At 38.6% G+C, this 279,163-nt stretch overlaps 3 protein-coding genes across 6 annotated transcripts; 2 read left to right on the forward strand and 1 right to left on the reverse strand.

Annotated features, from left to right (window-relative positions):
* Nucleotides 1-9,899: 9,899 nt before the first annotated feature.
* NEUROD1 (neuronal differentiation 1) lies at nucleotides 9,900-10,970 on the forward strand (the record flags this gene model as incomplete). Its single annotated transcript, XM_080690297.1, has 1 exon — nucleotides 9,900-10,970. The coding sequence occupies one exon, from the start codon at nucleotides 9,900-9,902 to the stop codon at nucleotides 10,968-10,970; it is 1,071 nt and encodes a 356-aa protein (XP_080546423.1).
* Nucleotides 10,971-30,142: 19,172 nt separating this feature from the next.
* On the forward strand, nucleotides 30,143-138,028 carry CERKL (CERK like autophagy regulator; the record flags this gene model as incomplete). Of its 3 annotated transcripts, XM_080690032.1 has the most annotated exons (13): nucleotides 30,143-30,368; nucleotides 76,554-76,793; nucleotides 99,174-99,305; nucleotides 107,092-107,155; nucleotides 112,257-112,399; nucleotides 121,503-121,577; nucleotides 122,832-123,009; nucleotides 123,315-123,374; nucleotides 123,930-123,955; nucleotides 124,053-124,161; nucleotides 129,725-129,821; nucleotides 136,747-136,925; nucleotides 137,959-138,028. In XM_080690032.1, 13 exons carry the CDS (start codon nucleotides 30,143-30,145, stop codon nucleotides 138,026-138,028), a joined length of 1,599 nt encoding a protein of 532 aa, XP_080546158.1. The 3 variants fall into 3 exon arrangements, with proteins under 3 accessions (XP_080546158.1, XP_080546159.1, XP_080546160.1); XM_080690033.1 differs by lacking the exons at nucleotides 107,092-107,155; nucleotides 112,257-112,399; XM_080690034.1 differs by lacking the exons at nucleotides 99,174-99,305; nucleotides 107,092-107,155; nucleotides 112,257-112,399.
* Nucleotides 138,029-140,574: 2,546 nt separating this feature from the next.
* ITGA4 (integrin subunit alpha 4) lies at nucleotides 140,575-225,952 on the reverse strand (the record flags this gene model as incomplete). Of its 2 annotated transcripts, none has more annotated exons than XM_080689783.1 (28): nucleotides 140,575-140,673; nucleotides 141,353-141,472; nucleotides 141,806-141,904; nucleotides 143,546-143,665; nucleotides 144,163-144,285; nucleotides 145,404-145,511; nucleotides 147,606-147,696; nucleotides 149,847-149,936; nucleotides 150,836-150,915; nucleotides 151,549-151,644; nucleotides 152,507-152,657; nucleotides 165,363-165,439; nucleotides 167,827-167,976; nucleotides 178,622-178,776; nucleotides 182,600-182,754; nucleotides 183,094-183,139; nucleotides 183,757-183,847; nucleotides 185,419-185,513; nucleotides 189,793-189,904; nucleotides 194,701-194,838; nucleotides 194,930-194,992; nucleotides 196,359-196,444; nucleotides 197,922-198,051; nucleotides 199,530-199,597; nucleotides 208,470-208,599; nucleotides 208,692-208,798; nucleotides 225,350-225,471; nucleotides 225,756-225,952. In XM_080689783.1, the coding sequence occupies 28 exons, from the start codon at nucleotides 225,950-225,952 to the stop codon at nucleotides 140,575-140,577; spliced, it is 3,099 nt and encodes a 1,032-aa protein (XP_080545909.1). The 2 variants fall into 2 exon arrangements, with proteins under 2 accessions (XP_080545909.1, XP_080545908.1); XM_080689782.1 differs by having other exon boundaries at nucleotides 144,163-144,288.
* Nucleotides 225,953-279,163: the final 53,211 nt, after the last annotated feature.

Here is a 279,163-nt window from a genome sequence, read left to right on the forward strand (position 1 = left end):
GTTCTCCTGGTACCTAGCAGCACAGTGTGTGGTATGTAGTGGCACTCAATCACTCAATATAGATTTGCTGAATCACTTACCCAGTGAAGCAGGAGTTGCTGAAAGGAGGTTACTGAGAAGACAAATTAAAAAACAAGCCCTAACTGGAACAACTTTAGAATCTTTTCTTATGCCCAGCCCTGGCTTTTTATGTAGCTGCTATTCTCTAGCATTGTGGACAAACATGAAAATCTAGGATAGTTTTTCTCATCAGAGATGACCAATCTTGTCCATATGAAGTCTTAAGTAGAATTTGGGGATAAATTCAAAGGACAGAAAAAAATCACATTTGACTTAGAGAGCAGATTTTAATTATTATCTCCTCTTCCAGCCTTTGGAAATATATGTCCTTAAAAATGGATCTCCACCCCTAAGGTAAATAATCAAAAGTCCACAAAATACCTGATGTTTCAGATGTTTTCACTATAAAAACATCTGGAAGTTTTAGTAAAGGATGGCTCCAGGGAGCACCTACATAGAGACAATGAGCCTTCACCCCCAATACATATTCACTCCCCAAGGACAAATTTTGAAAATAAACAGAAGCTGCACCCTACAGAGGACTACCAGAATAGAATATTATGTCTCAGCCTTTTTCTGAAATGTATCTCCTTCAGCCTTTATTAATGTCCAAATTCAGTATTAAAAGCATTTTCCTTTTTCTTTGTTCTCTGTGCCTCTACAAGCACTCCAGAAAGGGCACTAGATGAACATCATCCTTTCTCCTCTCAACCTCTTAAAGACACATGAATTTGTAGCCTGGCATAGTAAAGCATGCCTGCAATCTCAGTACTTGGGAAACTGAAACAGGAAGATTATAGGTTTGAGGTCAGCCTAGGCAGCTTAGCAAGACCCGCTGCAACCTAGTAAGATCCTCTTTCAAAACAAAAAATAAGCCAGGTGTGGTGGCGCACGTTTGTAATCCCAGCATTCGGGAGGCTGAGACCAGAGGATCGCGGTTCGCAGACAGCCTCAGCTACTTAGTGATGCCCTTTGCAACTTAGTGAGACCCTGTTTTAAAATAAAGAATAAAAAAGTAGGGCAGGGGGTTTAACTCGGAGGTCAAATGCCTCTGGGTTCCATCTCCAGACCTGCAATAAATAAACAAACAAACAAACAAACAAAAAGAAGGGCTGGGTCTGTAGCTCAGGGGTAGAATACCCCTGGGTTCAATCCTCATTGCTAAACAACAACAACAGAAGCATGAACTTATGGGTTCCTTGTAACAGGTCTAGATGTTCAGGGAATAGACAAAGCATTAAGATGCTGAGAGTACCCAAGAGGTCTTGGAAAAGTATCACCATTGGAAGGAAAAAAAAATGGCATGTAAAGGCTGGGGAAGCATAGAAAACACCTGGGTCTAATTCATAATCTTGGCAACACTGGTTGTAATGTGCCTCTTCAAATCAAACAGCTTTCAAGGGAAGGAAAAGAGTTGTGTAGAAGCTCCTAGAGCAACCAATGGGGAGAGAAGAATTTTCCTTACTCACACCCGGCATGTGTGGGTATCTGGCCTCAGAGATTCTCATCCTCTGCTAGGATGGCAAGATGACAGATTCCCTCTGAGGTGGCTTTCAACATTCATAGTTCTCCACCTCATGCTTTTATAGTCCTTTTTTTTTTTTTTTTTTTCAGAACTAGTTGGTCTGTGCAGGGAGGAAATGAGATGAGAGTGTCTCAGAATATCAGCTCATCTCAAACAAGCAAAAAATCCTAGGAGAAGAAAACAGACCATGATGCTTATCTCTCAGATGAGAGGCTGCTTTTAAACAGCTAGTAACATTAATAATCATTTCCTCTGTTACCACATTACAACCTGCAAAAAGACTAAGCTTAGGCACACTGGTGTCATGTGTGTTGGTGTTTAACTATTTATTTGTTTATTTATTATTAGAACCTAACCTCATAATCAGATTGTTCTGTTTAGGCCCCAAAGATGACTCATCACTGAGTAGAAATAATTTCCCATGGCAGGTGCACCCAGCAGGTGGCTCTTCACGGTACCTGTGTCAGAAAGGTAGATTTAGTTGGAGATTTTATTTTAATATGAAATCTGTACCGCAGCCTGAGCCACCACTGGGTGATGTGCCAAAATTCATGTCTGCGGCATGATTTATTATGTGAAAATACCACAGAACTAATCAGTGGAGTTACTAATTAATACAAATCTGCATTTTTTGCATAAGCAATTAGTGTAAGGAGAGAGCAGTGAAAAAGGAAGTTTGACTCCTTTAATCTCAGCACCTACTCAAGCGGAAAGACCCACCAGGGCCAAACTCGGAGATCTACATTTGGAATTTTCCTACTTTGATTAGTTAAAGACATAAAAGGTCAAATTATCAATATTTAATTCAAGTGAAAATGCGTCTGTTAAAAAAAGGAATGAAAACATTTTGTTTAAAGAAGGCAAGACTCTATGAGGAAATGCTTGCATAAAAAATAACTATCTTTTCCATTAGAGTGAAGTCGAATAATATGTGATAAGGATTTTATTTGCTAATAATAATAACAACATTTTCAAAATTTCATCCAAAGGTATGCATGTGGATGTTGGGGGGCATGGTGTATGGTTCTAAGGTAGTTAATAGACTTTTTCCAAAATATAGTAATATACTAGTCTTTCCAGTATACTCTGGAAAATATGTTTTCTAATATACAATAATTTTTTTTTGGTGGTACTGGGGTTCCTGGAAGCCCTTCTACCTCCGGACTACACTCCCAGACCTATTTTTACATTTTTATTTGGAAACAAGTTCTCCTAAACCAGCGCGTGTGGCTGGCTTTGAACCTGTATGATCCTCCTGTCTCTGCCTCCCAAGGACGGGGATTACAAGCATGCGCCACCACGCCCGACTCTAATATACATTATTTAAATCTGGCATAGTTTAGATAATTGCGTGGCTCACCAAATCTGAGAAATTGGTGCTACTTAATTTCTGTAGGTTTATTTTTCTCATTAATTTAATAGAAATTATTTACAGTATAAACTAACTGATGAGTTGATAGAATGATGCAGAGAAAGATTTATACATAATAAAATTTATGCTGCATGCAAGCAAAAACACTTTCAGAGATATTTTATTGTTTCTATGGAAAAATGAGAGATTGATTTCAGTTTTAAAGCCCTGTGGCAAATGAGCACAAATGTTAAAATAATGACTATCTTTTTGAAAGTTAAATTTTTTTTGTTTTGTTTTAGATTCATCAGCTCAAATTATAGTTTAAAGCCTACCCCTCAAGAAACTCATTCTGAAAAGACGGCTAATTAAATACAGACTTACAGGCTCTCTGACTAAAAGTTCAGGCATGTTGACCGACGGTTTAGGAAAATGAAGCCAAGGAACCCTCCAAAAGCTGCTCAGGGGGAGGTTTGCTCTGTGTTAACATGGACCAGTTTCAGGGCCTGCAATTGGGAGTTGTCCACGGTGCTGATTCTTCACGGAAGCCTCTCTCCTCCAAGTCTTAGAGGATCACTCTCAGCCTGCCTGGCTTCCTCTTGTGTCTTTAGAAACTTGTCCAGGTCTCCTTCCCCAGCCCACCAGGCAGCCATAGTTCAGAAGCCTTGGTGTGACTTAGCTGAGGCTACGCCCAGCTACCAGGGGCTTCTGTGTGCTTGTTATTTTCTTTTGTTTTTGTTTTCTGATAAATCAAAAGCTGGGGAACACAAGGTACTTGTCTGTTCCATGGCCAGTGAGCCCCCTTTAGGCCACAAGCTGTCCTTTCCTAAGAAAAACAGGTGCAAGCCCCCTCTCTCTGTGTTCAACTTCTCACAGGAGAGCAACACACGCACGTGCACACTTGCAATGGACACACTTAGACACATGCCCATGTACACGGTCACTGGCATAAGCATTCACACACTCAGATGTCCACTCTCACACACATATGTTCATGTAAAGACACGATTACATGCTCACACACACAGCTCCTTAAACATTCACAGTTGGATTCACACCACTTGTACCCTCAGAATTACACAGGGACATGTATTTGCACACACAGGCTTTCTGACGCCAGGGGCCTTGGACGCTCTTTGCCAGGCCGGCGCCTGTCTGCTCCTACTGCGTTTCTTTTCTGTTGTCCATTCTGCACGTTGAATGGCTTGAGGAAGATCCCAGAAGGTGGAGCTGAAGTCTCTTTGAGGTCTGTGACAACCAGGAGGGGAGCCACCAAGGTCCCCTGGCGCTGCGGCAAGGGAACGTAAATAATAAATAAAAGAGCCCAGGCAGGCCGAGCTGGGGAAGCCCTGCACTAAATCACTCCTCAAATCACAGCCGTGTCGTGCTCCATCCAATAGCTCTAAGCAAATTGTGGGGTTGGGGGTTGGAATCAATTTTTTTTCTGTTCTCGCAGGTGCAATATGAATCAATTATCTTAATTAAGATTATGCCGCAAGCCCAGGAGATTTGGGGAGGACGGGTTCTGCGCTCGGGGCGATGAAGAGGCATTTTAATAGCATCGCTCTTGCTCCTGGCTCTCCCCGGCCGCCAGCCCGTCGAGCCGGGGCAGCTCTAGCCTCTGGCGGGGACCCGGGAGCAAAGCGGCCTCCCTCGCTGCCTGCGAGGCGCCAGCGTTCTGGTCTCGACCAGCAACGTCCTCCTTCAGCTCCCTGGGGCCTTTGCAGATACTGGGCCTAGGAGGAACGCAGAACTCTCAGCTCTGGACTCCAGCCTGCAAAGCTCCCGACAGTTTAGAGCCCCGCACCCCTGGAGCGCTCTTGGGCCCGGACGCACCCCTGCTGGGCGGGTGGCGCTGGAGGTCGGCCGGGCTTCCCTGGCCACGCTGGGTCCTTTCATTGAACGCAAACCTCTATTAGCAAGAGCAAACATCTGTTTCCCCGAGAAACAGGTCATGGCCGGGGACGCTGGTCGGCTCTTTATCTTAGCTCTGTGATTGCTTCGGCCCCACCCCACCCCCATCCCTAGCGCCAGCCACTCGCCCCCACCCCGACGTCGAGGCCACACGCTTGCGTTCCCTTTTCTCCCCACCACCCCCCAACCTGCCTCCCTCCCTTCCCCTCGCCCCGGGCCACACGCCTCCCCCCGCCCCCTCCCCGCGGGCGCCCCGCTGCCGCTGCAGCGGAGGGGACGCGGGTCCGCGCAGCGCTCGGGGCGGGGACCCCGGGGGCGGCAGATTTAGGGCATTGCTCGAGGGCACTGAGTCATGAAAGCGGCTTTTGTTGCCTACGCGTGCGGCTCGCGTGCCGCTCGGCAGCCCGCGGCGCCCAGTGGGGCTGGGATCTGGGGGAAGTACAGCTAACCGGCAGCAGGGGGACAGGGAGAGAACTTGGGGAAATCAGAGGGCGACAAGTGTGCGGCTGTCCAAAGAAATCCGGAGAGAAGAAAATGCGGTGGGCGGGCGCGGAGGCCGTCCTCAGAGCTGCCCTCTCCAGGCACCCCAGCCGTCCCTCTCCTCTCACCCCCCCCCTTTTTTTTTGCCTTTCCCCTCACAAAAAGCACCTCAAGCCAGGCTGTTCCTGGGCTTCTCCCTGAAGGGCCTGATTACCTGGCCGCAGCCTCCCCGGGCTACGCGGGCCCTTGAAGAGCGCTGCGATATTTGTACTTCGCGATGCTGTTCTCTGCAGAGGCAGGTGTACATCCTAGCGCAGCCGGCTGGGACGCTCAAATGATAGTCACCCAGAGACCAGCCCTTAGCCAGGTCTCCGGAATATCCTGCAGTGACTTTCCATCCCCAGGCCTCCATGTAAAGGCCAGTAGTGGGATTAGAGGTGAATTTATCATCCGAGAGAGAAAAGAAACCGCTCTACTATTTCTCTCACTTTATGCTTTTGCCTGCAGAAACACTTGGTTTTTCTTGCCCAGGAATATCTGTCCCCACCAAGATTCTCTTGTATTTCACAGGGTGCTGCAAACCGGGGAAGTCTCTGCTTCTCAGGAGTGAGGGTGGCGTTTTAATAGAGACACTAGGCTATCCCTGGCCATTGGGGGCATCTGCAGCCCTTTCTCCCACCCCTTCTTAATATCTCCTTTGGAGCTCCCCAGAAATGGAGAAATGAAAGCCAGGACATGGGTTCCTAATTCCACATCCCCAAGGCTGGACATGCCAGCCCCTCGGGAAGAGGACCGGTGCTGGGTAAGTGGTACCTCTTAGGCCTCACAGCAAAGGTCCTCCAGATCCCCGAGCTGTGAACAGCCCCTGCAGGTCCCTGCTCTGACACCTCTCAACTTCAAACCCAGCACAGACATCAAAGTAAATGCTGTCTGGCGAATTATTTTATCCACTGTGCTCTTTGCCAGCCTAAAAATTCAAGATAGAGAAGCGAAACTCCATTAGAGTTCTGCTCCAGAACCTCCATTCACTCCAAGCCTCGGGCCACGGTGGGATCACAGGACCGCTTTGTACCCTTTCAGATTTGTCCAGCACTGGGAAGGCTGCGTCTGCCACCTTCTAAACACCAGCCATCTCATTAGGACCCTTTCCCATCACTATACCCTCCCAGATGCACCCCCACTTCAGCACCTCAACTCTGACACTGTTTGCAAACTCAAGGGACATTTGGGGCAATTGCCTTTAATGAGCAATTCAAGTGGATGCATTCATTGCTAAGGGCTCCAGATTTGGGAGAAGTAAGGAGTTAAAGGAGGATTCAAAGAGAATCTGGGAGAATAAACCCAATCCTTCTTTCTTTTCCTTCCTTTAAGAGAAACGTATCATTCTGGAGTGTTGCTTGTTCAGAAAGAGTGAATAAACAAAAATAAACAATCTCTATTTAGGAACAAAGATGGTTCCTGTAGAACTGGTCCAGAGTTCAGTAGTCTTTGCTTTAGAGGCAAGGTGAAGACCACCTCAGATCAGTGGCTTGAAGGCCTACAGGCATAGCTTCAAGGGTGTAAGTTGTGTTACTGGCCTTTTTAGAAAGAAAGGGAAAATATCCCTTCAATACAGACTGGTTACAGCTTTCCTTTGAGAAGTCTTGTCTAACTTAAGTACCTACTTATGGGCAGGAGACTGGACACGAGGGACCTAACGCTAGTCAGTGATAGGGTGTCCACTCTCACCTCGCTTTGGTCCATGTCCAACTTAGAAGGCCAAGGCTGGGCGTGGGGGCTATCCTGGGAACTTCCCCAGGACTGGTTGGGTGAGAGCACCCTTTGCAGCAATAGATTGACGGCAACGGAGAAGCCACTAGTTCCCATTCAAGACAGTGTCAAAGCCGACCAAGTCAAGTCCAGCCAACAGGAACTAGCATCCTTATAGGCAGTGAAGGTGGGGACCATAGTGTGTGTGTGGGGGGGGGGGGGGGGCTCTAGGCGTGGTAATGCTGAGAGCTAGGGAGCAGGGTTAGGCATAGCAATCCTTGGGGGTTAGGGAGAGGGTTAGTGCTTGGTGGGAGTAAAGTGCCAGGTATAACATTTCTATACTTTGGGCGCTGAGAAATCATGATCGGGTTAGGAAGGGCTAGGGAACAACTCTCAGAACTGCGCTCAGTGATGAAGCCATTTTTATATGAAGTCTGTATTTGCCTAGAAGCGCTGATGGAAATTTGGAGAAATCATTCTTTGGTGCCAATGAGCACAATATCAGTCAAGGAGCAGAAGCTAAGTGCAGGGCCTCTCCGAGAGGCAGAGTCTTGCTGCCCCAAGACGCCTGTCAGGGCGAGGACTCTTCGCGGCCCCCCTCAGCCTCCCTCCCGGCTTCTGCCTTTTTCGTTGGCGCCTCGCTTCCCGCGCAAACGCGGACGTCTCGCTCCGACCTAGACCCAGTCAGTCACTGTTAGCCTCCCCCCTCCCTCCCCTCTCCATGCCCTCTCCCTTCTGCCGCCTGAAAGGGTTAATCTCTCCTGCGGGTAAAAACAGGTCCGCGGAGTCTCTAACTGGCGACAGATGGGCCACTTTCTTCTGGCCACAAAGGGGCCGGAATGGAGCGCTCTGCGGCATACAAATAGGCAGGTCACGTGGTTCCCGGCTCTTGGCTGGACCTGGAAGACCATATGGCGCATGCCGGGGAGGAAGGAGGAGGGAAGGGGGTAGGGGTGGGGGAGTGGGGGGAGCGGTTGCTGGAGGTGGGCTGGAGGGGAGCGGGGCTGCGGGGGAGATGGGGGCGGAGGCAGGGAGTGCGCAGCCCGGACGCGTGCGCAAGTGCGGGGCGCGGGGAACGCTGGCTGCTCAGCTCCCGGCCCCGCCCGCGCTCAGCATCCCGGCCCGGCTATATAACCTGCACACCCGCGGCCGACAAGAGGAATTCGCCCACGCAGAAGGCACGGCGTCCTGAGGCCCCAGGGTTATGAGATCATCCCTGCTCAGGACCTACTAACAACAACAGGTAATTAACAATCCTTTCTTTTTTGATGAAGAATAAAAGCAATAATTGAATCTCTAATGTCCCTGACATGTTCCGATGTGCGCATTTGGAAGTGTGTGTATGTGTGTTGAGAACAGCATCTCTCCTCAAAATGCACAAAAGTACTTCCACATAACGAGTCGGGTTGCTCAAGTACCCCTGGTAGGTTTTCTAATTATTTTTTTTAATTTAATAGTATAGTAGCCTCTTGGATTTTTAAAAAATACACAGTTAAGTAGGATTATTCACTAGCGGTGATTCTTTTTAAAGTCCTACAAGAAAATTACTTTACTTCCTCACTTCTTCCAGGAAAGGGGAAAAAAAGAAAAAAGGCACCTGCTACCAACACTTGTTTTGTGTACGTGTATTTTATGCACACAGGGAGTGTCTTGCTGCCTCTTCAGCGAGCGAATAGGACGCGGGTACCTCTAGTATACTCACCGGAGGAAATAAAGCTGGGCCGGAGATAGTTTACTTGAAAGGGGCGTGGGGGGTGTAAAAAGGGAGAGGGAGGGACTGCCGCTGCTACCTGTTACTGCCCTGGGCGGCCAAGTCCCCTGCAGCCCCTGCCGGAGGCAGAAATTCAGTTGTGTTACTAAAGGCTTTTTATATTTCTTATTAGAAGCGGCAACTTCGTCATTGCCAATTGCTGACCATTATAATTACTCAATCTTTTAAACCGAGGTTTGAGGCGAACTTTGAAAAGCCCCAATAAAGAACGGGCGGCCCTTTCAATGGGCTGTTTATTAGCGAGGAGCCTTTCGCACCTGATCCCCGGCGCGGCGCATGGGAGAGCTCTAGGCGTGGTGCCCCCAGCCCTTGCGTTGCAGCAGAGCTTTTATAAAAGGTGGAAATTTAGCGAAAGGCGAGAAAGAAAAAAAAAAAAAAAGGCGAGGGAGGGGTGGAAGACTCCTGCCCACTTTTTTCCCTAAGTGTTTCATTGGTGGTGAAATAATTTGGTAGCAACTACTTTTCCTCTCCAGTGCGTTAGCTCTCCAATCCCTTTTTTATTTAATCTTCTTAAAACCCACTGTCAGTGCTAGTGAATTATGTAATGGCTGTTCACCTTCAACAGCTAAGCACTGAGAGGCCAGGAGAGAGATGGGAACAAAATGTGTGATTTTCAAATTTGTCGTTTTGACGGAGTTGTGATGACTTTGGACACAGGCAGATAAACATGGAGTTGCTCAAATGTGCACTGATTTCCACACACATTATCCTGCCCGGGAAATCACCATGAACAGAGTCAAGTTAATCCCTAGGAGACGCACACGCGTGAGTGATGTACACATATACACATCACCCCGCTGCCCCTCCTCTGACGGCCCGGCCCTGCCTTCTCCCCTACGTACCAGCGGGGCACACTCTCGCCATTACGGTGCCCCGCTCCTAACTTTTCCTCAGAGGCATCCATTTTGTAATGCCTGGTGTTCGTCTTCACAGGATTTGCACGGGATTGGGGCGTGGGAGCCAAAGGCTTATCCCGCATTTGAATGTAGCGCTGTTCTGCTTTTCTTTCTGCTTGCTTGTTTCTCCTGTTGAATATAGGAGACAGAAACATGACCAAATCGTACAGCGAGAGCGGGATGATGGGCGAGCCTCAGCCCCAAGGTCCTCCAAGCTGGACAGACGAGTGTCTCAGTTCTCAGGACGAGGAGCACGAAGCCGACAAGAAGGAGGACGACCTCGAAGCCATGAACGCGGAGGAGGACTCCCTGAGGAACGGGGGAGACGAGGAGGACGAGGATGAAGATCTGGAAGAGGAGGAGGAAGAGGAAGAGGAGGATGATGACCAAAAGCCCAAGAGACGCGGCCCCAAAAAGAAGAAGATGACCAAGGCGCGCCTGGAGCGTTTTAAACTGAGACGCATGAAGGCCAATGCCCGGGAGCGGAACCGCATGCACGGGCTCAATGCCGCCCTGGACAACCTGCGCAAAGTGGTGCCCTGCTACTCCAAGACGCAGAAGCTATCCAAAATCGAGACGTTGCGCTTGGCCAAGAACTACATTTGGGCCCTGTCAGAGATCTTGCGCTCAGGCAAAAGCCCTGACCTGGTCTCCTTCGTACAGACTCTCTGCAAGGGCCTGTCCCAGCCCACCACCAACCTGGTGGCGGGCTGCTTGCAGCTCAATCCCCGGACTTTTCTGCCCGAGCAGAATCAGGACATGCCCCCGCACCTGCCGACGGCCAGCGCTTCCTTCCCGGTGCACCCCTACTCCTACCAATCTCCGGGGCTGCCCAGTCCGCCCTACGGTACCATGGACAGCTCCCACGTCTTCCACGTCAAGCCGCCGCCGCACGCCTACAGCGCGGCGCTGGAGCCCTTCTTTGAAAGTCCCCTGACTGACTGCGCCAGCCCTTCCTTCGACGGACCCCTCAGCCCGCCGCTCAGCATCAATGGCAACTTCTCTTTCAAACATGAACCGTCCGCCGAGTTTGAAAAAAATTATGCCTTTACCATGCACTATCCTGCAGCGACCCTGGCAGGCGCCCAAAGCCACGGATCCATCTTCTCGGGCGCCGCTGCCCCTCGCTGCGAGATCCCCATAGACAATATTATGCCCTTCGATAGCCATTCACATCATGAGCGAGTCATGAGTGCCCAGCTCAATGCCATCTTTCACGATTAGAGGCACGTCAGTTTCACCATTCCTGGGAAACGAACCCACTGTCCCACTGTGCTTACAGTGACTGTCGTGTTTACAAAAGGCAGCCCTCTTGGTACTACTGCTGCAAAGTGCAAATACTCCAAGCTTCAAGTGATATATGTATTTATTGTCGTTACTGCCTTTGGAAGAAACAGGGGATCAAAGTTCCTGTTCACCTTATGTATTATTTTCTATAGCTCTTCTATTTTAAAAAATAAATAGTACAGTAAAGTAAAAAAAAAAAGTGCACCACGAATTTGGTGTAGTTGTATTCAGATCATATTAATTATCTGATCGGGATAACAAAATCACAAGCAATAATTAGGATCTATGCAATTTTTAAACTAGTAATGGGCCAATTAAAATATATATAAATATATATTTTTCAACCAGCATTTTACTACTTGTTACCTTTCCCATGCTGAATTATTTTGTTGTGATTTTGTACAGAATTTTTAATGACTTTTTATAATGTGGATTTCCTATTTTAAAACCATGCAGCTTCATCAATTTTTATACATATCAGAAAAGTAGAATTATATCTAATTTATACAAAATAATTTAACTAATTTAAACCAGCAGAAAAGTGCTTAGAAAGTTATTGTGTTGCCTTAGCACTTCTTTCTTCTCTAATTGTAAAATAAATTGCACAATTTGAGCAATCCATTTCACTTTAAAGTCTTTCCCTATCCCTAAAATAAAACCCAGATCCATAACTTTCAAGAGGCTGAAAAAAAGAGATTTGTTCCTTATCAAAACATATCAATTCAATACATTACTTGCACAAGCATGTATATACATATTATAAATAAATGCCAACATACATGTCTTTAAATCAAAAGCTGCTTGACTATCACATACAATTTGCACTGTTTCTTTTTAGTCTTTTACTCCTTTGCATTCCATGATTTTACAGAGCATCTGAAGCTATTGGTGTTTCCAGAAAATATAAGTGCATGATTTTATACATAGTCACAAAAATGGTGGTTTGTCATATATTCATGTAATAAATCTGAGCCTAAATCTATTCAGGTTGTTAATGTTGGACTTATACCTATTGTAGTCAATTAGTACAGTAGCTTAAATAAAATTCAAACCATTTGATTCATAATTAGAACAATAGCTATTGCATGTACAATGCAGTCCAGAATAAGTGCTGTTTGAGATGTGATGCTGATACCACTGGAATTGACCTGTTCTGTAATCTTGTTTGTAATTCTGTATATTATGGTGTAATGCACAAATTTAGAATACACTCATCCAGTTGCAATAAAATAGAATTAAAAATAAGAGCAATTGTTGTATTTCTTTCTAAAGTGATTTCTAAAGTATAACATTATTCCTAGAGGGAAGAATTGCTCCATTTGCTGAATTAAAAAATACTAAACACCATTTGCAAAATAAAGTAGATGTTACTTGTCATTTTGTCTTACTTAGGGAGTCGCCACTTCTGGTAAATAATGAAAAGATCTAACTATGTTTCATTATTTGGGATATGGAGTTACAGGATGAGTGGAACAAACAATTGTGTTTTTGTTTTTCTTTGTTCTAAGTGCCTTCACCTTTAGTGTTTTTTTTTTGTTGTTGTTCCTTATCCTTTTACCGTTTTTTTGTATTTTAAAAATAAAATTTTAAAAGTTAATTATTAACAAGCAAGAGTAACAAATACTCTAGTTTGTTTGCACACTTAAAACATATAAAAGTTCTACTATTTTCTTGATGCCCTGTTACCTGCACATTTTCCTGAATTGAACAGGTCTCTGTTAAATAGGACTGCCCCAAAGGGAAATTGATATACCTTTTAAGAATACCAGAGTAAAATAACTTAACTGGAAGACTCCAAGAAGTAGCATTTTATAATTGTTCTGTAAATATCTTGAAATTATTTCAATGATTTTTTAGAAGAAAATGTTAATGAGTCACTTGTACTTAAGAACATACTATTTGCACTATATTTTAGGAGGTTGTAAATGTTTCCCATATCCTTTCAGACACTATTGTTTTATTTCATAAATATGACGCATTGGAAAGAAACTTATAGAAAATTTTATTTATTGTTAAGTCCACTTAGGAAATAGTTGGGCATTTTCCTTCTTATGAGAAATGACTGACACCCATGATTCCTAGGGAATAACATTTTGGCAATTGTGCCTGGCTCTACCATGGCGCTCTGATTACTGTCATTAGTAACTCCATTGTTCCTCCTCTGATTCGGATGCAACGTTGGATGACTACCTCTCTTCCCAAGCTTGTTCCTTTAATCTTCTTCTCATTGGTGATTTAGAGGTTCCAGAAAGCTGACCTCATTTAGCAAGCTGCTCCAGAAAAATGTGAGTAATCTAATGGACGGGAACAATTAGCCATACTAATAACATTGCCAATGGGGCTGCGTCAAGCTGTGACAGTAGCAGTAAGGAATATTTCAACGATAAAAAAAAATGTTTGAGTGCAATTTAAAATATATCATTTTAACATGTTTTCCATCATCCTTCATCACATGACAGAAATACATTTAAGTTAGTCCCAACTTTATCCAAAATGCACCAGTCTCATTCCAAGTGAATCATAGTTGTTATTTTGAAACAAGCTGTTGCTTCCCCTATCCTCGATTATTCTCACTGTTCTTACTTTAAGAGACATAACACTGATATTTAAACAATACCAGCCTTCCAGCATAGAAGACAATGAACATTCAGATCTGATCTTATCAGGTCATTTTCACCTGTAATTAAAATTAGATGTTTTCATGAAAACTAAACTCTGTTGCTATAGTGAACAGAAAAAAAATAACAAAAAGATGACATTTCAAGAATTCCAGCTTTTAAAACAGCAATCAGGGAAATCTACAAAATCTACAGCAGTATTTTTGTTGGTGGTGGTCTTTTCTTTTCTTTTCTTTTTTCTTTTTTTGATAAGGCAGAAACAAAGACTGAAACTTAGGTTTGATTTTTTGTTTTGTTTTGCCTGTACAATTTCATTCTAAAACATAGAGATTCTTTCAGTCAGTCAAGGAGTAGCTCACATGCCACCATCTTTTATTCAAAGGCAGGCACAGATGTTCCTTCTGCAGGGGAGGTTTTAATTTATGAAAATGATATTGTTTATGCATGAATGAACCGCATGCACTCTGCATCGCACATAGCACTTCCATCTGATCAGAGAAATACCACAGAACCAGTGCCAATGGCAGAAACATATTCTACAAATTTACTCACTTAAATGTTTAATGAATATTTGGAAGGCATTTTTAAACCACAAGAAACCTAAATGATCTTCTTCATTCCTTTTATGAATTGCTACCCATATTTAAAAGAGACTTTTATCATTGTTACAATTGGCTAGTTCTTACATCTAGATAATAAGAAAATGTTATACAGAGTGAAAACAAGCCCAAAAGAAGAGATGCCGGAGACTTTGGCTTTATTGAAGAAATATTTCTTTTAGTTTTTCCCATGCAATTGCTGTTACAAGTTAATATTTGGTATCTATTATCCCTTCATCTTGAGAAACTACTATTCCTATTGAATAAATACTTGAGATGTATTTATCTAATATAAAAATTCTCTGAAGAGTTAATTCCAGAAGAGGCTGGTATTTAAAATCCAGCAGATAATTTCATCACTGAAGACGAAATTTGCTGAACACTTTAGCTGGTGAATGGTTCCTATTGAATATGAATACTCTGCATAGCATTCATTTACATCAATTGCAATTCTAACTTATGATCTGTTTTAATTCTTAAAAATTATATACAAATCTAAATAGGGGATCATCATGTCTTCATAATATTATAATTTTAGGTTTATGTTATAGTCAAAAAGTATTTGAAAGAAACTTTAAGTGTTATAATTTATTTTTAAAAGATCTCCAAATGTTTTCAATGTTTGAAGGTCTATACATATTCTTACAAAATTAATGAATTTTCTAAAAGAAGTTAGCAATTACTGAAATGATGTATGGATCATTAGCTAACAGTTTGAACCAAGCTGTTTCAGTTCTATAATTATACAAGACATTTAAAGTGAAAATATCTATTAAACAATTAATAAAACCGGGTTTCAAAACATAGACTAGGTTTGTCCGAGTTTAAAATTGTAAAACTGTTTTCTTAAACTACACTAAAACCTGTTCTCTTCCCCTTTTCTCTCCATCCACCACTGCCTATCTAAATAAGATCATTAATTCCAGGGTCTGATAAAAAATAGAAGAGCCAATGCAACATCTTGTGGAACACCAGGACCAGGAACTCTTGTTGTTACCATTGCAAAGACGCATTCTGGCATCAGAGACTCAGTGATTTGTATGGTGGTATAATCATTGGCTCCTGGCCAGGCATTATGTTGCAGAGGACACCATTGTCAAGAACAATTCAACTAGAAATCTGCACTGTATGCACTCAAAAGTTGAGATCATCTGCCTTCCTAAGTCAGGAAGAATTCTGCGCTGGCAATTGACTCATGGATTCTCTTCACACACACACTAGCACTTGGTTCAATGGCTCTGATGGAATTAACTGTGGAGCCAAACTAGTGGCTATGACAAGACAAGGCCACAGTCTCTGGGGACTTCTGGTTAAATTGCTAATCCTAAAATGCCTTAAAATGCAAAGTGTTATGTTAATACTGGGCTAAATCTTTAGGTGTAGTAAGTGTGGGTTTGGCCATGGAGACATGATTGTGCTATTTACCCAGGTAATTTAGAGGTAGAAAAATAGTGACAATAAGCCATCTTTATGGATCCTCAGGGTTGGGACAATCCAAAGGATCCATGTGACTGTGAAATAACATCAAGAGTTAAGAGAATACATACAATCTAGCAGAGACTAGGTAATTTGGTAATTTGTTTTAATAAGATTAAAAGCTAATGCTGTTTTAGGCTTTCATCTCTAAGAACAGCTCCTCAAAAAGAGGGCCTCACATGCTTACCAGGTCAGTACTAAGTGCTTCTTCACTCGCACATGCATCTCAGAGCTGCCAGTGCCTTAGTTTACCGATGGGGAAACTGCAGGAGCTCGGACACCTAGATTTTTGCTTTCCTGCCTTCCTTTCTTTTTTTTCTTTTTCCAGTGCTACTCCCTCTAAAAATCATTTTGTCATCCCCCACCTAATATAAGCAACCACTCTTAACCCCACCCAAATCATCAAAATTATATTACCTATCTGGTGTTATCCTGTGTGTTTAGTTCATTTTTAACCTATCTCTCTCCCTCAGAATATGGGTTTCACAAGAACAGGAACCTCGTCTCTTTTGTTGGTGCTATTTCTCTGGTGCTTAAAAGAAATAAGAGGTCCTTAATAAATACTAACTTTCAGAAGGAATTAGGTGATACGAATCCAACTCAATGGAAAATGAAGAGTATCACAAATGATTCTCAGCTGCAGGAATGTTATAAATATTAATTCTATAAAAAGAGAACAATTGAAATTAATTTGTTATGATACTGCATGCCAACAAACTCTCTTCTCCCTTTTGAGAATCAGTGGTCTGTGGTCATCTTTTCTTTAAATTGATTCCAAGTGGTTAAATAATTTGGAATTAGGCTAAAAGAAGAACTAAAATGTTACGGGCTTTTTGTTGACTATGACTTTTCTTTATCATTCATGAAGAATTATTTTAGCTGGGTGTGGTGGCGAATGCTTGCAATCCCAGGATTTGGGAGGCTGAGATAAGAGGATCACGGTTTGCAGACAACCTCAGCTACTTAGTGAAGCCCTCTGCAACTCATTGAGACACTGTTTCAAAATAAAAAATAAAAAATAGGACTGGGAGTATAGCTTAGAGGTAAAATGCCCTTTGGCTCCATCTCCAGTACCACACACACACACACAAAGAATTCTCTTGAATGCATGCTAATATTTTTCTTTCTGTCCATCACTCTTCCAGCAATTCTGCTTACTCTATATTTTGGTGGTATATAAAATTATATGCACCTATAATTTCTGCTCTAAAGTGTTCAGTGTATAATCTTAGCATATCCATACTATTTCTTTAGTGCTCTCTCTCAGCGATGTCAGTTAGGGTTACAGTGACGTCAATGAACAGGTATTACAGTGCTTAAGAGAGCTGTTAATTCCCTACCACTGGTTTTATTAGCAATCACAGTGCTTGTCTACTCAAAGCAGGGAATTATAAATTCATAATCTGTTGTGTTTTGCAAGTACATGACTAAGTACTTTTCACACCCAAGATTATAGAGTAAAATAGTGTTCTAAAAAGATAAGAATAACATCATTTATTGTCAGGAGATATGTTATCATTATAACAGATAAGTTTGATTCCAGCCAATGACTAAATATGCAATAAAATTAAACAAAGTCAAAATTTGATTCTTTTTATGAAATCTAGGACAGGATTCTTTTTAAATTGCCCTTGGTTTAATCTGGATATCAATTTAAGTTCATTCATATGAATAAAAATACTTTTATATAATTTGGATGGCTATTAATATCTATTATTTATCAAATCTAGTTCTAACTAAAATATTCTGGCAGTTAACTATTGAGTCATTGAATATTCATGGTGATATTTTCAGGAAAATTTTAAATAGACTTCCCTTCCCTATATTTTGGCTATTTAATATCAATTTATAGTAGACTTTGGTATATGTATCATTTTCCTAGGGCTGCATAACAAATACTCACAAATCAAGTGGCTTAAAATAACAAATGTAATGCCAGACGTGGTGGCACAGGCTTGTAATCCCTGTGCTTGGGAGGCTGAGACAGGAGGATCGCACAGGTTCGAAGCCAGCCTCAGCTACTTAGTGAGGCTCTCAGCAACTTGGTGAGACCCTGTTTCCAAATAAAATAGAAAATAGGTCTGGGAGTATAGCCTGGAAGTAGAAAGCCTCTGGGTTCCACCCCAAGTACCACGAAAAAAAAAAAATAGAAAATGTATTGTGTCATAATTCTGGAGACCAGAATTACAAAATCAGATGTCAGCATTGTTGGTTCCTACTTGGAAACTTGCAGATTCTGGTTGTTCACAGTCTCTGCAGTCCCTGGGTTTGAAGGCGGATCCCTTCCACCTCTCTCTTCATTTCACATGATGTTCTTTCTGTGTATTCACATACCCTGTCCTCCACAAGGACATCTATGACTGGATTTACACCTCACCCTAATCCAGCATTACTTCAACTTAAATATTATGTGGACAGGTGGTATTTCATAATGAGGTCACATTCTGAGATTCTAGGTGGACATGAATTATTAGGAGGAAGAAGGGCAGGAGGAGTGAATACTACTCAGCACTAAATGTGTGGGAGCTCTCCCCGCACTAACCAATCTACCTCTAATTGTGGCAGACCCTGGCTGGATATCCTACAGTTTAACTGAATTTTGACACTAACTTCCTGGAGTTGGGACAAACTCATCACTTAATGGCTCAGTCCCACAAGACCGACCTCCATTGCAGATGTCATTTGCAAGCCCAAGCCTCCTGTGCTTCATACCGACAGTCTAGAAATTGGTGGGAACTTCCTCCTGAGTTCCATAATTTCTTAGAATGGCTCTCAAACCTCGGGGAAACATTGCCTTACATTTGCCAATTTTTTTTTTTTTATAAAGGATGCAACTCCAGAAGAGGCAAATGCAAGGAGTGCACAGGGCAGGGTATGAAGGGAGCTCCCATGCTTCCTCTGTGTGTGCCACCCTCCAAACACCTCAATGTCTTCACCAACCCAGGAGCTTTTCCAACTCCTTCTTTAGGGTTTTGTGGAGGCTTCATCATGTAAGCATGATTAATGAAGTCACTGGCCAAGCTGAGCATGATGGAGCAAGCCTGTAATCCCAGTACTTGGGAGGCTGAGACAGGAGGATCACATGTCTGAGGGCAGCATGCAGTAATCTAGTGAGATCCTGTTTCAGAATAAAAACTAAAAAAGGTTGGGGACCTAGCTTGGAGGTAGAATGCCCGTGGTTTTAATCTGGCCAAAGACAATTAATTCAACCTCCAATCCCTAATTCTGCATTCTGAGGTCAAGGATGAGGCTGAAAGTTCCAACCCTCTAATCATATAGTTAGCTCTCCTGAAACCATTTCCCATCCTTTTGTGCTTTCCAAAAATCATCTCATTATCATTAAGCTTCCATGCAGTTGAAAGGGGCTTGCTATAAATAACAAAAGATATCCCTTTCATTTTATCTCTCAGCAGTTATTTCAGGAGCCAGGGATTGAAGCTAAATATTATAACAAGAAGTGTTCCTTTTGCTCTTATCACTTGTGAAATTACCTGGATTTTAGGACCTCTGGTCAAAAGCCAGGGATAAAGATAGATATATACCATGATATCACATACATTACCCTCCTACACACACACACACACACACACACCCCATAAAGAAAGCTCACAAAGTTTCTAAATGGATCAAACCATTTGGAATAAAAGATACAGACACAGATCAATTAGAAGAAGCTTCTGGATCTTCAACCTTTTAATGGATAGAAAGAAGGCTGAAAAACTACTAAATCCAATCATGGGAGATTGCTTACAGAAAATAAGAATGCAATAGGGACAGAAGCCCAGAGGATGTAGTCAAAAGCTACTAAGGATTAGAGAATCATATCCAGGGAGCAGAATAGATGTGAGATAAGAAAATTTCTCTTTCTCAGGGACTGGTGACCCAGCAACACATGCCTTTCTGAATTTTGGAATTCATATGGACCAGTGACTGTGAGGTGCCTTGCATCTTTTCCATTTATTTATTTATTTATTTATTTATTTATTTATTTATTTTTGCAGTACTGGGGATGGAACCCAGTACTACCTCCGAGCTACACCCCCAGTCCTGCATTTTATTCTTTATTTTGAAACAGGGTCTCACTGAGTTGCAAAGGGCCTCACTAAGTAGCTGAGGCTGTCCGCGAACCTGGATCCTCCTGTCTCAGCCTCCCAAATGCTGGGATTATAAGCGTGCACCACCACGCCCGGCTTCTTTTCCTCTTTTAAACAGGAACATCTATCAAAGTTATCCTCCCCTTGTTCTCACTGCACATTGGATGAATATGAGAAGATAATTTGTATTTTAGTTCATGAGTTACCGGGAAAAGAGGGGCACACTCAAAAAGCCACATCTATGAGATATTGGACTTTGTACCTGATATCATAATCAGATGAAATTGTTACTTTTTTAAAAGGCAGGGTATTTTTTGCATATAGGAGGGATTTTAATTACTGACAGCCATACTTAAAAGGTACATGGCATTTGTTTGCAAATATTACTGCCTGCAACTCCTCTGCCCCATGTGCCTACTCCTTTTTAACATGACTGCTGCATCTTCTATGAAGTGGTGGGCTTTGTTTTCCATTCTCCATGGGATTTGCTTTGACTAATAGCAAAAGGGAAACATGATGCTATGCCCACTCCATGTTGGCCTAGAACACATTAAAAGATGAGCAGCATCTGCTTTTTCTTTCTTAGACTCAGTGTCATTTTTTAAAAGCTCAGGATAAACTACTGAATGATGAAATGATGAGGAACCACATGGAGAGAGAGAGAGAGAGAGAGAGAGAGAGAGAGAGAGAGAGAGAGAGAGAGAGAGATAGCGCACCAATGAGTCTCCACTCATTCCAACAACCCCATCAGAAATGCCAAACATGTGAACAAAGCCATCTTGGATGTTTCAGTCACAGCCGAGAATGCAGTTAATTCCAGGTGCCTTCGGTTGACACCCATGGAGCAGAACTACCCAGCTGAGCTCTGCTGGCTCTCAGAATCATAAGAAATGATATAGCATCATTGCTTTAAGTAAAAAAAAAATTGGGGGGTTGCTATCCATTTGTAGATAAATTACATAGCCTAGAAGAAAAAGATGCTACGGCATTGTTAGTTGTCTTGCCAATAGCTGTCCCCAATTCCTTTCTCCATGCTGGTTGGTCTCATTTTCTACCCAGAAGCTGAAGATGCCTTTCCCAGTCTCCCTATTGGAAACTAGAACACAGACATATGCTAGAGCAGAGATACGGAATCCTATCAGTGAGAGCTGAGAGAAAATTTGCTAGGAAGAATTTTGAAAAATAATTTTGTCCCTCTTAAAAAAAGAGAAAGGCCAAAGAAAAAGCTGCCAGTTTTGGACACTTTAATGGAGAGGATATGATGCCTCGTCATACCCTAGCATCCTATGGAAGCTAATGGAAGCTACCAGTGGAGTCCTTGTTGCCACTTGGAGCTTGTGAAGTAGAAAGTTGCAGACCCTGCTTGCTTGCTTGCTCTTTTTTTTTTTTTTCCAGAACTAGAGATTGAACCTAGAAGCATTCTACCACTGAACTACACTCCCAGCCCTACATTTTTATTCTTTATTTTGAAACAGGATCTCACTAAGAAGTTGAGGCTGGCCACAAACCCATGACCTTCTTGTCTCAGCCTCCCAGTGTGGGATTATAAGTGTGGGCCACCACACTCAGCTCCTGACTTTCTTAATGACATGACATGGGATAAGCCCACCCAGAAACAGTCTGACTCTGGACCTCTTGAGAAATAATCGCTTTTGTGTGAGAAATGAAATATTATTTTTGCAGGTTTGGGAAATATTATTTTGAAACCACTCTTGATTATATAAGTTATTGCCATGGACATCCAAAATGATAACAGATAATGAAGAATCAAAGACAGCAAGTCGAATACAAACTCTTTGATGTCTGTGGATATGAAGATTGGAAGCAATGAGTTATTTTCAATAGCAAAAAGAGACATTGCCTCCTCTCTATAATGCCTATCTATACATACACAGAATATAGAAAATAAGGAGACATTTCTGATTTAAGCTGCCTATTTCATTTGTGTGACTGGTTATATCACATTTAAGATTTACAATAGAGCATTACTAGCAATTGTTGAAATGTTTCTAGCTCTCTATTTGATGAAAATTTATTTCAAAATTTTACTCCAAGTATATGAATGTGAAAACCTACAAGGGGGCTGGAAAGTTCTTGAGAAATGGAAAAAATAAGCCTGCTCTTCTTTCTTTTTGTTACCTCTTGTTATTGCCCATTGAGGTGGACAGATTGAACTTGGTGAAGTGTATCCTAGAATGTAGCTGAACAACTCATTTTAAACAGAGTTGATATCTGAGTACAAAGAAACTGGCATACGCAAACATTTTTTGATATTTTGACTTGGTAGGACTCTAGGATTTGTTCTATTTTTCTCTATCATTGTTACAGGGACATATGGTCCTCTATCTTTTGGGCAGCAGGAGCCAGAGAAGCAGGAACATTCTGACTAAATCTCCACCCAGCATGAGAAGAAAGCAGTCCCTGGGACACCTTGACAATGTGCCCATTTAGCATCAGAAATAACTTGAGAGGTGGACACAACTAAAACTCACCTCACTCAAAATATATGTTGACATGAAGAAAATAAATATGGCCTTTTGTTGTGACTCTTTTATTCTAACCTGGGAGGCATCATATGTTTAGTAATATCAAAAATTACCATGGGATTCAGTTTTAAAAGTTAATTGATTATCATGCATTCAACACACTTACTGGGCATCTGTTATCATCTATTATATAAAATGTATTTTTGTGTATGATGCTCAGGATTGAACCCAGGGCCATTGCAACTCTGAGCTACACTGCCAGCCCTATTTTATTTTTAATTTTGGAAAATGGTCTCACTTAGTTGCAGAGGGCCTCACTAAGTTGTTGAGGCTGGCCAGGAAAGTGTGACCCTCATCTCTCAGCCTCCCAAGTATTTGGGATTATGAGTGGGTCACCATACCCAGCTGGACTCAGCTTTTAATTGACCAGATCACCATCTGAGAAGCTGACATGCAGTCACCTCAGACAGGACATGCAGCTAAGCCAGGTGAGTGGGTATGAAATGCACTACCTGGTGTCCACGCTCATGCCAGTGGATAGTGAATCATAGGAGAATCTGAAAAAGAGAAATGCCACCTAGAAAATGAATGTTAATGTATATTCTCTGAGTAGAACCAATTCCTAAAACAAAAACATAAAAACAAAGTGACCAATTATTCATCATGATGCAAGTTTGCAAAATATAGTTAATGATGAATCCTGGAAGTTGGCCTCTCTGCAGTTGCCCACAATCCATCACTGCAATGTATTTTCCATCGGTTGAATTTTCATCTTAGTTTTTTTTTTTCTTTTTTAGCTTTAGCCACTATTTTTACATGCAGTTGTTGGTGCATTATAGTCCCACGTCATAATGTAAATCATGTTGACAGTGATATAAATGCACAAAGTACTTGGTGACCCCTTCCCCTGACTCCCTCCCCACTCTCCTCTTCCCCATACAGAGTACTGAGATTGACATGGGTATTATCACATATATACACAAAGCTTATGGTAGTGAATTTTTCAGGGGAGGAGGAAGAGTGAATATCCACTATTTTGTTTTCTTTTATTTATTGCGGTACTGGAAATTGAACCCAGGGGTATTCTACCTTCACGCTACACCCTTAGCCCTAAATTTTTATTCTTTATTTTGAAACAGGGTCTTGCTACATTGATGAGAGTCTCACTACTTTCTGAGGCTGACCTGTGATCCTCCTGTCTCAGCCTCTCAAGTACTGGGATAATATCCACTATTTTAAATTATCAGAATGATTATTTTTAACAGTTTGCTTCTCTATGTATTTCAACTTTACATAATTTCCAGTAACTTAGGTATACATGGTATAAAAGATTTTTAAAGAGCTCTAGCCTATTTCATTTATTTAATTTTTTGTAAATGTATAGTGTGCAATCGCAGTATTGACTTTGTGTATAAACATTGGGTATGTACATAAAAACACTGAGACTGCCTCAATACATGAAGAGACAGACGTTCTTTTCACATTGTGAAAGACAAGATTTCTTGAGATCTTAGATCTTTGGGCAACTACATTTGGGGGTGACCCATTGTGATTTTTAACTGAACTCACCAAAAGACTTAGATTGTCTATTTCAGGTGACTATAACCATAAAGCTCAGTGACACAATTACAGACTGCAGTGATATGCAAGTACATATTTTGATTTTTTTTTTTTTTTTGGTGGTGGTACTGGGATTCCTGGAAGCCCTTCTACCTCCGGGCTACACTCCCAGACCTATTTTATACTTTTTTATTTGGAAACAGGGTCTCTTAAGCCAGCGAGGCTGGCTTTGAACCTACGCGATCCTCCTGTCTCTGCCTCCCAAGCGCGGGGATTACAAGTGTGCGCCACCACGCCCAGCCATATTTTGATTTTTGACTCATATTTTGTGTGTGTGTGTGTGTGTTGGAGGTGGTACTGAGAATTAAACTCAAAGGCATTTTACTTCTTAACTGCACCCTCACCTTTTTTTTTTTTTATCTTTTGTTTGGAAACAGAGTCTGGCTCAATTGGTGAGAGTCTTGCTATGCTGCTAAGGCTGGCCTTGAACTTCTAGTCTCAGCCTCCAGCCTCCTAAGTATTGGGATTCCAGGCAGATACCACCATGCTTGGCTTGATTGATCTCTTTATTAATATGGTTTGCTCATAACTGTTATACCCATGTAATTGTCTTTAGTATGCCTTAGAATTTATGCTTATAAAAATACATATGTTGCTTTTGCCTGTTTTATTGTGTAGTGGCCTGTGAGCCCTTTTGACATGTTTTAATGTTTCTCAAATAAACTCCCCTTTAAAATGCAAATAAATATACTTAAAAATTTTAAGTTATTTTTCTCAGAATTATACTTTGGGGGTTTTGATCATTAGGGATTTCAATATTTTGTGCTGGTCAACATTTGGGGTTTGATTTTCCAAAATTTTAGCCCAAATACAACTCTTAAAAATAATATACTAATGAACTCAGTGAGACCCTGTTTCAAAATAAATAATAAAAATATGGCTGGGGGTGATCCTCTGAGTTAGAACACCTCTGGGTTCAATCCCCAGTACTGCAAAAAAAATTTATACATATATATATATAAGTGTGTGTGTGTGTGTGTGTGTGTGTGTGTGTGTGTACTAATGTATACAAATTACTTAAAAAAAAAAACTCTTTCTGGAAGCTTTCTGAACATTGCTTTTCTTACACTGACTATAGTCAGGGTAATTGTTTCCAGAGCAGTAAACAGTAAGACTTCTAGTTTAATAATCACATAGTCACTTTATATTTGGAATAGTTTTGGCTAGGTCTAGAAACACAATCTCTATCCCTACTATTTAAAAATCCAGGTTTGAGTGAAAGACTACAAATTCTCTCTACTGTTGTTAATGGCATTTCCAGGAGGCCATTAAGTGTGTTCTGCAAACAAAACACCCAAGCTTCCTGGAGAAGCAAGGCAAGCCCTGAGAAGTCTGAGCCACCTTCTCAGTGCCACAGATGGAGGCCCATGAATCCACAGCCAACAGAGAAGTTGCAGCCGGGGAGAAGGACAAGGACATCTAACTGGTCAGTACCAACTTCTATGGGCCTGAATTTCGGCCAGTGGGTAGTCAATCCTATGTTATCCTTTCCTTTGATCTCCCAAAGTTTGTTGGCTTCAAGGTTTAGAATTCATATGACAAACAATTGTGTGCCTAAGGATTTTCAAATTACCACCAGCACAACTCTTTTTGAACTCCAGTCTACAATATATATATTATTGAGTGGCGACTTGAGGTGGAATAAAATCCAGACTTACACCATGGCCTCTGAGATGCACGCCATGTGATCTGATTCCTGCCCACCTGCTCAAACCCCATCTTATCATTTTCCTTCCATTCTGACTAAACTTGTGTTCTGCCATACTGGCCTTCCTTATGTTCCTCAAATAAGCCAAGTCCATTCTCATTCAGGGCCTTTGAAATGGCTGTGTATTGCACCTGGAACACTTCAACTAAGTTGTGTAATTATTATCTTTTCCTACCATGACATTGAGCCACTCAGTAAATTTGTGGACTTCTTCAGACAAGTGTGGCTTTAATTTATTAAATGTTTCTAGAATTTCATCAGTTAGAAGGAATTTCCCTAGCATCATCAATCAGCACAAATAATGAACATTTTGTGTGTGTGTGTGTGTGTGTGTGTGTGTGTGTGTGGTACTGGGGTTCCTGGAAGCCCTTCTACCTCCGGGCTACACTCCCAGACCTATTTTATACTTTTGTTTTTATTTTTGGAAACAGGGTCTCTTAAACCAGCGCAGATGGCTTTGAACCTACGTGATCCTCCTGTCTCCGCCTCCCAAGCTTGGGGATTACAAGCGTGCGCCACCATGCCCCGCAACAAATAATGAATTTTAAAACTGACTTTTTATCCTCCCTGAATCACATGGCTGGTTCCTTTCTCAGAATTTAGCTTCCTGTCTCTTTCAAGAGATTTGGGTTTTCAGGATTTTTATCATTGGGGATTTTAATCTTTCAGGATTGTGATCTTTGGGATTTTAGTCTTCAGGAATATTAGATTTTATGAATTTTGATATTTTGGGATTTGAACACTTAGGATTATGGCATTTGGAATTGTATCTTTTGAGATTATGATTGGCACTGATACGAATCACTTATGAGACAAGTGATCTTTAGAAACTGAGGGGAAATAATTTGGGTATTTGGTCTCATTGTTACAGAGAGACATTAAAAGCAGTTTCCTGTTGCTTCAGATATTTTTTGATTACTTACTATATACTAGGGTCTGAGCTAGATGCTGGAAATTTAATGATGAGCAAGAGAAACTCCCTCTGCTGTCAAAGAGCTTATATTCTAACAAGAATGAATAACGACATAACTCTCCTTAGTATTTAAAGATTCTTATATTCTAATACTAAATGCATTAACTCATTCAACAGGGAACCTAGAAAATAAACAAAGAAGCAAATATATAAGAGATAATAATTGCCATAAAATACAGCAAGGCATGGTAGAGAGATTAACAGCAGCCTAAGATGTTTATGTTCTAATAATCATCAAAACATGTGAACGTTATTTTATTATAGCAGAAGGAACTTGAAAATGAATCTAAGAGTACTTGGGTAGACCCAATGTAATCACATTTTTTTTTATAAGGGGAGGGAGAAAGGTCAAAGTTAGAAGATATAAGAGCAGAAACACCGGGTGTGGTGGTGCACGCTTGTAATCCCCGTGATTGGGAGGCGGAGACAGGAGGATGGCGCAGGTTCAAAGCCAGCCTCGCTGGCTTAAGAGACCCTGTTTCCAAATAAAAATATAAAAATAGGTCTGGGAGTGTAGCCCGGAGGTAGAAGTGCTCCCAGGAATTCCAGTACCACAAAAAAAAAAAAAAAAGAGCAGAAACAGAAACAAAGAAGAGAGATGTTAAATGTTGGCTTTGAAGACAGAAGGGGCCACACGCAAGGAGATCTGGAGACTAGGAGGGGCAAGGGATGTATTCTCCCCCTTGAGCTTCTAGAAGAAAAGCAGCTTTGCTGAAATTAATTTTGGATATTTGGCGCCCAGGAACATAAGATAACACATTTGTCTTATCGCTGAGTTTGTAGTAATTCATTATAATAGCAGATACACAGTGTTACAGGATGGTGAATCATGGGAGGGTTCTCAGGAATGGCCTTTTGAGGTGGTGACCCTTAAGCAGAAAGGGGAGCAAAGTAAGGGGGGTGAGCCCTTCCTTTGGCTATGGTGTGTGTGTGTGTGTGTGTGTGTGTGTGTGTGTGTGTGTGTGTGTTGGAGCATTCCAGACAGGGGGAATGGCAAGGGCTAATGCACGGAGAAGCACACTATGCTCAGCATGTCTGAGGACTAGCAAAGAGGCTGCATGCGTAAGCGGAAGATGGTTAGTTGGTATATTGCAAAGGTAATCAGGGCCAGATCTTGTAGAACCTCTAGTCTGGCTAAGCATTTTGATTGTATTCTAAGAATAATGGGAAGTCACCAGAAGGTTATGAACAGGGAGTGATATGCTCTTGTCACCTTTTAAGGAGTAATATAAAATGCTAGGTAGAAAATAGGCACCAGGCTGGAGGTACTAGTGCCAGCGAAGAGAGGACTGAGGGGGAGTTATCCAGTGTAGAGGAGGAGAGGGAAGCTGAGCAGGCTGAACGAGGAATGTGTTGAAGGCGGGTGATCAGGATTTGGTCGCAGATTGGACATGAGATAGGAGACAAGGATGACATCAAGGATTCTGATGACATTATTTATTGATTCAAGACATTCAGGGAGGACCATGTTTGTGATGAAAAGATCAAGAGCTTGGTTCTAGATATGTTTCAGGTGCTTATCAAATAATGAAGCAGAGGTGTCAAGTAGACAGTTGGACATACTATGAAGCTCAGGAGAGTGCTTGGGACTGATGTGTATACCTGGATAGTCTATAAAGCAGAGAACTGGCCTGCGTGCATGTGCCTAGGTCCTGAGGACAGAGCTCTGGGGCACTGTAGCTTGTATAGCCCTTCTTACTTCCATCTCGAAGGCAATTCAAAGCCGGTGTTTCTGATTCCTGGCCTGACCAAAGCTTTAGAAATGGCAACCTGTCCTTGTGCAAAGGTTCTTAGAAGTAGCCATTTCCTCACCCTATTTGCCCTGGCTCTTAGCAAGCGTTGAGAATGCCAGTGAGCTCTAAATCTGTTGATTGCCTGACAGCTGTGAATACAAGATGCTGACTCCAGACACAACTCCTCCTGGGAAGGCCAGGGAGGGTCCCATTCAAACTAACCACTGCTGAGCCAGCCACCTGAAGCCTGCATGGGGCACAGCAGCTGCTCCTTGCTCCAAGAAATAGGTCCCTTCAGGTGGCTCTCACCCATGTTCTCCTTTGCTCCCCTGGAAGCCTGGGCATGTGCTTTTAGAACACTGAACAGTAAGAGTCCAAGCTTAACTGGCACAAAGGTGTTCTCTATTAAAGGGATTTGGCGAAGCCTACAGTGTGAGCAGAGAACCTTGAGAAATCCTGCTACAGTTCATGCTTATATTTGACTGTAAAGGCCATGAATATAGCATGAGAACTGGCTGCCCATCTGATGGAATTGGTTAGGCACTACAACTAGATTCACAACTCTATGAATTTAATTTCCTCTTTCAATCCTGGCCTTTCTTACTAGAATTATAATGGCCTTATAAAAACCCTCCTGCTTGCTTTACCTCCCAGGCTGGTTCTCCTGTGGGGTCTCACTGTCCTCAGCCTACATTTCCATCCCCAATTGCCTGCCCCTGTCTTCCAAAGAACAGATATTGTCAGTGTTGGCTCAGCACTGGAGTCACCTGGGGGGACTTAAAAAGTCCTATAGTCTGGGTCCTACCCCCAGAGATTCCAGCTAATTGTCTCCCAGGCTGGTCTGGAAAATTGTTATTTTATAAAGCTCCTCTGGTAAACCATGGGGCTCCAGCCAGCAATCCTAATACTCGGAAGGCTGGGGCAGGAGGATCAAAGTTTCAGGTGCGGTACTAATTTAGCGAGAAGCCGTTTCAAAATAAAATGGAGCTGAGAATGTAGCTAAGAGGCCGAGGCCTCTGGGTCCAATCCTGAGCACCACACTTCACTGGGGGAGAGGGGGAGGGCCCCAGGTAACTCCTATACAGCCACGATTGAGAACTATGTGCCTCCAGACTCTCCTTGTTTTCCAAATTAACAAGCTAATTTCAGGAACAAGCAAGCTATCAGGAGAAAGTTAAACGTGATCGCCCGGGACTCGGTCCCTTTCCCAGGTGACACTACTTCACAGCAGTAGTCTTTTAGAGAATCCATGTGGCTGCTGGTAATCTCTCTAGCCCACTGGAAAAGAAGTGAACTGAAGCTTTTCAACCTTTTTCCAACTCAAAGCATGCTCCCCGCTTGCGGCGGTGCCACCCGCACCAGCCAGCAGCTTCTTAGAAACGCAGAGCGTGGGGAGGCTGCTTCCAGCCCTATTCATAAAGAATCTGCATATTAGCGAGATGCCCTCGGGGTTGTGTGCAAGCCGAAGTTTGAGAAGCGCTGGCTTGCGGTATTCCAGGCGATGCAATGTCAAGTCTTTGGAACAGTAGGGGATGAGCCGAGGGGAGCTACTTATTTGCACTCCGGGCGTGGTTGCCGCGGTGCGTGGCTGGCTGGAGGAGACCTAGGCTGCGGAGCCCGGAGCCCGCCAGGTCCCGCCCGCCCCGCCCGGCTCGTGGGTCTCAGCTGGGCGCGTCGTTGCTGTGGCAGCGCCCGACGCAACCCCAGCTGCTGCTACCCAGGCCGCCTCCTTCTCCTCCACCACCTCCTCCTCTGAAGGCCTCGCGGGACCCCGGCCGGGCCGATCCCCCCCCCGTTCCGCTATGCCCGGGAGCCGAAGCCGGAGGCGAGTGAGCGCCCTGGAGGGCGGCCTGGAGGAAGAGGCGTCCGCCTGCACCGCAGCGCCGTCCCCGTCCCCGCAGCCGACTCAGGCGTCGGCAGAGCAGATTCTGCTCCGGGGCATCTTCGAGATCAGGAGGGGCAGCTGCGACGTGGTGCTGAGCGAGCGCGCCCTGAGGTGGCGCCCCATCCGGCCCGAGCGCCCCGACGGTGAGTGCCAGGCCGCCCGCCCCCTCTCCACCTCCCCCGGCTGCTCCACCCCCTCCACCCCCGAGAGTCACCGCCTCCGCCCGCCCAGCTCCAAACAGGGGTCCCCAGCTCCCCGCCTCCCTCCTGGCTTCCCCTCCTGGGGTACGTTCCTGGCCCCAAAGGCATCCTAGGCTACTCCGCCAAGATCACTCCTCCGAGAGTAGGTGATTTACAAACGCGAGAAGCGCACCCACCCCTCCAAACCAAAGTTCTAATCCAACTTCTAACCCTCTGTTTATGGTGTAAACTGTGTACAAAATACACCATCACGGGGCTCTGAAACCCACTCTACTGCTGCTGACTTGTGGTAGTTGAAGCCCAGGGCTTGGGGCTCCCTGGGCTTTCCCAGCCCCCACAGTCCTTAGCCGCTGTTGAGCCTCAAGGCTTGTTCCGGCTGTCTAGGAACTTCTGGTTTTTAATGTTCTAGAAGATTGCTTCGCGGTTTTGTGGTTTACATGACATTGCCTGTTAAAATCTTAGGGAGTGCTATCCTGCTGCAGTTTACAATATCAGGTCTTAGCGATGACTTCCTGGAAAACTATGGAATGCAAGACTCGGCCTGTGTTAGATAAAAATAAACTTACCAAGTTAAAATTGCCTTCCTCTGTTGGAAAAAAAAAAGGCACAGTGTGTACAATTATGTTATAGAACAGAAAAAAGTCACTGTTTCAAATTTTCTTGTTCAAAAATAACGAAATAAAACCAACCATGTCGACTGGGACAGCCGCTATGGTTCCGCATATGAATTCTACACGTGCTGTCTAGGCCAGGCTCCCCTCTTCACTAAAGCTACCTTTGATTAAAATATTTTCAGGTGATTTGAAAATCAAGGTGCAGTGTTTTCTTGAGCCTTTGAAGTTAAAAGTTAGCAAGATGCGTTTGGTATTACTGTTAGTCTTCAAGTCAGTTTAAATTATGGGATACCAAAGTTTATCATTAGAATTTAGAGTAGTCCAGAGAGCCAATTTAACCTACAACAAGGCTGAAATACTATAGAATTAAAAGGAGACATCCTGTGACAAAAGGCGGTAAAAATCGATGTCGTGGGGCTGGTAAAAAGCATATAATGATATGGATAAAGAAACGCTGTTTTGTACTTGAGGAAAAGTAAGTTTAATCGGCACTCCTCATAATACAACCTTAAAGAACATCTTCACGGTTTCCTAACTCTGAAGGTTCCAGGTGCTGGCCCTTTGTTTAATTTCCCCCTAAAACCCAATGGTTTTCTTTTGAGTGTACTACTTTTTCTTTACAATTAAGGCCTGGTATTTAACTACCTTGGGTCTCTAAAATTGGAGCCGCAGATTCCTAGCACCTGAGTAAGTGCCTCTATTTATAGGTAGAGTCAAGAGATATTTTACTTAGATAAAATGAATGTGGAAAGGGAAGGAGATTTAAAAAAAAAAGGGGGGGGGAGAGGAGATAAGAAAACTACTCCCTGATGTTGAATTAGCTTAGACGGAACAGTGGAAGACCAGTCACATTGGGTCAGAGAACGGAGGAGAAACTATATCTAAGTTAGCATATTTTGGAGGACAAGTGGTGATAGGATGTGGTGGAGAAACACTATATCCCTTGCTGGTTAAAAGGTGACTGCTGTCCCCCAGAAAGGGTGAGGATGGCGGAAGGTGGTCACGGGACATTTTTAGATCACACATAAGTTAATGAAAGGTCACTCAGTTTAAAACCTCATAGTTGATTTCACTGATAAATTTACCATGTCATATTATGGTGATTTTTCCATCTTCAATAATGAGCAAAGAAAATGTTTTATGAGGGTTATCACTGCCAAGATTGCAACTAATTGATGGTCTGGCAGAGTAAATAAAGATATCCATAATGAAGGTAGTTCTGTTTACTGGGTTCAAGGGTGACTTGGGATAATGGAAATGTTATCCTTTGCCATAGCAGTAAAGCTTTTTGAGGAGAGCCTAAAGTCAGGATGGGAGGTTCAAAAAGTACCACTAATTTCTGACATTAAAGCAAGAAATGAGTTTCATTTTAGTGTATTTGATCTAGTCAGTGCAGATGCTAACTTGATTACCTAATTAGCAGCTATGCTCTTAAAAATATGTTTATATTTAGTGCTCAGATACTTTGCTAGATGCTATGGAGATGTAAAGTGATGTGGTATCTTTGTCTTCTGGATAATTAAACCTTTTAGGAAAGACATAGGACTCCATTTATCAGACATGAAGCAACTAATACCTATCTTGTGGGTAATATAAAGATTCATAAGACATGGGCCATGCTTTAAGAATTCCAGTGTGCTCAGGAGAGTGATATCTGTTGTCTACAGAAATTTTATCAGAGGATCAATTTAAGTCTCTATTCAAAAAAGCTATAAGAAAAAAATATCAGGTGGATAGTATTTCGTGAGGGCTTATGATGTATTAGTGCCCCAGGGTTATGGTAACAGATTATTACAAATGTATTGGTTTGAAACAACAGAAAACTCTTCTTTCACAGTTCTGGAGGACAGAAGCTCAGATCATGGTGTCAGTAGTGGGCTGGACGCGGTTCAGCGCTTGTGTACATAGCCCATGCCTGGCCTGGTTTCCGGGGTCATGCTTCCTCTGAAGCCTTCGAGAGAGAATCCTTCCTTGACCCCAAAGCTGAAAGAACTTTGGTGTCTCCTGGCACTCACTGACTTGTCATCATAGAGCTTCACCTGGCTGAGCTTTGGTGTCTCCTGGCACTCATTGACTTGTCATCATAGAGCTTCACCTGACTGCCCTGGTGTCTGTGTGTCCTTTTTCCTCATAAGAACTAAAGTCATTGGATTTAAGATCCACCCTAAGTTCAAGGTGATGTCATCTTAACATCTTTTAACTTCATTACATCAACAAACACTATTTCCCAATATGGTCATATCCTGAGGTTTGGGCTCGATTTGAATGTTTTGGGGGGCCACTTTTCAATCTCCTAAAGGTGTGATGGGACTGGGAAAAACATTGTCTCTTGAGGGAACAAAAAAAGGCAGAATATTTTGTTCTGCCTTTGGAAGGTCACTTTCTAGGTATAGTGACTACTAGCACTTTTCAGAAGCTCAGAAACGATTTTACAGGCAAATAGAAGCCTGGAGATGAAGGCATTTGGGTTCTTCAGTAGAAAATGGGAAGTGTCCTCCAGCTTTTCTTTTGTACTTATTTAAATCTGTTTTGTGGCTCATCCTACCCCTGTTTATCCCAAGTCCTGTCATTGGTGAGGGTCTCATCAGGTCTTAGGAAGGAACATGGAGGCTAAGTTGCCCAAGTTCCTACTTCTCTGTTCCATACCATAGCCCAAAGCCACCAAGCAGGCAGACGGCAAGAGGGACCACTAGGCGTAATCCATACAGTGTGGTCTGGCAGAGTATTCACTCAGACTGGGTCTAGATAGGATAAAGGAAGATACTCAGGACATCTGTTTTGTTTACTGCCAGCACTTTGAAGAGTTCCTAGCACATGAGCAGTATCTTTTTTTTTTTTTTTTGGTGGTACTGGGGTTTCTGGAAACCCTTCTACCTCCAGGCTACACTCCCAGACCTATTTTATACTTTTTATTTGGAAACAGGGTCTCTTAAGCTAGCGAGGCTGGCTCCGAACCAGCGCGATCCTCCTGTCTCCGCCTCCCAACCGCTGGGATTCCAAGAGTGCGCCACCACGCCCGACTAGCATTATTTGTTGAATGAATGAATTTGTGACTGATTTCCTGGATTCATACACTTCAGTTTCACCTATTGTTGATTACTTTTACCTTTTGTGCTTGATAATTATACTCCTACTTCCTCCTAATCCCTCATAACCTAAAGAAGTAGTTATTCTCTCTCCACTTTTAAGCATCAAAACTCTTTTTAAAAAATATTATATGGAACCCAATATATATCAGATAATGGTGGAGGTTCCTTGATGGGAGTAGTGTGTAGAAGACCCTGCGTCTGTTTCTTCGGGTTCCCCCTTGTCTTAATAGAAAGATGATCTCTCTCAGAAACCCACTACAGCAGGGAATGGGATGAGAGCCTCTTCAACATGGCGTGAGATCGCCATGCTTGGCACCTCCCTGTCCTTGCATCTTTGAGTATTTTCCTCATATTTTATCACTATATAATGGAATACAAAATAGTTATCCACATTACTATATTTTTCCTTGCTGTCCTAGCTACTGGAAATTGGTTTTCTTTGTGCTTCTGTTTTAGATGTTTAAATTCATTAAATTAACAAGGGTTTATTCGTTTTTTCTCTCCCTCTTTTTAGATATAGTTTTTTTCCTCTCTCTTTAGGTAAAACTGCATCTCATACTCCGAGATACAGAATACAACTTTATTTTACATTCCATTAGATAGTAAACTCCTTGAAGGTCTTCTCACTGTTGTACCATTCCAGGGTTTCTTATGTAGGAGTTAATGTTGGTCTGCTTTTCTATTATGAGGGGTGTGGTAGGAAGGTTTTGTTTTGCTTTGCTGTAGGGTAGAAAACATTGAGCAGGGCATAAATAGATTAGGACACCACCACTATACTATAAACCATGTGTCCAGAAAAGCACCCTTGGTTCCGAAAATGCCTTATTTCTTGCCTGCTAATGGTACCTGATGATCTTTCCATTTAGAACAAATTTTGACCATTTTACTTGTATATCTTCCCTGAGCTTATTCCTGTTTCTCTAAGGTAGCTATTGAGCTAGCTGTCTGGCCTAGGAGGAAGTAAAATCCTGAAGAAATGAGAGAGGAATTATATGAGGCTTTTGAGGACAATAGCGAAAGTCAAACTTGGGTCATGGGACAGGTCAACTGCAGGGCCCAGTGTGGACAGCTCCCCGGGTAGTGCTACATCTGAGGGTAAGGTCCCCAAAAGCAAGAAGTGAGCTCAGGCCGGGCGTGGTGGCGCATGCCTGTAATCCCCGCGCTTGGGAGGCAGAGACAGGAGGATCGCGCAGGTTCGAAGCCAGCCGCGGGTGCTGGCTTAGGAGACCCTGTTTCCAAATAAAAATGTAAAAATGGGTCTGGGAGTGTAGCCCAGAGGTAGAAGGGCTTCCAAGAACCCCAGTACCACCAAAAAAGAAAAAAAAAAGAAAAAAAAAGTGAGCTCAGAAAGGGCTTGTGGACAGATGGTATGGATTCATATATTTCCCAGTGTAGTCATTAGCTTAGATCAAATGTTCTCAGAGTCAGATATTTTCAAAACCACCTCTGGTGGCCAATTGCATTGTTTTTATTCTTAACCAAGGACAGGCTTCTTAGAACATGACTTTACCAGGGGATAAGCTATTATTTGAAACATTAGACTGAAGCAGAAAATACAAGCATTTGGAGGCATCCCCAAATCAGCATGTATTTATTGTCTTGTGTGGCTGGATATGTTTTAATCTGTTTTCTCATAAAGCAAAGCCCACTGATAGGAGAGAGTAAGTCATGAGTAGGATGAGACAACATGAAACTTAAATTTGGGTACATTTAAGAACGATCCACTGAGGGGTCTCTGTGGCACATGGCAAATGTCCACCAAGCTGTCTCACCTTGGAAACATGTGTCCCCTCCAACCCTGTCCTAGGTAAGGACACTAGGGATGGAAAAGTATTGTTTGTAGACGTTTTTATGCCGATATATGATTTAAAACAAAATTTCAAAATAAAACCACTGCTTACCATTGCTATATGAGAGTTAGTCTTATATTGTGTTTTCATTACAGGTAAATGCTGATTATGACTCACCAAATAACATCATACTTTCCTAAGGGAATGGCACCTTATTGTATGGGAAAGCACTATGGGGTCTTTCAAAGCCTCCCTCCCCAGTGTCTGTAAACTGTTCTTGTCTGTGGTGTAGGACAGGTCAGGAGTGGGTAGAAGCCCAAGATGGTGATTCTGCACAAAACAAGATGTGTAGCCAGCTGACTTGGGCAGGTCAGCGAGCTCCTCAGAGCTGGTTTATTCAACTACACAATGAGGAATTTTATTGTGGTTTTTGCACTGGAGATTGAACCCAGGGGCATTCTACTTCCGAGTTACACCCTCAGTCCTTTTTATTTTTTGTTTTGAAACAGGGTATCTCTAGGTTGCTGAGTATCTTGCTAAGTTACTGAGTCTAGTCTCAAACCTGAGAACTTCTTGTCTCAGCTTTCCAAGTACTGATGACAGACGTGTACCACCATACCCAGCTATAGTATCAGTTTGGGCCACCTGTGAAGTTTCATTTTAAAGAAAAAATCTGGGCATGTTGTCAAATGAAAGAAATCTGAGTAAGGTTTGAGTGGTCGATGGGGTCAGCGTCTGGTGTGCATGTGCTGGGGTGTTGTATTTTACAGCAGGAACCTTGCAGTCCTAATGAGTTTCTAATTAGAAGAACCACATGGGAAATGTGGGCCCTTTGTCTCCTTCCTTTCAGGCCACACTGATGAGAGGTGGGTAATCGCTTCTTCACAGGTCTCCTTTTTGGAAGCAAAGAAACCATTTTCTGGAAGAAAGGAGTTGGTCAAGGCTAGTTGTAAGCAGATTTTCCCCCCCCACAATGAACAAAAGGACTTGCCCATCCTCTTCCTCATTTTATTTCACTTTCCTATATTCTCTTAAATTTCTAAGCAAAGCTTTTTATGACATATTTGGTTAGCACTAGAATTTTGTTTCAAATATTTCAAAAACTGAAATGAGGGTTCAAATCCTAACTAAGATTTACAACTCTACTTTTCATATACTTAGTATCTCAGGTTATACAATTGCATGTTATATTTAAAAAAAAAAAACCCTCCCTCAACTGTGAATTAGAGCAGTGACCAGAAAATCTGAGAAAGCTGATTTGCAAATGTGGTCTTGCAAGTGTTTACTGTTGTAAAGGAGTCTAAATGAATTTCTTAAAACTTTAGGTCTGTACAAACACACGAACTTATTGGAAACTTAACATGAAAGATAATGTGGAAAAACGTGAAAATGAGAAAGAAAAACAATTTTAAGACAGTGAGGGTTCGTGATTATGTGGGACTTAGCAGAGCAGGGTATATTCTAAGTATTAATCTGCCTAAGCTGTTTGGGAACAGATGTACGTGAAACAGATACCCGGTGTTCTGTTGTGTACATCCAAAGTGAGACATCTGTCAGTAGGCCGTGTGGTCAGAAATAATGGGAGCAGGGGTTAACCCCCAAAATGACCTATTACTCATGTGAATTATTGAAGGACTAATTATTCAGTAAGGTATGATGCTGTGATTCATCAGTCTACACAGAAAGAAAGTGCCTCTTTTAAAATTTGTATGTTCTGAAGTTGTCAAATTTGAAGAAAATTTTTAAAAAATGCTGTGAGGATTGCAGTTTGCCTAGTAGCTGCATGCATTATCTGCTTCTAATGTTTTAAAATGTTTGATAGGTTTTTGTATGTTGGACAAATCTATTTTCGATTATTTTAGTTTATTAAGGTGAATTATTCCCCATGGAATAACAAAGAATGCCTTCTCTGGAGCAGGGCTGCCAATTAGACTTCTTGTAATAGCAGTTGCTCTAGAGCTGAACTGGCCAACGCAGGTGCCACCAGCTACTGGTGGCTACTGAGCCCTAGAAAGAGGGCTAGTGTGACTCAGTGGAATTTTAAATGATATTTAATTTTAGTTAAACCTGGTAGCTGTGTGTAGCTCATGGCAACTGCTTTTAACAATGCCTCTCTAACACGTAGACAGATGAAAATGTATATTTCTGGGCTGAGGATGTAGCTCAGTAGTGGAGCTCTTGCCCAGCATGCGTGAGGCCTAGGGTTCCATCACCAGAAAAAAAATAAAAACCAAGAAACCTCAAACATTTATTTCACTTATTCTTAGGCATTAGTTTTCATCTTTATCTTTACATAGAAAGGAAGATACAGCTTTTGAAAAGTCAACCCCATTGTGGAACTGATGTAGTTGCCAATTTGAGCAGCTAAGTCCAGTGAAGTGGCAGTATTTTAATGGATACAAAAATGTATTTTTGTTATTTGCAGATTGACTGGTAGTGAGGTTCAAGTCTTGTGTATAAAAATCATCATGGCCATTGTGATTTATTGTTTGGAAATTTAGAAAATATATATTGTTTTAGAAATAATATATATAATATATTTTATAAATATATTATTTAATAAGTATATTTTCTGTGTGTATGCATATATGTGTATACATAAACATATGTAAATTTATATATATAAAAACTTAATGGAAACTTAAAAGGTAATATATATTTTTTCTCTTTTTGTGTGGTACTGGGGATTGAACTGGTACTGGGTAATATAGCATTCTGCCTCTGAGCTCTACTGCCAGCCCTATTTTTTATTCCTTATTTTGAAATAGTCTCACTAAGTTGTGGAGGGCCTAAGTATCTGAGGCTAGCCTTGAACCTGTGATCCTCCTGTCTCAGCCTCTCAAGGAATAGCATATTGAAATGGTCACTCCCGTAGTTAGTTTACACTGACCCATGAAATTCTGTAGAGTAATGTTATTCCTGAATATGCTACAACCACGTGGTACCATCTGAAGACAAGTACTTTTAAAAATGTATCCAGTTTTGTGCTCCCCTTCTCTCCCTCTTCTTCCTTCTCCCATTGGACCTTTAGGGGTTGGAATTGGCACAGACATACCCAACCAGGAGCAGGGAGTAATACTCTCACTAGTGCCAAGGGATACACGAATGAGAGTCAGATGGGCTGGGCCAAGGTCATTGAACCAGAGAGATTAATCCAGATGGGACTGTCCAAAGCAGAAGGTCCTGAAGCAAATTGTAGAAAGATAACCATGACAAAGTTAAAGGACCAAAGATCTTGGGCAGTGGATATGGAGAAGAACAATTGGATGTGCAGGAAGGTACTCTTGCCTAGAGTGGGCATTTCTGTACCCTTTGTAATTTGGGAAGGTGGACCATTCGTTCTTGAAAGGACCAGGAATGTAGTAGATAAAACTTATTGCACTGTAGTTGACCTAGGGTGACCTTGTTACAAAAGCAAAAAAAGGGGGGACTGAGGGGTGTATCTCAGAGGTGCAGTGCCCCTGAGTTCAATCCCTAGTACCACAAAACAATTACTCATCAGAAATTTATTGCTTATTATTGCACTTGGCTTATTACTTAGATGATTAAGTTACATTTTAGACATCAGTCTTAAACACAGACATTTCTAAATCTTCTGTATAAATGAATTTCTGTCCATGTTTTGGAAGTACTATGCCAGTGGGGGTGGTAAGGGTGGTATATGCTGAGCTAGTGAGGTGTGTGTGTGTAAGCAAAGGGAAGGAATTCTCAGTCACCATGGCTCTTTGTTTGTGCTTGTACTGAAGGGGAATGCAGGAAATCAAAACTTATCCTAACTTTTGGCATATGAGCAAGAAGTTGAAGATCCCAGTATAAGTGAATGAATCCAGAGGTAGGCAGGTACACACACACACACACACACACACACACACACACACACGAGTTGGTAAACTTTTCTTTCTTTTTTTTCCATCGTTGGCATAGTGCTATGGACTTATGGTAAGCCTAAAGATAAGTCTAAAATAACATACCAGCTGGCATCAGGAAATTCCTACGTATGTTCCAAGATTTTCATCAGAAACGTATTGTGGAAACTACCACTGCTGCTACATAACAGTGCCCGGTGCTTGACTGAAAACACTGAGCATGTATTGGTGTTTACTCTGCCAGGTCTTATGCTAAGTATCTTATGTTGTTCAACCTTCCCAGCAAGACTGTGTAGTCTTAAGTAGAGATTTTATCCTTAGACCCCTGAGATATTATATAACTCATTCAAGGTTACACTAGTGATGGTGATGCTAGGATTCTAGGTCTTGTTGTCTGGCCAGGGAGCCTTTCTACTACCCACTAGGCTCTGCTGCTTCCTCAAGCAAGGAAGAATCCCCTTTATGCCTTCAGGAGTCTTTCCTGCATCCCATTTGGTGATAGTAAGCAGGTGGTCCAAACCCCAAATGAAAAACCTTTAAAATGGCATCACCAGACTTCTTTTTGGCCTTTTACAGTTCCACCAGAGATTATTCCATTTCTTTGACCACTTTTATTTATTTATTTATTTATTTATTTATTTATTTATTTTTGTGTGGGTCTGGGCATGGAAACCAGGGGCATTTGACCTCCAAGCTATACTCTCCTGCCCTATTTTTTATTCTTTATTTAGAAACAGGGTCTTACTAAGTTGTGAGGGCCTCACTAAGTAGTTGAGGCTGTGCTCATGCATGGGCTGGGAGCTGCCTGGGCAGGGTGTGACCAGAGCTCTGAGGTTCAGGTAAAGCTTGGGGTACCAATAACTGTGCTCCCTGCAGTGGAATGGTGAATTCCTCCACAAATGGGGAATCCTAGCAGCTACAGTGACCAGTGAGGTTTAGTATTATCATTATTATGAGCTCAGATACTTAAACATATTCAATATACTATTTAGTTCACAGCAATGACTGCTTATTGATTCTCAAATTAGTCCAATTCTGGACTTTTGTCCAATGGGAGCCCTTTAACTTTGTTTCCTTTGGACATTCCCACTGGAATGGTAAAGTGTTCCAGGATCATAGCAAATGCTCTATTTCTCAAACCATGTCACTGAAGAAGACTATTTTGGGGGGAGGTAGTGAGTATTTAGAAACCATAATTTGAGCACTAAATATACTCATTGCTGAAACTGCCCCTTTATGTCTTTTGCTACCTACATTTCTCAGAGAACAGAGCTAAGGAAGTATGTTAGTTTTTTTATTCATTTGTAGCACTGATGGTCAAACCCAGGGGTTTTGCTTTTAAAGAGAAAAATACATCATGGGATTATGCTGATTCTTCCAGTTTAGGGCAAAGCATTTTTGCTTTGTCTCCCTTTTCCTACTCTTCAAATCCTGATTTTTATTTATTTTAATTTTTTACTGGTACATTATTCAAATCCTGATTTCTAACTATGACAATGTTATTACTCATTTGCTTTATTTAGTATTACATGTATTCATAATAGAATAGCACCAATGCTACTATCTACTACATAATTGCTGAAGACCATTAACAATAACTCTGCAGTTCCTTTTTGGTCATCTGTAGGGTATACTATTCAAATTACTTTGTTTAAAGGCACTTGGAATACTTACTGCTCCCAGTTTGATACATGAGATAGTTTCATTTTTTAGGCATTGATTTTCTGTAATCCAATTTTATTTTATAATTATGCAAAATACTCATATGATTCCAAAGTTAAATCTAAGCAAGTTATATCTGGGAAGTATAACTTTTATCTGTGTCCCTTCTCTCTCTCTTCCTCCTTCCTTCCCTTCTTTCCTTCCTTCTACAGGTAAGTGTGTTTTTTCAAGTTTGTGGGTTTTTTTATTTTTAAATGTAACCAAACATGGATATGTTATTTTTATTACTCTAATTCCACTGAGTTTCTTACCTTTTTGTGTGTGTGTGTGTGTGGTACTGGGGTTCCTGGAAACCCTTCTATCTCTGGGATACACTCCCAGACCTATTTTTATACGTTTTTATTTGGAAACAGGGTCTCTTAAGCCAGCGCGGCTGGCTTCAACCAGTGCGATCCTCCTGTCTCCGCCTCCTAAACGCTGGGATTACAAGCGTGCGCCACCACACCGAGCTCCACTGAATTTTTTAAATACATGACACGCATATAATTTTCCCACCTTACTTTTATTTCAATTAACAATATATACCAAATAGATCACTTTATTGTGCTACCTAGTGAGAATCCACATTTGTTTTTACATCTGTACAATAATCTAGTACATTACCATAGTTTACTGAAGCAGCTCTCTGCTAAAGGGTTTTGGTTGTTTCTAATTATTTTTGCTCTTTCAGATAGTAGTGTAATAAAAAATCTTAGTATCCTTCCTAGAAAAGGAATTACTAAGTAAAAAAAATGCCTATAGAATTTCAATTAATATTACCATATTCCCTCAAAAGGATTTTACTCTGCTTTTCTATCATTGTGTGAGGGCCAACCTAATAGAGAATTTTTTTTTTTTTTTTTGTAGTACTGGGGATGGAACCCAGGGAAGGACATTCTGCCTCTGAGCTACAACCCCTATTTTTAAATTTTATTTATTTATTTATTGATTGATTGATTTACTTTGCAGTACTAGGGATGAAACCAGGGGCATTTTATCTCCAAGATACCCTTAGCCCTATATTTTATTCTTTATTTTGAAACAAAATCTCACTGAGTTGCAAAGGCCCTCACTAAGTAGCTGAGGCTGTCCTTGAACCTCTATCCTCCTGTCTCAGCCTCCCAAATGCTGGGATTACAAGTGTGCCCCACCACACCAGGCTTTGTTTTACTTATTATACCATTTGTGTCTTTTTTTATTCTCATTCTCATTCATTCATTCATTCATATTCATTTTCTCTCTCTCCCCTCCCCCTCCTGCCCTCCTTCTCTTCCTTCCTCATTTAGGGAACACCTGTTATGTGCTAGACTCCATGATAGGTTCCAGGGATGCTATAATCGATTCAGCACAATTTTCTGCCTAAAAATACTCAACATCTATAGGAAGAAATGTCAACAAAACAACCCTATGGTCTATTTTACAAGCATTTTATTTATCAGGTATTATGTAAATGACCGTGGAAAAATAAATGAGGGGGAAAAAAGCATTCTATCAAGTAGGAAGAAGGGACTTTCAGGGAAAGCAACGGAGGGGATTGATAGTAAAATTGAATGTAGGCCCTGAACTCTCGTTAGGAGTTAGCAACATAGACAAAAAAGTAAGAAAACCATTCTAAGATAAATTATTATTGGAGAAAAAAGCTTAGATATAGATGCTTTTGGCTTCTTAGGGAAATAACATAGTGTGTGGGGGATATGTGCTTTGTGATTAGTCAGTACTTTATATGGGGCTTTGAATACCATGCTAACAAGTTGTTTCAACCTGAGGGTTGAATAATGGATAAGAAAGACTGTATGTTAATGGAGAACAGGATTTTTTTTTGGGGGGGTGAAGTTGTTTGTTTTGTTTTTAAGGTGAGTTTGGTTTTAGAAAGGCCGTCATGGTAGGATAGATTTTCAGTGTGGATCTCAATATGATAACCAGTATACCAAGAAATCAGGAGCAATGACGTTGTATTACAAAGCAAAGGGAACAGAGAGGTGAGGGTAGGTGGAAGGGACATTGCAATAGGGAATTTGGAGGATGTGGGGCTTGAGAAAAAGGACAGAAGTAGCATTGAGATGAGATTTTTCAACTTTGGAAATGAGATGGATAGTGGACACTTAAAATTCTCAAGACAGAATCAAACGCATCTTATTTGACATGTACTTTATCAAGGTTTAGCGTCAAATGTTCCAGGGACTAGTGAAATGCCTTGAAGAAGGGATACCCCAAATTAAGTTTTTAAGTTTACTAAAAGTTACAAACACATAATTCAAAGCACTTTTTAGTGTCCATCTGTGCCAGAAAAATAAGATCAATAAAATTGAACGGCTGTTAGTGCGTATTAGCGTTCCTATATTTTAAGTATGTTTTCATGTTTGGAAAGTGTAAAGGGATGATAGTTATATTTTGTTGTGGTTTTCATTATATAGATAAAAACTTATTGCAGTTAAAAACCTTGGTGGATGCAATATATTTTAAAAATCCTTTTCATAGCCTACTTATGTTTAAATATTTCTTTTAAACATTTAGATGATATTTCATTTAAATACTTGCATGCCATTTAAAAGTAGAAATTTTCTGTAAAATTATTCTTATTAATTTTTGGATCTCTGTATTTTCTTGGAAAAACCCTGCTTATCTTGATGCTCTTCTGTACTAAAGACAAATCTGTTGTTTTTCAGGTTATTTTAATCATTTATTTTAGGAGAAAACCTACCCTGTTATTAGAAATATCTTGGAAAAAGAAATATCATATGGATGAACTTTATTTTTTTGAAATCTTGGTACTTGAGTACCTTCTCAGGTATATGCCTGAATCGTCATGTATCTGGTTTTTATGAATAGAAAATATGTGCACTGAAATTCTGTGTGTGAACTACAATTACCATGGAAAGCTATAGAATGGTTCTTGGCATTGACTTTTTAAAGATCTATAGTCAATAACATTTAATTAGGATCCATTGTGAATATTGCCCTGTTTTGAGTGATGTGACTAGTTCCAAAGGAAAATTATAGAAGATGTCTTCCTTATGAGATTACAAATGACAAGTTATGTGCAACTTTATAATAAGGTGCAGCAGTTACTATGCTTCACTAATGGATACAGGGCATCAGGTTAAAACCTTTGATGTTGAAGTGAAGAATTCTTGCCTCCTAAACTAAATAAGTATCATTATTAGTTTTGTGGATATAACGCTCTTCACTATTATTCTTGGGTAGACTCAAGAAGAAACAAAAATGTTGGAGGTCTCTATTAAAAAATGTACTCTTCTTTGGTTAGTGTTCTGACTTTGTAACAGTCTCAAGATCAGCTAAATGCAAACTCTGACAGTTGGAATCATCTATCATGGTCACTTTACTGTTAAGTAACACTATGCTCTAGACAGAGCCTCATTTTATGTTTTCACCTTAGTGAAAGCACTGGTCATTACTGCTGCTGCTAGCGATGCTCTTTTGTCTTCACATACTGTTGCAACATAATGTGTTGTGCATTTGATACGGATATTACCATATTGCCATAAGGAGCTGCTATTATTTTAGGCACCAACTGATTCCATGATAGTGTCAGATTTCTTTAACATATGCTTTTGTTTTTGTACAAATGACCCCAAGAAACATCTGCTAGTTTTGTGGTGGTATCTACTGCTTCTTTTTTTTTCTTAAATTGACTTAACAGTAACTTAAAAATGTTAATCTATAATATTTCATTGGGTTTATGGCTTTCATTACTTTATGGTTTTAAGGCTATAGATATCAATGGACAATATTGAGTCTATAGCTTTATGGCATAATTCAGAGAGAAACCAAAGCTATCTGAGCATGTCACTGTAAAAAAAAAAGGTTTTATCATGATTGTGCTTTTAAATTTTGTCATTAATACTTTAGATGAAAGAAAAGTGATTTTAGTGGAAGTGCTAAAATTCAAAATTTAAGGCAAATTTGCTATCTACTGGGTATGAAGTTATTTTTTGAACTTGCCAAAAAGTGTACAGTAGCTGTGGTGTATCATTGGTTCACATCCTGGGCTAATTGCTAAATATTTCTTAGTTTCTTTGATTAGGTGTGTTAAGAGGAAGCAAAAAAAAAAAAAAAATTGAAGAAGTCTTGAAATTTTTCTGAATAGGAACTAGAGAAATGTGTAGAAACAAAAGTCACTGATTGTATTCCAGTTGGGATTTCCTCTTTTACTCACTTCAGCATGACCTTGTTTGAGAGCAGTGACAATCAGGGTTTCTAATATTTCTTTTTTTCTGTTCTACTTTCTTCTTTGCCTTCGTTCTTCAAAGTACCTGTTTATTCAACGATAGAAATAAGACATTTTATTGTATTTAAATCTGATACCAGTATTTGTACATGTTTTCTAGTGGAAGACAAATATTCTTTCTACCTTCTTTCATCTTATTATAGGTCATTTAGTAAAATTTGATATTACCTACACATTTAATATACCACACTTAAGCCCAATAAAGTAAATATACACAAGAGATATAGTTCTTGGTCACAGTAGATTCAGTATATTCGGATAACTAGAGCAGTATACTTTTCTATTTTTCTCTCTGCCCTAGCCAGCGCCCCCACCCCCATCATGTCATCATTTAAATCTCTGTGCTCATTCAGTTGCCCTGGCTGCTCTCAGTCCCCTCAGTCCCTTGGGTGACTTATGTCATTAGGACAACCTTCTGTCCCCCTACTTGCCACCACTTGGCTGAAACCGAGCTGAGGTCCTTGCCAGTTATCAAAGTTGCTGTGCCTCTTGTGGCCCAGCCATGGCCCCTCTTCTTGTGCCTTCTCCAAAACTCAGTTCTGCCAGAAGTGACGTGATTATAGGAAGCTTTAGTTTTGATGATTAATCCCAGGCAAAGGCTGTGCTGGGCGCCCAAGTAGCTTTTTACTGTGATCTGAAATAGGAGAGCCAGGGCCCTCTCTGTCTCTTGAGAAAGAGGGATGTGCCTCAGCCCTCTGGGCCCAGTCCTCAACCATTTAAGTGGGCTGCATCCAGAGGGAATATAATTTCTCCAAATTGTGGTTGCTTCCCTCTGTACCACTGGAGTAGGACCAAATGACGAAAGTCCCAAGTGACTTTTCTTGCCTCTTGTAGAGCAGGCCATTTGCTTAGTCAGAGCTTCCCACTCCCCGTCCCTCCTCCTCTTTCCAAGACACTAGAGAAACCACAGAATGGGAGGATTTCATGAAAGGGGCTCAGATACTGGATCCCTCTGGAGTAACATTGTAATCTAAAAGAATATTTAGCAATTTTCATTCACTCAATGCTCACCACTCCTTATACTTTTTGTTGTTGGCTCTTAGAACAGTGAATTTTGTTTGTACTATCATGAGGGTGGGAGAAATAGAAAGAAATACATTTCCATTAACTTTGTGTAGTGCCTTGTATGATACTCTGAACAGGTGGGCCCATAATTGTTTACTTGATGCTCTTTTTAAAAAGTCAATTATATCATGGGAAATTGAAGAATAATGAAATTAATTTGTTTAAATATTCTTTAGAAATCTTGCATACGTGTTCACTAGAGAAACATTGGGTTTTTTTTTCCTTAAAGGACAAGGCTTTGTTTTGTTTTTAATAAGACACACTCTTTATAATTAAAACAAAATCCCAGTGTTAAGGGATTACTGTTTTAAATAATTGGATTTTCTTCCTTTGTTTCTCTGATCCCTGTATACGAGAATAAATCTAATAGTGGCTTTAGGATAATAAATATTTCTAAATTAAAAAGTTCTGTTAACCAGTACATTTTATTAGTGCTTCTCTAAGTTTATGGATGATGATAGAGATGTAAAATAAGGGCAGGAATTTATTTTAGATTTTGGGAAATATACAAAAATTGGTTAAGAGCAACAAAGCTGTGGAAATACCTTTTAAATGTCATCATATTTATTTTCACAATAAATTATTCAAAAACACAGAACACATTCGTATAATCCTGTCCTCAAAAATAATAAATTTAGTACTTTGTATCTTTCATTTCAGGTAACTATCTTCTTGAAGTTGAATTTTGTTTTGTTTTGTATTTTGCTTTGTTTTGTGAGATTGAGGAATGAACCCAGAGGCATTTTGCCTGCAAGCTACACTCCCAACCCAATTTTATTTATTATTTGGAAACAAGGTCTCACTAGGTTGTTGAGAGCCTCACCAAGTCGCTGAAGTTGGCTTTGAACCTAAAATCCTCCTGTCTCAGCTTCCCAAGTACTGGGAGTACAGGTGTGTAGCACCGTGCCTGGCTGAAGTTCTAAGTCTGAAGATGGTTTAATTTTAATATGGTTGGGGTTAAGAGGCTATAGGGGACAGCAAAATTTAAACATTCAGTGCTGTTACTTTTAGGGAAAACTTGCAGAATAAACTCCAGCCCCCTTTCTTCTTGGATTCTTCCCATATTGTGAGACCCTTTTATTACTCTCTTAAATCATGTGTGAGCCCATCAGGGCGGGGAGTAAGAAGTGAGGAGAAAGCCTTGCTTGAGGCAAAGTCCTCCATATGGGGCTTTCTTAAAACCTTCCCTCTTATGTCAGAACTTGAGCTCCCAGGAAGAGGCTGTGCCAGGAGCAGATTAGTGGGAGAGGTGGGGGTGGGGCAGGAGCTGCAGGTCCATTCTTCCAGTGCTTTCTGTTTGTCTTTTCTGGGCTTTGATGTACCTTTTCAAACTGGCCTGTTTGAAGGACTAGACTAGCAGGACTTATCTTGACTCAGATTGGTTTGGAAGCTCAGAAAGGCACTGGGTCTAGTTCTAAAGAACCACTAGGAATCTAGGAGCATAAAGATTTTTTGAGAAATTTCCAATTTGAGCCATTAAATGAGCAATGTAAGAGATAATGTAAATGCTACTTTTAAATTTCACATAAGGTTTTCAGTTACCTTTATTTACCCTTCTCCCACACCAGACTTGCATCCCATGTGTTCTTTTTTGTTTTTGTTTTTTATTGGTGCATTGTATTCATACATCTTAATGGAGCACAAGATGTTAGACACATACATGCACACATCACTCCTTTAACTCGGTGGCAGCTGGGCGTGGTGGCACAAATTTGTAATCCCAGGACTTGGGGAGGAAGAGACAGGAGGATCCCAGGTTTGCAGCCAGCCTCAGCAACTTGTGAGGCCTTCTGCAATTTAGTGAGACCCTGTTTCAAAATAAAGAATAAAATAGGGCTGAGGTGTAGCTCAGAGGTAGAATGCCCATGGGTTAAATCTCCAGTGCTGCAAATAAATAAATAAATAAATAAATAAATAAATAAATAATGCAGTGGCCTTTCAGTGTAGCTCCATCATTCTGATTACTAACAAACCAAGCAGTTCTTTAAAGTGTTTTCACCCCTTGGCATTCAATATTCTTCAGAGCTCACGTCTAGAAATATTGAAACATAGATGTGAAAAAGAGAAATGATTGGGTTTTCTGTTTGGCACATTTCCTTGATGTGGTAAGACAGTAAGTAGATTACCCAGGGAAGAAAATTCAGAAATGCCAAAGAAATGAAAACTGAAGACAAGGTGAGGAAGGGTGCTGGATTAATCTGCTCAGGCACTTTAGCAAAACAATGTAGCAGGGTAGTTGAAACAATAGGTATTATTCTCTTCTCCTTCTGGAGGCTGGAAGTCCAGGGTCTAGGTGCTTTCTTCCAGTTGGTTTCTCTCTGAGGTCTGTTTTCCTGACTTGTCAATGGCTCCCTTCTTGCTGAGTCTTATGTGGCCTTTTCTCTGTATTCACCCAGGAAGATCTCTGGTATCTCTCTTTTCTTGAGAACAGCAGTTCTATCATACTGAGATCTCGTTTAACTCTAATTATGCCCTTAGTGACTCTCTTCAGCTACTGTCACACTGGGGCTTAGTTTTAACGTACCAATTTTAGGTATATGGTTTTCATAATAGGTCGTTTTGCTCCAGTACTCTTTTAGCTAAAACATTTCCAAACCCAAAAATAGGTTTTCCTCTTCACCCAAATTCCTGTTAACAGTGAGATAAGGTTTTTTTTCTTCTTTTGACTTCATTACAATGGTCAGTGTATAATTACTTTATGTAAAACACCTAGAAATAAAAATTATTACAACAGTCAAGTGAAATAAGACATTAAAATAATTTGAAAAGATGGTTTGCATTTTACATTTTAAGTAGGTTTCCTCAACCCTAAATCTCTCTGGAACTTGGTCAGTCTACCTGCAGCACAAACAACACTCGTTAGTTTCACAGACTGGAAAAATGGCAACAGCTTTCAAAGGTAGCAAAGCACATTGAATATACCACTAACATTGATGGACATTTTCTTGTCTTTTTGTCAAGTTTTTGAAAGTGATGAATTCATAACTGTAAATTTTTGCCCATGATTACTGGTATTTGGGGGCTTATTACTCTCTGATCCTCCCCCTGCTAACCACATGAGTTATTTTCATATTTTGCTATTAAAACACTTATCTAGCCAGGCATGGTGGCTTGCGCTTGGGAGGCTGAGATGGGAGGATCACACAGGTTCAAAGCCAGCCTCAGCTACTGAGTGAGGCTCTCAGAAACTTAGTGATACCTTGTTTCTTTTTTTTGTTTGTTTGTTTTATTTTTATTTACTATAAATCCATATGATGAAGCTTAAAAATGTGTTTTCATTCTTACATCAATTGATTCTTAATATATTCTTTTTTATTAAACACATTTTTTATTGAACATAAATGGTATACATTTAAACTATATTTGGTACCCTCTCCCCCCACCCCTGTTTCCCCCCCCACCAATGGTTGTCTAGGTTAGCCATGTCATATTCATAATTTTACACATATTCAGATGTAGACCCTCATTAATCAAGATCAGCCTTCCTCCTCTCCTATCTTTCTATTCAAACTTTGCTGATATTTTCCCTCCATTATCTGGAGTCCCACTGGTATCCTCTGTGTTTCCTAGTTTGGGCATATTAGAGAAAACATATGTACCTTCTCCTTCTGTGCTTGGCTGATCTCACTTAATGTTCTCCAGGGCTTTCCATCTTCTTGCAAATGATATAATTTTGTTCTTCTTTATGGCTGAATGAATTCCATTGTGTGTATTTCCCAAAGTTTTGCTATCCATTCATCTGTTGATGGAGATCTGGGTTGGTTCCATATTTTGGCTATTACAAATTGTGCTGCTATGAACATAGGTATGCATATGTTGCTGTATTTCTCTGAATTCAGCCCCTTTGGAAAGATACCCAGGAGTGGTATAGCTGGATCATATGGTGGATCTATTCCCACCTTTCTTAGGAATCTCCACACAGATCTCCATAGTGGCTGAACTAGTTTGCATTCCCACTAACAGTGTAAAAGAGTTCCTCTTTCCCCACATCCTCGCCAGCATTTGTTGTTATTTGATTTCTTTATGCTTGCCACTCCGACTGGGGTTAGATGGAATCTCAGTGTAGTTTTGATTTGTGATACCCTGTTTCTGATAAAATATAAAAGTAGGTCTGGGAGTGTAGACCGGAGGTAAAAAGCCCCTGGATTCTGTCCCTAGAACCATTTAAAAAAAAAAAAAAAACACTTTGTGTCTTTGTAGAAAGTATTACCAGTAATTACTTTGTGTATTGAGAAGTGCTTAGGACTCTGGGGGGCAACTTTAAAAGGCCGTGCCAAGAAGTGACTTAGATAGACAGCCCTCTGCCTTCCTCAAGTCTCGGTAGCTCACTCTGCTAGCGCAGCCAGAAGGCTGCCCTACTTTTACTACTTAACCCTGCACTCTCTGTTACCTAACGCCACCGTGCTCTTGAAATACAGGAAAGAGGCCACCAGTATTGTCTATGCCATCTTTGATCATAAGTGGTTGCCTTTTATCACTAGATGATCTACTTCTGAAGATGAAGAGGAACCAAAGTAGGAAATTTACTCCGACTCTAACATGAAATCCTGGGAAATAACACCTTCAGGACTGTTCTGTCATAATAATAAAAAATTACATAATAGCCATGTCAAAATGGATAGATGTAAGGATGCAAATGAGTTAATTTCATTTGGAAGTAGCTAAAATTAGCCACTGTTTTTTGATAAACACTGCTTTTAAAAAAGATTTCTGAGTATTGAAGCTTTCCCTACTTCAGCCATTCCCCCTGAAGTCAACGCAGAAACGCAGAAACGTGTCCTTATCTTGTTTTGGTAAGGCTGTGAAAACGCAAAGCAACAGATGTTATGCCCAGCGTAATTATATGTATCCTGGAAACACATCTTTATAGAGAGGGATTGGTTCTTGGGAAAACAAAAATTTGGCAAACAAAGGGCGCTAACTTGCTGATCTCAGCAGTAATTACTTGGGCTAGATTATAATAATCTTGTGTGGGTGGCAACTGCCTGCCTGTATTGGAAACTTAATTCTAACATACATTAAAAGGAAAATGAATTTAAGTAAAGTTTAGTTCATTTATCTCCTTAAAGAATAGAAAATGTTGCAAGTTTCGAAGCCAGCATGTGGTAACGTAGCCAGACCATGTTTCAAAATAAAAAAATAAAAAAGGCTGGAGGTGAAGCTCAAGGGTAGAATGCCGCTGGGTTCAATCCTCAGCTCCACCAAGGGAAAGAATAAATAAAAAGGGAAGAATAATAGAAAAAAGCTCTCAATTTCATTTTTTGAAGGTTTTTTTTTTCAACAGCCTTGGAAGAGGTTTCGAAGATTCCGACTCCTAATTTATTGGTAACTGTAGCTTTTGACTGTAGCCTAGCAGGTTATTGCCCCCACTAAAAAAATGATTATATCCACTGAAAATAGATCATTTTAAATAAGTGAACTGATCTCTGAGCTTCAAGCATCACAGTAACTCTCTGAGACCAGCTGTGCTGGTTTATCTGTACCAATGGCCGGCCCCACTATAGTGATTTCTTTAATTTTTGATTTCTTTATTCTAGTGCCTCCCTCTTTTTTCTTTCTCAATAGATAAAACAAAGAAGAGCGGCTTAAGTCCATGGCATGGAAGAATTATATGGAAGTCAGTTTGAGAAGTATTTCTTAAATAGGTAGTCATAACATTGGAAAGGCCCTTAACAATGTTACAATGTTAGTGGCATGGCTTTTGGAGACTGAAATTTAAATAATTCTGTTTATCAGTTATCAAGGTCTGCAAGCCATTTAGCACCAAAATCATCTGAATGTAAAGTGGTTTATTTACAGAAAGATTTTGAATACAGATGAAATCTTTAAGATAATTTATTATTTATTTATTTATTTATTTATTTATTTATTTATTTATTTATTTTGGTGGTACTGAGGTTTCTGGAAACCCTTCTACCTCCGGGCTACAGTCCCAGACCCATTTTATATTTTTAAATTGGAAACAGAGTCTCTTAAGCCAGCAAGGCTGGCTTTGAACCAGCACAATCCTCCCGTCTCCACCTCCCAAGCACAGGGATTACAAGCGTGCGCCACCACGCCTGGCTAAGATAATATATTATTTATATATACTATGAAAATATTCCAAAACAGTTGTGCTACATATTTTGTGTATCTTAGATGATTCACATGCATTTTGTGGTTAATGATGATGTCAAAGATACATCATCACCTAGTTAAAAATTCTCAGCAACCCCTTCCTCCGTAAACTGTTGCTATGGTGTGGTTTTTATGTCAGCTGAGAAGCCTCGTTGGTGAGTAAAGAGAGCTGAACATTCCGGGGTGGGAGTGCTATCACAATATCTAGAGCCAGTATTCATGGTGATGATTGCAGCCAGCCTTCCCTCTGACTCATGGAATATGAGAAAGCTGCTCCTCAGAACAGCCTCTGCATTTTGTACAAAACCCAAGGTCCACAGGAGAGCTTCAAGATGATCAAACCAGGTGATTGTGAACAACTTCTGTTCCACATTATGTGGTCGTTAACATTTGTCAAAAAGTTACCCATCTATCTTGGGTTGGGCTGAGGCTTGCATAACTTCCTCTTGTGGGGAGGCAGCATAAACCTTTTTAGATGACGGTAGCTGAATTTTCCTAAAATGATTGGGAAAAAATGTCTAACTAGGAAGTTAGGAAGAGAGAGATTAACAATGGTATGAGTCAACTTCTGGCAACTTTTTTTCATTATACTTGTTTTTCAAAATACAGGTTGTTTTTCTTTTATTTTTTCTTTCTTTCTTTTTTTTTTTTTTTTTTTTTTAGTACTTGGATTGAACCCAGGGGTATTCTACCTGGATATATTATAACTTTATCCCTTTTGAAATTTTGTTTTAAAATTGTCTTGCGAGATTGATGAGAGTCTCACTACTTGCTGATCTGGTCTAGAACCTATGATTCTCCTATCTCAGCCTCTCAAATACTGGGATTACAGATATGAGTCACCACACCTGGCTGTTTTATCTTTTGTTTTTTGATACTGGAGATTGAATCCAGAGGCAATCTACCTCTGAACTACACCCCCAGGCTTATTTTATTTATTTTGAAATAGGGTCTCACTAAGTTTCCAAGGCTGGCCTTGAACCTGTGATTCTTCTTTCTCAGCCTCCCAAGCACTGGGATTATAGGCATGTGCCACTGTTTTGGCTCTGGCTTATTTTCTACATCTATCAGTTCCTAGTTTTCTTCTTTTAACCTATTCTGTGGCTTTCATAGTAGAACTTCTTTACCAAGAGGCTTTCCTAATCTACTTCTGAGAGATAAACAGGAGAGGCCCCCTTTTGTGAAGGAGTAATTTAAAAATAAGAGTTCAGTAAAGTTCTGCGTGATGAATAGCTACCTTTATACTTCTATTATCCTATATGTGAAATTGCTTCCAAGAAAGAACCAGATTTAATCATCTTTAAATCCCCAATATATAAGTCAAAAGACACCTGGAATCTATTAGAAATTAAAATCTTAAAACTAAGCAAGGTGCAGTGGCACATGCCTATACTCCCAGTACTTAAGAGGTTCAGGAGGATCACAGGTTTGAAGCCAGCCTCAGCAATGGAGTGAGACCCTCAAAAACTTAGAATTTATTTAAAAAATAAAAAGGACAGGGGGTATAGTTCAAAGAAGAGTGCCCCTGGGTTCAATCCTTAGTATGCCCCCTCACCTCCATGCATGAAATTTGATTTTCTATGGAAGATATATTTTTTGTTCCTTCAATTATTTATAAATTAGTATGAACTCTAAATTCTTTAGAATACTAGGTAGAAATACTAGCTATCCCTGTAATCCCTCATGACGAAGACTCCAGTTGTACTCATGTCCCTGTTCTCTGCTGAAAGTGAGGGGAGATGAACTGTGTCCCAGCTGAAGAGGTTCTGTGTGTGCCCACTGCTGGCTGGAGGTCCTGGTGCAGAGGGGAGAACCAGCTGCTGTTGGCTCAGGGTGATGTCAGTGGGATGAAGGCCAGAAGCTCATTTCTGTGTCCTTTCTCCACTCATTTCTATAAGAATATTGCCTCTTTCCCACGTCCCACACTCAACAGCTTTCCTTTTTAACACTGCTGTGTCACAAAGGTCAAGGAAGCCTCTAGATCTCCTTTCTGAAATGTTTTGGAGCACATTTACTTTGTTAGGCTCATTAGGGGTTTGATTCTCAGTAGGCATGTGAAGTGGACACCATGTTTGGGTGAATAGGGAGAGAAAGGGAGAAGCCCAGTTTCTACCTTTCCTCTGAATTCAAGAGGTACAAATATAGCTGCCTTATTAAATATCAAATTTGAGATCTAGTAAATATCTACCTACCTCTAAGAGCATCCCAGGGAAGGAGCAGGCCCTTCACGTAGTGGTCCAGGCCCGCTGTTTTCTTTGCTTCTAGCACCCCTGTGCCCTCTCGCCTCTTTTCTGTTCATATAACTCCTCAAATTACATGTTCTTCCTGTTGTTTTTTCTTTATATGACTAATCACATACACTGTATTTACTTTTTCACTGTTTTTCTTTCTTTTTTTCCCCTCTGTTTCCCATTTTAAACATCAAGCAATGCATCAAACAAAATAACAGTTGTGGTGAGGGAAAGAGTTAAACACCAGTAAAATAAGGTATTATGACAGTATATCACTGGGCTGTGGAGGGCAATTGAAAGAATATTTTGTGGAAATGAACTGTTAGAATTGGGGCTTCATTCCTTATGACTGTTAGACAGGCAATTTGAACTCTATAATTTTCTGCCCTTCAATGTGTAAAATGGGTTGTAATAATGGTACCCATCTTCTGGTATTGTAAGCATTCAGTGACATAGTAAACCTAAGCCTCTTTGTACTGCACAGGACAAAATTTTTTCTATTAGTATCTGATGAACAGAATTTTAGAGCTGAAAGACACCTTAACTTAAATGTTATTTTATTTTTGTCATTTTCCTCTCTAGAGAGTAAATTCTTATTTTGTTTAAGCACTATTTCTAGAACTCTTAAGGCAATGTGCAACAAATAGGGACTCGACAAAAGTTTTAAGAGAATGAGTTCATCTATTCTAATCCTTTATTTTAGGGATGAACTATCAAGTTCTAATGTTAAGGCATTTTCCTAAATATCGGTGACAGAGCAGGGCATTAAATATAAGGCCTCCTAATCCTACACCAGATAAAGCATTTTTTGATGGTACTTGAAAGAACCCAGAGTTTTTCTATATCCAATAAATACCCCTACTCCCTTTTATTTCTTTGTTTTGAAACAGGGTCTTTCTCAGTTGTTGAGTCTCCATACATTGTGCTGAAGCTGCCTTCAAATCTTAGATCCTCTTGTCTCAGCCTCCCAAGTAGTAGGATTACACGTGTGTGCCACCATGCTAGGCTTTCTCTATAAACTGCCAATAGGAAGTTACGTGATAATATAAGAGAATGAATTTTGACAATTGGATATACTTAGAATCAAATTCTAGCCTTCTGATTAAAATCATTAGCACACCATTTATCTTCCACATGTTCATCTGTGAAGACAGTATCCACCTGATAGAACCATGAGGATAAATTATAGAACACTTGCTCCCATTTCTCTGCCCCTCTTTTCAGTTCTCTCGCTAGATTCATTACACATTCACTTTATTTCTCATTCTTCAATCTTCTGCGACCACTCTGCAGCTCGCTTGTCGAGGTTGGCCCTCATCCATCCTGTCCGGTTGAGCCTGACAGTCATGCTCTCCTCCTCAGTGAAATGCTTTTCAATTACTTTTTAAGAAGACGTTTTTTCAGTTCTACTCCTACCTGGCTGGGCTGCTCCTTTCCACACTCCCCTCTTGGCTGGTCTCTTATTATTTGTTTTTAGTTCTCTCTCTGGTTGAATAACTTCTAGTTTCTGACTTTACCATAAATACTGGTGATTTTCAGTTTTTATCTCCAGTCTCTACCCCTCCTCTGAATTCCAGAGGTATAAATATAACTGCCTTCTTAAATATCAACTTTGAGATCTAGTAAATATCTAAGTACCTTATTTGGGGATGAAGTATTGGGATTAAATGCAGGGGCATTCTACTGCTTAGATACACCCCCAGCCCTCTTTTATTTTTTATTTTAAATCAGGTCTCTCTAAATTACTGATGTGATCTTTAGCCTATGATCTTCCTGTCTCAGCCTCCCAAGCATGGAGATCACAGGCTTGCGTCACCACATCTGGCTTCTAACTTCCTCCTTAAGTATCAACTTTGAAGTTTCATGTTTTACAGAAAATTCCACTCTTCCTCCTGCAACCTTCAATAATGTACCACCTGTGAAATTTCTCCTCAGTAAATGGAGACTTCATGGTTCTAATTTTCCAAGTTAAAAACACTTGTAGACCTGATAGATCTTTTGCTCTCATTCATTGTCATTCTGTGCCCAATCCATAAGCTAAATCTTGTTGCTTCTTTTTTTGAAATGTATACAGAAATGAGAAACATCACTACTGCGGTCTTGGTATTAGACACCATCCTTTCTCACCTGGTGTTTTGTACTGTCCTTGTTACTAGTCTCTCTAGACCCATGTTAGCATCAGTATTCTCTGCATAGCAAGTAGATGGTACTTCTAAACCATGCATCAGATCACAAGGTTCTTCTGCTTGGTCAGGGTAAAATTCCAAGTCCTTTCTATAGTCTCCACTGCCTCCACTCCTCTGAGGTCTACTGACTTCCAACCTTTCTGTATTCATGTCTTGTTCCTCTATTAACTTTTGCACTAGAACCTGCTCCATTGTGCTGGTCTGTGAACTCTCCAAGTATGCTTACTTACTCTTCTCTCTGCCCAAAAACCCTTGGAACCAACTGTGTGTTAAAAATACAGATACTAGCTGGGCATGGTGGTGCACACTTGTAATCCCAGCATTTGGGAGGCTGAGACAGGAAGATTGCAGGTTCATGGCCAGCCTCAGCTACTTAGGTGAGACTGCAACTCAGGCCCTGTTTCAAAATAGAATAAAAAATAGGGTTGGGGTGTACCTCAGAGATAGAATGCCCCTGGGTTCCATCCTCAGTACTGCCTTCCAAAAAAAAAAAAATACAGATACTTACTGATCTTAGAAATCCAATATGGGGTATATGTGATATATTGTCTAATACTTGCAGCTGGCCTGGTATAGCATCTCATAATCAAATACTAATATTTTTGAATGAAACATTAAGAATACTCAGGCTCAGTGATATTAGTAAATAATTAAAATCTCTTGTCACTTTAGGTGAAGTTTTGCTGCAGAATAGAGTTAGTTGAGAATTTTCCTGCCAAATTAAAAAAAATGTAGTTTTCAGAGCTTTGAAGGTTTTTAAATTATATATGAAAGAACCTGCACTTCTACTTACATAACTTGTTTTCATCATTTCCCCCAAAATTTTGTTCAGTGATTATTTATCGGGTAGTTAGAGAAGATCTCTATCTAAAAGGCTTCCCTCTATAGGACGAGGCTGACAGGTAGAAAGTATCCAGTGAAGCATTTTATGAAGAAAGAATAAAGCTTAAATCAGTTTCCACTCAAATGTGTATTATTTAGAATACAGTGTGACCCACTGAAGGATAGTTAGCCATTATTGAAAATAAAGTTTACTATTTGATTAGGAATAGTTAACACAAATTCATATTAGTATCAGGAATATCCGAAATACTTAATGGGCTCTGTGTCAGGAGATGACTCATCCATTATCTCCCTGAGAGCCCAGTAGTCTAACCAGCTGGACTTCACTTTATTGATCTGTTATTGATTTGACATGCGACTTTAAGTCTCATTTTAGTGTTATTTGATCTTTTTCTGATCACCATGTCTTTATGCATTTTCAAACAGGTTAATTGAAGTTATTGCTACAATTTAAGATACTTGAATTTTTCTAAAAATTATTTTTTGATACGGGATTGAACTCAGGGGCAGTCAACTTCTCAGATACCCCCTAATTAATTTTATTTTTTACTTTGAAACAAGGTCTCACTTAGGTTGCTGAGCCTGACCTTCAGTTTACTATCCTCCTGTTTCAGCCTCTCAAGAACTGGGATTACAGGCATGCACCAACAATCCCAGCTAAAGTTAAAATTTTAATGCTTGTATCTATTCTAAGTGTCTCTTACAGAATTAACTAAAAATAAAGAAGAATAAAATGTTTTTGCAAAGCTCACCTGAAATTTTAACATTAATTTATATCCTTTACATAAAGCAACTTACTTCTCTAAAGAAAACATAAGTAATGAAATACCATGATGATATCTGTCTTGGTTGAGAATTCACAGGAGAAAGCAGGTTGAGTAGGAGTTTTGCTGTCACACTTTCTTAAGTGGTTCCACAGCAAGGAAGAATTTTTGTACCTCCAGAAATTAATCATTTTTCTCTGTTTTAGAGCTTTGGGATCATAGTTGTATTTAAATTGCTAATTGGTTTTAAAAATACATAATTGTCTACCATTTGTATTTAATCAAATTTATCTCATATGATTTTTTCAAGAGAATACTTTGAAAATGAAAAAAATAAAATTTACTGTACCGTCAAAAGTTGGCACCTGATCTGCTAGCTGAAATCCTTCTTCAATAATGATTTCTTTTTAACAAAGACTAGATAGAGCAAATGTGGTTTTCTTTTTTAGCTCACATTATGGGAATACTTTGTATTGTGGGGTTTATAAAAGGTATTTTATTATGGTGGTTCATCACATAAAAATGCAACTGAATTTTAAATTCAAGTGGTCATTTGCAGTTTTAAAGTGAGCAACTGTGCCTTTAAGGAATCAATGTGTCTGAAGGTCTTTATTTCTGACTGCAGTGGCTTGTATCAACGGTGCTCCTATTAGTGACATCCAAATAGAAGGCTCTTCAGCCACAGAGGCACAGGTGGGCATCTTGGTAGCAAGCCCCATGCGGTGTGACACATGGCACAACCCCACATGGGGGCAAAGAGCATGCGGCTTGAGCGAGGAGTCATTTTATGGCTACTTTAGTGTAGATTTGTGTTTTTCTGTAGAGAAGCCATTATTTGAGTCATTTGCATGGTATTCTGTTTTTTAAAATTAATCTTTTAAATTAAAATTTCTTAGAATCGAGACCTGCTTAGTGGAACCTATTTAGAAACCAAAGTTGCTCCACCCTGCCACTTGCTATCTATACAAATGATATTTTTGTCTCTGTCCTTTATAATGTTGGCACCCTGTGCATATTAGATGTAATCAGGGCTGAAAGGAAACTTGAATCCATCTGGAAGCAATAAACTTTTCTAAAAGACTGCACAGTGTTATTTAATCCTGTGACTTCTTACTGTGAGTGAAATTAAGGTTTGATGCAGTTGTGTCACATCGTATTGATATCAAATTTATCTTTCTAAAAAAAAACTTGACAGTCCTATCACAGCACAGAAGATGGCTTGCAGTAATCCTGTAAGCTGTTTTGTGTTGATTACATGCTACATAGTATGGCTAAATATATACAATGCTTTTTTATGCTTAATGTTCATGTTTTCCCTAAAATTTTCTCATTATCAGGTAACACTTTCTTACCTTCATCTTTAATTTTGTTCTTCTATAGGACTGTGTAGTAGAAATATGATGAAAGGTATGAAGCAGCAGCTATTTTAAAACCATTTTGATTGGGCACAAACTTGTGTATCTGCCACATGAGTTGGATACCCAACTGCAAACATTCAACTTATTTTAACTATTTAAAGAGTCTGATTTTAATATCAGACTCTTTAGGTCAACTTAAGTCATTTTCAAGGGAGAAAAGAAAATTTTCCCTCTAATGTCTACTCCAAAAGGCTTTGTAAAACTTCATTTCATTTCAAATATGCAGCTAGGAACATATTTTGTGTGGCTAGGAGCCTAAATTGTATCAACTGACTGGAATAATTAATGAAGTTTGTGTTAAGATATTTTAATGAGACAACATTACTACTTTATTAAGGATTTTTTGCTCCCCCTTTTGCTTAAGCCTAACTTTAAATGATGTAAAGAGTTAGAAAATTTGATTATAATTTATAGGCAATTTCCTTGTAATTTTTTTTCCTAGTGGATCATTCTTATTGCATATACTTAGCTTTTTCCAGTGTCAAAAACTCCAAGCCAAACCCATTTGTCAGTGACTTGCTATTAGTAGTGGAAATGAAATAGAGGCTCCTATCACCTGTGTGCCTCCCATATTAAAAATAAACATGAACTTTGTCTTGAATATTAAGTTGGATTTTTAAATAAAACCATGATAAGCTACATTAAAATGGCTTATCCTTTTGCCTTTGTCCCCAGTAAGTCTAGGCATGAAAATACTCATCAAATGAATAGGAGTTTACAAATTCTTTTTAACATCTTGAATTATGAGTATTTGTTTGAAGTTCACGTTTGGATGTTTGGTATATGTGGCTTCTGGCTATTACTCTTTCTCCTCACCCACCATGTTCTCTTGTCGACACTTGGTCTGTCCTGGCCCCAGGAAGGTAGATTAATAAGGTTGGGTGCCCTGGAGGCTGATGAGGTAAATCTTTCCCCCTTTCTGAATGTTCGGGGCTCTGGCATTCTGTTCCTAGCTGTTTGGGCTCCTTGGATGGGCTACTTTCTGGTACTAGAATCAGTCCTCATCAAGGAATAAGTTGCTCCTTCTTTAATATCTCTGGTAATGGCTCCATTCCCTCCAGGTCAGATCTCCTTGACTGTTTTTTGTTTTTTTTGTTTTTTTTTTTTTTTTGTGGTACTGGGGTTCCTGGAAACCTTACTAACCCCAGGCTACACTCTTAGACCCATTTTTAAAAATATTTTTATTTGGAAACAGGGTCTCTTAAGCCAGCGCAGCTGACTTTTGAACCTGCGATCCTCCTGTCTCCGCCTCCCAAGTGCCGGGATTACAAGCGTGCGGCACCACGCCCGGCTTCCTTGACTCTTAATACTCTGTCTTAGGATCAGATGAGAGTCTTGTGGGGATAACTGAATGGAAATGGTATAAAACTGACCTTGCAGTGTCTCTAAGTAGTAAAGCCCCCTGGGTTATCTAGAGAGCTTCCCGGTATTCTCACTGTGACTACTATGAAGTTGTGGTTATCTGACCTGTGGAGGTACTGCAGTGGCTGACCGTGATGGCCCAGGGAAAGCAAAGGAAGTGTGGCTGTCCCGAGGTCCTCAAGAGAAAAGATGTCAGGAGTTGGCTGGGACTGAGACTAAGGGCCTGTACCAAGCCAGACACGTGCTCAGCTCCCAACAGCAGAAGCTATCATTGTAGCTCGAATCAGTCTATCAAGTTCCAGGCCACTAAAACATTAAGAACTCTTTATTGTTTCCCCACAGACAGTTACCAATAGAGGTTTGGTTACAATAATATTAGCATTTTAATATAAAGAAGTGTGTGGAATAGTAGGCATTCAAATATGTTAAAGGTAAAAGCAAATCTTGGGTTTACCTTGAATTGCTAGTCTAATTCTTTAATTCCTCTGAAACTGCTTTTTTTTTTTTGGTCCTGAAGATTGAACCCACAGACATTCTACCTCCAATAAACTCTCAGCTCTGTTTTAATTTTTTTTTAAATTTTGAAACAAGTTCTTCCTAAGTTGGTGAGGCTGGGCTTGAACCTACGATCCTCTTGCCTCAGCCTCCCAAGTACTAGAATATTTAGTATATGCCACCACACCCGGTTCTGCCTCTGATTTTAAACCACCATTTAATTAGGGAGTGTGTGTGTGTGTGTGTCTTCAAAGACCTGTTGCCCTCACCTTCTGTTAATGTGTGGCTGTAAAGTCAACGGAGTACTACCAGGACTCAAAATGAAGGATGTTTCTTGGAAGAATGGCTTAATGTGCTTTGACATTTGGTTAATGTTTGAAAAGACTGGAGTCAAGAAGGCTTTCCATTTGCTGGGAAACAAAGGAGCAAAGGTTCAGAGGTAGAAATGCACACAGTGTGATTAAGATATCATCTGATTGTTACTGATTGTATTTACTATCAAACTTTTATTAAAAGCCTAGCCTGTGTTGGAAGCCTTGAGCTAGGTGCTAGGATACAGAGATTAGAGCTGAGGATAATGATGAAGATATTGTTAGAGTGAATTGCTGAGAAACTGGAGATGGGAGACCAATTACCATACTTCTGAGGCTCATGAAGAATGATTATCTGGTGTAATACAAACGAACCGGATATACAAACTGATGGCACCAAAGAAATGACCAGGTTTTAAGGTTAGAATGAAACCTTTAGTCATATCTTCTGTTGCTGCCATTCTGAGAGGCCCTCACCCTTCCATTGACAAACATTTTTATTAAGGGATCAAGATGGAAGTGGATGTATAAAAGAGCAGGTGTGAGGAAACATGTAAGTTGGAAGTAAAGTCAAGCAATAAGTGGTCTCCACACAAGTAGCATATTTGTTCCCTTCTTAAAGATGATAAAACCCAATCACATTGCATGATGAAATAAATCATGCTATAGAATACAATTTTTGGATTATTCTTTTCAATAAATTAGGGACTTGCTATGTAGATTGAAATGGAATAATACTTTGCAGTTATGACAGAAGATAAATTTATGCCATCTTAGGCTGTAGTATCTTAAGGTAATGCTTGTCTTTATAACACTTTATACCAATTTTCAGTCTTGGGATCCCTTTAAACTCTAAAATTATTAAAAACTACTAAAAGCTTTCACTTACATATGTTATGCCCATTGAGTTTATTATGTTAGAAAGTACAGATTTTAAAATATTAAAGGACTGGGGATATGGCTCAATGGTAGACCTCTTACCTAACATGAGCAAGGCCCTTAATTTGATACCATAATTACTAAATAAATAATAGTGATCCATTGCATGTTATGTTAATAAATAACATTTTTATTTAAATAACTTTAAAAAATAAAGGAATGGTATTCTTCTCACTATTTTAAGTTATTGAAAATATCTTTAATATCTGGCTTAATAGAAGACAGATAACTTCAACTCTTGATTCAGCTTTTATAAATATTTTGATCAAAATAACAAAAGCCTAGTTTGACACAGATATGTAATTAGAAAATAACTTTAGTAGTATTTTTTCCTCTGGGCTTGGTGACACTCTCTTGTAATACCTGTATTTGGGAGATTGAGATAGGATCACAGATTTGAGGTCATGAGACATTGTTTCTAAATTTAAAAAAAAAATGGCTGGTGGGCCCTGAGTTCAAATCCCCAATACCACACTCACACATACACCTACCCACCCACCCCAATTAAAAATAAATGTTATTTGACAAGTTTTTTTTTGTAGTTTCAAAGGAGTATAAGAAGACGTGTGTGTGTGTGTGTGTGTGTGTGTGTGTGTGTGTGTGTGTGTGTGTGTGCGTGAGCGCACCTGTACGCGCTCGGGGTTCTGGAGAATGCTATCACTTCCATTTATGGCAGAAATGCTTTCCACGCATTTCCCTTGTCATCAATAGTAAAATGAAACAAGACAAAAGTAGAGATTTTTTCAAATAAGAACATTACTGTTTTATCAAAGAAAATCTAGTGGAAGTAACTTCTTTTTTTCTGAGTTTGAGGAAGCAAAGAATGTAGTGACTGTTAGTAAAATTTGGAGTCAACGCCTTTATTCATGCTTACCCAGAGCATTTGTTCACATTTATGCTGCGCCTCAGTACAAATGTCGGCATGGCAGAGAAGGCAAATAGCATCTTTAGTGTATGGAATTCATCTTGACGCTGTGTGCCTTGTGAGAACTACTGATGAGGCAGTTTTAGTTTACCTTAAGTGTTTCAATGATTAAATATGCCGATTTCTCCCAAGTATTATAAAACAGTACTACAGGTATAGTACAGGTATAGACAAACCTTTTTTTTTTTTTTTTTTTTTGGTGGTACTGGGGTTCCTGGAAGCCCTTCTACCTCCGGTATACACTCCCACGGGCTACACTCCCAGACCTATTTTTTAACATTTTTATGTGGAAACAGTCTCTTAAGCCAGCAAGGCTGGCTCTAAACCAACGCGATCCTCCTGTCTCCGCCTCCCAAGCGCGGGGATTACAAGCATGTGCCACCACGCCCGGCGTTAGACAAACCTTTTATTAGTTATAGGGGAAATTTTGATTTCTCAGAACTAGCAGAGATTGAACTGAAGAAAAAACTTTAGAACCAAAGATTTTTTTATGATTGAAAATCAAGTAGCTAAATTTTTTACCTATCTTGTTCTAAAATGCCAATTCTGTATGTGATATTTAGAATCAAATAGACAGTAATTTTAATATAGCTTTTTATATTATAGGCATTGAATTTGCACTTAATTATATTTTAAAATCCAAATAATATTTAAATTTTCTTGACCGTTTCATCAATTCATTTTGGATTTTGTATAGAAATATCTGCCTATCTTCTGGTACTTAAATTCTTTAAAAGAGTGCTTGAGCTGTTTTACTTATCATAAAAATAATTAAATGTGAAAACATTACAGGTAGAGATTCAACATTAATTTTAAATTTGATCTGGTAAAATATGACTTTCATTATTAGATTGACAATTTTGCTTTTCTCTAAAATGATAATATGAAATTTCCTTAATTCTTCTGCTAGATAAAAATACTCTTAATTGTCATTCTTGATATGCATACACATTTGGGCACTTGAGCTATTCTGCTAACAAATGTTATGTCATGATTCTTGAGGCTAGTAATACATTGTGATGGATTTTCAGCAAACTACAGAAGCAGTCCTATTTGTTTAAACCCCAGTTTAACCTGATTATTAACAATTAAATTGTGTTTTCTTCTTACAATTAAAGTGTATTCAAATTTATTGGTCCCTTGCTTCACAGATTTATCTCAGTATGTGGTGTATTCAAACAGAATTTTGTATTTTTAATTAGGGGATTAGATAAGTAATTCTGGAGAGCCAAAAAAAAATTGTTAGACATCACATTGCTTAACCATCTAATATACCATACGTGTGTTTATACACGATGTTGTGGGAGCCATCTCTCAGGCAGTCCTGTTTTTCAGGCAATATTTTAAAAAGTGGACATGTGCAGAAACTGTGAGCACAATTAGCACCAAGCAGATAAATCCAGCTCTAATCCTGTTTACGGTCTGCATCAGACAGATGTGCCAAGATTGATTTAGACAAGCCCTAGGCTTACAGTCATATTTTTAAAAGTGCCGTTCACTGTTCTATTTTTGTTAAACCTTTGCTAAATATTCTTAAGTGTTGTTGGTTGTGCTCTTCTTGTTAGCCGCTGTAACCTACTTTGAGCAGGTCCTGCTTTGCTCTCATGGTGACGAGGTAACCTGCCAGGAGAGGTTATCTTTATTCCCTGTAATTAAATTGACTTTTCCCCCTAAGAAAATACAACAATAGGAAGCGGGTACTGAATTAAATAAATAGCATGATATCCAATAGATGTATACTTAAATCCCTCACAAGAACAGATGGTCCCCAGTATCTTTGGAAGTAACGTGAGAAGACAGTTAATGTTCTGAAACAACTAGTTATAACCAATATGATACTAATGAACCAATAGATTTCAAATAATAAGCCACATGCCACCAAGCAAAGTTGCTGGTCATTTGTAAGGATTTAATTTTCATAATCTGAAAATGAGTATCTATAGATACCCTCCACATTTTATCTATTGATATCAAATATCAATTTATGAATACATTTCTTCATTTTTGTCAATGAAGGAGGGTAGAGCTTTAACATTAAAGTTATATTTAAAACACATGTCCCAAAGTAATTGTGATTTTTGAACTCTGTGTGTGTGTGTGTGTGTGTGTGTGTGTGTGTGTGTGTGTGTAAGTAGGTAGGTAGGGGAGCACTGGAGTTTGAATCCAGGGTTGTTTGCCCTCTGAGCTATACTCCTACATTTATTTATTTATTTATGTATTTATGTATTTATTTATTTATTTATTATTTATTGCAGTACTGGGGATGGAACCCAGGGGAATTCTACCTCCAAGCTAGACCTCCAGCCCTATTTTTTTATTCTTTATTTTGAAACAGGGTCTCACTGAGTTGCAAAGGGCCTCACTAAGTAGGTGAGCCTGTCCTCGAACCACAATCTTCCTGTCTCAGCCTCCCAAATGCTGGGATTACAAGTGTGCACCACCACGCCCGGCTCTATTTTATTTATTTTGAACCAGGATTTTGCAGTGTTCGGAGGCTGGCCTAGAATCTGCAACCCTCCTGCCTTAGTCTTCCAAGTACCAGGGTTATAGGTTGAGCTACTGTGCCCAGCTTATTTTGTCTTTCAATTTCTTTTGTTCTTTTTTTTTTTTTTTTCCTGTGGTACTGGGGCTTGAACCCAGTGACATTCTTCCTCCAAACTACAACTCGAACCCCTTTTATTTTTTATTTTGAAACAGGTTCTCACTAAGTAGCTGAATATTCTGCTTAGTTGCTGAGGCTGGCCTCAGACCTGTGATCCTCCTGTCTCAGCCTTCCAAGTACTGGATTACAGGCATGAGTCGCCACATACAGCTAAACTTGTCTCTTAATATAAAGTCTACATGTGTTAAACTGTTCACAGAAATGTAGCTTTTGTCTACAATTATGTAAACATTTGTTTGTGGCAGTGTGGTTATTCAGTGGAAGAAAATTTAAGCAGAAATATAAGACCTACCATTTTCAACTATATTTGTAAATAGTTTATAAGAAGTGTTTTACAAAATTCTTTTGGAAGGTAAAAGGAGGCTGAATCATGTATGTGTATGTGGTATTGAAGATTGAACTGAAAAACATTCTATCTCCTCAGAGTTTCGTCTCCAGCCATCATCATCATCATCATCATCATCATCATCATCATCATTATTATTATTATTATTATTATTATTATTATTATTATTTTGGTGGTACTGGGGATGGAACAGTTCTACCTCTGGGTTATACTCCCAGACCTTTTTTATATTTTATTTGAAAACAGGGTCTCTTAAGCCAGGGAGGCTGGCTTCAAACCTGCTTGATCCTCCTGTCTCCGCCTCCCAAGCCCAGGGATTACAAGCTTGAACCACCATGCCCAGCTATGTATATTATTATTTTAAATATAAACTCTCTAGGTTGTGAAGATCCTTACCACATTGCTGAGTTTGTTTTCTAATCTATGATCCTCCTGTCTTAGCCTCCTAATTCTGGAATTACATGCAGCATATCTGTACCTGATAAATCTGCTGAGAAAAATAGTATTGAAGAGCATTTGTCTGTTAGGCATCTGTAAAATCTAATTCTCAAATCAATTGTACTTTCAAAAATTTCAAATAGAAATGAAATATTCTCAATTTGTAGTTTTCCCTCATCATTTCTTCCTGTCACATTGAAAAAAGGGCCATTCCTATGGAAAGCACACATTTTAATATGAGCAAATTCAAGGGAAGGCATCGGAAGCCTGAGCAGGGAAGGCGGGAGGTACCACTCAGTGTCACTGGGTTTCAGCATCTTCATGTCTGGCTGCTCCAGTTTGCTACAGTCTAACCTACCATATCCTGAGGCTACTTCAGTTTCTGATCAAATACTACTCAGTTAATTTATACATTTACCACCTTGTTTTCCTAAACCATGAATGACCTTCTGTTTTCAGTTTGACTAGCTTTAAACACATTATTTCACTTATATGTGGAATCTTTAAGTCATAGAATGAACGTTAGGATGGCAGTTTCCAGGGCCTAAGAGAAGCAGAGGCAGTGGGGAGATAGTGGGTAAATGTTTCACAAGTTTGATTTGGGATGAGTGAGTTCTGTGTTGTATAGCATGGTGACTATCATTTTATATACTCAAATATTTCTTAGACATCTCAAGTGTTTGTGGTGATGAACATGCTTTATTAGCTCAATGTACTCCTTTCATAGTGTATACATGTATCACAGCATCAAACTGTATACCATAAATATATATGCGATTTTTCTTTGCCAGTCATATATTAGTATATCAAAATTATGAAAAAAAGTTATGATAAAACGTATTCTTGGTGGTGGTGCATGCTTATAATCTCGGTATTTGGAAGACTGAGGCAGAAGTTATCAAAGGTTTGAGACTAGCCTCAGCAACTTAGTGAGACCCTGTTCCATATTATATGGCTGGGAGTATAATTCACCTTTATTCAATCACCAGTATACACACACACACACACACACACACACACACACACACACACACACACACACACACTTTTTAAAGATTGGAAATTGTTGAAGGTGAAACCATTAAATCCTTGAAGGAGGAGCATTCAATATTTTTAATAATACAATTCTTATTAATCTTAAGATGGGTAGTCTTTTGTTCCCATTAATCCAATTAAATGTTAAATAATATGAGTAAATCTAAAAGCCTTAAAATAGTGAAACAAACCAGATGCAAAGTAAGAACATACTTTATATGATGTTCAGTAAAAGGAAAAAAAAGAATGTATAAACTTGTATGTGTCACACATTCCCTTAGGGCAAATATCTGGAAGTAAATTCTGGATCAAAACCAAGCAAATTTTAAAGCATTTTTTTTTCTTTTCTATATTAAAAAGTTTGTAATGCTAACCAGGTGTGGTGGCACCTGCCTCTAATACCAGTTCTTGGAGGTTGAGACAGGATGATCGCAGATTCAAGACCAGCCTTAGCAACATAGCCTCTCAGCAGCCTAGTGAGACCCTATGTCCAAACAAACAAACAGAAAAGAGATCTGGAGGTGTAGCTTGGAAGTAAGATGCTGAAGGACTGAATCCTCCATATCACTACCACCAAAAAAAAAAAAAAGAAAAAGAAAAGAAAAGAAAAAAAGAAACACTGTGGAGGTTCATAAGAAAAACTTAGCCTTCTTTTACCTACCTTATGTATTTCTTCATGTGTGGGTATTTTACTTGGGTTTTTAATCTCCTTTTATTAAGAGTGGAATAAAGTTTCTCAGACTTCTTTAATTTGCTTTCTTTTGACTTTTTTTTTTTTTGTATGAAGATCTTCCCAGACTGGAACACAGAGATTACACACTCCCTCCTTTATGAGTTACAGAAAACAACCATAATTTATTCAGCCATTTTCTTAGTGAAGAACATGAATATTACTTCAAATATTTTTGCTGCCATAAATGTTGCTGCAATTAACATTTTGAAATCTTTTGATACATATCCCCAATGTGTTCTCCAGCAGTTACCAGTTTTCATTCCCACCAGCACTGGGCCTACTTCCCGTTAGCTGTACCATCATTCAGCCTTATTTTTGATCTCATGCCAATCTAAAAGGCAAAAAGTGGTATCTTGTTGTTTTAATTTGCATTTCTTTGATTACTAATTAGTTTGAACTTTTTAATATTTCCATTGGTCAATTTGCATTTCTTCCTTTCTGAAATGCCTGCTTGGATCTTTTATGTATGTTTCCATTAAAGCGTTTCTTTTCTTGATTGAATAGATTATATAACTGTCATGTGTTGCAAATATTTCCATTTAGCTTTTGTGTAGGACTCCTCTTTATCAATCTTTAGGAATTTAAAGGCACTGGATGATTTTTATGTTAAGTATCTTGATCTCTGCATGTCTGCCTTTACAGTTGTGCTTAGGGCTTTTCTAACTTATGACTACATAAACTTCTAATTTAGAAATATTGGCATATACTATGAGGGGTCTACATTTTTTTGTTTCAAAACTTAAATCGCTTTTCACTGTTTCCCACTGAGCTGATACTCTACCCTTAGTAAAATTTTAAATGTGTATAAATGTTTCTGGGAGCCATCCATCTCTCATTTAAAGATGCTTTAATTATTATAACTACAAAATATTTCTGAGAAAGCATGTACTTCCCCTCATTCCTTTTAAGACATTTTCTTAGTTAATGTGATGCATTTACTCTGAGAGAACATATGATTAGATTTCTTGCTCTTCCTTACATCAAAGAAATTACCATTAAGATTTTGATTGAAGTTATATTATAAATAGTTGTTAATGAGATTGCTGACATATAAAATATGTAACCTTGGACCTTAGCACATCTTCATCTATTCAATATTGTTCTAAGTTTTAGATGGCTTTTTTTTCCTGTTCCATTCCAGTGTCATTTTGTTAATTTATTCCCAAGTATAATAGCTGATATCGAATTTCCCTATGTCTATTATGTCTTCTGTTCTATAGATGTATTTGTAACTAGCCTTCTTACAGCATATTTTTATTAGGTCTAATGAGTAAGTTTATTCTTTTTAGGTTTTTACAAACTTATTGTGATTATTATCTATAATTACAGATTTGGCTCTCTTTTCCTTCTACCTCCAATTACTGGCTTTTATTTTTTCTGTGTTGGCCAGAATGTCTAAAATAATTGGTAATGGTGGGAGTGATAATAGGTATTTGTTTTCTTGTTTTTGAAAATTCTTCTGGTTTTCACTAATAAGTACCATGCTGGTTGGTGACTGTCCTTCAATTTGCATTCTATAAGAGGTTTTAATTGGAACTCTTACTAAAATTTTGTTAACCAAAATATAGCACATGCAGATGAAAGAATTCAGACACTGGAACAGGACTTGGAGTGATAAGTGAAGAGTTTATCGCACCCCTTCCTATTTTTTCTCTATGAATGCTTGTTTTTTCTTTTTTCTCATCATCCTACCACTATGCTCTTATTTTGTAGTATGCTTGACCATATAAAACCAAATTTATGTGTGATACAAAGTTTTGTCAATATTAGAAGATTTGTTTAGGAGTTGTTATCAATACAACAGATACTAAAGTCTAATTTCAAGATGATTAGATGGGCTCGTGCAAATTACCACAAAATAGACAAGTAACCAAATTGAAATAGAGGAAAACATATGTAGAGGCAACTCATAAGAAACACAAATGAAAAGAATAAATGAAAAAATGACTACTAATTGTTTGACTTTTCTACCACCACCACCACCAACACACACACACACACACACACACACACACACACACACACACACCTGTAAGTTTCCTTAGGTGGGAATGTGATACAACTTACCTGAATGCACTTAGCTATGTGAAGCCCAGCACCCAGCATCTCCCCCATGTGGAAGACAAGTTTTCTCTAGCTTCAAAGGACTCTGTTTACCACATAGTCCATTATACAGCACAAGGTATGGATTTTCCAAGAAGAATAATAAGGCTGCTTCCTTTCATGTTTGAGAGTAGAAAGACAGTATAAGCTGACCAGATACGAATGTATTCCTGATTTACTGTGAATGAGTTTGTTCTCCATTAAAATAATGCCATACTACTCAGCTTTTAGTTTCTAGTATATTCTTTTCTAAAAATACTAAGACTAGAATATACTAGTTCCTAATATATTTTTTCCTAAAAGGACTGATTTCCTTGAGTTTCAGCTTGAAACACAATGCTATTACCAAAAATTTATTTTCAATGACAACCATAAGTTACAGCAAAGGAGCCAAAGTGGAGCCAGAAATCTCTCTATAGCTAAGTTGTTGTGAGTGGAGTATTACCTTAATGGTCAATTGGTAATACTGCATATTAAAATGGAAAAAAATTTAGATAATTGGAATATTAAGTCTGCAGAAGGACATAGGTTCATCATTTGCTCAGAGGTAACAATCTAAAATATGCTAACTCAGTATTTTCAAATTGTGATCCAAGGAGCTTTTTACAGTGTTAGGTCAAAACTATTTTCCTAAAGTTTTTTGGGGTACTGAGGATTGAACCCCGCAGGGACATTCTACCTCTGAGCTTTATCCCCAGGCCTATTTTATGTTTTATATTGAAACAGTCTCACTAAATTGCCGCACTCTGTCTTTGAACCTGCAATCCTCTTGTCTCAGCCTCTCAAGGGCTGGGATTACAGATGTGAGCCAACATGCCTGGCTAGTTTTCCTAATATTACTAAGAATATATTTGCTATTTCACTCTCATTTTTTCCCAAGGATACAGTGGAGTTTTGCAGCAACTATAGCATACCTGTGGCATCCTTGTCTTATAGGAATATATGCTTTGTATTCTTGTATATTAAAAAGTGTTAGTTTGTCTGGCATGGTGGCACACACTTGTAATCCCAGCATTCAGGAGGCTGAGACTGGAGGATCACGGTTCACGGACAGCCTCAGCTACATAGTGAGGCGCTCCATAACTTAGTGAGACCGTTTCAAAATAAAAGAATAAAAAGTAGGGCAGGGAGTGTAGCTCAGAGGTCGAATGCTACTAGGTTCCACCCCCAGACCCACACACACAAAAAAGTGTTTTAATTTACAATAGAATAAATAAAGGTATGCATAACCTAAACAAAGTTATTTGCGACCCTTCAATCACCAAGTGGAATGGGCCTTTGTGGCAAACAGTTTGAGAACTGCTGTACTAGAGAAATGTCAGTCTTAATAACATAGATTGATTAGTATTTATAGAAAAGAGGTGGGGTGAATCTCTCAGCTTATAAAGGTGTATAGTGATTTGGGCTCAAATATTTTCACTCCGTTGTTTAAGTAGTAATTAGTTCTAGTAATAGTGACGATTGTTTTCTTAAATATACAAAATTATTTGCTGCACAAAAAAGTCTGCTGAATGGGTAGCGTGTGTTGATAATACAGTAATGCAGAGTAATTGGGATTCAACAGGGACTTTAGAAAATGGAGGAGAAACCCCAGTGGAGCGAGGGAGGTGGTCTGGGGTAGAGTGGGGTGGGAGGAGGGTAAATTAATGAAGGAAACACTTTCATGATACTATCTGTGTACACATGTGAGAATACCAGTGCCAAGCTCAATATCATACGTAGGGATTTGGGAGGGAACCGAGAAGCTCACCAAATGCTGTGTGCCTGTTTGTTCCTGTCCCTCTGGATTACATTATGATGTGAGACTACAATGCACCAATAAAAATATACATATTAAAAAACAGAATGTAGCCAGACCTGAAATCTGAGCCTTCTAAGGGGTGATGGGACTGGTAAATGGACTTTTAGGTTCATCTCATCCCACTTTCATACTGTTTCCTTTTTTTAATTTTTAAAACTTTTGGTACCTATACTTCATCAGCAATCGGGCTACAGTTTACAGAAGAGTTGGGAAAGGCCAAAAACCGCCAGAAATACAGACAAGGAACTTATTAAGGCTCCTTGAAGTTCTCGCTGCAATCTGAGTTTAGAATCGTGCATGCTGCAGGGACTGCAGTAGCTAAGAGGAAGACTCTGCTTTCTGCTGTTATTTCTAGCACTCCTGTCATTTCTGCATCTATATTTATTCCTTATTTTTCTCCTACTTTCAGAAATATATCTATAGCCTTTTTGCATACCTTCTTATGTGGGGTTGAAAGGAAGTTAGTGTGGAGTGTTACCATGTAGAACTGCGGGATACTGCTGTATTTCTAGGAATATTCTTGTACTTTGTAAGTTACCTGGAAACAGTGCAATCCTTTTGAGGATTGATTTTTAGGTTTGTGAGGTGGAGTCATGACTGCCTTTAGTCAACTCAGAAACAAGACAATACCATCCCCAATTTCCAGTGTATTTCAGTGGTTTCTATGTTGGCTGGTAGGGATACTTGTATGATCTCCGAGAAGGCCTCTGTTAATCCTGACAGTAGCTTTTTCCCTAGGCTTGCACATATAGTAACCAATACTCAACTGGAGACCCGAGGGACCTCTGCCAATATGCGTTCATTCTCTCTGTATCTTTCTCCTCTTCGGTAATTTGCCTGGTGAGCCCAAGTCCTTCCTAGTCATCTTGGACTTCTTTGACCCCAAATTCAACTCAGACCACTACAGTTTCCCTACCTGCCCTGTGGCCTGGAACAGTACCATCTTTAAGGGAAGGCTGGGGTGATCATATGGTTCATTTGTTGTTTGTCCTCTTTTAGGGGCCACACTGTACTACCTTGACCACTGCTATTTCAGATCTCTTGTGGTTTTGTTAATTTGTTTTCTCTTTGAAGTCTTGGAGATTGAATTAAGGCCTCTCACATGATAGGTAAGCATACTACCACTGAACTACATCCTGAGGCCCCACCCCCTTTTTTGAGACAAGGTGTCAGGCTGGCCTTGAACTTGTGATCATCCTGTCTCAGCCTCCGGACTAGTTGGGATTAAGACATATTTCACTCTGCCTGAACTTTCTGTGCTTTTATAGTTTCAGGTGGAAAATAAAGTCAATCATGCTTGTTCCATGTTGGTCAGAAGCAGAAGTTTTGAAAGTAATTTTTTTAAAGTATAAAGCACTTTTACTTTGAGTTAGTTGAAATGCTCCTTTCCCACAATTATTTTCTGAACTGTGCTTAAAGGTTACTGGTAAACTGGGCATGATGGCTCACATCTATAATCCTAGTATTAAAGGAGGCCGAGACAGGAGGATTGCAGGTTCAAAGCCAGCCTCAGCAATTTATTGAGGTTCTCAGCAACTTCAAGAAACCCTGTTTCAAAATAAAAAAGTCTCTAGATTCAATCTCAAGTCCCCTTCCCCCCAAAAAAACTACTGGTTAAATTCCATGCCACTGTCATGGTATAATTATGGTTAAGATTCAAGGGGTCACTCTAGATTGGCAGGAGTTCATAATAGTCTTAATGGCAAGAATCATACATGTGCTTTTTTGCACATGTGTTACTTTATTGGGGGTGTACACTTCCTTTAGACTGCCTTCAGTCTGTCCTAAACTCATTTCTTTTTAGGGAATTCTATTTTTTTCATTGCTGTACTCTGTCACTATTAGAACCAAAGAAACCACTGCATGATGTCAATGTATTATCACTACAATGTTGTTTTATTTATATTCTTGGAATCTTCACAAATTATAAATTATATTCTCAGATTATGAATGTTGTAGGCCTTGCGTAGAAGGAATGCTCTCCTATTCATTCTCTTTTTTTCCTTATTCTTAGGAAAACATACCAAATTTTTTTCCCCCTCCCTGTGGTACATGGACTACTGTAAAGGAAAAGCCATACAATTACAAATGATACATATTTTTCTGGGTTTTAACTATTATTTATATATTTAAACAATAGATTCCTTTTTGGTATTGGGGATTAAACGCAGGGGCATTTTACCTTTGAGCTAGATTTCTAGCCTTATTTTTATTTTGAAACAGGGTCTAAGTGGCTGAGGCTCTCGCTAAATTGCTAAGGCTGGTGTAGAACTTGCGATCCTCTTACCTCAGCCTCCTAAATACTGGAATTACAGGCATGCACCATCACACTTGGCATAATTTTTTCATGTTTTTAAAATTTTTATTGATGAATATAACTATACATTGTAGCTGAATTCAAAGTGATACATTCATATACACCCACTTCTCTTTGTGATTGCATCCTAACCCTGCCTCCATCCCTTCCTCCCTAAGGAGGTGTTGGCAGTACTCTCATCTATGGGCATAATATTATTTGGTCTGTTTTCTTCCTCAAGCCTCCTTTCCCCCCTCTCTTCCTCTTCCTCCTGCCCCCCTTTCACTATTTTACTGGTCTCACTCCTTATTATCATGGGGTTTCTTTTCCTTCCCATTTCCTCTCTGGCTTCCACATAGAGAAAAAAAAAAAAAAAACCCTTGACTTTCTAAGACTGGTTGATTTCACTTAGCATAATGTTCTCTAGTTCCATCCATTTTCTCACAAATGATATAATTTTGAATTTCGTTTTTTATGGCTGAGTGGAACTCCATTGTGTATTTATACATTAGCCTTTTTTTATGGACATCCAGATTGGTCAATACTTGAGTATTAAAAGTTGTACTGCTACAAACATGGGTGTGCATAAGATACCAAGGAGAGGAATAGCTGGGTCATATGGTGGTTTCATTGCTCGACTTTTGAGGAACCACTATTACTGACTTCCATAATGATTGTACGAATTTACAGTCCTACCAACAGTGGATAAGATGCAACAGTTTTGATTGAAAGAATGTTTTTCTTTTCAGGTGATTCCAAGTTTGATTTGCTATGTAAAGAAGAATCTATTGAGCTCAAAGATGTATTCTCTGTGAAACTGAAGCGGCGTTGTTCTGCTAAGCACAGAAGCAGCACTTTATTAGGCATCACACTTTTCATCTGCTTGAAAAAGAAACAAAACAAATTAAAGGATTCTACACTCGATCTTATTAATTTAAGTGAAGACCACTGTGAAATATGGTTTAGACAGTTCAAGAAAATTTTGGCAGGTAAGTACTCCTACTGGGAACTTTTAATGAGTATAGTTTCCTTGCTATAGGATACTTAACATCTTGTATTTAGGTGTACAAACAATACTTGACTATGTTGAGGTACTATCTTCCTATTTCTAGTTATTGAGTGTTTTTATCATGAAAGCATACAGCATTTTGTCAAGTGGGTTTTCTACATCAATTGATCTGATTGTATTTTCCCCTTTGTTCTATTGATGTAGGTCACATTGATTTTCATATTTAGCCATCCTTGTTTTTTGGGAATAAGTTCTAGTTGGTCATAGTATATAATCCTTTCAGCATGATATTGAGTTTGATTTGCTCATATTTTGTTAAGTTTCATTGCATTAATATTAATATTGAATAAAGGATGCTGATTGTAGTTTTTATAGTATCTTTGGCTTTGGCATCACTGTAATTTAGATAAATTATAAAGATAACTGAACTACTCATCTTTTAGACTATTATCCTTTGAGTTAAAGAAAAGTGCCAACTTCAATCTTAAAGACTTTTGGGGTGAGGGTGAGAGAGAGGGGGAACCCATTGGGGAGGGCAATAAGAATTGTATGCATGTATTTTTCGAACACTTTGTACCTCAATATGATGTAAAATTATAATACACCCAATAAAAAAGACAAACTAAAAACATAGCCTATCCAAGACTGTCTGAATAGATGATTGCCCTATCTCTGTATACAAAGGGAAGAGTCAATTTCTTAGAGGTGTCTATTTCTCATCTCAGCTCCCGTCAGAGGCAATTCTGGGTCACCTTCATCTCTCACAAATAAATGGTTGAGGCTCCAAAGCTCTCTGCCAATTGTTCTGTAGTATTGGTACTTCCTTTTTAAGGTTACAACCTCACAGTTAATATTTTTTTTACTTTCAAAATTGTGTAATGCAGGTGTTCATAAAGTGCTCATCATCTGAGAGTTAGTTGGCTCAAACCTCATTCCATAAGTGGAGGAAGCCCGGTGCCCTTTTCCTGGTCTTCTCTGGCTTACGTTCCTTTTTTTTTTTTTTAACCTTTTTCTGGATCAGCTTTCCATGAAGTTAGGTCTATATATTGTTTTTCTCTTTTATGTACACTTAAATATGTGATACTATATGTAATAACTTTCATTGAGTTAGGGCATGATGGTGTATTTGCATATTTGATTTTCCTAGAAATGGTGACTTGCAAGCTTCTCTAGACTCTGAATCAAACTTCTCCTTAGAAACCATAACCTAGATGTTAAGGTATATTTATAGGCTTTCTGGCAGACATCCTACACAGGAGGAAAGAACAAAGTACTCTGCAGGTGATATTCAGGGTCCTCAGAACATGACAGAAGTCTATAGAAGAAAAAAGGAAGGAAAAGAAAGAAAAGAAAGGAAAGAAGAAAAACGATTTCTAAGGTCTTTTTTCAAGTGACTTGGAGAATAAACATATATTAAAACCAGGACACTAATTTCTTTCAAGAGACGTTCTGTTCTACCTACATTTGGGATATATACTGTCCTTTGAGTGATAAGCCGTCTGGCACTTTGAGAAGAGTATGAGATAGTAAAGAAAAATTGATGGGAATAGATGAATGCTCATAAGGAAGTCATACAGAGTTTTATTTATAAAGCAGAGCACTAAATATATATTCTTGAGGGAATACTCATGTATTAAAACACAGAAAACATTTAGTAGACAAAAATGAAGAGATGGTAAAAAAAATTAAAAACCTTTATAGCATGGGACTATTGAGTTGGTTGTTACAGAGGCTTTGCTAATTTATATCTAATGTTTAATAGTTATCAAGAGATCATTAACAAAGGTATTTAGGCATACATTTGTATGAATTATTTCTGATGTTATAGCTTTCAGTTTTAATTTTTAAATGGCAATTTCACAAAGTAGGCAAATATAAGTGAGTCAGATTTGCTTAATTCATTTTTTCCTTATAAAGTAGTCTACTCTTATATTTCAGTAGTCTCACTCAGTTTTCAGATTTGACGCATAAAGAAACTGGAATAGTTATTTAAATGTTTGCTTTATGTTCCTAAGAAGAGTAATTTTCCATTGTTTGTCATTTGACATCAAATCTGTATCCCATGATGAACTGCTTGAGAGCAAAATTAAGGTTTCTTAAGACATTGATTATACTGTTTTGTATAAGAAAAGCAATAGTAAAATATTTTTTGCCAAAGCTGTATTTTGATTATATGAACCAAGAAGAACTTTTTCTTGGCAGGAGAAAAGATTGATGTGAAGCTTTTATTTAGAAATGTTGCCAAGTCCTGTACTTATAAGGAAAAATAAGTTAGAAACCAATATCATAATGATTACTTTTAAATGAGAAGCTGTTATGTGTCAAATACATGATAGCTTCAGGCAGTTGGTTGTGTACCATTTGAACTGGCAACACTTGTCTCCTCAAGGACAAGTTATTTTCTTCAAGGATATTATGTCTGGAATACAAGCAGCTTTTCTTTTGAAGCACTGAAAAAGTGATTTAAGTCTGATTTATAGCCAGAATGTTGGCCATTATAATCATTCATTTCACTTTTAAATACACTGTTGATATATATATATATATATATATATATATATATATATATATATATCTCCTATAAATATATGCTGTATATTTATAGTAAAGTATATTTAAACATATGTCCACATAATGTAGAAACTCAGAAATTATTTCCTCATTTATGTTTTAATACCAAAGCGTAATCCTATTTGAGGTACTCTGTCCAACTAGGACCATATGAAGCCTCCTACTGTAGTGGCTTACCCTGGGGTCTGTAGGGTGTCACTACTGCCATTCCCAGGACTCATTCTGCAGTGTAGACTCTGTACCTACTGCACACTCTGGGGCTAGTTGATATATTTTATATTTAGTTTTGAGTAAGACTTTATTTGAACTCATCTACCAAAATGAAAACATTTGAAAATCTTTGATTTGCTCATTACTAAGAATGATAACCTGTCGGTATATTTTCACCTGTCACACCTATTTTGTTCACTGCTGGGTGCACAGAGATCTCATAAAGTCTTCTATCAACCCAAATAGGCATTTTGGCAATCCCATAATTTAAACTGAGAACGTTCATATAATCTTAGTCTTTTCAATAAGTTACATATTAAATATATTGTTTTTTCTGTAATTTTATAAGATATTGCTTACAGACCAATTTGCAAATAAGACACCTATATTTTATTGCACCAATTGGAATTTAGTTTTAAAATGAATTTACTTCAGGTATTTTTCTCTTAAAAATCCCATTGTTTTCTAAGATGGATGTGGTGGCACATACTCATAATCCCAGTACTTGTGAGGCTCAGACAGGAGGATCTGGGTTCACAGCCAACCTCAGCTACTTACTGAGGCTCTCTGCAATTTAGTGAGAACCTGTTTCAAAATAAAGAATAAAAGCTGGGCGTGGTGGCGCACACTTGTAATCCCCACGCTTGGGTGGCGGAGACAGGAGGAATGTGCCCGTTCAAAGCCAGCTATGGTGGCTAAAGAGACCCTGTTTCCAAATAAAAAAGTATAAAATAGGTCTGGGGGTGTATCCTGGAGGTAGAAGGGCTTCCAGAAACCCTAGTATCACCAAAAAAGAACAACAATAACAAAAAAAACAACCAGAGCTGGAGGTAGAATGTCCCTGTGTTGAATCCCCAGTACTGCAACAACAACAACAACAACAACAACAACAACAACAACAACAAAAACATTTCATCGCGTTCTGAGCAAAACATTCAGAGAAAAACAGTGAAATTTTAAACATTTCTATTAAATTCTTTTTTTGTGTGTGGATCTGGGGATGGAACCCACTGCCCAATTTTTTATTCTTTATTTTGAAACAGGGTCTCACTGCGTTGCGAAGGGCATGAGTAGCTGAGGCTGTCCGCGAACCATGATCCTCCGGTCTCAGCCTCCCAAATACTAGGATTACAAGTGTGTGCCACCATGCCCGGCTTCTATTAAATTCTGATTGACTCTTAACACCACCTAACTTTTCAAAGGTTTATTAAAATATTTAAAAGAACATTTAAGAGAAGTTGAAGCCAGATGTGGTGGTGCACACCTACAATTCCAGATAAGAGGATCTTGCAGGTTTGAAGCTGCCTCAGCAGTTTAGCAAGGCCCTTAGTGAGACCCTGTTTCAAAATAATAAATACAGTAAGTAGGGCTGGGACTATAGCCTAGGTAGAGTGGCCCCGAGTCTAATCTCTAGTTTTACAAAGAAAAACAAAGGTAAACTGAAAATATTAAGACACTGTTATAATATTATTTTTTTATTGTTTACAATACTTCCAGTACTTTTTTATTGTTTACAATAAAAATACAGTTAGATCCTGTTTCAAAATAAAGAACAAAAAATAGGGCTGGGGATATAGCTTGGAGGTAGAATGCCCCTAGGTTCAAACTCTAGTTTTGGAAAAGAAAAAAAAAAAAAAAACACCAAAAAACAAAACACAACTGTACTATTAAAAATAGTGTTTTTGATATGCTATTTGTACATGTGAATTTTATTAAAAACAAAATCATTATCCTTAGGACCTTCTATTCCTGACTGAGATTTGAGAGGTTCTGCCTAATAAATAGGTCTGGATGGGCCCCAAGCATGGATTTCCTTCTGTAGTCCTCCCCCACCAGTGATTCTAACGTGTTGTCTAGGCCAAGAACCATACATGGTTTTTTGAGCATACGTGCTTGAGTTGATGAACATATGTAGAAATCTACATGCCATATTGAACAAAAAAACTTTTGTAGGTAGATTATAGAATATTTTATATATTCTTTTTTATTTTGTGGTTCAAATTGGGGAAATTTTACCTCTGAGCTATATATCCTCAGCCCTATTTTACTTTTTATTTTGAAGCAAGATCTTACTAATTTGACAAGGGCCTTTCTAAGTTGCTGAGGCTAGCCTTGAACCTACAATCACCCTGTCTCAGCCTCCCAAATACTGGAATTACAGGCATGTGCCCCCATGACCTGCTATTTTATATATTCTTAAAGGTTAACCAGTACCTGTTTTTGAATCATGTAAGGTCACCACTTAAATTTCCAAGAGTACCCCATGTAATATATTCAGAAGGCAGAAGCTGACAGGACAGGTCAACAGTTTCCGTTCAGATTTCTTTTAGTATTAGCTTCCACAACAACTACCCCTACAGGATTTGTTGTTGTTCCCCCCCCCCCACCAAAATCAATGAATTTTACTTATCTTTTTAAATTTTATTTTTAGATACTTTTATCAATGCATTCTATTTACACTGGGGGTGAGTGATACCAGGCAGTCTTCCCCAGGGCTTTTCATCAACCTCAGTAGAATTTTTATTCTAAGGAAGGGGTATGTTTTTGTATGTAATTGATTTTACTTCTATCTTATATACAATTAGTGTTTTATATAAGAAAATTATATTCCTCTTTCAGTTGTTAACAGTATATCTTGTGACTAGAAGTTGAAGGAGTATATTCATCCTCAAGTATATTAATTTGAGATTTTTTGTTTAGAATAGGCCCTTTTGACTGTGTCTTTTGTATAATTAAACGTCTTTGGAGAAACAATTTAGGTAGGCTTTGTCAGATCTTGTGATGTTGTTATATCCAAAGTGCTAAATGAAAATTCTCTGAAATGTTTCTGGTAAAACGTTGAATTAAGTTTTCATGCTGTTAAATAAATGAGTTAACATTTCTTCCTTTACTGAATATTACAAAAGTCATTATTTTAAGAATTCAAATCCTAATGATAATGGCTGACATTTATTAAGCATTTACTATGTGCCAGACATTTTTCTAAGCAACTTTTATGAATTATCTCATTAAATCCTCATAATAGCATCAAGAACTACAAATATATTCTCATATAAAAATGGGAATAAAATTATCTTATGGGTTTTGTTGTGGGGTTTAAGGAACTGAAATAATGCATGACAGCAAATATTAAAATTAAAGAAGTTGTAATAATTATTATCATCTCTTAGTTTATGCTCAAGGAAACTAAAATAGTTTTTAAAATCTCAAGGTTTTAAATAGTTTAAAAATTGTTAATCTGAGGTTAAACACCAGTAGGTGATGGAGGAACTTGGTATAAATTTATATATATATATATATATATCTACGTCTAGACTTTGAAACTTTGACCACTTTGTTTTACCAGGTCAGTGGTATACTTTATAATACTTGTGAAGTATATCATATTTACTATACTGTTTAAAGTCTACCCTGAGGCTGGGCGTGGTGGTGCACGCTTGTAATCCCCGTGCTTGGGAGGCAGAGACAGGAGGATCGCGCAGGTTCGAAGCCAGCCGTGCGCGCTGGCTTAGGAGACCCTGTTTCCAAATAAAAATGTAAAAATAGGTCTGGGAGTGTAGCCCAGAGGTAGAAGGGCTTCCAGGAACCCCGGTACCACAAAAAAAAAAAAAAGTCTACCCTGAAAAAAGGACTTGAAACACTTGCCAGGAAGCATCTATAGCATCTTACTTGAAGATTATCTCGGTAGTGTTCTTTTCTCAGCATCATAGCCTAAAACTCTATGTAGAGTCTTGAGACTGACAACATTCTGGGCCAACATTCATGTTATGATGTGTTTCTCAATACTCACGTGCCTCATGACTGTCATTACTAGTTGAGATTTCTCACATGCCTTGGGATGCATTGGGCAGGCACTACGGGAGAAATGGCAGGCATTGCTTCATGTTAACCTAAAGAAATTTTAAAAACACTTATAAAACACACTGGTTTGTGACCAATTATCAGGTTTTATGTTTAGCAGAGTTTCCTAATCAAAACACAAATGCTATAGCCTACAGGAGAGATTCAAAATTGAATTAGTCCTTGGGTAAGTGTATAATGGATTGTCACTTTTCACTGCAAATAAATGAAGTAAAAAGTAATCAGGCAATATCCTCACAGTATGAGTTAATAGGAAATACACAATAATTCATATTAAACAAATTATTAAGCCCCCTAGCATTCACCAGGCTACCATTAGTGGTAATACAATTGTGTGGTATTTATGCAGATAATATATATAACTTCAAGAATTTTATTATAGTCCTTTATAACTGTATTGCTGTTTGAGGCAGGTGGTTGGATATTTGCAATGGCTACATTTTCGAGCTCTGTGATAGTGCTCAAATCCACCACTTTTTTTCACTAAGAAAAATATTTTATTTCATTTTTGAAAAAATATCTTAAGTAGAAAAATGAATGTATTTTGTTAAGTTATATACTGTAGTAGTTTTTTTTTTTATCCAAGGAAAAGAGATGAGCAATATTCATTTATTTAGAGAGGCTTTGCAATATGATTTAATATTTGTAGGGATAGTTCCTCTCATAGATTTTCAGTACTTCTTATTCATCTTTGGCGGTTAATTTTTTAATATATACTTTAGTATCATGTTATCTAGGTTAAGAAAAAACTTGGTATTTTTATTGAAAGCACATTATACTCATAAATTTAGAAGAACCAACATCTTGATGCTGAGAATATCTTGCCAAAGACAAGGGATACCACTTCTTTGTTCCACTCTGCTTTTATATCTCCCACAGAGTATTTTAAATTTTAATTTCCTATGATGTTTATTTTTAAATATTTCTATTGGTGGTCTCATAGTATTTTGTAGTTTTCGTCACATATATTTTGAATATTTCTTGTTAAGTTTATCCGCATATAATTTACTTTTATAGCACTTTGATAAATTTAGTTTTTTGCTTCATTATATTTTCTTGCTGGTTATTTGTATGTATAGGAAGGCAATTGAGTTTTGCATCTCATATCCTGTACCTTCCTGAATTACTTTATTGTTATTTGACATCATTGGTCTCTAGGGATTTTCCAGGTATACTAATGTGTTTTCTATAAATAGAAAGATTCCACTTCTTAAACACATGTCTTGTGTTTAGTTACAGCCCTATTTTATTTTTTATTTTTTTAAATTTTTTTTTAATTTTTTTTATTTTTTGGTGGTACTGGGGTTCCTGGAAGCCCTTCTTCCTCCGGGCTACACTCCCAGACCTATTTTATATTTTTGAAACAGGGTCTCTTACGCCAGCACGGCTGGCTTCGAACCTGCGCGATCCTCCTGTCTCCGCCTCCCAAGCGCGGGGATTACAAGCGTGCGCCACCACGCCCGGCCTTATTTTTTATTTTGAAACCAGGTTTCACTAAGTTGTGGAGGGCCTTGCTAAGTAGGTGAGGCTGGCTGTGAACCTGCGACCTCCTATTTCAACCTCCCAACTACTGGGGTTACAAGTGTGCACCACCACATCTGGCTTTTAATTATTTTTTAATTTAAAATTTAATTATGTTTTAGTATTTTTGTTTATATTTTTCCTTTCACCCAGAAATTGTTTAGCAGCAATTTTTTTAGTTTACAAGTGTTTTTTCTCTTTCAAAATTTTCTGTATTTATTGCCTTGTAGTTAGTGTGACCTAATTACCACTTATTTTGTGTATATCCCATTAGTTCATGAGAAAAGAGTATAGTCTCTTTTAGTTTTGTTCCATGTTTTTCTTCCTTTAGTAGCCTTTATTAGATATAAATCCATATCTAGTATTTTGAACATGATATAATACATTTTTTTGGTACTGGGGATGAAACAGAGGGACATTCTACCTCTGACCTTCACCCCACCTCTATTTTTTATTCTTAATTTGAAACAAGGTCTCACTAAGTTGCGGGGGCCTTACTAAATAGCTGAGGCTGGCCGCAAACTTTTGATCCTCCTGTCTCAGCCTCCCAAGTACTGAGATTACAAGTGTATGTCACCATGTCCAATTGGAATATTTTAAAAATCATGATGCAGCATAAAAATTGTGTAGCAGCATAAGTATATTTTAGAGATGTAGTAATAATGACAAAATATTATAAATGTATTTATGTGGTTTAAGGATTCTTTGATGTCATTTCCATCCTAATAAATGCCAAAATGTAGGTGTTATGTAACATATGCACACCTAGCATCTACATAAATACACACATGCATACATTTACATGCCTAACAAAATGTACATGTTACATAAAATAACATGTACCTCTCACATAAAATACATTAACTGTCACTCAAGTAAAACTTGCTATGATAATGTGCATCTCCTTAATGAAAATATAAGCTTAGGCCTGGCATGGTGGTATACCCTTTCAACCCCAGCATTTGGGAGCCCGAGACAGGAGGACTGTGGTTCATGGATAGTCTCAGCTACTACTTAGGCCCTTTCCAACTAAGTGAGACCCTGTTTCAAAATAAAGATTAAAAAATAGGGCTAGGGTATAACTCGGAGTTAAAATCCCCTGGGTTCCATCCCTGGTACTGAAAAAAAAAAAAAAAACCCAAACCTTAAAATTCTCATTAATATGTATTATGTTATCCACAAATCTTTTCAATAATCTTTATTTATATAATGGAATATGTTTATTGGAATAACAGTGTGATTTATTTTTTGAGGTTCCAAAGATAATTAAAATCTACTCTTTATTTATTTATTTATTTATTTATTTATTTATTTATTTATTTATTTTTGTGGTACTGGGGTTCCTGGAAGCCCTTCTACCTCCGGGCTACACTTCCAGACCTATTTTTATACTTTTTATTTGGAAACAGGGTCTCCTAAGCCAGAGCAGCTGGCTTCGAACCTGTGCGATCCTCCTGTCTCGGCCTCCCAAGCGTGGAGATTACAAGCGTGTGCCACCATGCCCGGCTAAAATCTACTCTCTTTAAAGTGTGTGTATATATATTATTTTGAAATAGGGTCTCACTGCGTTGCAAAGGGCCTCGCTAAGTAGTAGCTGAGGGTGTCCATGAACCACGATCCTCCTGTCTGTCTCCCAAATGCTGAGGTTACAAGGGTGCACCACCATGCCAGGCCTAAGCTTATTTTTTGATTAAGGAGATGTACATTATCATAACAAGTTATACTTGAATGACAGTTAAAGCATTTAAAGTGTGTGTATATAGCCGGGCGTGCTGGCGCACGCTTGTAATCCCCGCACTTGGGAGGCGGAGACAGGAGGATCGCGCAGGTTCGAAGCCAGCCGCGCTGGCGTAAGAGACCCTGTTTCAAAAATATAAAATAGGTCTGGGAGTGTAGCCCAGAGGTAGAAGGGCTTCCAGGAACCCCAGTACCACCAAAAAAAAAAAAAAAAAGAAAGAAAAAAAGTGTGTGTATATATATGTGTGTGTGTGTTTGTGTGTGTACATACACACACATGATGGTGCATACTTATAATTCTCGCATATGGGAAGCTGAGACAGGATCATGGGTTCACGGAGAGCCTCAGCTACTTAGTGAGGTTATTTGCAACTCAGACCCTGTATCAAAATAAAGAATAAAAATAGGGCTGGAGATATAGCTTGGAGGTAGAATGCCCCTGGGTTCCATTCCCAGTACCAGTAAAAAAAATAAAGTGTATGTATTTTCATTTCAGTGAGAAAACAATGAAAAGCTTTCTAACTAGATAAAATCATTAAATTAAAACATGTTCAGGAAATTGTTCCCCAGTATTCTTATGATTTACTAGTTTTGACTAAATGTACAATTATATCATCAAATTAGAGTTTTGTGAAGCTAGCATCTACACACATATGTTTATTTTAACTAATCCTGAGGTTGATTTTTTTCCTAAACCCAGTAAGATGTATTTCTTTTTGCTCTCAATTTCATTTAGTAAAAGTGATATACTTAAATAGGTCAACTGCATAGCAACTTTTAAACTGAGCAAAAAATATCAGTTTTGAAAAAATGTAATAAGTGGATGATATATTTGGCTGTTTTCTCTCTTTGTTCTCCTCTGTTGGTTTTTCACTCTCGCTCTGGTTTCTAGTTTGGGCTCCTTTATTATTTAAATGTTAAGGTATTGAAGTGATTATTTGGGCAGCAGGTGATTCTTTCTACTAATTGCTGTTCGGTTAGTTTTAGCTATTAGAAAGAGACTTATTTACATTGACAAACTGCATGTGAATTTAGAAATTACAAGGTTTTGTTTATGTTGTAAGTAGGCTGTGGCACTAACATTATTTTCAGTTGTACTGGAAAGATCAGCATGCATGAGCTTTTGTTGACATTAGGAGAAATTGATTCGTTTTAGTATAAATTGCCTGAGACAAAATATCTCCAACTCTGAGCTCTTCTGGGAAGTTGTCAGATCTGTGTGTGAAAGGCTTTTACCATCATTGTTACACATTAACAGGGCATAGTTTAATATTAATAGCTCCTGCAAATTCTGGTTGAGTTTTTTCCTGGTGTTTGGGTTTTATCCCTGCAACAGTTTGGTTGCTTTTCTGTGTGAAATAGTTGTGAATACACACAGGACCACGGCAAGGTTCTGGGCTCTTAACTTTGATGAACACCAAGCCATTTCCATTGCGCTACCCTCAAAACAGCACAGATGTGAGTCTGGGAGTGGCGTCCCTGCCGCTCTCCTAAGCCTTTGTTTGGAGAACACCCTGATTAACCCCCACCCTTCATGGTTCATTGACTCACTGATAAATCAAGTTTAAACTAGTACATATTAGCACATTTGTTACTAACAGAGGAACAGTTGGCCATTCTGTTTTACATTGTTGGTTCATTGCAAACTGGCGTGCTAAAAAGGTCTCTACTCCAGGGTATGAATTGAGAGGTTACCAAAGGACTGAGAACCAAGTCAGTTGCATATTAATGTTGAATTATACTTACATTTAAATCTTGAATTATCAATTTGGGTGATGCTCCACTATTGTAACGTTATGGATAAATGATCACTGCCACTTTAAAATTCATTTTTTCTAGACATTTGGGGATTTTTCTAGACATGTGGCTCAATAATTGCTTTTATATTAAACAGTTTGTCATAAGTGGATCAGAGGAGCGCAAGGGCATGCTTATCTAATGCCTGGTGCTGCATTCTAAAAATGTTTTTCAAATTCTTTGTAGGTAGTGATTTCGTGTAAATCCTTGTGGTGTGCTCTATCTCTGTGGTACATTGAAATGTTTCTGCTCAGTCAAGAGGATTGGGATAGCTTGTCTACTTCCTCAAGAAAACAAAACAAAACTAAATAAACTGACAATTTGTCTAGTGATTATTTTCCTAAAACTTAACTTTTTCCCTCTCTTTTACCTTCCTATCCCGATTTTCAAAGTCTCTTAAGTACTTTTGTTATTATTGCAGTTCTTTTTGTGAAATATAGGTTTACAGAACCACCTGGCAGTTTTCAGCAGTGAATTTGCCCTGGCTTCATCTACTGGTGCCGTTCCCCTGGCCACCTGCCTCGTTGAGTTTCTCTTTTGTGAAATGATGAAGCTTGAGTGCCGGATGGGGCTAAGGGACAGCACTGAGTCCAAGACTGAGATAAGAAAATTGAGATTGCATTTCAAAACAAGGGTCTGTCATGTAGTCTAAAGGCTGTTGTTTTCAGGTCCACTGTCTGATTTTTCTTACTGATGATTTGTTTCTGTAAGGTAAATTATGTTCTGTACAAAAGGGTCAGTATTTTCCGGGCTGCTATAAATATTATAAATTTAAATTAGAAAAGATTTTGCCAGCTCTTAAGTATGATTTTTCTGCAGAGTCTAAGTTTATAAATATAGGGAACATGTATGAGATAGGAATTGAATGACCATATTTTAAAAACTCAGCAGCAGTAAGAGGTTGTTCACTTTTCATGCTAAATGGTTCTTCCAAAGGATTTGGATGTCTATTGCAAAACCCTCTTTGGAAAAATCTTTGTTTATTCAGTAAGTAATTGTTTTAGCTTTTCTGATTAATTTAGGAAGTACTTTATAATTTCAGACTTTAGATCACAGTAATTTAAAGAGAGAAACTTTATATATTAAATGATTTATTTTCAGCACTGAGCTCTTGGTTTCTTTAATGAGATTAGGACAGAAGTTTTGTATTTTTTTAAAGTTTTGTTCTTTTAAAGAATATTAAATGAGTGTATATATTTATTGGGCATCTACTGTGTACCAAACCGTGTTCTAGGAGCAAATAGCTATAGCAGAGCTGAGCTGTGAAGTTCTTGATTTCAAGGAGCTTGCAGACTACTAGTAGAAGAGGTGTTGAAAAGTAATTGCTGCTAATTTAAATATTCAAAGAATCTTTTTATTACATCAAATGACAGTGTGTACTGCCAAAGAATGGGGTGAAATTTCTTGCTATTATGGACAGCGGAAGGGTTGTGGTCAAAGAAGGCTTCATGGACTGAAGTGTTAGAAGAAAGCTGAGAGGAATAGAGGAAGGGGTTTGTATGGCTGAGGGCAAGATGTTTTAAGCAGACGAGGCAGGAAGTGTAAAGAATTGAGCAAGTCCATGTGTGGAGGTGAGTCAGCCCTGGGCAGAGTAGATTGCAGAGGTGCTGGGGGGGGGGGGGATAAAGGGCTTTGCCAGCTTTGTATTTTTTTTTTTTTTTTTTTACTTTTATTTTGAGAAAAATGGAAAACAACTTGGAGGTTTTGAACAGAGGTGTGGCATGATACAACTTCATTTTCAAGTGACTACTATGTGTAGTATGGACTATGTAAGTGAATGAAAAGATTGAAGCAGGAGACAAATGAAATGGAAATAATCCAGGCAGGATGTGGTGACTTAACTCAGGCCAGGAGTGGGCGAGGTGTAAAAACTGGTCACTGCATGTCATGGGGAACGCCGAGTACACAGGCCAGGCTTGTTGGGAAAAAGCAGGGTTTCAGCTTTGAATATGTTAGTATGAAATGTCTGCTATGCAAATGTGTTGGTCATATTTCAGTTGAATATAACATAAAGTGCCCTAGCTATTCTAAGTATAAAGGTGTTTTATGGAGGTAATATCAATGGAGAGAGGAGAACCTAGCATGCCAAATACACTGGTGGCCTACAGCCATCGCCACATTGGTTTAATTTCTCTTCACCCACATTTGCAGCTTCTTGAAACTTGTCTCGTTGCCATTACACTGAAGGAAACAAAAGCTTATGGAGGGTTCTCCACGACACAACAAAAAGAAGGTACTAAAGCATTACACCACTACCAAGAGTGTTCCTGAAAGGTAGCAGAGAATAGAGCACTTCTTAATGGGCAGAACTCCAAGCAGCTGATGCTAGCTGTCAAGGAGTAGTAGTGATGGCTAGAGGGATTGATGTATTCTATAGGTGCATGGATGGTAGATAAGAACTTGGCCAAACACTCAGGAACCTAGGAGAAGAGTATTTGGTGATATGTATAGGTAGAAAGTGTATTTTCCCAAAATTGGACAGAGCATGAAGAGATGTAGGTTTTATGTAAATGCTCACAGAGGAAGCTTTAGTTAGAGGAGAAAATTGACAAGATGCACTATTGTACAAATGTCAGTCATTGTCACTACACAGCAAAGCTCGGGGCTTGCACATGCATGCATTACCAAGGCGCATTGGTGCAGGTATGGGAGAGATATATGGCTTTAACAAGTGCTTCTGCTCACCAGAATTCATTGAGCTACTACCACTGTTAAGTAATTTACTTGCAAACAGATCAACCTTGTGTTATATTCTAGCTGGGAGACAAAACTGTTCTTTTAGAGTAGTTTTTAGCTTCATAAACAGATTTAGGAAATGAGAAAAGTAGAAGCAATGTACATCTTACTTTGTTATCCAGTGGCCTGCTCAAAATATTTTGCTGCCTGCCTCTGAGACTTTGAACTCTGATGAATTAGCACTTTTGTATGAAAGATACTTTCACACGGGCTCATGACAATGGTTTAACTAGATTGGACATGTAGAGTTACCAGACCATGTTAGCGAATAAGCTAACTGAACATACAAATAGAAAAAAAAATTAATTTCTTGGCAATAAGTAGTTCTTTTTTAAATAAATTTTTATTGGTGCATTGTAGTCATACATCTCAATAGGAAAAAAAAAACTTTTGAAGGTATACATGTACACATCACCCAATCAGCCCCTACCCAATCTCTAACCCCTTCCCTCCTACCCTCACTTGGCTTCCTGATGGACGTTGATATGTTTAAGTACATCATATGCTTTAAAGAGTTTCCATTATCCTCCCCCTTATCCCCTCAGATATGTCACCTTCATTGCTTCTCCATAGGTCCCTTCTTCATCTAGAGTTCCTCCTGTTACCTATTTCTCCCTAATATTTTGTACATTAAGAAAAGCATCTTATTTCTTTTTTTTTGTGACATTTCACTGTAAATGCCATAATTTTGTTCTCTCTTATGGATGAGCAAAATTCTATTGTGTACATATCCCATAGTTTTGAAATCCACTCATTTGTTGAAAAACATCTTGGCTGATTCCACAGTTTGGCAATGGTGAACTGTGCAGCTATGAACATGGTTGTTCATGCATTAGTTTGGTATTTTGATTTTCATTCTTTTTGGTAGATACCCAGAGGTGGTGTTGCTGGATCATATGGTAAGTTTGTTTTCCTTCTTCTGAGGTTCTTCTCTACTGTTCTCCAAAGTGTTTGCACCAACTTGCAATCCCACCAATAATGTACTAGAGCTTCTATTTCTCCACACTTATTCCCACTTACTGAAAACCTGAAAGCCAGAAGATGAGTAACTTTGACAGGATGATCCATTCATAACCAATGTTTTTTTAAATAGATGTCACTTGGGTCTGGAAATCTGCTGAGAGATTAGGTGAGGCAGCAGCAGCTTCTATTGCTTCCTGGCCACACAGTTGAAGAAACCCACTAGCCCTTTGCTGTGAAGCAGGCGGTATGGCTCCAGGCCCAGCCCACTGGCCCCAGACCGGGCCTCGCCACCCAGTAGGCTCTGATTACTGTCACTGTGGGCATGACGTTTACAGGGGTTCCTATTTTCCTCCATATATTCTGCCTCTGAGCTGGACCTTCAGCCCTATTTGAACTTTTATTTTGAAATAATTTCACTAAGTTTCTGAAGACCTCACAAAGTTGCTGACTGGCTTTGAAGCTGCCATCCTCCTATCTCAGTCTTCCAGGTACTGGGATTACAGGTGTGTGCCACCATGCTCAGATCCCAAGCCTCTTTTAATAAGAATGAATAGAGATATTATCAATGTGATACATATACATCTTATTTATAAAAGCACCGTGGAAACACATGAGGTATTCTCATTGGATCCTAAAACTGGACAAGAGTATTCTTTACCAGCACCATTAAGTCTCATTCTTCTACTGAGACCAACCAAGATGAGTAGAGCAGATGAAAATGGATTTGTAGACAGTTAGAAAGGGGAATATAAAATGATCATCATTGCACATAAAATAATTGTTAACTTGGAAAAATCAAGAAAATAAAGGGGCAATCTGTGATGAAAAATGAGAGAATTAAAGGAAGGCTCAGATGTAGAAATCAATAGTATATATATATAGTCAGTTTCCAGCTGGGAGATGAGTTAGAGAGAAAATCATATTGGAAACAGTAACAAAAACGATAAACCTTTATTGACATCTAGCTGAAAAAATAACTGCTAATGGGAAATACAGGAGATTTAATTACATGGAAAAAACAACATATTTCAGAATAAAATTATTGAACCTAGTAAAAGTACCATTTGTTAAGATAATTTGTTTAATAAGATCCCATAAAATACCAAAAGCACTTACTATGCTAGATAAATTTATTTTAAAGAACATGTATGCACTGGGGATGTAGCTAAGTGGTAGAGTATGTGGCTAGCATGCACAAATGCTCTTGGTTCAATCTCTTGCACCAAAAATTTAAAATATATGGGGAAAGATGGATTATCAAATGAGCAATGGGACAGGTGGATAGTTATTTGTAAAATAAAGCCAAATTCTGATTTTGTACCTTATATCAAAATTTCCTATAGGAGCCGGGCGTGGTGGCGCACCCTTGTAATCCCAGTGCTTGGGAGGCTGAGACAGGAGGATCACACAGGTTCGAAGCCAACCTCAGCAGCTTAGTGAGGCTCTCAAAAACTTAGTGAGACCCTGTTTCCAAATAAAATATAGGTCTGGGAGTATAGCCCAGAGGTAGAAAAGCCCCTGGGTTCCACACCTCCAACACCATCAAAAAAAATTCCTATAGGATTTTTAAATGTGAAATTGAAAGTATTAGAAGAAATAAGTTTTTACGTCTCAAAGGAGGACATTTATTTTATTTAATTTAATTTTTATTTTTTATTTTTGAAATACTGGGGATGAAACCAAGGGGTATTCTACCTCCAAGCTACACCTCCATCCCTAATTTTTTTATTATTTTAAAACAGGGTCTCACTGAGTTGCAAAGGGCCTCATTAAGTAGTAGCTGAGGCTGTCTGAGAACCGCGATCCTCCTGTCTCAACCTTCCAAATGCTGGGATTACAAGCATGAGCCACCACACTTGGCTCAAAGGACATTAAATAGGATTTAAACCCAGAAGCCATAAAAGAAATAATTGATACATTCAACAACAGTGTAGAGAAAATACCATAAATTTAAAAAATCAAAGGTACATGACAAGCATGCCTATAATTTCAGTAGTTGGTAAGCTGAGACAGGATTGCAAATTTGAGGCTGGCTTCAGCAATTTAGACTGTGTTTCAAAATAAAAATGGGCTGGGGCATAGCTCAGAGGTAGAACACCCCTGGGTTCAGTCCCTAGTAACATATACATATGTGCTTACACATACACAAGTAAAGGACACACTGTAAAGTATTTCTAATTCATAGAACTGATGAGGTTGATTTTCTTACTGCACAAAGCACTGCTATAATTAATATGACAAAACACAAAGAAAATATTCATAAACTGACAGTTCAAAGAAAAATAGCTCTTAAAAAAAGGTTTTTTATGCTGGGCGTGGTGGCACACGCTTGTTATCCCCGCGCTTGGGAGGCAGAGACAGGAGGATCGCGCAGGTTCAAAGCCAGCCACACGTGCTGGCTTCAGAGACCCTGTTTCCGAATAAAAATGTAAAAATAGGTCTGGGAGTGTAGCCCGGAGGTAGAAGGGCTTCCAGGAACCCCAGTACCACCAAAAAAAAAAAAAAAAGGTTTTTTATTCTCCCTGATATGAGACTATAATGCACCAAAAAGTATAAAATTAAATAATAAAGGAAATATAAGTGGAAATTGTAGTAAGATATAGCTTTTACCTTTTTTAGATTAAAAAACTTGAAAACGGCCTTGATATATGTTTATGAGTATGGAAGAAAACACTCTGGTAGTCCCTGGTAGAGTATAAATTGGAAGCAATAATATTTAAATGTATTGTATACTTGCACTTTTCTAAACACTCTACCTTTTTTCATTACAAGTACTTTATGCAGAAAGCCCTTTTGTAATTCACATATTATAGGTGAGAAAAGTTGAAGAAAAGTTAGATGAGAGGGAGAAGTAATCCAAAGTCACAGTTTGTGAGTGGCAGAGTTAAGACCAGTTACTTTTATTCAAGCTTCTACTTTTTGGGGTTGCAATTCTTGCTATTTCTGTGGCTGGAAAATTAACAATATAATTAGTGATTTAAAATATAAATGTCCTAGCTGGGCGTGGTGGTGCACGCTGGTAATCCCCATACGGGAAGCTGAGACAGGAAGATTGTGCAGGTTTGAAGCCAGCCTCAGCTACTTAGTGAGGCTCTCAGCAACTTAGTGAGACCCTGTTTGTTTCCAAATAAAATATAAAATAGGTCTTGGAGTATAGCCCAGAAGTAGAAAGCCCCTGGATTCCACCCCCAGTACCACACACAAAAACAAAAACAAAAAATGAAAGCCCTTTGAGCCAATGAGCCTACTTCTAGAAGTTTGCCTAGCAACTGGTCTATTTTGCATCAAATAGATGCAAATATAGCTCATTACAGTATTGCTTGAAGTGAAGATTGGAAACAGTCTAGATCTGTACCAACGAATAGGAGGCAACTTTAATTAGAGTGAGGTAGCATTCTATATAGTGGTATGAAATCTTTAAAATAAAAGTGCAATACAAGAAAAAAGCAAGATAGAAAGCCACAGAATATATGCATGTTGACAAATGTGTGGAGTATTTCTGGAAGAATTCTTCAGTAGTTGTTTCCCAAGAGGAAAACAAGCTATTGGGGGAATGGGCTAAAGGAGATTTTGAATTCTGTACCGATATATGTGCTCTAAACTGCACTGAAAATGGTCAACATGTTGCTTTCAAACATAGAAGGTTACATCAGGGTCAGTTGGTGAAGAGCAAACTTAGCCTGGGATCTCATGCAGATCCAGCTTCAGACTCAGACACTGGCCAGACAGCAGAGAGGGAAAGGGAATTTGAAGACCCTCCAGCTTTGGGAACATTGCTCCTTCCAGCTCTGAGTTGGCGGGAGGAAGAGAGTTCTGAGGGCTTGAAGTGCCTGGGGCAAGGCCCCACCCCTGCCTGTTCTCCTGGGAACACCTGCCAAGAACTCCCCACCCAGTCATAGCAGGGTACCACCTCTCTGAGGCTTCCTCACCCTCCTCCCTCCAAAGCCCTGGGCGGCCTCTCACCCTGTTGTCCTCTTCTTCGGACACCATTTTTTACTCTGCCTTCTGGAATGGATGGTCCATCATTAGTAATCACCTACATTTCAGCCACTTTTCCAAATATTCCTCTGGCTTACTTGCTTTAGTAGAGAGGTACAATCCTTACTGGGACTGTCTCTGCTTGAGAAATGAAACGGGTAATTCTGACAGATTTACCACAGAAAGTAACCTTCTGTTTCCTTTGGTATTGGGGATTGAGCCCAGGAGCATTCTACCTCTGAGCTATACCCACAGCCATGTATATATATTAAATTTTGAAACAGAGTCTCACTAAGTTGCTGAGGCTGGCCTTGAACTTGCAATCCTCCTGCCTCAGCTTCTCAAGTACTGGGATTACAGGCATTTGCTACAACATCTGTCTTAAAGTAAATTTAACCTATATTCTTCACGTGATTTCTTGTTGTCTAGGGTTTTCAGTAAGTTTCTTGTCCCCGTCATACTTAAATAAAAGCAGTCTTAGGAGTTACCTGCTTGGTCTTTCTTACTTACAGGACAGTAATACTATCTTTTACAATGGTTTTTAAAAGCCTAACTTAGAATCATACATTGAGTTATCTATTTAGTCTCTAAAGGTAGTAATGAGAAAGGACAGAATTTAAGAATTTGTAAGTATTTTCTCTCCAGTTGATTGTTATCAAATGTGTTTAGCATCCATTACTTCTTGCCTGAATCAACTATTATTCTGACGGATGAAAATAGTGATTTTTCTCATTTTATAATGTCTTAAGTATCTATTAATTGTTATTTTACTCTGAGACACATTTTCTATTTATTGTCCTTTATTTGTGTAGTGTAACTGTCAATTTGTCAGACAAATGTCTGTTTTAAAAAATTCAATGTAGCATAATACATGACTGTCAACTTTACATTTTGTATTGTCCCAGGTTTGGCCAGTGGAAGTCCTATGATACTGGGTCTTCCTCGGAATTTTTGTAAACATAGCCTAAGAAGTATGTACTACAGGCCCATGGAGCAACGCAGGAGCAGAGAAGGCAGAGGGGCGACTTCTAGTGGTTAGGAGAGGCTCCCGGGAGGAAATGGATTTACAGTGAACCTTGAAAAGGTGGTAGAATCTTGATAAACACAGGGACAGAGTGGAGTGGAAGGGGAAACCTTCTGAAGGAAAGAAAGCCTAGCAGGCTTGGTATATGACAGTACTTCAGGGGGCCTGGACCAACGCTAAGTAAGTTAAATTGGCAATAACTCCACTCTGTACTAAGTTTCATGTATTTTCTCAGGATGATCCCACTGCCTAGAACTTCTATTTTGCTATATGGTGGGATGAAGAGTGAAAAAGGAATTCTGCACAATCCCCAAGCCCCATTCAAATACCCCTTCTGAAGTCTTTTCCGGATCTCTCATAAGAACTCACCACCCTCCTCCCATGCACTCCCCTTGGGCTTCCTGTCTTCCTGTTAACAAGTCTGTATCGGATGCTGTCTTGTGCGGCTTGTATTTATTTGTGGATACATCTTCCTCCTCAAAAGCATGAACCACATCCTAATTGCCTGGCCCTTCTTTCCAGTACTCAGCACAAATGCACAATTAAGTGTTTCTTGAGTATGTATGAGAAAGAAAGGAGAGAAGAGAGAGGGCAGGGAATGCTGTTTTAAGAAGCCAGGGCTTGCTCTGGAGTGAGGAGCTGTGGCAGCTTTTAACCAGTGAATTGCTGGTCAGAGCTGTGATGCGAGAGGGTACATTGGGAGGGGAGAATAGCAGTGATCCCCAACCCAGGAGACAGGGCAGAAGGCATGGGTGCAAGTAGTTATTACCTTTGGATCCTGGGCCATTTGAATGCAGGACCTGGGAAAAAGAATACTGAGCATGGTTTTGAGGTTTCCAGCCTAGGTAATTGGGAGGCTGACAGACGTCTTACCAAAATAGGAACCTGGGCAGTTTTATGGAAAGTGTCTAAGGAGCTCAGCATGGTCCTCTCTCTTCCTCCCAAATTCTCCCTGAATTCAAAACCATATGTTCTCCTGAAAAATTTTTGTTACAAAGACTTTTGTTATGTCAGCTATGATGAGAAATGAAATACTATTTGTAACTTGAGGTATGAAACACTGACTTTGCATTCATAGTGAACATTTTTCCACCGAATTTTACTAATGGTTTTTATTAAAAAGCTGAGGTTAATAACTGCTTTTGCAACCTTGAAACGTAGCCCTCTGAGAGCAGCTTCCCATGAAAGAAAGGATTGTCAGCTTTCTTTTGGCTTCTTCCCCTTCCTATAACAACAGAAAATTTGCTTTGCACCTGCTCCAACTGGGTTCTCAGTGATAAGCATCTTGCAAGCCCAGAAAATTGTAGTATCAAATCTCAGTTCCAACTGTGAGGCAGCCCCACCATCCACTCCCCACTGAGAGGCCATGCTTTCGTGGTCCCCAGGGGAGAGTGCCCTCCTTCAGGCTGGAACTCTGACCTACGCCTCCGTTTAGCTACCAGCACGCATTGTATTGGGCACTGGCTGTGACCCACCGCTGCTACTCCATTCTGCAAGGGGCCATTAGTAGGTCAGGCGTTGGTAGCCCTGGGGTCACCGGGGTACCTGATTCTAATAATGAACATATTTAAAGAGCGGAAGTGTACCCTTCTATTTATTACAGTCAATCACTTTTCTCCAGAAATAAACGTTAAAGTAACATGTGGCATTTTATCTGTGATTTGGTAAATGTGCATAAGCATTGCCTAATATTCATAAAGTTTTTATTTATACCTCTCTTCAGAAGTTAAATGCTTTGTTGTGATACCCTGTGATATATTTCAAGAGGGATAATTCTATTTCAGTACTAAGAAACCCAAATGTTTTAAGATGAAGGCATACCCAGGAATGCTCTGGTAACAAATTTAAATAAAAATAGCAAATGCTTTTAAAGATGGGTGTGACATTCTAATGGACTTCAGTGTAACATTTATAGGGAAGGGGATGCCAACACGAATTCTAACTTTATTGCTATCTCTTTAGGTTTTTCAAACAGGCCAAAATCGTTAAAAATACTCCTTAATCCCCAAAGTCACAAAAAAGAAGCTGCCCAGGTCTATTCTGAGAAGGTGGAACCTCTGCTGAAGCTTGCAGGAATAACAACTGATGTAACGAGTAAGTTATCTTCAATACATCATTATAATATTTTTAAAAACATACAGAAGCAAAATAATGTGAATTTGTTCTCTTTTTAAATTTATTTTATTATTTTATTTTATTTTTCGGCGTTAGGAATGGAACCCAGGGGCTTTCTACCTCCGGCTACACCGCCAGACCTATTTTATATTTTATTTGGAAACAGAGTCTCGCTAGGTTGCCGACAGCCTCACTACGTAGCTGGGGCTGGCTTTGAACCTGTGTGATCCTCCTCTCTCAGCTTCCCAAGCAGTGGGATTACAAGCGTGTGCCACCAAGCCCAGCAATTAAACTTGCTCTTATTCTGAAATCAGAATGCTACTTGAAATCTCTAAGGCTCCCATAACTGTAGTCAGCTCTACAGTTTGAATTTATTTTGTTTCCTCTTTTAATTAATATTTTCACTTTTTACCTTTTTCAGACTTCAACAATTATTAGCTGTAATTTCAAAGGAAACTGTACACGATGATGTCCTCCATGAGACAGATGTTTGCGGTTTGCACACTGTTTCTGCAGGTCTGGGAGCAGTTGGATTTTGCTTACCTATGCAGTTGGTGTCTTTGCCTGGGCTCCTCCTTCAGGTTGTTTTTGTTCTGACTCTGACCCCTGCTGGTTAGGTCAAAACTAAGCACTTAGCTGCTGGTTTTAATTGCATTTAGAGAAACCAGAAGCTTAAATTCATGGTCTAAAACAAGAATGTGCTTAGCTTTCTGCTAAAGAACATAGAAATTTGATTTTGCTAATATTAATAGATTAGCACTATTCTTTGATAACTTTTAAATGTGATGATCAATTTTTTTGATTTTCTTGAGACTTATTTTTCCTATGGCTGGAGATGGAAATAGTAATTCTTGATACTATGAAGAATTACTATTTTTCTAGCTTTATTTTTATGTATCTTTGTTAACAAAGTGGAAATTTGCTATAAATTTTAATTGGTGAAGACGTGTACACAATAATCCCACTCAGGCGGTAGCCTAGAATACAATTGAAGTCTCCAGTCCCAATTCTAAGTTCCCGAGGAAGAGAATCAGAGTGGCCAGGCTTTGCTCAGCTGTAACCAAGGGAGATGGGGTTGCACAGTGTAAACAAGGCCATTGAAGTCCAGTAACTTGATGGACTGGGGTAGAAGGAAGTTCCTAAAAAAGGGCAAGCTTTGTAGGAAGGTCAGCCACCACCAAAGACCTCTGCTACAATGGAAGTGAAAAGGAAACTATCATGAAAAGCTCAAGAGAAATTCCTGAAATAAGATAACGTTGTAAAGAACCTAGCCTGTCCTGTTTATGACATTTGGCTTACTTAGAAGTGATTTACATAGGAAAGAGAAAATTTAGATTTATCCTTACTTGCTACTGGGGGTGGGGGAGAGAGAGAGAAAGAAAATATATATATATATGAGTGAGTGAGTGTGTGTGTGTGTGTGTGTGTGTGTGTGTGTGTTGGGGGAAGATGGTACTTGCCTGCAGTCCCAACTGCTTGGGTGGGGAGGCTGCTAGACAGGAATATCTCTTAAACCCAGACATTTAAAAGCAGTCTGGGCAACATGGTGGGGGGAGGGGAAGGAAGGTTCACTTGCTCAGTGCTTGCTGTCTTGTGTTAAACACTGCACAGAATTCAAGGTGAACCAGCCATCAACTATCACATTCATTCCGGAGTGGTTTTTAGCTTATTAGGGATTCAAGCAGATACTTAAAACCAAGTTTTATAGCTTTGATATATATAAAAGAACTATAGTATTTCAGGGTGAAAATGATTTCGATCAGAAGGCTCAAGAAAACACAAACTGGACAGTTTTTCTTGGCTTTTTAAATTGTCATTGATTTTTAAGAGATAAAGAAGGTAAAAAGGCAGGAAAGGAGGGCAAGTAGCAGGTTTACGTAAGTGGAGGAGAGGGTATGTGTATTATATCTTGAGAGTTTGCTTGATAACTTTGTTCTGCCTCTCTAGTTTTGACTTCATTTTTTAAAAATTGTTGCTGTACTAGAGATTGAACCCAGGGGCATTCTACCTCTAAGCTATATCCTGGCCCTATTTATTTATTTTTTTATTTTGAAACAGTGGAGGGCCTCACCAAGTCCTTGAGGCTGGTTATATACTTGTGATCCTCCTGTCTCCCTTCCAAGTACTGGGATGCAAGTGTGCACCATCATGCCTGGCTCGACCTCATCTTAAATCTGTGTATTTCCCCCATATTGTCGTAAAATAGCTGTGAGTGAATTACATCCTTTCTTATTCACACTTTTTGAAACAGGGAGGTATGCTTATGTGAGACAGAGACTCAACATGCCTTAATTCTAAAAGAGATAAAAATTTCTTTCTAGTTTAGTTGTGTTAAAATAGTGTCTTCGTCCAGCCTAGAACCATCATTTCCTTAACCATCAGACCCTTTCCAGGAATTGAAAGTAGAGCCCCATTTCCCCAAAGGCTGAATGAAGGTGCCTGAGCTGAACCTGTGTTCTGTTACGGGGAAGGGCAAGTGGCTTCTGATAGGACTCCTGAGAAGCATGTCCCCAGGAGATTGAGTCCAGACGGTACGTGGACCTTTGCGCTGCCCTCACTAGCTCATTCATCAGCCATTAGTCTACAACTCCCACCAAGTTTTTAATCACAGTGTTGTAGTTAGGTTTGGCAAAAGTGACCCCACCAGCAAAATAAAGACTAGAGAGGAAGAGGCAGAGATTGGTTGATTGATTTTGAAGAAAAGGAAACCAGCACGCAAGTCCTAACACAGAAGGAATGGTGGGACTGTGCTTTCCTTCTTAGAACAATTGTACTGGAGAGAAAATATTACGTTCTAGCATTTGTCTTAATTTTTAAGTAGTATTAGATATTGTATTTAGACAAACAGATTAAAATTAAAAATTTACTTGATCAAATATAGAATTTACTTTGGGTTTTGTCTAATGATTAGCTGCCCAACACTCCTCCTACAGGCAGAATTGTAAAATTGCATCCTTCGCTTATGCACAGGTATGTATAATGGCTACTTATATAAAAATGTTTCTTCTTTTCTTGAAGGACTGAATAAATATGTAGATGCTTGCAAAGTTCTAGTGACTCTTCCTACCTCACAGTGCTATTTTGTGGAGCTATTTGTGTATTATAAAGTGCTATAGAAGTATCATCGGGTTATTAGCTACATCTTCATAAAATATGTAATAAGTCAATTCACAATTCAGTAGAGAAATAGATGAAGATTAATGCAAAAGAGTACATATCTTCTAGCTATTCATTATTTTATTTATGGCACTGAGGATTGAACTAGGCATGTCCTACCTCTGAGTTACATCTCCAACCTTATGTATTTTTCAGTTTGAAGCAGAGTATCACTCAGTTGTTGAAGTCCTCATTATGTTACGGAGGCTGGCCTTGAACCTGTGATCATCCTGTCTCAGCCTCCCAAGTGCTGGCATCACAGGCATGGGCTACCACACCTGGAATGTTCTTTTGTGCATTGGTGAATTCAGTGAAATATGAATTAACATAATAAATTCCACATGAGAATTAATTCAGTAGGAAATAGTGCTAGATAAAGATGAGGGCATGATTTCAAAAATGCAGCTATATACATATGTATTATAAAGTAATTTCCCCCATAAATTTCTTTTTAAAATGGCTTTCACCACATTTGTTGAAATATACTTTATCTTTTCATTTTGGTTTGAGCTGAAACTTTATTTCTGAATATACATCAGCATCTTCTGAAATGTTTGATCTAGAATTGTTTCCCGTAGACCACTACTAATGTAGTATTTTATTTAATAGCATTAGAAAAAAATCTGGAAAAACATAAAAGACATTGAATTATTCTTTTTTCCCCCCTGGTAATCTTGGTACAAGGATCAAAGAAGAGAATGAATAAAAAGCCCATCCTGACATATGATGTAATTTATTTTTCTTGTTCTCAGGATGAAGCATTTTGTAAATTGCAACATTAAAAGAGATATATTTTGAGAGGTCGATGATTCATAGGATAACTCAAAGTAATAAAGTGAAAAAGTGAAGGCAGCAGAGAAATCATATTGAAAAGAACTTTAGAGCCCATGTCTGTCATTTAACTCTCTCCTGTGACGTGCAAAGGTAGGGCACTCCTCATGAGAGACAAGCGAGCCTTGATGTGCCACCCTGTACTACCATCAGAAAATGCTGTTGCCGGGCACTTTTATCCAACATTCTTGAGTTCAGGATCACTGTGCCTTTGTGTGCGTTAGAAAAGGTACTCCCCTGTGCTGACTTACAAACAGGTATCCTTTTTTTCCCAGGCTGACTCAACATTGGGAATCCACCTGCCTCTTTGATCAAATGCTTTTGTGCTAGGTATAAAACTGTGCCACGTGGAGAACTTGAGAACTGACATTTGCCTCTTTGTAATTGTTATCTATTCAAGTTAGTGTCATTCTTTGTAGGAGCACAAAATAAACTATCCTATCTAGTGCATAAGCACCATTGAAATAATTGAAGGCAGATATCCAGTCTGCCTCTGATCTCTCTTGCTCATGATAAACACATCTGTCTTCTTCAGTCACTAATTACTAACAGAGATGCTAGCTAGACCTTCCCATGGTCATTGTCATCATCATGATTAAAGATTCTTATCTGAATGCAACCCTGATATCTGCCAGCTCAGTGCCCATGGGAATGCTTGGTCACCAGATAATATTACCTACTAGGAATAATTTTCAGAATTTTTGTCACTTTCCTCTTTTTTCTCCTTAAAAGATCATGCTTCTAACTTTTGGCCCTTTTGTTGGGTATCTTTGTGTTATCTTGGCGTCTTTATGACTATGATTGAATCCTTCTATTCCTTGGAAATGTCTCTTGTCATTCTTAATCTCACCCAGCAAAAAAATAAGGATTCTGATGAAACTTTGCCAAAAGAGGGTCCTCCGTTCCTTTGTACCTGCATTCTAATAAAAAATTTGTGTAATTAGTGTTCATGTAGCAGAGAGAGAGAAATATGAGAACTCTAGGTGAAGGTTGTCTTATTACCTTAAATAATTGAAAGTGTATATGGCCAATTCTGTTTCCAACACTCACATGTAAATATGTGGGTTAAGAATTTGGAAATTTATTCCTAGAGATAATGAAAAGTCATCAGTGGCATTTATACAAGGAAATAACTTGATTATAATATTTTTGATACATTGGGCATAGTGGCACATCCTTGTAATTCCAGTACTTGGGAGGCTGAGACAAAAGAATGACAGGTTTGAGGCCAGCCTCAGCTACTTAGTGAGGCCCACCACATTTAGTGAAACTCTGTTTCAAAATAAAGAATAAATAATAGGGCTGAGGGTGTACCACAGAGGTAGAATGCCCCTGGGTTCAATCCCCAGTACCACAAAAAATTATATACATAATACACATACATACACACACACACACACACACACACACACACACACACACACACACACACATATAATCGTAAAGGCCATTCTGGCCACAGTGGGACAGAAGTTAGAGGGAAAGTAGACTAAAGATGGCTATAGTGCACACGGGAAAGGTGGTACTTGCCAGATCTAGAGCTCTGACTGAGGAACAGAGGGATGCTACAGAATGATTAAGACAGAAACAGTGTGAGTCAGAGGGATCTGAGAGGGAGGAGGAAAAGGATAATCTAGGAGGGAGTTGATGATGAAACATAAAGCGAATGACAATTGAGAGATTATATTCAAAGGTGGACATGCTGGAATTCTGGTTTGAGGTAAGTTTGAAATATGTGTAGGATAAAAGAGAACAGAACCTCTCAGCATCCTATCCCATGATAAATTTTAATCACCAGACCAAAAAATATTTCCTTTACGTCCACGTCAAATCTCACCTGAATTTATTTTAAACTGACGTTCAGTACCAACCTCAGAAACATTGCTCTTCTCTACTCTTGTCTTCCTGAGGGAATAATATTTATGCTAAGGAGTGGGGGATCCCCAGAGTGGGAATTGTGTTCAAAGACTATGTTTATTTGGAGTAGTATTTTTTAATATAACTTTCTGTGATGTTAGAGCCCATACAGTCTGTATAAAAACATATATATTGATTCTTCTTTATTTAAATATTTGTCCAAGTCACACATAATCCTTTTGCCCCATATTCATTTTCTTTATAATCATTATTTATCTTCATACATTTATTTTAATTAGTGTATATTGTTTAATCTCCAATGTGTAAACTTACTGAGGCCAAAGGCATATTATTTATTTTTCTCACTCTGCAAATATATTTTCTAGCTGTGGGTAGTTATGTTTCTTTTACTTTTTTTCTTTTTGTTCCAGATCAGTAATTTTACTTAAATTTTATGGTATTCCATAAAAAAATCACTGTTTGTGGATATTTTATATTAGCGTATAGTAAAATGCTTCCTGCCAGATTAAAGAACATGAGTTTATTTAAAAATTTTTAAGTGAAAATATCATCCAACAATAACATGATTTTAAATTTAATTTTTTATGGGGATTTGAAAAGCTTTACCAAAATAAGCTTTGGTACAAAGGAAAAACTTGAAAAACTGAGTTTCAACATAAATATTTTTTCATAATATCCTGAATTAATTTTACTGTATGTGGAAGACATTTTTACTATTTTACATAGAAAGGTTGCAACCAATTACTTTGGTTGCAAATGAGTGGTCAACACACATCTTTTATGATAGCTTAACCTTGCAACAGTATTAATGTTAATACCTCATATTCAGTTCTGTTATAGCTTTCTTCTGCTTAGAGCTTAATACAGAGAGTTTTTGTTCATGTGAATGTTAACAGCGCTTTGAATAAGCTGCAAGAGAATGACAAGGTAACACTGCTGGATACAGGATGGCTCCCTTAGAAACCAAGACTAATACTTTTTAACAATATCTCAAACCATTGCAGAAAAAGCTTAAAGCATGCTGGCACCAGGGACGGACAGGCATGAAAGATTAATGTAATCTTGCATAAAGCGATGCACATTCTTACACAAAAAATCCATCTGCAATGTCATGTCAGTCAGCAGAAACCTTTGATGGGTGGATACAGCTGGGCTGTCTCTTCTGGCAGGGCTGCCCAGGAAAATGCTAAATGTTGTTGTGACGCCTGGTGCCATCTGCAGTGTGCCCGTTTATCCTGTCTTCATTGGCATTTACAATACTGCACAGGGCATTGGTGACTGTGGAGACAGCGATGCGGTGTGACAGATTCATTTCCTCGAAGGACCCAGGCTCTGGTGGGCCCGTGTGCCACCCTCCTTGTGGGGTTGGGTCTCTTATCATCGTGTTGGCTTTACTTCATATTTTCACATCCAACTCCTCCTTTTTTCAGTCTAGCAGTTCCAGATACACATTCTTCTGGTATGTAAATCTTGCACTAACCTTTCAACTAATTTATTCATGTAAGGTTGCCAAAGCGATTTTACATTGACGGTTCAATGCCAGATAATATGCTGTATTTTCAAAATACTCCTGCTCCTAAGCTTCTGATTTCAGGGAAATGTGTCTGATTTAAGGAACACTAAACAGACAGGCACCGAGATAAATTATCTAACCGCTCTGTGTTGGATATCCCCAAGTGACTTGTGTAGTTGGAATGAATACATGACCCTCTTTTACATAATGCTATAAAACATATCAGGCAACTAACAATCCTCTTTCTTATGATTAAAGTATAAATATTCAAGAATAAATGTTGTTTTATGACCTGGCCATATGTTAATCATATTATTTTGCCAAACCAAGTTATAAAGTATGGATCATCATTTTAAATATTCACTTTTGTATTTTTTTTTTAAATAGTAACGGAATACAAAGGGCACGCACTATCCCTGCTTAAGGAATGTGACCTCCAGGGATTTGATGGGTAGGTTTTATCGTTAATCTATACACATCATGAAATTTATGTTATTAAGTGTTTTTGTTACTCTTTAGTCACATATTTGGGACCCATGTCTTTTAGATATTCGTGATATAAATAATCAGGCTCTCTTCTGGTTATATCTATGTAATAATTCATAATACTAAAACATGCTCATATACCCTCATGATCTGGTAGAGAAAAGCAACAAAAAAGAGAATGTAATTGTATATGTTGAAAACTCACAATGTATTTACTTAATGTAACTACACTTTATGTGCATTCATTTGTAAATGCAATTCTTAACTTTTGGCTTTTGCAAGGTAAGCATATGAAAAACACTAAGAGTGGTTATACTGGTTATATGGTATAAGTGCATTATGACCCTCTTCTACAAACTTATTGAAAGTTGTAATAAGTACCCAGTAGTTAATTTGACTTTATTGGGATAAATATTTTGTAACAGTGAATATATTCAGAATTGATAAAAGATGCTAATTTTAGTTACCTCATAATTTAGTGTCTACCAAATGGGTGAGTTATTCATAGAAAACACTGAAGACCACAATGCCTTGTTGGAGTGTGCAAAGATTGCTTACTGCTGGCAGTTGGTATCTATATACCACACCAAGGATTATGGCGAACTAGTCAGAATGAAGGAAGACTATTGCACAAATACAGTGTACTGATTTTTTTCCATTTATCTGAACATACTTAATTCTCACTTCCCATGCAGGTACTATTATTATTATTATTATTATTAATTATTAATTTGACTGTGGTACTAAAAGACATAGATCTTTCAGTCTTTGCTCAGATGTTCATAAGCCAAATTGTTTGACCTGACCTTTGTGATTTAACTTTCTCAAAACTCGACAGAATACCGATTTACTTTGGACTTATTTAAAATGTTTATTAGAAATTATATTCCCAAGTCCTTCAAATAGTTTATTTTTGTGGATTCAGTTTTTCCAGTAGAAGCTGGTATGGTGTTTGGGATAATTATCTTAACAACATGGTGATTTTTAAGTCCCCTACTTACAAGTACATAGTGAGGTATGTGAGAACAACAGCAGAAAGGGTGTTTTAAAAGAATAATTATTTAATTATCTGTGAATATATATATATTTAGTGTGTGTGTGTGTGTGTGTTTTGCTGGGAATTGAACCCAGGGGTATTCTACCTCAGATCTACACCCCCAGGCCTTTTTGTTTTTTAATTTGCAAATAGGGTCTCACTAAGTTGCTGAGAGCCTTGCTAAATTTCTGAGGCTGGCTTTGGATCTTCGATTGTCCTGTGTCAGTCTCCCAAGTACTGGAGTTACAGGCATGCACCACCATGCCTGGTTAGAATTAGTTCTTTAACAAGTAGAGTTGTCTGAAATGTAGTGTAGGTTGGCAAGTTCCCTGTCTCTAAAACTGTCCAAAAAGTGACCATAGGAACACTCTTAAAATATTTAAAGTTGGGAGAAGGTAACCCATGATGACATTTCATTTCTGTGAGAGATGGGATCACATCCCTTCAAGAACCTTCAGCCAGAGGCCTCCCTCCTGACTCTAGTGGAACCACTGGTGGGAGGTCGGTAGGAAGTCACCACAGGTCTTAGCCACAGGCCAAGGAGGTTCAGATCCAAAGAAGATTCAATGTGTATTATTCAGCAAAGCAAAATGATTCCGTAAGTGATGTTTAAGACATGCTATTTCCCAAGATTTTGGAGATTTTAAAAAATGAGTTACATATGTTTCTGTGAAGACACATTGTTATGTATTTCCAAAGCCAACAGAAACAGCTCATTGGCAGTACTCATGACAGCTGGTACCCCACTCCAGTGTGTTCTAGCAAACACTCTGGGATCCACTGCTGAAGCTCAGATTCCACATCAGCCTCCCTATTCATACTGGGCACAGCAGAAACTTTGTAAAGGCCAAGAAGAGTATCATCAGCTGCACATACTTGAAGAAGTAACAGTTGCATTTATAAATGTGAATATAGTTAAACCAAACTTGTTTCTATGACCATAGAAAATGGTAAACTAATTTTTTGCTATTTGTTTCACTGTGTTTTATTGTTATTGTTTCTTGAATTATATATTTTTTCTTATGTTCATTTCACAATAACTAGATAGACAATAATTTAGACATTATTTAGTGAATATTGACATTTTGTCAGACTTTCTATTATGATATATATTACTTAGTAGTAAAAATAAAATCTCCTGGCGGGTGTGGTGGCACACGATTGTAATCCCAGCTTTTGGAAGGCTGAGACAGGAGGATTGTGGTTCACAGACAGCCTCAGCTACTTAGTGAAGTCTTCTGCAACTCAATGAGACCTTGTTTTAAAATAAAGAATAAAAAATAGGGGCTGGGATGTAGCTCAGATGTAGAACACTCCTGGGTTCCATCCCTAGTAACGAAAAAAAAAAAAATCTCCGTTCAAAAAATACCATTGAGCCGGGCTTGGTGGTGCATACTTCTAATCTCAGTACTTGGGAGGCTGAGACAGGAGGATCACATATTCATGGCCAACCTCAGCTACTTAGTGAGACCTTGTTTCAAAATAAAGAATAAAATAGGGCTCTGGTGTATAGCTCAGAGTTAGAACACCCCTGGGTTCAATTCCCAGTACCACACACACACACACAAAAAAAAAGTAGCATTGGGTCAAAAAACAAATACTATATCCAGTATTTCAAAGATAATATTGATAACAAATAGCCATTTAAAATTTCTTATCGTTGTTTTGAAAGGGAAATAAAATGTTAGCCTCCCGTTTTAATTTTCTAGATAGAATCATTCTGCTTGGGGCCAAAGCAATTAAGGAGTTATTCTGAAGATAATAAGATGTACCTCACCATGAAAGATGGAATAAAAACAAGATTTTACTTCACCATATGGGAATGTTTATATTTCAGAGTAAATCTCGAATAGTATTAATTCCTTATGAAAGGTTGAATTTGTTTTGATTTTAACTTTTCTTAGAGTGTCCAACCTATTATGATTTTTTGCATTAAGCATAATCCTTAGGTTGAATGGTACTTGGACATTATCTTAATGATCCACTAATTATTAGCATAAACAAATATAGTTCTCCCTAACCTCACTCAATTTCATGTTGGTGCTACTGGTTTTCAAATTGATTTTCAAATTAATGACATTTCATATGGGTCTCATAGAAAAGTATAGTATATTGAACAATAGCATAGTGTCTAAGCCCACATTGTTTTATTTGAAACCCCTGTTCAATACTTACTAGTAGTATGACAATGGGAAAATTACTTAATATTTCCTGTCTTAATTTCCTAATTTGTACATTGAGGCTGTTAGTATATATTATATAGAGCTATTATTCAAATTAAATTAATTAATGCATGGAGAATACTGAAAACAATGCCTGACACATATATTATAATTCTGTTACTTTATTGCTATAATTATTATTTTGTTATTTTAAAAACATTTAACAGTGTGTTATAACAAGATTTCAAAGATGTTTGTAGCACAAGATGCTCACAGAAAGCCCATCTCCGTTAACTCCCACAATGAGTTAACTTATTCACAATTCTTTAACTGGATGCAAAATTCCAGGAATCAAGCCTTGCCCACTGTATGAAAGAGTCAAGTCCATTGATGCTAACTTAGATGCTTTCATGATCTCTTAAATTACATACAAGCATCACCAGGTACACATATGTGGATCAAGGGTTGTCCTAAGCTCATAGAAGGTTTAGAAATCTCATGGCGATTTTTGAAATCAACAGGTAAGGTTCAAATCAGACTTTGTTTTCCCCATCTATGAAGATGTGACTAATGCCTGCTCCACAGAATTCTGAGGATTTAATAAGAAACAGTAAATCTGCCTGACCTATAGTTTGTCCTCTTTTCTCTAAAAGAGTCACCGCCGTGGGAAACCATGGAATCAGTTCAGCCATGAAAAGAGGGAATATAATAATGTCCCTAACAAATGAGCTGGATCTCTCTTCTAACCACAGTGCACCTGGATTGGTCAGGTCATGTGGAGACATAGGTCCTCACCTCAATTAGGAAGGTGAAAGGAATGGATGGGCAGGATGCTTTCAGCCTCTGCCACCATCCCCTGGCTTCCCAAACTTTGGGAACAAGTAGCCCCTCTTGATTGTAGCCTACAGGCTATTTGTTTTGGTGCTTAGTTTTTAAGAAATGTAAGAAATGCCAGTTGCTATCTACTATTTACAAATTAGGAGATTTAACTTAAACTTAGAATCTTTGGTTTTTCTGGAAAACCCAGATCTGTATTGTAGGCCTCCCACAGGATATGAGTGGGCTCTACTTGAGGAGCTGCTGTCTCCTCAGACTGATCATGCCTCCCATTCCTGCTGGGCTCTTGTAGGCCTTGGGTTGCGACACTTGCTTTGAATAATGGGAAATCCTCCTCTTTGTGGGTAAATTGGTGACATTTTGATTATGAAGATTATTTTGCATCTTTTAAATACAAGTGATTATGAAACAATTCTGAAATCTTATGTATCATTTTTGTAGAACCGTCACCCGAAATTCAGCTTATCATGAGGTTTCAAAAAATATTAGCAGTGCTGTCTCTGATTAGAGTAGTAACAATACTATAGTTAGATGTGCCATAGAGCAGTAATGTCAGGGAGATAAAAACCAGGTCAGGTTTGCAAGGACTACATATGTGTGCTAATGATAATGATCAATTCCCAAAATAGAAGCTTCATATTTATTGCTGTCTGTCTTTTCAGGGATTTATTGAGAATTAGAATTTTATGACTTTGGTTGGTATTAATTGAATTGCAGATGACAGTAATATCAACAAACAAAAAGAGAATGATATGCTTTGGGATGTTAAATGCAGGCTAGATTTGAGCACGCAGTTCAAATGTTTTAATGCCTTTTAACTCACTTTAAAATACTTGTCTATGGGAGATTATCTAGGTGTTGTATTTAGAGAGTAAACTTTATATCTTTTTAGCCACTGAAACATCTTAACATTATTGAAAGTGTGCATAGACTACGTAAGATTAGCCAAATATTTTGTAGTCTAAATTTTGTGAATAATTACCAATTATTTAAAGACTATTACTATCTTTTGCTTGATTTCTTCTTTCTAGTGTCGTCTGTGTTGGTGGAGATGGATCTGCTAGTGAAGTAGCCCATGCTTTGCTTCTCAGAGCTCAGGAGAGTGCGGGGATGGAAACAGACAGAATCCTCACTCCTGTCAGAGCACAGCTCCCACTGGGCTTCATTCCAGCAGGCAAGGGGGTGGCCACGTGCCCGTCAAATTGACCCCACTCCTTCATTCCCTTTCCTCCTTCCTAACCTAGGAAGTCGAATGCCAGTTCTAGGTGTGTAATCTTTGGGTCTGAAAGATCCAAGGCTGACTTCTGCCATCTCTGCTAGCGCACATGAGACTTTGGATGAACCATTTCATCTTCTGGATCCTCACTTGTATAATCTATAAAGGGAGCATAAGTTATAGTATTCATCAAGGTAGTTATTGTTGTTCAAAATTAGATTGTGCGTAGGAAGGGTTCAATACATAGTTTAAGCAATCAATAGATGAGATTGTTATTATTTTTAACTTCTATATGAAGGTTTAATGGTCACATACTAACCAGAGCAGAGGTTTCAAAACAGCCACTCTAGCCAAGCTGTTTAGAGTTTTATAAGGGGTGAAATGGGGAACTCATATAATTGAAGTATAATCGGATAATCTTGAGAATACCAAAAAATTCTTTGTGATGGGAAGGAGGTTATGCGTCCTGGAGGGGGCACTCCTTCAAGGCTGGGCTGGTTGTGGGTCCATCCATGGCCCTTACCTCCAGGGCCTGGAAGAGAACAGGACACACACACACTGTGAGTGCGCAGTAAGGTTACTAAGTGAATGAACATGCTGAAGATGTTATGGAGTAAGTAACACTTCAATTAAAATGGGTAGGGTCTGGCCCAAAAGGGTCACAAGGAGTTATTTTCTTTCTTTTATTTATTTTTTTGTGGTACTGGGGATTGATTGATTGGGTGTGTGTGGGGGGGTACTGGGGATGGAACCAAGGGACATTTGACCTCTAAGCTATACCCCCTTCCCTATATTTTTATTTTAATTTTATTATTATTATTATTATTATTATTATTATTATTATTATTATTTTTGGTAGTACTGGGGATGGTACCCTTCTACATCCAGACTACACTCACAGACCTATTTTATATTTTATTTGGAAACAGGGTCTCTTAAGCCAGCGAGGCTGGCTTTGAACCTGCGCGATCCTGGCTTTGAACCTGCGCGATCCTGATCCTCCTGTCTCAGCCTCCCAAACACGGGGATTACAAGCGTGCACCACCATGCCCAGCTTTATTCTTTATTTTGAAACAGGGTCTCACTAAGTTGCAAAGGGCCTCACTAAGTAGCTCAGGCTGTCTGAGAACCCTGATCCTCCAGTATCAGCCTCCCAAATGCTGGGATTACAAGCGTGCGCCACCACGCCTGGCGGGATTGATTTCTTTGGGTACTGGGGGCATTTACCTCTGAGCTACACCCCCAGCCCAATTTGTATTCTTTTTTTTTTTTCTGGTACTGGGGAAGGAACCCAGGGGTCATTCTACCTCCAAGCTATCCCCCCAGCCCTATTTTTTATTCTTTATTTTGAAACAGGGTCTCGGTAAATTGCAGAGGGTCTTGCTAAGTAACTGAGGCTAGCCATGAACCACAATCCTCCTATATCAGCCTCCCAAATCCTGGTATTACAAACGTGGGCCACCACACATGGCTTATTGTTTATTTTGAAACAGGATCTCACTGAGTTGCAAAGTAGCTGAGGCTGGCTTTGAACCTGCAACCCTCCTGTCTCAGCCTCTCAAATACTGGGATTACAAGCATGCGCCTCCACACCAGCTTACAAGGAGGTTTTTTTTTTTTTGTTTTGTTTTTTTTTAGCTGCAATGAATGAATGAATGAATGAATGATAAAAGCAAAGGAGAAATGGCAAGTAGACCACTGGATGGGAGATACTGGTGTCAACTTAGGCTGGACTGTGGAGGCTCCTGTAGCCACAGGAAGGGGTCTGAGCTGCATTTGAGAAGCAGTGGGAACAATGGGATATTTCAGATCAAGGGAGCAACCTGATGGAAATTGTTGTAAGAGGATTCATTCTTTAGCAAGCGGTTGAATGATTGGTGGAAGAGGGAGGAGAAAGTAGTGGTCAGAGCCTGGGAGAAGAATTAACACTCTGTGTGGCCTGGATTGTGGGCCAGAAAAGAAGAGAACACTTTCTGCAAGTTTGTTATGTGATAGATTACTCAGGTAAAACTATTATTTCAATGATAATTAATGAAATTTATTATTATCACTTAAAACATTGTGTATTAATGTTAAAAGCAGAAAACATTTTCCTCCTAAAAATGAAAAATTATGCACACGGTCGAAATAAAATTGAACATTCTATTTGATATTCACTTTCACTGAGCGTGTATTTAGTATCGCTGTTATATTGGCAAAAACCAAAAGGTAACTAAAAGCCTTTTTATAGAGTATAGTCTTTGATGAAGGCAAGAATTTAAAAGGAGGGAAACATTGATATTGTGGTAATTCTGAGGTATATGTAGAAAAATCTGCAATAGCATCTAACCTAGTCTCAAAGAGGGAAAAAAGATATTTAGAGCCATATTGTTGATGCCACTGTATTCTTTTTAAGTCTTTGTCATTTTAGTAGTTCTGACGGCAGTTAATGGAATTTTTCCAACATTTCTCTCCATGTGAAGTGGGTGTGCTTAGTAGGCCAATGTTTTTCATGTTAGTATTTAAATACCTGAGGTCAGTGAAACTAAAACGAGAGAAGTATGCCTTTGACACCAAGTGGGCATTTAGCTATAAAAACTGGTTTTCGGACTTATGTCTTTAATATGCACTTATGATTTTATAAAGGAATGGTATGAGTTTTTATAATTTCAGAACATATTTCTGATTTCAAAAGTAGTCTATGTATTCCGGGGGTATTTATAGAAATGCCGTTGTAACGCTTCTTGTTAAGAAGATACAGCATGCTGCCAAGAGACTGGTTGTTGGATCAGAGTTCCAGTTTACTAATTCCATCTAATAGGAGGAGAAAGTCATGCGTGGGAGGCATTTAATAAGAGGATGCTATGCCTGGTCAGGGCTTTTGATACAGACTGGGAGCAAGAGCTGGGCAGGAAGTTTCCAAGCTGAACATGAGGAGACAGTTTGCCTTTGAAACCATTTGCCTCCTGGAGAGAGACACCCAGAGGGGGAGGGTTTAGTAAATTACTCCACTGAGCCAACAGACTAAGCCACTGAATTACAGTCAGACTCAAATGGATCAGATGTGGGGAAGCCTGTATTTGAACTGCTGGCCATTAGGAATGGTGTTTGTTGCTATGGGAACTGGTGCTAAGGAACTATAGAGAGTCTGATTAAAGCTAGAAGGGGGGGTTAGGGAAAAGAGCTGAAGAGGACATAAAAATAAAAAAGCAATCCAGTTGTAAAACAAGGCTTGGTCCACATACTGATGGCTGTGAACCATACATTTCTATAGAGTTTGCATAAATAAATTCATGCTTTCCAATTAATTTGAGGAGGATAAAATATTGCCGAGGGACTGTTAATTTCTGATATTTCAGGCAAAGAACCAAAGTGTAGGTGCTGTTTTCATGAGAATTTTAGATATGCTTGACTAGGAAGTCATTACATCACATTTATCTGTTTGGATGTGGGCGACATTAACAGCCTTATGAATATTCATGATGTCTGGTTAATTAAGTTAATTGTTCTGCAGAAGTGCTTGCACTTCCAAGGACATTTTTTTCTCTATTTTCTTTTTCTATTTCTTTTTTTTTGTTTGTTGTTTTGTGCCTTAGTAGTTTCTGCCTAGTATATCAGCAATCATGCTGTCTGTACATGGACTGCTACTTCTGTTTCTACTCTTTGTTTTTGGCACCTTTTTGTATGTCTAGGGAGGGGATGGTGGGCCAAGTTGCTGGTAGTGTTAAGAAAAATAACTTTTCAGGCTAATTAAAATGTTTACCTTGAGATAGAACACTTATAGCTTTTTTGAGAATGTTAAAATTACACCGCTGTTATTTATATGAGCAGTATGTTCTTTTGGCATGTAGACATCTTTTCAAATAGAGTGCATTTTTCTGAAACAAAAAAGTGATCCATCTTTTAGATTACCAAACAAAAATATAGAAGCATCTATAGTTTTACGGTTTTACAGGTGCTTTCTCATGAGCTTTCTTTTTATCTTCACAATGTAAACCACAAACACACACAGTGATTAAGGTATCCATCCATGAGTAGATTATGAAAACAATTTTCTCACTTCTGCTCAGGTCTGTGACCATGCTAATGTCTACAGAATTAGGGAGAAGTTACAAAGACTAAGAAGACATAAAAATACAGTACATCTCAAGCATTCTAAAAGCGTCTGTGCTTGAGAAAACTCAGCTTACTTCAAACTCTCAGGAATAGACAGTGTTTCCTTGAGTCATGATCTGTGTCGTTCTCTATTGCACATGACAACATTACATTATGTTTTTAAATAGCCTTTCTAGAGGAATGCTTTTATGGTCTATTCCTAATTAACCGTGGTAATGGAGGAAATTGCTTCATGGAGTACTGTAATCCATCGATAATCCTAAATATTTCACTCTAATTATGTGGCCTGCCCCAAAATCTTTACCATAAATCTGGGAAGAAAAAAATGGATAGATGTTTCCTCTTTCTTCCTCTCACTCATTCCAGATGAATTAGCAATTAGATGGCCAAAGAGCAAGGTGAAGAAGGGAAAAGGATCATTGGAAAGGTCAGGTCAGGGTCCACAGAATGACAGGTTTCTAGACTACTAGTTCTCAAACCCTAGAGTGCATGAAATCACCTTCAGAGAAGTGTGCTCATATACTGTTTTAAAGTTTTTATCCTCATTTATTTTTAAGTTGACATAAAATTAAATATATCTAACATGTACATCATGTTTTGAAATATGTATGCATTTTGGAATGGCAAAATTGAGCCAATAAACATTTGTGTTCACATAGGTTTTTGTGGAAAAAAAACCAGTATCTACTTTTACCAAATTTCAAGTATGTTTAATATACTTAGTCAACTATAGTCATGTTGTATGATAGATTTCTTAATCCCCTGAATTTTTTCTTCATAGCTCAAATTTTGCATCCTTTCACCATTACTTTTAAAAAATTTTCCTTTCTCAGACCTTGGTACTATGATTCTCTATTCTCTTGTTTTAGAGAATCAGCTTTTTAAAAATAATTTCACATATAAGTGAGATCATGCAATATTTGATTTTCTGTGCCTGGCTTATTTTATAAGGTGCAGCAAACAAGACAGAGAGGGGATGTACTCGGGAATAAAATTGACCAAATTGTTAGGTGTAAAAATGTAATCACTAATCTTAATATTATATATAATTATAATATACCAATTAGAAAAAAGTTATAGAACCTTGGCAGGTAGGTCCTTCAGGAGGGAGTCCAGAAGGAGAAATTGCTATTATAGGAGATGATAATTCCACATGTGTTGTTGCTCCTGGAGACCTTCCAGCAGGGCAAGATGTTTAGATGGAAGGCAGTGACAATGATGATCCCGATCATCTGTACGTTTCGACAAGTATTTGTGTGTCATCATTTTAAAAAATTTTTTAATTTTTTTGTGGTACTGGATGAACCCAGAGGCATTCTACCTTCAAGCTATACCCCCTGCCCAATTTTATTTCTTATTTGGAAACAGGGTCTCACTAGGCTTCTGAGAGTCTCACTACTTGCTGAGGCTGTCCTGGAACCAGGAACAGAAAGACAAATATTTTCCTGGAACCTGTCCTCCTGTCTCAGTCTTCCAAGTACTGGGATTACAGACATGTGTCATCATGCCCAGCTATGTCTTATTTTTTTTAAACCCAAACAACAATTTAGTAAAAAAAATATAAATTTTAAAATTGTTCTTATAGAATAAAGGACATAAATTATTTTATGTAGCTCTACTGCATGTTCATATGGTAAACAAAATATTCAGACTAAAAAAGTTACTTAAATGTTGAATCCTGTAAATGTGAAAAGTTTCAGTATACTAAGGTTAATGTAGCATCAAAAAAAAAAAAAAACTTGAATGTGGCATAAGAACAAAGTTTATAAATTCTAGAGTGGTCCCCAGTCATGCTATAGTCCTCCAAATTTACATACTGACTCCTCAGAGCAACCTCAGGCCTACAAGCCCCATTAATGGTAGGCAAGTGCCTTAAGTAGGTGTAACTGTTTATCTCTTTTTACTGGAATTTTTCTATGTTTAGATGTGTTTAACACCCTTGTGTTACAACTGCCTAAGGTAATCAGTAAAGAATATGCTATACAGGTTTTACCTGGGAGCAAAGGGCTATGCCAGATGCCTCTTGTGTAGTTTGTTTGGGTATACTTTATGATATTTATACAAAAACAAAATCAACTAAAATATATTACTCATGAGGTATTTCCATCATCGAGTGATACCTGCCTTTAATTTGGATTTTAACCTCTCATCTGCTGTGGTATCTGCACACATTTTCTCCTGCTCTGCTCTGTGGGTTGTCTCCCTGGTGTTGATTGCTTCTTTTGCCATGCAGAAGTGTTTCCTACTTGTTTACTCTTTCTTTGGGATAAGGAGATCATATTTATTTATTTACTTATTTTTACAATACTGGGGATGGAACCCAAAGGCATTGTACCTCTGAGATACACCCCGAGCTCTATTTTTTAGTCTTTTTATTGTTGAAACAGGGTCTCACTGAGTTGCGAAGGGCCTCATTAAGTAGATGAGGCAGTTCTCAAACCACAATCCTGCTGTCTCAGTCTCACGAATGCTGGGAATACAACCGTGTGCCACCACGCCCAGCTGGGATAAGGAGATCTTGCCGAAAACATCATTGCTCAGACCAACAGCTTGGAGCTTTTGTCTTATGCTTTCTTTTACAGATTTGCATTTTATATTTAATTCTTCAATGCATTTTAAGTAGATTTTGCATATAGTGTGAAATGGAAGTCTAATCGCACCTTCTGTGTGTGGATGTCCAGTCTCCGGCTCTACTGAAAAGACTGTCCTTTTTCCATTGTGTTTCCTTAGCACCTTTAGGGGATATCAGTTGACCATAAATACTTGAGGTTTTTTTTTCTTTTTTTATTTCTGAGCTTTTTATTTTCTTCCATTAGTCTGTGTGTCTGTTTCTCTGCTAGTACCATGCTGTTTTCATTACTATAAATTTGTAGTATATTTTGAAGGTAAGAAGTGTGATACCTTCAGCCTCTGGCTCTGTGTGTGCATGTATGCTTTTGTGTGGAAATTGAACTCAGTGCCATTGTACCTCTAAGCTCCCCCAGCTCTATTTTACTCTTTATTTTGAAACAGGGTCTCATTAAGTTACCATGAGCTAGCTTCAGACTTGACTCTTCCTGTCTCAGCCTCCCAAGTAATAGGATTACAGGCATGTGCCACTATGCCACTTTCCCATCCCCAGTTCCCTCTCTGTGCCCTTTGCTTAAAATTACTTTGACTATTTAGGATCGTTTATAGTTCCATATAAATTTTAAGAGTTTCTTTTCTATTCTTGTGAAGAAAGCAATTCGAATTTTGATAGAAATCACACTGAATCTATAGATCCCTTTGGGTAATATGGACACATTAGCAATATGAATTCTCCTAGTTCATGAACATTAGCCATCTTTCCATTTTTTATGTCCTCTTCAATTTCTTTCCTCAGTGTTCTATGGTTTTCCATGTATAAGTCTTCTGTGGTTAAATTTGTTCCTAAGCATATTTTTTGGTAGCTATTATAAATGGGCTATTGATAGCTACCCCTCACAGGAGGGATTAGAAAGAGCATCTTTATCACCTTCTGTGAGAGAGGGAGGTGAGCAGGGAGGTGAGAGATGGGGGACTGGGATGCCAGGAGATCAGAACCCACCAGCCCACAACAATTCATACTAAGGATTGAAACCGATCAAAAGAAATTGGCCCTCAAGATCCAATTCTGACCAATCACGAAAGAGCACATGGGGAACATCAATACATTTTAAAAGCCCACCTCCCAAGACCTTTGGTGGTTACTCTTTTCAGCAACCCCCCCGCCCCTACCATGGTGGTGGGGAGGGGAGTTGTTTTGTCTTCTATCTTTCTTGGTCAATGCATCATGACTGATATGGGTGTACCTCTTCTTGCAAGACTGTTGTCCAGTGGATTTCAATGAACGAAGCCCAAAGACTATCGAAGGGTATAGAAAAGGGAAAGTTTATTTTAAATCACAGAAAGATAAAGGACAAAAACAAATGAGAGGGAGCAAAAGCACCAAGGCTCCTGGGAGGCAAGCTTTTAAACCTTACTGAAATTCCCCATCTGTTCTTTTAAGATTGGTCAGAATTGGGTTTGGGGGACCAGTGTCTTTGCCAATTTCAGTCCTTAATTTGAGATGTTATCTTGTGGGCTCGTGGGCCCTGATTGTCTGGTGCCCACTGTGCTCCCACCTCCTTGCTCACCTTCCTCTTTCACAGACAGACGGCCTTTCAGTCCCTCCTGTCCCCAGGTCCTCTGCCCCGTCTCAATGGGAAAGACGCCTATTTTGAGGAGAGTTTACCTCTAAAATTCATTGGATGTATTTAGGAAATGCATGTTGGACAATATAGGGATATTCAGTTTTTGTCTTATTACTTGGATTTGTCTAATTCATTACTTAGATTTATCTTATGTATTTATGCATTTGTCTCTTCTCTCCAGAGCCACCCTTCAGTTATTGCTACTCAGTTTGGTATAGAAGGTAAATGCTCATTATTCACATTGGATGGAGCAGGGCATGGCAGCACAAGCCTGTAACTTGAGAGGCTGAGACAGGAGCATCACAGGTCAGAGGCCAGCTTAGGGAGGCCCTCAGCAACCTATGGAAACCTTGTTTCAAAATCATAAGTAAAATAGGGCTGGGGTAGTAGCTCAGAGGTAGAATACCTTGGGTTTAGCCCCTATTACCAAAAATAAAAATAATTGAATGGAGTAGGCTTTGATATAGCTAGCCTTTTGGGGATATAAAATAGACATTAATTGAAAATGCTCTAAGTAGGTACCATAAACTATTTTCTCAGTTTTAAGTATTTAAAAGTTCGCCGAGTAATTCTGCAAGTATTTGATGCACAGCTGTGCTGTCAGTGGAAAGTTCTATTTCCACAAATGTTTTTATTAGCCTTTCTGATGTCATAAATTTCCATTAATTTTTTTCATCTGAAATTACATAGTGACATTTGTATAAAATAAGACCAAATGTTAATTTCAAACATATGCTACACTGATGGTGCATGTTTTCAAATTGCTTTGGCAGGATCTTCTAACATATTGGCACATTCTCTTCATGGAGTCCCTCATGTAGTAACTGCCACTTTACACATTATAATGGGTAAGAGTTCTTCCAAAGAAGCTTATGTTTTATAAGAAAGTTTATATTTATGTAAGAAACACTGTTTTGTCCTTGTCAGATGTATCTAAGGAATGGTAAGTACTTTGTGTCTCAAAGCAGAGAAGTGTTTGAAGCCTAGAAGTCAATTAGGCAAGGCCTCATTAATCAGACTGCCTGTATTTTCAAAATACTTGCTCTGCTAAGAGCAGTAAATGAAGTTTCACTATAATCTTGAAAGGGAAAATATTGTAATCATGCTGAAAATCACCATTTTATAACCAGATCAAGAAAATTCTTGCATCATATTTAAGTATATAACCTGTCCTATTGTTTGACTGTGCAAAGACTCTGGGACTAATATTATGTTATAAAGAGAAAAAGTTACAATGCATATTTGTACACCATTAAGTATCCTAATTGGTGCTGCGTGTTGTGGAGCATGCCTGTAGTATCCCAGGTCTTGAGAGGCTGAGACTGGAAGATCACAGCCTGTAACTTGAGAAGCTGACACAGTAGCATCACAGGTTCGAGGCCAGCCTCAGCAACTTAGCGAGGTCCTCAGAAACCTAAGGAAACCCTGTTTGAATATCAAAAGTAAACGCCGGGCGTGGTGGCGCACGCTTGTAATCCCTGCGCTGGGGAGGTGGAGACAAGAGGATCGTGCAGGTTCGAAGCCAGCTGTGCTGGCTTAAGAGACCCTGTTTCCAAATAAAAAAAGTATAAAAATGAGTCTGGGAGTGTGGCCCGGAGGTAGAAGGGTTCCCAGGAGCCCCAGTACCAGAAAAAAATATCAAAAGTAAAATAGGGCCGGGGGTTAGCTCAGAGGTAGAATATCCTTGGGTTCCCCAGCGCGTGTGCGCACACAGACACACACACACACACACACACACACACACACACACCAATTTTAGCATTTAATTTTAGATAAATGCCATATAAAACTACTGTTATATCTGAATTTACTTTGTATATTTATATTAACTTTATTTCCTTAACCATGTTTTATGTAAAATAGCAATAATCTATAACATTTATTAGTTTGTGGGTTTTTTTTTTTTTTGGTACCTGAGAAAGTAATCGGTGGCATTTATAGTGGTTATGAGTGAAGAAAGATGAGGAAAAATTATTCATCATGATATGTGGTACCTTGAGATATTCTTCTACAAGTACATAAATACGCTTTGGGGTGTTTGTTTGCTGTTTGACAACTGGCCCTGCTTCATTCCCTCACTAACACTAAGCATAATATTCAAGGACACACACAACTCGTCGACGTCTGTACCTTTAGCTCCACTGGCAAACTTCTTCGCTTTGGATTCTCGGCCATGTTTGGCTTTGGCGGAAGAACTTTGGCTCTAGCAGAGAAACATCGATGGATGTCCCCTAACCAACGGAGAGATTTTGCTGTAATTGAGGCACTGGCAAAGCTTAAGTAAGTTTTTTTCTTAAACCCCAAATTTTGTATTCCAGGTTTAGTGACTATATATTCTTTTTTCATGGCACTGGTGATTGAGCTCAGGGGCATTCTACCGCCAAGTCACACACCCCCCCCAGCCCTATATTTTAATCTTTATTTTGAAACAGGGTCTCACTAAGTGACAAGAATGGCACTACTTGCTGAAGCTGTCCTCGAACCTGTTATCCTCCTGTCTCAGCCTCCCAAGTACTGGGATTACAAGAGTGTGCACCATGCCTGGCTGTCAATGACTATTAATAACAGAATTTGTCTTATTTTAGGCCAGAATATTGTGAAATATCATTTTTACCACTTCAAAGTTCTCAGGAGGAACAAGAAATGTAAGTAAAAGCTCAGTATGATATCCACATATTTATCTTTTTTTTTAAAGCATACAGCATTTTTAAAGAATTTATCAGACATGATATTTGGTTATTTTTTCTTACTAATGAAGAGTAGAGACTCAAGGACACCTCCAATTCCCAGTAAACATATAGTTTGGCTTTTTGTCATCAGAAATGACCATTCATTTATTTATTCATCAGCTGTATGAGTGCCTACTATATGTTGGGCACTTTGGATACAACATGAGCCAAAAACCAAAAAAACAAAAACAAAAACAAAAAAAAAACTATAGTTTTACCTCTTATGAGAATTTTAGTCTAGGGTGGAATAAAAAATTGAAAATTATTGTTCCTTGTAATGCTTTTCTACTTTTAAATTAACACATTACAATGTGAGCAGCAACAAAAATGCTCACATATTTTTATTTTACTATATAAAAAATTTCTAATATGTGTAATAATGGATTCTCTAATTTTCTCATTGTATAGATGATAGTTGTATTAAAGACATATTTTGTCTCTCTCACTCTTTTTTTTTTTTTTTACTTTTAGGAGAACTCAGGGATTGCTTAAATCTGGTAAGTCCAAAAGTATCTCTTTGAGGTGTGAACCAGGATCCATGGACAATTTGCTCTAAGGGTAAGGGAAAGTAACCTGTCACTCCATTGCCTTTAGACTGTGATGAGCCATGGCGAGTGGTCCAGGGTGAGTTCCTGAATGTCAGCATCATGGCAATTCCTTGCCTGTGTGCAGCGGCACCCCAAGGACTGGCACCCAACACCAGGTTGTAAGCACTTTTATTGAATCATTGGTGTTGTTTTCATACACCAAAATTTTTTTCATAACACTGAACCAACACTTGACTTGGCTAGCTAGAAACTTAAGAGATAGTCTCTCTTTGCATAATGTTAGAATCTCTAAAAGATGTGTCATCACAATGGAAGGAGAATAACTGTCGAACTGGAATATTTATCAGATAATCATTGATTTTTTTTTAATATCACTAAATAAAGGCTAAAATAATCATTTTTCATAGTATTGTGGATTGAACCCAGGTGCATTCTACCTCTGAGATAAGCCCCTGGTGTCCCCCCTTTTTTTAAAATGGGGTCTCATTAAGTTGCTGAGGTTGGCTGTGAATTTTTGATCCTTCTGTCTCAGCCTTTCAAGTGTTGGATTATATGTGTGTACTACCATACCTGGCTTTCCTTGGGTTTTATTGACTTGACTTAATCTTGTTACTCTGCCTACTTTGCTTGCTCTATTTATTTTTATTTATTTACTGAATCTTGAAAGATAAATATTCATATTTCTTATGTGAAAATTTTTTTTGTGTGTTTGTGTATAAGTGGTACTGGCAGTTGAACCCAGGGACATTTTATGTCTGAGTTATAGCCCCAGTCATTTTTATTCTTTATTTTGAAATGGGATCTTCCTAAGTTACTCTGCAGTGGCCTCAAACCTCCTCTAGTTTCAGCCTACCAAGTACTGGGATTATAGGCATGTACCATGATGCCATGATGATTCTGTTTCTATTTTAATGTAAACAGAAATACCTATCATGAAAAGGATAGCACATATATGTATATATTTTATTGATACTTTAAAGGAAACATTTAAGTTCTACATAATGTGAAGAGTGGTACATAGGAATCTATTACACACATTTTCAATTAAATTATGAAATATTTTATAAACATCTGCACTGTGCAAATATTCCTACTCTTATACATTCTTCTTGAGCAGCTGAACATTATGGGTCTGAAAACATTTCTCAGGCCCAATTTTATAATGCATAGAAGAAAGGAGCATCAATGTTGGAAATAGAATTGTATTAGCGTTCTGTTGCTATGACAAAATACTTGGGAAAATCAACTTAAAGGAGGAAAGACTGTCTTTGGCTCATGGTTTGGGAGTCTTGGTCCATGACTGGCTGGCTCCATTGCTGTGTGCCTTTGCTGAGGCAGACCATTGTGGTGGAGGAGATGTGGTGGAGGAAAGCTGCCCACTACAGTGGCCAGGCAGCTGGGAAGGAGGGGACAATATACCCCCCCCCCCAAGGCACACTGTCAGTGACCAACTTCTCTTGACTATCCTGAATCATTCAGAAGCTACATTCCTGACAATCTGTGGTCAACTAAGGCCTGGTCTGAGGGCCTTTGCAAAAACTGGTATGTTCTGACTATAAATCATAAAAGAAAATTTTTAATTGGTTGCCCTTCTCTGAAAAAAACTCATCAACTTTGATAATAAAAATCCAGATGGCAAGGCCCTCATTAATTACATCTAGTACTGAAACTTGGAGTATTTTGAAGCATGTTTGATTTAGAAATTAAGCTTGGTTGTTTTCTTTCCACATCTTCAGAAATCCTAGGTAGCTGTGTGCTTCTCAAATGCAGTTTCCTTTACTAAACACAAAGATGTGGCTGGGGGGTTGAGGAGCTGTGTCCAGCAGGACTTGAGACAATATTTATCTAACCCTGCTTGCTCCAGAAACTTCATGGGAGGTAGCCCTGTTTTTCTGGGAGCAATTGATTCATGCCTCCTTCAAAGCCACTGCACAAATGTTCAGCTTGCCTGGGATTCCACAGCTGGCACTCAGACCAGGCCTTAGTTGACCACAGATTGTCAGGGATGTAGCTTCTGAATGATGCAGGATAATCAAACAAGAAATTCTACTTTTACCTCTTCCCCCCCCCTCACAATAACAGTATAATTTACTGCAAAATTATCTCAGTGCAAATTGCTGATAGGAAATAATATTTTTACCATCTAAGTATTGTAAGAATAAATGCATCAATATATGTGAGACATGTGGAGCAGTGCCACACACATAGGGCATATTTCAATTACCACGAAATATCGAAAAGCAGACATATGTGGGTAATAATTTTTATGTTTATAAAATATCATGATTTATAAATATAAAGGATACACAGTAGTAGTACCCTTAATATGGTGGTGCTGTTTATATCATGGAGGAGGTGGCATGATGCATAGAAGGGGCACTGGACCCTGGCAATTAAGCGCTCCGTGCTATTGATCAGTTTGTTTTTCTGTGTGCCGTTGAGCAAATCACCTACTTTTAGAGTCGTCTTTTGCTTCTACATAAAATGGGGAGTATAGGACAAAAAATAATCTCTAAGGTTCCTTATATCTCCAACCTGAGCTTCGGTAAATTTTTTTTTTTTCGGGTCTGGGGATGGAGCCCAGGGGTATTTGACCTCTGAGCTACACCCCCTGTCCTATTTTCTATTCTTTATTTTGAAACCGGGTCTCACTGAGTTGCAGAGGGCCTCACTCACTGAGCTGAGGCTGTCCGTGAACCGCGATCCTCCGGTCTCAACCTCCCTAATGCTGGGATTACAAGCGTGTGCCACAGTGCCCCACTTAACTTCTGTAAATTTAAAGAGCTCTTTATGTCATTATTCTTGAGATAACTTCATGTTTGCACTGAAATCAGGCTCCAAGGCATCTGCATGTATTTCTGCAAACTGCCTTTTTAAGCTAATGCATTGTGAGTGGCTGCTCAGGCACTAAATCACACCTCTGAATTTCCAGCCTCTCATATTGGATGGAGCAGTTTTGTAGGATTAAAATGCACAGTCATCTAGCTGAACATGTACAGTAGCAGCGGTTGTTTGTCCCATGTCTTCCACCCAGGGCCGCATGGAGTCACTTCATCTCTTATGTCACTTTGGACCTTCTACCCATAAATAAATATTTAAATCACACTTTAGATTTTAGAAAATGTTATGCTATGTGTTATACCATTTGGACATATTATTTTATTGAACATATTTTAAAAAATACATAGTTTTGCATTTAGAATTATTAAGTAACTGCAGTGGGTTTAAATTTTGTCTTGATGTTTGAATAGGATGCATGGTGTTTTCTATTTACTTACTTACTTACTTATTTATTTATTTATTTATTTATTTATTTATTTATTTATTTTTGGTGGTACTGGGGTTCCTGGAAACCCTTCTACATCCAGACTACACTTTCAAACCTATTTTTATACTTTTTTATTTAGAAACAGGGTCTCTTAAGCTAGCGCAGCTGGAACCTGCACAATCCTCCTGTCTCTGCCTCCCAAGCGCAGGGATTACAAGCGTGCTACACCATGCCCGGCGCCTGGTGTTTTCTTTTTTTAAAAAAGAATCCTGATGTAAGAACTTGCTGTGAAGGAAGCCAGTGGCTTGGCAAAACTACTGTTAAAGGCTGCATCATTTAAATAGTAACATCAAGGCACGGGGCACGCCAGAACCCCGGAACAGCTGGGTCCTGTGTCGCGGGACTCTGGGCCCCAGGCGGGACCACATGTAGCACGCCAGACCCGTGGAGAAACCAGGCCCAGTAAGACCCTGGGTCCCGGGCAGGGGTCGGGCGGGGCACGCCAGACCCCGGAAGAGCCGGGCCCCAGGTCGCGGGACTCTGGGCCCCAGGAGGAGTAGTGCGGAGCACGCTGGACCCATGGGGAAACGGGCCAGGTCACAGTGCTACTGAGTGCCTGATCCCACTACCTCTTCAAACCACACATACTGTCTTCTATTATTGAAAAAAAAAAAGAAAATGAAAAAGAAAAAGGAAAAAGAAAAATATCGGAGAGGGGTTAAGAAGGCCATGGCGGATGCCAGGATACTGGAGATGCAACAAAACTTATCCAAATGCAATGGAACTTATGGAAAAAATCCCTGTGAAGGATGACTGCTGTTTCTCTATATTGTTAAGAATCTTGGACATCACCTGTAAGGAGAGAGTTTAGCGGAGACGAAGGAGAAAGGCGATGTTGAAAGTGGTCTCCGTGATGGCGGTAGAGACTTGTATTCGGGAGAAGCAGAAATCGGATCCTACCAACCTTATTTTTTGGAGAAATTACACCAAATGTCGAATGCTACCGTAACGCATACTTAGGAACACTGGACAACATTCAGAGTGGCAAAAGAGCTTGGGATTTGAAATGGTGGAGGCAGTGGCAATGGCAGTGGCCAGTACTCAGGGGAGGCAGAGATCTGATGCATTACACCTGGAACCTTTGAAGTAATGACTCCAGAGGCAGAATGCTACCACCACACACCCTTGAGAATGTGGGACAATTGGTTGGGTGAAGAGGGTGCTCGGATTGGAGCCTGCCGAGGGGTGAGGCCAGCGACGGACACAGCAAAACTGGGATTGGAGCCTGCCGTGAGGCAAGGCTGGTACTGGGGTCAGGATTGGAGCCTGCCAAGGGGTTAGGCCAGTGCTGGGGCCAGCAAGGCTGGGATCAGAGCCTGCTGTGAGGCAAGGCCGGTGCTGGGGACTTCAAGGCAACAACCAGAGCCTGCTGAGGGGTTAGGCCGGTGCCGGGGCTAATGGCTGACATTGGAGCCTGCCGTGAGGCAAGGCCACTACTGGGGCCTCCGAGACTGAGATCGGAGCCTGCCAAGGGGTTAGGCCGATGCTGGGGCCAGTGAGACCAGGATTGGAGTCTGCCATGAGGCAAGGCTGCTACTGGGGCCTCCGAGGCCGGGATCAGAGCCTGCTGAGGGGTTAGGCCAGTGCCGGGGCCAGCGGCCGGCTTCGGAGCCTTCCTTGAGGCAAGGCTGCTACTGAGGCCTCCGAGGCCGGCATCGGAGCCTGCCATGAGGCAAGGCCAGTGCTGGGGCCTCCAAGGCCAGGATAAGAGCCTGCCGAGGGGTTAGGCTGGTGCCGGGGCCAATGGCTGGCATCAAAGCCTGCCGTGAGGCAAGGCCACTATTGGGGCCTCCGAGGCTGGGATCAGAGCCTGCCAAGGGGTTAGGCCGATGCCGGGGCCATCAAGAGTGGGATCGGTACTTGCAACACGGCATGCACAGAGAAATATTGCAGGAAATAAAAATCAGATGCTTCCCCTAATCAGCAAAAACTAGGTAGATAAGGGGCAACAGGAAGAGGTCGAGCTATAGAAAGGGCCCTATAGTGAAGCAACTAAGGTGACCAATCAGAGGGTATGGAATAGGGGAGGATGGAGTCTCTTTAAAATGCAGGAGGTACATAAACAAATGTATCAAAGTTAATCACCAAACAAGCATGGGATGGAGGGAGGGGGTGGGAATGGGATGGGGTCTGGATGAGGGCTAATTGGATGATGTGTGCTTGTATATCCTCTCAAGTCTTGTATTCCATTGTGATATATGATTACAATGCACTAATAAAAAAATATTAACATCAAGATGTGGTTTAAGAATTTCAAGTAAATTTAATATGGTGATAATTTAGCTTGTTTTCCCCAGTACTTCTAGCCAACAGTTTATCTGTTATAAGAAACAATATGATGTAATTTCTGATGCAATCTCTTAACAAACTTCATGTCATTTTACTTTCAGATTAAATAATGGAAGTATGGCTCTTATAATTGCACAGAACACTTCTCGACCAGAATTCATAAAACACCTGAAAAGATATGGCACTGTAAAAAATCAGGTATAGTAAATTCTTTTTCTTATTTGCAAAGCGATTAATCATGGGGAGAAAGATGCTTAAGAATTGATATCAAGTCTTGCCTTATAAGAAAGCTTTATTTCCTTGTGAATACATTAATCTTTTTTCAATCTGTGTTTCACCCAGATTTTGAAAAGCATTCACCAGTATTAATATAAATTGGTATTGCTGGAGATATAGGTTATATATTCTATTTACACAAAGAAAAATAAAATGTATAGCATCATATTAAAATGTGAAGGAAACTAAGGATACAATAATATATTTAGACTTTTTTAAATGAAAAGTAAAATCTGAGATTTTATCCTTTTTGATTTTTTGATAATAGGTTCTCTAAAGTTTGGGTCTATAGGTTTTCCTGAAATTTATTTGAAGATCTGCCTATATCATTGGTTAAAATAGATTTGCAGATGTATTTTCAAATGTACCACTTTTATGCAGACATTATTTTATTTAGAACAAGAATTTGTATAAATGTATATATATAATTGTGTATATGTAAAGTGTATATATACACTTTGTATATATTTGAGAATATATGTATATATATTATATATATTATATATTCCACTTAAGTGATTAGCTTTAAAGAGAAACAGTAACTATTACAAGCCATATTTGAACTCAGTTATCAGTCTTAAAGTATACAGGTATAGTTGGAAAAATCCATAGGGACTGAACCCAAGGACATTCTACCTCTGAGGTACACCCCCACCCTGTTTTATTTTTTATTTTGAAACAAGGTCTTACTAAGCTCTTGAAAGGCTGGTCCTGAACCTAGTACTGGGAATACAGGAGTGCATCACCATGCTTCACATGGTCTTTAAAAAAATTTTAAATATACTTTTATTGGTATAATTATACTTCATATTGGGGTTTAGTGTGATAAATATATACATGGATACACCACCCAGTGTGTTTTCCCACCCCTTCCCCATTCATAATTTTGAAATTGGTATAAATAGCTTTGCTTCACATATATACATAGAATGTTTGAACTATTTCCTTCATCAAGTCTCCTCTTTCTCTTCTCCAAAATTCTTTTCACTATTCTATTGGTCTCCATTTATCAAAAGTCCTTTTGGTTTTCTAGTTTCTCGCTAGGTTTCCCATGTGAAAGAAAACATATGACCCTTCACTTTCCGAGACTGGGTAATCTCACTTAGAATGATATTCTCTAATTCTATCTATTTTCCTACAAATGACATAATTTTGTTCTTTATGGCTGGGTAAAATTCCATTGTGCATATCTACCAGTTTTGCAACTCAATTACTGTTGACAGACACCTAGGGCGGTTCTACAGTTTAGCTATTGAGAATTGTGTGGCTGTGGAACATGGATATGCATGTATCACTGTAATTTTCATCTATTCTTAAAAATATATGATGGCTCATAGATACAGTGGGGTGAGAACAAGTATATTAAGTCCAGCCAGTGACTAAGAGCAGGCTCTTGCTCACACGCCTCAGACGTTGCAAGGCTCCAGTTTTCCTTCATGATCTCAAACTATCTTAGGTGGTCCTCAAGACATACAAAACTTCTGCTTATTCCACTATTTGATCATATACTGAGTAACCAACTGGATTTTAGAAAATTAAATAATACAAATTAAATAGTCATATTTTCCTTAAATATAACTCTTTTTTGGGAGGGGACTGGGGCTGGAACCCAGAGGCATTTGACCTCCGAGCTACACCCCCTGCCCAATTTTTTAATATTTATTTATTTATTTGTTTATTTATTGGTGGTACTGGGGTTTCTGGAACCCTTCTACCTCCGGGCCACACTTCCAGACACCTATTTTTTATATTTTTATTCAGAAACAGGGTCTCTTAAGCCAGCGAGGCCGGCTTTGAACCTGCGCGATCCTCCTGTCTCTGCCTCCCAAGCGCGGGGTTTACAAGCGTGTGCCACTACATTCAGCTTAATTTTTTATTCTTAATTTTGACAGGGTCTCAGCTGCAAAGGGCCTCACTAAATAGCTGAGGCTGTCTGTAAACCACGATCCTCCGGTCTCAGCCTCCCAAATGCTGGGATTACAAGCGTGCACCACCACGCCCAGCTTTATAATATAAATCTTTATGAAAACAAAATAGGCAAGTAGATAATATAGGTTGTGTATGTATGTATGTTTGGATGAAATATGTAGATTTACTTTTTCCAAGGATGTATGCCTTTTTAGATTTTACATTTTTAAATGTTAAAAACAAGTTTGTTTCTTGACCCAACTTTCTTGTTCATTTTTTAAAGTCAGGAAATAGAAGCTTCAAATTTTATGTTCCTAGGGATAATCAGTATCATTACTTTGATAAAGAATTTTCCTAATCATTTTAATTAAAATATATGAGAAGTAAGTATTAACACATTACTATACCCCTGAGAATCTCTATTTTAGGGAAGCATTCATTGCACAAATTGTATATGGGAAGTCTCTTTTGGAATTCACTAAGGGACAAAATTCTAAGGCAATGTTTACAGACACCTTTTTTTTTTTTTACAATACAAATAACTTCCTTTTGATCTCACAAAGCAATGCTTGCTTCAAAAGTAAAAAAAAGCATGAAAATAATCTTACATCTGTAAGAAAATAATATTTTAAATAAGGTCATGTTATACAAGATATATTTTAATCCATTTTCCTTATATACTCTGGAAGTCATATTTTGCTTTTGATGCAAGAAACTATGGCTGGTATGTCTATGTTTGTGTGTTTTATTGGACCTAATTCTGACTGGCCTTGGTATTTCCAAAACTTAAAATCTATGCAATTGCTTTGTAAATTACTTTGCACAGAAATTTCAAAATGTCTTGCATAATGGTGTACATTATAAACAAACAGATCTATTCCCAAGGTGTCTGCTTCTGAGCAATGTTAAATTGATATATTTGTTAAAAATTATCAATACATGTGTATCAAATTAACATTGGTGTGCCTGTGTATTTAGTCTCTTTCCTTCATGGTGACATTTTCAGAAATGTAAATCTATGTAAATTATGTGAGATTACAAAGACCAGATAAATGTGTGGTTATATAAACTACTGTATTAATTGGTGGCAGCACTAGTCTTCAGGAAGGGGAACTGTGGTTCTCCAGTCTAAGGAGAGCAACTTCTAATTCTCTGAACCACATTCAGCAGGTTAAACAGTGAATGTTAATATATATAATAGTTGTAGAGCAGATGTAATTCACTATTTATGTGGTGACTCCTGTTGTCTTTCTCATCCTTGTAAAGCATAGGGCAGCATTAGGATAGAATCACCCTTCTAAGCCCTTTCAACTCCATCCTATTAGTGGCCCTCTCTTTTCATTCACTTTGATTATTTGGGGTATATAATTTAAGATCCCTAAATGTTAATGCTTCTCCAGCAATTTCTCTGTAGTCCTCTTGACTACTCAGCAAACCCCAGCCCTGATGTTTGAACTACTACCTACCTAAGTGCTGCCCGCTCCCAGCATTCTGTCTTCTCCTCTGATCAGCAGAACCACTGTGCCTTCTGTGCTGTAAGGCCCTATAGCCTGCAGACATCCCGAGTCTAACGTGTCCACAACTGGTACCTTCTTTTCCCCTTCTTGTTGCCCTTCCATGTTCCCCACTCACCTTCCTACCCACCCTGGAAGTTGTCCTGGAGTCTCCTCCTTCCTCACAACCAGCCCACCAATGAGTGTGGGTTCTTATCTCGAAATGTCACGCTCACTTGAATTCAAACCTTAGTCTATTCCTTGTATGTAATGGCTTCCTCCCTGTCTTGTTACTCTGGTCTTATCTTTCATACCTTTCTAGAGGATTTTTTTTTTTTTTCTGAAACACATCCCATTTCTCTTGTGCTCAGTTTCCCAGTGCCTTGCTCACTCATGTAGTATCTAATTCTCTGGGTATGGAATGTAGGGCCCTTTGTATTCTGGCTCTGACATATGTTGCAGTCTTACTTTTTCCACCACATTCCCCGTGTTTTGGTTATAGTAGTTTTCTAGGGCTGCCATAACATGCATAATTGGTGGCTTAAACAACCGATTTTTTTTCACAATTCTTAAGGTTGGAAATTCAAGGTGTCAGCAGGTGTATTTCTTGTGTGGCCACTCTTTCTGGCTTGTGCATGGTTGTCTGCTTTGTGTTCATGTCATTTTTCCTCTGGCTACGTGCATCTCTGGTGTATCATATATTCAAATTTTTGTTTATAAGGACACCAGTCATACTGGATACTACAGATCCCAGTTTAACTTTATCACCTCTTTAAAGCTTAATCTCCAAATCCGGTTATGTTCTGAGACACTGAGGATTAGGATTTCAACACAAGAATTCTTAGGCATGGTGGGGAGTACACAGCCTACCTCCTGAAGTTTTTATAGTTGTTATACATATTTCTCACCTCTCTCCAGATTATTTCTTCTTTGTTAAAACTGGCTCAGATGGAAAGTTTTCCCAACACCCTGAGCCTGTTGTCTCCTCTCTCACTGAATTTCATGACCACATCATCATGACAACCTCAGAGTAATTCTGTTTGCTTCTCCTCCCCAGCTCCCTTTAAAAAAATGCCTGAACACACAATACTAAGCTATTGGCTTTCTGAAGTCCCATTTAACAAAGACTGAGTTCACGTTAATAAATTTGAATGGTTGGAGCTTCATTTTGTGAGGTATGGCTATGAAACTCATGATTTCAAATAGACTTACTGGTGGTGCCTACCGCTTCTTGGCCTACACCTCTATCACCCTGGTCTCTGTCATTACCTGGCATTCTCCTCTTACATGTGCATCAGTCACACTGGGTTAGGGCACACCCTAAGGACTTCATCTCGCCTTGACTTTATCTGTGAAGACCCTACTTCCAAGTAAGGTGACATTTATGGGTACAAGGATTAGGATTTCATTTTTGGGGGTACAGTAGGGACATAATTTAACCCATTACAGCCAATTATTGGTGACTTATTTAAAGCACAAAATCTTTAAAATGAACGCTTATGTAGAAGTTTCTAAAAGTATTGGACCTGTACTTATGAAGTGGAAGGTAGTATAATGCCATGCCTGCCAAAAAGTGTAGAGAGCAGCTAAGAACCTCTACTTACAGTTCAGTCAGATCAGCTGATACTGCCAGGTAACTCACTCTGCAAGTCAGCTTCCTGTACAGTATACATGCCACAATCTGTTGGTTTTGTTTCCACATATATAAAATAAAGTTTGGGGGGAAATGTTTGTTAGGTTTTTATCAACCTAAACTTCTTGCTTCTTTAATCAGGCAATATGGCACACACTTGAAACCCCGGTACATGGAAGGTTGAGATAGGAGGATCACAGATTCGAGGTTAGCCTCAGCTACTTAGGCCCTCTGTAACTTAGCGAGACCCTGCTTTTTGTTTTTGGTTTTGTTTTTGTTGGTGGTACCGGGGTTCCTGGAAACCCTTCTACCTCTGGGCTACACTCCCAGACATATTTTATATTTTTATTTGGAAACAGGTTCTCTTAAGCCAGTGAGGCTGGCTTCAACCCTGCGTGATCCTCCTGTCTCCGCCTCCCAAGCGCAGGGATTACGAGTGAGTGTGCATTACCACACCCGGCTTGTGAGACCCTGTTTTAAAATAAAGAATAAAAAATAGGGCATGGTGGTGCATGCTTGTAATCCCAGCACTTGGAAGGCTGAGACAGGAGGATCATGGTTTGCAGACTTAGTGAGGCCCTCTGCAACTTAGTGAGATCCTGTTTCAAAATAAAGAATAAAAATTAGGGAAGGGGGTATAACTCAAAGGTAGAATGCCCCAGGGTTCCATCCTCAGACCCACACACAAAAAAATATATCTGTCCTTCACTGAGTTTTATATGTGGACCAAGGGGAATGACTATGTAGAGAATATAGTTAGGCATAAAATTCATTTATTTGTCTAAAAACAAATACACAGTTATGCAGTTCTATTAAAATCATTTGGCTATATTAATTTTAGAGAATGCATGGTATTTTTCCTTAGTTTGGGCAAGCAAGGAAAATCACAAGTTTAAGGTTATATCATTCTCAAGTGGTCAGGGAGCAAACAAATTATCTTGCAACTCGTGTCCATTTCTAAAGTGGGGAGAAAACAGGCAAACTCCTATGAAAATTGTATTTCCTTTTTGTGGTTCTAGGGATGAACCCAGGAACATTCTACCTACTAGCTACATTTCCAGCCCTTTTTATTAGTCTTGCTAGGTTGCTGAGAGTCTGTTGCTGAAGCAGTCCTTGAATATGTGAGCCTCCTGCCTCAGCCTCCCGAGTACTGGGATTATAGGTATGTCCCATCATACCTGGCCGGCTTTCTCTTTTTCTTTGGTGGTACTGGGGTTCCTGGAAACCCTTCTACTTCCGGGCTACATTTCCAGACACCTATTTTATAATATTTTTATTTGGAAACAGGGTCTCTTAAGCCAGCAAGGCTTGGCTTCAAATCTGTGCGATCCTCCTGTCTCCACCTCCCAAGCGTGGGGATTATAAGTGTGCACCACCACGCCCAGCGACTTGGTTTTCTTTTTTAGAGAAAATACATCTCCCATTTCATCCTCAGTTTAGATCTAAATTGTTCTAAATTAAATCTTAAGTATGAAACTCACACTAGAGTCTGCTTCATCTCATATGAACAAACTGACAAGTTAGTAATATAGTCAACGTATTATAAACAGATCAGTGTTAAAGATTCAGTCTTTAATTGTAAAACGTAAAATATCATTGTGTAGTTTTTAATAGATATGAAATGTTTGTCATGCACAATCTATTGTTATACAGTAGACATAATTGAACCAGGAAAGTGGTTCCCTCTATTTAAAAAAATTGCAGATACCTGATTATGGAGTTTCAAAGCTTATAAAAATGTCAGCTGTGTGGTGATATCTACTTTTGCGAGGGGCCCCAGTAAACCACCTTGATTTGCATTTGTTTTATTTAGTTCAATTTTCCATTTGTTGAGACTTACACTGTTGATGAAGTAAAAGTTCACCCAAGAAAAAATACCCATGGATCCAATCTGGAGGAGGAAGCTGAACCTCCCAAAGCGACTTCAGAAAACGGTTTCCCTTGGAATGTGGATGGTGACTTAATGACAGTTGCATCAGAGGTCCATGTAAGGTAAGCCTAATTATCTCGCCATTCTATATATCACCAGCGGACACACAGCACAAGCAATATAATGAAAGCCCCATTCTCTCCACCATTAAATAAGTCAGAAAAGCATAAAAAACACATCCACAACATTCAATAAATAGAAAAGTATAACTTTACATTTATTTACCAACTTTTATTTGTTCCAAAGGCAGTTTTTACACTGGCATTCCAAGTTATCATTTTACATAAATGATACAGAAAAAATGTCCCCAATTTCCATTTTAAAAGGGATCAAGAGCCGGGCGTGGTGGCGCAGGCTTGTAATCCCCAGCATTTGGGAGGCAGAGACAGGAGCATCGCTAATGTTCGAAGCCAGCTGCGCTGGCTTAAGAGACTCTATTTCCAAATAAAAACATATAAAATAGGTCTGGGAGGGTAGTCCGGAAGTAGAAGAGTTTCCAGGAACCCCAGTACTACCAAAAAAAAAAAAAAAGGATCATGATCTTAAGCCTTGTGAAGTCATCTGAGTAGAAGATAGCCTTGGTAGTTCCTTTTCAACCATCTCAAATAAAAACATATAAAATAGGTCTGGGAGGGTAGTCCGGAAGTAGAAGAGTTTCCAGGAACCCCAGTACTACCAAAAAAAAAAAAAAAAAGGATCATGATCTTAAGCCTTGTGAAGTCATCTGAGTAGAAGATAGCCTTGGTAGTTCCTTTTCAACCATCTCTAAATACCAGAACAACTTGGTATTCAGCAGTTGGCGCTTTTCAAATCTTTTAGGTACTTGTATTTTAACTGGTGTAAGCAGGTTTAGAAGCACGGACACCTCTCCTTGGTAAGCATTCTGACTTAATTCAGAGAAGGGTACATTCTAGAGGAACAGGGGCTGTTCTGAAGAAGCTGTAGAGAGCCTTAGTCAAGGAAGGAGAGTAAGGCAGGTGTGCGTAGCTTCGTGGGTGCTGATTTCTCAGTGTGCATGTGACCTTATATACCGTACTCGGGTATGCGTGTGGGAAAAATGACAAGATGGTAAAATAATTGTATTACTTTTTGCAGATTGCATCCAAGACTTATCAGCCTTTATGGAAGAAGTGTGGAAGAAATGAATGATTCTCAAGTAACATGAAATATATAAGTGAATTTGCTTTAAAAATCTCTCAAATGCACTTTATTTTTTGTGGTACTGGGGTTGGAACTCAGGGGCATTTTACCTCCAAACTAAACCCCAGCCCTGTTTTTTTTTTTTTTTTTTTTTTTTTTTTGGCAGTACTGGGAATTGAACCCAGGGACATTCTACATCCGAGCTACACCCTCAGCCCTTTTTTTTTTATTTTTTATTTTTTTTATTTTCAAACAGGGTCTAAGTAGCTGAGACTGGCCACAAACCCTGATCCTTCTGTCTCAGCCTCCCAAGTGCTAGGATTACAAGTATGTGCCACCACACCTGGCAAGAAATGTTTTGTTTTGTTTTTTGCGGTACTGGGGATGAAACCCAGGGGCATTCTACCTCTAAGCTATACTCCCAGCCATATTTTTTTTTGGGGGGGGTGGTACTGAGGTTCCTGGAAGCCCTTCTACCTCTGGGCTATACTCCCAGATCTATTTTTACATTTTTATTTGGAAACAGGGTCTCCTTAGCCAGCTCTGTTTCCAAATAAAATATAAAATAGGTCTGGGAGTATAGCCTTGAGGTAGAAAGTCTCTGGGCTCCACCCCCAGTACCACCAAAAAAAAAGCCCTATCATATACTTAGTGATATTTGAGCCCATCAAGTTTGATATAAAATTCCTTGTAGCTGATACAACAAACAGTACAGAGATTTCATAAGACTGCCCTGATTTTCCTAATAAGGTAATTAATTGATGAGGGGTTACATTTCAAAACAATACATCATTTTAGGGATATAACCAGAAATAGAACCACTCCCCTCCAAGGCTTTGTAATACCTCAATTATTTGCCAAAAAGAATAACTCCATCTCTGTAAATTTTTCTCTCTCTCTTTTTTTTTTTTTTTTTTGGTCATACTTGGGTTCCTGGAAGCACTTCTACCTCGTGGCTACACTCCCAGACCTATTTTATACATTTTATTTGGAAACAGGGTCTCTTAAGCCAGCACGGCTGGCTTTCAAAACTGGGCGATCCTCCTGTCTTCACCTCCCAAGCTCAGGGATTACAAACATGCGCTACCACGCCCGGCTGTAAATTTTTTTAAATGGTAAGGTTTTCAAAGTTTATAAAAAAGATTTTATTTGGAAGTATGCAAAATATCTAATGGCAAAATGTAACGAAGAATGAGCTTTGCTCCTCGTGTTATGAAAGGAACGAGTCAGGTAGGCATAACACTTGATTTTCACTGTAAATAAAGGTTTTTTCAGAGTCCATTCTTGAAAATACAATTCTAAATTGGTGCTTAATTTTTCATGAATGATCCTAGACATTCTCCTAAAAGAACTTTGCTTTTATAATAAAAACATAAAAATATATCTTCTGCACAAAAGTCTTAAAAATATGTACATTTAAGTAGTTTTGTTTGTACACAAGTTAGAGGCCAACAGGCTCGGGGGCAGCAAAGACTTCATGTAAAGCAATATTTTTCATTATTAATACTGCCCTCAATTTGATCACTTCCTATGACAGATGCTCATAATTTGGCCACAACTTTTACACATATATAGATCACAAAACTGATAGTATATGCAAATAAAAATGCATTTACATTATTTATAACCTAGAAATAAGCTATTAAACTGTGAAATTTGTTTCTCCACCTCTAATTTTTGTTTATAAACATTCTTGCAAATGTTTATTTGCTTAATTGGGGATAGCAAGTATTTTATATAGTACCCAATATATATGAAATATTGGCCTAATCTTTATACAACTTTTAAAAATCACTGAGATAATTTTTATATTTCTGACCTATATCAGTGTATATCTGATAAAGTGCAATATTTATAATCAGAATATAAATTAGAATGCTTAACTGAATTATAAACAAAAAATTTGGAACTTAAAAAATCATTGCTGGGTATTCTTGATAAAATTGTGTTATACAAAATTCTTTAAAAATGTATGTATGTATATATATAGAAAGGAGAGAAAAATCTATAGTTGTATAATTATGTAGAAATTATTCCATTCATCTCAAACCAGTGTATAGATTCAGTATAACATTTGCTTATCAGGATTATAATAGGCTGCTCATAAAATGGTTGTTAGAACAAAGTCCATAGGACATATATTACAAATAAAGATGTTTAAAGATAAAAACAAGTGTCCTCGATATATTTTAAATAGACCCAGGTAAGCACATGTGGTATATAACATTTCTTTAAAGGGTAATATTTTAAGTCCAACAACTATATTCAGATATACTTTCACCTTAGCATATCTCCAAAGGTTTGCTTCTTTAGAGTCAATTGAAAGCTGTTTTTGTATTCACTTAACAGTTAAAAAGTCATCAATGGATATATTAAGAATTGCCTTGGCATTTATTTTCTTTCAAGGATAAAATTATGGCTTGTGGTCTTCCCTTGTCTTAAGCCATAATGTGTCCCAAGATCTGAAGTAAAAGTAGTACAGGAAAAACGTTTGAGGATATTCATGTTTTTCCGCAAACAATGTTTTCAGCCTAACCTGAGTCCAGTGGCAGTTTTCTTAAGTTGAAGTCTTTAATCATCATTATTGCTTTTACTGTTGACGTAACTCCAACTGTCTCTCCTGTTTTCTTCTTGTAGGATAGATTTGTATTGTCTTTTAAAGAAGCCAGCCTGAAAATATAATGATGTAATTACTGTACAAATATGAATATCCTATATTTTCATCCAATAGCTAAACAGTCAACACCAATACTTAAACTATGCTCCCGGTAACACTAATTATGAGTGCTTTAAGTGGTTATAATCAGTACAAACTAATTTGAGACATACTGGATTCAAGAAACATTTTTGCTGTTAGTACAGGAATTCTCAATGATAAATATTCACTCCCCATAAACTGACATTCAATGTAATATGAAAAGCCTTTTTAAAAAATGTATTTGCTGGGCATGGTGGAGACAGGAGGATCGCACTGGTTCGAAGCCAGCCCTGCTGGCTTAAGAGACCCTGTTTCCAAATAAAACTATAAAATAGGTCTGGGAGTGTAGCCCCGAGGTAGAAGGGCTTCCAGGAACCCCAGTACCACCAAGAAAAAAAAATTAATAAAAAATTTACAGAGATGGAGTTAGAAGGGCTTCTAGGAACCCCAGTACCACCAAAAATAAATAAATAAATAAATAAATAAATAAATAAATAAATAAATAAAAAAGAAAAGAAAGAAAAACAAAAACCATATTTTAGAACTAGCATTAAGAGTTTGTATATTTGTTTATAAAGATGTTAAAATACTAAAATTTAATAGCAAAGAATAGTATCTTGAGCAGTTTCATGTTAAGAATTAAAGACTTACCTTCCACATAATGCATGAAATCAATAAAAGTACAATAAGTCCAAGTAGCAAGCTACTTGAAATAATCACTATAGTGAAATTACGTTTGGGTCTTTGATGATGTATTCCTTCCAGGAGAACCTACATGAATTAAAAACCAAAATGCAATTTAGAAACTTGTATACATGCCTTTTAAGTCCCACCCCCTTTAAAAATAATTCGAACTACCCTTTTGGGCTTAATACACCTGGGCAGTAAACACTGGTAACTGCTTAGCACAAAGTGAGTGAAAGGGGCTTTTTCCATGGGTGTCACTCTGACCCACCAGTTGTGGAAAGTGCCACTTCTCAGGTGCTCTAGCCCCTATCACGTGTTCTTGTATTACTTTCCTGACTCAGACAAGCGAGGAACTAATTCTAAACACTCTCAATATTTTTCATATAGTTTTAGTACCAGGTAAAAGGGTAATCTTACATGTGCAACGTTCTCATCCTTTTTTAATTCGACAACTTTGGGATGTGGCTCTGGGAAAGCTGTTGCTCTTATTTCAAATTTGAGTGCTGAAGTATCATCCTGTTAAAAAGAAATATCACTGTAGCCTGATTCGTAGTTTATTTCATCAAGACACAATATTGGAATAATTTCGCATAATCTGTATCTACTGTTTAGATGTTTTTCTTCCTTAATTTACTTTATTTGTGGTCTTAGCATAAATGTCTATAGCATCATCTCGTTGAAATCTTTTTCTTAAGCATGGCTACATTACAAATAACTTGATTTTTAAAATTTCTGTATTGGTGCACTATAGTCTCACATCATAATATAGATCATGTTGACAATGACATATTCACACAGTACTTGGTGCCCTCCCCCTTCCCCTCCCTTCCCGTATTGAGTGTCCAGGTTAACAATGTTATATTCACATGTATACACATATTCGAATGTAGCTCTTCCATTAATTAACCTCAGCCTTCTTCCTCCCCTACCCTTCCTTTCGGCCTTTGCTGAGGTTTCCCTTCCACTGTCTGGAGTCTCTGGTATCCCTAATACTCCCTAGATTGAGCATATTAGAGAAAACATATGTCCCTTATCTTTCTGTGCTTGGCTAATCTCAATATAATTTGATTTAATGTAACTTCTTATGAATATTAGATTTTTATCCACAAATACGATTTTCTTTATCTGATATTTATTCAAATCTACCTTGTTTAGCATTCTTTCCAAGTGAAATAACTTTGTCTACTTAATATCTAGTATAAAGTATAGGATAATTCAAATGTAAAATTTGAGAATGAACTATTAGTATCTAAAGCAGAGACTTTATGAATTGATGGGGTTTGATAGATGGTATCAACAGATTCTAGGAATGTTTCAGAGGTATTTTCATGTGTAGGTTTATGAAGGGAGATGAGAATATATATTTTTAGTCAGTCTTAAAAAGGTCTATGTATTATTTAACATTTAGAGCCGGGCTAGAAAAGTGATTTGATCCCCTAGGGGACCGCCAGCAATGCCAAGACATGGGTGGCAGTACTACTGGCATCTAATGGCTAGGGAGGCTGCTAAATACCTTACATGCCTCTGACAACAGTTATATGGTCCCAAAGCCAGTAGTGCCCATTGTTGAGAAACCTGGAGGGTTTAAGATGAGTTGATGCTCCAATGACCTTTTGACACATTTGAATATGGACTTCTTTGACCATTTGGTAATTTCAAAAATTCAACATAATAGCACCTATGCATTATTACAAAGTCTTCTCATTCCATCTGCAAAGCTGAGACAGATAATCCATATTGGATAGATTAAAAAATGGAAAAACAACTACAGATAAAACCAGGTTTATCTTTCTCATTAATATTCTCAGATGTATTTTTAATTCAACCTTTGAAAGTTCATTATTTTAAAATGTTTTGTAGATAAATTTTAGTATTTTAGTTTGATTTTATAAAAGCTTTAATTTTATGTCTTAGGTTTGTTTATAAAACATTAGATTTTTAAGGATAATTAAAAGCTACATGAAAATGTTAAGGTAGTCTATTCTTTCTAGGCTTCTCTTAGACAACTAGAGTGATAAAAATAAAATTTGAGTTATTTAAGAGTATGCCTTTTTAATTTGCTAACTGACTTCATACCACCCTACCTGTATAAGAATATGAATTATATAAACCCTGTATGAATTTGTCCACAAAACTGTCAATTCAATTTACACTTACCATTTCCAGAATGGATGGTCGGCCTTCCAACTGCATGTGAACACTGGCTTCTTTTCCACTTTCCATTTTCCCAAAATTGCATAAAATATTTAAACAGTGTAGATCTGCTTTCATGCAGTACTTAAGAATATAGAAGTATTACATTAAAATTCAAACATTTAAACTTGTTAGTTTATATAAAAAATTTTAGTTGCATTTAAAAATATCTATCTTGCTTTAAATAGAACACAAGAGTTTTTTTTTTTTCCCCAAAATTGTAACAAAGTACTTTAGCCTTCTGGGACAGGACACTGAACTGGAGTCTTGCCTGGTTCTGTTTGTTGTAAAATCGGCATCATTTGAACATGGTGACTGCTCCCCTGTTTCCTTTCATAAACTAAGATGAAAATTTATCTCATACTACAAAAGCTGTCCCAATGATCTAGAACCAGGTCTGCTGGAAAGAGTGGGCATTTGTTAGATAACGGAACTATAATGTGTATTTAACCTGGGTTCTGTCTCATCCCTCCAATCCTACTTGCTCCTCTCTTACCCCTCAGCTGACAGCTCCAACTCCCTGTCCTAAGGGTTTCACTTCTCTGTTAGCAGAAAGTACAACCAGAAGCATTGAAACTTACCAGCAGCCTCTTATCTGTCTTTGACAAGAACCTGAGTATACCTTGCAAGGTCTCCACTGCACCCTTTTGCTGCTCTGATGTGCACTCTCTTTCATAACTTTTAAAGTGGCATTGTCCAGCAGTTGTCTACACAGACAGAAAGCAAGAAAACATATTTCAGCATTAGAAAGAAGAAAAGAACATAGTCTTAAAAATTCCCCATTGGTTATCTTTTCTAAAATATATATAGGAACTCTAAAAATATTTTTTGACAGAATTATTTCAGGGAGATTAAATCTTTGGCAAAAACTCAGCAAAACTGCAAAGGGTTGGATACAGGCACTAAGATGACAAAATGGTCTTAACCTTAAGAAAGCAGGAAAAATGAGAAAAGTGACATTTGAAAAGCCTAAAAGTAAACATTTCTTTGGCTCTATACCCACACAAAATGATACATTATAATAGCATACTCTAATACCTAAATACCTAAATCTAGAGTTCAAGTAAGACTTTTGAACATCATATCTCAGGCCAGGCATGGTGGCACATGCTCGTAATCCCAGCATTTGAGAGGCTGAGACAAGGGGATCATGGTTCGCAGGCAGCCTCAGCTACTTAGGCCCTTTGCAACTCAGACCCTGTTTCAAAAAGAATAAGAAAATAGGGCTGGGGGTATAGTTCGGAGTTAAAATGCCCTTGGGTTCCATCCTTAATACTGCAAAAAAAAAAATCATATATATATATATATATATATATATATATATATATATATATATATATATATATGTATATATATATATACTCTAAATAGGCCTGGATTTATTGGTAATAGCTTTTTCTTGATATTGAGAGGTAAATTCTAATGGATAAACCTAAGAAAATTGGTTTGCATGTAGTTATGTAAATATTGCTTTAAAAAGGCTCTATTTCTGACCATTTACCAGTGGCTTCAAGATTCATGGAGAATTTTACCAACTACATTACTTCCACAGGTCCATTTCATAAGCAAAATTTGTTGTAATTACTCAATAAAGATGGCAGAACAAAGTTTTATTGATGTACAAGTCAAATGCAGTGGGGTTCCACTGTTGTTCAACAGCAATGTGCAATATTCAATGAATGCATGGTGAATTCAAGCTTTGAATATGACTGAAATAAGTGAACAGAAGCCTCCAGCTTAGTAATATTAAATGGTTGGCTTGCATTTGTTCTAGTATTAACACATACCTACTAAAGGTCAGATACAAGGAACACATTTTTACCTGGACATCCAAAACGTTGAACAGCTTATCAGTTTGGGGGAGGAAAGAATTCGGTACCATTATTTCCACACTAACATTGGGAGCTGTGCTAATGCCCATGTTGATAACCTGATAGGGGAACAATTTCAAGCAATTTAAAAATAGTTTTCATAAATATAAGTACAGAAATCAATGAATTTTTATGTGACTATGCAACATATATAGTGGTAGAGGTTTTCAGTTAGCAACTACTCAGCAAAAGAAGGCAGGATATCCATGAATCAATTTTTATTTTGCATAACACTTAATATATTTCTAAAACATGATTACTAGTGGGGTATGGTGGTATACTCTTGTTATCCCAGTTACTTAGGAGGCTGAGACAGGAGGATCTGAGTTCACAGCTAGCCTCAGCTATTTAGTGAGGCCCTCCACAACTTAGACCCTGTTTCAAAATAAAGAAAAAAACTGAGCTGGGGGTGTAGCTTGGAGGTAAAATACTCCTGGGTTCAATCCCAGGCAACACAAAAAAGTTAAACATGATTACTTGATCCTCATAGCTATAATGTGTTTACTCTTCTCTAACTAGAGACAAATTTAAGAGGTGTCCACAGTGTCCCCAAGGTGAAAGCTATAAAGTGACATGAACCAAATTGTTGATATTATATTTTCAAAGCCTATGATGCTCCCACAAAACTATTATATGCTAATAATTATCCGTGGAAAAATTGTTATTCAGAATAATTGTAATGAATTCAAAAAATTAGAAACGGGTATGATATTGGGTTTCAAGAGAAGATAACAGGTTCTTTATACTTTTCAAAAATACCTAAGAGGGGTGATATTTCATTACTGGTGATAAATTTGGGGATTAAAAATCCCTGAAAAAAGATTGGGCCAAAATATTGATTACATAGGGCTTAATTATTTAAAAGATTTGCAATGATATCTGAGTGTAAAAGAATGAGTCACAGACCTGGAGGACTCCTCAGGAATGCACATGACATAGAGGCGGAGAACAGAATGCCTCTAGATGTGGGATGGTTGGTAACTGCTCAGTCCTAGAAACTCAGAGCAGTTACAGAAAAAGAGGTCAGCCGTGCGTGCCCAGGACTCCACCAAGGTCCTCTTGATGTCAGCAAATAATCAGTCTAAACTACAGTTGTGCTTCAGCCCTATTCACCTGATAATTTGCAGACTGCAAGTTCTTCCAGTTGAAGTCATGCTATTGTATTTTAATTAGAAAATATGTTAACTAATCAGTGCAAATGAACAAATAGGCCTTCTAGAATCTAGCATGATTTGTTTTATTAGTCTATCAAAAGTACAAACCCCCACTGAGTTCTGACAAGCTTTTCTTGGACCTTCAAAAAGTTATTTCAATTATTATGGTATACGAGTACAACAAAATCTTCAGTAAATATAGAATTGATAGAATTTCAAGGTCAATCTTTTCCACAGATGGGGCAGGGCCCAATAATTGGTTATGTACCACAAGTGATTCTAATACACATTTTAAAAAGCATTACCTTACAAAATATACCTAATCTAAGACTCACATTCTATGAATTAGTATACAATCCTAAGAATATGTGGACAATGCTTTTGATTCAAAAATATCTTTGTAGACATTATTTCACTAATCAGTATAACACAACCAGAATTTCAATTTGACTGCACAAATTTTGTAATAGAAGCTTTATATGATTACAATAATACTTATATATTATGATGGTATTCACTGTTTTTTAAAAATATTATTCAACAGTTGATCAATGTTTGTCACAGGTCATAGACCTGAGGCCTGGAAGCCCAACCAATTCGACCCTAATAAGAGATGGGAGAGGTAGGAGCTTCCTTTACTTGTAACATTAGGACTATGCTAAAGCTTGAACCATGAAGAGGTTTCAGTGACTGACCTTAGCAATGTCTTCCCTTAGCCTATTTCCCTTGTCTGCCATCCCGGCAGATTCTGCTCATCCCACAGCTTTGCCTGTTCCAGCTGTTACCTCTCCCCCCACCCCCCGCATGCCCTTCCATGTGTCCTGTGAGGAGACATGGACCTGAGTACCAGGGACAAGAGAAATGAGAGAAAATCAGCTGCTGCAGCCCACTCTGGTCATAGATGGAAGGACATGGTAGGGATGGGATATCCCCTGGAGCAATTCTGCAGTAACATCCCTTCCAGTTGTTACAAATACCAACACAATCAGCGCTGCTTACATGGAAAGTGAAGTTCATCTTCTCTTCCATGCATGTTTCAGGCTCATTTTCTTCACTCGATCCATACACAAATGAAGTTGGGTTCACAAACCTGATAGGAACAAAAACAAACCAAATTAACTGTCTCCTTTGAAGAGGTCCTATCAGAAGCCTTTTTCTTGAGGTGTTCATTGACTAAGAGGCACCATGGAGTACTTTTGGTTTCTTGGTCAAATCAAAATGTTACTGAAAAATCAAAAGAGAAGGCCATATGCAATGCCTTGAGTGACAAATGTTTGTTCACCTCAGTATCCTGTTCTTACCTTCCCTAACCCTTCCTGGTTCATTCTGCTGGCCTTTCATCCTCTTTATTCAATCATTTAAATGATGCATGCAAATTTGGTAATGGTGGGATAAATCCTTAGTTTTTCCTAGGGCTTTTATAACTCAAAATTTGGTTATATTAGACGGAGGCATTTTTTTTTCATCCCCAATTCCTAATGGTTATTTATAATGAATCCCAATTATTCTGAAAAATAGTTCAAACACCAATAGTTAATTGTTTTGTTAGAATACAAGACTGAAGCACAGAAAGAGAAGGGACATATGTTTTCTCTAATATGCCCAAACTAGGGAGTATTAGGAATACCATTGGGACTCCAGATAATGGAGGGGAAATCTCAGCAAAGCTAGAATGGAAGGGTAGGAGAGGAAGAAGGCTGAGGTTGATTAATGGAGGAGCTACATTTGAATATGTTTAAAAGTATGAATGCAGCATGGTCAACCTCGACACTCACTGTTGGGAGGGGTGAAGGGGAAGTGGGGTAGGGGAAGGGCACAAAGCACAGTCTGAATGTATGCCATTTTCCAGATGATCCACATAAAATAATATAAAATATAAGGCTGGCATGTTTTTTTTTAAACCTGGGATTAAACATATGCATGGCCAGCTAAGAACACTGAGAAATGTTTATCTAGGATATATATGAATTATATTAGGTAAAGCTAATATAGGGATCTCTTAAGTGGAAAAAAATTAGAACAGTTTAATACTTGTAGAACATTCCTTTCCCCAAATAATGAGGAAAAATGGGAGGGCATTCATCTTGAGAAAAACAAGGGCACTGAGATAAATATGCAAAACTGGGAAATGTGCAATTGCCTTTAATTGCCACACTGAATGACCTCCAGTTCCTATGAATGGCCCCCCTTTTCCTATTAAATCTCACTACTCAATTCTATTGGTTTTGGACACTTTATGTAATTGTATGGCATCTTTATGGGTACTTAAAATGGTCTGGGACTGTTGATGTGAAGCACAGGAAGAGCTTTTTTGTCCACTTGGTTCTGTATCTCATCTTGTGTTTCAAAAAAACATGTGGGTTTTTTTGTTTGTCTTTTGATTTGGTGCTAACGATCGAACCCAGGGGTGTTCTACCTCTGAGATACAGCCCCAGCTATTTTTATTTTGAAACAAGGTCTTGCTAAGTCACTAATGCTGGCCTCAAACCTGAGATCCTCTTGTTCCAGCTTCCCAAGTACTGAGATTATAGGCATGCATCATCACACCTTGCTTAATAATGTGGTTTTAGACAAAAACTATCAGCCTGAATGATGGCCAGTGAAACCATGAGTGGTTTTTGTAGCCCTTCCTCTCATTCTTTCTCCACATATATTCCTGAATCAGAGGGAATCCACTCAATGATAACTGAAATCCTGGTGGCCAGGCATGCGGGCATGAGGGCTGTGATGCAGAGCTCTGTAAGGCACTGGTTTGAAGAGTGGATGAGGGAGACCTCGCAGCCTGCTTTCTCTTGTCTTGACCCACTTACCATACAGATAAATGTGGGTCCTGGAGAAAGCTGATTTGGCCAGGTCACATGTCTTTGACCTTCACATGCACTGGGAGTATGTTCAGGCAAAATGAATGGTGCAAGACTGCATAATCCCTGGATTGCACAGTGAACAGCTCAAAGGCTGACTGTGCCCTGCAACTTGTAGAGGATTTCCCTTGAGGAGAAATCCTACTCCTGTTCTTCCAGTAAGAAATTCTGCCAGCTGGGTGTGGGTTTGATGTAGGATTGTGGGTGGTTACAGAGTCCATCAAAACAGTGATCAGCTAGCCGTGGAACTGTAGCACTGAGGTAGATGCTAAGAGACAGAGTATCTTTTTCATTTTGAGGATATGATTTTGTCATTTAGTGTAAGAAGCAATAGGATGGAAAATGGACTCTAAACTTACAGAGGCCTCTGACTACTTACCCATGAGCAGTCAGCATAATCTCATACCTCAGAGGTATTGCTAAAGTCACTTTGTTATCACTGAGACTGTTCATTTCCCCTTCATTTTCACTAGAGACAGAAAACACCCTGTTAGAATCCATCAGGCACACAAATCATCTGCAGAGAAAACTAAATACACACTATAGACTACTTATACTATATACTGAGCAACTACTAGTAGTATACTTAACTTTATTTAATGCTCTTGGGGATAAAAGCTGATGTGGCAGAAATAATTTTTTAGGACAGAGTTGGTGAAAAAAATTTTTTTTTTGGTGGTACTGGGGTTCCTGGAAACCCTTCTACCTCTGGGTTACACTCCCAGACACCTATATTTTATATTTTTATTTGGAAACAGGGTCTCTTAAGCCAGCAAGGCTGGCTTCGAACCTCCTATCTCCACCTCCCAAGTGTGGGGATTACAAGCGTGCGCCACCACGCCCAGCGACCAGACACCTATTTTTTATATTTTTATTTGGAAACAGGGTCTCTTAAGACAGTGAGGCTGGCTTCGAACCTCCTGTCTCAGCCTCCCAAGAGCGGGATTTACAAGTGTGCACCACCACACCCGGCTGAAAATTTCTTTCATTATTTATCATTTGCTTCTAATCTCAGACAGTATTTTTTCTCTTTTTCTGATACCACGGACTTAACTCAGGAGCATTGTACCTTTGATCTACACCCCAGGCCTTTACCTTTTGAAGCAAGATCTAACTAAGTTGCTGAGGCTGGCTCTGAAATTGCAATCTTCTTGTTTTAGCCTCCTAAGTACTGGGATTACAGGTGGGCACTACTACCCCTGGCAGAGTTTTTTTTTTTTACTTTTTTTTTTTTTTAAAGAAGATCATGTAAGAGAAGTTTTCTTTTAGGGAAAATTAGTGGGATACAGCTCCATGGTTCCCTCTAAGCCCTCCTTCAAACACAGGGTACATTTCTTTTAGCATCAGTTCTTCCACAATGAACTGTACCAGGAAGTAAGTACTGTGATATTGAGGTCCTCTTCTACTCTGCTGAGTGAACTCACATCCAGGAGAAAGCTAATGTCTATCTGTAAAACAGAGAGGAAAGGATCATTTTTAAGTAATCTAAAATACGTGTTTCACAATCTGAATTTAATTTTTATTAGTAGTTAATTTTCTATAAAATATAGGATTGAAACTATTCTAGAAGCCTTCCTTGGCAGTAAGATACAGGGAAGCTCTTGAGTTCATGGCAATTTTCAAGTGCAAGCATTTCCACGAGTAGCATTCAGAGACAAAGCCTATTGAACGTAAAGACAGGCAGGTCCAGACGGACATAATTAAGAATGCTTTAACAACTTGAGTGAGGACTCTTGCCAAAAACACCTTTTTGTATAGTAGAGGTAACATGCCTGGCAGACAGGGCCACCTGGGGTGGGGGGAGTGTTGAGAAAGAGTGAGCAGGAGAGGAGAATTCTGATTGACACATTCACCTGCCCATTTCAACATAAACACGTGGCCCCCCTTTTTAACAGTGAACATTGCCAAGAATATAAACACAAAGCTCAAAGATTCCGGGCCCAGTTAGTTTTGCTTTCATTATATCACTTAGCTACCTTTCCTAAGTTAAAAATATATATGTGCATATATACATACATGTTTAGCATAAAAGTAGAAAATATATTATACATGCTAGTACACAAACAAATGAAAGTGCTTACCTTTGAAAGATGATCTACATATATGTAACCAAGGCTGCAATCAAGTTTTACCATGCCAGACTTATCTATTACTTCACAGTTTATTTGCTTCTCTTCCTAAAAGGAAAAAAATCAAACAAATGGTTTAGGTAGGAATGGAAATAAATCAATATAAAATAAAGATTTTTATGGGTGGCTTTTGAAAAGCAAGTTATGCTAGAATTATTTACCTTCCTAGGAAACCACTTTATGTTTACTTTGGGGGTATATAAGTAGAAATATAAATAAATGATGTAACTGTGTCTGTGAATTCTTACATTCATGCAAATTCTCTATAAAATTTCCTAGATTTGTAGTTTCTGTTCACCTTGGCATATCCCCCATTTAATCCAAAGACTGAATCCTTGAACTTTCAGGATACAGAGAATCCATAAGGTCTGTATTTCATTAGCTCACTTCTGTCTGGCATGTACACATGTGTTAAAGGTGCTTAATCCCAATAACTGTCATTACAATTAGTGTATTTTAAAAACTCTTATGGGAAAAGAAAAATTGCCTAAGACTCAACTCAAGTCGACAGTAAGACTTCAGAAATGGTAGAAGACTGCATGTTCTGAGGTCTTAACTGTCCTTTTGGAAGCAGGCTGAGAGTGTGTGAACTCAAAATCAAGAGCAATAACTCTGGGTGCCTGGCATGGAGGACCAATATTTCCCAGGCAAGGACCAGAGGAAGAGATGCATAGTCACAACACTGTAGGAGACCTCTCCTACTAACATAGGGAACAGGTGCTGTCCCGTTCTGAGCTGGAGGATGGAGGAAGTCCCAGAATAACTAGGAGTCTGAGTGGTAAATCTTGATATTAAAACATGTGTTTCAACTAGTTATATCCCAAACCAATGGAGTGAATTATACCACTTACATTTTTTTAAAAAATTAAAGTTCTAAGAGTATCATGCTACTATGGTTTGTAGCTCTTACCAGTTCTAAAATCTTAATAAAGTAAACGCCCGGGGGTAGTTTGATTTGCAGAGTTGTTTCATACGCATCATCTCCAGCATTAAACACAGACACATTCAACATCAATGTCTTCATGCCCCCAACTGCAAGGTAGGTCTTATTTTCATATGGCCTAAAAATGAAGCCATATTATTTAGTTCTAATTTTGGATTCCATATATCTGGAAACATACATATACACACAAATACACACACATATAAAACTTATGCAGAACAAAATGTATTAATTTAGAAAAACAAACTGTGGGAAGGACCTCAAACAAGCAGATTTAAATCCATATGAATAGAATTCAACTTCTCATGTTTCAGAAAAATTTAGTCCGTTATTACCAAAGAAATATGTTGTTTTTAATTAGTTATAATAAAAGTGTTCTTCTGGATTACCTCTTTTCTGCCTGATTTCCTGTAATTTTAATATTTTCCTCATTATTTTGCAATGTTTTCTAAAGGCAAAGCATTTGTTACTTTTCTTTCAGTCTTTCTCTAGACACTGAATTAGCTACCATCAAAAAAAAAAAAAGGCTAAAAAGAGTGGAGGGATCTGGGAATAAAGGGAGAAAACAGAGGAAACTTTTTGTTTATTTGTTTGTTTGTTTGTTTGTTTTTGGTGGTATTGGGGTTCCCGGAAGCCCTTTTACCTCCAGGCTACACTCCCAGAGCTATTTTATACCTTGTATTTGGAAACAGGGTCTCTTAAGCCAGCACGGCTGGCTTCGAAACCGCGCAATCCTCCTGCCTCTGCCTCCCAAGCGCGGGGATTACAAGCGCAAGCCACCACGCCCCGCCAGAGGAACTGTTTTGGTAGAAGTGATAAAAGCATGAGTTAGATCTAGTGTTAGGCCAGCAGGTAAGTGGTACTAAGATCTGCCTGGACTAGAATTCATTTCTGAGGTGGGATGCTTGACTACCTCTAGCAAGAACTAAGGCCTTATTTTAACAAAATTGAAGAAATATTTAACCTTAGTGTGAATTGTGAAGACTGCTACAAATCCAAATACTAAATTCAAATCCTGGTCCTGACTCCAGTCCTTAGGGGAGGAAGGTCACTCAGCATTTCTAAGCCTCATCTGCACTGACAGTAATGTTACTATTCAGTTAAGGTAACTATGGATCATGCACAGCCCATGAAATCCTCAGAATATTTTAAGTATGAGGGCATGAAGTCTTGAGGAATTTATACAAAGGCCACAGCTAAAATGTTCTAAAGCCACAGGGTGTTTTAGATTTCTACACAACCCATTTTCTGTCCCAAAGAGTCAGACTAGCTTAATACCAAAGAAAATGTTCACTTATAGCATGTTATGATTTTATAAACTTTCCTTAAGACAGCATATTCTTGACTATCTCATAATTTAAAAATTAGAAAAAAGTCACTCAAACTAGAAAAGAAAATCGCCCAAAGTAAAACATTCAGGTGAAGACAGTCATAATAATGAAACAGGTAAATATTCAACTAGCATTTTAGAACTTTGAAGGTTCTTCTATGATATTAAAATTATATCATTCTGATCTTTCTATAAAGAAGTTATCAGTGTTTTAATAAACCACTCGTGAAATTACTAAAAGCAGTGTAGGTACTTAATAGTTATTTGCGAAATAAAGAGAAAGAATACATCAGTATATGAACGGGTTTCAGAACTTCCTCTTTCAAGCATCACTTGCAGATGCCCGAGTGACTGACTATGACTGAGGGCTCTTGTACAATAAATCAGGTGCTGTATGTTGCTCCCTAATACATAATTGTTTAAAACACTCTACTTCCTCCTAAAGCTGATACAGCAAACGACTGATTTGTAAGGAAACATAAACAAGTATTTTAAGTATGTAGGAAAGACTTATGAACAAAGGGCTCTAGAAAACCAGGGAAAGGACCCAGCTTTTGCCTGGGCATAGTAAAGACATATTGCCTTTCTGCTATTCTGATTAGTTAGACTAGCCACTGCAAAGAAGATCCTTTTATTTTTTTTTAATGCAGGTCTGGGGATGGAACACAGGGGCATTTGACCTCTAAGCTATATATCCCCTGCCCTATCTTTTTCCTTATTCTTTATTTTGAAACATAGTCTCACTGAGTTGAAAAGGGTCTCACTAAGTATCTGAGGCTGTCTGTGAACTGTGATCCTCCAGTCTCAGTCTCCCAAATGCTGGGATTACAAGCATGTGTCACCACACTTGGCTAAGAAAAACCTTTTAAAATAAAGTCTGAAAATGTAATGATTGGATCTAAGCTGATTTGGATTATATCCTCAATTGATTTCTCTATTTATTTATTTATTATTTATTTTTTGGTGGCACTGGAGGTAGAACCCAAGGGCTTTTCTACCTCAGGGTTATACTCCCAGACCTATTTTAACTTTATTTGGAAACAGGATCTCACTAAGTTGCTGAGAGCCTCACTAAGTAGCTGAGGCTGGCTTTGAACCTGTGCGATCCTCCTGTCTCAGCCTCCCAAGCACAGGGATTACAAGCCTACACTACTCCACCCAGCGATTTCTCTCTTTAAATCCTTCTCTCTGACCAAGGATGGTGGTATATACTTATACTTGGGAGGCTGAGACAGGAGGATCATAGTTTCAAGACCAGCCTCAGCAGCTTAGATTCTCAGCAACCTAGCAAGACTCTGTTTCAAAATTATAAAGGGGTTAGGGGTATGGTGCAGAGGTAGAATACCCTTGGGTCCACAAAAAACAAAAATAAATCTCCTTTAATCATCACACTGCCAGAGGGTCATTTTCAACAAAGCAAACTGGACAATCCCATGCACCTGTGTAGTAGCTTACAGTGCCTTGAGACAAGAGTCCCAACTCCTTGATATGACAGCTGAAGCTTCAGGAGCTAGCCCTGGCCGCATTTTCCATTGCACAAGATGTTCCGTTCCTCTAGCCATATTCACCTACACACAGGTGTCCGAACACACTAGGATGTTGCCTGAATTCATGCTTGCCTTTTGCCTGAAACACCTCACTCTCTTTACCCATCTGGCTAACTTGTTCTTTGAGATTCAGCTTAAATATCAACAATGTTTAGAAGTTTTTCCAGCCCTTGCCCACTGCCAACCACCAGCACCCACACTGCTTCCTCCTTAAGCAAGTCAGGCCATCGCTTCTCTCTTTAAAAGCCAAATCAGGTGCCACCTCTAGCTCTGGATCCTTGGCTTGGAGAAGCAAATATTACTGGAATAATGAGTAGTAATCCATAAGTCAGTTATTCTAAACACTATCATTGAAGGGTCTGAGAATCTGCATGGCTGTGTGCTATCAGGAACCAGAGGATGGTCATGATCGACTCATTCTGGAGTTGTTACCCTTGGGTCAAGTCAGTCCCCGTCTGCTTGGTGGCACATGTTAAATGGGAGAATGGAAACATGTGAGAACATAGCTGTCCTATATTCCCCTGCCACTCTGCAAACATATTATAGCTAAAGGGACCTAAGGAGGTTCTGAAAGTAAACTTCAGCTTGACATTAAAGTTTAATTAAGACTTGTAGAAGAGCTGCCTGGAAATAGACGTTTATAAAATATTCTGGCTTGTCACCAAAGCATTAGTCACCGAACACCTTTGGGAAAGAAGTTGGCACTTAGACAAGCAACAGAAGGTGAGACGCCGCATAAACACCCAGGTTCCACGACAACAGCAAATTAGAGAGAAACATGGGGTTCACATTTCAGCAGTGAGACTCGGGCTTATTTTCCATTTTTAAGTTGTTCTGCCAGGTTACCATGATTACAATCCTATTCTTTTTACATGTATGTCTTTCCATATCTTGATTCATTAACAAGATGCTGTCAGAGCGATCCCCACCCGCTTTCTACGGGAGACTCCATAAAGGACCAGGTGCACATCTGGAAGCACGACAAGAGGAGCCAGAGCTTTCACCGGGACGCAGAGTTCACTCTTCATTAAAACATGCATAATGCAGCCCTGAAATTTACAAAGCAGCCTAGAATCCATATCCCTTAGACAAATCAAGGTACTGTGTACACACAGAATCACAACTCAATAAGTGGAAGAGGAAAAAAATAGAAAAATGATATACTGCAGCGCCAGGCTTTATGCTTTCCCTGAGTGCATAAAAGAGTTTTATTTTGCAAGACATGTTCCCTAGGACTTATTGGGATAAATGCCCTTTGTCTCAATAAAATGAATTCGGCCTTCATAGCTAACTGGCTTTTAATCAAGATGTTAGAGTAAAATACAATGTAAACTCTTATCACACTTTACTGTGTCAAGATCCAGGATGCATTTATTTGACAAAAGAGCAGCCTGAGGCAAGTGGTCTACAGGTCCAAGTGAAATTTTATCCCCTGCTTGTCTTTACTATTGACTCCCAGAATGAAAACGAAAATGCTGAAAGATTCTTGCCTATTACCGTAGATCAGTTACTTGACATTTAAGAAGATTTTTCTGAATAAAGGCGACCTCACATTGGTCAAAGGGAGAGCAGCAGAAGCACTTGGGTTAGAGGAATGGAATTGGAATTAGCATGTTTTAGTGAGTAAAGCCCCCACTCCAACCTCCCAGAACTTGGCAAGGTCAGAGAGGCATATGTTCCTACAAACTATTTTTAGAAGGGTAGTTTCCTTAGACTAGTTCTTGGGGCTGAGGGCACACTGCACACTGGCACATGTCAGTCATTGCCTGTTGTCTACCCAACAGTGACTCCCCACCTTGCTGCTAACAGACCCTGATGATTCAGGTGGCAGGTGGCGTTCCCTTGACAGTGCAGAAGACCCCTTTAGTTCAGCTTGAGGGAGTGAATCGTTACTGATCTAATATGACCATGATAGATTCTGAGGAGAGCATGGGAAACTGGAGTCTGGTTATTAGAGTAAGTCTGATGAGGCACTCCCTTCCTGAAAAGTACCTCAAAACAAACAAACAAAAAAGTTTGTGCCTTTTTCTTGCTGGGAACCTTGGTACTGCCGCAGCTATTTTGTACCCCTGAGAAAAAAAGACAAAAGAACAGGAATGCCAACTATCAATGTCCAGTCTCTGGGAGTTGCTCAGAAAACCTGTAACCACCTCCTCGCTCCAGAGTGTTTATTATGAAAAATAAATGCCTTGATTGTTTAAGTCTTCTACAGTCAGGTACTCTGTTGCTTGCAATTAAAAGCATTATTAATGGCTACGAAAGCAAACATTCAAGGAAAGTCCTTGTCACCTATTCGAGAAGCATGGAAGAAGCACAGAAGAGAAGTACTTTATATGAAATGTTTCATTTTATTTTGTTTTTACGGTACTGGGGATTGAACCCAGAGGCATTCTAACTCTGAGCTACACCCCTAGCCCTATTTTTCACTTTTTAGTTTGAAGCAGGGTCTCACTAAGTTGCTGCGGGCCTCATTAAGTAGCTGAAGCTAGCTGCGAACCTGTGATCCTCCTGTCTTAGCCTTCCAAGTACTGGGATTACAAGCATGCATCACCACACCTGGCAAAATGTTTCATTTTAAATTGCCTATGTAATGGCTAATACCTGCTATTATATTTGTGATCTTAATAAAGCCTTATTTGCTCATTGTTATTTTGTAGTGAAAATCCACTTGAATGTGGTTTGTTGTCCTGAGAGTTTAAGCATACAAGCTGAAGTATTAATTTAATGAAAAATGGAGACCGCATGTACGGGCACTCTTTAGTGTACTGTTAGCAGTTCATTATTACTGGCTTCTGAGTAAATACATTCACCTAAAACAGGTTTATAAATATGGGATACATAAACACCATTAATGCCAGTGGAATTACAACCGGGAGAATGTGTAGAACATATGGTCTCAGTTTGCCTACTGTTACTGAGAAGGGAGACAGGACACCCAAGTGGGAGAGGCATGTTTATGTCTGATAGAGTATAATTTACTAAAAATGCAAAGAAGGTTGTCAAAAGATTTCTCAGTGTATCTAAAAAATCAGAAGAGGTTTTGTTTGAAAATTCTTTAGCTGGGTGTGGTAGCACACGCTTGTAATCCCAGCATTCGGAAGGCTGAAACAGGAGGATTACGGTTAGGGGACAGCGTCAACTACTTAGTGAGGCCCTCTGCAAATTAGTGAGACCCTGTTTCAAAATAAAGAATAAAAAAATAGGGCAGGAAACGTAGCTTGAAGGTCAAATGCCTCTCGGTTCCATCCCCAGACCCACACACACAAAAAAATTCTTTAAATCAACTCTCACTTACGTAACCAAAATAGTTTACACCTTTTCTAATTGATACACAAAGATCTGACACCCAATACTTTACACTGGGGTTCCTGCCTTTTTAAACCTCCTCAGACTGGAAACTACACAGAGTATCAGAGCCAGCAGTATTCTCAGGACATAAGCATATGCAGAACAATGCTCAGAATGTACAATATTTTAATTTATGGTCAAATGACAAAAAAAAAATGAAATTTAGCCAAGCATGGTGGCTCATGCTTGTAATCCCAGCATTCGGGAGGCTGAGACTGGAGGGTCGCAGTTTGCGGACAGCCTCAGCTACTTAGTGAGACCCTTTGCAACTCAGTGAGACCCTGTTTCAAAATAAATAATTTTTAAAAATAGGGCAGGGTGTGTAGCTTGGAAGTCGAATGCCCCTGGGTTCCATCTCCAGACCCGCAAAAAAAAAAAAAAAAAAAAAGAAGAAAAAGAAATTTAAGTGTACTAAACCTAATGTATAGTAACCCCTCCCACTAGTCACAAAAGATACATCCCTAGTGGATGCCTGAAGATAATAACAAATTCTACATAAGCCATGTTATCTGCTTGTACACAGGATACATATGATAAAGGTTAATTTATAAATTAGACCTAGGAAGAGATTAACAATAACTAAGAATAAAATAGAACAATTACAAAAATATACCATAGTAAAACTGCTGGCATAATTGCCCTTATACTTTGGGCCCATTTCTATAGGGTGACTTGAACTCAGTCCTGTGATGCTGTGACAGTTGATCTGATAACTGAGATGGCTACTAAGGAACCAGCGGGGTGGGTAGCATGTACAGCGTGGACACACGGAACAAAAGGAGGTGTGAGTGGGACAGAGCCAGGCACTCTGCGGACTGCATTACTCCACTGGAACACCATGCAATTTAAAACTTATTAGTTGTTTGTTTCTCAAAATTTTCACTTAAGATTTTCAGATCACAGTTGACTGTGGATAGCTAAAACATAGGGGAAAAATGAGGAAATGTGGAGGGAGATGAAATATAAAAATAGTAATAATTTTTATTTTGTGTGGTACTGGGGATGAACCCAGGTATATTCTACCTCTGAGTTACACCCTTAGGTCAATCAACCACTATCTATTCTTAATTTATGGTACTAGGGATGACTGAACCCAGGGGCATTCTGCCTCTGATCTATATCCCAGCATTATTTTTATTTTTTTATTGGGAATAAAGTCTCATTAAGTTGCTGAGAGACTCACTGAAATCCTTGTTTGCTTTCAGCAAGTTGCTGAGGCTGGCTTCAAATCTGTGATCCTCTTGTCTCAGCCTCCCAGGTACTAGAATTACAGGCATCTACCACTGTACCTGACAAACAATAGTAACAATTTTTATTGAACTTTCACCTGTACTAGGCTTTGTACTAAGCACTTGGCATGCATTATTGCACTTAATAAAACAATCTTATAGAGTAGGTACTAGTTTTGCTAATTTAACAATGAGAAAATAAATTTAAAGAGGTTAAAAGGTTCTCTAAAATTTTCACTTAATAAAATGGTAGGCAAAACCAGGGCAGTTTGACCTCAAATCTAAAGTTCTTTGCACTACACTGGTTCTTAGGTTTCAGAGTGATAAGAACTTAGAGCCCTATTAACTGTGCAGGTTTGGGCCTGGTCCTATTGATTTTGATATGGATGCTCTACAGTCCAGGAACCTGCATTTCTATCCAACATTTGGGGTGTTTACATATAGATAACATGAAAACCATATCCCATACCTGTTGGCTGCCACTTAAAATCATTAATAGGCTTGATATTTTGATCAAGAGAAACAGTATCACTTACTGTTAGAAATTCAAAGTAGAAAGCAGGGTGTGGTGGTACAAACTCATAATCCCAGAATTTGGGAGACTGAGACAGGAGGATCACAGGTTCAAGGCCAGCCTCAGCTAGCTAGTGAGCCTCTCCACAATTTAGTGAGACCCTGTTTCAAAATAAAGAATACAGGGCTGGGGGTGTAGCTCAGAAGTAGAATGCCCCTGCATTCCATCCTTAGTACCACACACACAAAAACAGAAAAATTAAAAGTAGGTATTTTTTGCCGGGGTCCAGCCCTAGGAAGAGTCAAGGTTCGTGTGCTGGTGAGAGGAGAGTTGAGGTCATGAGAGAGACGACACTGACACACGAGACCAGATGGCAGCTTCTTGAACTTTTTTCTGATGGAAGCTTCTCCAGCTTCTCTCTTACTTCTCACTTTTCAGGATTTGTTACAATCTTTATAGTCATGCAAACAGGAACTTCAAGGACAGAAAGTCTTTAAAAGACTTCAGGGCAGGGTGCCAGACCTTTAAATAATCATAGAAAGTTTGTTTTGTCTCATCACAAGGCCAGCTTGAACTGAATCTTATATATTGGCTCAAACTAAGGTCAGTTTGAACTTAATCTTTTGCTCAAACTTTATCCTTGGGGAAAAAATCTTTACGGCCTAAGTCTCTCACAAGCCACTGCCCATCAATTTTAGTTATAATGCTTATACATAAAATTCCAATTATACGTATTAATCCAAATAATCCTAAACTAATTTTCTGAAGAAGGAAATGCTAGACATATTTCATGGGGGATTTATGCCCTTGCGAGTCCCCTGACCCAGCTTTCTCAAGGTCTGCATGAGATGCTGCAGCAATTTTTATTGTGATAAAACATGTAAAGCTGGGTGGGGTGGTGCACACTTGTAATCCCAACATTTGGGAGGCTGAGACAGCAGGATTGCAGTTCAAGGACAGCCTTAGCTATTACTTAGTGAAGACCTTTGCAACTCAGTGAAACCCTGTTTCAAAATAAAGAATAAAAATTAGGGCCATAGGTGTAGCTCAGAGGTAGAATCCCCTGAGTGTTGAGCCTATGCCCTCCTCTAATAACTTCACAGTTTCAGGTCTAATTTCTAAGTCTTTGATCCATCTCGAGTTTATTCCTGTGCATGGTGAGAGGTAAGAATTTAGATCCATCTTTCTACAAATGGAGAGCTAGTTCTTCCAACGCCATTTGTTGAAAAGGCTGTCTTTTCTCCAGAGTATGAGTTTGGCCCCTTTGTCAAAGATCAATTGACTATAGGTGTGTGGGTTTCTTTCTGTATCTTCTATCCGGTCCACTGGTCTGTGTGCCTGTTGTGCCAATACCGTTCTGTTTTTACTATTATTGCTCTATATTATAATTAAAAGTCAGGGATTGTGATGCCTCATGCATGGTTCTTATTGCTGAGAATTTCTTTGGCTATTCTGGGTCTTTTCTTTCTCCATATAAAATTCATGACTGATTTTTCTAGGTCTATGAAGAATGTCATTGGTATTTTTATAGGAATTGCACTGAATCTGTACATCACTTTTTGCAAAATGTCCATTTTGATGACTTCGCAAATGAAGAGATATAAGTGGCCAATAGATACATGAAAAAATGTTCAACATCATTAATCACCAAGGAGATGCAAATCAAAATTACGCTTGAGATGCCATCTAGCCTCAATCAGAGTGGCAAGCATAAAGAAGTCAAATAACAACAAATGCAGGTGAGGATGTGGGGAAAGAGGAACTCTTTTACACTGCTGATGGGAGTGCAAACTAGTTCAGCCACTATGGAGATCTGTGTGGAGATTCCTTAAAAAACTGGCAATGGATCCACCATATATACCACTCCTGGGTATCTTTCCAAAGGTTTGAAATCAGAGAACTACAGTAACATATGAATACCCATGTTCATAGCAGCACAATTCATAATAGCCAAAATATGGAACCAACCTAGCTCTCTGGTCTTCATCAATAGATGAAAGGTTCCAAAATTATGAGAAATACACACAATAGAATTCTATTCATCAATAAAAAGAACAAAATATTGTCATTCGCAAGAAGATGAAAAGACATGGAGAATATTATGTTAAGTGAAATTAACCAAGCACAGAAAAAGAAGAGAAATATGTTTTCTCTAATATGTCCAAACTAAGGAATATTAGGGATACCAGAGGGACTCCAGATAATGGAGGGGAAACGTCAGCAAAACTAGAAAGGCAGAGTAAGAGAGGAAGAGGGCTGAGTTTGATTAATAGAGGAACTACATTTGAATATGTGTATAAGTGTGAATGTAGCATGTTTAACCTGGACACTCATTGTTGGGATGGGAGGAAAGGGAAAGCAGGGGAGGTGGGGGCAACAAGCACTATGTGAATGTATGCCATTTTCAATATGATCCGCATAAAACTTAAATGATGAGATATCAGGGATTAATAAAAGAGAGAAGAATGCAGGTTGTGCTCTAGGTTTCTGGCTTTGGTATCTAACAGTTGTATTATTCCTGAATAATGATGGAACGTCTGGAAATTATGAGATACCCAAGAGGATATGCAGATGTGAAAATCAGAGATACTGAGGTAGGCATCAGCGATGTGGGGAGGCCAGGTGAGGTCACAGTTGTAGATAAGATTACCCAGAAAAAAATCTAGTAGTGACAGAAGAAGTAGAGGCAAACGATTTAGGGAGCTAAAATCAAGCATCCTCCCAAGAAAGTTGAAAAGGAGGGACTGCAGAAGGGGAAGGGGAGTGGAGTCCATTGTGGAGACTAAAAGAACAGGCATTCGAGGCTGGGCGTGATGGTGCACGTTTGTAATCCCCGCGCTTGGGAGGCAGAGACAGGAGGATCGTGCTGGTTCAAAGCCAGCCTCTCTGGCTTAAGAGACCCTGTTTCCAAATAAAAGTATAAAAAATAGGTCTGGGAGTGTAGCCTGGAGGTAGAAGGGTTGCTAGGAACCCCAGTACCCGCCCCCCCAAAAAAAGAACAGGTATTCAAAAGAAGTGAAGAGCCTGAGGATGCTTCCCAGGATAATTCAAGCAAGGACTGAAAGGTTGAAGGTTTCTCTCTCTAATTAATTCTTCCCCTGCCTTTGCTTCTCATGTTTATGTCTATGATTAAATAAATAACATTTGATAAGTATATAAAATTTTTCAGTTGAACCTGCTTGTTCCCAGTATACTGTCCCCTGAATTACCAACTCTGGTTACCACTGCACTGGGACTTTTAATCTTAAATTTCCCCTGGCACTCCTTTTCCCTCACACTTTAGATGCTAACTTCCATGACCTATGCTTAGTTATTATGCCTCTTGCTCTCTGCCGAATACTGGCTCCTTCCCCATGGGTTTTGTTTTCCTCTTAGTTCTCTTGAAGATTCCTTTTCCGTCTTCTACAGAAGTTCCTATTCTCTTTATGTTCTTTCAATAAAATTGCACCCCAAGGTGGGATCCTGAGCTCCTTCATCTGCACAAATTCACATTTCTACTCCCTAGGCAATATCACAAGTCACCAATATGATGGAGATCTTCCAATATACTCCTGATAGAGATTTTCAAGTGGAGAGCTCCATAAAAATGTCTCACCAAACTCAGCACATCTCAGATTGAACCTGCTTTCTTTATATACCAACCTCCTAAAATTACTCATTTTCGTGCCTTATCACCACAGTATCCCTGTCCGCTTTACATTCCATGAACAATTAATCCTCAACCTGAAGTATGGTTTCTTTCTCTGTCTGGTCTGTATTTTCACATCTTCCTTCTGATGTACAAACCAATTTGAATACGGGGGATATAGACATGATATAAAATTTTAGGAGCCAGACATGGTGGGGCACACTTGTAATCCCAGCATTTGGGAGGCTGAGACTAGAGGACCGCGGTTCACAGACAGCCTCAGCTACTTAGTGAGGCTTTCCACAACTTAGTGAGACCCTGTTTCAAAATAAAGAATAAAAAGCCGGACATGATGGCACACATTTGTAATCCCAGTGCTTGGGGGTTGAGAGGTGGAGACAGGAGGATCGTGGAGGTTTGAAGCCAGCTGCACTGGCTTAAGAGACCCTGTTTCCAAAATAAAATATAAAAAATAGGTTTCTCGGAGTGTAGCCTGGAGGTAGAAGGGTTTCCAGGAACCCCAGAAACACCAAAAATAAATAAATAAATAAATAATTGAAAAAATCAGGGCAGGGGGTGTAACTCAGAGGTCAAATGCCCCTGGGTTCCATCCCCAGACCCGCCAAAAAAAAAAAAAAATTCAGTGGTTTATCTTTCATCACAAAATGGCACTAGCAACCAGTATTTATCTAGTTCTCATACATGCTACTTGCTTTCCTAAGCACATTACATGTCTTTTCCTCTTCCTGTTTTCCCTTCTATTAACTCAGAGGACCAAGTCGGTTTATTTCTTATCAAACTTTTAGTATATCTATATATTGTTTTATATATCAGTATTAATTTTGAAACTAGTTTTCCAGGTGATAAAAATGTCAGTATTATGTAGAAAAATCTTATTTTGTCAACAAAACTAAACAGGCATTTTTATTTTATGCTATGATAATACCCCAAGGCACAATTAAATTCTGAAATCTCTTGATTTATCAATAAAATTTCAAGACATGCTTCATAAAGTCTTAGTGTTCATATAATTTCATTCTTTGAAAGTAGTATTACTTGAATTCATGCTTATTATGAATGACATAGATCATTTACTCTGAGTATAACATTGCTGTTTTACAGTTCTTTAAATGATGCTAACACCCAAGGGTTAGACCCCTTCTGCTTGTAGCACACATGCATGTAACTTATTACATCATCTTGATGGAAAACAGAAACTAGACTTACTTCAAATATCCGATTTTTGCAGACACTTGTAAGTCAGCAGAGCAATTTTCATGGGCACAAAATCTTGCAAAGTTTATCTGGAAATAAAACATTACAATATTTATTTTAGTTCAATCAGTAGATTTATTTGGATAGAGCTTAAAGAATAAGAGCTGGGCATGGTGGCGCATGTTTGTAATCCCAGTACTTGGGAGGCCGAGACAGGAGGATTACAAGTTTGAAGCCAGCCTTAGTATCTTAGTGAGGCTCTCAGAAATTTAGTGAGACACTGTTTCCAATAAAATATAAAATAGGTCTAGGAGTGTAGCCTGGAGGTAGAAGGCTCCTGGGTTGCATCCCCAGTACCGTGTGTGCATGCGCGCGCACATACACACACACACACACACACACACACACACACACACACACAAAGATACCTGTGATACATGAAGAAAACAAAATTAAAACATCAAATTGATAACATCTTACTTTATCTATCCCTAAAAGTTCAATCTGAGAATTAGCAAGCAAATTCAAATACCAATTGCTGGGCTAAAGAAATTTAATTTTTCTAAAAGGTAACTTTAAAACCTAAATTTGTTAAGTGAAACTAGGTTTGAGAAAAGTTAAACTAAAGGCACTAGACAGATAACTAAAGAATATTAGCTCCCAAGATATTCCTCATTAATTTCCTTTCTACTTTCTGGTGCTGTATTTTGATCTCAATTATTTCATATAAACACCCATTTAATCCTGACAGATAGCAGGATGGTGATTTATGGTCACTGAAAATAGCTAAATGTACAAATGGAGACATTTTACTTTGAGGAAACATTGCAAGATTTAAATGATCATCTATTGTAAGGGTTCCAGAATTATTTAACTCTGAACATTTTAATAAGATCCACAGATTCTGTGAGGCCCATGGGAAGACCTCATGGAAAAAGAAAAAAAAAAATAGGAAGAATAACAAGAAAGGAAAATGATGGAAACATGTTGAAAGAAAGAGAGAAAATAATAAAATAAAAACCAAGAAGCAGTGAAGGAGCCAGGCCCAGGGAATGAGAAGGGCTTGGAGTCATGTCCACATACCTGCCCCACCAGACTGCGCAGGTCAGCAGAGCAGGAGTGTAAGTCTTTCTCTAAATGATGACGTATATAGGATTTGTTCCCCACCACTCCTATTTGTAAAGCAAGTTGCTTTCTAAGAATTGAAATACAGATTAACAAAACTACAAATTGCTAATATTTTGGTTGGTATGTTTGCAATAATGGTATTTTTGTTAAGGACATTTAAAATTAGTTGATAATGAATACTGAAATTCGGTAGAAAAGTAAAAGAACTTGATTTCCATAAATAGTTTTCATATGAGTACAGAGGAAATTTGTTCCTCAGTTATTATCTTCATTTGGCCTAGTATTTTAGATTAGACAGTGATATTTATGAACTCAAATATCTTAAAGTGACATAGGAGCAATTTCCCTGCACAGGATATGATCTACACCTTTAAATGTACCTTTCATCTTTTATATTCTGAGTGCCATTAGAAAGTGGGTGTTTTTGTTTTGTTTTGTTCCAACGCTGAGGATTGAACCTAGGGGTCTTCTATCTCCAAGCTATATGCCTCAGTTCTATTTTATTTTTTATTTTGGAAACAGGGTCTCACTAAGTTGCTGAGAGCCTCAATACGTAGCTGAGGCTGCATTTGAACCTGTGATTCTCCTCCTTCAGTGACTCAAGTACTAATATTACAAGCTTGTACCACTTACACATGGCTAGAGAGTGTTTTATTGAATTCTTTTCACCACCCCACATTGCAGCCTGTCGACTCTGCGTTGTTGGACAGTATAGATCGCTACCAGGGGATTCCAGGGCATAAATGCATCTTTAGTGAAACAAATATTTTGGGAAAATTTAGAAAAAGCAGGAGTTAAAACTCAAAGTCCATCTTACAACTGATCTTGGAACATAGATAAAAAGCACCTAATGAAAATTTAAAAAGAGAAATTGTTGTGTAAAGTATATTTGTGTTGGTAAATCAATAACACTCAGCAAGGGAATTGGACCAAGATGTAGTAAATCCCTGGGTAGGAGAGTAGGAGAGAGAGATTGAAAAAGAGCAGAGGGTAAAATAAGAGTCCAGCAAGTACTGAATAGCTAGCTCATGCATGCAGCTATGTCCATTAGACTTTCTCCCTAATAATATATTTTCTTCACTGTCAAAGCATCAAAGAGAAAATTTACATTTCCTATATGTAGAAAACTACTGTTGTGGCTAAATGCATATTTAAACATATTCAATTCAACATCCTAAAGAGAATACACAACTATAGAATATAAAATGTAACCATAATCTATATTTATTAAAAACCCATATAAGGTTTAAAAAGAATCAGGACTTGTTTTTCTCCAAAATTATTCCATCTTTTAAAAAATCATTTCATTATGTCACACAATGTTTTGAACAAAGGAAAATATTTCTACCGTCTTTGAAATCATGTCTTTTTCTTTCTTCTGCTGAAGAATTGGCTGAAGTGGTGGGAACTCCTCTGTACTTCGTTTGCTGATGACATGATGTCCAAGGTGATAAGCAGCTTCGATTTGAATGGGGGTAAGAATGTCTCGCACATCTTTCTAAGGAAAATAAGAAACAGGAGTTAATAACAAAAATAAGCATGAAGATTAAATAAAAACATAAAAGTTATTCCCTCCATAAGGCTAAATATAAGCTAAAGCAAATCCTTATCTTTCATATTACTTGCTAAACAACCAAAAACAATTAACATAGATATGGGGATGTAGCTCAGTAGTAGAGCATTTGCCTAGCACACACGAGGCGCCGGCTTCAATCCACACACGCACACATACTGAACATACATGTATTCTCATAGTAAAGAAGCATTGTGTTTCTTATAATATATACAATATATATATAAAATTAAGAAACATTAAGCTTTGTGTATTTAATTTTATATTCTGGCCAGTTTATTGAATTTATTTTTAGAGTTGTTAGAGTTTTTTAGGTTTGTTTTTGTTTTATTTTCTGGTGGTACTAAGGACTGAACTCAGGGGCTTTCTACTTCTGAGTCATACTCTCAGCCCTGTTTTATTTTTCTTGTTTTGAAACAGGGTTTTACTAGAGTCTCACTACATTGCTGAGGCTGTCTCTCAAATCTGCAATCCTCTGTCAGCCTCCCAAGTACTGGGATTGCAGGTATGCTCTGCCACACCTGGGAAAATAATCAACCAGAAAATAAGTTTGAAAGCATCCAGGATTCAATTAAATAAGCATTTTGTTAGATAATTAAGGTGATCTGGTATCTCCAGTTTTGGAAAATATATGGAGTCAGATAAGATATAAAATGGGGCATCTCTTAGAAAGCACTTGTCCAAGACCTCTCCAGGCAGAAATGTGATTTCTAGGGCATGTTGTATAGATTTCTTTTTTTTCTTTATCTAAGAAGATAGGCTAATATGTTTAGTTGTTGTTATTGTTGTGTGTGGTATTAGGATTGAACCCAGGGCAGTTCTACCTCTGAGCTGCACCCCTAGCCCTACTTTTGATCTCTATTTTGAGACAGAGTCTCACTAAGTTGTGGAGGGCCTCACTGATTCCTGAGGCTGGCCAGGAACCTGTGATCCTCCTGTTTTAGCCTCTCAAGTACTGAGATTACAATTATATACCACCATCCCTGGCAGCAGCTAGTAAAGCTTTAGTAATAAAGTAATTCATATGAATTTATAACCATTCAATTGACAAATAATATAAGATGTTGATGACAAATCTAATGAACAAGTATCTTAAGCAGAACAAAAACTAAAAGTAAAAATGATATTAGGATTGATTTGAGGAGGGAGTTTATAATCAGCAAAAGCTACACAAGCACAGGAACTAGTGTATAAAATCTATGTAGCTTTTATTTTTATTGATATTAAAATTGTTACTATTACAGAAGATAATTTGATGAGCTCGTCACAGATTTAATGTCTTTTATCATAATTAAATTTAAAGCTGTTTGACTCTACTTTTCACATGCTCATTTAAATATATTTTCAGAGGTTTCTCAATCATTAAAGAGACAACTGTTCTTATCCAAGCTAGACTTAGTAAGCTATACTTGAGGTTCATATGTATGCTTGATAACCACCTCTGAGTAGACTCATAATGCTATAACTTACAGACCTCCTACTGAGTAATGTCAGTAGGCCAGGTTTCTATTTACCTGTAGTCTTTTCAGAGTTGGAATATGGTTTAAAATTATTGTCTAAAAGTAAATAAAAACAGAATATATTCAAAGCTCATGAATAAACCCCACTGGATAGGGAAAAAATTGCCATATAGATTATTGTTATTTATAGTAACTTTTGATAAAAAAATCCTTGAGATGATATACACTACATAAAAGACTGCATTTATTCTATGTATTTATATAATCAGAAATAAAAATATGATTTTTCTTTTCTTAATTACATTATCAATATATGATACCTATGTAGTGGTTAAAAGCCAGTGGTCAAGCTGAGACTGGAGGATGGCGGTTCGTGGACAGACTCAGCCACCTAGTGAGGCCCTTCACAACTCAGTGAGATTGTTACAAAAATAAAAAGACTACAAAAAAAAAATAGGACTGCAGGGTTATAGCTCAAAGGTACAATGCCCCTGGGTTCAATTCCCAGTAATGAAAAAAAAAAAGCCAGTGATGACATTTTGGGCCCATTACTTATCTATGTAACCTTGGGCAAATTACTTTGTCTATATCTCAAAACAGGAGCAGCGATGACGATGGGCGATGAAACCTATGTGCTGTTATATGACTAAATAACAATGTATGTAAAATACTTAGAATTATAATCATTACATATATAATGCTCAAAATGTAGCTGTACATGCCAACCAAAAATTTCTGAATGTTTTATCCCTTAAAATAAGAAATGCTGGTGAACATTAAGGAATAAGGAAACTGGACAATTGCCAAACAATGAAGAGTAAATTGAACGTGAATGATGTAATGAGTATTAGACTTCTATCGATCAAATAGAATCTGGAAGATTGGGACGCTGAGTTATGGCACTTTAGGTATGATTTCTTTTTCATTCTTTGACATACAGATGCTTTTATTAAATTACTTGATAAGTGCTCATCTCAACATGAAACCTTGACCATCTAGGAATGCTGCAAATCAAGACCTAAATCCCAAGTTGTCCACTTGTGAAAATGGAACAGCTTGAAGCCCTGAGTATTACAATAGCAAACTTGATTAAATTATTCCCTAGGTGTAGGGGCTAGACAGCCACTGATTGTCCCTCCACATGTCCACTGTTTTAATTCTTCTCAACAAGCTTGCTTTGACCAAATCACATGTTATCTAATTCATACTAATTTTCCACAAGGTCTTCTCTACATCTGGTGTATATTACTTTCATTATCCTAATTAGCTATTAATTATGCTTTTCTCACAATATATAAAATGTACGTGCACTCTTGTAAGAACTGTATTTGACAGATATTCACACTTATTTAACTTTTAACAGCTCCACCTACGGACAAAAGCTGTAATACAAAAATGTCTTAAGTGACAAAGTATTTGAGAAAAAAATTTGCTTAAAATTTCTAATTTGGATAAGCATGTGCCATTATATTATAAATAATGCAAGTTCCATACACATGTTTATGGACAATTACATAAACCAGGACACCTACAAGCATGCAAATTAGCACATGCCTAAAATTACTCAAAGTCTGCCTTGCATGACTTTCATGAAAATCTGCATTTCTGGCCAACTTGATAAGCTGTATGGCCATGTCCTCCTATTGTGTTTATGTACTGAAGGAATTTTGTAAAGGATGGGACAAAACATCTATAAACTATTAAGTAAAAAAATGTCAAAGCATAAGCAAAGATATTTGTTCATGGGTCTAGTGTGTACAAGAAAGGCCTGCAGATGTAAAATAGAAAGTCAGTACCTACATCTCAGTTTATCGCCCATAATCCCTTGCAGATATGAGGGGAATGAGCATTCTAATATGTGTACATGCACAAGGGGAGGGGAAGGAGGGCCACCCAATTCACACCAAACAGGAGGTGTGAAGGCTCTTCTATAGAGGTATTTTAAGTAAGACATGTGACCATATTTGTGTTTTTTAAGTGCTTCTCTGGTGCCAATGTGAGGTTGAAAAGGGAGAAGGCATTTAATATCACAGGTAAAACTAAAACAGCACCATCACAAGAAATTCTTATCACTTTATTTAATAAGTTGATTCAAATGGTAGAGAGCTGTTGGGTATTGGGCCATACAATTTCCTGAGAAGAGTCCTTACTCTCAAGACAGAGTCCCCAACCACTATATGAATACTGTTTTTTTCCTTTTAGAAGTAGCAATGAGAATTCAACATTCATATTTCTTAAATATTGAGTTTCTCATCTTTGAAATGAATTTTGCTGGCTATAAGAGTATAGTAATACAAATATGTGATAAATATCTGCTTTTCAAAGACCTCAAAATCTAACAAAAATCTCATATTCTAAAAATATGTTACTACTGCATATATGTCAGTATATTTATAGAGTTTGCTTGCATTTAGATTTTCAGCAGAAATGAATTCAAATATGGGTCAATCCATAGTGTGCTATGGTTAAAGAAATAACTGCTTTTGGAGCAACTGACACTTCATTAAATTATGTGCATGTACTGCTCAACAAGCGATAGGTCAAATAAGCAATAGTACAAATATTTACTAATCAAATACACAACCATTTTCTTGAAGTTATCATGGAGGAGATAATGTTATGGCTTAAATTTGGAATTTCTCCCTGGAAAGCTCATGTCTGAACACATGGCCCCCATGTGTTCTGAAGTGGACCATGGCTGGAGAAACTAGATCACTGGCCTTGAGGGCTGTTTCTTTCTCTTTCTCTTCTCCAGAACCCCACCCCTTTCTGTTTCCAGACTACCCTGAGCTTTCCTCTGCCATGTCCTTCAACAAGGATGTTTCTGCTTTTGGGTAGGCTGAATCAATCTCTGAAACCATGAGCCGTAAACCACAAACCTTTCCTCCTCTAAGTTGTTTTTATCAGGTATTTTGGTCACAGTGACAAAAAAGCTAACAGATGGATTTTAGCAATTGCTTAGAGACTTGAATAATAAAATTCTCTGTATTTAAGATACAATTCTAAAATTTGAGAAATCAAGGAAAAGAATAAAGAATCCACTACATAGGTAGGCAGGTTGATTTCATGATTTTAATAATCATGCTAAGGCCGATGAACTCAGTTGATTTCAGGATCTTTATGGGGACAAGCATTACTGGGTTAGCAACCATGCCGAGTATTTCTAGCTTCAATGAAAAGGCTGCAGAAAGGTAATCTTGTTGGTTGGTTTGTGACCTAAATATAGGTCACAATATAGGTGCTCTTCTCAAGTATCAGTGTGTGTGCGTGCATGCGCGCGCGCGTGTGTGTGTGTGTGTGTGTGTGTGTGTGTGTTTAACGGGGATTATACATTGAACACGGGAATTCTACCTCCAAGCTACACTCAGATTTTTTTAATATTTTGTTTGAAATAAGATCTTGCTAGGTTGCTAAGAGTTTCAATTTGCTGCTGACACTGTCCTCAAAGCTATGATTCTCCCATCTCAGATTTCCAAGTACTAAGATTAGGCATATGCCACAATGCCTGACTTCAGTGAAAAAAATATATCTATATGTTTTTGGTGGTACTGAGGGTGGAACCCAGGAGTTTTCTACCTCTGAGCTATACTCCCAGACCTATTTTATATTTTATTTGGAAACGGGGTCTCACTAAGTTGCTGAGAGCCTCACTAAGTAGCTGAGGCTGGCTTCGAACCTGTGTGATCCTCCTGTTTCAGTCTCCCAAGCACGGGGATTATGAGCATGCGCCACCACACCCAGCTTCAGCGAATATTTTGATGCAGAAATTCTGTCATGATCAACCAAGAACATCATCAAAATGTTAAGAGAAATATTCTACCATGGTTGTTCGAACATTTCTAAAAACTGCTGCAAATTGCTTAGGTCTCCCTAAATCAAAACAGTCTCAAAATCATTCCTTATTTAAATATTTTCTCAGATTTAATAAAGTTGTCCTTTTTTTTTTTTTGCAGTACTGGGGATGGAACCCAGGGACATTCTACCTCTGAGCTACAACCACAGCCCCATTTTTTAGTGTTTTTATTTTTGAAACAGGGTCTGAGTTGGAAAAGGTCTCACTAAATAGTTGAGGTTGTCTGCAAATCTCAATCCTCCAGTCTCAGTCTCCCAAATGCTGGGATTACAAGTGTGGGATCACCATGCCTGGCTTAAAGTTGTATATTTGAATATAGCAAAGATATATTCATTTTCATACACTTATATAAACTGGGAAGTATCTTTTTAGAGAAGAAAGTGATCTCTAATAGAGGATTTTCATAGACAAAATACTAAAGTATAAAAATTAGCCATTTTTATTATATTATAGAAACATTTTCTAAACTCACAAATCCATATTCTAAGTTTTGTTTTAGTGGGATCAAATAATTTTATGTCTCTAATAGCAAGAAATAAAGCTTGGTGTAATTAGAACAGCTAAAACACAATATAGTGTTTCAAGCAAAATAAAAACAATTTTTTCCTTTTGTAATAAAAAACAAAATTTGACCATTCAAGTAATCTGATTTGATATTGTTTTATTTTAAGAAGTGAGAAAACGATGTACCTGCCCACCAGAAAAGTAAACTCAAAGTCCAGGAAAAATAACATGTCAGAAAATTTATGTGTTAGTGATATCAATGCTTAATAATATTATTATTCTGGTGGGTAAGCCCAATGGCATTCTACATTCAAGTTATACCCTTAGCCCTTTTTATTTTTTATTTTTAAGAAAAGGTCTAAGTTGCCAAGGCTGTCTTTGAACCTGTGATTCTCCAGTCTCAGCCTCCCAAAGCATAGGATTATAAGCTTAAACCACCACATCTGGATTTATATAAGACTGTCTAGCCAGGCATGGTGCACACACTTGTAATCCTAGTAACTGGGAGACAGACTGGAAGATTGCAGTTTTGAGGACAGCCTCAGCAAATAATGAGACTCTCATTAACCTAGCAAGACCCTGTTTCAGTATAAAAATAAAATAGGACTGAGGGTATAGCTCAGAGGTAGAACGCCCCTGGGTTCAATCCCAGTGCAAGGACATACACACACACACACACACACACACACACACACACACACACACACACACACACGGTCTGAAATGTCACCTGTTTTTCAAGTTATAATATTAAACTAGAGAATATCTGATTAAAAGAGAAGGCTTTTTATAAGAACTCAAGTTTTATAAGGAGATTTGGGTTTTCTGAAATCTAATTTCCATGCCCATGAGCACAGCACCTTCTGACAACCATGCTGACTTTTTTTTTTATTCTCCCTTTCTCCTGGAACACTATTTCTTCTTCCCAAACTCCAAACACCATTTCCCCCATCTCTCTGCAAGCTGAGGGTTCTGCTTCTTATTTCATTGAGAATATTGGAACAGTAAGAAAAGATCATGTCATTTCTTGGCTCAAAACTTTACACTAAATCCTTATTTCACTCAGAGAAAAGACACTGGCTCCATGTGACCTGACTCTTTTCCAACCGTTTACCCCTTGCCCATCTTTCTAGCTATCCATGCCTCCCTACTGTTCCTTAAAATAATCAGGCCTCTTGTTGCAAGGCCTTTTTATCTAGCTCTTCTCACCAGGAGGATCTGCTCCCAGAGCAAAGGTTTTCAAAGTATGGGTCTCAAGCCAAGCAGCATCAGCATCACCCAAGAGCCTGGTAGAATTTCAAATTCTCTGGCCCCAGTAGAGATGGGGCCCAGGAAATTGCATCTTAAGAAGCCCTATAGTTATTGACGTTGCACTGTGGAGTTGAGAACCATTGCCCTAGATACTTACATGAGTAATGCCTCACTTTTTTTGAGTCTCTGCTCAGCTCAGAGATCACTCATGAATGCGGTCTATTCCAACAGCCCTAGGTATCATATACCCTCTCCTTCCTCAGCACTCCACCCTTGCCTTAACTCTGATATTACTTCATCATCACATAATCTTCTAAAATACTATGCAGTTCCCCTTTGTATGTTATTGTTTGCCTCACCTCACTAAACTATGAAGCCTTGGAAATCAAGAATCCTTTTTATGTTTCATTAACTGGTAATATATAAATGTCTTAGACTCTGACACAACATAGGTAGTTAATAAGTACTGATGGAACTGAAAGAATGCCTAAGCTGAGCTCAATTGGTATGGCTAATGGGGACAATCATAGAAGCATGTCCAACCAGCAGGCAGGGAGTCCACTGATGGTTGAGGGTTATGGGCCTGAGAACATAATTAATAAGGGTCACCTCTTTTCATTGTTAGGGGTACTGAGATAGAATGAATATGCATGTTAACACCCAGTTCTGGGCATTTTATGAAATAATAGAGCATTTCAGGCAAGCTGACCATTGTCCAACTTCTATTATTGGAAGGATAAAAGAATTCAGTAGCTGTCCTATGCTTTCAACCAGAGCAGCACAGGAGCGCTAATATTTTCCAGTCCCTTGGCCACCATGATAATGGAGGAAAACACAACTTTTAGCAGTCCCTCGCTCTCCTAGGTAATAGCTAGAGCTCCTGAATAGAGTCAGGGCAGGGGAACTGCTTCTCTGCTCTCTACATCTTCCTTGGGTTTGCTGTAAATGAGATGGTTGGAAGAGCCTCCCGTTTTTCTTTTCTCTTTTTACTTTTAGTACATGAGATTGAATTCAGGAGCCTTGTACCTCTGAGCTATACCCTGAATGCTACTATATTTATTTTGAAACAGGATCTTGCTAAATTGCTGAGACTGGCCTCTAACCTGCAATCCCTATAATTCTCCTGTCCTAGCCTCCCAAGTACTAAGATTACAGGCATGCACTACCATCCCCAGCTGATCTCTTGCTTTTCTATATTGGAGTTTTGAAAGAATCCCAAGAAAAAGCAATGTAACTTAGGAAGGGGGAAAGATACTGGAGGAAACAGTCACTTTTTTTTAAGTACCTGCTTGGTACCAATCCCAGAACTATGTCTATTCATAATAAGGCCCCACATCAATGATCACATCCCATCACCTTCAAAGCCATAGTAATACTACACTGATAATGTCCAACAAAATTAAGAGACTGCTTCTAGAAACACAAATGGTTGATAACATGAAAAAATGCTCAACATCAGGGAGATACAAATCAAAACTATATTGAGATGTCATATAACCCCAATCCGAATGGCAATCATCAAGAAGTCAAAAAACAATAAATGTTGGTGAGAATGTGAGGCAACTCAAAGGAACTCTTCTATACTGTTAGTAGGACTGCAGATTAGTTCTGCTGCTATAGAGAAAGTGTGGAGATTACTTAGAAAACTGGAAATGGACCTACTTTATGATATGGCTATACCACTCCTGAGTATCTTCCTAAAGGGGGTGAAATCAGAGATCTAAAGTAATACCTATGTTCATAGCAGAATGATTCACAATAACCAAACTACAGAGTCAACCTAGGTGTCCATACACAGGTGAATGGATTACAAAATTATGGGAATTACACACAAATGAAATTCTACTTAGCAATAAAGAACACAATTATATCATTTATAAGAAAATGGAAAGACCTGGAGAACATTCTATTAAGTGAGATTAGCTAGTCACACAAAGTGAAGGGTCATATGTTTTCTCTAATATGTACAAACTAAGGAGTAATTGGAATACCAGAAGGACTCCAGATAATGGAGGAGAAACCTCAGCGGAGCCAAGGAGGTGGTCTAAGAGAAGAGGAGGGGGAAGACTGAGGTTCATTAATGGAAACAGTACCCAACTATGTGTACATATGTAAATATACCGTCAATCTCAGTACTCTGTGCTGGGAAGACAAGAAAATAGAGAGGTGGGGGGCACCAAGGGCTGGGTGCATTTATGCCATTGTCAACATGATTTACAATGAGACTATACTGCACCAATAAAAGCATTCTCTTCTAATTTCTACCTAAATTTATTGTGAAGAAAGTATACAACATGGATGATCCCTTATTGATTTGAGAAATGCCCAGAAACATAGGATTAAATAAAGCAGATCAATTAGCCACAATTTTTACAACATAGTGTGTGTGTGTGTGTGTGTGTGTGTGTATGAACATTTTAATGTCAGTCCTTTTATCGCCTTTAAAATGTTCTCAGCAGTTCACTCACATTAGTAAAACCACATCTATGAAGGATGCAAAGAAAGAAAACCTCTTTAATCCCTACTGCATAAATGATGGCGACATTAATATCATTCTATACTTTTGGCTCTGCACCATCTAATAGCTTTATTCTAGTAAAACGATAAAAAGCATCCAGGGAAAATTGGAAAGAGCGTGGGGATTATTGCCATTAGTACTGCAGCATGTATTGCAGTTTCAATGCTTGTTTGCATTTGCTTGGAATAAGTGTCTAAGGGAAAATTAAGTTCTAAGCTGAGGCCACTATTAGAAATCACAGAAAGGGCTCCAGGGAATAGTTTGGCTTTTTTGCGACAATACATTTTCTGATGAAGTACACCATTCCCTAATGAAAAAGACTGGGCACTGCTTCCTATGCTGAAATTTGACCAATCTGAGAAGCGTGATGATCAGTTTGGGAATGAGTGTTTTAATAAAAGAAACATGAAATTGGCCGTGCTTTGGCAGGACATACCCCAGACCATCATGAGAGCTGTCGTCCTGGCCCACAGATGATACCTACCAGGCCACAACTGTGCGAGTTCCCACTGACATCGCTGACAAAGCTGGCATGGAGACAAAGGCATGATCCAAAAGCAGTCCTGTTGGATTCTGCTTCACTGGAGTCATAGAAAAAAAAACCAACCAACTCTCTGCCTCTCCCAGTCCTACAAACCAACCATGTAACAGATCTGAGGCCCGGCAGAGCTGCTCAGAAGGTACATTTCTAGCAAGTGGGTGAAAGGGAACAGGAAATTAGCCATTGCAGAAAGGAAAAGGCAAATCTTTCAAAACAATGGCAGTCAAATGTGATAAACTTGAAATAAAGATGCTGCAAAAAGTGGACTCTGAGTCATTCAAGTTGAGACTGTCTAATGCTTTGATTGGAACAATGGACCACAGTACAGGAGGGGATAGCACTTGTTTTTTACTAGATTTTATAAGAAGATACTAATGTAGTAGACTTTTATTGTATTGATAAGCTTGGAGTTTACCTATTAGTAAAAAGAAAACTTCTATTACCCGCATAAATGCTTGATGGGTCCTACAGTTAATTTTTCTGCTCGACACTTTTATGCTTCCTATGATCACATCAGATGTTCCATTTGAAGAAAAGTAAAATCTTGATGGAGACTCTGCCTTTCTGTTCACATCCAAACTCATGTTATAAAACAAAACTGCAAAAATATGGAGAGAATGGTCATTAACATGAAGAACTATCTAAATGCATTTATTATTTTTTAGGAGATAATGGTTAAAGTAATAGACTACTGAAATACCTTGTCTTTTTTTTTAACCAAAACTGAAATATAAAAGGAATATCAATTTCAAAATTATATTCATAAAAAAGGTTTACAAATTTCTCTCTAGGTTTCTATTATCAACATTGTTAATATCTTTAGTTACTTATTCCTTCTATGTATAAAAATTTCAAAACTATAATATCAAAATTAGTATTACTACTAATAAATGTGTTGAATAAAATTTCACATTACTTTGGGGTCCTTTTTTCTAAATAGCATCTAATTAGGAAGCAGAGTTGGAGTCTTAGGCTCAAAGATCATTCAGAATAAATCTATCTTGTGTGGCTATATGATTAATTTCACATATGGTTAGGGTCATTTATTTCTGTTTATGATTTAGAGGCTTGCTATTTTTCTTAGATTTTTTTAATATATAAAGTGGACACATGGCTCATAAGTCAAGCCTATGTAAATGATTTATTAAAAAATGTCTTCTTCCAAGTCCTCTTCTCTCATTATCTGTCTTTCCCTCTGTGTTTTTATTGGATTGCAGTTTGACCTTCAAGTGTTAATTTATGCAAAAATAAAAAATAAGTAAAAGACATCCTAGCAAATATTCTAGTGGGTTAGCAAGATTTATTTCAAATATGACATAGTAAATATTCATCTGCTAAACAAGATCTTTATATAAGAAAAAAATGTAAAAAGCAATATAAAAAATTCTAAGCCAGATTTTATCAAGAAAGTCAGAACCACTTCCTGAATCTAAATGGGTTCTTTGCAAAACCAGCTACATCTAATAGTCTGCTGAGAAGTACACCTCTTTACATAGGAACAGCAACTCAAAAGTGATATTTTTGAAAACATAATTCCTATGTGCATGACGTACATTCATGAACATATCAATCACTAAGCCAAACATGAGAAGGAAGGAGTGGGGAGGGAATGGGGTGGGAATCAGGGAAGGGTGAATGAGTGATAAGATGTATGGCAACAAAGTGCCCATAAAAAAACCATTAAAAATAAAAGGTAATAAGTAAATAAGTAACATAATTCCTAGGATGTTCATTGATATTTTAAGAGTCTTTTTTACTCTTTTAGAAATATTTTATTTCTAGAAAAAGTGAATATAAATCTATAATTATTTTATACATTTTGAATAAATATTTCAACCATCCTTTTATTTAGAAAATAAGACATAAAGTTCAAATCAATTGACTTCCAAAAAAGCCATCTACAAAGTCATCACTTGAGCCATGTTCAGACAAAAAGTAAAGAAGGAAGAAGGGCCAAATAAAAACGACTCCCAGCAGCAGGCAGTTTGTGCTCGTTTTATTAAACATGGTTACACATGAATTGTTTACCCCAAAGAGTCATTTTATGACAGTTATAAAGCATGTTCCTGTAACAATGCTGTGATTATTTATGAGCTTCATATTATTTGTTTTCATCCATTAAAAAAAATCAGGTGCAATGGAATTGCTAGTAAACAATGATTTTGCATAAGGGAAACAGCCCTATCCATTCAACCTGTATCTTCAAGAGAATCTATCAGCTGTCTATGTCAATGTGCAACTCACTTGAGGTCATGTCCTGAAGGTGCCTGTTTTCCAATTAATTGATAGCTAGATAAAGGCTTGCTCATCCTTATTTCTGGAGCTCTGAACAGGAGTTTTTCAGAGCACATTAAAAATGGTCTGATAAGAGTAGAGATGCCAGGCTTATTCTGTACATCTCATCATAAGCTAAATCACACTGAGACCTCTATATTATATATCCAGTTTGGTTCAGTATTTGCTGCCCTTCACGATGAGATGACAACAGCCTGTAGGGTTGTGAATATGATCCAATAATTGTCACAGGGACAATGCTTTTTATGAATTATTAATATCCAAATGATAGGCCTAGGTCTGCATAACTTTTACCATGGGCTAGTTTCACTAGCAGTCATTCTGATACCACTTAAAATATAACATAATTAGGGAAATTAATCTGCCTGGGGAAATGTAATACAAATTCACATTTATATGATTTGGGATTGTCTGTGATTTTAGATGAGCCTTATCAATGTTACTTTCTCTAAAGCAAACAGTTAAAAGTTGCCTATAAACAGGAAAATTCCTAGGGTTCTCAGGACCTTATGGTGTATATACCATATATATATATTTTTTCCATAAATTTTTTCACTTATTCTATAATAAAAAAGGACTATTTATTCCTCAAACTTTCCAACGTAATCCAGCTCCAGATTTTAAAAAACTCATAGGAGCCAGGTGTAGTGGTTCGTTCCTATAATCCCAGTACTTGGGAGGCTGAGGCAGAAGAATACAGATTAAAGGACAGCCTTAGCAAATAGTGAGATGCTAGAGCTGGGCGTGTAATCCCAGCATTTGGAAAGCAGAGACCAGAGGATCTCGGTTCGCAGGCATTCTTAGCTACTTAGGGAGGCCCTTCACAACTCAGTGAGACCCTGTTTCAAAACAAAAAAAAAAAAAAAAAAAGGAAATAGAACACCAGGCATGATGGTACACACTTGTAATCCCCGCGCTTGGGAGGCAGAGACAGGAGGATTGCGCAGGTTCGAAGCCAGCCTCACTGGCTTAAGAGATCCTGTTTCCAAATAAAAATAGGTCTGGGAGTGTATCCCAGAGGTTGAAGGGTTTCCAAGAACCCCAGTACCACCAAAAAAAAGAAGAAGAAGAAGAAGAAGAAGGAGGAGGAGGAGGAGGAGGAGGAGGAGGAGGAGGAGGAGGAGGAGGAGGAGGAGGAGGAGGAGGAGAAGAAGAAGAAGAAGAAGAAGAAGAAGAAGAAGAAGAAGAAGAAGAAGAAAAAGAAAGAAAATAGAGCTGAGGGTGTACCTCAGAGGCACAATGCCCCTTATAATGCCCCTTTCATCCCTGGTACTGCAAAATAAATAAATAAATTAATTAATTAATTAATTCTCATCAACCCTAGCCTCAGCAAATAGTGAGATTCTATTTCAAAATAAAAATTCAGTAGGGCTGGGGGTATAGCTCAAATGCTCCCGGGTTTAATCATCAGTACCACACACACAAAAAGAAGCCCAGCAGGGCTGGTGATGTAGTTCAGTTGTAGAGTATTTGCCCAGCATCCATGAGGCTTAGTTTCGTCTCCACCATCATTGTAAAACAAATAAATAAATAATCAAAATAAATCAGATAAAATAATGAAAATATGCTGGGCATGGTGGCCCATACTTGTAATCCCAGCATTTGGGAGGCTGAGACAGGAGGATCTGGGTTTGCGGTCAGACCCCGCTACTTAGTGAGGTCCTTCACAACTTAGACTTGGTTTCAAAATAAAAAATAAAAAGTTGGGCTAGGAGGATAGTTCCAAGGTGGAATGCCCCTGGATTCGATCCCCAGCACACCACACACACACACACTCACACTAATGAAAATAAAGATCACAGTAAAGCAAAGGAGCTGTGATGATACTCTATCCTAGAGAGATATCACAGATTTCTCAGTAGGTTTAAACTAATATAGGATGTGATACTGTTTTTTTTTTCTTCTTGCCTATACTTCTAAACAACTACAGCTTTCTATGACTCATGCATTGGTTAGAACAACCTGAGAACCCAACAGAAGGGGAGAGAGGGAGTTATCAAATACAGTTCTCTTCTGCTCTAAAGACCTCCATAAAAATAAACCACTAGTGAGGGCTGAAAAGGAGGCTGCAAGATGGATGAGTGAACTATGCCCTGACTGGCATTCATTCGGCAGGATGCACTTACCAATGTAACCTGGAACTGCTTTGCCTTTATATGAGAAACAAAGTGTTAGATCCATGCACACAGAGGGCAATCCGCTTTCAATACAGTCAAATTTTGTTCTGTTTACTGACTCAGGGTGGCTTAAAGTTGCTTCAACAATTACTACAGGTCTTGTCCTACAAAAGAAAGAAAATTAACAATATTGATTGCAGAATTATGTTTCATTCAGAAGATAATTGCCTTTGTCAGTTTCCATTGACCGATTAATTTCATTAATCTGCTTTAGCAACAGTAGGTGCATATTTACCTGATTATATTTCTGTTGCATGGATCAAGAAAAAAATTTTCATTAAATGTCCAAAAACATTACATGGGACAAATAAGTTTAATAATTAAACTTCAGGATACCAAAAAGAGCATCATGAGGCCACTACCACGGCTGCTTTTAAAAACTGCCTTTCATCATTTACAATTAAGCCCAATTGTCATTAGGCAGTGAAATGTAGCCGCCCTACCTTAGCAACACAGCAGAATCAGACCGAAAAGCACCGACCGCTACATCTGGAAGATAAAAAACAAGCACCAGATTAATGATCATCATTAGCCAAAGAGAATTCCTTTCCAGCCATAAATACTTAACTGCGTATCACCTTTTGACTATATCAAAACACTACTTACAGCAAATTAATTAGAAAAGACATGCTAGCATCTTAAGATTTATTCCACATTTGTCTAAATCTGTCTACTTAGAGTAGCACCTATACTTTCATAATATAACAAACAAACCTTATGATTTAAAATTGTGTTTTAAAGATAGGCTTGCTAAAACAAAATTCAAGTTTTGGACTAGAAAATTTCACCTAGAAAATTTCCTTTTAAAACTAAAAAAGGGGGATTATTTCTTTTCATCATTATATGTTTGATTTTTTTTATAGGTAACTATGGGTGTTTTCATTTTTTTCTCCAAGAATAAAGGAGGGAATATTAAGTAAGAGTATAAAGCTGAGAAATTAACTGATCGTTCCTGGCCCATGATTTTAAGTAAGTATTTAAAAGTGAAAAAAAAAAAACCACTCATCAGTACACTGAAGTCTTCCACACAAATTTTATGTGGTTACAATAAAACATATCCACACTAGAGCTTATCCCAGTGTATGAAATATGAATTTTATACTCACCAACATATCCATTATTATCTGCATCAATTTGTCCTGATATAGACTGTCCAAACATACTTAATGATTTACTGATTTGAAGTCCTGCAATTCTCTGAAAAATAGGTAAATTGCATGGGAAGCAGTGTTTGAATACCTAATACCATAGAGAAGCAATAATTTAGCTAAATACTGAGCCTTCCCAGGCATGTCCTGACACATTTACCAACAAAATGCATCTTAGTTAAGTGTTTCTAAGAGAGGCAAAAATGTTCCCTTTGGAAATGGGTAGTTGGCATCTTTTTGTGAACAAAGGAGGAAATTATGTAGTACAGATTTTCCAAAACAGTTCTTATTTATTTGTTCTCAAGTCTTCTTTCAGGCTCTGTATTTACTTTTTTAACCAACATAAATAAAAAGTTATTTGAAAAAAGAGATAGTTATAATCACTGAGTGGACCCTACTACTCAGACTTATGGTGAAAGCCCACTTATGAAGCTGGGCTCCCTAGCATTTAAGGACAACCACCCAAGTCAGTTATCTGCCTCCTCTGCCATATCTAATTTCATGTCCAGATACTGATTTATAAAGATCAGGCTGCTATTCATACTAAGATAACTCCGCATTTTAAAAACTAAATACCTACCTTTCATGGTAAAAACAGAAAATTACTTGTGTATTTTTGCCTAATCAAAAATAAGATACTAGCCAATGTTTCCCAAAAATATATTTGGAAAAACATTTCTCTTCTGCACGTGAATGTAAATTTTCTATGAACTGAAATGCCTTGATTTAAGATACAACAGTAAAGTCAGAGTTTGATCATGAGCCTTCATTAAAATGCTATCAACACCTGGGTGTGATGGCGCATGCTTGTAATACCAGCGCTTGGGAGGCAGAGACAGGAGGATCGCGCAGGTTCGATGCCAGTTGCGCTGGCTTAAGAGACCCTGTTTCCAAATAAAGAAGTGTAAAATAGGTCTGGGAGTGTAGCCAGGAGGTAGAAGGGTTTCCAGAAACCCCAGTACCACCAAAAAAAGTAAAATGCTATCATCTTCCTATTGTCTGCTGAAAGTAGCACAGGGTCATATGCATGTCTGATCTCTCCATGCAACCTTCATGAAATATGAGGCTTCAGCCACAAAGCAAGACACAAATCCAAATGACCATGTTTTGAATAGTATGGATATTGCCTCAAGAACACAAATTTGATGAAATACAGATAGAAATCTTTAGTAGGCTAAAGATGAGCCAGAAAGAAAGTGAAATAGAACTCTATGGGAAAAAATGGTTCAAGGAGTTACTAATCCCTTAAAATAAGAGCCCTTACACTAATTATAAGAAAAAGGTAGAGCTGGGTGTGGTGGCGCATGCTTGTGATCCCAGCATTTGGGAGGCTAGACAGGAGGATCACGATTTAAGAACAGCCTCAGCTACTTAGTGAGGCCTTTTGCAACTCACTGAAACCCTGTTTCAAAATAAAGAATTTTGGGGGTGTAGCTTGGAGGTAGAATGCCCCTGGGTTCTACCCCCAGTACAGAAAAAAAAAAAAAACCACCACAGAAACAGAGAAAAAAATATGAAGTACAGGAAAGGGCAATGATATCAGAGCATGTCAACATAGATACGGGAAAGGTTCAAGATGCTTCCATCAGCAATACTTCTCGGACTGGAACAGCACCTCACCTGTGAGAAGCTGGAGGAGATCCCATCTGCTCGGCCATTGTAGATGTAAACAGCACCTTGTAAGTCATCTTCTTGCGGAGCTCCAATAGCAACATCTATTCAAGGATTTAAGTAGTGGAAAAACAACAAGTTCTTTATAAAAAGAATGAACTCTGAAAGCTTAACCTTCAGGATCGCTAATTCACATGCCATAAGAGAAGAAAACATCCTCTTATAAAGTGAAATACTTTTCAGAAAAAAATAAATACTAGCAACACCATATTGTACAGGGTTACGCATAATCATCTGTGCATGGATGGCGACAGATGGAACGAGTCTGAGAGGTGAGCCACAGCCAGGCTGCAGGGCTCTACGTCCAGCTTCACTCCTGTGCCCAGCAGGGTTACAGTGGCCCATTTCTTAACCTCTGTCTTGGTTCTCTCCCCTACAGAAGGACAGCATCAAAGCTTAGAACTCATGGATAGCACCTAGAACACCGTCTTGTGCATGCTAAGTTGTTAAAAATCTATGCATACCACAACCACAAGAATCTTGATTTCCAACTTCTAGGTTTCATTTGCAAAATTATATTTATTTATTTATTTATTTATTTATTTATTTATTTATTTATTTGGTGGTACTGGGGTTCCTGGAAGCCCTTCTACCTCCAGGCTACACTCCCAGACCTATTTTTTTTTTTTTTAATTTGGAAACAGGGTCTCTTAAGCCAGCGAGGCTGGCTCCGAACCAGCGTGATCCTACTGTCTCTGCCTCCCAAGCGTGGGGATTACAAGCATGCAACTCCACGCCCGGCTGCAAAATTAATTTTAAAAGCACTGGTGTCAGCCTCAGAAACATAGTGAGACTCTTAGCAATGTAGTGAGAACCTGTTTCAAAATAAAAGATGAAAAGGGGTAGGGGTATAGCTCAGAGATGGAATTTCCTGGGTTCAATCAGTACCACACACAAAGTTTTCTGCAGTCTGGCTCCAGAACTGTGATCTTCATCACCAGGACGAACAGTCATGGAGAGCAGAGGTCAGCCCCGAGGTTTCCCCTCTTAGCACTCCTTCCTGTTCTATGTCAAAGCAGTGCTCACTAAAAAGTGTAATAATTAAATATTTATTTTAGGGGAACTTAAAATAACAATACAATAATTTACAATTAGACCATCTTAACATGGGTCTGCTCTAAGTACTGCAGTATGTAGTCATGAAGCCAGATGACTACCATGGTGAATAAAAGCCTAAGCTTCACCTAGGCTTCCCAATAACAGACAGTCTTGCCAAGTTTATTTTGTTTATGAAATTCCAAATGCTATGTGTCTGCCTGCCTGTCATGCCAATCATGTTAGTCTCTATGTATCAACTATTCAACAATGTTCTCATACTTTTTATTAGAGTTTTACACTTTACTTTTAGACAAATTCGTCTTCTCCTTAGAAAATGGCATGTTTTGTTTTTCTAAGGACACAGGACATAGACTTTATTCTTTAAAAGGGGAAGATATTTTTCTTTTTAAAAGGGAAAGACATGTTTTAAAGAATAATTAAAAATGATATGACAAATGCCAAACTAACTTAGGTTTGCTATGCAAAGTATCACAAAGTTTTGGGTAATAAAGGAGCATTAAGTATGATTAGCATCTAATGCTAGAGGAGGAAGAAAAAAGAACAGGTAGAGTTTTCATTCCTTGGCTATGCAATTCCATAGTCTCTGCCATGCACAAAAAGTATCTTTATTCATCCACTCCAGAAAAATAAGAAAAAATAAACTGGTTGTGGTGGGGCATGCTTGTAATCCAAATCCTTGGGAGGCTGAAACAGGAGGATCACAGCCTGCTTCAGCAACTTAGGCTCGCTGCAATTTAGTGAGATGCTATTTCAAAATAAAAAGAATAAAATAGGGCTGAGGGTATAGCCTGGAGGTAGAATTCCGTGGATTTTAAACAATAGAAAAGCATAAAGAAAAGTAACATGGGGTTGGGGACATAGCTCAGCATCAGAGCATTTGCCTAGCATGCATGAGGCCCTGGATTTCATCTGCAGTACACACACACACACACACACACACCACATACACAAAGTAAAGAAAGAATAAGCTGCAGATACTCTGCTATGTCACTATGTCACCCAGGCAGAAATGGTAGAATGGAACTAAGACCTTAACCAAATTGCCATGGTCTTACTAATATCTAAAATGTAGAAAAGGCCTGCTCCCAGGCAAAGTAAAAAACAAAATTAAAATTCTGCCAAATAGAAAAAGACATGTGATTTTATAAACATTCACTAAAGTGTGAATATATCCACTCCAGGTAAGCATGTTTTGAATCACAAATGGGATTATAAATAAAACCATAAATAGCACAAAAATGTGAAGAGATATTAAAAGCAAGCACTTGAATAATAATCTTGCAGACATAGAAGCATTACATGTAGGAGTGGAGTGCTCATACACAGGGTGAAATATTGCACTATCCTTTTGACAGTCCCCTCTAATGTCTACTTCCCAAGACTCAAAAACAGAATACTTTCTGCCTGTCCTTCATGCTAATTTCAAAGTGCCTGGTACTTTGCTAGGCACTACAGTGATTTTGCTAAGCAATCTTGCCTACTTCTCCATGACAGTTTTGTAATTATATATGATTATAAAAATGTCTGATTGATGTTTTGATGCTACAAAAATTATTTGTTTTCTTTCTTTCCCTTCCTCTCTCCCTCCCTTTGTTTCCTTGTATTGAGGATTGGCCCTTAGACACATTCTACCGCCAAGTTACACTCCAGCCCTTTTTATTTTGAAGCAGGGTCTTACTAAATTGTTGAGGTTTGCCTCAAACCTGTGACCCTCCTCTCTCAGCTTGTAAGTACTAGGATTATAGGCATACGGCATCTACTCTATACCTGGTATGGTACATCCAACGCAAAATAAATGCCCAATAAGTATCACAAATTACTAGCTGTTTAAAACAGCAATCATAATATGGTTTCATATGTTTAATTGTAAAATTTTATATGTAACCACATAACTCAAAATATCTACATGTATATTTTTCTCCTTTCATTGTTGAAATTGTAAAACCTTTCCAGAAATATTAATATTTTTATATCAAATTATAGTATTTCACATTTAAAAAAGCTCATTGAAAGCATGCCCTCAACAACTGAATCTTTTTGCAGAACAATGTGTTTTGTACATATAAAGTAGATTAAAGCATTTAGGAATAAGAAATTGAAGAGGTGAGAATTTTTTTATTGCACTAGATCAATACATTTTAGTATCCAGGTTTTAGCCTCATGTAGCTATTTATTAATTGCAAATGACTATTATCAAGAGACACAAATCTGAACCCTGAAAATACACACCAAGTGTTTATTTGCTAAACTCTGGGAAACTGCACCCTCTCCTATCCAACCCATTCATCACATGCACAATTTTAACAGACTCAGTTACTACTCAGTACAAGGTTGAAAAAAAGCAGCTATTAAGAGGGAATATTTGGCAGGTGATAATTCAACAGCAAGGCTGATGGCAACCTTGGCATCAGCCCATGGCAACACAACAGTTAAGACAGTACCATCTATCTGATTATTAAAGTACTTCATTATCTGTTGGTAAGTAACCATCCAAGCTCTGTCAGGTTTGGTCAGTGTCTCCATCATACTGACAGTTAAAAACAATGTTCCAATGAATCTAAAACACCTATTTTCCCCTATATTTTACTTCTTTTTTTTTTGTGGTACTGGGGTTCCTGGAAGCCCTTCTTCCTCCGGGCTACACTCCCAGACCTATTTTATATTTTTGAAACAGGGTCTCTTACGCCAGCAGGGCTGGCTTCGAACCTGCGCGATCCTCCTGTCTCCGCCTCCCAAGCGCGGGGATTACAAGCGTGCGCCACCACACCCGGCTTATATTTTTCCTCTGAAATAATCTTTTTATACCTTAATTGGTGCATTATAATCTCACATCGTGGCTCACAGTGATGGTGACATACATGCACAAAGCATTTGGTGGGCTTTCCCCAGAGCACCCTCCCTACTCCTCCTTCCCCCTACAGGATACTGAGATTAGCATTGGTGTTCTAACATATGGAAAACGGTGCATGTCACAATTCAACAGGCGATTGTTTTTCAGTGCCACCTACAATAATAATGCCTCTTATGAGTAAAAGCACCTTAGACTCAACAAAACAAAATGATATAAATATCTGTCATCATTAACAATAATAATGATCAATAAGTGATCATTGAGAGGTCAGATGTCATCCTAAGAAAAATATCTCGACAAACCATTCTGGCTCCATTTTCAAAAGAAAAACAACACACGACCCCAATCATATTCTCTTCCATGAACCATTTTAAAAATGGAAATCAAGAACCAAATTAGATAGTTCTCATTACCTTCAAAGCCATCGTTATCAATGTCGCCAAGATTAACTATGGATTCCCCAAACCTTGCAGCATATTTGTCGCTTCCGACGAGCACTGTCTCCATTTCACTCATTACTGCTCCCTACACAGAAAGGGAAAGAAAAGGTGTCAGAGGAACACTCCCTGGCAACTTTACACATGATTTACTGCTGTAATTGGATATGGATTTTTTCCTAATGTGTCAAACAAGTTGGACAAACTACAGACTGAGCTTCAGTACACACATCTCGGTTCAATTCAGTAAATATTTATTGAATATGTCAACACATAGAATAGTATGATCAGAGCTCAGAGGACACAAAAACTTGTCAAATTCGTGATCCCTCACTTTGAAAATCCAATAAATCATTTTGATAATTCAATTTAACAAATACTTATCGAGCTCTTATTAAATACAATGCACTGCAGAGAGAGAACAGGTGAATGGGGAAAAGGCAGAATGTGTATAAAGCACCTCCCTTTCCTGAAGAATCCCACGGCTACTGGGAGGGCCTGGAAGAGCACGGAAGTGAATAATAACTGCAGTGCAGTAACAAAAAGTGAAGAAAAAAAACCTTCCAGATGAAGCAAGGAAAGAATGTCAAAGCAAGAAATAAGGTAAGAATATGGAAGTTTCCTAACAGAGACAACATATGTGTTGAAAAAACATATAATATTTGATGTGCAGAAAAAACTACCTGCAAGAACAAAATTCCAAAAGATTTGGCTATAATGAGTAGATGTATAAAGGATAAGACAAAAAGTACTCTTCCAATCTTATGGCATAGGAATTTGATTATATAGAAAAATGTATTCTTTTGGGGGGAGGTGGTACTACGGATTTGAACCTAGGGGCATTCTCCCTCTTAGTTACACCCCCAACCCTCTTTTATTTTGAAATGGGTTCTTGCTGAGTTGGTGAAGGTCTCAAAGAGTTGCTGAGGCTGGTCTCAAATTTGCAATCCTGTCTCAGCCTCCCAATACAGGCATGCACAATCACATCTGGTGGAAATTTACTCTTAACATAGTGAACAACAGGAGGGCACCAAGGGGCTCTGAGTTAAGGAGTGACATGAGTGAGGGTGGCCTTTGTAGCCTTATCCCAGCACCATTGAAGCATGTATTGATCAGTTTATATCTCAGAAGTTAGAAGAGTTTTTTCAATAAGATAATTGAGCCAGGCGTGGTGGCGAACACTTGTAATCCCAGATGAGACAGGAGGATTGTTGTTCGCGGACAGTCTCAGCTACTTAGTAAGGCCCTTTGCAACTTGGTGAAACCCTGTTTCAAAATAAAGAATAAAAAATGCTCCTGGGTTTCATCCCTAGTACTGCAAAAAAAAAAAAAAAAAAAAAAAAAAAAAAACCAAGATAATTGATTATCCTGAATAGTGAGCTATTGCAATAATAGCTATCTATCTTCTTTATAAACTCTGACCATGCTGGTATCCCATGCTAAAAATAAATAAATAGAGCCAGGCACTGTGGTGCACATTTGTAATCCCAGTACTTGAGAAGCTGAGACAGGAGGATCACAGTTTCTCAACTAGGAACAGCAAGTTGGTGAGATCCTATTTTAAAAAATAAAAGAATAGCCGGGCGTGGTGGCGCACGCTTGTAATCCCTGCGCTTGGGAGGCAGAGACAGGAGGATCACGCTGGTTCAGAGCCAGCCTTGCTGGCTTAAGAAACCCTGTTTCCAAATTAAAAAAAAAAAAAAAAATATATATATATATATATATATATATATATATAAAAAATAGGACTGGGAGTGTAGCCCAGACGTAGAAGGGCTTCCAGGAACCCCAGTACCACCAAAATAAATAAATAAATAAATAAATAAATAAATAAATAAATAAATAAATAAATAAATAATAAAAGAATAAGCCGGGCGTGGTGACGCACGCTTGTAATTCCAGCATTTGGGAGGCTGAGACCAGAGGATCACGGTTCGTGGACAGCCTCAGCTACTAAGTGAGGTCCTCTGCAACTTAGTGAGACCTGGTTTCAAAATAAAAAATAATAAAAAGTAGGGCAGGGGGTATAGCTCGGAGGACGAATGCCCCTGGGTTCTATCCCCAGACCCGCAAACAAAACAAAACAAAACAAAAAAAATAAAATATAAAATAGGTCTGGAAGTATAGCCTAGAGGTAGAAAGCCCCTGGGTTCCACCTCCAGTACCACCCAAAATAAATAAATAAATAAATAAATAAATAAATAAATAAATAAATAAAATAAAATAGGAGGTTTGGAGATATAGCTCAGAGGTAGAATGCCCATGGGTTCTCTCTCCCCAGAATCACATACACATAAAAATAAAACATGCACTACTCATCATAAATCCTTTTGCCTTTGTAAAAACTACACCCATCATTTCCAGAACACACATGTCCTTTCCTTGTGATGTGTCCCTTACCTTTTTGTTTCCGATGGAAAAATTTCTATTCTCATCTCAAATATTACTGCCTCTGTAAAGCCTTTTTGACTCAGAGCAAACTGCTTCTTACACCTTGTATGTACTTACAATATGCCCTTTACCAAGTTGTAGTCACTTGTTTATCTCATGTTTATTGTCTTTACTCTATCCTGAGGCTCTGGTATTGGGACTAATATTATTCTCACTGTTTTTACAGTTCTTGTCACTGTCCAGATACTCACTGTCACTTTATTCTAAATGAAGTGAGATGATGGAGTCATCTCTGCAGATGCAAGCAGGACATCAAAACAGTGGTGATTAAATCAAGGGAGGGAGGGGAGAAATGGCTGCTAGGAAATACCTAGTATACAGAGAAGGGAGGGTGGCTCCTGAGGGACCAGGTGAGGCTCAGACATAAGATGATGCCGTCTGGGAAGAGAGTTTCAAGGGAAGTGGTAAGCACTCTTTAGTATCCTGCAGTCACAGAGAGCAGTGACCAAGAGTTCTCTGGGGACATCTGAGAGCTATTTTCCTAGAAGTAGGTGGAAGTCAGAATCATTCAAGGATTACTCTTTCTTCGGTTCATTCAAAAATAATTGTGGAGCACCTACTTATCTAGGACTCTTCCAAGCCCTGAAGCTTCAGCAGTAAATAAGACAGATGATTCCTCTACCTCGTGTCTACACTCCAGTAGACAAGAGCAAACCATATAGAGAGAAGTATCGTGCCACTTAGTGGTTAGTGCCATTTCAGGAAATTAAGAAACAGGAGGTTAGACAGGAACAAAGAAAGATAATTCATGCCAGAGGATTTAAAAGCTGAAGTCAATTAGTAAACTAATACCAGCTTTCAACAGTGGTGCTTTCCTTCCAGTAAGTGTGAGGGAAGAGTAGGAGAGCAGTCTAGTGGGTGGGACTCCTCCCTTGCTATTTAAGTAAGGGAACTCTGTTTTTACTTATTTCTCATACTGGACTTAGATCTTAAGTGTGTATGTGGGGGGAGTTCCTATGTTGCTTTATCATAGGAATATTTGCTACTGTTTAAACCATTCTCACGAGTTTAGCTATTAAGAATGAAAGATCCTTGCAGCATGAGGCTGTAGTAAGTTGAAGGAAGACCACTTATAGACAGGGAGATTGAAATGTCTATGCAAGAAAATTACTGTCACTATCACTATTAATGAGATTCTAGCAATCACTGTGCAGATGATATGGCTCTACAATTAAATTTAGGCTTAAACACAGCTTAGGAAATCCCCAAGCATAAATAACTTCCCTACTCTATATTTAGAACTCTGATAAGCCCTCGGCTTTACAAGACTGGAGTGTTTTCCCTACTGAATTATACAGAGTTCAGCCTGATGGCTAGAAGGGAAACTTATTCAATGCTATGAAGCCATTGATTAAACAAGGGTATAAGGACTTTCTTGAAACAGACTTTACTTTTTTGAGTCGTGACTGAAAGACACTGAGCCATAATAAATGAATTCATTTTCTCACAAGCTTGCTCTTGTTTCCAAATCAAAGCAACAGGCCAAGAAGACATCATTAAGGCACTATCAATTCTTTGTTTTGATTTAATGTCAAGAAGCTAGGCTGGCAAGATAAGAACAGCAGAGCTCTTTAATTGAATTATCAAGTCATCAGTTTCTACAATACTACTCATGATTTAAAACTGAAATACAGCCAGCAGTTATCTATTTAAGTAATATACCCAGTTCAGAATATACTATATTGATTTCATATTCTTATCAAGAATATAACCAATATGAATTGTGTATTAACAGCTTATCAAAACATCTTATTTCTAATTGTTTCAATTCAAGAAACTAAAAAACATTTAATTTTTTGGTTGTTTTGTTTGTGGTACTGGAGATTGAACCCAGGGGCATTCTATCTCTGAGCTACATCCCCAACACTTTTATTTTTTGTTTTGAAACAGGGTCTTGCTAGGTTACTGAGATTCCCACTAAATTGCTGAGACTGTCCTTGAACCTGCTATCATTATGTCTCAGCCTTCCAAGTACTAGGATTACAGGCAAGTACCACCATGTCTGGCTGAAAGCATTTAATTCTTTACCTTCCACTGTTCATAACATTTTATAATTTATTACATTATGATGATGCTAACCATAGCACTATTTAAAAATCTGTTTTAAGGGATATATCAAAATCATTCTTCCAAATTATATTTGCATAAAAATAAAGCTATAAGGAATTTCAACAACTGTTGTGAACACATACAAGTTGTGAATGGAGAAATTTCATAGCAATTTATGTCCTGTTTCTGGGCTATCCAAGTGAAATAGCTGCACTTTTAACACACACTGTATTCCAGTTTTAGAAAGCATCAGCACTCTAAAATTTTTACTTCTGTCAGTAAAATAAGCCCAATAATCTATTATCTCAAAACTTGCAATTAAAACAGTTTCAGCTTCAATTGTTATTCACAAGGGGCATCCAGTGTGCGGGCAATTAGACGTACCGAACCAGAGTTGACGTACACGAACACACGGCCTTCCTCCCTGATGGTGCTCTGCATAGGGGCTCCTACGAGGAGGTCTGAGAAGCCATCTGAGTTGAGGTCCACGGCACAGACGGAAGCTCCAAAATATGAGCCAAGCTGTCCCAAAGCAAACCATATCCCATCATTGAGATAAAAGCAGGGCTGCTCACAAAAGCTCTCAACTATACCAAAGGTAGAGACATATTACCTTTTTACCTTTCATTTCATGTAAGATATTCAGTTCTTTGTCATCAATGCTGAATATATATGCCTGCAATTGGGGAAAGAATTAGAAAAGTTTGTATTGCTGTGAAATTTTTTCTTTAAAAAACAGCTAGGAAACTCTTTAAAGCACACGATGTACTTATACATATAGTAGTCAACCACTAAGCCAAGCATGAGGGAGGGATGGGGAGGGAATAGGGTAGGGACTTGGTGGGGGCTGGCTGGGTGATATGTGCATTTATGTCTACACAAGTTTTTTTTTTACCCCATTATGATGTATAAATACAATGCACCAATAAAAAAATAAAAATAAAAATAAAAATAAGTAAATAAAAATAAAAACTAAGGAAAAACAGCTTATTTTTGTTTGATCAAAGCACCAATAACTATTAAAAAATAAAAGTTAATTATTAAAACATTAAAAAAATTTGGAGTGCCATGGAAAAGCTTAAAGGTCTATTTTCATATTTTTATGCCTTACTTACAAAAATAGTCTCTCAATTATCTTATTGATCCTATAGAGATCCCAGAAAGTATTGTTTGACTCACTTTTCAAAAGTAAAGCACAGAAAAATAGGATGATCAATATTTACATACTAATGCATTAAAAGTAGAATCAGAAATGAGATTTTCCAGCTGGGTGTGGTGGTGAACACTTGTAATTCCAGTACTTGGGAGGCTGAGACAGGAGGATTGCAGGTTTGTGGCCAACCTCAGCAACCTCTGGAGGCCCTCTGAAACTTAGTGAGACAGGGTTTCAAAATAAAAAACAAAACAAAATCAGGCTGAAAGCATAGCTCAAATGTAGTAAGATAGTATGCCTGAGTTCAAGCCTAAGTACCACCACTCCCCCCAAAAAGGAGAAATTAGATTTTCCCATTCCTAGTCTTACCATAAAACATGTAGTAAACAATTTCCACAAATATTAACCAAATGTATATTCCCTGGTCATCTTTAGATAATTATGTGGTACTGGGGATTGAACTCAGCGGTGGTTCACCTCTGAGCTATACCTCCCAGCCCTATTTTTTTTATTTTGAAATAGGGTCTCACAATGTTGCTGAGGGTCTAAGTTGCTGAGGCTGGCTGCAAACTTGCAATCCTCTTGTCTCAGCCTTCCAAGCACTGGGATTAGAGACGTGTGCCATCACTTTTATCTTAAAACAATTTTATCTTACAATTTATTTATAAGGAAAGAGAAGTCTCATTTACCTTATCTAATTTTCCTTAACATCATTCTGCTAAATTTCCTCTAAAACCATGAATCTTTCATAAATTCCAGAAATTGAATAGATTATTCATCATTTCTAATTGTTTCTTAAAATTTTTGCAGTTTGACTTTAATATCCTGTTCTCTCATGCAATTTGTGCAAACCGTTGTGAAGAAGTCAAGATAGAAATACAATTCTTACTTTACCAATCTGTTCATGTTGAGGGGCCCCTCCTACCACCTCAGTAGTCTGCTCGCTCCGAAAATGGCCAGCACCCACTGAATACCCTGCAAAACAAAGGAGAAAGTACAAGGACCACGGCTGACCATGAGTGAAACATTTCCTAACTCTTCTCGTAGAATTAAGTGAGACTGAACTCAAAATGGCTATATTAAGTAGTGCATTAAGTATACTTAGCATGATACATAAAACTCCCATTTGTTATGTTTGAAGCAATTTTGATGTATGTTTTGAAACTAATCATATGGTTTATATTTCCAAGTTCTAGAAGCTGAAAATATTACCTTCACATATGGTTCGTGAGTTTCTGTACAGCATCAGTAATCATCTTCTAGGATTATATTTGAAATATTTGAGTATTTTAAGCTTTCTAAGCTTTAAGTAAAATCTTCCTAAATTTCAACATTTTTTGCCGTGAAATCTTTCTATCATGCTGACTTTATGACACAAAATATAAAATATAGTAAAATATGTTTTATGTGATAAGAGGCATAATATCAAATTATATTTCTTATAATACTTCAAAATATCCTTCAATAATAAATAGGATTGCATTATAAATTAATTCCTTCTGTTTGAGAGAAAATACTGCCTGTTTTATTGCAATTATTTCTGAGTATAAGATGCTCAAATTGAAGCACATATAAACAAATCTGTTTCCTAAGAAACCTTAGGGAAAGGATTTATTGTAATAGAATTATTGCCAGAAAAAAATGTCTATATAGATGATAAAATGTCCTATTTTCTGACTTAGGAGATAATAATGAGCAGGAGGAGAATAATGCTAAAAAATTTGTTACATGCTGGGAAATATCTAAGATTTTATATTAGGCAAAAGTCAGTGAGCAGTTTTTAGATGACATTTAATGACATCACCTTTTGTCAGAATGCAGATGCCAGCTCCACTGATTTTCATTCGGTTTCTCAAACTGTACTTATGTGCCCATACACACGTGGTTTTTTGTTTGTTTGTTTGTTTGTTTGTTTGTTTTGTGGGTTTGAAGATAGAATCCAGGGGCATTCGACCTCCGAGCTACACCTCCTACCCTATTTTTTATTCTTTTATTTTGAAACGGTCTCACTAAATTGCGGAAGGCCTCACTAAGTAGCTGAGGCTGCCCGCTAACCGCGATCCTCTGGTCTACACACATGTTTAAGCGAGGATACTCACATAAAGCTCTGACAAAAAAGTTTCTGGGGCATGTAAGCAGCCGAGGCCACCTATCTAATAAGTTGACTGCATAAAGATCCAAGTTTATCTGTGTTTTCTAAAGAAAATCACCAAAGGGGGAAAAAAAAAAAAAGAAGTTCTAGTCTCAGAACTATATAGTGGCAACTGTAGTCAATATAAAATATTAAATTCACTAAAGTCTCATAGATTTTACCCTTAAAACAGTTTCTGAATTGACTGTCTCTTCCATTTCAACTAGCCACTGAGATCTTTTGAAAATTTAGTTGTCCCTACTTATAGTTACTAGTAACTATAGGACACAGATAATTTGATTTTGACAATTTTTACAGTACCTAAATAACTTCCAAATTTTACTTGATTGTTTTTGTCTAAAAATGCCTTGTACTTATTTGTGGTTATATTGTAGACAAAAAGAGAGCCGGTCCAGTAAGATGATCCTGGGGCTCCCATCACAATTAAATCCTGGAAGAGAAAAACAACTTATCACGCTCTGCAGGTTAAACCTCACCACCTAAACCTTCCCCCAGAAATAAAACATTTTGATTAAATAACAAAATACATTTAAATAATATAAAATATAAAAATTTTACTTGTAATATATTTAAGTGAAAATTTTATGTATAATATAAAATATGAACATTAATTTAGTAATACATCAGGAAAAAAAAACAGAAACAAGCTAATAAATTTTCTTCTAAAGGTTGAATCTCAGTGAAGAAACTCTCATAAAAACCACAGAATCCTTAAGTACTTGAGGAAGCTTTCAAGAGAAAATCAATATGGCTTCTACTAAAGAAAATTACTGTTAGTAATTCATTCACACTCATTATGAAGATAATTGTATATATACTGCCAGAGAGTCAAAATAAACTCCATTTCGTTCAATTTGCAAAAACCTACTGACTGGTTTTCCTCACTATGTTAGCTCAAGAAATAAAATCCTAAAAACTTTGGGGCATACTTTATTATAAATACAAATTGAGTCAAATTTCAACAGAAGGAAGATTGGAATGTGTAAGCCCTTGTCTGGTATAATACAGAAACTTGAAGCAACTAAACCTATATATAATATTTCTGTGTTCTGTAAACAATCCCATACTTTCAAAAAGTCAATTCAAATATAAGTTTTAAAAAGCAATATGAACAGTTTTAATAGCACTTTTAAAACTTGTTAACTCAAGCTGAGTATGGTGGCACATGTCTGTATTTCTAGAATTTGGGAGGCTGAGACAGGAGGATCATAAGTTCAAGGCCAACCTCAGCAACTAAGGACTCTATTTCAAATTAAAGAATACAAATGACTGGGTGTGTGGTTCAGTGGTAGAATGACCCTGGGTTCAATCCTCAGTATAAATAAAAACTGCTAACTCAAACTTTGATATAGCCTGGTCTCCACAAAATCAGAAAATATTTATGAATTCATAATGGAGTTTCAAAAGAAACTAGAAGATTTGAGGATGAAGTATAACTGAGACCTTTCATAGTACACCTAGAGTTTTAGAATATACAAAAGTTTGGAAATATATCTCATTTAAAAGAATATTGTTAAGCTCTGAAACCTAATTGTGATTTTTATGAAAAAATAGACTCATATTTCCTTTCTCCTTCAACTAGAAATAAAAAATAACATATGTAGGTATCTTTACTACTTATGTTAACAAATAACTATAGCTACTTTTGCTTTTCATTGTTGATAAAAGATATATTCTTTAGCACAGATTTTAGTTGATATGTGGTATAACCATCTAAATGTTGTTTTCTCAAAATCTATATGAAATACTGAGCAGTAAAACTAAAGCTGTAATATTTGTAACTTTAAGAGATAGTATTCAGATGTTACACAATTTTTATCTCAAAGTCAGACAGCAGTCCTCTAAACCTTCAAAAGAATTAAGGTTCCATAGAAAAGCATTCAAAATAGCTAATTTTTGAACTATTACCTTTGTGTGAAAACTAGATATTCCAGCTTGACATGATGCAAAATTTTCTCCAAATTTTTTCACATAATCTACAATAACATATAAAAATAATTTAGGATTATTTTCTATATAAAGACATAATCCTCCATAATTTTATTTTTCCTGGAAATCCCTACAAATACCTTTTTTATTGGTGTACTGTACTCTCACACCATAATGTGGATCAGGTTGACAATGGCCTACATTCACACAGTACTTGGTTCCCCCCCACCCCCACTCCCCATTGCCCTCCTTCCTTATACTGAGTGTTCAGGTTAACAATGTTATGTTCACATCACATAGTCGTACGTAGATTTTCCATTAATGAACCTCAGCCTTCCTTTTCTACCCTTCTTGCTTTTGCTGAGGTTTCCCTTCCATTGTTTGGAGTCCTTTTGGTATTTTTTTTTTTATTCTTTATTTTATTTAATTTTTTTTATTTTATAACAATTTTTTTATTGAACATAAATAGTATACATTTACACTATATTTGGTGCCCTCTCCTCCCCGCCCCCATTTTCCCTTCCCCCCTCCCACCAATGGTTGTCCAGGTTAACCATGTCTTATTCATAATTTTACACATGTTCAGGTGTAGACCCTCATTAATCAAGACCGGCCTTCCTCCTCTCCTATCTTACCATCCAAACTTAGCTAATATTTCCCCTTCAATATTTGGAGTCCCACTGGTATTCTTTGTGTTTCCTAGTTTGGGCATATTAGAGGAAACATATGTATCTTCTTCTTCTGTGCTTGGCTGATCTCACTTAACATAATGTTCTCCAGGGCTTTCCATCTTCTTGCAAATGATATAATTTTGTTCTTCTTTATGGCTGAATAAAATTCCATTGTGTGTATTTCCCACAGTTTTGCTATCCATTCATCTGTTGATGGTGATCTGGGTTGGTTCCATATTTTGGCTATTACAAATTGTGCTGCTATGAACATAGGAATGCATATGTTGCTGTAGTTCTCTGAATTCAACCCCTTTGGAAAGATACCCAGGAGTGGTATAGCTGGATCATATGGTGGATCTATTCCCACCTTTCTTAGGAATCTCCACACAGATCTCCATAGTGGTTGAACTAGTTTGCATTCCCACCAACAGTGTAAAAGAGTTCCTCTTTCCCCGCATCCTTGCCAGCATTTGTTGTTATTTGATTTCTTTATGCTTGCTACTCTGACTGGGGTTAGATGGAATCTCAGTGTAGTTTTGATTTGCATCTCCCTGATGGCCAGTGATGAAGAACATCTTTTCATGTATCTATTGGCCCTTTGTATCTCTTCTTTTGTGAAGTGTCTATTTAGTTCATTTGCCCATTTCTTGATTGGGTTGTTTGTTTTGCTAGTGTAGAGTCTTTTGAGCTCTTTGTATACTCTGGATATTAGCCCCCTATCAGAGTGGTGGCTGGTAAAGATCCTTTCCCATTCTGTAGGCTTCCTCTTTAGGTTATTGATAGTTTCCTTTGATGAGAAGAAACTTTTTAGTTTGATGTTATCCCACTTGTTTATTCTTGCTTTAATTTCCTGAGCTTTGGAGGTTTTGTTGAGAAAGTTACTGCCTGTGCCAATATGTTGTAGTGTTGAACCTATGTTCTCCTCTACTAACTTCACAGTCTCAGGTCTAATTTCTAAGTCTTTGATCCATCTTGAGTTGATTCCTGTGTTAGGTGAGATATAGGGGTTTAGATTCATCTTTTTACAAATGGTTAGCCAGTTCTCCCAGCACCACTTGTTGAAAAGGCTGTCTTTTCTCCAGCGTATGTGTTTGGCCCCTTTGTCAAAGATTAATTGACTAAAGATGTGTGGGTTTGTTTCTGTATCTTCTATTCTAATCCACTGGTCAGTATATCTGTTTTTGTGCCAGTACCATGCTGTTTTTACTACTATTGCTCTACAGTATAGTTTGAAGTCTGGGATTGTAATGCCTCCTGCGTGTTTCTTGTTATTGAGAATTGCTTTGGCTATTCTAGGTCTTTTCTTTCTCCATATGAAGTTCATGATTGATTTTTATAGGTCTCTGAAGAATGTCACTGGTATTTTGATGGGAATTGCATTGAATCTATAGATCAGTTTTGGCAGAATGGCCATTTTGATGATATTTATTCTGCCTATCCATGAGCACGGGAGATCTTTCCATCTTCCAAGGTCTTCTTCAATTTCTTTCTTTAATGTTTTATAGTTTTTGTTGTAGAGGTCTTTTCCATCTTGGGTTAGGTTTATTCCTAGGTATTTTATTGGTTTTGAGGTTATAGTGAATGGAATTGTTGTTTTTATTTCTTTCATTGTGGATTCATTGTTGGCATAAAGAAAAGCCACTGATTTCTTTAGGTTGATTTTGTAACCTGCAACTTTGCTGAATTTGTCAATCAGGTCCAGAAGTCTTTTGGTTGAGTTCTTTGGGTCTTCCAGATAAAGGATCATCTCATCTGCGAATAAGGATAATTTTAATTCCTCTCTTCCTATGTGAATTCCTTTGATTTCCTTCTCTTGTCTGATTGCTGCAGCAAGAGTCTCAAGGACTATATTGAAAAGGAGTGGTGATAGTGGGCATCCTTGTCTTGTTCCTGACTATAGCGGAAATTCTTGCAGTTTTTCCTCATTCAATATAATGTTGGCTTTGGGTTTGTAGTATATTGCCTTGATGATGTTGAAGTACTTTCCTTCTATCCCAATTTTTTGCAGTGTTTTTAACATAAATGGGTGTTGGATTTTGTCGAATGCTTTTTCAGCATCTATTGCTATGATGATGTGGTTTTTGTTCTTGGTTCTATTTATGTGGTGAATAACATGTATTGATTTGCGTATGTTGAACCAGCCTTGTTTTTCTGGGATGAAACCGACTTGGTCATGATGTACTATTCTCTTGATATAGTTTTGAATGCGTATAGCTAGTATTTTGTTTAGAATTTTTGCATCTATGTTCATTAAGGATATTGGTCTGTAGTTTTCCTTTCTTGAGGTATCTTTATTTGGTTTGGGGATTAATGTGATACTGGCCTCATAGAAGGAATTTGGAAGAGTTCCATCTCTTTCAATTTCCCGGAACATGTTATGCAGTATTGGTATTAGTTGTTCACTGAAGGTTTTGTAGAATTCAGCTGGGAACCCATCTGGGCCTGGGCTTTTCTTTGGTGGAAGAATTTTTATTGCCATTTCTATTTCTTTAGTTGTTATTGGTTGGTTTAGGCTTGCTATGTCCTCTTGGCTGAGTGTAGGAAGGTTAACTGTGCTTAGAAATCTATCAATTTCTTCCAGGTTTTCAAGTCTATTGGAGTATAAATTTTTAAAGTAGTTTCTGATAATATTTTGAATTTCTTCACTATCTGTGGTGATATCTCCTTTTTCATTTCTAATTTTGATGATTTGAGTTGATTCTCTTTTTCTTTTGGTTAGTTTGGGTCCTTTTGGTATTCTAATATGCCCTAGCTTGAACATATGGATGTGTACCTATAAATATCTCATAATTTCTTACTCATTCATTTTCTAAAGGACCCTTGTGTTGCTTCCACACATTGGCTCTTGTGAGCCGTGCTGCAGTGAATGTGGAAGTACAGGTATCTCTTTTTGGTAATGACTCTATATCCTTTACGTTTATACCCAGAAGAGGAATTCCTGGATCATATGGTAGTTCTATTTTTAATCTTTTGAGGACCTTCCATAATGTCCATACTAGCTTACAATCCAACCAACAGCATGTGAGGGTTTCTATTTTTCCATGACCTTACAAACACTTGTTATCTTACATCTTTTTGGTAAGTAGTCATTCTAACAGGTGCACTGTGACCTCACTGCTGTATTATTTGCATTTCCTAATGATTAGTGATATTGAACACTTTTCATATACTTACTGGCTATTTTGATGCTTTATTTGGAGAGATAGCTATTCTGAGTTTTGCCTATTTTTAATTAGATTTTTTTTATTTGCTGTCAGGTTGGTGAGTCCTCATGAATTCTGTATATTATCATACATATGGTTTGTAAGTATTTTCTCCCATTAGGTTTTTGCTTCATTCTGTTTTTTCCTTTGCTATGTAGAAGTTGTTTAGTTTGATGTTCTGTTTGTTTACTTTTGCTTTGTTACCTAAGTAACTACTGTTATATCTAGAAAATCATTGCTCAAATCAACACCAAGGTACTCTTTTCCCTATGTTTTATTCTAGGAGTTTTATAGTTTTAGGTCTTAACATTTAAGCTTTTATTCCTTTTATGTATGGTGTAAGATAAGGCTTCAATTTTATCCTTTTGCAAGTAGATATCCAATTTTTCAACATCATTTGTTGAAGAGATTATCCTATTCTAGACTTTTTTACTAGCTGAAAATAATAGATGAGACCCATATAGATATGGATGTATCTTATTGCAAAGCTCTAATGAATGAATTATTTTGGAGCTTTCTAAAGAGATGAGCATTTTTTTCTTCTGAAGAACTGTTATAAATAAACCTCTATTTAAAGAACAACCAGAATCATGCCTTCTTTTTGGCTTTGACAACAGAAAACCTAAAATATTGCTATGTCATTTATATTATCATTCTCTGTCATGATTTCTCACTCTATATCTCATCTGATCTTATATTTTACAATATTGGGTGTGTTGGATTTATCCTGTCTTGAATGTTCTTTGTAAAATATGGCTAGATATATCTAAGCAAAAATAAAACTATACTATGAAAATGTTTAAAAGTATAAACTATTAGGCAACAGAGAAAAATAACCACATACATACTGAGTCTGAGTTTCACTGCAGTTGAGAATTTAATATTCACCTTTTATATTGTTGCATCCAATGATAAAATAAGAACATTTATAACCAAAGCTTCTTTGGGACATCAAATTCCAAAGAGGAAAGATCCCAATATTATTAAAATCAATAATTGAAATGAGTATTTGGCCAAAGTTCTGTCAGTTAAAAAAAATGGGGATGCTGAGTTTTTGTTTTTTAGTCAGAAAAATAGAAATTGGTATTCATACATATATATTTTTCTTAGTTCTCTAAAGACATGCTTCTCTAAAGTTTAGTCTTGTAGCAGATATTTTAAGAGTGTAATGGTCTACCCACTGAGATATCTAGGCACCCATAGATAGCATCCAAATGTTCTGTTGACAGTCATACCTGCCTTTGCTCACCTCAGCCCTGTTTACATTCATATTCTATGTTTAACGTACCTATAACACAAAATGTTCATAGGAAGATCTTTCATACTTAAGTTACCAATCTCTTGTTATCTGGAGCAGTACGTATCAACAACAACTCACAAAGAGAAAGAAGATGCCAAGACAACAGAAACACAAACCCAAGAACTTTCTAAAAATATGAGAACAAGGAACAATGATGAAACAATTCCCACAACTCAAGAATAAAGAAGCCAGGCATGTTGGCGCACGCTTGTAATCCCTGCATTTGGAAGGCGGAGACAGGAGGATTGCGCAGGTTCGAAGCCAGCCACGCTGGCTTAAGAGACCCTGTTTCCAAAAATAAAATAGGTCTGGGAGGGTATAAAATGGCTTCCAGGAACTCCAGTACCACACACACACACACACACACACACAAAAAAAAAAAAAAAGAATAAAAAAGATCACCAATATTAATCTAAAAAAATACAAGAAAAATAATTCCATATCTTGATATTCAATATGACGAAAAGCCTCACAGTAAATGTATGGAAAATGAAAGAGAAAATTGTCATGACCTTCAAAGTAGTGTTAGGAGGAAATTTTATAAAATTGAGCCTAATGATACATCTCAAGAACCTTGAAAAACAGAAACCATCCAGTCAAAAAGGCAGAAGGCAGAAAATAATTAAAACCAGAGAAAAAATAAATAGAGAATAAAAAACAAGACACAGTATTAACAAAACCAAAAGCTGGTTCTTTGAAAAGATTAACAATATTGACAAACACCTTGCCAACCTAACCAAAAGAATGAATCAACTCAAATTATTAAAATCAGAAATGAAAAAGGAGACATCACCACAGAGAGTGGGGAAATTCAGAGGAACATCAGAAATATTTTGAAAATTTATTCTTCAATAAACAGAAAAATATGGAAGAAATCGACATATTTCTAAGCACATATAACCTACCTAAATTGAACCAAGAGGACAAAGAAAACCTAAACTGACACTGACCAATAGTAAAGAAATAGAAATCACAATAAAAATTCTTCCATTAAATAAAAGCCCAGGCTCAGATGAGTTTCCAGCTGAATTCTACAAAACTTTTAGAAAACTAAATCTAATACTCCACAACTTATTCTGTGAAATTAAAAGAGATAGAATTTTTCCAAACTCCTTCTATGAGGCCAGGATCACATTGATACCAAAACCAAACAAAGATAACTGAAGAAAATATTACAGACCAATATCATTGATGAACAAAGATGCAAAACTTCTAAACAAAACATTAGTTATATGCATTTAAAACCATATCAAGAATATTGTACTCTACGGCCAATTTGGTTTCATCCCAAAAAAGCAAGGCTAGCTTAACATATGTAACTCAATACATGTTATTCACCACATAAATAGAACTTATAACAAAAATCACATGATCATATCCATAGATGCTTAAAATGCATTTTACAAAATCCAACCCCAGTTCATGTTAAAAACACTGCAAAAAATTGGGATAGAAGGAACATATCTCAACATCATTAAGGTAATATACAATAAGCCAACATCATACTGAATGGGAAAAAATTCCAAGAATTCCCTCTAAAATCAGGAACAAGACAAGGATGTCCACTATCATAACTCCTTTTCAATATAGTCCTTAAGACTCTTGCCAGAGCAATAAGACAAGAGAAGTATATCAAAGAATTCAAATAGAAAAAGAAACACCAATCTCTGTGGCATACACTTGTAATCCCAATATTTTGGAGGCTGAGATAGGAGGAACATGGTTCCCAGACAGCCTCAGCTGCTTAGTGAGACCTTTTGCAAATCAATGAGATCCTGTTTCAAAATAAGAATTAAAAAACAGAAATAGGAATATAGCTCAGAGACAGAATGCCTCTGGATTCCATCCCCAGGAACGCTAAATAAATTAAAACTATATGTGTTTATAGATGATATGATCCTATAAGATCCAAAAAAAAATCAATCAAAAGACTACTAGAACTGATTAACCAATTCAGCAAAGTAGCAGGATACAAAATCAACCTAAAGAAATCAGTAGCTTTTCTATATGCCAGCCATGAATCCACAATGAAATAAAGAAAACAATTCCACTTACAATAACCTCAAAAATCAATAAAATACCTAGTAATAAACCTAACTAAAGACACAAAAGACCTCTACAATGAAAATTGTAAAATGCTAAAGAAAGAAATTAAAAACTTCAGAAGATGGAAAGATCTCCCTGATCATGGATAGACAGAAGAAATATCATCATAATGGCCATTCTTCCAAAGGTGATCTACAGAATCAATGCAATCCCTATCAAAATAGCAATGTAATTCTTCATAGAGCTAGAAAAATCAGTCGTGGATTTCATATGGTGGAACAAAAGACCCAGAGTAGTCAAAGCAATTCTCAGCAACAAGAACCATGCAGGAAGTATCACAATTCCTGACCTCAAATTATACTACAGAGCCAAAGTAATTAAAACAGTATGATATTGGTACTAAATCCTTACCTTTCACTGTGCACAGGAATCAACTTGAAATGGACCAAACACCTGGAAGTTAGACCAGAGACTATGAAGCTATTAGAGAGAGCATAGGTTCAACACTCCTATACATAGGCACAGGTAATAACTTTCTTAATAAGACCTCCACAGCTCAGGAAATTAAAAGAATTAACTAATGGGATGGCATCAAACTAAAAAGTTTCTGCTCATCAAAGGAAATCATCAAGAATCTAAAGAGAAAGACTACAGACTACAGAAAGACTACCAGCTCTCCCTCTGATAGAGGGCTATTATCAAGAATATACAATGAACTTAAAAGACTTTACATTAGAAAAACAACCCAATCAAGAAATAAGCAAATGAATTTAATAGACACTTAACAAAAGAAGAGATACAAATGGCCAATAGATACATGAAAAACTGTTCAACATCATTATCAATCAGGGAGATACAAATCAAAACTACATGAGATTTCATCTAACCCCCATCAGAATGGCAAGCATAAAGAAGTCAAATAATAAATGTCGGTGAGGATGTGGGGAAATAGGAACTCTTCTACATTTTTGGTGGGAGTGCAAACTAGTTCAGCCACTATGGAAATCAGTGTGGAGATTCCTTAGAAAACTGGGAATAGATTCACCATTTGATCCGGCTATATCACTCCTGGGTATCTTTCCAAAGGGGTTGATATCTGAGAACTACCGTAACATATGCATACCCATGTTCATAGCAGCACAATTCACAATATCCTAAATATAAAACTAACCTAGGTGTCCATTAACAGATGAATGGATTCAAAATTATGAGAAATACACACAATGGAATTCTACTCAACAATAAAGAACAAAATCTGTCATTTGTAAGAAGATGGAAGGACCTGAAGAGCATTATGTTAAGATCAGCCAAGCACAGAAAGAGAAGGGACATATGTTTTCTCTGATATGCTTGAGCTAGGGAGTATTTCAGATACCAGAGAAACTCCAGATAATGGAGTGGAGCCAGATAGTAAGGGTAGGGGGGGAGGAGAAAGATTGAGGTTCATTAATGGAAATATTGCCATCGACTATCTGTATACATGTGAATATATCATTGTCAATCTGGGTACTTGGTATTGGGAGGGAAGGAAACAGGGAGGTGGGGGGGGGCACCAGGTACTGTGTGCATGTATGCCATTGTCAACATGATTTACATTATGATGTGAGACTATAATTCACCAATAAAAGCAAAAACAAAGAAAAAAGAAAAGGTGTTCACATATTTCTCTCATCTAGCTGATATCAAAGTCATGTCTTACCTTGGTAACATGGTGCCATCCTTTTACTGAGTTCTGTTCGTAAATCAGATGGCATTCCATAGCAGACACCAGTGGGGAGCTTATTTTCATTCTTTATATAGAAAATATTTTTCCATCTATGTCCACAAGTCTGAATAAAATAAAAGCACCCCAGATGACATGAAAGTTGCACCCAGGATGTCCGACTGTAAAACAGATTAATGGAGCAATCACAGCACATACCACGATGGATCCATTTTCTCCTGGCTGTCTGGAAAGTGTGACCCCCAACCACTGATTGTCTCTCTCTTCCAAACAAGTCTTTCCACAGGGTTCTCCATGAGGGCTACCTATAGCATTTGAAAATAACTTTATCATCAGTTATCTTAAAAACATCATTTTACAAGAGCAAAGACAATAAACCAAGCGCTCATCCCCAATGCTTTCTCTTCAGCCACTTCTCTCTCATCTTATATTCAGTGCACAATTTGGGTGAGTTACTCTGTGCTGACAAAGTAGGTCTCTCATATCAGCTGATTTGTGTTCATAGAAATGACCTCCATCCAGTGAAGAGGTGGCCTCAAAGACAGGTAAGAGGGAGAAGCCCACTGGAAACCAGGATAGGCTGTGCAATACAACCCTTTATTTAGCAATGCAAGCAAAATTACCAGCGTACTTTTAAAATGTTTCTTGTAAGATCCTCAGCAATAAGACACAGTAAATTGAAGCTGGAAAGTGATGATCGAATATGCAGAGAGTGGAATATATAATTAACATACTAATAATGCTTAGCCTTTAAAATAAACTGTTTTACAGTTAGTGCAATGTGACTCATACTTTTATTTAAGATAAAGAGACTTGGGCAATCAGATTATCTCAGTAATAAATAAAAACCTTCAGTAGGCACTTTGGTAAATGCATAAAGAACCAGGAAGTCCAAGATAAAACACTCATGTGGAGCACAGAACTTCTAAACTGTACAATAAAAAGTGACCCTAAGTTATTTTTAAAAATTTGTTAGCAATGTTGTTTTGTAGCTGGGATCCTAGTAGAATCCTATATTAAACTGACTCTATTAAGTGATTTGAGGGAAGAATAAGACATAGTACCATAACATTCCTTTTGTTCTTTTACTTGCATCCACTTTAGTTTCCACTTAACAATTCTAATTGTGCTCAATTCCAAGGGCAGGTAGATATATTAGCATCAATTTGGATAAGGATGTGAAACTAGGGTTTATTTAATTTTGAACCCAGGTCAGTAGATACCAAACTTTCATTCACTTTTAGCAAAATGCTCTATATTATTCTCTATAACATTAGACATTTTGTCTCTTATAGAACCTTGACCATTGGTTACTGCATTCAGGGAAAACTCAGAATCACAACATAGACGAGGCTAATATTTTGAACGTGAAACAATTTGCCCCACATCTCCTGAACAGGAGAGACTTTGTTAAGAAGTGTGGGAAAATGTTTGTGTTTCCTCCAAAATGCCATTCAGGAAAACACAACTCTCAAAAACAAGAACGGGGGAAAATTTCCCAGCGCCACCCCAGCAGAGGCAAAGCCTGTGGATCTGGGTGAGGCCCAGCCATGCCAGGAGGTTCTGATGGTCAGGGACACTGTTACAAGGGAATGTGGGTCACATTTTCCTGTCTAGGTTTCCTGGTGAATAATGACAAGTCTCATTAGTTGGTGATGGCTTCCGGGAGAAATGGGTTGAAAGGAGGAAGACTAATGATAGGCCTGGAGGGAGAAAGCTGGGGTTATTTAACGATGTCTGCCAGGGGAAGAGGAGGTAGGCTTGCTGCTGCCCAAGCCATGATAAAGCCATCCAGGTAGATGCAGAAGCTTTTTGTTTTAAAGTTAACAAATTTTTAAGAAGGGAGGCAGGAGAGGAGGAATGCGAGGGAAATGGGGAGAAAAAAAGACAGCTTTCTGGTGGATGTAAATGGGTGAGGTGTAACCTACATGACAAGCCAGTATAACTGAAGTGAAAGAGGATGAGAGAAGAAACTTTAATTTTCATTGTTATGACTTTTTACTAAAGAACAGATAGATGCATTAGCCAGTATTTTTTTTACTAAAAAGTCAAAGACAGATAATCAGTGGTAGATGCAGACTACTTCAAGTTCAAGTTGTTATTTACCACCATAAACACATCAATGAAATACTTTCTCTGAAAATATCAATAATTTTTAAAATTAGAGTCAACATTCAATTTCTCTTCTGCTTAATTGTCTGAGGAGTAGAAGGAAGTTAAAATATGGTACATTTAATAGATACTGTCATCAAGATTGCATCAAATATACTCTTAGTGATAGCCACCTAAAAGCTTGAAAACAATAGAAAGTAGTTTGGAAACAAAATACCACGCAAATTGCTTGACAAAAAATGGCCAAGACGTTCTTATGTGCAAGAATTGATTTTTTTAAATCTGTTTCTTAGCTTAGCTCTGAGCCCTGTTTTTTGCTTTGTGGGTACTGGGGATTGAACCTACAGGCTTTCTACATCTGAGCTATAGCACCAGCCATTTTGTTTGTTTTGTGTTTAAGTATAGTCTGAGTACTTCACTGAGGGTCTTGCTAAGTTGTTGAAGCTAGCCTCAAACCTGTGCTCCTCCTGTCTCAGGCTCCCAAATACTACAAAACTAAATGGAAACTAGGGATGCTCTTGCAATGAGCTGTTTTCTCTTTAATTTTTGGTGATAACTCCTCTCCAGATCTGTCTATCCGGTGATACCACACGGTCTCTCCTGCTCAGCCTAATGCTTACTCCTCATGTCCTCACTTTCCTAACACCACTGCCCACCAATCTTTCTCCCAGACATACTGAATTCTGCACACATTCTGGCTGTGTGGGGAGCAGGATGAGGGCACTGAAGGGCTGTTCTATCATGCGGCTCACATGCTGCACTCCTCCTATTTTAGGGTAAGTCTCGGGTGATCTCACCAAAGCCCTGGGGCTGTGTTTCCAGTGTGGCTCATGCCCCTCTTCCCTTTCTCTAATTCTAGGTTAAAAATAGCACTTCTTAGGAAATGAACAACAACAACAAAAAAATCTCCAGCAGCCACAAGAGAGAGATGTGTGCCTTAGATTAAGTGCAGTAAGAGCTTTCTCAGGGATCTAGTGGGGACAAAATCTCATCCTTGAGCAGAAGAGATTTCAAACAGAAAAGCACCTGGTGGCCACGTACCTGGGGATAGGATATAGTTTTAAATGCCACTAGGCACACTCTCCCAGGTGTCTGTCAGTGTGTGGCTTCAGACAGTAAATGCTTTCAAATGTATAAATAGGACTTCTGATTCCGGGTGAGCACTTTTCAAATATATAGTATATACTGGCAATATACTCTTGGTTAACAGAAACAGCCCTCAGCATCAGCAATCAAGGGCCCTTAGACACAGGATGTGATCGCTCAGAGGAAATGATGGTGAAATTAACATTCTGCAGGAAGACGGATCTTCATTTTTGCTGGGTTAGCTACATTTAGTTGTTTACAACTCTTCTGGCCAACTTCCAAGGTCCAATAAACAGGGACCTCGTTTGTCTTAGCCAGGACTGTGTCTGGTTCCTCATCATCCCCCACCCCACACACAGTCAAAAAAGTGTGGGGAAAATGGGTGTCTATAGGTGGAAAACAGTTGGTAGCTTTGACCATGGCTTGACTAAGCATCTTTGCTTTGTAATACATATCTTAATTCAAAATATGTAGACAATGGTAGGAATGTGAAGGCAAAGAGAAAATTCATAAAAGTGACCAACTTGTGGGACAGTTATGCATTCACACACATGTAAACATAACTAATCCTAGTAAGCAGCCAAACTCAGACACGTTTCTGTTTCTCCTCTTCACACTGCTTTCACCACAGAGGTGGTCCAGTCACCCAGGACAGCACAGAGGGGCTTTCTTCACAGAGCACTATGGCTCTGGGCCTTTGCTTGCTCCCTGAGGACTTTTCTTCGAGAGTGCCTGCTGGTTCTTGGAGAGGATGCAAGACCTTCTGGGCCTTCTCTAAAGTTTTCTACCCTTATGCCTGTGTGATCCTAGAACACACAAACACACACCCCTACATACCTACCTACCTACCACACCCTAGCATCCCCTGAGGGTTTTAAACAAATACCAGCCCCTGGGGCCCACACCCAGAGGCTGAGATTTGACAAGCCTGGATCAACACCCGGACATGAGGATTTTTTCAAGGTCCCCAGGTAGCTTAATGTGCAGATGGGCTTGTGAGAAATGACTCCATGGCACAGGTGCTTCCGCCACTTCCTGTGTCCTATTACACTGGAGAAGAAAAAAAAGGCTTGGTTTTTGTAATAATACCAGTGTCTTTTTGTCTCCTTAGGTTTTTGCTAAATATTGAAAGAAAATACCAAATGTTAAGCAAAATTTCTTCATGTAGAGATATAGTATTTCTAACTTGGTCAAAGATGATGATTATTAAAACTGTCATAAAAAAAGCTAATTCTCATGAATTTCCCTGACAGAACACCATAAATAAACTCAGATTATCTCTATATTTACCCAAATATCATACAGCTAAGATTTATCATCTGGTTTTCAGTTCAGCTCATACATTACTAATCTAAATTCTGAGTAAATCAAATCAGCTCTGTAATTAAAAATATATTTTACATGGTTTAAAATAAAAGAGGTCAGCACAAATTAACATGAGATAATTGTCCACCCTTTTTTACAGCTAGAATGGCTAATTCTTAACACTGTCCAATACAGTTTCCCCGTAGACTCTAAAATGCCACATAAAAACCATTTTCCTTTTTCTAAAAATTAAGCCCTTCCCTTTCTATTATTTTTAATTTGGAAAAGAAAATCTTAAAATGCATGCCTACTACAATTTATTTTCAACTACTGATTTGTATCAATATATCCCAATGTATATGTTCATGTAAAAATAGATGATTTTGATAATTAGTACAAAACAATTAGATCAATTCTTTACTCCGCCCTTGTCGTCATTCCCATTACAAATGTTATAACAAAACATTTGTTAGTGAGGGGGATGATGAGGAACCAGACACTGGCTAAGACTAACGGAGTTAGTTTTAATGCTCTGAATGCCAAAAGCCATGCCAGGGACTATGGAAGACTAGATTCTTTTTCCCCCCATGGTACTAGGAATCGAATCCAGGGGCATTCTACCTTTGAGCTACACATTCATCCCTATTTTATTTTGAAAAAGGGTTTTGGGTTTTGCTAGGTTGAAGAGAATCTCACTACTTCCTGGGGCTGTTCAGGAGCCTGCAACCCTCCTGTCTCAGTCTTCCAAGGACTGGAATTACAGGCATGAGCCACCTCACCCAGCCAAGGCTAGATTCTTGACATCTTATGTCACGTTCACTTTCGTGAGAGCAGAATGACTGTTTTGCTAGTGTTACGCCCACAGCATAGAACTGTGCCTTGCACACGGCAGTCAGGAACTCACGGTGGATTTGCTGAGGGAATGAATCTTGAAATACCTTAATCATCCCAAACATTCCTTCCTAGCAAGTACCCCTGCAAAATTTTCACCTAATTCTCATAAATGAAGAGTTTTAGAGTGGTCTTTACCACAATTCTCTGCTTCTCTTCCAAAATTTTACTTCTTTAAGTGTTCACATAGTAGCAGATTGTCTGAAGGGAACTAGCTAGCATCAATGAGTTTGAAGATTTTTTAACAGTGCTACACTGAGTTGGATGATTTAGACTGAGAATCAACTGGAGCCCCCAGAGATGCTTATCTTGGAGGTTTTCTGCACAGGCGGTAGGAGTAAATGAGATATGTGTCAAGGGTTTGGACGGGTGCCTGTCAAAGAAATCCCAGAGTCTCAAGCTGATGTTGCTATCATTAGCACTATTATTTTAAGGATTGAGTGCAACATTATTATTTTTTTGGGGGGGTGTTACTGGGGGTGAAACCCAGAGTCTTTCTACCTCTGGGCTATACTCCCAGACCTATTTTATATTTATTTGGAAATAGAGTCTCACTAAGTTGCTGAGGACTTCATTAAGTAGCTGAGGCTGGCTTGGAACCTATGCCATCCTCCTGTCTCAGCCTCCCAAGTGCAGGGATTACAAGCATGCGCCACCACGCCCAACTTTTGAGTGCATTATTAAGCTACACATATGTCATGATATACATCCTCCCTCATACAACATACGTGGCATCGGCAAAGAAGTCAAAGGACCTGCCAAAATTCTTGGTTCTGATAAGTGGAAAAGACTTGCCCAAAATACCCATCTTTGATCTTTATGTTACATCCCACTACTCTAAAGCATATACAACTGAGCTCTACAAACACTTCAGACATGTGAACCAACTGAATTCAATTTCACTTCCTAAATTTTATTTTCATCTGAAATGTGAACTATCAAAATCTGCCCACAGCCTATAAGTCAGTTTTCTATTGTTCAAGAAAATATGTCACTTAGTGGTCGTTACCTTGCCTCAGCCCTACCCTCTACTGTGGTCAGTTCTCAGGGCCTGGTCATTTCCACTGAAGACCTAAGGACCACAGGAAAGGTCAGTCTCAAAGTTCTTCTTTCTAGAACTTGTTGACAGCGCCAGTCACGCTCTGTGAGTGGGGCAGCCGGGAATTTTTTTGATGCAGTCACACATTGCTTTATTGGACTGCACCACCATACTGTGGCTTCTGCATCAGACCTTCCACAGGTTCTCCGAATTTGTGGCTCCTAAGACAGTGTGCAAACTTATCTGATCTTTCCAAACTCATGACATGACTTCAAGTTTCAGAAATATAGCCAAAACCCTTACTATCACCAATTACTTTCTTTTAAATAAGCGCTACACATTTCAAACTCCTTCACTCTAAAATTATTTTAAATCATCCTGGAAAAAATGAATGAGTGTTGCTCTGTTCTATAAAAAGTCATTCATTTAAGGTACTGTTGAGGCAAGTGATAAGTATTGAATGAAAATCATTTTACGATTCCTTTATCTGCAGAAATTCAGAATATTGGAAAAACAGTCAAGTAGGATATTATAAAACCTACCATCTCATGGCTATGAGGATCACAGAAACTCACGCTTGTGCGTACAAGGCTACACAGAATATAGTATATGTTCAATAAATGACAAGTACTTCTGCTCCTCAGGGTACCTACAGTCCCCTGGTTTGGACCACACCAGCAGAGGGCGCTCGCAGTGCCGTGAGAGTTGAGCAGCAGCTTTCAGCTCTATTGCCAAAGGCCTTTTCATGTGGTTTTCCTATCAAACCTAATGACTATTATTAAGCAATGTATTTTTCTCACACATCTCACCGAACATGATGGTGATGCTGCTAGATGATGACTGCCATGTAGAGGAATTCAATACCCAGAATAATTCTAGGTACTGAAAAGTATAATACCCAAGTTTTATAGGAGACACAGTACATGAAAATACTAAATATCTGAGACCTATTCCTCTAGCTACTCTCACGACAAATGAGAGTCAAAACACCAAATTCAAAATCAAAATGAGAAAATATTCTTGTAGGATTCACCTTTGGGAAAAAATGAATCTAAAACTGTCATCTCAAGACAGGCATGGTGGCACGGGCTTGTAATCCCAGTGCTTGGGAGGCTGAGACAGGAGGATCACACAGGTTCAAGGCCAGCCTCAGCTACTGAGTGAGGCTCTCAGCAACTTAGTGAGACCCTGTTTCCAAATAAAGTATAAAATAGGTCTGGGAGTATAGTCTGGAGGTAGGAAAGCCCCTGGGTTCCACCCTCAGTATCACACACACACACACAAAAATACCTAACATCTCAGACTGACCAAATAAAATCTGATAATGGATGACTCATGCTCAATTTTTGTGAGAAAGTTCAAATAATCATAGGCTGAAAAAGCCACATGTTTCAGACCTCTATTCTTTTCTTCTTGTTCTCAGGTAAGCAGTGCCATGCTTCAAGATTGACACTTGGTACAGCTGGGCTGATGCCCAGCTGCCACCAGGCTTCAGAACTCACTCTAGAAAACAAGGTCACTCATGTGCACACATGAATGTATTGCTATGAATACCACCATGACAAACAAAACAAAAAAAACAAGGTCACTTGTTAGCTTCATTTCTAGGTCCAGGATCTTTTCTTAGTCCCCAAACCCTTTAAAATCTTACAAAAATGACAAATTTTTTTTATTGTTGGGTGATAAAATTCATAGTGATATATTAAATTTTTCATTGATGCATTGTAATTATACATTACAGTGGAACTCTTTGGGATTTATTAATACATGCACATAACTAGAGCAATGTCCCTGCCCCCTACTATCCTTTCCATGCACTCCTTCCTCCCCTCACTCCCTTCTCTGCCATTTTGGTCTCCCTCTTATTTTCACCAAGTCTTCTTTCCCCCTTTTTTCTCTTTAGCTTCTACATAGGACAGAAAACATACAACCCTAATCTAAGTCTGGCTTATTTCATTTAACATGATATTTTCCAGTTCCATCCATTTTCTTGCTGCAAATGACTTTTTTATGGTTACATCAAACTCAATAAATTATTCAACTCTTAATAACTACAGTAGAAAAATACACTCCAACTGATATAGTAAGTGAGGTTCATTTTAGAGGAGAAAGTGATATTCCAGTTAATATTTACCTTGTGTTTGATAAATACTAAGCACTGTTTTAACATATGTGAGTATATACATTAACTCATTTACTTTTCAGAACATCTCTAGGAAGTATTATTGCTATCATCAGCATCTCAATTGTACAGATGGGGAGCTTTAACAAGGGGAGACTATCTTTCTCAAGGTCACACAACTAACAAGAATCCAAACCCACAGTCAGACCCCACTTTATGCTGCCTTAAAATAACTTGGTATTGAACGCTCGTTCGTTGTTGGTAGGATTACAAAGTTGTGCCACTACTTTGGAAAACAGTATGGAGGATCCTCAGAAGAATGGGAATAACCTACCATATGATCCAGCAATACCACTTCTTGATATCTACTTAAAAGAATGAAAACCAAACTACCAAGCTAATGCATGGATATCTATGTTCATAGCCATACAATTTACAATTGCCAAACTAGACCAGCCAAGATGTCCATCAACAGATGAATAAGATGACAAAACTATGGGAGATATACACAATGGAATTCTACTCAGCCATAAAGAAAATCATTTGTGGGGAAATGGACAGAACTGAAGAATGTTATGCTGAGATTAGTCAGGCACAAAAAGGAAACAATTGGAGCTCTAATATGCAGAAGCTAGTAAGAAAAAGACTCTAGGAGAAACTCCAGGTAAAGAAAGAGAAACCATTGATGAGCAAATATCATGACCTGAGAAGGATGGATGAAGAAGGAAATTTTCTAATGTGCATGATGTACATTCATAAACATATCAAATTTAATCAGTAAGCCAAACATAAGAATGAGGGAAGGGGAGGTAATGAGGTAGGAATTGGGGAAGGGCTAAATGTGTTATATGTGCATGTATGCCTCTACCATCTTATGCACCATTAAGATGTATGACTACAATGCACCAATAAAAAAATAATCCAAGCCAGGCATGGTGGTGCACGCTTCTAATCCCAGCATTTGGGAGGCTGAGACAGGAGGATAACAGGTTCACAGCCAGCCTCAGCTACTTAGCAAGGCCCTCTGCAACTCAGTGAGATCCTGTTTCAAAATGAAGAATAAAAAATAGGGCTGGGGGGTATAGTTTGAGAATACCACTGGGTTCATTTCCCAGTACAAGAAAGAAAGAAAGAAAGAAAGAAAGAAAGAAAGAAAGAAAGAAAGAAAGAAAGAAAGAAAGAAAATAAAGACGAAGAAGGATTTGAAAACCAAGTCTATTTAATCTGGCTACTTCAGAACATATTCATTGTAAATTATAACATTCCATATAATTTATTTGAACAATATTTCCCATTCGTTTTAATTCATGGGGGTGAGCTCTGGACATCAGAACAAACACAGGTATTACTGAGCCGAGTCCTTTGACCTGTGCATCCACTTCTGTGTTCTAGTTTGATATTTTCTGCCAGTCTTAAAAATTTCTGCTTTTAAAGGGCATTTCTAAGTCCCAGTCTCAGGAGTGTCATTCTAGGATTGAGTAGCTATTTTGACTGCCCGGTGGAGTAAGTGAAGCCTTTGCAACCCAAGGTTAACCTAGACCCTTCAGAGGCTAAAAAAATAAAGCAGCAAATCTCAAATGATCCCACTCAAACCCGAAAAATATATCTATGTTTTTTATATTTACTAAGCTCTTATCACACACCTGTCAAAACATATCAGAGCCAGGTGTGGTAGCTCACTGGAATCCAAGTACTTAGGAGGCAGAGACAGGAGGATGGCAGGTTCAAAAACAGCATCAGCAACTTAGCAAGGCTCTCAGCAAACTAGCAAGACCCTGCTTCAAATACAAAATAAAAATGGGGACTGGAGGTGTATCTTGAAAGTAGAATGTCCCTGGGTTAAATCCCCAGTACCACAATATGCACACACGTGCACACACACACACACACACACACACACACACACACACACGTCAGAACTATCTCCACTGCTCAGTTTCACCTCCCCACAAAGCATTCTCATTCAGTTTCTCTTGCTACTGTGTGTATCTGTCATCATGCTTACTACATCATCTGATAACTATCTGTTTACCTGACTCCCTTGTCATCTAGACCCAATTCTTTGAGGCCTTCAATTATATCATATTTAACTTTTTATTTCCAGGTTCATAAGGTTCAACTGTAGCAGTAACTGATAAAGTGCACCGAGTTATCAAAGGACCCAGTTAGAACTGTGGACACGTGCTCTCTTTCTTTACTTCTTAGCTCTTGAGTCTAATTTCACCTTTTAAAGTCGGTCTTGCCAAGGTTACTAACTGATTCTGTCTAAATTCAGTGAAACATAGCCCGGCGTGGTAGCGCACGCTTGTAATCCCAGCATTCAGGAGGCTGAGACCAGAGGATTGCGGTTCACAGACAGCCTCAGCTACTTAGTGAGGCCCTTTTCAACTCAGTGAGACCCTGTTTCAAAATAAAGAATAAAAAATTGGGTAGGGAGTTTAGGTCAGAGGTCAAATGCCTCTGGGTTCCATCCCTAGACCCACAAAATAAATAAATAAATAAATAAATAAATAAATAATAAATTCAATGAAACCATGTAAGTTCTTATCTTGCATGATGTCTTGGCAGCTTTATACTGCCAACCACTCACCTCTTCTCAAATATTCCCATCCTCTGGCTTCCATAAGCCCACATGGACTTGATTTCCCCTGACTCCTTCACAGTCTTTCCCCAGGCTCCTCTGTTCTTCTCCTGTAGTTCTCAACCATGCATGAAACTAGAATCTCCTTGGGACCACTGGAAATGTCTGATGCCCCCCCTAGACCCACTTGCAGAGATCTTCTTAGTTTGAGATGAGGCCACTAGAACTGGTATTCTAAAAGCTCGGCAGAAAACTTTTAGCGGTAGCCAGATTTGAGCAATACAGCTTCATCTATGTCCCAGACTGTAGGAATCCTGAGGGATCTACTCTGATCTATTCACCCTAGAGTGTTCCCAGCTCGAGCTTATTCCCCTCTATGTCTGTCATTTCCACGGGAATCTCTCTCATCTCTGAACTGCCAGTACAGACCCAGCTCCTATCCCCTGCCCAGACCCATAAACCCAACTGATCATTAGGCATCTACCTTTATGATGCACAGGAACCTCAAGCCCATGAAACGCTTTTTTAGCACATAGAACTATTAATTACCAACCCAAGAGTCTAAGTCAGAACCTTCTGTAACAACTTTAGAACTTTTTTTTTTCTCATCTTTCTTTCTTAATATTTACCAAGTACTATTTAACCTGTCTTCCAAATAACCTGTAGAATCTCCATTTTCCTCCATTCCTACTGGCATGGCCTTAGTCTAGGCACCTACTATCTGTAGTCTAAATTATAACAGAATCCATCTATACCTGTCCCACTGCTTTCTTTAGTGTTGATCCATTCCAAAGCATTCGCTAGCCTGAAACTAGAAGAATGTGCCAAACACAAAAATTTGATCATATCACTCTTCTGCTTTAAGCAACATAGATAAACTCATACTAAGTTGCAAGCATGAATTGTGCTTACCTCTCCAAGCTGCTGTTCACTTGACACTCTGCAACCCAACCGCACACACTGATCTTTCAGTTCTTAAAAGAAACCATGCTCTCCAAGATCTGGGGCCGCCACGCACACTCTGCTTAGTCTAGCCCACGTTTCTATCACCTTTTCCTTTGCCCCATGCAGGTCCTCGACTCCTGAAGAAGGCAACAACTTATTCTAACCAAATTAGAACTTATCACTCTTTCCTACAATAACTGAACCTATAGACTGTAAACGTCCAGGGCAAATAACATGTTTATTTGACCAAATGCTGGCTCTTATGTGCCCCTCGATAAAAGACCCCGATGTACAATGAATTTCCATACCTGGCCCCAGAACTATTGTCAAGAGGATATATTTCTTAGTCGTTTGCAATGTTAGTGACAAAGTAAGTTTAAGACAAATATTTGATGCATTTAGAAAGCGACATCTCTTAAATTAGGCAGGGACCTCATTCTTTGGGAGATGAAATTTGGGAAATTAGGGGAACTTCTGTTAACCTGAGGATTAACGAAGCGCTCTGTCTTGATTTTCTGTATAACTCCCCAGCCATGTTCGGAAATGCTTTTTCAAAATGACCCAATTTGCATTAACTCCAGTTTCATAAGCTGTATTTTAAGCACACTGCAAGTAAAAAGTTATGAATAACATTCTTGAAGTTTCAACAGTGAGATGTTTGCCTTATAATATTAAGCTAATCTCCTCCCAATCAAGCAGACGTGAAGGAGAGGTAGCCATTGGTTTAATGATGCAACACTTACTAATTTCACCCCTTCCAAACAGGCGATGGAATATAAGCCAAGAGTTTTACCAAAACAACACAATTTCCAGAAATTCATCAAAGGACCATGGTGACCAACTTGTGATGAACCATCAGTCTTTCCAGTAATAAAAATGAGGCAGAGGCACAGGAAGAGTGCTTAAAAGCTCAGTAACCAGATCACAAGATCAGGAAAAGAAAGTCCAAGTCCTATTTGCGTATCCATAGAAATTGGGAAAACATCTGCTTAAAAGGTAATACTTTTTTATAGAGGGACCTTCTATTTCTCCAGAGCAGAACTGTCCAATAAAAATACAATGCAAGCTTATAATTTTAGAGAAGGTGCATACAAAAGGTAATAGGAAATATGTAAAATAACTTTAGTATGCTCAAAATATTGTATAATTGATATTTTAGATACTTAACATGTATTCAATATCTTAAAACTTAGATAATTTTCATTGATTTTTGCACAAAATCCTTGAAGCATAGTGTGCAACATACATCACTGCAGCCATGTGGCTACTGGTAACTTTGGGAGGGTAGTATAACTAACTTTAGATTAACAGGTAAGTGTGTTTTGATGTCGTTACCGATAACTACAAAGTAATGAAATGTCGGGAGTATCTTTTAAATAACCAAATGAATTCTATTCTTCTTTAGTATAATTTTATCATTTATGTATTTTATCATGTTCTAATTCTCTGAATATTTTAGGCCAAGGATGGAGTAGGCTGAACTATACTATTCGCTATTCACACTGCCCGGATTCAGACCCTCTGTTCAAAGTTTTCTTTAAACAAGTCTCAGTGAGGATGCAGAGCACCAGAGTGGAACAGTAGTAAGTGGACATGTGGAACAGCCATGCCCTTTCAGACACAGCCTCTCCTTGAGCTGGTCCAGGTCTGGCCCACCCCAATGGGACGCTCACCTTCCCTTGGTTATTGAAGGGAAGACAAAGGAGGCAAGAGAAGAGATACCTCTTGGGCAGACAGGGAAGGGAAAGAAGGCTGGCCACGCACAGGGAGACAGGCACCTGAGGTGCCATCCGGGCAACTCTGATGCCACCTCAGAGCTCCAAGGATCTCCCACAGTGAGCACTCCAGATAAACAGGCATTTGCTGCTCAACTCCGATTATGGCTACTGTGACTCTATCATGATGTACAGTAGCATCACCCATGGGCGAGAGTATGCTGGGGAGCTTGTGACCTCCCCTTGAGGAATCTGTTGAATCAGCCATTGGTCCAACATTCTAGAAATGAATGCATCTGAACATTTGAAATGCACAGGAGATGGGCCCCATGTTAAGAGACCCCGAAACTTTAGTTTCTTAATAGCAAGTACAGTTATTTCAAACATAAGAACAACCTTACTGATCTAACAGTCACAACTTAATCTAGTTATTGTATCACTTTTGATGGGCTAACTTTTCATTATGTATCAATGATTATGTTTTAATTTATACATTAAATGTTTTAATGTATATATGTTTTACTTTTGGTTTAGTTTGTTCATTGGTCCTATTTATTAACTTCAACCTGCTTATGACAGATAATTTACATATATAGATTCAAGTAGGAGATAAGAAACTTCTATTTTTAATGTCTTATGCATTAGATATTGTTTTACACATTTTCTTAACATTGCAATCAGCCACATTTGAAATAGCTGAAGCAATCATATATAGAAGATTCTATGTAATGTTGTTTCTACCGTCCATCTCTTGTATGAGGGATGGGAGGGATAGTGGGGCACCTCTGAGTCACATTCCCAGCCCTATTTATTTTAAAGCAGGCTCCAAGTTGTTGAAAGCCACACTAAATTGCTGAACTTAAGTTTCACCTTGCCCAACTTCTCCCTTTTCTCTCTTGCATATTATTTTCAGTGTTTTCCTCTATGCCATAGTATCAGTTTCTCATAGATTTAAGTTACTTCTGGATTTGGTCCTGCCAGGTTGCTGAGAGTATCACTAACTTGCTGAAGCTGATCTCAAAATCGCAATCTTCCTGTTTCAGCCTCTCAAGTCCTGGGAAGACAGGTGTGTGCCACCATGCCTGACTAGTAAGTAACCCCCGCTTTTTTTTTTTAATGGTGCATTGTAGTCATACATCTTAATGGGATACAAGATGGTAGAGCCATACATGCACACACCATTCATTTAGCCCTTCCCCAGTCCACAATTCCCTCACCCTAAAATTGTGAACAATCTTATTTTACTCACCAATCTAATACATGACAAGCTTTCACCTTGCTTTTATTAATCCCTCCAATAAATCTTCATTTATGCTACACATTTACCATTTTACATTTCTCTGAGGTTATTTCTATCATCATCCCCTACACTCCACATGCTCAGTGGATTCAGTTTTTCCTGTGAGAGCCACTGTTAAAATTTATACTACTTTGGCATGATCTTTCCAGTTAAACAGAACTTTCAGAAATAGATTCATTGCCCTTCCAGACAAGAAGATGCTAAATACCAGTAGTTATGTCAAGGATCCAGAAACTATCGCAGAACAACAGAAAAAAATATTGTTCCCTCCTCAGACTTGTCAAGATCCTCTGGCAGATCAAGACTTTCTGCTTCACTCCCTAATTCTTGATCCCCCAACTCCCTCATGCAGTGAAAATTCTGCTTTGCAAAATCATTCTAAGTGTACAGGCCTGTGAATGTCTCACTCAACTCTTACCTGCCCTTTGGGGTGGAGGAAACTTAGGCTGGGTTTATTCTACATACGACAACCAGCACCCAGACTTTTATGGGTACTCTCAAAGTTAAAAGAATTCCATTTTGTTACTGCACTATTTGAACCCACCTGAATAAAGAAAAACAGCTACACAGTACAATGTTTGAGAAAGTGTTGTGTGTACTGTGCATCACTCTGAACTACATTATGAAGTGAAATTACAATGCACGAATCTAATTACATATATGCATACATATATACAAATATAGATGCAATATATCTATATTTGTGTATATATACATAATATATACAAAATAAAGATACAATAACTAGGTATGTTCAAATGTCCATTTATAGCAAAGATAAATTTCATAAGAATATCAGTTATAACCATTTATTCACACTTACAGATGGGTCATGACTCATTATGCGAACATTCTGGACCCTTCATTTGATTTTATTTGCACTGAAGATTCACAAATGAAATGAAAAGACTTATTAGACTTTGTACCCAAGCAGACCCAACTTCAGCTTGGGGTTTCACCACCCACTCTCTATATGGGAGCTTTAGGAAAAGTACTCAACTTCTGAATCTGAGCCCTCATATGTAAAGTAGAAGCAATATCAACCATAACCCAGGGTTGCTGAGGGGGGAAGAAAACAACTGCAACAGTGCCTAACAGTGTTTGGAACAAGATATGTCTAAAATTATTAAGTTCCCCTTTCTTCCTCCATGTGCCTGTATGCAGCAAATTTGCTTTTGGCTTTTGAAACATGAAACTTTGCCCCCTCCCTCATCAGCACACATTTTTCAAGTTGTCACAAACCTAAAAGGCATTTTAAAATGACTGGAAACATAAGAAAGATTCACTAACAGGGTTAGAAGAAAATAATTAATGTTAAACATGTTAGCTATGTTAATGATGCGGATGCAAAAGCCCTTAGATTAAGTGAACGGGTATGGTATTAATTCCAAATACTATTCTTGATCAACTTCTTAGCCTGTTCTTTAAAAAAAGGTGATAGGTCACAGGTGGAAATGGAGTTCTCAAGTCTTGGCTTAGCTGGATCCTGTCCTTAATGTGCTCAAAGACTAAAACGTGCCTTACACACAAAGAGAGAAAAGTGGAGACACGTTACCAAGACTTTCCCCAGCAAAGTTTTGTCAGTATTGCAAGCACTGTCATAAGGAGACAAGGATAGTGAAAGAGACCGCTTTTATACTAAAGACAAGACGGTGTGGAGTTAGCCAGAACAGCCACTATCACTTTTGCCAGGGTTTGTCCTCTGGTGGAATTCATCAGAGGAGAAGCTCACAAACTCAATCGTTTTGGACCCAACTCACCCAGCTGGAGCTGTTCGCAGACCTGGTCGGGATTCTTTCCGATCCGGCATCTGTAAATGGCCCCAGGCTTGACCACAGACGCATTGGCGAGCCAGTTGGCGGTGGGCGCCCCCACCACGAGCCTAAGGCGAGAAGGGAGCACGTGCGCTGGGTGTGCGCGGGCCACACTCGCGGGCCACACTCGCCGGCCTCCCGGGCGCGCAGCTCCGGGGCAGCTCGGGCCCCCGCCCACCCTGGCCCGCAGCTGGGGGCGGACGGCCGAGCGCCCAGAGGTAAGCTGCTCCGCAGAGAGAGCTCCAGCGAGCTGGCTGCAATCGCCCTTCCCTCCCTCCCTCCTCCTCCCGGGGGAGGCGAGTTTGCACGGGTCAGGGCATCCCGCGGGGCGCCGCGGACCCCACGCACTCACCATCGGTGCGCCCCGTGGCTGTGCAGCAGCACGGAGTAGCCAAACAGCGTGCCGGGGGCGCCCTGGTAAAGCAGCGCGCTCTCGGTGTCCACGTTGTAGGGGTGCCCACTGGGGACCCGAAGGCACAGCAGCAGCAGCACCGCTTCCCGGACGGGGGGCCCGCGGGGGCCGGGGCTGCGCCTCGCTTCCGCAGCCATGCGCCCTCGGCCGGGGACATTCACCGCCAAAAGGCCACTGTGCCCAAGTTGCAGGGATGCGACGGCTGGCGGGGCGAAGCGCGCCGGGGAGAGGAGCCCCGGGAGAGGAGCCCGGGCTCAGCGCCGGCCAGCTCAGGAGAGGCCCCAGAAGAGGGAGGGGAGCGGGCGGGGCGGGGTGGTGGGCGAAGGGGATGCCGCGCCCCGGCGCCCGGTGCTCGTCTCTGCGGCCTGGAGGAGCAGGGCTGCTCGGCCGGGGCGCTGGGTGGGGTCCTGGGCGTGGTGAGCAGCCGCCGGGTCGGCTCTGGTCCCCCCGCGCGCAGCTGTAGGGGGCGCTGGGGGACCTCGGCGGCGCGGGACGCGCGACTGGCCCCGGCCAGCCTAGGGAGCCCCTAGGCCGGCCCCAAACCCGGGACGTCCGCGGGGAACCGTCCTCATTTTTCTGAGATTAAGTACTACACTGGCCCTTCCTCAGCAACCCCTAGACAGATCGCCCAGTAAACCACAAAATAAAAATACAACTACACAAACCGAACTCCCCGAGGGCGCTCAAGGGTGACAAAGACGTTGTGGCTATTGTCTTCAAACTCGCAGCTCTGCACCCTTCTCTGCCCATTTCCTTCCTCCTCACACTTCCTCTTAAGCCCCACCGCGCGCGTGAGCAGGAGAAGCAGCCTGCAGGCTAAATGACGGGCTGGAGCCTGGCTGACCCGGAGAGAGGCCGGGATGAGGACGCCTTCTGCACTTGCCTCACTTTAACAGATCCCTCCTGCCTCGTGATCCCTTTCCACAAACCACCCCGTTGCCCTGGGACACACCTGCCTTCAGGTGTAGATTCCGCCTGAGGCCAAGCTTTATGGAGTCTCTGAAATTGTATTGGAGACCCACAAGGCCACACACCTGTGCGGGATGGACCTCATCCTAATGCAATCCATCTGGGCCCTGAGCGTCTTCCTCTAGCAACCATAGACATAGATGATTATTTTTTTCAAAAAAATATATATATTGCTGAACTGGGGATGGAACCCAGGGGCATTCTACCTCCGAGCCTCACCTCCACCCTATTTTTTTTATTATTTACTTTGAAACAGGGTCTTGCTGAGTTGCAAGGGGCCTCACTAAGTAGCTGAGGCTGTGAGCTAACCTTGATCCTCCTGTCTCAGCCTCCCTCCTGAATGCTGGGATTACAAGCTTGCACCACCAGCCTGGCTCATGGATGTTTATTTAGACTGGTATTGGCAGCAGAGGCAGGTCCCATTTTTCATTGTTGCTACATGAAAAATAAAGGAAAAAATAAGACTTCATCAAAGGGTATGCCTCTATGAGTAAAATCATACTGAAAGAGTGACACAATTGCGTAGACACAATTTAAGGGCTTACTGGATTCAGCACCTTTCGCCCGACACTTGGCCAGGACACCACCGTGAATGAGGCAGGATGGTCCTTTAGGATTTTCAGAAAGACAAACTTTTACTAGCTAAAGTTAAGGTATGTTAGGGACACTTAAAGAGAGTTTTCCAAGATAAGGACAGTTGAGTCCAGCTGAGAAGTTTGGGAGAGTTGTGAGGGAGGACTCCTGTAAGCAGAATGGAGGAACCAGAAGAAGTTAGAAAGCGCACACGGGTTGGTGTGATAGGAGGCTGGACAGGGAGCATCCACATCCTGAACTCAGGAAGGCAGGAGGACTCTTCAACTCTGTGTTGGGGTTGATGGGAAGTCGTTGAAGTTGTCTTGGTCAGCTATGGGTTTCAGAAGTGTGACAGTAAAACTGAATACTAGGGCAGCTGGGGTTGCTTAGGGAGACTGATTCAAAATTAAGAACAACAGAAAGAAGCTGGGGATGGCTCAGTGGTAAAGCACTTGCCTAGCATGCACGAGGCCCTGGGTTCACTCCACAGTATGGGGTATGAGGGGGAGACTGATGCAGAAAACCTAGTTTTGGAGCCCTCTTCAGTAATTAGTGGAAAAAGAGGATGATGGCTTGCTTACACTGAAAAGAGGGGGAAAATAGATTCCAGAGGTATCTGAGAGAATTCAACAGTACCTGGGAACAATGTTAATTAATATGGATGTAAAAAACTTTGGACTTAGAAACTGGGTGTGGTACTACCATTCATAAAGAAAAATAAAATACTGAAGAAATGACCTTATGTATACATAGGCATGCACACAATTGGGGGCACTGAGGAGTTAAATTTTAGATATGTGGAGTTTGAGATGCTTGTGGAGTGTTAGGATATTCTGGCCAAACCTATCCTAATCATCAGACAAAACAAGAGGAATATTCTCTCTCCATCTCTCTCTCTCTCTCTCTCTCTCTCTCTCTCTCTCTCTCTCTCTCTCTCATCATTTGCAACAAAACAGACTGCCAATAGTGGTATGTGATAAATCTATTATAAAAATAAAGTGGAGTGGCTTCCAGAAAGGTAGCAATCAGAACTCATGGTGAATGGTCCTGCTCTGTCCTCTTCTTTTCAGTAGTGCAATATTTTTCTCTGAGTTGATTTATGTGCCGATTTCAACCTAATTCTACATGTAGGTCATGCTCTCATTATTCTGAAATAAGTAAGCCTTGTAGTTTGCAGCCACAAAATCTACAGTTGAGGCATAGGAAGCGGGAATAATGAAGCCACTCCCAAACTCTCCAAACCCTGGCTAAACCAAAGATGCTGATTTGAACACCCACCTCTTCCTTTCTCCTCCTTCCCCAAATAAACTCACTTGACACAATTCTCGTAGAACATGGCTAAGGTGAGTAGTGGCCAGTGGAGTGGTTGATAGGGCAGGACCTTATTTCTGTGGTTAGAGTTATGATTCACTATGTCTCCAGAAATAGCCACCCAGTTACACACTATGTTACATTTCCTTCCCACAGGGCTTAGAAAACAAGCTCAGTTTTCCTAACCAATAAAAGGTGTTTGATATTACTTTGATAAAACCTGAAAATACTGCTCTTTTACTAATCAGTGCTTTTGGAGACAAGTATGAAAATCTGGTGGAGAAGAAGCTTCCAGAGAGAGGAAGGAGAGTTTTGCAATGACTTAGGCCAATCCCACACTCTTGGTTGCACTTAATCGTTCCATCGTTCAATTAGTTTATGTCATTTGATGAAGGTGTACTAAGGGCTCACTGTATGACAGAAGCTGCATTAAGAACTCAAGAGTGAACAGAACATGGCGGTGCACACCTTCAATCCCAATACTTGGGCAGCTGAGAAAGGAGGATCACAGGTTTGTGGCCAATCTCAGCAACTTAGTGAGACCCTGCCTCAAAAACATCAAAAAATAAAATAAAGAAGGGCAGGAGGTTTATCTCAGAGGTAGAATTCCCTGAGCTCAACCCCCAGTACTGACACAACAACAAAATGGAAGAATACACAAAATGTAAGTGGCCTCTACCCTTGTATGAAGTCCTCCTTACTAGAGAGGATTCTACCATGAACTCGCCCAACGCTTCAGTTATCAACAGTGAATGATCCTCCTCGAAGGACTTTGTTCTCATGACAGCCTTTGCTAAGTCTTTATCCCTTTCTCTTTAGCCACCCTGAGACTCCTTTCTGGGCTCCTTTCCCTCTCCCATGAATGCTGAAAAGTCTTGCTGCTGTATTCCTGAGCTGTGCCTCCTTCCCTGCCCATCTTCCCTCTTTAGGAGATCTAATATGTCCTGTGTCTTTAAATACCATCTAAACACCATGAGTTCAAGCCTCCAGCATGGACCTCACTTCTGAGCCCTGGGCTTATATTTTCTGTGTTCTCCTGCCCCTTTGACACCCCAGCTTGGCTCCTTACTGGGCAGGGCACCCATACCTTCTGGTGCTCTCACCCCTGTCTAAGCTATTCTCCTACCTACTCTCTTCCTCTACAGAAAAGAGCAGTCCAGCTGCCTAGTCATCCAGGGCAGAAATTTAGAGAGTAATCTTGAATTACTCTTTATCCACAACACTGAATCCATCAATGACTAGTTCTATCAATTTAACCAACCCTCTCCTTTTTTCCTATAACAGCTCCCACTCCCAAGGTGCAGACTAAGTTGCCACCCACTGCAAGCTCCCCTTTTCTTCTCTTCTTCACACCAGCTGCTACCCTTTCCCAACATGGCATCGCCCTACCTGGTCTCTCTTCATCTCTTTCCCATCTTAGCAGTGTTTTATGTAGAAGCTAAAGTGAATGCACTTTTACAAGTCTAAATTGTGTATCCACTCTCTTCCTTGTGTATTTTCAATAGCTTCCTATTGCTTTTCTTTTCTTTTCTTTTTTTTCTTTTTTTTTTTTTTGCAGGTTTGGGGATGGAACTCAGGGTCATTTGACCTCCGAGCTACACCCCCTGCCCTATTTTTTATTCTTTATTTTGAAACAGGGTCTCACTAAGTTGCAGAGGACCTCACTAAGTAACTGAGCCTGTCCAGGAACCGCGATCCTCCTGTCTCAGCCTCCCAAATACTGGGATTACAAGTGTGCACCACCACGCCTGGCTTTCCTATTGCTTTTATAATCCAGAATATGCTTAACATGGCTGAAAAAGTCCCTGGGCTGAGACCTCTGACCACGTCACCAGCCTCACCATGGACCACTCTTCTCGTATCCCTTCTGCTTTGGCCACCTGCCTTTTCTAATTTTCTTGAGGTGAGCAAGCTCTCTTTACCCTCATCATAGTCTTTGCTTGTATCATTCTCTCTGTCTGGACACACTGCCCCTTGCCCTTTACTCTTCCTTCCATTTCATCTTAAAGTTACTTTCCCTCCTACAGAGAATTTTCTGCCCATCCAATTAAAAAACAATCACAGTCACCATATTTTTCTCTGACAGATAATCCAGCTCATTCTCTCCAGAAATCTTACATTTATAATCATATATATGATTATATATACCATATATACACACACATATATACATGCACACACACACGTGTGTGTGTGTGTGTGTGTGTCTTCCTCATTAGAATACAAGAGCAGAAAATGTGTTTTATTGTCAACAATGACACTTAAGATGCCAATGGTTAAGTAGTGGGCACAAAAGGGTGTTTGTTTTTATTTTTGCTTGTCTTCCAAGTCTTGTCTCAAGGCAATAGATCCCTCCCCACAATAATAAAGTTCCCAATAAGAAACAAAGAGCTCCAATTCTTATTCTGCGAATACGATTAGACACAATTCCTGTCTCTTTTTGCTTATAATTATCTATTGACTCATTTAAAAAGTTTACTGAGTATCTATTACATGTTACTGAGAGATGTTATGCAGAAAATGGTTAAAAAAAAGCATTGGGATCCTTGGCTTCTTTAGATGTGCATTCCAATAGGGCAATTCAGTAGTAAATAATTAATATTTTCTATTTTTAATTCTTACCACTTTTCAGTACACTGACATATTGGTTCCTTCCTCTGAAACCTCCCCCAATGGTCCCTCCTCCAATTCAATCAGTTCAGCTAGAATTTTTTTGCCTGGGACTTAGTACGCTCTAGGTTTGGCCTCAAACTAACTTCCTATACATCCCAAACATAGCCTTTTTCTTTTCCTTCCCTCTTATAATGTTCTGTTTAGTTTAATAATTAACAAATGAAAAAATGTCCTCCATCTGAACCAATAAGTAGATGCCATGTTTCATGCAGGATGGTACACAGGGAAAATCCAAAAGAGGCAGAGGGTTCTTCCGGCTAGGGTATTCACGACGATTCTCTGTAGGAGAAGGGTAGTTCTGTGAAATTTCACTTTTTACCAGTCTTAAAAAAAAGGAAAATACCAGAAACTACTGATACTTTATAACTTCTTAAACCAAGTCTATTTCATGCTTCAGTTCAGAAGCAAAAACAATTGCTCCTCTTATTACAATGTATCAAGGACTTTGTATGAAGCCATTCTTGTCTCAGAGCACATAGTTACTTTGTGACAACATTTTATCTCATAAGTAATCTGACCTGGGAGATTGGATTTATGCACTGGGATGATTTAACAACTGTTCTATGCACAATTTCAAAGGTTCACAAGACTTGAAGAAAGTTTCCAGCATCACTCTCCTCTTTTATCGGAGATTAGAATCCATGTACACATGCTATGCAAGTGTCTGCTCTCAAGTCTTTTGTCAGCATGGCCCCATCTTTAAAAAACATACCTAAAACCAGGCGTGGTGGCACACGCTTGTAATCTCCACGCTTGGGAGGCTGAGACAGGAGGATCGTGCAGGTTCGTAGCCAGGCGCGCTGGTTTAAGAGATCCTGTTTCAAAAATATAGAATAGGTTTGGGAGTGTAGCCTGGAGGTAGAAGGGCTTCCAGGAACCCCAGTAGCACCAAAAAAAAAAAAAAAAAAAACATAAACCCCCCAAAAATAAAAATAAAGAATTTCTGGGCACTTAGGAAAAGAATATGGTATAAATTGGTTAATGTGGATTAAGTAATTTGATGCAAAAAGCAATTATGTGTATATATCCCAAGCAATAAGACAAACTTGAAACCAGAAAACAGTTTCAAAGCTACTTGCGAAATATGCTGTGAATATACAACAAATTATATAATAGTGGTTTTCAGAAAATAAATTTAGTTTAAGCCTATATTTATATTTGTTTTTTCCCTTCCTTTCTTCCTCCTCCCTCCCTCAACTGGAGGGATATACACATTAGTCTTTGGAGGCTAGATAAAAGAGATAAGAGAACATGAGATACCAAAATATCATCAGTAGACAGGAAGAATGTAAACAGTGAAATGAAGCTATGCCACTTTGTAAGGACAATAGTGGGAAATAAGAGAAATAATTTAATATACTATAGTTCTTGGGGCTATTTGGAATTCAGCAAAAGCTTTGGGAAAATACTTATAATTTTGATTAGTAAAATATAGTGAACAGTATTACAAAGATAAAAATATCAGCTTTGTCTCATATCTATGAATTGCAAGACTAGCAGATCGCTTGGAGAGTCTATTTCTGGTGCACATGGAAAATTATATTTGTTTATAATAGTTGTATAGTATATTGACCTAGTAAAGTAAATTTCCTCTGTTTACAGAAACCAGAACAATGATTTTGATTTTAAAACTGTGTGTAGCTCCTAAGAGACTAGTTAGAATTTTGGATAAAAATAGAAAAATTAATTTCAGACCCATCTTTTTACCATTGAGAAAAGGTTGATAATACTAATTCAACACAATGAAAACATAAAATTATACCTACAGATTAATTGCTTATAATAGTTTTAGAAACTAACAGGGAAGACCTGGAGTCCTGAAAATGGAATTGCATATATATATATGTATATATGTATGTATGTATGTATATATATATATATATATATGTGTGTGTGTGTGTGTGTGTGTGTATGTGTGTGTGTGTAACAATTTCTTTGTTATTAAAATGAAATGATTCAATTAAATTGTCAAGAAAGTTGAATCTTTTTTTAAAAAATCACTATTTTTAGTTCTTAGAAGCAGCCAAAGAAACTTGTCCTTTCAGGGCCTGAAATAAAAATCAGGAAACCACATATAAAAAGATAAACAGATGCTGTGCATTCAGGTCAGTGGACAGTGCTGTTCATAAAGGTGAGACCTTGCAATTGTGAGAGAGAGAAAGCAATGTGGGATCCTCACATCTGATTGTCCATACATCTATATTTTTAGTCATCTGTCTATCATCTAGCTGGTGTGTGGTCTTAGTTAAGCATATATAGAATGAAAACATTTAACATACCTTTCTGGAAGTGTTTAATAAAACTCTTTTCTAGTGAGTCACAATTGCTTTTCTCAGGATTAATTTTCCTTCATACTCTTACCTATGTGGCCTTGTGAAAAATGACCCAAAATAAATAAATTTCTTATTTTACTTTCTTTCTTTTTTTTTTTTTTTTTTTTTTGGTGGTACTGGGGTTCCTGGAAGCCCTTCTACCTCCGGGCTACACTCCCAGACCTATTTTATATTTTTGAAACAGGGTTTCTTACACCAGCGCGGCCTGCACGATCCTCCTATCTCATCCTCCCAAGTGCGGGGATTACAAGCGTGTGCCACCACGCCCGGCCAAAAATAAATAAATTTCTATTATAAAAATCTATGCAATTTAAATGCACATTTTCCCCTAGTTACAACAAAGTATATATATATATATATATATATATATATATATATATATATACAGTAAAGGTTGAGTTCCAAGGGGAAAAAAGAAATAATACAAAGTGCCCTATGGTAGCTAAGACTACATTTAATAGTAAGTGTGAATATCATTACCATTTTAGGTTTAATCTGGAAGTTGTCCTTTTTTTCAATAAGAATGGTGCTGAAAAACTTAGAGCCAACATGTCAAAAGGCAAGTAGACTGATGATAAATCTTAGGTACAGGGAGGACTTAAAGGAAAGAACATTCTTAGAGCAATACAGATTTGATTAAAGATTATGCTTTAGTATAATTGAAGAACACTGACCCTGCTATTCACAAAGACGAAGTCTTGAGTAAACGGAAATGAAAAGATTTGAAAGTCTCTGTACTTGTGACTCTCTCTCTCTCTCTCTCTCTCTCTCTCTCTCTCTCTCTCTCTCTCTCTTGGTAGTACTGGGGTTCCTGGAAACCCTTCTGCCTCTGGGCTGCACTTCCAGAACTACTATCTATCTATCTATCTATCTATCTATCTATCTATCTATCTATCTGTATTAAAAAAAAAAAACAGGGTCTCTTAAGCCAGAGAGGCTGGCTTCGAACTTGTACAATCCTCCTGTCTCCGCCTCCGAACCGCGGGGATTACAAGTGTGTGCCACCACACCCGGCTACTTATGACTACCTTAATAAAAGGAAGTGCCACCCCAGATCTGACTAATGTAATACAATTACAAAATGGGATATGGAGAAAAAACATGTGCAGGAACCAGGTCAAGAAGATAGATAAGAAGCAGTATTGACCATGCTAGCAATGATTTTCTGGCCACAGCTGAATAAAGGTTATTATTGGCTCTTCATGGAGAAGAGACTGAAATTTAATATCAGAAGTCAATAGCCTAGCTGATTTTTAAAAAACAAAATTATAAGCCACCTGCTGTCCATATTTCCCTTAGAGTATAGTCAATCTTATTTGATGTTTTTATTGCTTGTATGAAGTATTGAGATAATAGTTTTAATTATATATAGAGTTTTGGCATAGAATCATCTCAACTAGAAATTTCAGTCAATATTCTGCTACCCCAAATACATACCAGTTTGACAGCAGGTAATGCTGTTTTAAGAAGGCTTATTCCTAGCTGCTTATGTAAACTCCAAATTACAGGTTTATATACACTACACTCACCAATTCTTGAAAGAAACTACTGAGTTAAAGAGAATTACTTATTTAATTTAGAGATGAGACAATGGCTTCCAAAATGTTAAGTGACTTGAACAAGACCAGTGACTACATTCCTGGGCCTCTTACAAAGCCTTACAAAGAGATGAAATTGGCCTGTTCTAGATGGACAACCATCAGAGTGGGTGACAGGCTTCAGATTTCTGAGAATAGAAATGAGGAAAAATTAGAAAGAGCATAAAAGCTCCTCAAGTTTGAGTTAACCAAGATGAGTCCATTAAGCTAGAGACCAGAAACAGGGAAAAGAAGACAAAGACAAGGTTTCAAAGAGGTAGAAACTTAGGACACAGAGTGGGCCCAAGCATTCCTGGCAGCTGCTGCGGCTTGGCTTAGCTGCTGAGGCATCTTAAAGATGTGGCCCAGGGGAGGATGCTACAGTGTGAACAGCGACTAGATAAGATTTCAGCTCTAGCCTGTTATTTCCATTTACTCTTTCACTGTCTTGCCAATATATATCAGGCCTGTGATATCCATAGACAGAGGTAAGAAGCTTAATATCCTAAGACATCAGGAAAAGAGTCTACTCTGAGCAACCATCCATGATTACTCCAAGAGATTTTGCCTATTAAATGTTGACAGTACCTATGTGTTTAATTTGTAGATTGGGTGATTTCAGATTCAGAATGCTTCTATTGTAAATGAAGGAAGACTTGAGAATTCATACTCTTTGCCATTTTCTCTGTAGGGCAGGTTTCAGCAACCACTACCTAGATACCTACTCACTACTCTTCACAGGCAAAAGAGTAGAGTGTTGGGAAAGGATGCTGAAGAAATGATATTAGGCAGAATGGCTTTCTGGATTCAAGTAAGTCAGCCTTTCTTTTCTTTTTCTTCTTTTTGTGGTTCTGGAGATTGAACTCAGGGCCATTGTACCTCTGAGCTACTCCCCCAGCCCTATTTTATTTTCTATTTTGAAACAAGGCCTGGCTGAGTGGCGCAGAGTTCTTGCTACATAGCAGATGCTGTCCTGGAGCCTATGATCCTCCTGTCTCAGCCTTCCAAGTACTGGGATTACAGGCATGCACCACCATGTCTAGCTGCAAGTTTTTTGTTTTTTGTTTTTTGGTTTGGTGGTCCTGGGGGTGGAACCCAGAGGCTTTCTACCTCCAGGCTATACTCTCAGACCTGTTTTATATTTTATTTGGAAACAGGATCTCACTAAGTTGCTGAGAGCCCCACTAAGTAGCTGAGGTTGGCTTCGAACCTGTGTGATCCTCCTGTCTCAGCCTCCCAAGCGCTGGGATTACAAGCGTGCACCACCACGCCCAGTGCAAGTCAAGTTTTAATGTGATTTTTAATTTAAAATAATTCCTAAGGTACCTGGCCTGTCAGTATTCAACTATGAATACCAAAAAAAAAATGTATTTCAACACTCCTTCAGAATGCTTTTCAAGTTTTTCACACTTGAGACATAATTACTATTTCTCCATTTCTTTTCTTCATTTTTTTAGTGGTACTGGGGTTCCTGGAAACCCTTCTACCTCTGGGCTATACTCCCAGACCTATTTTACATTTTTATTTGGAAACAGGGTCTCTTAAGCCAGCGAGTCTGGCTTTGAACCTGCGCAATCCTCCTGTCTCTGCCTCCCAAGAATGGGGATTACAAGTGTGTGCTACCACGCCCAGCTATTTCTCCATTTCTAACAATAATTATTGGTGGTTTCTACCAAAATGTACTTGAACTCTAATATGTTAAGACTGCCATGGCTACTAAGACCTAGGGCTTCAGCCACTTGGAATTATCCCGCAGACAATGCTGATAGCCTCAGAGCTGTGGCTCTTGCAGTAGATGAAGCCAGATCTGGGAGGGGAAGAGGAACTAAGTCGAAATCACCACTTTTACAGCTGTCTTTTCTACAAGCTTCATATTCAAACAGAAGAAAGTTACTGGGTGGATTTTGAATGGTTTTGGAAGTATCCATAAATCTTTAGAAAATCCAATTTCATTTCCAGTTAGTTAATAGTTTAAGGAATGGGTAGAAAAATGATTTCATGGCTCCAATGAAAAAGAATTGTTCATTAAGTCAAATACAATTTTAGTAGCTTGACAAAATTGAATCTTTGCTATAGGATCCATGCTGGTGTTGATGATAGATAAGACCAGTGGACATTTTTTTTTGCAATGTTGAATCACTTAAACTGTGTATAAAATAAAAACTATGGAGCAGAATGAGAGAAAGGGTCGGGTTAAACTTTTCCCACCACCCTCATAATAGACTTCCTTTCTAAACAAGACAATCAGTAGCACCAGACTATTTTTAAGCCAAGAGAACTCTTAGCAAGACAAAATAAATTTTTTTAAAAATCTCCCAGACTTTATAACTCCAGTTGATAATCTTCCATAGACAGATTCCAAATGTGTTCTGACTCCAATGTGGAGGAATTCCTTATTTTGCATGAGAGGACTCAGTTAAACTAAACAGGAGGTATATATAAGCTGAGAATATTATTTGAAGGGAAATAGCTGTCTGACCTGTGGTCAACATCAAAAGAGATCTTACATAGTAACTGAACCAAAGAGAGAAACAGTTGTCCTAGGGTAAGCCTTGTTATTTTATGTCTCTCTGTATTTGTAGCTCAGACGTCTTAGAGCAGATAAGATCAGCCCCTTCTCCTCTTAGAACCTTCCAGACCACTTGTCAGGGCTATATCCTCAGGACTCTGATCTGCCTTTTCAGGCTCCGCCATCACAAGAGTGACTCTGAAATTATCCCTTCTGTGCTGTGTGTGTTGTCCTGTGTACTAGAGGCATTTCATTTCTGAACTGTTTAGTCTTGATAAATATGTTTTAGGCTTCAGCAAGTAAACTTCAGGTTCTTTCTCTTTTGGTTGCATTCTTTCCATGCTCATCTATTTTTTCTATCAATGAGTTCTTAGTGACACCTAGCCTATGCCAGGCACTCTGCTTGATGCTACACATACATGATCCCACACTCAAGGAAATTACAGCACACGCATATGAGATTAGCACCACATAAATAAATGCTACACTTTTTAAAATGCCATATTCTGCCGAGCGTGGTGATGCACACTTGTAATCCCAGCATTCAGAAGGCTGAGACCAGAGGATCACGGTTCGTGGACAGCCTCAGTTACTTAGTGAGGCCCTCTGTAACTCAGTAAGACCCTGTTTCAAAATAAAGAATAAAAAATAGAGCAGGGGGTGTATCTTGGGGGTCAAATGCCCCTGGGTTCCACCCCAGACCTTCAAAAATAAAAAAAATGAAAATGCCATATTCTACCTACAAACAAAAAAGTGAGTGGTCAATTATGAGAGTCGGGGAAAGCTTTATACAACGGGGAAAATCTGATTGTATTTTTTAATTCAAATAAGTGTTTATCAGGTAGAATGCTCAGTAGGCATCAAGTCACATAGGGCATTTAGGGGACTTTATGTATTTGGTATAAGTCAGACAGTGGTAGAAACAGATAGAAGAGGCACACAGGTTTATATGATGGAAAAGAAGTATGCTATGCTATCATGAATTAATTTTTATTCTTATCAAGTCTGAAAAAATGTGTATTTGTGCATGTTATTCTGCGTGTGTGTGTGTGTGTGTGTGTGTGTGTGTGTGTGTGGTACTGGGAGTGGAATCCATGGGCTTTCTACCTCTGGGCTATACTCCCAGACCTATTTTTTTATATTTTATTTGGAAATAGGGTCTCTCTAAGTTGCTGAGAGCCTCACTAAGTAGCTGAGGCTGGATTCGAACCTGTGTGATCCTCCTGTCTCACCCTCCCAAATGTGGGGATTATAAGACTGCACCACCATACCCAGTGTTATTCTGCTTCTTAATGTATACAGAATTCTGTATACTTAATGTAGCAGAATAATATGCATGGGTATACTAGAGTAATGAGAAACTAGATGCAATATAGTTAGATGACTGATGGGTTAGTATAGGAGAAAGATTCCAAGAGCCCAAATTAAGTGAGTCTTAGAGGGCAATAAAGAAAGGAAAGAGAGAGGGCAAGGGATAATTGAAAATGGCATCCACAAATCTTGGCAATATGGTAATGTAATTTACTGTGATAAGGTATAAAGGGGAAGAGATCTTGATGGGACTATAAATAGAGTAGGGTTGTATTGTTTTAATTTTTGGAGAAGTATGCAAGTGAATGTGTCCCAGAGACAATTATATATACATCTTTCAGATTCAGAAGAGACACCTGTGCTGAAGACATTATTTTAGTAGCATTATGACCATATAGGTGGATGATGAAATGCAGAAAACAGAGATAAGAGTAAAGCAGAGAATAGGTGGTAAGTAGAACAGAAAAGTGATATGGAAAGAACCTTGAAGGTCACTGTTTCACTCAACATTCTCATTGCTGTAATCCAAAACACCTGACCACCACCACTTAGTGGAAGGGAGATTTATTTGCTCACACTTCTGGAGATATCAGGGGTTTAGTCAATGTTAGGCTAGGTAAAACTTCTGAAGCACAAAGCATGGTGTGTCTCAGAAAACCAACATTAGAGTCGTAAAAGTGGTCTACATATAAAATGGGATTGGTGGGCCAAGTACAATGGGGATTCTGGAATTAGGATTTCTTTTGGGACCTGCTATGTAAGGCCTGATGTGTGGGAGAAGATGGGTGAAAGAGATGGGTCTGTGATTGACCCTATCTGCTGTCTCTGAAGGGGTCCTGAGTCAGAGACCTCTGAGATCATCACATGCTTTTTATCAGGACCAGCATTAAGACCAAAACTCAGTCCTAAGAAAAGATGTCTCCTACCCTTGAAGGGAGGTTTCTCCACACAGCTTACTCACCCTCTACTGACAGCAGATAATGCCAGCATGTCTCATTTTTTTCCCTCTTTTTACATCAACTCCCAAGAAACTCTCTTACAAATCTCCACTCTGTAAGCTTTAAGCCTATCTTACTTCCTTCTTTCTTTGTCTTCAGATAACAACTATGGATTACATCACTGCCCCCAAATTCTTGCTACTCCAGACTCTTTGAATTTAAAAGCAGATGTGAGATTAGTCGGTCACAAAGTAAGAAATTGGATGCTCTCTCTAGTATGCAAAAGCTAGGGAGAAATGGGTCATAGGAGGGACACTAGATGAAGGAGATACTATAGATGAGCAAATAAGATGACCTAACTCAAAGGGATGGGAGGGGGGAGAGGGAAATTCTCTAATGCACATGATGTACTTTAACAAACATATCAAAGTCAATCACTAAGCCAAACATGAGAAGGAAGGAGGGGGAGGAAATTGGGTAAGGGCTAATTGGGTGATGTGTGCATGTATTCTCCACCATCTTGCATTCCATTAAGATATATGAATACTATGCACCAATTTAAAAAATTAAAAAATAAATAAAAATCACAGTTTTAACACCCCCCCCCCAATAAATAAAAGCACATGTTTCTTTTTTTGTGGTGCTGGGGATTGAACCAACGGGCATTCTACATCCGAGCTTCACCCCAGTTCAATTTTTATTCTTTATTTTGAAACAAGGTCTCACTAAGTTGTGGAAAGCCTCACTAAATAGCTGAGGCTGGCTGCTAACCTGGATACTCCTGTCTCAGCCTCCCAAGTACTGGGATTACAAGCGCATACCACCACACCTGGCCAGATGTTTCTTTAAAGGAGGGGATGGGTACATGTATCTTAGTGCTTGAAAACATCAATGAAGGATGTAGCTATGATAAGAAGTATCAGAAAAGGCAGGAAAACAACAGGGTATACAAGACAGAAAGTTCAAGTCTTAAACTCAACAGGTAAAATGTGAAGACTGTCAAGGATATGAACATGACAGGTCAGACTCTATTGTCAGGTACCATGTCTGCCTGGTAACACTGTCCTCTGGCACAGTGCTGGGCTAAACTATCAGCCTGTGATTGTTGTTGCATTTTAGATAAAACCTCTATCTAGTGGTCAGGCTCGGGCTCATGATACCAAGAGGTAATCTAGTGATATATTTGAGAATGGGTTAATTTGGGGATATAGTTGGAGACTTTAGAGAAATTTGGTTCCAAATCTAGGGTAGATGCATTTCAAAGTGATGGGCCAAATAGTTCTAATATAAAGTAGGGATGTTGTTCTTGGGAACATAGTTGGCAATTAGCATTTATGCTAATTGGCAAAAATGAACTTTGAGCCAAGGCAGCTCTGATATCAACTAGGGTAGAGTGACTGTTATACACACACACACACACACACACACACACACACACACACACGCTCACAGCTTTGCAAACTAGTGCCCTACTAAAATAATACAAGATTGACAAATTGTGGAATTACTTATCTATTCAACATTTGTATTTAAGAGCTGCACAAAATATGCCATGTAGATTGTACTCTAAACAGAATTTTCAGTTTGTTGTAGATCGTAAATTTTATGTAGGTGCTCATGAAGAGGGTGAGATGAAATTCCAGGCATAGGTTTTTTAGAAAAACCACTGATTACTCCCAGGTAGTGACAGGACAATGATACCTAAAGCCATAGGGAATGTTTTCTAAGATAGTACTTCTCAAAATTTAACTGCCTATGCATCATTTGGAGATCTTATTAAAATGCAAATTCTGACTCAGGGAGTCTTCAAATTCTGACTCAGTGGGTCTTCAAATTCAGGGGGTCTTCAAATTCTGATTCAGGAAGTCTGGGGTGGGGCTTCTGACTCTGCAGTACTAATGAATTTCCAGGTGATGCCATAGCTGAGACTATGGATCACACTTTGATAATATACTTTTAAAATAACACTCTCAGTTGAGGTTCATTAGACAGTTACCCTTGTAAAGTATAAAATCTTTTGTCAGAAATTCCAGCAACATTTTCTGAACTGAGCCACTAAGTACAAATCATTTTTTTCTGCCAACATCTTGTGGTTGAGAAATTAAATTAGACTATGTAATGAAAATCTATTTTGACATTTAGTTATAAGCCATATTAATCCCTTTTTATGATGAGATAAAATTTCACAGCATGCTGTCTTTTACTACCAGAATCAATGAATTGTAGTTAGAAATCCTGTCCCTCTTGGTCTGAATAATGTCCTGGAAAGATTTTTTTAAATTAAATTAAATGCTTTAAAAAATGCCACCAAACTGAACTATTAGTACAGAAGATATTTATCCATTTCTTTTCTTGCTTTATTACCTTTCTTCTTTCCTGAAGAAAGAGGAGGAGTAGATAGCAGCTTCCACAGTAACTCAAGTTCATAACGAATTTAATAATAAAAGAAGAAAAATACAGGAAGCAATTTTTTTTAGCTATGCCTTTACTAGAACTTTGATTTTTAAAAGCCTTCTAATTCTTAGCAATGAATAAGATTTCGGAGAATTCAAGTCTTAACTTCAAACATTTTCCATGGTAGATTCTCCCAATTAGTTAATTTTTTCATCACAGACAGTTTCATAGCTTAAACCTTCAAATGACTGCAGTCTGCTGTGGGCTCTCTAAGCACCTTACTGATGTCCATAATTTTGAAGAATATTATTTGATTCTATAAAATCCATTCTTTAGGCCAGTGTTATTATAAGGATATTTTGAAGAAAACTACTTCTGTGAACCATATTTTTATTTCCCAAGTAGTAGTTCTTCAGTCATATAAGTTTAGAAAAAGTTAGGTATTTTTGTTCTCTCTTGGACATCCATAAAGCCCATCAATTTGAAAATTTCTGAAAACAAGCCTGGCTACCCTCCATTTATCACAGTGCTTCTCAAGTTTATTTGTCCACAGAGCACACTTTAGGGGATGTTTGCCTTTTTCACTTGTAGAGAAAGGTAGCATTTTCCCACACTGATCAAGCTTTTGTTTTAGCAGAGAACTGGACCAGATGCTTTTCCTTCTATCATGAGCAAGGGGAAGGCCTTTGGAGAAGTCCCCAGCTGCTTTCTCTGAGAGAGCTGTTTGGACAATTGGGCAGGCAGAGCTGTGTATGACACCAAACAGGTGAATATGTAACTGAGTCAAGTGGAGTCAGAACACAGGGAGCAATCTTGACTCATCGCTTGGGGCGGATGCATCTGATGCTATCAGAGCTCTGTTAACAAAGGATGAAAGTGGGCATGGCATCCATCGGGAAGGCTACTGAGGTGCTATGGGAGATTCTCAGCAACAAGGTATTTACCACTTTCACTACCTTCTTATCAGCTCCAGCCTCCATCTTCTTTCTTTCTGCAAATGCTTTTTCACTGATGTGCCCATTCTTGTCCTCTTGCTGTCAGTCCTTTATACCGATGTGGGAACAATCACTTGGAAACATAAATCAAGTTCCTCCCTGCTCAACCCCTTTCAGTTTGCTAAGAGTAAGCTCCATCCATCCCTGTACCTCATTGCTTCATCACAGTTTTGGTTTCTTTCTTTTTCTCCCAAATGCCAAGTTTTTGTTTGTTATTTTTTGATCTTGTGTTCCTGTCATTTTCTATTTTCTGCCTAGTAGTTTGTTATTCTTCCAATTACCACATTTACTTTCACCTTTTTCTGCTTATATAGTCACTTCCTCACAAACACCCTCTCTGAAGGGGCTAAGACACAACTTTACTCTTCTTAAATGCTTTTCCTCTCAAATACTTTTGTACATTTATTTATTTATTTTATTTATTTATTTACGGGTCTGGAGATGGAACCCAGGGTCATTCGACCTCAGAGCTACACCCCCTGCCCTATTTTTTATTCTTTATTTTGAAACAGGGTCTCACTGAGTTGCAGAGGGCCTCACTAAGTAGCCGAGGCTGTCCGCGAACCGTGATCCTCCGGTCTCAGCCTCCCAAATGCTGGGATTACAAGTGTGCACCACCACGCCCAGCTTGTACTTTAGTTTTTGCCACTTCCATTAAAACAGGATCTGAGTTCCTTTGACCCTGAGTGCTTAGCACTTTGAAAGGAGCCTCACATTGTAAATTGCAAATATTCGTGGAATGAGCCAACAAAATTCATAAAATTAAAGGAGAAACCAACCATTGTCAGTAAAATGAGTAGGTGATGTGTTACTTATAAAAAAATGGAGTAGTTCAAACAACATAATGAAACTTCAAATAGCAAGAAACTCATTGACATCTTTGATCTCATTTAAACCTAAGGATGAGGCTGAGTTCATCAAATGTAATCAAGTCTAAAAAACCTGTACCCTTAATGCTTGATTTGAAGTTCTATACCTTCAATCCTATTTGGACCTCCATCTGAGCCCTCGGCTGACATCTCCAGTATCTGCAGTAGTATCATGATAGATTTTGGAATTCGAGATGTTTTTCTTCATCAGAACAAAAGGGAGTACAGAATAAGACTTTAAGATCTGGAGGCCAGTTCTTAAAAAATATTACAGGTTTAACTGGAAAAATTGGAATTTAAGATGCCCTCAATGTATTAGGCTTTTGAATTTCAATTTTCTACTTTTCTAAAAACGAAGATGTCTTCCAAGTATTAGGTTTTTGAATTTCAGTTTTCTACGTATTTGAAAACAAATCTTTCTTTTAACCTTCCAATTCCATTTAGAAGAACCATTCTTAGAAAACATTAAAGGTCAAATCTAGCTAATTCATAAATTTACCAATTTTGACTGGGTTGTGCATTGTTCAACATATGAAGAAGCCAAACTATTTTTTCTTATATGCAAGAACATTTTGAATGTAGATGATATTGTCAGATCTTAACACTTAGCCTACTATTTTCAGTTCTGTTTTTAAAACGTATTGCATATCGATCATACCTATTTTCTTATTCTATGTATCAAATTCAAGGAGCAAGATTTACATTAAAAGTTACATTAAAAATCTGGAATTAAGCCAGCCGTGGTGGTGCATGCTTGTAATTCCAGCATTTGGGAGGCTGCGACAGGAAGACCGCCGTTTAGAGAGAGCTTCAGCTACATAGTGAGGTCCTTTGGAACTCAGTGAGATCCTGTTTCAAAATAAGAATAAAAAACAGAGCTGGGGGTGTAGCTCAGATGTAGAATGCCTCTGAGTCCCATCCCCAGTATCACAATAAGTAAAGAAATAATAAAATAAATAAATAAATAAATAATCTGGAACTAAGGCAGGCATGGTGGCACATGCCTGTAAACGTAGTACTTGGGAAGCTGAGACAGGAAGATCAAAAGTTCAGGGCTACCCTCTGCAACTTAATGAGACCCCACTTTTTTGCCTTTTGTTTGTTTTGCTTTGCTTTGTTTTATGGTACTGGGGATTGAACCCAAGGCATCATTCTATCCCTAAGCTATACCCTAGCCCTTCTTCTTTATTGCTTTTGAATAGGGTCTTGCTAGTTGCTCAGAGTCTTGCTAGATTGCTAAGGCTTCTCTTGAACCTGTGATCCTCCTGGATCAGCCTCCCAAGTACTGAGATTATAGGCATGCACCACAATGCATGGCTGACCCTGTCTTAAAAATAAAAAATAAAAAGGCCTGAAATGTAGCTCAGGAATAGAACACTCCTGGGTTCAATCCTCAGTACCAAAAAAAGAAAAAAAAAAAGAAAAAAATAGAACTAATTAAACTTTAACTTACAGCTTTAGTCCTGGGAGTTTTGGATTAACAATGTAAAGAATTCCAAGCTATTAGGAACATTCCATTCAAATTAATATGAGAGGTTATTTCTCAAAAGGCTTTGTAGTTATGTCACTAGCCTGACATATGTTCAAGTAAAATTGGCAATCGAGCACTCTGCACACAGCCTCTGCATCCTGGGCAGATCCCAGTCTTTTAGACACTAGACACGAACGTGCCCCACGTGCTGCAGCTCACAAGGAGTCGCAATGGCAGGGGCTGCTGGACGCTCACCAGAGCTCATTCTCCCTTATTTCCTGGTACTACAGCGGAGCTAAGGATGTGATCACTAAGCCAGGAACTGCATTTTCTAGTGCTGCACTCCTCCTCTACTGCTTGTGGCTAAGCAGGACTCTGTGTGACTTCATGTTTCACCAGAGGAAAATAAGTAGAGGTGATGTGTTCCTCATTAGTCCTGGGCTTAAAACATTGGGCACATGTTCTTTGATGCTCTTCCTCCCTCCCCTAAATTGGAATAAATTTGATGTAAAGGTCCTTCCTTAGAAAATATTACTGGTGTTGATAAGAACATCCCTAGGTGGTGATGGAGAAAGAAGAAGGAAGACGCCTCTATCTCCGAACAACGATGTGGAGCCCAGAAGCCTGCCTTCATGCTCTGGATGACCTGTGAAGCAGAAATAAGTTATTTTTCAAGCCTTCAGCACTACGTTAACTGAGGTCAATGCCCTCTCTGGTGTGCGTCTACTAGCCATTCAGGATCTCCAGGATACGTCCTTATTTCCAAGGGTCCTTAGGAAGCTTCTGGGGATGTGACCTGTGCTGGACTCTTTTCTTCTTACTCTTGGCTTCCTTGGTTTCCAGGTTTTGAGTCTTGTTACATTTAAGTCTAGCTATCTGTCTCTTTCAAAGGGCTCTGATTAACTCAAGTCAATTTTTTTGGATGTTTATAGACCACTGCTACCCATTTATACTGAGAGTTATGACTTAATCTAAATGAATGGATTTTTTATTGGCAGAGGCTCAGGCAGAAATCCATAAATCATGCTAGGGTCTGCCCAATGAATTCTACAATGCTAGACTTTTTTGTGTGCATGAAAAAGAAAGAATCTTTTTTCTTTCAGATTTTCAGACTAGAGCAAGGCTCAGCCTTGCGTTTTCAGACAGAATGAGAGAGAGAGAGAAAGAAAGGGAGAAAGAAAGAACAAAAAAAAGGAGAGAAATGAAGAAGAAAGGAAGAAAGAGGAGGGGGCTTTGCTACTTTCTCTAGATTACTAGATGAAGGAAATTATTTCAGGTTTTAATCTGAAAAACATAGGCTTAATTTACCATGTCAAAGAGTCATGAAATAAACAAATATCAATTACTACCTGTAAGTGCATTTAACTAAGGAGACTGTGAGGCTTACCTTGGGATTCAGAGGTTTCCACTTGTTTCAATAAATTAGAAGCTCAAAGGTTCTGAACACTGCCTCAGACTTTCCAACGTCATCAATTCTTGTGGGTATAGAAATGGAAGAGTTTGAAGACGATGATGCTCAAACCCAGTTCATATTCTCTCAGCTGCCATCTCGACTTCTAAATCAGAGAATATCAGGCACTCATTCCACGTGTCCCTCTGTGCCAAATGCTTTATGATGCTTCTAACACTATTGGGTAAGTCAGAGGGATATAAAGTAACGCACTAGGCCATGGTCGATATATTAAAAAGAAAGACGAATAGGAAAGCGTATTGGTGCTTTTGTTATACTTTCAGAAAGTGTTGTTTTGTGAAATTTTAATTGTAATTCTATATGAATGTGTGTGTGTGTGTGTGTGTGTGTGTGTGTGTGTGTGTGTGTAAAGGTTCTTGAAAAACTTAGTTTAGCCTATCACCTCCTTTGGAAAGCAGGATGGCTCTTCTTCATGGGTGACTGCTGACCACCTTACTGTCATTGAACCTAGTCTCTTGACTTAATCTTTAAAGCTCTTCAGTGCCATGGAATCATAAACTGTATATTTACATATCGTAGAGTCAGGGTCACCATCATCTTTTTGCAAAATTAGTGAATTCTCTCTGATTTTCTGACCAAAAAAAATTCCCCAAGTCCCAACACTGCTCCAGATTACGTAAGAATAATGCCTTGGGAAAAATGTCCTCACTATATTCATTTGTCTATGATCACTAATGGAATCTAGCATATGGATTAAACATATGGCTCTCTGATTTTAAGTTTCCTTAATCAAAGAGAATCCCATAGTCTAATTTCTCAAAGTACTATACAGATTCTTTCTGGGCACCAATGTATAATTTAAAAAGCTTGAAGATGATAATTTATTTTGATAAAAGAACTTACTCAGTTTCATAATCAAATCTGCTTATAGATTCTGCTATATTTTTATCTTTTGGGGGAAAGAGTTAGAAAGTATGTTTTATTCTAAGTAAAAATATATTTTATTTGTTAGGAATAAAAGAATATTTGTCTAAAAAATGTGCATATACTTAGATTTCCATGACATAGTATTGTTTATATTCCAGATGAAATTACTTACAATTAGATGCACTTATTTAATTGTTATACATATTAAAATGTACAAAACATTCACCAACACACTTGAAAACATAAATCAAAGGGAAGGAGAAACTCCTGACTGATTGCCTTAGTTAGAAATACTGACACACTAGTTTATCTTCTGAATGATCATCTCCAGTAGTCGAACTAATCACCTGCATCGGGGTCTATTCTACGATGCAAAGAAAATTTGAGCACACACATGACTGAACGATGCACAGATTAAAATATTCATATTGTTCTGAAGAATAGTTTAACTTTTTCACTCTAAAACATTCTTCCTTCCAGAAATTGGTCCTCTGGAAATAATGCATAAACTCAATAATTTACTCAGAAGTAGCAATTTCAAAAAAGAAGGAAAAAATCAGATCCTAAGAACTGATTGTATTCATTGTTATTTCTCTGTTCATGCTCTCAGTACTTGAACTGAGAGCTCATTGTCATGTATCTGAAAGCTTTATGAAGCTGTACTATTATTGAAAAATGGTGTTCAAATAACCTAAAAGTTTTATGTAGTCACTAAAACTTTACCATGATATAAATCAGTTTGAGACACTCAGTACATGTAAGCAGAGAAAGTATTTGAAAGTAAAAAGAAGAATCAAGGAAAAATAAAGTGTATTTTTCAGGCTTGTCTAATATAAAATTTATGATCATTCAAATTGGGCCTAGGATGCAGTTTATCTTTTTACATTTCCTTTGGGGGAGAGAAAAGAAGGAAAGGAAAAAAAGCAAGGGAAGAGGAAAAACAGCTTGTTAAGCAGATAAATGATGCCCTGCTTAGTGCTGGCGGAGGACTGTTTTCAAGCACTGAGAAGTGTGCAAACACTGTAATTGCCACACAAACAAAGGCCACCCTGCTGGGCTCAGCTTGCCCTTTGATATGGAAACCACAAATCGCTTCTTCTTTTAATAAAGCTGGATCTCTAGACAGCAACCCTTGGGTCCTGCTGGGTTATAGAGTAAATACTGCTACTTTTTCAGACAGTGCTTCCCTCCTAATAAATTTAGATTACAGGTGGCTTTTAGTACTTTTCTTGGTGTATTTTTTACAAAGCACCACAGAGGTCTTAGTGTGATGGCCTTTCCACCTGGTAGATCATTAAATTGGCGAGGGTTGGGTGAGTGGATATGAGGAGGGGAATTTCCCAAAGTGAGGATTTCTTTCCCTGAAAAAAAATTCCTTAAGCTTGTCTTTAAACATTGTAAAATAGATTTTGTTTTGTTTTCTTTTTTGCAGGTCTGGGGATGGAACCCAGGGGTATTTGACCTCTGAGTTATACCCCCTGCCCTATTTTTTATTCTGTATTTTGAAACAGGGTCTCACAAAGTTGTAGATGGCCTCACTAAGTAGCCGAGGCTGTCCGTGAACCGCGATTCTCCAGTCTCAGTCTCCCAAATGCTGGGATTACTAGTGTGCGCCACCATGCCTGGCGGAAGATAGATTTTTTATTAGAATTTTCTTCTTATTATTATTTTTTTGTAGTACTGGTTTTATTATTTTAAAGTCTGAACAGTGATATATCTATGAGCTATAAACTTATCAGTATATAAACATGCTGTGGGAAATATTCTATGTTCTCCTACACAGATACACATTAAGCCAATTTGCCTCCTTGAAAATACTGTCCTCGGTGATATGGCCTTGGACTGAGTCTCAGGTAAACACAGGCTCAAATAAGAATCTGGAAAACAGAAATTCTGCAGGGAGACTGGCCTCCTGGTCCCTGTGAAGGTCCCATTTTGAAGGGATGGTACACCAGGAAGGAGCAAGTGAAAGGCTTAATCAAGGGAATAGTTAGAGGTATGAGGTCAGGATTATGAGTAGCTAGAAAGGACAGGGTGAGGCAGTTACTGGGCCCCAGAGAATGGCGACACGGGTTGGCCGATGGTGACCTGCCCCACAGGAGCCCTGACTTCAGAGAAGCCGAGCTGGTGGCAGCCGTGGAATCAGATCCCCAGGTTCTTACACGCTACTTTCCAATCTCCTGCTGAAACCTCCCAAGGGCTAAGTTTCTACCAGAAGCCAGAGGAGAGGGATATACTGAAGGGAGCCCATAGAAGTCGACCTCTCTACAGGAGTAGAAAGAAAGGCACAGAGAAAGAGCCTGGAGGAGCCAGACTCCCTGGCGTTTGCTAAAATTTGAACTTGAAAGCTGTTTATTAAAAAAAAAAAAAAAAAAACTTGCTGAATGAAAGCTTGAGGTAAGCAGTGCCACCGTTTCTGAGGCAGCATTACAGCATCTTCTTGATTATTGATTGGCCCAACTTCATCAACAAAGGCAGGGCACCTCTATCCTGAGCACCTGGGATGGCTTTTAATTCCTGAAAAGTCAACCTCCTTTCTTCCTTCTTTTTCCTTATTCACTTGCTTAGTGAATCCTAACATAGCTAAGCAGACTGGTCATGGAATGGGACAACAGATTAGTAGTCAAAGACGAACGTGAGTGCTTCATAGACCTAAACCCCCTTAGTTCAAAGTCCACAATTCTCTCATTTCCTTGATTAAACTCTTCTTGCATGTTCTCATGTGACCTGTGCATTTGAGGGGTGGAGGGATAGTTGGGAATAGTCCAAAGAGTAGGTTGATATCAAAACCCTGGGTTTACCAAGAAAATATCATCTTTAGAGAAATAAAAGAACAACATATTAGTAAAATGTCATCATGCTTTGTAACAATTCCTGCAGCAGTTCTCTCTAGGGTGTTCTGTGTTTATGTAGGACTTCCCATTCAACACTGATAAAAATCTAGTGAAGTAGACTGGCCACTTAGTATTAGCTCCATTTTCACAAATGAGGAAACTGAGTCACAGAGGGCTTAATGACACTCCCAGCTGGTGTAAATACTGATTTAGATTTAATTCTAGCGTTTAAACTTTATATACACTGCTATTTCTAGTGCCACAGATGGAAAGAAAGTATACTCTAGGTACTTTTTATTTTTATATTTTTGACCTTCAGGTCCTCTTATTTTTGAGTCAAATATATTAAATAATACCAATGAATTTAATACTGCTTAAAATAAGATGACTTAAAAATGGTTGAAATTATTTTTTCTTTTTTATTAATGCCTAGTAACATTAAAGAATAATGACAATCCAATTACTTGCATGACCATTTTTCCCTTATAGGAAATTCATTTAAATACAAAAATATGAGGCAAAATGTGCTGCAATAATATTTCATATAAAAAGATTATTATTTTTCAGATTAAAAAAACAATTTCAGAGGCTGATAGATTATATTTTCAATTACTTGATTAATACAAATGGTTTCTCTTTTTTTTTTTTTTTTTGGTGGTACTAGGGTTCCTGGAAGCCCTTATACCTCTGGGCTACACTCCCAGACCCATTTTTACATCTTTTTTTATTTGGAAACAGGGTCTCTTAAGCCAGCTGGCTTTGAACGGGTATGATCCTCCTGTCTCTGCCTCCCAAGCGTGGGGATTACAAGCGTGTGCCACCATGCCTGGCCAAATGGTTTCACATAAACAATTTACTGTGTAAGTGTTTTAGTTTTATGGCCCCATGTAAGAAAGTATTGTGAAAAATAGTGTCTGACAATAACAATGCTAAAAAAAATTAAGATAAAAACCCAAAACCCAGTTCTTAATTAGTAAATGAGAGGCAGGTGTGGAATGAGATAAAGTCTGAGTTCTGCCTGTCCTATATCCAGTATTTCTCACAGAACTATATAACCTCTGAAGGTTTTTAAAACCAGGACTCCACAAAACCTCAATGAGGTAAATCAATAATCCCATCCCATTTTTAAAAGCAGAAGCGGATGTGCCTGTGTGTGTCGGAGAGTCAAGAATGGATTTCGTTACAAAGAAAATCCTCCTCTGTGCAGATTCCTTACACCAGATGATTTCTCCTTCTGTTTAGGAACTCACAGCCTTTTTCGTTTTTAAGACTGGTATAATTTAACTAAACAATTAAAAAAGAATTAGCATGCTTTTACCATTTCAAGACAGTAGAAACTTTTGCATTCAGGCTAATACCCAATTTCCTATTTCTGTTAGGTAGTAGAAAATCATTTTTAATACAATTTTGAATACAAGTATTTTGATCACTGGAGTGGAGTTTTGCTTGTATTTCTTTTGGTGGCATTTGTAACTAGTTTGAAATTGAGTACCAAATGGATTGAAGTATTTGACAGGAACAGTCTTCTTTGAGATAGCCCCTCCCCCACAAATTCTGATAAAGATAATGCCTTGAAAGCACTTCAAAAGATTAATCTCAGGCTCTAGATAGGTAGTAGGAAAATAACATTTATCCTCTGGAGGGTCATTGTCGCTGGAATTTCTTTCATCCAACAGAACCCTGGTTCATCCACATTCGTCTGTGGCCAAGACAAAATTGCAACATACCCATGGAATCTTGGCTTTACTTGGACTATAACCAGAGTGATGTAAATACCATTACCAACATCATTTACTAAACCCTGAATCTGCAAAAAGTTCTGTACAATTGATATTTTTTTACTACCGGAATAGGATCTTTGTGTCCTAAGCACCTTTACTGAGGTGAAGTTGGAAATGTCACCTTTTGAGGAAAAAATCATCAATCCAAGCAACCTTCTCCAATCAGGCGATTAATTACTTAGTGGAGGCTCAAGTCTCCTAATACTTCCTTAAGATTTCTGCACTTGCAACTGAAGTTTTCTTTCCTGTGTGCACTAGTCTCCTAGGGTGATCCTAACCAGGTACCATCACCTGGCATCCTAAAACAACAGAACTTATTGTCTGACGGTTCTGGAGTCCAGACATCTGAAATCAAAATGTGAGCAGGGACATGCTCCCTCCTTGAATTTTATTAAAATCCTTTTTAATTTCTTCCCAGTTTCCACGGTGGTTATCCATTCTTAGCCTGTAGCCCTGTCACTCCATATTAATTGCATCTACAAAGAACTTTCATAGAAATAATACCACATTCCTGGAGAATAGAGGATAAGAATGCAAGGGGAACACCACTCAGCCCACAACAGTGTGGATGGGTCTTCAGGAATCATTAGTTCCAGCTATGGGCTGCTGCTGTAAAATCTCAACTTCCCAAAGAGTAGTGAGTCCCTTTGAGGTCATATAATTCAAAAGGAAATAGGATTTAAAGAAGTCAGGCCTTTTCTAGATTATGTAAGTCCTCTGTGTATCAAAAACGTGAAAAGTTGCCAGGCATGTTGGCGCACGCTTGTAATCCCTGCCCTTGGAAGGCGGAGACAGGAGGATCGCGCAGGGGCAAAGCCAGCCTTGGTGGTTTAAGAGACCCTGTTTCCAAATAAAAATATAGAAAAAGTAGGTCTGGGAGTGTAGCCCAGAAGTAGAAGGGTTTCCAGGAACCCCAGTACCACACACACAAAAAAAAGTGAAAAGAGAATTTGCAGTATTTTTTGATTTTTCAATATCTGAATAATTTTGTAGAACATATTTAATATATATTGGGAATAACATTCCTCATTTACTCCCTAGTTTATTATACCAATATTCTGAAATGCAATCACAGGACTTACTTCTTTCTCCTTCAACTAAGCACTGAGCTATATAAAGCAGCTTCTTTTCCTCTTTGAAGTATAACATGGGTTTCAAAGTGCAATTTCTGTGGAGACCACAGACCTGCTTCCAGCAGAGACACAGGTCCCACACACTTGAGTGTCATACCTCATCTCACTGGTCAGAGTATTTTTAGCCTCCTTGAGATACTATTTACCCAGATTTGTCTTACAGTTTAATAATAATTATATTATTTTGATAGATGCTTTAAAAAGCCCCCCCCCATGTGTGTGTGTGTGTGTGTGTGTGTGTGTGTGTGTGCGCGCGCACGCCTCATTATAACAGGATGTTAAGTCAAGCTCTTCCTGTTTGGTTTTCAAATAAGTTCAAACCAGAGTTGACAAGGTGCCTCCCCAGATGAGATGCTGACTGACTGCGGCTGGTATGGTGCCCGAAGGAGCTTCTCTACCCCTAGTTAACATGAAGGAGGGTTTTCCAAAGAAGAGTGTCACTGCACAGTGATTATTATAGGTGAGCAGGATGGATGGAAGGCTGCCCTTGCTACCTCTTAGAGGAGGCCAGGCAGAGTTTCACAGGCAGCTCCTGAACTGTGGGGCACAACTGGACTGGAGTCAGGCCTTAGGGCATCATGAAATAAGGCAGTTGGCTAAAGGGACCATGGTGACAGAGGAGTGTGTTGCTCTTGAAAGTAACTGCATCGCCCACAGGACCCTGATGGAGACCACAGGAGAGCCATGGGGATTCCCAGTGTTCTCTCCAGGAAGTCAGGGAGGCCTGAGGAGAAAGTCCGAAGGTGGCTTGCTAACCATCCAGCGACTGAGGGACAAATGACAAGAAACCCACTACAGAAGTTGAGAAGTACAGGGAGATATCTCTAGAAGTGAGGATCTCAGAAGTGTCCCCCAAAATATTAACAGGAAAAAGAGGGTCTTTAAACACCTGCCAGGTCATAGCTGGTTTTTAGTGATGTGTCTTAGAGTACTGAAAAGCTAAGGGCCTTTCAGAAGCTGGGACACTAGCCCCACGAGACAGCTTTGAGTGGTTAATGAAAGGAAAAGAATGAAGTTGTTTTCTAAGTTGTAAGTATGCTTTACTTTATTTTACAAATTAACCTAGGTATCCTTACATGTAATGGTCATTTTTTTTGTTCAGATGATTGAATCCTTATCATGTAAAAAAAAGCACATGGAGATCATTTACCAAAATATCATGTCATATGTACCATGTACATGCACACAGGCTACCAGCATGTAAATATTAAAGGGTAGTCCTCTTTGTGTTTTAAGCATTCTCCAATTAATAAGCATCAGTTCATTAGAGTCAGTGTGTCAGGAACTTCCAAGATCATTGAAACTTGTGCTTCAGCTAGGTGGGGACCTACAATAGAAAAAGCAAGGGTTTGCTCTTCAACTAAACCTATCATTAGTGAAAGGGATACACATGCACCATGTCCTGTATGTCTCTCTGTCTCGTGTCCACTATCTCTAACAGTTTTTTCTAGGACTGAGAATTTAGTAGCAGCTCACAAAAACAATTCCCATCCTACAGTGCTGTTCTTGGTGACAGAGCATATTTTTTTTTTTGGGGGGAGGGTGTCACAAAAAAGTATTTTCCTTTGAGAAACCAAAAGAAACATCTATAGTCATGTCCTGTATCTCGTTTCTCAGTAGAACATTTCTACTTAAATGTGATGACCTCATTGTAGCATCTAATTCTCTTAATAAGTTCCCTTCAAACAATTCCTATTTCCAACTTCCCTATTCTGATAAATGACGGCACTCTTGTCCTTTATTACTCAGGAGCAAAAGCATGGTCATTTTTTTTATTTTTACTTTGCCTTCTATTATACTCTTCATGCCTGTGTCCTGCTCTTGGTACTGTCCAAATAGCTCACATGGCACTCCCTTCCTTTGTAGTCTCATAAAATTTCACTTGTTGCCTCAGTTTGATTAGCCTTCAAAATTGCTTTCCCAAGTACTTCTCCCCATTGGTTTGCCTCGTACACAAAAAGCAAATTGCTCTCTCTAAAACTACTCCAGCCGATCTCTCTGTTGTTTAGGAACATTTTGTGGCTCACCACTACTCTCAGGATAAACATAGCACTCCAGACAGTGTTATAACACCAGCCATATAGGATGTAGCCTTTCTGAGCCTCATCCATTATGCACTTCCTTCATGCTCTGTAAAGTGCCTTCATATTCTCAAAGGTGACTTCGTTTATTCATTGAAAGATGTGCGCAGCTTTGCTAGATGCCTGGGATACAGCGTTGGAAATGAAAGACATGGTCCTCGGGTACATATCACTCAGGGTTTAGAGGGCTCACAGAGAGGCAAAAAGTTTCATTCGAGAAACACAAAACATTATGGGATTGGAGAAGTGCATAACCCACCAGCTTGGATTATTAGAGATTTCTCAAAGATTTCCGTGACATTTAGATCAAGGCCTAAAGACAAAGCACAAATTTTCTAGGTAAAGAGTGGCCCTGCAGTATGCCAAGCAGAAGGAAAAGAGTATGTAACGGTCCAGTGATAGCCTGGCTAGTCTTTGTAATTAAAAGGAAATTGACTTTTGGAACATAGCATGCTGGCACCTACAAAAGGGGAAAATAAATTCTACATGTCAGAATAAGTCTTCATTTGGACTTCATTCTAAGGAAACATAGAAATATTGGAAGTTTTTAAAGAAGAAAAGTAAAATGAGCAGATTTATTACAGAAAGTATACTTCTGCCTGCTGGGTTCAAAATGAGCCACAAAAGAAAAGCAGGGGCCAAGGTAGGAGGCTGCTTCTGGAAGCCAGATGTGAGTTTTCGGAGGCCTGTGTTGGCATTGTGCCAATGATGATGGATATAAATCAAGGAAACGAAGGAATGGTAGGAATTTTAATGAATTGTAAATGTGGTAAGTCAAGAGTGAACCCTGAGTTTCTATTCTGAGCAACTGTGAGACCGATGGTATCGTTTACTACAATGGGAAATGCGTGTGGGAGGGACCTGAGCTATACTTGCAGATTCTCCTTTCCGCATGTTGATCTCCAGATGTCTCTGACACCTCTAAGTGATGATACACACAGACTGACGAGGAAGTGGGCCTCACGCTCAGAAGAAATACTGGGTTCAAAATATGGTCCTGGAAATAAGAAAGTTAAACAGATAGTGACTGAAGTCATTGGACTGAGGACCAAGGAGAGGAAAAGCAGGTTCCACAGGGCCTGAGCCCTGAAGACCATCAACATTTATTTGTTTTGTTTGTTTGTTTGCTTGCTTGTTTTTCTTTTTGTGGTAATGGGGATTGAATTCATGGGTGTTCTACCTCTGTGCTACATCCCCCAGCCCTGTTTTATTTTTATCTTGAAACAGGGTCTCACTAAACTGGGGTCTTGCTAAGTTGCTGAGGCTGGCCGTGAACCTGTGATCTTTCTGTCTCAGCTTCCCAAGTACTGGAATTACAGGTGTGCACCTGGGGAGTATCAACATTTTCTTTCTCTGTGGTACTAGGTTTGAACCCACAGGCATTCTACCTGTGAGCTTCAGCTACTTAGTGTGGCCCTCTGCAGTTTAGTGAGAACCTGTTTCAAAATAAAGACGAAAAATAGGGCTGGGGGTAGCTTGGAGGTAGAATACCCCTGGATTCAATACCCAGTACCACAGACACACACAAAAAAGGCTCAAGACAGATGTAGTGGGGCTTTTGGAATGGAATTAATACCTCATAGGTCACTTATGAAATTGTGGTATATCATAAATATACAGTTATATTTAAATATGAGAGGATATATTCTTTAGACTAAAATTCAGTCCCAGTTTTTTGAGTCATTTAAATCCTTTCCTTAGACATATTAGCTTGAAAAATATATTTTTTCAAAAAGAGAAAACAGGTGGGCTTCTTAAACTAGCCAAGCTGCCCAGAAAAGTTCCTCATTTAGTTTTCTAATTATAAAGCACAGAAGGAAGGTTTGGACTGAAGTTTTAATTTACCAGAACTATACAGAATTAGTTTTTCTACATGCAATCCAGTATTTGACAGTTGTTAAATATTTGCTCTAACCATGGATTTATTTTGAGTACAACACAATTGCACCTACTATCTCTGCATGGCTCTTTTAGAAACTGGCATTTACTCATAATATTTAACTAGAACAATGAATGATTTAAAATAGAAAATGCATTAAAAATAGAAAATGCACAAATTACTGTACTCCCTTGGAAGCACATAAGCTTTGACAGAAAATGGAATTAAAGTAGTTTTGTAAAGAGCTTCGACATAATTTTAAAAGAGCCTTTTATTTTTATTGGCTTTAAGTATATTTAACTCTTCAGCAGGATCTCTTTGGAACACACTCAAAATCTAATAATGTGCATCAGGCCTATGATAATGGGTCCTAACTCCCTTCCTCTTGCAGTCATAATAATTTATTATACAAAAGTTAATATTGATTCACATCTTTACATTTATAGACAAATGATATTCATATATATTATGCACTGTTTATATGTGTTTATGTATGCATATATCTATTTATATCTAGATTTATATGATTCTATACTCACCTTGTCTTGGTATATGAAAGTGATATTCTCAGCATTTATTGAAAAGTTGTGATGGATCATGCTAAACTAGAAATCCTCCTGTCCAGTTTCTTTTGTGACCAAGGAGTAACATGCTTGATGGACACACACAATATAGTGGATTTCTGGCTGGAAATAAAGAAACAGTTCAGTTTGGTGACAAAGTGACAAGCAAGTTCAGCTTAATGAACATGAAGTTGATCTCATTAACTTCATAATATAACTCAACAGAGAAAAAAATAATAGTCATTTCTGAAACATGAATTGAAGGTCTGTCACTGTGCTCAGGTGAACAAGACTTGGATTTTGCCCAGTATGGACTGAGTTTTCAACTTGTTCTAGTTATATTTGAGTACTGTAATTACCTATAGAGCTGATATTTGCACTTGAATTTTTTATAAACCAATCTATGTTGTTGCCAAGAATTTTAAAAAAGTTTTAGATATTAGTTATAATTCTTGTATGTCATTCCTACTTATTTTATGAAAATAATGCTTTTCTATGTTAGCCTTTTTATGACCCAAAGCATGTTTTAAGGTACATATGGCTATTTTTGTTTTATTTCAAATTTCACATAGTGTTATTATATTTTATACCATTTATTTTTTTATTTTTTTTTTTAAGGTTTTTATTTTTATTTTATTTATTTATTTTTTTAACAATTTTTTTTATTGAACATAAATAGTATACATTTACACTATATTTGGTGCCCTCTCCCCCCGCCCCCGTTTTCTCCCCCCCCCCCACCAATGGTTGGCCAGGTTAACCATGTCTTATTCATAATTTTACACATGTTCAGGTGAAGATGCTCCTTAATCAAGATCGGCCTTTCTCCTCTCCTATCTTTCCATTAAAACTTAGCTAGTATTTCCCCTCTAATATCTGGGGTCCTACTGGTATCCTTTGTGTTTTCTAGTTTGGGCATATTAGAGGAAACATGTGTATCTTCTCCTTCTGTGCTTGGCTGATCTCACTTAACATGATGCTTTCCAGGGCTTTCCATCTTCTTGCAAATGATAAAATTTTGTTCTTCTTTATGGCTGAATAGAATTCCATTGTGTGTATTTCCCACAGTTTTGCTATCCATTCATCTGTTGATGGTGATCTGGGTTGGATCCATATTTTGGCTATTACAAATTGTGCTGCTATGAACATAGGTATGCATATGTTGCTGTATTTCTCTGAATTCAACCCTTTTGGAAAGATACCCAGGAGTGGTATAGCTGGATCATATGGTGGATCTATTCCCACTTTTCTTAGGAATCTCCACACAGATCTCCATAGTGGCTGAACTAGTTTGCACTCCCACCAACAGTGTAAAAGAGTTCCTCTTTCCCCACATCCTCGCCAGCATTTGTTGTTGTTTGATTTCTTTATGCTTGCTACTCTCACTGGGGTTAGATGGAATCTCAGTGTAGTTTTGATTTGCATCTCCCTGATGGCCAGTGATGAAGAACATCTTTTCATGTATCTATTAGCCCTTTGTATCTCTTCTTTTGTGAAGTGTCTATTTAGTTCATTTGCCCATTTCTTGATTGGGTTGTTTGTTTTGTTGGTGTAGAGCCTTTTGAGCTCTTTGTATACTCTGGATATTAGCCCCCTATCAGAATGGTGGCTGGTAAAGATCCTTTCCCATTCTGTAGGCTTCCTCTTTAGGTTATTGATAGTTTCCTTTGAGGAGAAGAAACTTTTTAGTTTAATGTTATCCCACTTGTTTATTCTTGCTTTAATTTCCTGAGCTTTGGAGGTTTTGTTGAGAAAGTTACTGCCTGTGCCAATATGTTGTAGTGTTGAACCTATGTTCTCCTCTACTAACTTCACCGTCTCAGGTCTAATTTCTAAGTCTTTGATCCATCTTGAGTTGATTCCTGTGTTAGGTGAGATATAGGGGTTTAGATTCATCTTTTTACAAATGGCTAGCCAGTTCTCCCAGCACCACTTGTTGAAAAGGCTGTCTTTTCTCCAGCGTATGTGTTTGGCCCCTTTGTCAAAGATTAATTGACTAAAGATGTGTGGGTTTGTTTCTGTATCTTCTATTCTAATCCACTGGTCAGTATATCTGTTTTTGTGCCAGTACCATGCTGTTTTTACTACTATTGCTCTATAGTATAGTTTGAAGTCTGGGATTGTAATGCCTCCTGCGTGTTTCTTGTTATTGAGAATTGCTTTGGCTATTCTAGGTCTTTTCTTTCTCCATATGAAGTTCATGATTGATTTTTCTAGGTCTCTGAAGAATGTCACTGGTATTTTAATGGGAATTGCATTGAACCTATAGATCAGTTTTGGCAGAATGGCCATTTTGATGATATTTATTCTGCCTATCCATGAGCACGGGAGATCTTTCCATCTTCCAAGGTCTTCTTCTATTTCTTTCTTTAATGTTTTATAGTTTTTGTTGTAGAGGTCTTTTACATCTTGGGTTAGGTTTATTCCTAGGTATTTTATTGGTTTTGAGGTTATAGTGAATGGAATTGTTGTTTTTGTTTCCTTCATTGTGGATTCGTTGTTGGCATAAAGAAAGGCCACTGATTTCTTTAGGTTGATTTTGTAACCTGCGACTTTGCCGAATTTGTCGATCAGCTCCAGAAGTCTTTTGGTTGAGTTCTTTGGGTCTTCCAGGTAAAGGATCATGTCATCTGCGAATAAGGATAATTTCACTTCCTCTCTTCCTATGTGGATTCCTTTGATTTCTTTCTCTTGTCTGATTGCTGCAGCAAGAGTCTCAAGGACTATATTGAAAAGGAGAGGTGAAAGTGGGCATCCTTGTCTTGTTCCTGACTGTAGCGGAAATTCTTGCAGTTTTTCCCCATTCAATATAATGTTGGCTTTGGGTTTGCAGTATATTGCCTTGATGATGTTGAAGTACTTTCCTTCTATCCCAATTTTTTGCAGTGTTTTTAACATAAATGGGTGTTGGATTTTGTCGAATGCTTTTTCAGCATCTATTGCTATGATGATGTGGTTTTTGTTCTTGGTTCTATTTATGTGGTGAATAACATGTATTGATTTGCGTATGTTGAACCAGCCTTGTTTTTCTGGGATGAAACCGACTTGGTCGTGATGAATTATTCTCTTGATATAGTTTTGAATGCGTATAGCTAGTATTTTGTTTAGAATTTTTGCATCTATGTTCATTAAGGATATTGGTCTGTAGTTTTCCTTTCTTGAGGTATCTTTATTTGGTTTGGGGATTAATGTGATACTGGCCTCATAGAAGGAATTTGGAAGAGTTCCATCTCTTTCAATTTCCCGGAACGTGTTATGAAGTATTGGTATTAGTTGTTCACTGAAGGTTTTGTAGAATTCAGCTGGGAACCCATCTGGGCCTGGGCTTTTCTTTGGTGGAAGAATTTTTATTGCCGTTTCTATTTCTTTGGTTGTTATTGGTTGGTTTAGGCTTGCTATGTCCTCTTGGTTGAGTGTAGGAAGGTTAACTGTGTTTAGAAATCTGTCAATTTCATCCAGGTTTTCAAATCTATTGGAGTATAAATTTTTAAAGTAGTTTCTGATAATGTTTTGAATTTCTTCACTATCAGTGGTGATATCTCCTTTTTCATTTCTAATTTTGGTAATTTGAGTTGATTCTCTTTTTCTTTTGGTTAGGTTGGCCAGGGGTTTATCAATTCTATTAATCTTTTCAAAGAACCAACTTTTTGTTTTATTGATTCTTTGAATTGTTTTTTTGTTCTCTATTTCATTTATTTCTGCTCTAATTTTGATGATTTCTCGTCTTCTGCTGGCTTTGGGAATGGATTGTTGCAGAATTTCTAGATCCTTGAGTTGTTTCATTAGGTTCTTTACTTGGTGGTTCTCCATCCTTTTTATGTGGGCACTCAATGCGATAAACTTTCCTCTTAGTACTGCCTTCATGGTGTCCCATAGGTTTTGGTGGGTTGTGTCTCTGTTTTCGTTTGTTTCCATAAATTTCTTTATTTCTTCCCTAATTTCTGCTCTTACCCATTCGTCATTTAGTAGTGTATCATTCATTCTCCATGAATTTGAATACTTTCTTTCGAGTTTCCTGTTGTTGATTTCTACTTTTATTCCATTGTGGTCTGAAAAGATGCATGGGATTATATTACATTTTTTGAAATTGCTGGTATTTTCTTTGTGTCCCAGGATGTGATCTATTTTGGAGAAGGTTCCATGGGCTGCTGAGAAGAAAGTGTATTCTGTAGTTCCTGGTTGAAATACTCTGAAAACGTCTATTAGGTCCATTTGGTTTATGGTTTCCTTTAGTTCTAAAGCATCTTTACTCATCTTTTGCCTCGAAGATCGATCCAGTGGTGTGAGAGGCGTATTAAAGTCTCCCAGAATTATTGTATTTGGGTCTACTTGGGATCTTATGTCCAGAAGGGTTTGTTTTACGAATGTGGTTGCACCCACATTTGGGGCATAAATATTTACTATCATTATATCTTCTTGGTGTATTGTTCCTTTTAATAAAAGGAAGTGCCCTGATTTGTCTCTTTTGATGTGTTTTATTTTAAAGTCTGTTTTGTTGGATATCAGGGTTGCTACCCCTGCTCTTTTTCGGTCACTGGTGGCATGGTATATCTTTTTCCATCCTTTCACCTTCAACCTGTGAATGTCTTTGGCTGTGAGGTGAGTTTCTTGCAGACAGCATATGTTTGGATTATGTTTCCTAATCCACATTGCCAGTCTATGTCTTTTGATTGGTGAGTTAAGTCCTTTGACATTAAGTGATATTATTGAAATATGCTTTTTGTTTTCTGCCATTTTGTGTTCTGTCTACTCTTGGGTGTTGTGATCTTTCTTCTTTACTTAAATGGCCCACTTATTAACTTCCTCTCTTCTCTGATTCTGGAGTCTGCTTCTTTTTTCTTCCTTATGATTTATTTCTTTAAGAATTTTCTCCAGTGTTGGCTTTGAATTCATGAATTTTTTGAGATTCTGTTTATCCTGAAAGACTTTGACTTCCCCATTGATCTTGAATAGTAGTTTTGCTGGATAGATTAATTTGGGCTGGAAGTTATGTTCTTCCAGGGTCTGAATCACGTCGTACCAGTCTCTCCTAGCATTCCTGACCTGGGTTGTATAGTCTGGGGTGATTCTTATTGTTTTGCCTCTAAATGTCACCTGTCCTTTTGTTCTCACTGCTTTTAAGATTCCTTCCTTGGCCTCTACGCTGGTCAATTTGGTTATTATGTGGCGTGGAGTGGTTTTTCTTTGGTCCTGTCTCAGTGGAGTTCTGTATGCCTCCTGTACTTGAAGATTCAAGTCTCTTTCCATATTTGGAAAATTCTCTGAGATTATTTCCTTGAAGATATTACATATGCCCTTGGTCTGTACCTCTATCCCTTCCTCAATGCCTATTATCCGTAAATTAGGGCGCTTCATATTATCCCATAATTGCTGGATGTTTAGGTTTTGTTGCTGTAAAGATTTCTGTATATCGCTGACTGTGTTTTCGGTTTGGGATGTACTGTCTTCTAATATTGATATTCTGTTTTCCATTTCATCTAATCTTCCAGAGTTTCTTTCTATTGCTGTCTTCATTTCACTTATTGCCTCTTTCATTTCATTCCAGACCTCTTTCTGATTCTTTTTTAGTGTTTCTATTTCATCTTTAACCTCCTCTATACTTGTTTTAAAACCTTTCATCATATTGAACAACAAGATTCTGAACTCCCCTTCTTGCATTTCTAGTAGGTCAGTATTCGTGATTTCTGCTGTCTCTTCATAACTCCTGGTTCTCATATTTATAGTGTTCTCTGTCCTGTTTTTCTGATTTCTACCCATCGTTCGTGAGTAATGTGTTTAGTCAAATCTTAATATTAGGAGTTTAGGAGTATCGGCCAGTCAGCTGAGCCTTTCCAGTGTTGAAAGTGGGTGATGTGGGAGGAGCTGGGGTGATGGGTAAAGGAGTCAGATTAGGTGGAGGATATGTTAGGTTGAGAAGGACTTTAAGTATGATAAAGTAATAACTTGCTATGAATGAGAGAGAGTTAACTACTAGGACTCTTGTTGTTAGTAGAGTAGTTATGGATATAAAAAATACTTTGAGTTTTAAACCATGAGGTATATTATGGGGAAAAGTTTTGGGGGAGAAATGTATGTAGGTTAGTGTGGGAAGGTTTGTAAATAGGGATGCTGGTAGGAGCAGACAGACATAAAAAAAAAAAAAAAAAAAAAAAAAAAGAATCCCCTCAAGATACCAAGACTATTATGTAATCCAAGAAAAAGGAAGGTAAACCAATCAAAGGAGGAGAATGAAAGAAAAGGAAGGAAAAGGGAAGAGAGAGGAAAAGGGAAGAGGAATAAAATAAAAGGAACTAGCAGCCGTGTGAAATAAAAAAATAAGGCAAACTATCCAATGTATATATATATAAAACAACAAGTTAAAGTAAGAGAAGTTTGGATTAAAAGAAGAAAAAAAAGAAATCAGCAATAACCATACTAAAACAAAAGCACTTTAAAAGCAAAAGAAAACATAACATCCACATTAAAAGTAAAACAAACAGTCCTCCTTATTTACGCATATGGGGTCAGGTCCATATAATATGTGCGTATCTGATTGCTTGGTAGCTTTCAGGATACCGTCCAATGTCTCTTAGTTTTCTTTGTACTCTATTTTTATCTTCTTAAGTCACTCTGGGTGTTTGGACACCTTTTTCTCCTTTAGCTGCTTTAGGTTTATGTGTCCGGGTGTCTGGTTTCACTGTTATTTGATTCTGTACAGTTCACAGATTCTGCGAAATTCTAACCTGTGGTCAGCACATCTGCACTCACCACCCTCGCCTCCAGCCTGTGCTTCCCTACAGCAGGGGTGGAGAGTGACTAAAGTGTAATTGGAACTTCCCCCTGAGGTCCTGAGCAGATTTTGTGGCCCGATGGATTTTCTTGTGTCTCTGGAAATTCCAGCTGGGCTAGCCGGTGTGGTCCCAAGATGTGCCCTGGGCAAATGAATGCTGGTTCCTGGGTGGCCACACTTACTGCCAGAGCTCTGCCTATTCCAAGAGTGCAGGCTGGATGCACTGTTAATACTGGACCCTAGTGAGAGTGGGTGCAGCTGTCTATTGCTGCTGGTATGTTCTTCCAAGGTGTATTGAGCTGTGTTCTCACTTAGAACTAAGCATCTGGCTACCAGGAGGTTGGGAATACCCCGCGGTGGGCCAGGGGTGCAGGGTAGGTGCTCAAGGGTCCAGTGTGCGGTGTCCAGCAATGGTCTCTGCGTCCCGCGGGACGTAGAGGCTGGGGGTGCCCCAAGGAGATTTCCGGGTCTCCCAGTGCTTTTGCAGCCTGGAGGGTAGGCTCTGGCAAGGTAGCAGGGGTTAGCCACAGAAGCAGGCTCCAATTTAGGAGGACAGTGTACAGGCACTGATTACTAGTAGGGGACAGGCAGGATGCGCGAGGAGAGTGCTCTGAGGCTTGAGCCCGTGGTGGGGGGTTGAGACTGCGACTGCGCACACGCTAGGACCCCAGTTACTAGGGCGCCCTCAGGTACCTGTCTTGGTGCAGGAATCCGTGTGAGTCTCTGTGCCGATGTGATCCGGTCGCTGGTGGGCAGACAGAGTTCTGGTGGGTGCTGCTCGCTGCTTAGGATGCGGTCCTAAGTCCGTTTTTATTCCCGGATTATCTTGCCGTGGAAATATCGGGCAGGCAGCTCCTTGGACAGCTGCCAAAGCAGCCCGCGGCTCAGCGTTCTGGTCCGCGGTCAGATTGTATCTGCAGCAGGTCCCGTGTCCGATCTTTGTTCTTCTTGTTCAAGTTCAGGGTTCCGCCGAGGTACCAGGATGTGTTTTGGTTCCTGGTATGTATTTGTTTTGTTGATTTAGACACTGCTTTCTCAGTATTTAAACTTTATTTACTTCAGCTACTGAGAGGTGCTGTGTCCCTCAGTCGCCATTTTGGAAAAAAAAAAAAAAAATATACCATTTATTTTGATCATAGAAAAAAATGAATGTTTGCAAATACTACGCTATAAATGCAAACACTCATATTTCTATGCATATAAGATACATCTTAGAAGAAAATACTGATATTCCAATTTTGAGAGTTTTATTTCAGATGTTTTTATTCTTCAAAAGATTAAAGATTATAGATACTGTGTATGTAGACAAAGACTGTATATTAAGTGAGTAAGACTATTCAAACATGATTATTTGCCTTCTTTCCTTTTTTATAACCTGGAACAATAATCTAGTTGTCAATAATCTATAATGACAGGTTTTCTGATCATATGTAGGCTAAATTAAAACAGGCCAAGTATAATACTCATATAGTAGTAAAATTTATTAAAGCTTTAATTTAAATTTCAGTTTAAAAGTATTTGAAATATGTAAGAAATGTTCATGCTATTTGGTTTTACTAATGTTAATTACTATGTAAATACATATATAAAGTATTTGGTTAAACAAACCAGTAACATGATTTTAATTTTTCATTTGTATATTTATTAAACTATTTATTAACAACACTACTTCAAGTCTAGTCATGTGGTATATCATGTTAAGTAAAACAGAGCCCAGACCTAATGGTGCTCTTAACCCAACACTGTGCTACTCTGACTTCATAGTGAAAAGGAATCCCCTGGAGTATTTGCTAGAGGTACAGATTTCTGAGCCTCAATTCAGAGGGTCTGGAAAGTAGACTAGGAAAATACATTTCAAAAAGTAATTCACACAATTTTGAAGTACATCTTCAAATCTCATTTGATAGTGAAGTGATTTTTTTCGTGCTCATTTTCAGATCATCAGTATTTTTCTTAAAGCCATCTAGAAGCTGTGTGCTGAGTTTAGAAAACTCCCAGTCTCCTTAGTCAAGGTCTTGCCTGCTCCCTCATCTGCTCTAGCCAAGCTAACTCCAAGCTGTGGCCAACCTGGCTTGCTTCAGCGCCTGATACCAGGCAACACCACGCTTTGAAAAAGACCTCGACCCTTGTTAGTCCCTCTGCACGGAATCCTCCTCCCTCACATCTTTGCATCATTCACATCTCAATTGAGACACCACTTCCCCAGGGGGCTGTTCCATCCTTGCAGGCCTCTCTCAAATGCTTCCCACAATGGCCCGTTGAAAAGACAAACCTAGGCCATGGCCCAATAGGTAGGGTTCTAGGAATCAGCCAGATGTTACCCATTAGCAGCTGCACAAGAAGAGCCGGTGGTGGTGGTGGGGGGGGGGGGCGCTGGATGTAGCTCAGTGGTAAAGTACTTGTTTTGTAGGTGTAGCACTCTGGATTCTATCCCAGGTCAAAACAACAACAACAACAACAACAACGACCCCCTTTGTAATCCCAGTACTTGGGACACTGAGACAGGAGGATCGCACAAGTTTGAAGCCAGCTTCAGCTACTTAGTGAGGCTCTTAGCAACTTAGTGAGACCCTGTTTCCAAATAAAATATAAAACAGGTCTTGGAGTGTAGCCCAGAGGTAGAAAGCCCTTGGGTCCATCCATAGTACCACAAAAAAAAAAAAAAAAAAAAAGAGAGAGAGAGAGAGAGGGAGAAGAACTGAGGAATTTCAAGGGAGGTGTGTGTGTGTGTGTGTGTGTGTGTGTGTGTGTGTGTGTTGGGGAAGGGGAGTAAGACACATAAAATAAAATTTAGCTTAAAATTTGTACACACATGACACATTATTGTTAACTATTGTTAAGCAGATCTTTAAAACTTACACATCTTGAGCCGGGTGTGTTGGCGCACACTTGTATTCCCAGCATTCAGGAGCTGAGACCAGAGGATCGCAGTTCACGGACAGTCTCAGCTACTTAGTGAGGCCCTCTGCAATTCAGTGAGACCCAGTTTCAAAATAAAGAATAAATAATAGGGCAGGGGGTATAGCTTGGAGGTCAAATACTCCTGGGTTCCATCCCCAGACCCGCAAAACAAAAAACAAAACAAAACTTACACATCTTGTGTAACTGAAACTTGATACCCACTGGACAACTCCCCATTTCCCCTTACTCACCCACCCCCTGGAAATCACCATTCTATTCTCTGTTTCTATGAGCTTGACTCTTTAGATACTCAATAATAGTGAAATAATCTAGTATCTTTTTGTGATTGGCTTATTTCACTCAGCATAATGAACTCTGGGTTCATCCATGTTGTTGCATATGCAGACTCTCCTTATTTTTTAAAGGCTAAATAATCCTCTATTATTTACATATTAAACATATTTTCTTTATCCATTCATATGTCAATATTAAATATTTAGGTTGTGTTATTTTCTTTGCTATTGTGAATAACGCTGAAATGAGGATGGGAGTACAATTTTTTTTTTGAGGTTCTTATTTCAGAACTTTAGATAAACACCTAAAAGTGGGGCATATGGTGATTCCGATTTTTATTTTAAATTTTTTTCTAGTTGTTTTTGAAGTACAAATATTTTTTGAGGTTCTGATTTCAATATTTTTGGATAAATACCTAAAAGTGGAGCTGCTGGATCATATGGTGATTTTTTTTATTTAAACATTTTTCTTTGTTGTTTTGAAGTATGAAGTTATATGATATTTTTTAATCTTAAAAAATTGACATGCAATAATTGTACATAGTTTCAGGACATCATATGAAAATTCATTACATGTGTATAATGTGTAATAAGCAAATTAAGATTCTTTATTCACTTTTAGTATATATGCTTAGCACTATGTTAACTATATTTAAGCTTAAAAACAATATAGTTGACTATTAAAATAAGATTATGTGATCTTTGTAAGTAGGTTGAAACCTACAACATCCTAAGACAATGGTTATATTGTAATAGAACATAAACTCTCATGAGGCCTTCCATTGTAAAAAGCAAAAACAACAACAAAAATAATTTAGGAGAAAATGATGAAATTTGTTAGACTTTTAATTCAGGTACTTTTTTTTTAAATCAACGATTCCCTTCTACTCTTTAATGTTTAGAGTTATAGCTGTGATCGATTAGTGGACACTTTCATAGTACTAGAAATTAGTGTTCATAGCAAATCACCAGGGAAGTGGATGAAGTTTATGATTTCCTAACCTTTCTCTACTTCAGTCAACCAATCAATATTTATTATTTATTCAGAAACAACCATTGATACACCAAGCACTACTCTAGCCAATCTCAAAAAGAAAAGGTCTTTACTCTGGTCAAGTTTATTTTTTAATGATAGGGGACAGGCAACATAAAAGCAAGGAAATGAAACAGAGGAAAACCAGTGCTGTCATCATTACACTGAATGACTCCATAGATTCTATGCTCTGCTCTTGATGTGGGTGGTCTGTGCTCCTCTAAGTGACCACAGACATTTTCTCTTTCATTTGTTGGGAATCTAGAAGCCCACGTCTTCCCAGGATCACTTTTCCCTATGGACAGCTCTCCTAGTAGGAATTAAAAGGGCTTTTTGAGCCAGGTGTAGTGGCGCACGCTTGTAATTCCCCATGCTTGGGAGGCGGAGACAGGAGGATCATGCAGGTTTGAAGCCAGCCTTGCTGGCTTAAGAGACCCTGTTTTCAAATAAAATATAAAATAGGTCTGGGAGTGTGGCCTGGAGGTAGAAGGGTTCCATCCCCAGTACGACTGCAAAAAACAAAACAAAACCAAACAACAACAAAAAAGGCTTTCTGGTAGCACTGTCTCCTGGGATCATCAAAAGGCAGCACTTGTGTCGTTTTTTTTTTTCTAATAAGTGCTGGGAATCCAGACCTTTCCCAATTCAGCCTTCTTCTCCTCCTCTGTCAGAGCAGCTGTCTCTTGTCTTTAGGTATTTCTGGGTACAACCTGTGTCCCACCATTCCAAGGCACATAGATCATGATCACCAAGTCTTGCGTAAGTCTCTGTAGGAAGTAGAAAGGAGAACGAGTCACCTTCACATGCCTTTCTTATATAGCATATGTAGCTGGGGGAAGGGTGCATAGTATACCATTAATTCTCTTTAAAAAAACAAATTCTATTCTCCACTGCCTCTTTTCTCCCCTTTAACTCCTTTTACAGATTATAGGTTGGTGCTCAGCTAGGGTTTGGAAACTCAGATTGCCCACTTCTTTTAGAAGCCCTGTGAAGGTAGTCTGGCACTTCATTTCAGAAGTTGAAGTATTTTTTATCTCTTGTTTTGTAAACTCAACTAAAACTTAGGTAATTATTCTCAATCTAAGGTCCAAAAATAATACAGAACATTAAAATGAGGTGATGAGATAAAGGCACTGGACACATTATTGAGATGGGACCATCCAGGGAGGGGAGGGTTATAAGTGAGGAGGAGGGAGGAAGTCAGAGAACAAGTCAGGGGCTAAATCATTTTGGGCTTTGTAAACAAAAAAATACAGTTTTATACATTTATTGGTGCACTGTACTTATACATCACAGTGGGATTCAAAGTGATGTTGACATATATGCACACCGCACGTGCTGTATTTCCCTCTGCATCCACCCTGTGCCACCTTCCACTCTCACTATACATGTCAATGAGATTGGTAGTGAAACCTTCTTGTATGGTCATAGTATTATTATTATTATTATTATTATTATTATTATTATTTGGTGCAGGGGATTTAAATCAGGGAAATCTACCTCCAAGATATACCTCCCAGCCCAATTTTATATTTTATTTTGAAACAAAATCTTGCTAGGTTGCTTAGAGTCTAAGTTGCTGGGGATGGATTAGAACCTGCAATATTCCTGTCTCTGCCTCCCAGGTACTGAGAATACAGGTGTGCACAACCACACCCAGTTGGATGCAGCATTATTCCAACTGTTTCTTTCTTTAAGCCTCCTTTTTCTCTTCACATGTCCTTCCTTCTCTTCCTTTCCACCAGTCTTCTGGTTTCTCTCTTTCTTTATCAGAAGTTCCTTTTGCTATTTTTTTTCTCTAGCTTCCACATATGAAGCTGATGGATGGGAAGAAGAAGGAAAAGAAAAAAAAAATCAAGACTAACTACTCAGTCACCAATTCATGCTAGTCATAAAAACAAAGGAAAAGTAGGTAAGAGGGGTCCTGCCCTTTCATGGGGAAGAATCATGAAGATTACCTTCAGGCCAAGAAGAGAACTTTAAACTCATGATTAAAACTTTGCATAATATATGACCATGGAATTATCAAGTTCAAGTGTCCACCTTTTGAAAATTAAACACTTTATTCAGTCACTGATGATGTATAAATTTGTGCTGTCTCGAGTTCCATTCTTTGTTACCATACTGGCTTTTCTGATCAAGTGCTGGTTTTCAGGCCTGATGGAAAAGGTAAAGGATCACAAAGGGTCCTCTGTGCTTCAAAGTGACATAAAGCACACCATGGCCAAGAGTCTCAAGGAGGTAAATCAAGGCATTCATTCTAGAATCTCAAGTGTTGGGAGCTCGGTTGAAGGCATCCTTAGAAGCTAGGCTCTCTTGGAAGCTGCCCCTCTTGACCAAGGAAATTGCAAGAGCATTACAAATGCCTACCTATATTTAGCAAAATGAGTCACAGGCAAGGCTCTGGGGACACGTCATTGAGATAAAGGAATTGAACTCAATTTGCCCAAGGGGAGGGGGAAGCACAGCAAGGAAAGAGGAAGTCATGAGCTTTCATGAATTCAAGAAGGAATCTTTATATTTATATTCTGTTTTTTAGAACATGGTCAAATGAATAGCCTGAGACTGAAGAACTTTGAGGGACAAGAAAAAGAGATGATAAGCAGAGGTATTAACCACTGCGACACTATTTTAGAGTGTGGTGCTACTGAGCAGCAGCTCTGGAGCCAAATTCCTGGGCCACACCTGATTCCTTAGGGATACTCTCCTGCCTAGGCTTCTTACCTGCAAATGGGATAATGCTCCATACCTCCTATCTTGCTGAGAATTCAATGAGTACATGCGTATGGAACACTTAGAACACAGTCCCCAAGGTGTAAGCACAATGTAAATTTGGTTTTTAGGGACTCTTGGGATCATACTAATGTGGTTTCCCTAAGTCTACCACCAAATAAGAATTTGGCTTCCCTTTTCTTTCTTTCTTTCTTTCTTCTTTCCTTCCTTCCTTCCTTCCTTCCTTCCTTTCTTTCTTTCTTGTTTTTTTTAGGTACTGGGGGTTGAAACCAGGAGACTTCCATCTCTGAACTTCACCCTCAGCCCAATTTTTTATTTTAAAACAGGGTCTCACTAAGTTGCAGAGGGCCTCACTAAGTAGCTGAGGCTGTCTGCGAACTTGCTCTCCTCCGTGCTCAGCCTCTCAAGTACTGGGATTACAAGCATGCACCACCACGCCTGGCTCCGGCTTCCATTTTCTTTGACAGACGTGATCTGTATAGGGACAAAGGACTAGCGTTTCAGAGACAGGATGAAATCAGAAATGGGGCTCACCCATGGCAGGTGCCAGTTATCTAAAGGGTAGAATGAGATCCGTTCACCTGAGATCCCAGGAACAGACAGAAAAGATGGAGAGAGAAAACAGAACAGGCACACACGTAGCTTGGTGAGCGCCAAGGGCAGGAGCCATGGTGGAAAGGAAAAGAGTCAAATGGCCAGGTGAGGGAAGAGAAAGGGCATGAAGTCGTTCCAGGCACAGATGGCCGGAGACTAAGGGGATGATTATGATGCACAGATAAACAGGTGGGTGGGTGGGTGGGTGGGTAAGAGATAACAAACAAACCTCATTCTGTGGAGAGCTACTGTAAGTGCAAAGAAGCCGTCTGGGCTCCAGGTGTGATCAAAGGAGAAAAGGTGAAACGATGTGTTGACACTGACGGATTGCTCACTACACAAAGATGAAATTTGTCATGATGTCACCCTTGAGAGAGAAGCCAGGCTGTGAGGAAGCTTGTTCCACTTGTTCTCAGAAAACTCGTTGGATTCAAAGAGTTAATGTGGGAAAGGGTGTTATCAGTGACAGGAGGCTTTTGGTATTCTTCCTAATACCTGAGGCACAGACCAAACATGCTGCTCAGAGCATAAGGCTGAGATGGTGAAACTGAAAGAAACCGCTAGAAAAACGTGTCTAGTTATGTCTGCCACATCTTTGTGCACTCGGGTTTAAACTGATTCAAGTGAAAAATCCTGGCCGATCAGCTTTCACAGCTGCTTTGCCATGAAAAGCATCTGCTGTGGGGCCAAGTGAAATCCTCACATCCGATGCCAACGGGGAGTGAGACTCAGGGCAGGATGCGGAGATCAGGCCCAGAGGCTATAACACAGGGAGCAGGGGGGATATGGTAGTCTAGGTCTCTGAATTGGAAGCTTCCTTAAAAATCAGGCGTAGATGGGCGTAGATGATGAAAACATCCTCCCAAGCACATTTTCCACAAGCAATAAAATGCATTAGGCTCACCTGCCTCTCTTCCTGCTGACTTTAGGACATGAGTTACCAATGTTATTTAAGTTCTACTAAATGGTCAGGTGTCAGTAATGTCATTCCTCAAAACAAGTATGTTCAGCAAAATTCTAACAATCACACACACACACACACACACACACACACACACACAATTTTTCCTCCTTTTGGCACTAAGGATTTAACCTAGGGGCATCTTGTCTCTGAACTACACCCTCAGACCTGTTTTTATCTTGAAACAGGGTCTCCCTAGGTTGCTGAGGCTGGCTTTGAACCTGCTATTCTCCTCTCTCAGCCTCAAAAGTCCAGGAATTACAGGCCTATACCACCATGCCTAGCTTATATAATTTTTTTTTGTGTGTGGTCCTGGGATGGAACCCAGGGGCATTTTACCTCTGAGCTACACCCCCAGCTCTAATTTTTATTCTTTATTTTGAAACAGGGTCTCACTAAGTTGCAGAGGATCTCATTAAGTAGCCGAGGCTGTCCTCAAACTGTGATCCCCTTGTCTCAGCCTCTTGAGTGCTAGAATTACAAGAGTGTGCCACGATGCCCTGCTTATATATTTTTTTATTTGGCACAATAACTGTGATATTTATGGGGCACAAAGTGGCATTTCAGCACATGTATACAATGTGTAATAACTAGGGTGACTGATATATCCATTACCTCAAACACCATGTTTCTTTATGTCAGTAACATTAAAATCCCTTTCTATCAGCTAATTTAAAATATACAATTACTTTTTTTGTCATGTTAATTAAATATAACTAACATGTAATTCATTTTTCCTATGCCATACTGTGCCACAGAACACAAAATGTTACTCCTGTTCACCATCCTCTTCACTCTCTCCTCCTACCAATCCTTCCCAGTCTCTGGTCACTAGTATTCTACTCCCTACTTCCATAAAATCAAAAATCTTTTGGCTTCCACGTATAAATGAGGACTTACAAATTTAACAAAGGGCAAGAGAGAAAAATAGGAAGAAGGTAAAGACTGGTCAGTCAGCCACTGTTGAAATCAACGAACGCATGCTCTCAGCTTCAGGAACAAGATGGCTTGTCCTGTTTCAAGGTCTCTGGATTTTCCTCTAGGCACTTGGAGTCAGAACTGTGTTTGAGAGTGGAGATGAAATTAAAAGTATAAAGGGGCAACTTGGTGGTTGTGCAGATGGGGCTCGTGATTCTACGTTCAGGGAAGCGGGATTCTTAACCAAACATGGAGGATATGAACATCCTGTCTAAAACAGCTGGTGGAAAGAGAAGTCTGGGCCCAGAAGTGAGGGCTTTGCCCCTGAGAGAGGAGGTAGAGGAGAGAGAGAGAGAGAGGGAAGGAGGGAGGGAGGGAGGGAGGGAGGGAGAGAGAGAGAGAGAGAGGGAGAGAGAGAGAGAGAGAGAGAGAGAGAGAGAAGGGGAGCATTGTGGGGGGATGGCCTGATGGAGCGGGGAGCCCGAAAATGTCTGGGGGAAAGAGATTGTTCTAGAACAGTTTTCACCAATTCATAGTAATGAAAATGCATTAAGGGGCCAGCATCATTTGGAATCAGAGTCCTGAACAAAATGAAAGGCTTTTGAATGTGTGTGTGTGTGTGTGTGTGTGTGTGTGTGTGTGTGTGTGTGTCTGTAATTTAGACTTTCTTTGTTACCCAGTTATATAAGAAATAATTTTAAAAATGCATTCTTCAGAAAAGATTTGAGGATTATGTATTACAGGAAGCAATTTGGTTGATAGAAAACTGATTTTGTCCTTATCGGCGCATCATCATATTTGTAAAACATTTCAGTTATCCTTTATAAAAATCTGGAAGAAATAATGACTTCTTTGCAAAATGAGGCATGATAACCAAAGACTGAGAAGTAGGAGAAAAGTAAGGGTGGACTGTAAGTCCCAGAACACCATAGCATAGGGCTTGCCAATGTGCCTATAAGCAGAAGAAAAGAAAATGGACATGGAATAGAGCAAAATAAAAATCATGACATAAAAGGATCACAAGCCCCTTCTGATTTGCCTGGATGCGTGCAGTATTGTGGTCTCTGCCTGCTAAGCATGATCATTTCTGAGCAACCACTGCATTAGGTACAACACAAAACCTCACCTCTGATCCAGCCCCTGCCCTCTGAGTTGGTGATCTAGAAAGTGAATCTAAGATTCCTCAAATCAAATTTTTCAGAATGATTAATTAATGTTACATATTAAGACACTAGCACTTATTTTTTGGAGTATGACAAACCTATAGAACACTTTCTAAACTGTGAAATATATTATCTTGGAAATCTGGAAAAGAACATGGTGTTCTGACAATAAGAAGACCACATATTTCTGTCCCAAATGTCATCCTGACCTGCATTAAGAAGAGTGTCCATAAAAAGTCAGTGCTAGCCGGGCGTGGTGGCACACGCTTGTAATCCCCGTACTTGGGAGGCAGAGACAGGAGTATCGCATAGGTTCGAAGCCAGCCGCACTGGCTTAAGAGACCCTCTTTTCAAATAAAAAGTATAAAATAGGTCTGGGAGTGTAGCCCGGAGGTAGAAGGGTTCCCAGGAACCCCAGTATCACACACACACACACACACACAAAAGGTAAGTGCTAAATTAGCAGAAAAAAAAGAAACACCAGCAAAAGATCACTAAAGCTATATAGATTGATTTATTAACTTCCTGAAAAATATTTTACATAAGAAAATTTATAAGGATTGAGGAATCATTGTTAATGTTAATTACATGGATGTATAAAAGTTTTCCTTAAGCAAGCCAAACTCCCAAATTAACCTTAAAGGAGAAAATGTTAGTTTCTCCAAAGATCCCAAAATCTAAGTTCACTTGAGAGAGAGACTGAATGCATAAAAGACTGCTAAAGATGCACAAAAGTTTTCAGAAAACTTTCACAAACTTTCAGGAACTTTCAAAAAAGTTTTAAGACTTTGATTCAAATGAATATTATAAATTAAGTCGTCCACATACAAATGCATATTTTCTTTGCCATTTAAACAATTGTCTTTATATCAACCTTTGTTAATATTAACATTTTATTTATTTTATTATTTGCATTTTTTATTGGTGCATTGTAGTCATACATCTTAATGAAGTACAAGATGGTAGATGCATACATGCACACATCACTCATTTAGCTCACCCCCAATTCCCACCCTATTTTCTCCCCTCTCAACAACTACAGAGGACTTCCGGGAAGATGGCGACTGAGAAAAGTGGGGCTTAAGAGCCCCGCTAACAACCAATCTCCATTACCACAAAATCAGCGCTTTTCATAGCCAGAAAACACCATCACCAGAGAAACAAAAAAATCACCAGGCTCTAGAGAGAAAGCAGACTGAGAACAGAGCTCAGAGCCACAGAGGAGATACACCGGCCTCACGCCCGAGGACGCGGCAGCAGCGCCATACTGCCGGAGGTGGCGGGTTCACCAGACGGCTACAGCAACCCGAGGTGAGCCGCTGTGGAACAGCCAGGCAGGATTTTTCAGCGCAGGAAGCATCTAAAGCTCCCAGTGGCTGAGCTCAGCACACGCTGCAGGGACTCAGAGTGGAACTCAAAACCAAGAAGAAATAAGCCAGCCTCACGGCCGAGGGCATAGCAGCGGCGCCATATTGCCACCGGCGGCAGCAGCAGCGAATTCACTGAATCCAGTACAGCTACATCTGCGAACTCAAGAACAGTGAGTCAAATTGCGGGCCCCAGAGGAAAAATCCCAGTACTGTACTCCCTGGGACTTGACCCATTGGGGGAGTGGCGGTGGTAGAGATATCACACCATAGGAGAACGTGCAACCTGGCACCCCCCCATAGTTTAAAGCAGCCTCTATCGACTCCCTGGGTCAGAGACTCTGTGATACAACCCAGTAAAAGAGTAGTGGGGTCTGAGATACTACAGACTCGAGATCCAGAGCACCTTAAGTGAAGTCATAGTGACCCAAGGGAAGAACCCAGAGAAGGCACAAACTTCCAAAATCATGGGAAAGAGGAATAACACTGGAGCAATGAATGCCCACAACCCCACAACATCAGAACCCGATAAAACAGAAATTCAGAGATTTCTAGAAGATCAAATCAGGAAAATAACTGTAGAAATAATAGAGGTGCTCGAAAAGAACTCAGAGAGAGCCAAAAAGAGATAAAAGATGCAATTAATGAAGTAAAGGCATCAATTCAAAGCACAAACAACCGATTAGACCACATGGAGAACAGAATCTCGCTCTTAGAAGATGATCATTCCAAAAATGAACGCATAGTTTCTAATCTAGAAAAAAATATCCAAAAGCAGGAATCTGACATTGAAGAAATATGGGCCCATTTTAAGAGAGCTAACCTAAGAATCATTGGAATAGAGGAGGGAAAAGAAAGTGAAACCAAAGGGATCAACAATCTCTTCAAGGAAGTAATAGCAGAAAATTTTCCAAACATAGAGCAAGAGGTTGATACACAGATCCAGGAAACTTATAGAACTCCCTTTAGACAGGATCAGAGAAGAGGATCCCCACGCCACATAATTGTCAAAATGACCAATGTGGAAGCCAAGCAGACAATCTTAAAGGCAACAAAAACAAAGGGCCAAGTGACATTCAGAGGCAAACCAATTAGAATCACTCCAGACTTCCCAAACCAAGTCATGAGAGCCAGAAGGGCTTGGAGTAACATATTCCAAACTCTGAAAGAAAACAACTTCCAGCCAAAAATTTTCTACCCAGCAAAACTTTCTATTAAATTAGATGAAAAAATAAGAAGCTTCCATGACAAACAGAAACTGAAGGAATTTATGTCTTCAAAACCAGCGCTAGAGAAAATACTCAAAGAGATTAACTACAAAGAAGAATTAGGTAACACACACCAGAACCAGAGAAACAAGATTTTCCATCCAACAGACAACTAAGATTGGTTATCTGTGGAGATTCATTATTTATGTTAGTCTTTTATCTATCTCTAAATGGTATTCTTTGCCTTTATTGTTGTTAATTTTTTAGGATTTCTAGTTGGAATATTAATATACCTTCAGATACAGCATTTGGAAATATTTTATCCAATTCTATTAGTAACTTTTAACTGTTTACATTGTCTTTGGATATACAATTTTTTTTTATTTTTTAGGGAGTTTGCATACTCTTCTGTTGCCTGTGCCATTGAAATCATATCCAAGAAATCACTGCCAATTTCAATGTTGTGAGGTTTTATGACCCAGATTTTCTTCTAAAAGTTTATAGTCTTAAGATTTATATTTAGGTCTTTTATCTATTTTGAGTTAATACTTGTATATGGGATTAGGCAAGGGTCCAATTTTATTCTTTTCCATGTAATTATTATTTTTCAATAATATTTAGTTAAAATATTATTATTTCCACCACCAAATGTTCGTGGAAACCTTGTCAAAAATAACTTGACAATATAGGGAAGAATTTAGCTCTAGGCTTTTATTTAACTCCAATGGTTTATATATCTACCTTTAGAACAGTACTACACTGTTTCAATTATTGTAGCTTTATATGGTTTGAAATCCGAAAATATATATCTTCTAGCTTTGTTCTTTTTCAAGATCGTTTTGGGTATCTAGAATCCATATTCCATATTAGGATAGA

This window comes from Muscardinus avellanarius, assembly GCF_963383645.1.
Source record: "Muscardinus avellanarius genome assembly, chromosome: 2".
NCBI lineage: Eukaryota > Metazoa > Chordata > Mammalia > Rodentia > Gliridae > Muscardinus > Muscardinus avellanarius.